Source organism: Grus americana, chromosome 18 (genome assembly GCF_028858705.1).
Source record: "Grus americana isolate bGruAme1 chromosome 18, bGruAme1.mat, whole genome shotgun sequence".
In the NCBI taxonomy this organism is placed as follows: domain Eukaryota; kingdom Metazoa; phylum Chordata; class Aves; order Gruiformes; family Gruidae; genus Grus; species Grus americana.
Window position 1 is genome coordinate 6,972,372 of NC_072869.1, and position 277,769 is coordinate 7,250,140.

The 277,769-nt window shown below is 54.1% G+C and overlaps 8 protein-coding genes and 2 long non-coding RNA genes across 47 annotated transcripts in view; 4 read left to right on the forward strand and 6 right to left on the reverse strand.

Annotated features, from left to right (window-relative positions):
• Positions 1–4,506: 4,506 nt before the first annotated feature.
• CACNA1G (calcium voltage-gated channel subunit alpha1 G) lies at positions 4,507–156,003 on the reverse strand. Of its 15 annotated transcripts, none has more exons than XM_054846274.1 (38): positions 155,323–156,003; positions 107,056–107,167; positions 106,411–106,544; positions 96,411–96,508; positions 94,143–94,302; positions 92,338–92,629; positions 91,719–91,811; positions 89,271–90,081; positions 89,139–89,183; positions 87,369–87,733; positions 72,926–73,077; positions 72,204–72,389; positions 70,918–71,032; positions 70,032–70,187; positions 65,774–65,842; positions 62,855–62,948; positions 62,075–62,259; positions 61,485–61,922; positions 55,873–55,973; positions 54,626–54,749; positions 51,535–51,603; positions 50,496–50,680; positions 44,598–44,724; positions 41,157–41,282; positions 40,452–40,541; positions 39,944–40,136; positions 37,415–37,465; positions 31,469–31,620; positions 28,931–29,040; positions 27,753–27,886; positions 26,490–26,560; positions 26,134–26,212; positions 25,935–26,056; positions 24,688–24,999; positions 22,185–22,325; positions 15,641–15,830; positions 12,875–13,044; positions 4,507–9,149 (listed from the first exon to the last, which is right to left on the reverse strand). In XM_054846274.1, exons 1-38 carry the CDS (start codon positions 155,562–155,564, stop codon positions 8,295–8,297), a joined length of 7,149 nt encoding a protein of 2,382 aa, XP_054702249.1. In that variant the 5' UTR covers positions 155,565–156,003; the 3' UTR covers positions 4,507–8,294. The 15 variants fall into 15 exon arrangements, with proteins under 15 accessions (XP_054702249.1, XP_054702235.1, XP_054702237.1 ...); XM_054846260.1 differs by lacking the exon at positions 22,185–22,325 and adding an exon at positions 64,843–64,869 and having other exon boundaries at positions 24,655–24,999; XM_054846262.1 differs by lacking the exon at positions 22,185–22,325 and adding an exon at positions 64,843–64,869 and having other exon boundaries at positions 39,923–40,136.
• A 19,164-nt stretch (positions 156,004–175,167) lies between these two features.
• SPATA20 (spermatogenesis associated 20) lies at positions 175,168–187,062 on the reverse strand. The gene is made up of 16 exons (XM_054846355.1): positions 186,952–187,062; positions 185,595–185,732; positions 185,267–185,331; positions 184,730–184,884; positions 184,359–184,502; positions 183,882–184,083; positions 183,653–183,783; positions 183,468–183,572; positions 182,888–182,962; positions 182,463–182,675; positions 182,118–182,310; positions 181,165–181,333; positions 180,527–180,735; positions 180,213–180,412; positions 180,009–180,089; positions 175,168–175,949 (listed from the first exon to the last, which is right to left on the reverse strand). Exons 1-16 carry the CDS (start codon positions 186,981–186,983, stop codon positions 175,779–175,781), a joined length of 2,283 nt encoding a protein of 760 aa, XP_054702330.1. The 5' UTR covers positions 186,984–187,062; the 3' UTR covers positions 175,168–175,778.
• Positions 187,063–187,165: 103 nt separating this feature from the next.
• Positions 187,166–196,779, reverse strand: EPN3 (epsin 3). Of its 5 annotated transcripts, none has more exons than XM_054846358.1 (11): positions 196,592–196,779; positions 194,471–194,534; positions 193,269–193,924; positions 192,739–192,857; positions 191,020–191,103; positions 190,625–190,732; positions 190,431–190,515; positions 189,887–190,195; positions 188,896–189,006; positions 188,328–188,549; positions 187,166–188,202 (listed from the first exon to the last, which is right to left on the reverse strand). In XM_054846358.1, the coding sequence occupies exons 3-11, from the start codon at positions 193,837–193,839 to the stop codon at positions 187,883–187,885; spliced, it is 1,929 nt and encodes a 642-aa protein (XP_054702333.1). In that variant the 5' UTR covers positions 193,840–193,924; positions 194,471–194,534; positions 196,592–196,779; the 3' UTR covers positions 187,166–187,882. The 5 variants fall into 5 exon arrangements, with proteins under 5 accessions (XP_054702333.1, XP_054702334.1, XP_054702335.1 ...); XM_054846359.1 differs by lacking the exon at positions 196,592–196,779 and adding an exon at positions 195,139–195,563; XM_054846360.1 differs by lacking the exon at positions 196,592–196,779 and adding an exon at positions 195,124–195,563.
• Positions 196,780–199,773: 2,994 nt separating this feature from the next.
• MYCBPAP (MYCBP associated protein) lies at positions 199,774–211,495 on the reverse strand. Of its 4 annotated transcripts, XM_054846353.1 has the most exons (20): positions 211,413–211,464; positions 211,155–211,208; positions 210,524–210,648; positions 209,782–209,941; positions 209,581–209,684; positions 208,909–209,083; positions 208,476–208,591; positions 207,587–207,737; positions 207,230–207,345; positions 206,424–206,524; positions 205,644–205,755; positions 205,108–205,297; positions 204,404–204,591; positions 203,681–203,827; positions 203,219–203,503; positions 202,276–202,397; positions 201,408–201,523; positions 200,782–200,915; positions 200,422–200,607; positions 199,774–199,921 (listed from the first exon to the last, which is right to left on the reverse strand). In XM_054846353.1, exons 2-20 carry the CDS (start codon positions 211,198–211,200, stop codon positions 199,817–199,819), a joined length of 2,679 nt encoding a protein of 892 aa, XP_054702328.1. In that variant the 5' UTR covers positions 211,201–211,208; positions 211,413–211,464; the 3' UTR covers positions 199,774–199,816. The 4 variants fall into 4 exon arrangements, with proteins under 4 accessions (XP_054702328.1, XP_054702329.1, XP_054702326.1 ...); XM_054846354.1 differs by lacking the exon at positions 211,155–211,208 and having other exon boundaries at positions 204,467–204,591; positions 211,413–211,495; XM_054846351.1 differs by lacking the exon at positions 211,155–211,208 and having other exon boundaries at positions 211,413–211,495.
• Positions 211,496–211,748: 253 nt separating this feature from the next.
• Positions 211,749–214,482, reverse strand: RSAD1 (radical S-adenosyl methionine domain containing 1). 2 transcript variants are annotated; one of them, XM_054846813.1, is made up of 9 exons: positions 214,177–214,482; positions 213,525–213,658; positions 213,237–213,441; positions 212,796–213,161; positions 212,643–212,706; positions 212,406–212,571; positions 212,270–212,324; positions 212,086–212,189; positions 211,749–212,012 (listed from the first exon to the last, which is right to left on the reverse strand). In XM_054846813.1, the coding sequence occupies exons 1-9, from the start codon at positions 214,333–214,335 to the stop codon at positions 211,784–211,786; spliced, it is 1,482 nt and encodes a 493-aa protein (XP_054702788.1). In that variant the 5' UTR covers positions 214,336–214,482; the 3' UTR covers positions 211,749–211,783. The 2 variants fall into 2 exon arrangements, with proteins under 2 accessions (XP_054702788.1, XP_054702789.1); XM_054846814.1 differs by having other exon boundaries at positions 211,750–212,012; positions 212,406–212,553.
• On the forward strand, positions 214,427–216,247 carry LOC129214715 (uncharacterized). Its single transcript, XR_008579785.1, has 2 exons — positions 214,427–214,996; positions 215,774–216,247. It is a non-coding gene; the product is annotated as an uncharacterized LOC129214715 (long non-coding RNA).
• A 2,047-nt stretch (positions 216,248–218,294) lies between these two features.
• RNF157 (ring finger protein 157) lies at positions 218,295–243,664 on the forward strand. 10 transcript variants are annotated; one of them, XM_054846811.1, is made up of 20 exons: positions 218,296–218,523; positions 224,040–224,158; positions 229,370–229,458; positions 230,010–230,156; positions 230,692–230,809; positions 230,924–230,990; positions 231,146–231,189; positions 231,580–231,627; positions 231,914–231,985; positions 232,581–232,740; positions 232,958–233,070; positions 233,380–233,618; positions 233,710–233,818; positions 234,020–234,131; positions 234,564–234,751; positions 234,903–234,968; positions 235,269–235,317; positions 236,871–236,981; positions 240,707–240,747; positions 241,221–243,664. In XM_054846811.1, exons 1-19 carry the CDS (start codon positions 218,436–218,438, stop codon positions 240,745–240,747), a joined length of 1,980 nt encoding a protein of 659 aa, XP_054702786.1. In that variant the 5' UTR covers positions 218,296–218,435; the 3' UTR covers positions 241,221–243,664. The 10 variants fall into 10 exon arrangements, with proteins under 10 accessions (XP_054702785.1, XP_054702786.1, XP_054702782.1 ...); XM_054846807.1 differs by having other exon boundaries at positions 218,317–218,523; positions 234,534–234,751; XM_054846801.1 differs by lacking the exon at positions 240,707–240,747 and having other exon boundaries at positions 218,317–218,523; positions 234,534–234,751.
• Positions 243,665–245,434: 1,770 nt separating this feature from the next.
• On the forward strand, positions 245,435–253,150 carry FOXJ1 (forkhead box J1). Its single transcript, XM_054847093.1, has 3 exons — positions 245,435–245,669; positions 246,811–247,381; positions 250,141–253,150. The coding sequence occupies exons 2-3, from the start codon at positions 246,854–246,856 to the stop codon at positions 250,945–250,947; spliced, it is 1,335 nt and encodes a 444-aa protein (XP_054703068.1). The 5' UTR covers positions 245,435–245,669; positions 246,811–246,853; the 3' UTR covers positions 250,948–253,150.
• A 3,724-nt stretch (positions 253,151–256,874) lies between these two features.
• Positions 256,875–258,372, reverse strand: LOC129214843 (uncharacterized). The gene is made up of 2 exons (XR_008579827.1): positions 258,245–258,372; positions 256,875–257,353 (listed from the first exon to the last, which is right to left on the reverse strand). It is a non-coding gene; the product is annotated as an uncharacterized LOC129214843 (long non-coding RNA).
• A 3,727-nt stretch (positions 258,373–262,099) lies between these two features.
• Positions 262,100–277,769, forward strand: part of EXOC7 (exocyst complex component 7) — a 23,337-nt gene continuing 7,667 nt past the window's right edge. For 2 of the 7 annotated variants that reach the window (XM_054846373.1, XM_054846374.1), the window contains exons 1-10: positions 262,106–262,309; positions 263,116–263,181; positions 264,481–264,665; positions 265,338–265,443; positions 265,976–266,198; positions 267,466–267,633; positions 273,709–273,801; positions 276,182–276,327; positions 276,674–276,826; positions 277,519–277,617. In XM_054846373.1, the coding sequence (XP_054702348.1) occupies positions 262,250–262,309; positions 263,116–263,181; positions 264,481–264,665; positions 265,338–265,443; positions 265,976–266,198; positions 267,466–267,633; positions 273,709–273,801; positions 276,182–276,327; positions 276,674–276,826; positions 277,519–277,617 (1,299 nt within the window). In that variant the 5' untranslated portion in view covers positions 262,106–262,249. Of the gene's footprint in view, positions 262,310–263,115; positions 263,182–264,480; positions 264,666–265,337; positions 265,444–265,975; positions 266,199–267,465; positions 267,634–273,708; positions 273,802–274,780; positions 274,850–276,181; positions 276,328–276,673; positions 276,827–277,518; positions 277,618–277,769 lie in introns of all 7 variants that reach the window. The other 5 variants (XM_054846376.1, XM_054846377.1, XM_054846370.1 and 2 more) reach the window with 4 other exon arrangements.

Below are 277,769 nucleotides of genomic sequence, written 5' to 3' on the forward strand. Positions count from 1 at the left end.
AATATCACCTTCTTTCTCTGCTTGGAACGGCAGAGGCTCAGCTTCTTTTCTGAGACCCACAGGGGTGTCACATTTTACAGATGGCAAGAAAAAGAGGCTGCCAGAGTGGCATTTACAGCTAAGCCTTATACATTTATAAGAAAGGGGATGACACCTTGTTTTAACACATATAAGATGTGGACTTGTAACAAACTCTGCTTCAGTAGCAGAGTAGCAGCAGACTTCAGTTTTCCTCTTCTCAAACGATCAATGGGGTTGCATATAGTGTGCATCTCTCTTCTTGCAGGAAGGGATTTAACTTTAATTTCTTCATTTCTGGAAAGCACAAGAAGCCCTTTGGAAGTACTGTGATGAAACAGATGAGGCAGTGGGTTAGGAGTTTTCAGCCCCAGTTTTTACTCACAGCTCTGCTTTTGGGCATGTATCAGCTACGTGGCTCTGTAGGCAAGGAGTGGAAGGCAAGATTCCTCTGGCTGGAAGAAGAGAGGCGGCAGTTCCTTGGAAAGCCAGCACAGGGAGGTTGGGAGCACACTGCATTTGACCTGAAGCTGCATTGTAAAGTCATTGTGTTTGCTGTGGGGTGAGGAGGGGTCCTCCAGTGCATCAGGACTCTATGAAATGAGAAAATGGTGTATGTGTGACACCTCCAGGATGCTGTGTGTAACACCGTCTTCCCCCGTTACATGAGTGCTCCTGTGTTTCATACTGAGAGCGATGAGCCGGAGAAGAATTTAGACACGCTAAGAACTGCCTAGATCTCCCCAAAGTGATGCTGGAGCTGCTCCAGCAGCGAGCAGCCAACCTCAGAATGCACTGAGCGTCTCTCGCCTGCCAGATAATGCCACAAACATGCTCTCAAGTGCCTAAAGAGGTTGATGAAACCTGTGGCAGGTGTAATATGCCCCAGCTTCTGGGCGGTTTAGCTGTGGAAGGAGCTTAGAGGGATGGACAAACAGCCACGGACAAGCAGCACGTGGCACTTGGGCCTTCTTGGGCAAAGACCCGAACTAGCCTACTTTAGCCCCCAGTGCAATTCCCACAGCTTATCCCCTCCCCTGCCAACCTGGCCACCCCGCACGTCCCTCCTAGTTTTAATGGGCTGGAGCTGTTCAGGATTTCACTGCAAAACAGGCACACAGAATTCACCGTGTTTGCAGGAATCTTGCTGCAAACACCGGGTCCTGCTTTGTTTGAATGAACACAGAGTTGTCACCAGCCCTTGGCAACGCTGAGCTGGTGACACCCGGCAGAGCTGTTCTGTGCTGCCTTCACAGGTGTCAGCACAGCACATGCTGTCCACTGCAGTATTTTTTCTTTGTAGAATGGCTCCAGTATTAACTTCTTCCTGATTTCCCCCAGAACAGCTGGATTCTGCTTTCTGTTTCCATAAAATAATTGTTAGTGCAGTAAGTAATTAAGTGGTTTAACCATCCTTTTCATTTCCCAGCTGGAGCTGCAGGGGTCTTTGGCTACATTATTTAGAGTATTAAATAGATATGGAAAGATAATCTATTCAGGACCTTTGAAAGCTTGCCAATTAGAGCATCCAGTGACTCAAGCAATAATAGAAAATGCCAGAGGATGTGGCAGGATTATATAGCATGCTGTAAACATATCCGAAGCATTGAATACAACATGTAAAAAACACCTTAAAGTCCAGTCACCCTCAAACATGAAAACGCCAGCGAGGCAACGGCTTTCGCTGATGATGCTGAAGACCACGCCAAACCACGCAGAAACAGCAGGCTGCAGGGGACCTCAGGTGCGGCCTGAACTAACGCGCACAACTAAACCCCTTCGTGGCATTGCCATCTAGCGACAAGCGCTCTGCCTGTGCCCGAGCAAACACCAAACCCCTGAGCACCTCGGCACAAGCCACGTAAGATGGCACGAGGCCTGCTTGATTATCCTCCTCCCACGCAGGGCCAAGCGGAGGTTAAGCACCACATTCGAGCTCACGGGTTGTAGATGCGTGGCAGTTGCTGTGTGTGAGTGCGCAGCCCATGTGGGATTGCCACGCACGGGGAGGACTGCGGGCTGGGCTGTATGTTTTACATGTGCTTAAAACAAGGCATAAGCACGTGCAGGGACACACAAGCCTCTCGGGCGCTGCCACAGCCGCTGAGATGCTAGACAGCCCTAGGACTGTCCCTGGGTGGGCTGCTGTCTCGCAGGGCCTTCCGCAAGCCTGAGCCACGCAGCCAGGGGAGACGCCAGCGGCCGTGCACAGCAGCCTGACCGCAAGCAGCTCCCGCAAGCACGAAGCAACGCGCGGCTCTGCGATGCGGCTCTACTGGCTGGTGTGGTGCTCCTGGAATGTGGGAGAAATCCTTCCTCTCCTCCTACCGTAGGAAGAAATTTTTATAAATTCAGTGGCTGAAAAACCCCGCAGAAGTTGGAAACCCTGTTTTTTTTCTTTTTTCTCCAATACTGCGCTGTTTCTGCCACACCGAGCTAGGAAGCAAAGCACTTCATGGGTGGGCACAACTGCACCGCAGGGTCCTTCTTACCCGTTTCCCCGGTAGCCGGAGGGTGCCGGTAACCGGCGGGCAGCCCTCCCCGCCCGCTCCCTACCCCAAGCCCACTAGGTGGTAGCAAACCGCTGCGCACGGGCGGGTCCCGGCACCGCCGGCCGTGGGCTGCCCACGGGCTGATGCCCCTTGCCCACCCCCCGGGCAATTCGATTCAGGCCTGTGTCCCTCCAAAACTCTGCTGGCTTCAACCCTTTAATCTGCAGGATCCTCCCAGCTGCTCCTTTACACGGTGCTGGTGGCAATAAGAGGAGCCAGGTGCATTTCTTTAAATTGCTTTTTCCTATTTTTTTTTGGGGGGGGGGGGGAATATTCTAGTACAGGTCACATCTAAGACTTGTTGGTGTGTCTCAGTTTGCATCTCTGGAACACGTGAAATTCTGTATTTCAAGCACAAACATGCCTTTCCTATTTCAGAGCTACTTTGCAGGGTTTTGCAGAGCTCTGGCCAAGAGATGTGCTGTGCTCACAGCTCTTCTGATGGGACACTGCTCTCCAGAAAGCAGGACAGTTGGCCAAATTCACCTAACTGTCTCAACTAAGCCAGAAACAAATTAAATTTGAAGTGCTACCCCCCAGATGCAGCTACCATTACATAAAAAACAATCTAGTTTCACATGGCATCCAAATGACTTACCAAACAGAGTAACTAAGTGCCGTGCCCAAGCTCTGGCAAGTTGAGAGCAAGCAGCCAGCCTGGGTGGGAGCCTTCTAAAAACCACAAGCAAAACTCAGCAAAAGAGCTTCATACAGGAACACTCACAAAACAGAGCAGAAAAACAATCCCCCTGCTAAATCCCTCAGAACCCCAGCATTAGAAATAGAGGGATTTGCCATCCCCTGTAAGGAATTACTACAGGGCTAAACTCACCTGTGTGCAGAGCTGCGAAGTGCCTGAACCTGGGAACTGCTCTGCTTTCTTGGCTCAGCCTGGCTTTCCTTAATGCCACGTGGATCCTCCAGCCTCGGAGGGCTGGGAAAGCACTTCAGTGGTCCCAGCATGGTGGGGTTGGCCCCACAGCCTGGACAACACAGATGCATTACAGAGCTCACCTCTGGAGTCCTGCTCTGCGTGGATTTGCATGGGATTTTGCACAGATCCACATTTTCTCTGTGTTTAAGGACTAGCTTCCTTCCTGCTGTTTTGTACTCAGAGATAAATACGAGTGAGCCTTTATCAAAACACTCTCTAGACAACATAACCACTCTGGATGTCAGGTGAGGGTCCCTCCTGCTGCACAACGAACATCAAGTCATTCAAGCCGAAGTAGAGACAGGGCTGCAGAGTGCCTACGTGCCTGCTCCCCAGGGGAGAGGAGGCTTCACATTAGGTGCTAAATAACTCATTCGCTAAAGACCTCTGAAGAGTCTAGGTTCAAATATTTCTGGTGGTACCTAAGCAGCATCTGGGGTCTGAGCCCCGGGGCGGTACCATCGCCGCCAACGCCTCCTTTACCAGGAGCTAAATGACTGCAGAAGTGATGGTGAAGGGGCTGCTGTACTTCAGGCTACAAATCCTGAAGTTGTGAATGCATGAAAAACCCCGGCATCTTCCTCTTCACAGCAACACGTTTTCTTGGACAGATTCAGTCTGCCCCTTCTCCTGCCTCCTTTCTCCCCTTTGGCTGCAGCTCTCTCCGTTGCAGTCCCAGCAGCCTTCACATGGTTAAGGACTTGCCAGCGTAGTGCAATTGCAGAAGCACAACTGTTGGTCTCCTTGGTAAAACAGCACACCCTGGGCCAGAGTCGCTCGCTTGCGATGTCAAACCGAATTGCTTCACGAAGGGCCGACGTGTCGCAATCTTTCTTTCAACTTCCCGTCCGCTGCTGCTGTACAATACCTACTCCCAACTGTTTGCAATTAAAACATGACCAAAGATTTGACCGCTCTGAATGATACAGATTATCATCAGCAACAACAAAAAAGGGAAGTGCACAGTTGTTTTCTTTTCAAAAGCTTTTAATAGGACACATTTGTTTTTGTCATTTGTAAAGATTTACACTCATTTTTTGTCTTTTTTTCTTTTTTTAAAAAGGAACATTTTAACCCAATTTTCCCCATGAATACCACCTTTTGTTGCCCTGACCAAAAGACCTCGTTTTGGCCTATATACCTGATACAGTATAACAATATATTAACTATTAAATACAAAGTTCTATAATATATACTAGGTTGTTACGGACATTGCAATGGTACTGTGCCTACTCTAGTCACCTTGTGTAATAGTGTACATGGGTTATTATAGCCAAAGGGGCAGAAAAGGGGAGACTGGGGCATAGCCTAATTTACAGTGGTAATGCATTTGTTTTCTTTTTTTTTTTTTTTCTTTTTTTTTTCACCTTGAACACACCTTGTGCTGAGTGCAATCCACAGAAGTCAAAAACAGTGTTTTCTTTGCCCTCCTCCAAAATATCTACAGTATAAATGGCCTGTAACCGAGCTATGAAAAGTCAGTTCTGTGTGCAAGGGGCTGCAAGAATGGAATTTACATTTTTCCAGACACGTCTGCAATCTCTTTTTCCCCGTGTGTCAGACTGGCAATAATAGAATATCCTCCTCCCACCTGTATACAGTAAATCCACAGTAGTAAAGTGCTGGTGTGCTTGAATGAACTGGATAGCCATGCGACTGTTTTACCATTGATAGGGGCTGCGTTTTGGGGGTAGAGGTTTTATACGGGTACAGTTCTCGAACAGTAATAGCACTGCAATATCGTAGAACTTGAGCTTAGCTGCTTACTTCTAAACGCGACCTGGATGCAGGCTCTGAAACTAGGCTATACATGGTGTAATACAGTAGGTCTAGCTCCAGGTTTATGAAAAGAAACTCGGTAGATAAGAGCTGCTTCTGTTCCCAAGATGCTACGCAGACTTTTAACAATTTCTCTATAGATTTCTACAAAAATATAAAAAATTCTATCAACATAACCATTCTACAGAATTCCTGTGGATTTTGTACATTTTGTTTAAAAAAAGTCAAATTCTATAAAACCCCCCCAAATGGTATTTAAAATTATCTTAAGATTATTGCACACACTGCAGTACATTTGTAATTGTTTGTCAAAAGGGCATCTAGAAAAAACTTATCTGGTTTAGAAAACAAACTATTTTACATGGATTTCTTTTCCTGAATGCATCATCATAGAGTATTTTTTTATCAGCTAGTCTTTACCGAATATTCACATATGATGTAAACTTTTTGTTACTTCCACAAACCATGTCAGTGGGCAAAAACCCCAAGTAGTGAAATCAGAAGAGCCTTTAGGCTTTCTGTTACATTTGGAGTTGAGCGTTGGATTAACATCACATCACCATTTTGTGCCATGATTTCAAGCTAAAATGTTGGGGGTTTTTTTTCCTCTTTTTTTTTTGGTAAGGAAGGAGCTGCATGAGTAGTATCATTCCAGCTACACAAACGCACTCCTAATCATTAAGGAACCCGGGTGGGCAATTTGAGTGGCCTAGCTCTTTTCCCAAATTATTTAGTACATGTGAAAGGCAAAGCTAAGGCTCATTACGAGTGTAAAACCAAGAAGGGATTAAGAATATTTCTCAGGCTTAATACATTGTAATTTTATTATTTCCTTAAATATGATCTGGGGGAAGAACTGATGAAAGGTTCGTTTGAAATCATTGCTTTAAACGGGCTTAACTCCGGATTTGGACTGGCATATCAAAGACAGCGGTCTCCATACGGGCCCGTGTTGAAGAGGGGAAAAATGTCCCAGCCAAGAATTAATCTAACTGCAGTAAATAGTACAGAATGTTAATCCTCCTACTTCAAATACACTGATTGCCTGACTTCCTGCTGAAAGCCCTTACATTTCTCCAGGACATGTAAATCAACAGGGATCGTTTCTGGAGTAAACGTCCTCAAAAGTGAAAATAAAGGAGCTTAAGACCTCACATGGGCTGTTCGGTATAAACAGCATCATCTTGTATGTATACTTGAAGCTAACGCAGATACACGTAGTCGTAACAGTCTAATCTCTGAATGGATAAAAGGCTGTACATCAACACGTTGTAGTGATTTGAAAAGATCAGTAGTTCTCAAAAAGTTACAAACTCCCGACTGACAGAATTAGCACAAATCCTCCTCTTGCTCGCGCTGGTTTAAAGACACGATCCAGCAAAGCCTTATCAATGTACGCAGTTTAAAACCTGTGACTATTCACACGCTTCAAAACCGTGCCCGCAGAGTCTCATTTAGCCTGCATCTCAATGGGATTTCACGGAAGCTGAGGGAAGGTAATGTCTGGTTTCCAACAGTCCTGTGAAGAGCAGGAGGTGTCGAACCAGACCAACCTCTCCTGATTTTTCAGGCTGTGCCGTCCAGTTTTACAGACTGCTTTTTGCAGAGGGCGTTAGCACAGAAGTAAACAGTTAATTTCTGAGATGACTGACATTAAGGACATGTTACAAAGTAAGGACATGAATTCCGTTTTTATCTACTTTTTATCATGATGTTGCTGCTTAAGGCTTTTGATAGATTGGAAATAAAATTACAGTCAGGGTCATGTGAATTAACTCTAGCAGTGACAGCAAAAAACCTGACTTTCTAACCGGAAAATCAACAGACTTTTCAGTATCTACCGACTTTCTTACATATATTCTGTAAAAGAACTTGCAGTAGGCCTCGATTCTGTCAAACACATAAGCATATGATTTTAATTTTCAAGAATTACTTCAATACGACCCACCTCAAAGCAGTTTAAGCAAGAGCTTAACTTTAAACGTGTGCTTAAGCCCACTGCTGTGTCACGTCTGCACTGAATTCACCCACCGCAAATCTGAAGCGTGGCCTTGCTCATCTTTTCGCACAGTGCAGAAAGGAGCGGCTCCGCTGCAAACAGCGGTTTTACAGAGGTATAAACCTCAGCAAAAGAAACAGTCTGTCTCGGAGAACACTGGAAAAACATCTCAGAAGTGCCCACAGGCTTTTCTTGCCTCAGTTTCCTAGGCACATATGAAAATTAGCCATTGACATGATTTTGTGAGTCACCAGTGGGTGATCTGCAATACCCTTTGGTAATTCAGTATTGTGTGCAGTTACACGGCTCTGCGGTCACCATCCCCAGACATCTATCAGCACGTGGTACCTTCCTGGGTTTGTGCACCTGCTTTCACAACGGATGTCGATTTTATGCAAGGTTGGAATATTATTTTGTTAAAAAACTGCCACTGCATTTCTATACTACCCAAACAATCTTTTTCCCAGAATATCATTGAAGTCCAAGGGGAAAAATAAATTACATTAAATAATCCTTATTTACTGCTGACTGTGGGATACGTTTCCTCTGTAATGCACTAATTGGCTACATTTTGTGCTTTGCAAAACAAAATGAAACCCAAACAAAACAAAACAAAAAAGAGAAGGGATTAAATATATATTTTTAGGTTAAAATATTCATAAAAACCAACTTCATCTCAGAAATATTCTGAGATACATAAAATAGAAGAAAATTAAACGAGTCTTTAGTCACAAAATGTACTACATCCCGCAATACTAGATTCAATTAATTTAATAAAATATAATATACATATAGATTCTGCACATTGTATTGCTTTTACCTAAGCAGAACATATGCTTAAGTAAGCGTGATATAGGTTAACCACTCTTTTAACCAGCTGGTTCTTTAATCTTTCTTTGGAAATTTTTTACCCAGTGCCATTTTGGAATACAGAGTTTTTTAATTTTTTTTTTTCTTTTTTTTTTCTATTACATGAAAGGAAGAAAACATTTGGCACCAACAGAAAAGTAACTCAGGGGTCCATTTCCGTTTGATCAAAGGAAAAGCTAGGAAGTGTCAACAAGTCTTTCTTTGGGGTAGGAGATGTTGACATACTGTCTGGAAGCAACGAATCCCCTATATCCATCGAATCCTTGGACTCACAAGATGGAGCACGCCGTCTCAAGCAAATGTCTCCACTGGCAGGTGAGATGCTGTGAGGTCCTCTAGGTAGCAAACTCTGTCCATCAGGTGGATCTATAGATATACATGGAGGGCTCAGTTTTTTCTTCTGCCGTGTTCCTTGCAAGCCTTCCATTTCACTTACCACCTGACTTATGAAGCCAGAAGAGCTAGATGTGGAATGGTGCTGAGGGCTGTTTTCCATCGAACAAATTTCTATCGAATGTCTCCTTTGATCATCTAACCAAGAGGGCGGTTTTTTTAGAAGACCCTGGGTGTCTACACTGTGGTATTTCTTCAGGTCCTTCAGTGTAACATTGCCGGTATTGCCTATGTTCCTCTTAGGAGAGAGAGGCTGAACCTCTGAACAGGCACTCGAGGCTGTACAAGTTTCTGAAGTGAAAGGCTCCGAGGAGCTGTTTATTTCAGATACTTCTTGGTCCATTGAATCTCCAGGTGTCTCCTGATACGAGTCTGCACAAGCACACGATGCTGGTGCCTGCTTTGAAATATTATACTGATCGTGGGAATGCTGCTGTGTATGAACGCTCGCCCGGCTCCATGCAGCCAAGTCCTGCGCTTCTGAGGGCGTCAGAGCCATTGGTGACTCCTCCTTGGGCACAGCGGGGACATTTGGGTCAGAGAGTTCACTCACCTCGGTGTGGAGATTCTCCTTGCTATCCAAAGAGTCGTTCCTTATAGCCATCTGTATCGGAGCGCAAAGGGATCAGGGAGGAGGGGAGTTGCCAGATGAGAGAGACAGACCAAACAAAGGTTAGTACAAGCAAGGCACAACATTTACAGGGCGCTCAACTCTGCTGAGGTACCTCAGCACAGACCTACTGTCTCCTATAACTCGACCTGCGCCGTGGGTTCAATTCCCATGCTTCAGTGATCTGTGGGTTTGTCCCTGTGTAAGTGACAGCAGAATTTGGCCCATCATTCTTCATAAATGGTTGACCTTTAGCTTTCTCCTCTAAGGATGGAGGGCTGCAAAACCAGAATGCCTCCACCCAAACTTAGACATATTCATGTTATGCAAAGGATGAGGGTCTACAGCAAACCCCTTTATAATTTTAGCAGTCCAGGCACGAGTGGAAGAGGGAAGATGTGCAAGTGAGCCTGTGTATTCCCTTCTCTAGCTCAGGTGATGCTGAGGGCATGAAGCAGGATCCCCAGAGCCAGGGATGCCAGAGCCACCACGCTCTGCACCAGCAGCCTGACCCTGGCTTTGGTGCCCAGGCTGGAACCACGACTCTGCACCATCTTATGGCAGGGGAGCTGGAAAAGCTGGAGTCCAAGGCTGGACTAATAATAATAATAATAATAATAATAATAATAAGTAATTAGTTCAACTTATTCTGACGCTTGAGTTCAGGCTTCCTAAGGCACATTTTGCCTTGGCTGTCTGGAGCCATATGCAGCATGAGTGCCTGCTGGCAGAGAGAACCATGTTTTGAAGGCTTTGTCTTTTCACTGCACTGCATCCCTTGTCAAAAGGGTTTATAAATCAGCCACATTAACTGGCCCTTAAAGGCAGAGTCCCAGTTTGAGAAGACTCTTAAATGATCTTGAAGATTAAAAACTTCACAGAGAAATGTGGAGGAAATGTGTACAGCTGGTCTCAGTCCTTTAGAGAAGTGTAAGGAGATGAAATTCCTCACGCTAAGGAATGCTTTTGTGACAAATCGCCCCAAAATGATCTTAGAATTTATATAAAAATTGTCCCACAAGGATCGTTTCAGCCAAATGATCTCTATTCAGGCAAAGCTCTCATCAGCTGCAGTATGCACATGTGTGCACGCAGAAACACAAGAGTCTATTGCTACATCTGCACATTGGGCTCCCTTTGTCGTCTGCGAGAGTTGAGAGAATATTTAATACGGCAAATGATTTTGTCCAATGCTGGTGAATCCTTTCTAGTTAAAATTTTACAGCATAATACTGGCAACTAACCACAGTCCAGAGTGGACCTAATTCTGGTCTCCTCGATGCCAATAGTTTTAGTGAGTGTTTGGGAGAAGAGATCATGTTCATATCCTAAGAAGAGACACAGAGACCACAAAAATGTAGACTACAGAAGCAAAAAGTAATTATTGTCATTAATTTTGCTTGTACACCAACCTGTGTTGCACACAACGACAGTATTAGTCACCACCAGCTCTTTCTTTCCCTATGATACAGGCATCTTTGGTAGTTGGTAGTAGTAACTGTTTGTACAAACGTTTTACTGGTTTGTTTCAAAATAAAAGGACCCTCTGCCATCCCACTGGGGCGTACACCTGTAGTAGCCACAGCTTGGTGTGGGCTACACCTTGGATACACAGTCCTGGAGCCAGAAAATCAATACAGTTTTAATTTCAGGTAGAATTCCCCTGGAGAAAAGCTTTTGCGCAATGCACTGCCAAGGAGCCTATTCCTCAGCAGGGAATGTTCTCTCAAAGCATCCGATCCACCCATCTTCATCTGCGAGTGCATCGCTAATTGTCAAACTTTCTGGAGTCTAAACTGCACGTTACTGTAGGGACTGTGTCCGCTCTCCAGCACTCTGGAGGGAAAAGGAGGTTAAACACACAGGTTTTAATGATGGAGGAAAGTGCACGGACCAGGTATGTGGTGGACAAGATTTATCTATGCACAAATTTTGGATAGGAGAGGGGACAAGGGGGAAGGGAAAGGAAAGAAAGAAAAGAAAGAAAAGAAAACAAATCAGAATTACATGCAATATATGCAACAATAAGGAAAAATGGGTAGTGCAAACCAAAACGCTTTGCTAGTTTGGGCTATTGTGATGTGCTAGTAACAAATTAGTGGTGGCAATAACAGGAGCCAAGCAGAGAGTACTTGAGCAAGCAGAAGTGCGGGGAGGTGTAAAGGGAATTTTGCTTCTTGAAGTCTCACAGTGTCTGGCTATCTAGATTGCAATTAACAGCACCAGCAATGCCACCCCGTTGCCAGGACCAACCTCGCTGCTTCCATTAGCCACGTTGGGAGCTGCTTGCCCCTCGGGAGCATGTCCAAGGCAACACCTCGCCAACCTTCGGAGGGATCTGCCCGGCCCGTGGGCCCTATCTGCTCACTGTCCCAAAGCTTTTCTCTTTCTGAAATGTCCCTCCAAGAGCATGCTCATGTCACTGCATGAGCAGAGAGGGGAGGGAAGGGGATAAATTAACTTAAATATATGAAAAGGTTTAGAAAAAGAAGCCTTTAAAGATATGAACAAAATTAGGCTGAGGAAGATGGCTAACATGGTAATTTATTCTAGATGGATCAGTTCAAAAGGATGGGTCTGTTATTCATTAGAAAGCAAGAGAGAGTGGTTATGAACTGGAATCATGACATCAATTAGTTTCCCCATTAGCAGTGATTGGGGTAGCTGGCCAGCCCTGTGCAAACGAATACATGCTAGGAATTTCTTATGTCAATTTAGTATTACAGACTAATGTAATTGTTAACCTTGGTACTTCACATTCATTTTTACAGCTTAATGAATCAACTGTCTAATTTGTCAATGTTGATTAAAAGATTAAAGAAATGGGAATATTTTTATGCAGGGAAGAAATTGCTTTTGAAAAAATAGAACTGATCTATTTTGTGTATATAAAATCAGGCATGAAACTACTGAAGAAAGCAGAGTTTGGGAATCAGACATGCCTCTGGTCCTAGTCCAGCTGCACAATGAAATATGCTTAAAAATGTGAGAGTGAAGCACAAGTTTAAGGATTTTACTAAAAAAGATAAATTTAAACTTATGCTTCCAATCAACCAGACTGGAATCTTTGATTAGATCTCTCAGATCTTTGGTTGAATCAGGACTTAAATCAATGCCAGGCAAAAATCAGAGATAAAAACGGTTGCAAAATAAAATGCATTCTGTTTTGCATATACTCAAACTTTTCAAAAGCACATAGGAGATTCAAAAGGATTTTAATTTTCAATTCTCACTGTAAAAACAGTATGCTTTCCGTGATGGTTTTGCATATGCGATATCCAGCTTCCTTTAAACAGTTTTCCCCTTTCGAGAAACCAGAGGAGCCAGAGGAAGGGTGGCCTGGGATGGAGTCTGCAGTCCCTGTGTCCTTTCAAGCACTGAGAAAATCACAGCAGTTAAGAATTAGTTCCTTAACCCCAACGAGCCCCTGGGGAGCATTTGGCTGCGTTTATGAAGAGGACTGAAAAAAAATAAAGTGCTAACAATGTGGAGAACATTTAGGCATGCTGCCAGAGGAGATGATACTCATCACGCACATTCTTTGGAGACTCCTGGATGGCTTTCAGATGAAAATCCAGCAACCTTTTTGTTTTTTCTGTAGGAGAATTACAGTTCTCCAGAGGTTTCTCTGCGAATCCCTCCTTGAATTTAAAGCACGGTTAACCTGGAAACACGACAGTACAAAACCTCAGCAGGTTCACGATTGTAAGTCTGCTTACCTGTCTGCGGAGCAGCCTTTCAGCAGAAGGAGAGTGCACCTGCTGCAAAACCGGGGATTTGCTCTCCCTCACCAAATGGTCACGAGCTCTTATGTGGTGAAAATGGTCTTTTGGAATTTGCAGGAGAGAGCTGGTGTCCGCCGGCTGCGATTGCACCGATGCCTTTGAACCTGGCAAGAGGGAGAAGAGACAGAAACGTGACGTGTTCATCTGGGGATTGTGTCCCATCTCAATGACCTTTCAGAGAAAACTGCTCCGTTGCACCTTGGAACAGACAGGCACGACAAAACCACTGAATTCAGCAACTGGCTCTCCATGGTTAGGAAAAAAACTCCCACCTAGTAATAAATTATTCCAAAATTGTCTATTATTTCATTTTTCTTGGCATTTTCCCCTGATACAACTGGGACTAGCTCCTGTTAAGAACAGGAGATTATGAAGTAGAAGTTCATCTGGACTGGCAATTTCTACATCCCTGCTTTAAAGCCAATAACTTTGCAGGCAACCACACATCTTCGCACCGCAAGGATCTGACTTTTAAAGACTCTAGAAAACGATGTCTCCACACCTGAGCGTATGCGGAGACCGACTGCTGGGATCTCAAAACCAGCGTGTACACTGGAAATGAAGCAAAAAGGAACGGCACCTGGCAGCTTTCAAGGCCAGTTTTACAAAGCATCCCCGGAGAAGGAAATACATACTCTCCAGCTTCTTTCTGACCCTTTGTGGTTGCTGGCTACTTCTTCTAAAAGGTTTGAAACTCTGCATGCTCCCCCCCCCCCCCCACCCCCAGGCTCAACATTTTTCAAAACAATTCATTTAACCTGGACCGCATCCCAGAGAATCTCATTTGTCCTGGAATCTTTCCCAGAACAACAGCCCCATTACGAAGGAGTATTCAAACAAATACCTCCTGCAAGTGCCAGTGTTTCTGACAACAAAACCTTTCTCGGCTTGAAATATTATGGCTTAGTTGTGGTGATTTATTAGAGGCGCCTGGCACCTTTTGCTCTCTTCGCAGCACTTTATAATATTACAAACTGTAAACAGGTAGGGGTGACTTCCCCCACCCTGAAAAGCGGTGACATTGTAGGTGGAACAGGACAACGATGCATACGCCAAGATTTGGGCACCTTACCCACCTCCGAGCACTTTGGCTGGCTTAAGACGATTGGAATTTCACCAGCAGGAGAAAAATACAAAAGGTTTAATTGCTTAATGTGGTTATGAATAAGACATCAGCTTTACCTTTCCAAAATACTTCTCCTATGTCTCAGCGGAACAGTTTTTCCTGTGGATTTACAAGGGTGCAATGCCCGCCCCCCCGCCAAGCCAGGGCTGTTCAGTTCTCCCAGCTGGGAACCGGGAATTGCAATCTTGAAGAAAGAACAACTCAGAAATTACCCGCTTTTTGTTCAAGTTGACGTAGTTTTTGTTCAAGACAGGACAAACAAATCTGAATTAAGGGTAAAAAAAAAATGAAGCACTGGAAACTCCCTCTGTAGCAAACAAGGCCCTTTTGGATGGTCAGGGATTATAACTCCAAGGAATTTCTTGGGTGTTGCAGAGCGCCATAAATTCTGGCTCTCCTGGAGGTAATGGGAGTTTTACTATTGACTTCAGTGGGATTTGGCCAGGATTTTAGCTGCACCTTTTGCGTTATGTACAAACAGGTTCTTCAAAGACAGCTCTTGACCTTGAAAATTCCATATTATGGCAGTGATTTCTCACAACTCCAGATTCATCTTCCTCCGTTGTGTCCGCATTTTTCTTCTGCTGTTCAACAGTCCCTATTCATCCAAATTCTTATTACTATGCAAATTTCAACATCTTATTTCTAATCTGTTCAAATCTCCTACCATTCTGAACAGCACTGAAATTATGTTCTGCTTAGAGGCTTTCAAATGACAATGCTTGTAAAAACTTCTCCGTCTTATCTGTGACAAATGTCTAAAATGATGGCACGTACAGAAGAATTAGAGACAGCCACGTTCACTTACCAGCAGAAGGTAACCCCTAGCAGACGGAGCAAATGAAATCACATTGATAAGCACCGGGAGGCAGCTGCAAGTACAGGTACAGAGGTGCAGGTAGAGAGAGAGCCCTTGGTATCTGCAACATGCTGTATCTAAGAATATCTCTGAATTTAGCTCTAAGGCGTATATCCCAACCACGCACACTGGGAAGGACAATTCTGCACTCTCTCATTTTTCCATTCATCTCACACTGAGATCTCTCTCAATTCAGCACATTTATGTTCATTTTACAGGCATTTAGAGACACCATTTTCCCTTCTTTCACAGATGTTCCCCTATAGAGCTTCCAAAACCTGCTAGAATAGGTACTGCTGCAAAAAAACAGACAGAAGGAAATATTTTTCTGCTGGGATTTTTGCTCCGGGGCCATAGCTAGCTCAGGTGAGACGGATGGAGCCCAGGCTGTATGGACTGTAACCCTTGGGGAACCAGGTGGAGGGACAATCAGCGTTGAGCTAGGCCAACTACTCACTCTCACGTTGCCAAAAAGCTCAGAGGAAAGGAGTTCTCTTTAACAGCCTGGACTTTGCAAGTTGTGGAGGGTCTTTGCAAGTTGTGGAGGGTCTTTGCAAGTTGTGGAGGGACTTTACAAAGCCATTCCACAAGTCTGGACATCAACGCCTCACTGGAAAACCACAGCAATTTGCTGCCTCCTACTGATTAGCTTGGAAAATCCAAAATATTGCTATATTGGAAAATCCTGCTCTTGTCCCAGCTGACAGACGTGTACCTGACTGCAACTTGTGATGTGCCGGGTTCCTCTCGCCCAGGGAGGCAGGGCAGGGGCTGGAGTACGGCGGCTGGAACATGTAGCTGTCATTTGGCAAAGAGTGGGTGCGTCCCACCGAAGGCTTTCTCACGCTCAGCAAGTCCTTGCTGGGAGACAGGGTCAGTGTGTCGTCTTTGGAGCGGAGATCAGCCTACGGGGCAAAAAACCCAGTGAGGAAAGAAGACATCACGGGGTGGGAAGAGGAGAAGTGCCCAGAAACGCTAGCGACAGCCATTGCAATCAGTATGGCACGATGGGCATGCACATCGTCAGTATGTACAAGTTGCACGAATGGATCTACCAGGAAGCTATCCCCCTCATTTTGTATTGTCAATAAATTGTCACACGGCATGAACCACAGAAACAGAGGAAGCCACACTGTAGTAATAAACCATGACTATTTCAGGGATATGCAAAGAAGGCATCATGCCTCAAGGCCAGCAAAGGTCACATGCTTTGCATAACTTTGATCCTCTACAGTAACAGTAAAGCTCTCTCTATGTGCCCTCATCAGCAAGTCAGGCTTTTGCAAAGGTGAGTAGTTTCCTCTTCTAACAATAAAAAAAAAAACCAAACAAAAAAAAACCCAACCAAAAACTAGTTTACAGAAAATATTCTATATTCTGGCTCCCAGCACAATTTTATTGGTTTTTCTTCTCACATAATGAATAACTAAACCCATTTTATTGAAAGGGATATCTAAACCTACTGCTTCAGGGTTAAAGCCATTCTCTAATTAGAAGGGATCTAATGCAAGAGGGTGTTATTGTATATATGTTGACTGTGGAGTTTTTACGGCCAAAGAGTCTCTTGGAATGGGCAGCACCAGAGGCAATATAGAATGAGGTGGATTCAGGTCTGATTTCATAAGGAAATATCTCCATCCCAGAAATGTTCCTGGGTGTTATTATGTTAAAAATGGAAGCAAAGTCAACTTCCCTGGATATTTCTAATGAAAGAATTATTTCATCTTTAAAAGGTCTCCATTGAATAAGATGTCACAGAAATAAGACGTGACACTGTAGTTCGATACAGTATATTGCTGATCATTTTTGGAAAACTTTAAATCTTATTTTCTGACAAATCTTCCCTTCACTCAGTGCATTACAAGTTTTCTGAAATCAACACTGAGATTTTTTTTTCCCAATTTTATCCTTCAGTCACAAAAACAAAATTTCACTATGGCATTTCGTTTGCACAAGAAACATGATGAGATTAAAAGGAATTTACAAAAAGGAAAAAAAAGGAGGAAAAAAAGGAGGAAAAAAGAAGAAAAAAAAAAAAGGAAGACCACTGTTGTAAATTTAATGAAGGAGATGGATCTGCACTGTCCTGCAGCATTCGTTTCAGTCCTCAAGAACCTCCCGATTTGGATGTAGCCTGGATATAGCCTAGATGAGAGAGACAGCAGGCTGCGGATATAGCTCAGGGAAAGACAGCGAAACCTGTGCTGCTAAAGCTGCGCCTGGGGTTTTGGGAACCTCTCTGGTCCTCCCTGCCTTCCCCTTCCGAGCAGTAGGTTTATGCTATTTAGCTTAAGGCATACAAGATGGCCTGAAACCTGAGATTTCAAATTCAAAACCATTTGGATCCGAAGACGAGAATTTGGATTTGAGATCCTATCCAAACCCAACCTTTACTGAATCTTTAGGTTCATTGACAGGCTCCAATACCACAGCGGATTTGTTTCCACTTTCATCTCAGGGGAAATCTCATGAGGGAACTTCATGAAAACCATTTAAAATGGCTGGAGAATGATCGTCTGAGTCCAGCGCGCAAACAGAGCAGCGGGAGCACATGACTTTTTTGGTTCACTGGTAGTTTTGAAAAACACGTTGTTTTGGCTTGACTGAAAATCAAAACTGAGTTTTCCGTGAACCAAAAAAAAAAAAAAAAAATCCCAACCCAAATCTATTTTGAGTCAAACAAAACATTCTGCGATATTTTTCAACTAAAACTGTCTAAATGAAGTATAAAAATATTGCATTTAGAAAACACTTCAGTGAAAGCTCGCAGTTTTTCAGGAGTTTGGGAAACTGTTTTGACCAAAACACTTTGTTGCTATTGACACAAATTCACAAAATGCTTTGTTCAACCTGGGTTTGCTTTTTTTTTTTTTTTTCCTGAGGAAAAACATCTCTCTTGGCTATACCCCTGAGACTTTGCTATGCTGTCAAAGAGGTTTGTCTAATCTAATTCAAACCCAAAAGGGCGCTCTCTTCAGTCCAGCTCTCCAGACTAACTAATTTTGAAACAAAACGTCCCATACAAAACGTTAAACGTAGTTTACAAAATCTTTTGCACGCGATGCCATGAAGCATGATGGGAAATATTGTCACGGTTTAAGAGGTGTTTCCCAAATAAGTGCTAATTAGGATGACAATCGACTAGAATGGCAGAAAATTTATCAACAACACAAACATCCAAACGCAGGTACATGAACAACAACAAAGAAAATAAGAATGATCCAAAAAATGTTGGAAAAGGAGTTATGTCTGTTGTACAGCAGAAAAAAAGCACTTGACCGCTACACAGCTAAAAATGTCTAATGTTTCAAAGAGGAGATGGTTAAGGCAGGGTTCAAAATACTGGCTATTTCATTCAAAAAGACACAAAATAGTCCAAACTTTTTTTTTTTTTTTTTTTTAATTTCAGCGGGATGACTGCTAGTAAGAATTCACAAAACAAGCAGCATCTCAGAGAGATCCCCATCTGATATTTGTAAAATAAACAGTCTGGCACCAATCATGCAAAAAGCCTTGTGGTGCCTGTGTTCATAAAGCCAAAAATCCATTACAAACCAAAGGGTTGTAGATGACCCCTCAGCAGAGGACACATGAGTCATTACCTCACGGGCGTCTCTTCCACGCAGCAGCACTGATTTGTTTCAGATGGGGAAGAAATTTCAACCTTGACGCTTTCCAAAGCTGCTTTTTTTTTTCCCTCTTTATTTTACTTGTAGAAAACACATTGTTTTTACACAAGACGCCAAAGGAAAAATAGAAATAAATACTTGTTCCTCGCAAGGAGCCAAGTTTGTGGACGAGAACGGTAACGACCCAGGACCTAATGGCATTAAGGACATCGTCCTGTTCAGGGGAAAGGTTGGTGCTCTTTGGAAATGGGCTTGAAGTGAAAATGCCATTAGGCAGGCGCAGAGCGGTGGAAGCAGTATTTCGAACCCTGTAAACATCAGACTATACAGCGACCAGTGTATGTACATTGCTTTCCAGAGCATTAAGTAAGTGTGTGTTAGTATCATCAGGAAAAGAGTCATCCGTCAGAGCTAAGGACCAGGACTTTTCAGAGAGAATATCTGACGTCAGAGACAGAGCCTCCATCTCAGCTAGAGGGATCTAAAGGGAGAGATGATTAAGCATAAGAAACCAGGACACAAATCTTTTGGAGAAAAAAAAAAAAGTATCATAATCTAAATACTTCTAGACACTAAAGCAATATCCCTGCAGTGGGAGAAGCTACATCATGCACATTGTTATCGGGGACAGAACATTAAAGAAATGAAATATAACAAAGAAATGAAAAAAAAGAGCGGGACATTCATACTTAAATGCTTACCAATGATCTGGGAGGGAGTTTAAAACCATACACTAATGCTAGCATTGTATTTTGCTGTTCTCCTGTCTAGATGAAGAAGCAAAAGTAACATTACTTTCATATTAGAGATATTTATCCTCTTGGCTACGATCAAATATAAGAGGCTTCAGAATCTTCCAATTTCTCTGCAGCTGTTCCTACCCAATAACCACGCCATTCGCGCGGCCTCTAAGCTAATCTGGTCGAGTCTGCAGAGATTGCCCAACACCAAAATCATTTTGCAGGTACGGAGCGTGCCTTTCCCTGCGCTCCGGGGAGGGTACGGGGACCTCTCCCTCCCCAAGAGGCAGGTGGGACTCTAATTAACTTCCTAATGGCTAAACGGGGACAGGGAGAAACTTAAGCCTTGATTTCGGTCAGCGAATGCCTTCCTGGTGCCTTTGGTGGGTTTTGCCCTGCTAAAGAGCCTCCCATGCCTGGGGAAGCCCCAATAACTGTCCTAGCAGAAGACCCCCTGCGTCTCCCAGCCACGGCCCCGACAGCCGCCGCTGGCTCCCAGCAAACCCGAGCTGGGAACGGGTGCTGCACCGATGCGCCTTGCACGAGCACATCCCTGCTGAAGGCATTCAAATAACTGATAAAAATCTTTTATCAAAATATTGGTGAAGCTCGCTCTCTAGACACAAAGCTCTTTTTATGAGTAACGTGAGACGTCACTCCGGGTTTTGGAGAGAAAGGGGGAAGGAGGGGAGTGCGGCATCTCCCCCAAAGCAGCATCCCTGCTGCCAGCCAAGGAGGGATGTTTGCCCTGAAGCGCAGGCTCAGCCCTGCCCAAATTCCCACCCCGGGAACGTGTCTGAGGCCGGTGCCCACGGCGCTGGGGAGAGCTCTTCATCGGGTGACCTGCAGACCTGGCTCACGCTTGCAGGAGCCTCCTGGTCTGGACAAGTCCCAGGTGCTTCCTTTTCATTTCTCATTCTGCATTTTTTTTTCTTCCTATCCTCTATGCTTGAAAAGTCTTTCAACAGCAATATATCTTCCAAGAGAAACCTCAGAGGCCCAGATCTGTTGCATAAGCTGTCAAAGAGCTGGATTTTCTCACTCTTAGAAATGGCATCAGTGGGGTGAAATAAACCCAGCGATGAATGAACCTCGAGAGGCTCAAAACTTCAGCTGAGATAAGGAAGAGGGTCGGGCTCCTCTCATCTAACCACGGGCTTGATATCTCCTCTAACACAGTCATCTGCTGGCAACGGATGAGAGACGTGCTTTGGAGGAGCTCCTGATTTCATACGAGGCTCCCCAAAAAAGCATCGCTGCAAGGGCTGCCAGCAGAAGGACTGTGATCCCTGACGGGGACCCACCGACGGGAGCCCACGCGTGCAGCGAGAGGCTGTGCTAGAGCGTGGTGGACACCAGCAGCTCCTGCCTGATGGAGCTGCTATTAATCAGGTCGCTTTCAGCAAGTCCCAGCGCTGCTCTAAATTCCTGACTTGCCTGAGAACATGACAAATGGTGTGAACAGAAAAGCCAAAATGTAAACAAAACATCACACACCCCCCTTCAGCCTCCCCTCTCCCAAAATTGAGTTTGAAGCCGTCAAAACATTTTGTTGGAAACGTTCAACTGATTTATACGGGTTTTAATTAGAGGGGGGAAAATAAAATAGCGTAAATTTTAAAAGAGAAAGCCATTGCAAACCGGAATGCTATATTTTTTCATTATAAAAATGTCAAAACAAAGCCTTTTTTTTTTTTTTTTTGCTGCAGCAGCACTTTCTGGTGAAAAATGTTGTGACAAAAAATTTCCAACCCGCTCTTGCTGAGTTTCATACTGACCCCTCTGCCTTCCCCGCCAAAGCTACCGTCTCTATTCCTCCCGCAATTCTTAGAGGCAACCACTTCCTATAGCTTAATAGACCTCAATCTGGAAAGCGGTACGCAGCAATCAGAGGGAGACGTGTCATCCCGCTATATAAAGATCGGCAGTAGGATTTCATTTTACCTAAGCTTGTTCCTTTCCTCTAATGAACCACCGAGTTGGATAATTTAGAGTGTCGGTGAGCTCATAAATAAGCACACTGATTTAACAAGAAAACTTCTGCTATTTTTAGCCAGAAAGGGGAGGGGAAAAAAATAGATCAAGAAATATGGAATTTGCTCTATTCCAACTGCAGGAAAAAATAGGTATGCTTGAATTATTATTATGGCCACTGCTGTGATTTAGGGAAAACATTTGCTCTAAAGAATAACACACTTGAGAAAGTAGGTATTTTAATTCTAAGAAGTAAATGAACTAATTTTAAACAAGTATTACAGCCCTTGTTCGAGAAAGCACTGGCGTACAGATTACTTAAGTACATCATTAAGGGCTGCCTCGCCTTCCAAATTCAGTTTAGATCAGAGATGAGGATCTCGTTTACAATGACCCACTTGCAAGAAGCCTCTTTAGGAAAATAATTTGAAACTGGATTTTCATGCAGCGTAAGTAGGCACAAAACGTAGAGACCGTTTTCTGATCCCCACCAGCTCAGGCTCTGCTCTGGGAACACCTCACACCGTACTCCAGGCTCTGCAGACGTGTCCTGACATTGCTACGGAGCCCTGGCTAGGGGCAAGAACCCAAACACAAGAACCCAAACACAAGAACCCCACTGAAGGATGGAGCCAGGATTTTGCACATTTTCCCTACCACGCCCGTGAACAGTAAATCCCAATGAAAAACTTCTTACTGTGCTGAAGAGGGAAACTCAGAGCCTGCACTTTTCCTCTTGCATTGATATACAACATCATAAACCGAGATATTATCTCAACTCCCACTGAAAAAGCCAAAATGACTTATGCCTCAAAATCCCTGTGACTACATTACATAAAGAACTTTAACTCTCTATTAAAGGTCTCAGTCAAATCAAGTTTGGATGGAGACTTCGCAGGAAATTAGGAATATTAACCTGGTTCTCAGAGTTGTAATATTCGGGAGCTGGGAGGGCATAATGATGGCACACAGAGCCTGACAGGTTGTCCATCAGCTTCAGCTCTCCTTCCAGAGATTCCTGGATCAGCAGTGATATGGTATCAAACAAGTGCCTTTCCTAGGAGGGGTGGTGTGTAGCATGCAGAAAGATAGAGCGAGCCAAAAACAGAGAGGGGAAAAAAGCGAGGGACAGAGACAGAAAGAAAAAAAAGATGGTGTGTAAAACCCAACAAACAAAAGGGGGAGAAAACCAGAATAAAAAGGTGGGGGGGAAAGACGGAAACGTTCAGGGAGAAGAGCAGTAACAGAAACAACAGGACAGGAGAGGTGAGGCAGGAGAGGAGAGAGAACAGTGCAGTAATATCACGGTGAGCAGTGACAGCTTTCTCAGACATTCCTAGAGACGGGGCCGATGCCGGCTGCCCCAGGACTGCGGCTGCTCCCGCTCAGGGCCCTCCTCGGGGACAATTCTCACTCTCAGCATCACGGCCGGTTACTTTTGGGATCTGAGTGGTCTAATGGGGCCAGTACAGCAGCATCTTGATACTTGGTGCTGTGAACTTCTACAGGACACCACTGCTCTAAGGTTTCTATACCTGCTGTCCACAATTCTGAGCAGGAAGACCTAATATTTGACACCTAAATCCATATCCAGGGGACACATAAATTAAAATAACCTGACTTGAACAGAAGCTGAGCATCCTGTCCATGAAAGCTGCAGATGCCCAGGATGGACACACGTCAGGTCATTAATTCATGTGCCAGACATGGGTTGAGGTGCGTCAGTTGTCCTGGCCAACTCCAAACCAGCTGGCCACAGCACAGACAACGGGAGGTTCTACAGAGCAGGGTCTGGCTTTCGCTGGCAGCATGGGAGCGATTTCAGGATTGCACCTTTCGCGTAGGGAATGCCTACTACGTACAATGAAATGAGGACCGTCATTACAGTCAAACAGCACACAGTGCAAAAATCCTGGGGCAAAGGCAAGCAAAAGAGCATGCTGACCACATGTCCTGGCAGGGTCGTGTCCTGGGAATTGTATTCCTCTGCTATCGTGCTCGAGCATCAGATTTTTCCTGGATTTTGGCTGGGAGAATGAACAGTCGGAATAAAATCTCCCGGAGGTTTTTGAGGCCTCTGTTTGAGTGAAAGAGCAAGAAACACGCTCTGGAGATTATAATTAGAATAAGCCCTTTCCCAAGCCACCTTCAGAGAGGACAGGTTTGAGAGATTGAAGAGCTGAGGGACTCCTTCTCACTGATCCGTCTTGCAATTTCTTTTTTTTTCCAGCGTGAGGACGGATGCAGGACAACAGCGCTGAGCACAGTTTGCCAGTACTCTGCTTAACATGTACAACAACAGTTGGGACATGTTGTTTCTTCCTAGAGGACATAATGAGTCTGGATTTCCCCATATTGCCCTGAACTCCTTTTTCCTGTGCCAAAGAGCAGCTTTGGACTCCATCTCAGACATCAGTGACTCCTAATGGCACCAGAAATTTCCAGTAGCTTAGGAACCGAAACAAAGCTTAAGCAGGGATTACTCTTTTTCACCCTTGGACTAAAGATCATAAATGAGTTTTTCATGCATTAGAATACTCATTAGTCCACCCCAGGCAGAGGCCAAGATATGCTGTTGTGAAATCATGATGTAATCGAAGCTAATGAGGTCTGTGTAGAGTTTAACCCAATTTGCAATCAGCTAAGACTAAAAAAAGGCTGGACCGTATTTCTTGTATAATTCCAGTTCAGTTCGCTCCCAAAGGACCTGTCTGGGTCTTGACCTCACCTCTCTCGCTCCTCAAACTGAGCCTTCATCCAGAAACTGTGCTTTAGAGAGACTTGTTGCAGCTCGTAGCAGCTACCACACTACAGCCCCGCTCCGGCGCTGCTCCTGCTGGTGGGAGTTTTGCCACCAGCACTGGTGAGCTCAGGTTTGAGTCCCCTCTGGATCATTCCATTGCTAAAATAATCTTTTCTTACAAGCTTGATTGTGGGGATGGATTTTAAATTGAGGTTACATAAAACAAATTTAATACTTAAGCAAAGATTAGCGAAGTTTTATTCCTCTTTTATGCTGCAGTTCATGGTCTGCATTAGAAAAGCAAACACATTATTCTCAGGATTTTGCTATCACAAAGGACTTAGCCCAAACTCTGGATTAGAGCAAATTTGGGGCTAGCTCTGAACAGGGTGGCTCGGGCACATCTCCAGAACAAATTGCAAAGCTCTCTACCTCCGAACAGATGCGTCAGGGTGGTCTGGAGACCTGCCTAGGGTCTCTTCCCTGGAGCATCGGTCCCCACGCCACGCAACAGTCAGCAGACAGCGAGGAATACAAGCCCTGGACGTACGGTACACCCGCTCCTTCATTACCGACTCGTGCATGTCTTCCCCTAGCAAATATGCAGGTCAAGCCCCCTTCACCCTCCAACTGAGATTCTCACCATAGGGTAAACTAACGAGAGCTGAGAATCCACCTTGATTTGCATGGGATTGGTACATCCTCGGGGGCTCTCGGGTCTCTCTCCACCGACACTGCCTGTCCACGCAAAGATGTCCGAGGGGCTGTGTTGGCTGGGGGTGATTGTCTTCATTTCCATCTCCAGTTCTGCTTCGAGCTCTGCCTCTTCCTTAGCCTCCTTGTTGCTCTCCTCCAAGTGCTTCATGAGCACGGCGATCACCACGTTCACCAGAACAAACTGGGCCGTGAGCACGAAGGAGACGAAGTAGATGGGTGAAATGACAGTGTTGTAGCAGGTGGACTCCTGGTCACAGTCTCGCAGCGTGTCCTGGAAACGGGGGGGAAATGATGGAGGGATGTCAAGAGGTTCCAGCATGGACCTCGGTCTGCTGTCTGGTCATCTGGCTGCAGTGGGTTCCCCTTTCATTAAGAAAACTGAGAAGATTGGGCAATTTTCATGTCTAGAATGGCAAAATACTTGCCAGTAAAATCTTACATTTTCTGCGTTAGTCACCACAAGCAGGCTCAGAGGAAATCGTCCTGGGGGTGTGTGACAACGGACATCGCCACCCTGCTGCTCCTAAAGGCAAGGCTGTTGTACCAGGTTAGAGACCAAATACACAAGTGTGGCAGATGGATCCAGGGCAGAGCAGGGTGCAGCTACAACCCATCAGCTATCCCACAGCAGCTGGGCTTGCAGACACTCTTTCCTCAAGTTCACACCCTGTCATTAAGAGTTTGGCCTCCTAACACTCACCATGGGCTACAAACGGACAGAGAAGTGATTCTTTCGGACTAGACAGCACCCTCTGTATTCACAGACCAGATTTCTTTGCAACAGCATGCCTTTATGGCTATCCCCTAAGAGAGACTCTAAGAAATCTGGGTCTTCCCAGAAAAAAACCCACCAAAGTATTACCAACAAGGCTTTTAAGGAGAAAAAATAAACCCGATGCATGTTACTGAGCTGAACTTGTGCTGCTTGAGAGGTGAGTCCCTTTATTTTTTTCCCTTCTTTTTAAGTTGCTCTCTCAGGGAAAAAAGGGAATACATGGAGTATGCCAGGAGCTGGCAACCGTAGACATCATATTGCTGGGAGGAGGGAACAGAAACATTAGAGACTTTGCCCAGTGCACAAACAAAGAGACCAGATCGCTGCGGTACGTGAGCGTCCTGGCTGGGCATTGCTACCAGCCTGGAGCAGAGCAGAGAGCTTCTAATTAAGCAATTATAGGCAATACTCATTTTACATGGGTCTCTTACCTTCATTATCCCGTTCCAGTTGTCTCCCGTGGATACTCGGAAAAGAGTCAGGAAGGCCATCCCAAAGTTTCTGAAGGTGGCGTGCCGTCCCAGCCCCTCGCAGGGGTGCGTGTCGTCACATTCTGCGGGACCAAGCACAGCCGTGAGATCCCTGCTGGTGCACCGCTCCCACCCCTTCCACCGGCACGGGAAGACTCACCGAGGTCTCCAAAGAGCTCCACCCCAAGAGCTGCAAATATGAAAAACAACAACATGAAGAGAAGACCCAGATTCCCCACCTGGAAAGAGAAAAAGAAATGGGGGAAAAAAAACACAAAAAAAGAACATTCATTGATTTTTTTGTTCCAGACCTGTTTCTTGTTGTATTCTTTAATCCAAAACTTAAATTGCTTCGGGGGAAAAATGACCTCAATGTGAGGACTGTATCTCAGACTGTGCTTCGGAAGGGAAATGTGATTCTCTAATGACAGTAAAGATAAAATGATTAGCATTCCTCTGCAATAGGAAATTAGCTCTGGGCCAGAGGAGATCTGGTTTGATATGGCAGTGGGTTACCTGTGGCAGCGCTTGCATCACGGTGTCCAACAGGGCTCTCATCCCTACAGCCATCTTCAGCAACTTCAACACTGCAGAAAACACGTTCATAATATGGTAACGGCAGCGTTAGCATGGAGCCACAAACTCAAGTCCCTCTCCCAGGAGCCACAGATTATAGAAAGAGAAATGTGAAATCATGTCAAGTGTTCTCCACTACCCGCTATGGTCCCTGGCCTTTTTACATCGCTCCTGGTTGCTTGGATACTATTAAATTCCTGTGAATAGCAGCATCACCTATCCTGAGACTTGGAGAAAGCGTCATTGTCCTGCCTGGCTGTTCCTTTCCCCACTTTATCTGTGTCGGACCCATCTCCTCCTTCCTCTGGTTATCGTGAGCAATTACTTTCCCAGCCCTGGGGCTACTCTCCCACTTCCATAGGCTACCCACTATCACACATGATTCACCGAAGAGCTGATTTACACATCTCTTCCAGAAGGTTGCATTTCCAATTGGAAACCACGTGTATTTTTAATTCTGAAAGGGATCCAATGCATGGGGAAAACACTTTTTTTTCCCCTTTGAGACACAGCAGCATTTCACTTCTCCTCCAATTCCTTCTTTGCTTAGATGAGAGCTGCAATCACAGCAATTATGCCTCCGAGCACAACGTTGCCCTTCAGGAGAGCCTAGGAGTACTTTGTTAAGGGCCTGAGCACTCACATTTTACATCTTCATCATTTGGCCCTGAGACCTCCCTGTTCTGAAAAATCAGGCCCTGAAGAAGCTGGCTTCCCAACTCGGGTACGTGTCGTTACAAGTCTGAGGGGACAGATGGATGCAGAGTGACGAGGCATGCTTTGTCACCAAGTGGTGAGATGTAAAGTCCCACGGGAAATTAAATTTATTAGATGCTTGTCTTTTAAAACCACTGTACTCGAGCTTGTGTTCTCTAATCCCCGTTAGAGACGGCTTTGATTTGACTGGCATCTTTTTTCCAGGTACATCTCTGTGAGTTGCAGCCACAACTCTCTCCCCTTTATTTCTAAGCTCTCGGCCTTCAACTCCTCTGAAGATAGAAACACACGGTCAGTTGGCTCAGCTTTTTGTCTCCTCGCAAGTATTTTCCCCCATTGTTCTTTTATTTGTTTACAGCCTGTTGATGCCAGAACTAAGTACATCATGATGGGGATGTGCCCCAGAACTGTTTCCCAATGATTAACTCTCCCCCGGAGGGGACCCTGCACCTCGACCACAAGCCAATCCTGCTTTATTCGTCTCACCTCGAGCAATCCTGAGAACCCTCATGATTCGGATAATAGTGGGGTTAATTGGTAGCGAAGCGTTCACCTCGATCTCTTCCAAAGTGATGCCCATGATAGACAGCAGCACGATTGCCAGATCTAATTGGTTCCATCTGGAGACAACACGAAATGAAGTTTAACGTCTACTAAGAAGCTGGCAAGGGGAGGTAGCTTGTTTCACACAAATTCCAGTCATTTCAATGGTTCTAGCACTCAAATGAATCCGCAGCATTTTTCTGAGGGTATTATACAAAAGCAGTTATGTTATGAAATCATTATAACTAATGCATCTCGTTAGAAAATCAGCCAATTCCGGAGATATTCTCAACTGAGGGGAAACAGAAACAAAAGCTGGGCAGTTTTCTACCCAGAGGCTGCAGACCTCAGGGGAGACACTGCGGTATCGCTTCGGCCACTTCTAGACACAACACTTGTGAACCTCAGCATGAGACCTGCCCTAGAAAGAACCAGACCCCGTGTCCAGTCCTTGCTGGGCAAAGGAAAGACCCCAAGGGTTTGTGCCAGGTCAGAGGCGTAATCCCAGCACGGACACCCAAAACATGGGGAGATGACGTGTGGAACCATCCCCTGGCTGCTGAAGGGCTCCTGTTAGGTCCTGCGCAGTGCCAGCGCTCTCGGCATTAACATTGAAGGAGGCAAACGTGGGAGGAGAAAGATTCACCAAGGACGTAAAATCTGTATTTGTGAGATAAAAGAGTGAAAATCTAGAAAAAGCAGCAATGTCATCTGCTGTTCAGCATCTGCATAAAAAGAGGTCCCTTTTCTCTTTCATTTCCACTCAGGACCAGATTCTCTCTCTTGGCATAGATTTTGTCACTTCACCAGGTCCTCTTGATTACTTGGACACGCAGCTGGTGTGAGAAGAGAACCAGCCGCTCGGTGTGAGACTCGCTCCTATTTTGTCCACCCCCAGGGGCCAAAGTGGTGCAATCACACTCCTTGGCCAGCACGATCCTTTCTCCAACTCACATCCCAAGCGTCCACCTACCCAGGTTTCAGTCAGTCACACCACAAAGCATTCACACGTGTCAGACTGACATCACCGGGAAGAACATCAGGGTCCAGGACACTGAATTTGGGCAACTGTCTCCAGAAACCTGCTGCTGCCCCCGTGGCCAAGATGGAGCTTTTGTTACCTGTCTTGGAAGAAGCGACGGAACCCAAAGGCGATAAGCTTGAAAACAGACTCCAGGACAAAGATAACGGTGAAGATGTAATTGCAAATCTTCAGGGCTTCATCAAGAACCTGGGATGTGGACACAGGACCGGGGTTAGACGCTGGCTCTGCTGAGGGGCTTTGCTGCCCGCAAACCTGCGCTGCTCTTCCTTCACCAGTTAACCCATTTCCAAATTACAGGCAACAGGCTCCAACCGTGGGCTCTCTCCGATGACAAACATCCCCGGGAAAAGCCCCAGTACTTCAGGGAGTGCACAGACTGCGCTTCTGCCTGGCCCCAACCCAGCCGATACAATTCCCAGGAGGGGCTGACACAAACCCGAGGCACAGCTCGGCCCCGCAGCAGTAACGCAGCCCCGGCTGGGATTGCTCGGGTGAGCGGTAAGAGCTGCTGCGTTTGCAGGTGTCAGCACCGCAAAACCCCTCGTGCTTTTGGCACAAAGCTGAATTTGATCCCGCTTGCTCATTTGTGCAGTGCTGCAAGAGCTGTGGGCTTGCCAGGACCGTGCAAGCGCTGGCCAAATGGCTGCTTTGTGACAGCTCGTCATTCGCTCCTCACCTTGAGCTTCTGGCAAGGAGCAGGAGAGAGGGATGGCATGCCAGCAGGAGCCAAGTGCCTCGGTTTTTCCTCTGCCCACCCTTCCCTCTCCAGGTGTCACAGCCTGGCCATTAACTACAGGTGTCTCCTGGCTGGGACAACTCCTGCACAGTCAGGCATTAAGCCACGTCAGAGGTGATTTCACCCCAAAAGTCCTGCTCGTGAAGGAGTGCTGTGGTAGCAGCATCTGCACGGCCTCTTAGGTAACGTGCATCAAACGGGATGGTAATGACTGTGTCCAGGGCACTGTCAGGGATCATGGGAGGCGGCAAGAGAGCACTCTCAGACCAAAACCAAGATTTGCTAATCCTTGAGTGGGAGAAATCATAGGAGAAGGGATTTAAGCCACGCTCTCTGCCTTCATGCTACAGTCTAGCTCCAAGCATCCATGGATGAAAACCCCCTCGAGCCCAGCCGCCAAAGGAAACCATGGCTCTGAACGAGCCGCCCTGTCATACTGCAGAGGAATGTGGGCTCTGCCAGCAAACGAGCATATTTATTTGGCAAAAGCAGATTTTGCCCAGCGGCTCTTTGCTCAAACCACCTCCAGGCACGCGGCAGCCCCTGCCCTCTACGGGCAGCCGCAGCATCTGCGGCTGGGATCTCGTCCCTGGGCATCCCAGGGTATCCCATCACCAACCCCTTTCAGCACCAACACGCCAAGCAATCGTTAGACTAGATATGAAGCTCTCTGGCACATTTAGCCTTTTAAATATCTGCAGGAGCCCAGCCATCAGTTACTCAGACCAGAGTGATTCTGGGGCCCTGATTCAGCAAGGCTCTCAAGCACGTGCACGGCTCTAAGCGTGCTGTCATCTCAGCACAGCTCAAGCCTAGAGTTATTACCCAGATGCTGCATACCAGAGGCTTAGAGACAAAATGTTATTTTCCTAAAGAAAATTAAAAACAAAAGCCTGCCCAACATTTTTATAATACAAGAGAAAATGTAGCTGCAAAGCAACTGCGGTAAGACGCACACCCTAGAGCAATTCCAATACTGGCTCCTTAGCCAACAACCTTTTTCATCACCAAATGACTGAATCACGCAATGAGCCTTCCAGGGTATTTAAAGGTGACCCGAACAGAAAAAATAAATTGGGCTTGTGCCCTTTCACTTTTTGGCTTCTTTATGATAGCCTGGAGGATATTTTTCCCCTCGCTTGCGTCTTAGTTGTTTGGTTTGTTTTTTTTTTACATTAAGTATTCAAGTCCTGTCTAGTCTTAAAGAATATTTCCTCCTATTGTGTGTTATATTTATTCATTCTGAAAGTGGCTAATAAAAATAAGTACAAGTTATATGGCAAAGACAGCTATTTCCATTTCATTCTTATGCACAAGAGACTTGACATCCCAGGACGGGCTGTTTTTATTTTGTGAATATGACAAAGACCCGGGAACTTAGCGCACTAATATATTAAAATGTATTTTAAGGACCAGCACAGAATCCAGTGCCTGTGAAAACTGGGCCCTATGGGACATTGAGGATTTAGGAGAAACTTTGCAAAAAGAAACATTTCACAAATTCTACTATTCTTTTTCCTTTCCCCCCCCCCCTTTTTTTTTTTTGGTGGAAATCCTAAGTCAAATGGAAGATTGCAATGACGATCTCACCTAGCAAACCAAACAAACATGCTCCCATCCTCATTTTCAAAGCAGTTTGCTTGCACTTGATGAGACGGAAGAGGTGCAATGGGATCCAGGTACCAAAAGCCATGGTTTGAGCTGGAAGCCTCATGAAGGATAGGTACACGCTCCATGGGGCTAAGGGACAGGTCGGGCAAGATGAATGGGGGCTTGAGGTCTAACAGCAAACCTGGCCTCAACTCCGCTCATCAGCACATCCCATCGCCGCTGAGCGTGTGCCTCCCCCCCAGCTCTTCCCCCTCTCTGTCCCAGTACCTTCGGCTGCTGGTAGTGCTCCATGGCCATTGTGATCACGTTGAGGCCGATCACTCCGGTGATGAACAAATCCAGGTAGTGGCTGGTGCACATCTGGTGGATCAGGAGGCGGAAGCGGGAGTAATCCGAATAGTAGGGCTTACACTGTGCTTCTGCAGCGGGGAGGAGGAGGAGAGCGGAGAGGCACGTCAAGTCATTTCTCTGCATCTTTCTGAAGTCAATGCACCCTCACTTTCCAACTCCAAAGAGGATAAATTCTAGACTGATTACAGCAACATGCTGTCCTTTTTTTTTTTCTTCCCCCCTTTTTTCTTGCTGGCGTGTTACCATTTTTAATACACAGCAGGGCTCCCGTCATCTCACATCCATTAAACATCTTCAGTGGGACATGCGCTATACTCAGCCTTATGGCACCAGGGATGAGGTGAGCTGCAACTATTGTGCTGCTAAAGAATGTTTTCCCTGTAGGGAAATTTAAATTAAATTTAAATTAAAGCAACAATTTTTGTTCCTACTGACATTAAAAGATCTTAAAAGTCCCCAAAGTATCCAAAAGCCCAATTAATGGTCAGATGTTGGGGACAGATTTTACTAATAACTGCTTAAAAATACAGGCTGTTGAGTTAGCGGTGGTCTTTGAAAGAGAAGTAATTCAGTCATATTATGTTCTTTGCAATAAACTGTAGAGAGAACAAAATTCAAAACTTTGGCTGTCAGAGCCCTGAAAAATGGTCCATAAAAATACCAAGGCAAACTGATCAGTCAGCCTTAGCGATTAGAAAATAATGATCCTCCGTTTAGACAAGATTATCAAAGTACAGATTTCACTGTTCAACTCATTCCCGTGTTCGGCTGCCTCGGGGATGACACATGCTCTTTAGACCCCGAATGTTCCTGGAGATAAACTCATTTACTCACCTAATCTCTAATGAGGAAATGCCAAGGCTGAGTATATAATTCAGTACAATTTTCAAGGAGGCATTATAATGCAGATTGAAGTGGAAAGGACTGTCTTGAATATGTCAGAGTATAATATTACTCTCATAATTAGATGATCAACTGGTTATGAAAATTATTGAGCTCTAAGAATTACATGGCTTGATATTTAGTGCTGCTGAGCAAACGTACAGTTTGATACATTACTCCAAGCAAAAAGTTGGGCAGAACGAAGCCACGAAGCACAGGTTTGGGTTGCCCTCAGGGAAAACTAATTTTAGAAGATTAAATTTTGCCTGGAAATAGAATTCGCTTTGTCAATAGCCAATGACATTGCAATCAAACCCATAGATTTAATGGCTTCATAACAGGATCCTGAAAAATCAGAGAAGTTTTGGGGTTTTTCCATAGAGACAGACCTTTCCCTTACAGCCCAGGGACCAGAGAGACAAATCACTCGGCAGTTTTATTCTGTAGGGGTTTGGAACATCCAAAATTCTGCTTCGGTGTCATCAAATGAAAGGCAGTATTAATATTCACTTTCTGATCTGCAGTGCGCTTTAGGTGATCTGTACCTGAGTGCTAAAGCACGATATCGATGAAAAGGTCCATAAAATGAATTTTCATTTTGAGTGCTTACAAAAAAGCAGACTGGTAGCTGCTGACTCACGCATAAGACTTTGTCAGATATCTCAGAATCTGCATAAATCTCCATAAAGTCAAGATATCTCGATCACATTATGCTAAATTATGAGTAGCAAATTAACTAAAATGTTTGAATACAATTAGGTTAGGAATAGGACCTATTTTTATGAACCAACTTATCACCTCAGAAAGAAACACCATCGTAATTGGATCACTTACTTCTTCTACATTTACGTATAATTCACATTCAGAAAGAAAAACGTCAATGTTTCTGCCTTTTCTTGCGGTGGATTTACTTACGAATAATTACACTGGCATTCAAATTTTTCTTAGCTTTGATTGACAGGCAATTCCAAATCCTACAGAATAGCACCGACGCCGTTAGAACAGAGAAAGGATTTAGAGAGAGGTTGTAAAATGTCTCCTGTGCAGGGCTCCTGCACCTGGATTAGCCAGTGCACGGCCTTATAAGCAGGGTTGCTAATTGTTCGTCTATCTGCGAAGGCTTCTCCCCCTTCGCATCCCCCCTCTCCCAAACGCCAAAGCTCCTTTCCACCTTTCCCAGCACATGCCCCCACATTTTCCACAGCCAAACGCCTCTGGCTGCTGCTCTCGCAGCCTTAGAAAATTACCGTTAGCAAACGCTTCGTCCTTCCCCGTTAACGTTGTTAAGAGGGGATTTGTCAACCCTGTTTATGAATCGTGCCACCGCTCGCTTCACCGGTCGCCACGTGCCGGCCGTGCAGGTTAGTGCAATGCAGATACTACCGCGAGATGAACCGCACACAAGCTAGCATGCTGTCCGAGGACTGCAGATAAATACTGTGTCTAGGCGGGCAGGGAACTTTCTGAACAGATAAACCACTTTCTCGCTATTATATAAATACCATTTATTTAACCCAACCTCCGCAGTTCCGCAGAGAAGTTGGGTGTTGCTCCTGTGTAATTATCCAGGTGCAAAGTCCGTGCCCCCTATCACACAGTATCGTTTCTGAGTATTGCAATAAAGATCTAAACAATACCAACATCTTGGGAAATACAGACATCTGTTAAACTCCAGGTGGTGAACTTCACAACTAACACAACACCACATTACTGTACTGTTACAATACACTGTGTCAAGAACAACAAGAGCTCTGGGTTAGTCTTGGTTATTACTGGAAAGGTTAATTTGGCTTCCCGGCACACATGGTGTTAAAGAAAAGGGGAGGAGAGCAAATGAACAAAAGAATTGGCAGAATGAGAATGTGAGAAGATGGGGAAATACAGCAAAAGCCCACTACGCGGCATCGGGCTGGTAACCAGGGTGTAAATCAAGCTGCTTCACCGTGGCCAGAGGCCACTTTGAGGGAGAAGTGGCTCAAATCGAGGTATCGCTACAATGGAGAAAATCAGCTCGGACAGTGGATCCTGAGCGATCTCCTCCTGACCCGGGTAGGAAGGAGATTTTGCAGCTGGTTTGGGAGAGTCCCACCCGCCTGCTCATCCTGGGCGATGGTGGTCTACGGGGACCGTGCCGGCAAGGGGAACGGGTGTCGGGCACTTGGCTTTAGCTTATCATTTTTATGGGCTCTCAACTCCAGTTGTTTTCCAAACAGACATTCTGTACTCCATCCTGCAGGGTTACAATTGATCCCTTTGACAAGGGCTGGGAGGCAGAGCACGGCAGCCCCAGCAGCATCCTGGGGTACCCAAACTCATCGCCCTCCTCTCCTGCCCACTTGGAAAGGCAATCACCATTGCTGTTGCAGGATAAACATTTCCCATTCCTCATCCCACTCTAACGTCTCTCAGGCCAGGTGCACTTCAGCAATCACAGCCCGGGCCTGGGGCATTAAACCCCTGACGGCTCTAGGACGTGACCTGCGAAAGGGCACAGTGGCCAGCAAGGCAGCGCTGGAGGCAACCTTGGGTTTTGCTGGGCAATGCCACTGCCAGCTCCCAGCGGGTCCCGGGGCTCGGCCGGTCTCTGCCGGCACCGCAGGAGATGGAGCCAGGGCCACTCTCTTCCCATTAACTGCATTTTCTTGGGGAGAATCACGCTGGGCATGCAGCTCCGAAATATCTCCGAAGAGCGGCTGCCTCCGAATATAGCCCTGTCAAGAGAGAAATTGCCACTTTCCCCGAGGTGGCTTTCGAGCCGGAGGTGCGTGGGCACGGGAAATTGGAATTCACGAGAGTGGGACAATTCCATTACTGTCTCCTCTAGCTTCTTCCTTCTCCTATAATAAGGGAATTAACTACTTTGCAGGTCTGAGTATATTTGGAGGACAGCAGCAAACCAGTGAGCAATGAGCCCGTGACGCAGCTGGATTTACAAACTGTATCAAGAATATTATTAGGTTAAAAAGTAGTTTGCACTGAAGGAACTTTTTTATTTAAACACAGTGTTTTACTTGGCTTTTATTGTACTGAATGGATTTGTTTAAAAAAAAAAAGCAAAATGGAAAATGATAAATTATTTCCACTGATTCCGGTTGTGATAGAATGTAGACTCAAAAAAAAAAAAAAATTAAATTATAATATTTCACTAAGCACCAGGCAGCAGCACACACACACAATATTCCATCTTATCTTCACAAAGAGAAAGAAGCCCTCTGTAAGTGCAGAGATGCGTGGAAGCTTTGGGGTCACAACTCCAGATTTCTCGTTGAACCACAGGAGGTTCATCTACAGCGCCCGGGACCGATTCCCTCACATCCCCCACAGTCAGGTTCAGAAACAAAAATCTTTCTATTCCCTCATGCCGGTGCCTGAAGAGCAGCGTGGCACTTTCACTGCCACTGGATCCAAAGGAAAGACAACAAAAGGAAACACAAAGCACAGAGCTGACAATCGCACACTTTTTAAAGGCAAACTCTAAGAGACTTTTTCTGAGCCTGCACAGGACAACGGAGGGGTTTGGAATGAGTTCAATGCCTTAAAAATGAAATAAAATAAAATAAACCAGCCTTGATGTAGCTCTGTAGGACCAGAAAAGGAATCACAACCAAATAAAAAGAAGAAAAAATAAACAGAGCCCCAAACCCAGTGGCAACACCCCCCTCGGGCTGCCCCTGTTTCACAGGAGAGGACAGGAGGCCCACCAAGAAAAGCAAGAATGAAGGCAAAGAAATAAAAATACCAGGTATGGCAATGGAAGGAGATTTGGGATTTATTAAAGCATGCTGTGATAACTTCCAACAAGGCCTTAGAAATATAAGGTAGGAACCTCGGTCTCCCCGAGTTATCCTCCGCAGCGAAAGGCGATAGCCCTCACCTTGCCATTTTTATTTAATCAAAACTCCCTGCAATATGAGAGACGGATGGAGCCCTGCTCCCATCTCGAGCAGTGAGAGCTTGTTCACAGGTGAGAGTTTTAATGGCACAATTTTCCTAGCATATTATTTTTGTCAAAAATTACAGCTATATTTGTTTCTATGTTGGCACCTCTTTAATTATTCAGGCTAATATTCTTAAGTTATGAATTAAACAAAATGCTTGCCGGCTCAAAGCTTCTTCTAAAAATAAAAAGAGCAAGGGACAGATTTGCAGCCCTGAGCATCGTCCTGGCGAGGGGGGACGGGAAAGGGAGACGTGAGCGAGCCCTGGTCGGGGTGCCCAGGTCAAACCCCCAGCAGGTTCAGCCCAGCTGGTCCATCCCCTCCAGGACCTGGAAAGGCTTTGAGGTGGCATCTTTATTTCTTTTCTTTTACAAGATGCCTCACGGATTGAGCAATTCTCAGTCAATACGAAGAACGTAACAGTTTGGCAGCACAAGGGATAAACCCCACGTCCACGCTGAGGGTTGGCGTGGGGTTGATCTTTCCGTTAACGCGCTGAGGCTCTGCACTACACTGAATTTTACCCTGCTGAAAAAATACTGTGCCTCCCTGAAACACAGCATTCATGGAGCAATGAGCAAGGGCTGGAGAAATAATGAAATAACCTCCCTAAGTGAGACTGCCTGCCTTCCAGAGACACTCCTGCAAATTATTCGGAGACTCCTAAGTTGGTGGTTGGAAAGCTAGAGTAAACAATAAAGGACCCATTTCACAGTCCAGTCATTATTCTCTAAGAAAAACCAAAAAAAAAAAAAAAAAAAAAAAAGCCATGAAAAGTCTGATAGTGTCTTAATGAAAATCAGAAAAAAACCAACTGAAAAACACAACATGATAAAGGGGTAAATCAAGGGTTTGCAAGTGTCAGTCCTGAGCCAGGTCGGCAGACCTGCGGTTCAGAATGATATGCGTGTGCCATGAAGTAAGCAAACGAGCTTTGCACCACACACACGGTTTAGTGGGATGCCTCACAGCAGCGGTGGCCAGCCGTTAGTGACACAGCACTGCCATTCAAGTGGGACGAGACGTGCCGACTTCCCAGTACCTTGCACTGCACTGGCTGAGCTCTCCATTAATACATCATCCAGCATTAGATCTAAAAGAACGAAACGGCGTTAATCACCCGGCAGGACACACGACAAGACTTCCCTTCCCCTTCAGAGGTCCCTACAGCTCTCATGCTCTCCGTTGCATCTACCAGGAATGTCTCCTTGTGGGATCCTCTCCTTGTGCCTCGTGGAGGGTGGGGTCAGGTACACAGGCTCGTCGTGAAAAAGGAAGGACTCTTGTGCTTCTCCCACGTACACAGGTGGAAGCCCAAGAGATCCCTGAGAACCTCCTTGCTTGACAACGGTGAAGGAGAAGACACTTCTGAAGGATGGACTTTGTACATATCCTGCTGGGCCAGCGCACCCTACACCACTCCTGCATCTGCCTACATCTCACCGAGCTGGGATCTCGCATGCTCATCTGATGTTCAGCTGTCCAATGGGGTAAATGCATTTGAAGAATCTATGATCACAAATGACTGTGCAACCAGTTAGATGTCTATGTCCATCTACGTCTGACATCCATAGGCTGGTTTGGGCATGAGGGGACACTCAGGAAACCCGGCTGAAAGCAACCCCCGTGCACTCGCTGGCATGATCAAAGCCCTAGTCATGGTATCATCTGCAAGTTCCCATCATGCAGAATGAAGCTAAGCACTGACATCTGTTGCCTCCGAGGGCAAAGCTTGACACGGTCAATTAAAACCAACGTTTCACTGAACGCGAATTGGGAAAACTGTTCTGAAGCGATTTGGAGGGCTTCATACTTTGCTCTTGAAAGGTTTTTATGGCAATTGAATACTCAGCAATATTTGATCCTCAGTAAAATAGCTGTTTATTGCCTCTTTAATTAGGCATTTCATAGGACTGAATGAATAACTACATCTCCAAGGATGGTTTGTGATTCCTTCCCGCTGGGAAATTGCCCAGACTTACGTCTTTTCTTCATCTAGTTCCTCTAGCATTATAAGTAAGGTCATTAATAATAACTAAACATCTATTTTTCTTCTACAGAAATGTCTGCTTTCCATAACTGCAACTTTAAATGGGGATCTTTCCATCCAGCCTTTAAAAACGTTTTCTAACTCCTCAGCCTGAAACTGCGTTTGGGAAATTGGACTGACCGAAAGGGCAATTCCTTGATGTGAAAAACAAAAAAATTCTTTTTCCACCTGTATCCCACTTAACTGAGAACAGTCTAACATGTCCTCCACTGCTCCTGAGGGAAGCCTCCATCTTTCCACTGACCATCGAGGAAGCCAGGCTCTCGGCATAAACCAAAGTTTGATGTCCAGAGGCTGGTGTGATACATCCTAGTGGTTACAAAACCTGTGAAGCTCATGGGACTTAAAGACACGACCAAAGGAAAGTGCGGGGTGCGTGCTGAACTGAGAGAGGCTGAGACACCGTTGTGGTACGGGATTGCACGATTAAGCCTGTCACAGCTATTAAACACCTCTTAGAGTATTAAAAAAAAAACAAAACAGACTTAATATTACCAGCTTTCGGAACAAGCGCCTGATCAGACAGCCTCTTAAACAGTACTGAAGTCTGTCAAAGATAGAGAAGAGATGAGAAAGGGGACACGGAGAGAGCAGCAGGCGGACTGGCCAGGGAGGGAAAGAGTGAGGCCATGGACACAAAGGGCAACGGAGAAACTTCAGTCAGAAGAGAGAGCATGCAAGAAGAGTACCTCCGACCCGTGGCCTCTGGCTGACTTACTTCTTACTTATTCAACCAAATTAAAAGAAAAAAAAAGGACTAAAGGACAAATGTCAGGTTGGAGACTTTTGACAGAATGGAGCTCTAGTCTCTTCACCTGTAAAGCCTTCTCTAGGCAGGGCTGCGAGCTTGCACATCCAGCTTGGAGTTTGGATCAATTTGCATCAGTGCTATTTTGTCTAGTTAGTTACTCTTGACTGCTTTTTTTTTTTCTAATCTGTATTTCTCAAGCAAATGCATTGATATGTTTCTCTAAGGAGTTTTTAAGCATTACTAGAATGAGATGGCTCCATTATTTTATTACACTCTTGAATAGCAGTGGTGCTACTGCGCCAATAAATAAACCTGCTTGATAAATGGGACAGGTAACATCACTGTGGCATTACAAGGCTGTAATAAACCAAATAGTGAATCCAGTTATCAGCACCAGTGCTCATGACTCAGAAGATTTATGGTGCCATTCGGCACTGCTGATCTTTGCAGTTGTCACTATTTGTGTAACACTGAGCTCTGCTATCCAAGAAGCTCCAGGTCTGATTGTTATTATATTTTAATTTAAATAACCTCCAATGGAAAGGTCATTGCAAATCATGCAGCCATTAAAAAGGCTTCCATGGCTCCTTGCTCAGCCTAAAACGACACTATTTCCTTCATGCAAATTTTATAGCTGGACATGCTTTTGGGAGAAGAATGATCACCAGACGCGAGGCAGGGAGGGGAGGGAGGAGGGGATCGTGTGGAAGGTCAAGCAGGACTCAGAAAGATGTGGAAAGACTACCGACCAGCCATCTGTTTCTCCTTACTCCTTCTCTTTTTCTCCAGCCGGCGAAGCCTCTTCTCCTCCCGCCTCTTGGCTTCTTCCTCTTCCTGGTGCTGCCGACACTTGTGGAAATTCTCCACCACCACCCCCACGAACATGTTGAGGACAAAGAAGGCCACAATCAGCAGGAAGGAGATGAAGTAGAGGAGCATCCACGGGTTGTAGTTCATGACTGGCTGCAAAGCGGAGGAAGACGAATGTCAACTGAACCTCAAAAAAAAAGGGAGCAAATTGATGCAGGTGCCGCATCCACAAACCCATGGGGGCCCCCTTTGAGGCAGCTCTGCGTGCTCTGCTCTTCCTGAAAGAAGATTCCTTCTTCAGCATGACCCGGCAATGTGTGCTCACAGCCCAGAAAGCCAACCGCATCGTAGGCTGCATCAAACCCATAACCCCATTTGACGGTGGAAGCCAACTGCACGTTGCAAAACAAGAGCCGAAATGTGTGCCCTTTGACAAGTCACTTCTTACAGCTTTGCTAGAGCACGTACCTGCTGGTCCACTCCCACGGCATCTAAGCCATCGTACATGATATCCACCCACCCGTCCTTGGAGGCCAGAACAAAAAGAGACATCAGGGCCTAGAAATACATGGAAAAAAAGTTAGACGTAGTGGCACTAACACTTTTTTACCTGTAACATTTTCCTCCTCTTTGCCCTTTCCTGTCTGGGGATTATCATTACCTGTCTGATAATGGGACACTTTGGTGCCCAAGGTTTCTCCTGGCAGCAAAAACCTATCAATGTCAGCGCCTGGTTCAGCAATAAGCGCTAAGTCAGAAACCACAAAGCCAAAGACAAAAGCAGCTTCATTTCCACCCTCCAGGTCTCTACTGCTCCCAACTAATTAGTCCTTACCACGCTGCTAAAATAAGACTGCGTTGCCGAGATGGTTGAAAGTGTCCAGCTCTATTAGACAAGCCCTTCTGCAAGATGTATTTGGTTTGTTATGTAGCAGTGAAGCAATTAAGTACTCCACGAAGCCACATGTGCTTGTTCTGTTCTGAAAAGAAGTGTATGCCTGCTTGGAAACACTACCTTTGGGATTTACTGAGAGAGAGAATGCTGTGTATGTGAACTGAATATTTACTGCGGCTGGTAGTGCCCTGTAAGAAAATCCCCTGGGATAATAATGCACAGGTTTTTAAGTCAAGGAAGTAAAGGAGCAAAGAAGCAGATTACCATTCTATTAATACCTGGCCGAGATTATCAAAATTATACTTGTGCCGGACCCATTTGTAGCTTGCTTCTGTACAATCCGATTTATTTGTGATGTTTCTGGTGTCCTCCCCCTGGCAGACAAAAAACTTGCCTTTGAAAAGCTGCAAAACATGCAAAGAAGAGAGGAAAGGTAAGGGTTCGGTCCGCAGGATTTCTCTGCCGATGATGGGCATTTCTCCCGGGGTATCCTGCGCAGCCCACGCCGACCAGGGAAGTTACGGGAAACGGCCTCATTCGTGCTGGTTATTAAGTGCGAGCAGCCTGTATAATCTGCACCTAACGAGCAAATGGATGATTTCACATCGTTTAGGACACCCACCTCGTGCATTAGGTTGTCTGGTTCAGTGATCTGAGACCGGCCTAAAGGCCTTTGCTTCTGGGCCGCCAGCTCAAGCGCAGCCCTGGCTAATAGCCCAGACCAGCTAATGGCCTCTTGCCACACCTGGAACGACTCCGGCGACTCCAGCCCAGTTAATGATGCTGGTTTCAAGAGCCGCCGACAAATTAAACGTACCGGGGGCCCTCTGTCAGGAGAGAAAAGGTGGCACTGAAGAGGCACAGCCATGGACTAAGCTCTGCTCTTACAGGTCACCAGGGGACACGTCAGAGAGGAGCTGGGCCGCTGCCGGTGACTTTGGGCTCTCGCTGAATCCGGACTGCTGTCAGTCCAGCTCCGCTCTCCGATCCCGAATGCTGGTCTCCAGCCATCATTAGGCTCTGCAGCCCGTGCAGGGGTCTCTGAAATTATTCCTTGTGCCAAGCTTGAGGAGTCAAGCCCGACTGGTGCTGGGCACCTGATCCCGAGCTTATTTCCTTTGGTGTAAGCCAGGAGAAACGCGACTCCTGGGGAGTCAGCTCCTGATTTACACCTGCACGAGGAACATGAGCCTCCACGCGCTTAATTCTAGACCTGGTGCTTCCCGTGCAGAGAACAGAGAGTGGCAGGGGATGATTACTGCTTCAGACAGGGTGATTGATGCTCACAGGATGGATGGTATCAGAGCCCGGGAGACATCCAACAAATCTGGTTTTATTTGCTGACAGAAGCTATTGACATTACTGGTTTTGGGGAAAATGGCAACCTGCTCTCCGGGCTCCTTAAAACACCACCTGGGTATACAGAGGAAAGACGCTGATGATTTTTGATCTGTTATTCTACACAAATATCAGTAGAAATAATAGCGAACAAGATAAACCCACGCATTACTCCATGGGTTTCCTTCAGAAATCAACAGCAGAAGTATGTTCTCGAGGCATGCAAAATTAATCACCACTCAACGCACTCATAAAACTTCTGGATGTAAGAAGAGAAGTATTCCCTGATCTTTCCATGGAGAAACACTATCCATGGGTAAGGCAGACTGGGGAGATATAGCCTTCACAGCGAAAAGTTTTAATTAAGCAGGAAGGTAAACAACTGTTTTTAATTTACCGTCTACAAATATAACTTCTCCAGGAGCTGGACTGTGATGGCACTCAGATGGGAGCAGTAACACAGCTACTCACGGGGCTTGGAAATACAAAGCCCAATTTGCAAAAATGCTGATCCCTGTCAGTGCTTCAGATTTTAGTGCTTCCGAAAGTGGAAAGACCCAGTGATTCCTACTGTATTTGTTTTATCAATCTATTTCTTGTGTCTTATTAATGACTATTCATCTGTGGACAAGCTCTACAATAAAAACTGTCTCGCTAAGAAAAAATACTGTTAGAAACCTGGATGTCTGGATTTTAATAGCATTAAAAACCTCTAGTTTGATCCCCAGTTTATAGTTACATGGGAAAACCAACCGTAAATTTGAAAGATCATCTTTTTATAGAAAATAGCTATGGCCCTCATCTTACACCTAATTAGACATAAATATTAACTGAGAATTTTGTATCCTGAATACAGGATCAGTCTTGCTCGTATCTACCACTTAAGCACATCAATAGTCATGACAACTTAACGTAAGACTGCAAGTCACTAGGGAAAGCAATCACAATTAGCAGGGAGGAAATTCAAAGAGCATACTGCAAGTTTTGTTGTTTGGCATAAATTTTCCCATGTCTGAGTTTTATATTGTTTTATGGGATATGCTTAGTTTTATGAATCTGTTTAGTATAATGGATGGATGTTGTTGTAGTGTAATGCTAAGCCGATCTAGCTGCTGAGATGGTTATGGACGGCATGATTTTCTTCTCTGTTTATTTTCAATGCTGTATTTATTATTTAAACAGTATATTAGTATAAAATATTACATAAGACACCTTTCCAAAACAAAGCCCAACAGAGCTGCTTTCCAAAGCTGGCTGTGACAGATCAGATAAACTTCAGAAAGAAATAAGTGTTATGTCAGAATATTTATATGAAACAATCTCTTCTTCTCAGGTAATGAGAAACCAATTGCATTGGAAACTCTGCCACTTTTCCCCCGGGTTCCTGCACTCCCGGGACCGAGAATATTGCCAGCAGAGCTGGCAGGAAGCAGACTCAGAAATCTCTATTTCTGCAAGCTTTCGGTTATACAAACTGTCAGAATCTGAATGAATCTCCAGGTCAAGGTCTCTCTGGAGTTTACAAACCAACAATTTCAGCTTTGAGAGCTTCTATTTCCCCATTGGTTTCTACCTAGAAGAAAGGTGGAGGGGAGATGTCCCCACGTTATCTCCCAGATGGAACAGGAATGGGATTCAATAGGTTCCCTGAGCACAGTTTTTCTGGTGATGCACGTCATGCCTCAGACCTGACCTTTCTGTGGTGTGGCCAGGGAAAGAAAGTGGAGAAATATCTTCATTCATGTCCTGCTGCAGGCAGAGCAGAAGTCTTTGTGGTGAGGAAAGGGTGAAGAAAGGCCATTCTGTGCTTTTGAGGGGATCATCGTGTTGGCTTTTGTACCACTGCATGCAATAGGGAAGCTTCAAGAAAGTTCAACGTGTCAAGTGACACATAGCCAAGGTTTGCGAGTCAGGAATAAACGCGTCTCAAGAGCACTAGAAAGGCTGCGCTGTGCTGCTGGGGTGGGGACCGAGAGCTGTGTAAGCCCTTGGGTCTGAGTCACTCCAGGCTGTTAACTTTGGCAAAGTTATGGATTTAAAACCAACACACATTTCTAGAGCTGGGCAGAGGACCTCGGTGGAACCAGAGAGAGGCAAAAACAACCCCACTGACTGGCTCTAACCATTGCTCCTTCAGCTATGGCTAGGGACGTGTGTTGCTGGGCCACTGTTGCTAAGTTGTAATTGTTAATGAGGTTTTAATGGCTGACCAGTAATGGGAAATCTGCTTCATCCTCACTAGGAACAAGGGGCGCTCCCCAAGAAGGCCAACCAGCCCAGAAAGGCTTATAGTGTGTCCATCGGTATGGATACCCAGACGTGGGGCCATCTGGGGCTCATTACGCTTTCAGGTTAGGTGCTGAGGCTTACAGGGGACTCACCTGAACTCCCAGGATCCCAAAGATTATGAAAAAGGCACAGCAGATGACCACGATGTTCCCAATGGGCTTCAGGGATGACATGAGAGTCTCCACCACCAGCTTCAGTCCTTGGGCTCGACTAATGACCCTGTGGGGGCAAGTAAACACAAAAGCTATGTTAGTCCTGTTCTTGCCCAGTTCTGCCTCCTATTAAGATAGAAGATGTGGAGAAAACAGCATTAGGGAATTTTTTAGAATGGCAAATAAGTCAGCAGGACCACAGGCATCTAATGTTATTTCTGTATCTCCTCTCCATCTGATACTGCATAGAATTTCCTAACAGAGGATTAGATCATAGTGGAAGGTTGAGGAAGAATAACGTGGACATCATGACTGAAGGTAAAAAAAATAAATTAAAAAAAAAAAAAGAGAAACTGTACTATACTCTCAAGGACAATACCGCAATGAAAGGACAAGGCTCGGGTGATTTAGAGAAGCCATCTCACCGTGCTGGGCAAGATGAACGAGGTATTCAGGCTCACAGACATGAAGGTGGAGAGCTAGGGGACCGAGAAAGGCATCTGAAGAAGTTGCACGCTTCTCTCCTCTTGATGCCAACCGGAATTAAGCATTTCACTAGCTCTGTAAATCAATTTGTACTGACGCCATAGAAGCTGCTTTCCCAAGGCAGAAGTAGCCGTCTGCCGTGTAAGTGGGAGGGAGGGAAGTGCCTGTGTGCTTCTGGGTACCCGCTGGTGACTCCTTTGAACACTTGGCACTCAAAAGTGCCACAAACTTCCCCACCTTCTTGTTTCTGCCGGGTTCTCTCTTTTGCCATGGGAGTCCTCCCCCGTTTCACCCCAAGTCTGGCTGCACCACCTGAAGCACAGGTTTTGTCCCCTGGAGAGAATCCAAGTTCTCCTCCTCTCTCCCCTCTCCCAGGCTATGGTGCTCCCAAGCAGAGGTCCCCATGGACACATCCACGTGCCCGACGTGCATGGCCTTAGCTGAGACGCCAGCTAAGCCTGCACCAACCCTCTCCTGCCCCAGAGCCCACGGGTTTAGCAAACTGCAGAGCTCAGTGCACAGGTACCAGGTCTTTCAAAACCTGTTGGCTTCAAACAGTATCCTGAAAAGCTAAAAATTATTTCCCTTTTTTCTGGTTAAATATTTACTTGAAATGTCAAGGGTAACTCATCAATTCTCATTTTTAAAAAGAAACGGTGGTATTTTTACCCACTCCTTTACCAGTGAAACACAAAAGGCAGATGCTGCTACTCCTCACGCTGGGTGTCTCTTCCAGGTAGCTGCTGTGGCTCCCTGTTTCCAATACCTCGGCTTTCCTGATGCTCAGATCCGGGTTATTTTAGGGAATGGCTCGGGGAGCAGAAGGTTGCTTAAGGCTGAGATGCCCCAGGGGATGGTGTGGACCCCATGCAGCCGTGCAGACCGGTCGGTGTGGGCTGCCAAAACCACCCACGTCAATTAGCGCAGGCTGAGGTCCTCGCTGGGGCAGCTACGCTGCTGCTGCTGCTGCCACGTTGTACCTGCACCGACGCTGAGAGTTGAGCAGAGACCGGCTAGCAGAGGAGGCTGGTCGGCAGGTTAGCGTGCCCAACTCAGTGATCTGGTTAATGCTGCCTCATGGCAGTGTCCACAGGGCAAGGGCTCTTCCCATTCCATCTGAGTGCACCAGGCAAGCATTGGGCCGGGCAGTCTGAGGCTGAATTGCTCTTCTGGATCCTCAGACGGCCTAAAGAGCTCATCATCCCTCATCTATTTCACCCTCACACAGTCCTGAGTGAAATACTACAACTGCCAAACTACAGATGGAAAACTGAGGCACAGGGGGACCGCAAGCCATGTTCTCAGAAGTACACAGGCACCTCATTTCCAATGATTTCAATGGAAATTGGGTACTTTGGTGCCTTTAGGGATCCTGACTTAGGTATTCTGCCCACTGTCACACAGGATGGAACTGAAGTCAGGTCTTCTAAATAGAAGGCCTGTGGTCTAACTGCTGGAGCATCCTTAAATTTGGGGGAACAAGGAAGAAATTTAGTCTCCAGAGTCCAAAGTTGATAATGTTCTCCAACACTTATTAAGAAAGCCTATTCTAGAAATAATAAAGTGATTTCCCTTGTGAAATACTATTTCGTATCCAGCAGAGAGAGAAAATATGAGGTTACTTGTCTGACTTCGTGAAGTCTCGTGTGCTGAGAAAAAAAGGGGCTAAGAAACTGCAGCATTTGGCTGCTTTCAGAGTTTTGATCAACCAGGGAATTCCTCAAATGAGAATGCATGAGGGTAAAAGCTGCCACCAGTTTAGCTCCACGCCAATGCTGTTTCCAGCCCTACAGGGAGAGAAGACTTTGAAAAGATTTTGAAAAATAATAGTTCTTACTAATGAAAACCTTCAGACCTCGGAGCTACCTCAAACTAAGGACCTGATTCAACATCGAGGCAAGTCTGTGCAAAGACTCCTGCTGCTCTCCTGAGAGTCTGATAACTCCCTAAGAAGTGCCAATGAAATCCTCAGCATTTCCAGATTATTAGTGTCAACTCCAATATGTCAACATACAGCATCCCCACGCCTCATCGATATTGCCCAAGGTCCTGCTGATATCAGGTTTGTAAACTCGTATTATCTGTCCCACCACTCCTGCAATTTATTGCTGAAGGATCCAGCTGATTTGGAGCCCTCCAGGCGTGCCAGAGCTGTAGACTCACCGAGGTTGCACTCAGGACAATTCCAGCCTGCATTGGGCATATGACAAATGGGGAAACTGAAATTAGAAATGTGAATCCCTTGAGTTCCTCCTGGTTCTGCTGGTCTCAGCATTCCCAATGCTGTTAAACTCCTGGCGTGAGACACTCCAAACCCACTGCCAGCCTCACCCCAGCTGGATCACATTTACTAACGTTAAGCCTGCTACTCTGATCAGAGCTCTCAGAAGAAGTAGCAGCACTTAGATGAAGTAGCAGATCAACATTAATGAAGACCTTCCTCCACAGATTTAAAAAAAAAATTAGCAAAGGTGATAATATGATAGATAGAAGAGACTATGAAATGACTATTTCATACTGCAATGGTATGAAAAGTGAATAATTTATCCATCTGCTTTGGAAGTCAAAGCCCAGGCTCTGTAGAGAGCACTGAAGTCCATCCACATTAATTCTGAATACATTTCCAATTTTGATTTCTCTTGTATCTTAAGCTACAACACTTGATCCCAACAACAGCAGGTTGAACACATTAGGAAGGAATGTTATTGTATAAGCAATCCCTCTACTGGCTGAAACATCAGAGGGTCATGGAAACATCTTTAAATGTCACTCCTTTGTGAATATATTTTTGGAATTCTGGTCATAAAGCTGGGCTCAAATCCTCATGGATTCAATTTGGAGGCTGATAATCAATCATGCAATCAAAAGCCCGTGATGATTGGCACACAGGCCAGTTTTTTTAATGCCTGTGCAAAAGGCATAAGCACGTGTGGTTTTGTGTGCTGCATAAAGCAACGGGGTTGTTTTCATAAGAGAACATAAGAGACAGAATGAGGGAGGTCTTTTGCAAGAAGAACCCCTTCAGACCGTCAAGCCAACCCAGACACAACGAGGGCTGTCCCTGCCCTCGAGCTGAGTGTGACACACAGAGCTGTGGCTTGGCTTCTCACAGAGTGTGTGTCCTCCCCACAGCCCTGTCCCCGAGCACCCACGGAAAGGGAGGACAGAAGGAGCCGGGCCAGCTTCTCCATGATGGGGACAGAGCATTCGCTTTGGTCTCTGCCCTACACCTTCCTGGGAAGGAAAACACATTGGCTTGGTCCCCACAGGGGACTTCACCGGGACACAGGGACTGGGGCCGCGGTGTGCAAAGACCTCGGGTCGCCTGTCCCAGCTGTCATCCCGTGTTGATCCAGCTGAACATCCTGGGCAGATCCCTGAGCCATGCGGTGCAGCCCGCAGCAAAGGCAGAGCGGGCAGCTGCGGGCAGAGGCGTGCTCAGGGCAGCCCAGATGTGCATCGCAGAGGCAGATGGGTTTCCACATGCGGAAATTTACTTATGACTTACTGAAATGACTTACTGAAAAGCCCCCAGTTTGATGGCTGCTTTTTCATTTCCTACAAATCTAATTACAGGGGAATAGAACTGATTGTGAACATATTTAGGGAATGGGCTCGTTGCTGTCTTTTTACATTTCCTTTGTAGTAGAAAGCAGCATGTTGGCTGAAAACATTCACATGCTCTCTTGAGAAAACATATCAAATGCCAACAGGAATGGAATAGCAATGAAAGAGCCTAATCCTGCACATGCTCCAGATGGCAGGTCTTCCTCCAGCCTGCCGTTACTCAGTGGATTGTTCGCCATAGCTGCAGACTACTCGTGCACACAGGTGACTGCAGAGAAACGCTCTAGTAAATGAAGACCCAGGTCCTGGCCAGGCAGACCTATAGATCTACAAAGAAGCATACCAGGCTTTTACTGGGTCAGACAGGTGACTCTAGCAGGGCTCAGCACAAACCGAGCCCCTTCCTCTAGATCCAATTCAACCACACTACCTCAAAAAAGAAACTTGCGTTCCACAGTTCAGAGATGGGAAATCAATCCTTATTTTACCCAGAGCTATCCAGTTTATTTTGTAGGTTTTCTTAACACGGGTCGAAAATCAGCCAAAAGAGAAGAGCAGAGCAGATCTATCAAACCAGCAATCTGGCAGAAACTGCCCCCAAAAACTACAGTTGACATGAAGACACTGGGGGGACACATGAAGAGAAAATGTCCGAGCTGGAGTCACGTAGGAAGACAGTCTAGTCATATGGTCAGGGAGCTGAACCACACCAATGGCACGATCTAGCCAGATAAAAATGATTAAAAGCAGCTCACGTCCTAAAACGCACCAGGCACAACATACACATAGCCCAATTTAACGGAATGGCTTTCACAGCTGTTGAGAATATTTGAAAGATATACGTATAGGCACGGCCATTGTTATTTAGACTTATTATTCACACAGGGGTAGTAAAACAACATCTTCTGTCAGAAGCAGGGTCCTATTTTTCTGTCCTGAAAGAGAAAATCCTGACTCAAAGCGAACCTTTTATGAAGGAAGCAGCAGTAAGATATGACAGGCACACAAAGATGCTTTGAGCAGGAAGGTTTATTAGCTGCTGCATAACGAGAGCAGCAACAATGGTATTAAAGAGGGACTGCATTTAGCATGGAGAGAAACCTTCATGCCTTGGGGTACAGGACAAAACGGATGCCTGTTTGGAAGAGACTGGTCCTTGGGCAGGTTCCTGTCAGAGGGGTGCCTGTCCCTGGAGCAGGGGATACTGTCTGCTGTCAGAGATGGGGGACCCAGTTAGCAGGACAATTGCTTTCATCTTGTCTGGGCAATTTTCAAAATAAATGTCTCTCTCAAATTAACGGGGAAATGAGGGGGGTAAAGCTTCTTTGCATTCTAGGTTAAGCAACAGTTTAGTCTCTGCTTCCTTAAAAATGATCTGCCACCTGCTACTAATTTCCTTCTTTGTAACGAAAGCCATTGACTGCCTGAAGGAAAGGGGGAGAAGAAGCTGTTAAGCTGCACTTTACACAGAGCAAATGAGAACACAAATAGCAGGGGATGCGTGTTTTAATGAGCAAAAGAGGCATTGATCAGTTTACTACTGCACTTGGGGCTGGTCCCAAAACACAGCGAGTGCCCGGAGCTCCTTGCAGCTCTGCAGGACCTGCGGACATGCATTGTCTGCGGAGCAGCAGGAGGCTGGGCACAACGCTGGCGACAGACGCCGTGCCCTTGTCTCGCCTGCGCCTTCCCTTGCACAAATGCCGCTGCTTGCACGAGAGGCTCAGCTCCCCCTTCGGCACACACACTCTACAGTCTTTTAGGTGTTCCTCACCATCTGCTTACCTTAAAGGCCGCAGCGTCCTCAGCAGTCTCAAAACCCGTAGCATCCCCAGGATTTTCGTGCCACTGTCTGACACCATCGAGACCAGGATGTCGATGACAGAGATGAGAACCAGCACTCCATCCAGCACGTTCCAGCTGCTTTTCAAGTAGGCTTTCTCCCCAAAACACAAGCCTAGTGCTACCACCTGCCCGGACACCAAGATGCAACAAATTATGACTATCACATCCAATATGTTTTTTCCAGTTAACAACCTGCTGAGAAGGCATTATTTACAGACACAAGTCTGCGTCCACTTGTTTCCCAGTACAGAAGCCTAATTAGACAAATTAGCAAGTGTTATATTGCAAGAATTGTAAAAATACCTCTGCAGAAACATCTCAGACTGTCCCTTACAGCTGATATCTTTTTAATGCAGGTAAACCTATGCAGGTTTAGCTCTGGCATAAAAAGTTTGATCGTATTTTATTCCTACAGACTGCTGGAGGAAAGGTTCAGAGTGGCTGACCCAAAGCAATCATTTACAAGCTTTGCAAATAAAGAAAATAGAGAAACTTTCCAAAGAAAGAGCAATTGTTCTGCCAGATGATTATGAATCACACGAGAGAGATTTACCGCAATGGGTTTCTGAGCCTCCTGCCTCAAATCCAGCAAAGTGCGTCAACGTGCTTAAGTCTCTCCCTCCTCAGGAAAGCACATAGCTGCTTAGGTTGTTGAGAACAATTGGTTGTTGAAGACAATGGGACTTACATGCATGGTTGAAGTTAAGCGTGTGCTCAAGAGCTTTGCTGAATAGGGAAGGACTGCCGAATTGAAGCATCCCATTGCTCGTAGAATGGTGTAAATCAAGAGCAACTTCAGTGAAATTGTTCTGATGTAAAACGTGCTCAGAATAAGGCATGTGGTGGGTATTTGAATATGATTCAGATGAGGAAAACATACACCTCACTCGTAGCTGGTAGACCTAGGGGTTTTGTGAGTTCACCGTAATAAAATATCACTAATATAATACAGGCACACTTATCCTCCAGCTTCATTTACCTTAACTGTCATCTCAGTCAGGAAGATAACTGTAAAGATGTAGTTGGAGAGTGTTAGGAAAATCCGTTCCTATAAAAAAGAAAATGAGAGACGTTTTATAGCCTGCTCTCTGCAGCCGTACATCTCCCTGTGCGTATTTGAGTGGTTGCTAACTGTTCTCCAGCTTCTGTGCTGAAACGGGTCTTGAACTGTTTGCTCTCAAAGAGGGGAGAATCCAAATATTTAGACAATAACACAATAACACTGCGCAGAGACCGGGTCTGCGTCAGCACCATGGACAGGGGCGGCAACAGCACCTGCCCCCAAATCCCCCCATCTGCCCCCAAATCCCACCTGCCCCAAATCCCCCCATCTGCCCCCAAATTCCACCTGCCCCAAATCCCCCCACCTGCCCTCAAATTCCACCTGCCCCCAAATCCCCCCACCTGCCCCCAAATCCCCCCACCTGCCCCCCCAAAACCCCCCCAGAAGAAACAGGGAGACCTCCCCTCCTTGGAGCACGCTTGACAAATCTCCACCTGCCCCTCACCTGCGGACGTCACCGCACAGTGCAAATATCACTGAGCTCCCAATTCTCCTAGAAATTAAGTCAATATTGGAGTGGCTGTGCTGCAAGGCAAGCAGGACCCACAGGACACTGAAGCGCAGCTGGCATGAGTTGTCACAGCTCCACCGAAGCCAGTAAAGCTCTGGGGGTTTACGCTAGCTCAGACCTGCCCCCCAAAACGTTGATTCGCTTGCCCAAAGCCACAGGCTAGACCTGGGCATGAAGCCCAATAGTCTCATCTCCCAGTCCCCCGGCACTATCCACCAGACCATGCAGTCCTCGCTGCCACTGCTCTGCAATCGCAGCTAGTGATTACAGATGGGACCATGGACCGGTTCCCTATCTGTAGTTAGCAGAAACCTTTCTTTTTAATGATGATCATTAAATAAATTACACTTTTCCCTAATCCCCGAACAATCTCTGATTGCCTGTACAGAGAAATGGACAGCAGAAGGCGGAGGCTGGAGGAAAGATGATGTGTATGCATGTATGCATGTGCGCATACAATTGAACCAGCCCCAGTTCAGCTAATAACAATTTTGGATTTATTTCTGCCTCTCCCTACAGAGCAGTCCTGTAAGAGATGCAGATCTCTTGCTCAAAATGAGATGCAATTTAAACAAGACAAAACACCTTGGCAACTCGCTCGCTCGCCAGATCATGATTTACTGAAGTGACTCAGGAACCACAGAGTAGCTTCTTTCCATACTGGGTCCATAATTAATTAGGTCCTAGACCTGCACTGTGATTGCCTGAGCAGTGATAGGAAACATCTCCGGCCGTTAGCCGACCGCCACACAAAAGACTGCTGTGGAGGGGTAGGCAGTATGCAGGAGAAAGAGAGTAGGGCCCTGCTTGTGGAGCTGGAGATAAAACAGCAATAGCATGGAGGAGAGACTGAGGATATTACATTCCTCTCTGGCAAGCGCGTGGCTATTTTGAAGGATAATCTCCCCAGCCCATGTCGCGCACACTGCAATGGGGAGCGTGTGTTGGCTAGCTACAGCATCCCCTGTTCCGATAAGCCAGCTGAAACTGGGACAGGGAAAGAGAACTCGCTTGAAGCAGCTACAAAATCCACAGCTCGGGGAAGCAAAGTACAATTATTTTAAACAACTCAAGCTAAACTAACTCTCTCGGTTTCCAGATGAGAGCTCCATCAGCACAGGCAGGGCTCGCGCACTTCTCCTGGCTGCCCTGCTCCCTGCCCCACCGCTTGGCATCCCCCTTCTCCTCTCTGCTGCTCCCAGACCGTGGTTCGGCTCAGCTCCGGCCCTGGATGACCCATTTTGGTTCCCTTGGTTATAACTTGATGCTAATGAACCTCACGCTGGTCTCTGTCTCTTTTCCTCTCTTCCAATGCCTGAGGACACCACAGCTCATCCTTCTCCTCTCATACGTGAAGTGCTGGGGTTTCGCGCTATAGCTCTTTGCTGTGGACTCCTCTGACTCATGCGTGTCACCCCCTTCATTTCTGTGTAACTACAGATCCTGTCGGAGCCAGCCCTGGAGAACGGTGACTCTCAGAGGACACAGCAAGGGGCTCCAAAGAAGCATTTGGGATTTCAAGGGACATTCTCAGGGTGCCCCATTTGGGGAACAGCAGGGTGATTTCCTCCTGCGACACGGCCGGCAGGGAGTCCTGCTCTCTTCTTGCAGCTGCGAGTTGGTGCACCACAACTGCGTGATGGCCAAGAGAAAAAAAATGAATTTAGGGGAGGGACCGCTGGGCAAACTATTTCAGTAAAGAGGACTACTAGGGAAAGCTTAAAATAGGCGCAGAGCATCCAAGACTCCAGTTTTAAGGTCTTACATTGAAGATCCACAAAAATGAACAGCCTGACACGCCTACGGCAACAAAACGGGATTCTATACGATTGCGATATGAGCAGTCTTTTGCAGTACATCAGCAAGAGCCCAGTGTATATCTCAGCCACAATCTATGCTAAAATAAGAGAGCAATAGGATGGTTCTGCCCCTCTGACTGATGGATGTCGGTGCTGTGAGGGTCTGGTTTGAGAAATCATTACGTGGTCTATTAAAACAAAATGGTTCGGGGAAATGGCATTAGCACTACTGTGCATCTATCAATTCAGTTTGTCTTGTGTCACAACAAAGCTGATACACAAAGGGGAGAGAAGAGTATGAAAAGAACAGTTTCCCCCATTCCCTTCACACCACACATACGTGCCCGTGGAGAACAGATGGAAGAAGCGAACATTGTGTTGAGAGAAGAAAAGTGTTTGAAGGTTTATCAGGGAAGGAAACCGAGACAGATGTCGTGCTTATGTCATGTGTTAAAACCTTGACTGTACTTGCAGAAATGGGATATTGGATATATTACAGGCCATGAGCTCTGCTCTTGTACTTTGAAAGGACGCTAGGAGAGTTGCTGTACCTAATTCAAAGGATACACAGGGGGTGTTCGCAGCTGCCCATTTGAAAAAGAGAAAGAAAGTGAGACCAAGCGCAGAGCGGTGGGGTCTGAGCCACAGGTTTTGGCCCCACGGGGAGCACAGGAAAAGGTTAACCTCAGAAACTCACAGCACTGTGAGGCTCGATTTTGGGTCGTTCCATGGCAATGGTAATGCAGTTCAGGAAAATGATCACCAAGACGATATGATCAAACATCTTGTGTGTGATGATTTTATTGCACATCAGACGGAATCTGTCAGGAAATAAGAAAAAAAAAAAAGTATGCACAGACTAGCTATTAATGCTCGACCGGTTGGGGAGAAACGCAGCAGCTCGACGCATGGCAGGGGAACCAATCGCTCCATTTGCAAAGCAGATGAGCTACAATCTCCCAATCCCCTCCCTGGCAGAGCCGCACGGCGCAGGCAGATCAGGGTATGAATAGAAAAGGACCTGAGCTACAGAATTGGGCTACAGAATTTCAAGCCCTGGTAATGTTCGTAGGGGACTTTGGGACACTTGAAATGGAGGAACTGCTTCCACAACTCAGACGTGCGGCCAGGTTTGGATCTGCCCCCCTACCTGGTCCATAGTGCTCAGGTTTAGCTTAAATAAAGGAAGAAATACTCCCAGCAAGCCTGTGAGGGTTGAGCGCACATGGAACAAAGGGACAGAAGCTATTTATTGTGACAGATGGCTGTACACTGACCCAGGATTTATAATACCGTATTACATTTCCCAAAGTCTGTTTCTGAAAATCTCTCTAATCTTTGTATGAATGAACTCGAACGCTGCCCAGGGCCCAGGAGCTCGAACACGGGAAACCCTCCCCAAGCGTGGGTTAACGTCCGCAGGAGCACAGAGCCCCGATGGCCCCGGCGCGGCTGGCTTTGGGAAGGGCAGAGCTGGGGGCTTGCAGGCGAGGAGAGCGTGTTTTCTGGGATTGTTGGGAGAGGGAGGAAGGGAAGGGGCAGGACAGAGAAGTCCGGGCTGAGGGGCAGGTTTAGGAGGTCAAGGAGTGTCCTTTGCTGTGTGCACTGGGGGCAAATTCAGATTTATTTGCTTAACACAGCACCCGTCCCCCTTGCTTCAAACTCCCCATGCTCCGTTGAATGAAAAACCTGCAGAGCGCTGGGATCACTGATGAAGCAAATGATGAACTTGATAAAGCTGTAGCCATGCTCTGAGCCAGGGGTCTCTACTGGACGCTCCTACGCCAGGGCCATGCCCGCCCCGGAGCAGCTCTCTGCAGCTGGCAAACATTTGCTGTGTGACCCCGAACTAGCGCTGGAGCAGGGGGAGGGCTGGGAGTTTTGTGGACTAACACAGAGACACCCATCTGGGACAGCTGAGCCTCGGTAGCGCAGCTGCCTTACCTTGAGTGAGGGGCGAAGATGTAGATGGACCAGGAGTCCCTCTCTTTGCAGCAGGTGGGGAGCCGTGCCCGTACCCACGCCTTCAGACGGTCCCTTTTGCTCTAGGAGAAAACGTACAGCAGAAACGCACCGGGAGGAAAACAGAGAGAGAACTGTTAAAACAATAAACCTCCCCCAAAACTTCCGAGCAAAGGACTCGGGGTAATTTTTCACTGAACGCATATCTCCAAGTGCTCAGTAAAGCTGAAATGAAATGATCTCCCCCAAAAAAGGCACACAGTTAGCCAAGAGGACAAACTTGGTAAATAAAACCCTTGCCCACAGGACCGGTAACCTGCTCCCATCAGCCTCAGTCCCTCCAGATACCCGTCAGATGCTTGTCGGAATCTTCGAAGGTTTTCTGGGTACTTTTGTTGGGGTTTTGTTGTTTGGAGGTTTTTTAAGAATATATAACGGTTATGTCAGAGGTTATAAAAAGAGCAGAGGGAGGGATTCCTGCTGCTTGCCAGGCCAAGGCCTATGTCCATGCACCACTGGAAAGCTGAAGAAATCATTTGAGGACCTGAAGTTTGTTCCAGGAACGCAATGGCGAGCATCTGCCTCTCATCCAGCACGAACAGATTAGATGGGAGATTATAAAGCCAGAAGGAAACGCCGTGGCCAGCCTGACCTTCTGCATGAACACGGGCCATCCGACTCCCGCAAATTAATTCCTCCTTGACACCACAGCGCATCCTCAGCCGCACATACTCCTGTTTTAGACCGTCTGCAAGGTCATTTAAGGCCAGGAGGGCAGACTGTAAAAGCCTTGGCCAACAGGTCACCTAAAGACATGAAAAACTGGATGCCGAGAGGAAGCCTCATCCCGGCTGCAACAGCCTCTGGATTAGGTCTTGTTGCCTTCTCATCCATAGGTCTCCGAGGGGACATCAGGATCTTTAATCCAATTGGCACTGCAGAGCATCTTCAGCGCAGACGACCAGCAGAAGCCAGACGAACATCTCGCCCACCGCACCGAGGCTTTCCCAGCTCATCCAGATCAAAGCACCAGAAGATAAATCCACAGACCGGCGTGTGCAACGTCACTGCAGCGCTTTGCATTTACAGATAAATACAAACGAATCCTTGCTCTTTCATTACCCTTATTTCTCTGCTACCACCTGGGCTTGGGACGGGCAGATGCAGGGGAACGCGGCCGCACGGGCTCTTTGAAGCTTTCTTCTGCGGACGTTCAGAGCCGTGAGCATGCCGAGGGGTGCAAAGCACAGCGCAGGAATCGCCGCTCACGCCCCAGGAGCGCCCGGACCCGGGGCTGAGGCACTTTTATTTATTTCACCCTAGAAACAGGGAGGGGGGGGATTCGTTTGGAGCCAAACTGTTAGCAATTGGAGGTACTCTGGACTGTAAAAATGGGATTTGTTAGGGTAATTGAGTGGAATGGAGGAAGTGCTTTCTGTTCCTATAGGCACTCAGCCAGGGGTCTCATTAGCGATGGGTAATAGCTAGTGTAGTGTCCGTTCTGATGAAAGCACTTGGTGACAACCTGAACCCTTCAGAAAATAAAAACCACCTTGTGAAAATAACAATAAAAGTTTGAATAACAACAACAAAAAAAAGCTAGATCTTTCTACCCCTCTCCTTCAGCTGTCCGTCCTTCCCTCCCCTTCTACGCAAACACAGACCACGTCACGGCACACCAGTAGGTTTTGGCCGCGTCTTGGCTGTTTTCACATCCCTTTTGCAACCCCAGGCAAGGAGTCAGAACTGCTCCCTTCTCTCTAAACTGTATTTAATAGAGCATGCATCCTTGGGGTTGTGTTATCCCTTCGAGCAGCCTAGTTAGTTTAATTATCCATAGATTTAACAAAGGTAAATAAATGGAGAAAAATCGGGTGCTCAAGGTTGCGGTGAGAACGGCAATTGCTACCCCAGCCTCTGGACATGGAGTAATAGCTGCGACTCGGTCCAGTTCATTTTGCGAGCTGGAAGGTTTCCAGAAGTATCTATCATTCAAAGCAGTTCTGGTATTTATCATGGGGATTTGTAGTGAATGGTAATGCGTCAGCAGCACAGAATGCTTCTTTATATTCCTTTTGTCCAATTTTAATGCCAAAGATATTTTGGGGTTTGGCTAATTGTTGCAGCTTGCAGTTCATGGGCTAAATCAGATAACAAAGGCAAAAAGCGATCTGCCATCATGTCTCTCCATTCAGCGTGTTAGAGTAAGGGCGAGCACCAGGGCTCGGCCACGGCCGGCTCAGCCAGGGATGCAGCGCGGCTGCTCTGTACCGGGCCAAGTACATCCACAGAAATCTCAAGTCAAAGGAATTACTCCAGATTTCCACCAGTGCAGCAGCGCAGCTCAGTTAATTTGAGCCAAATGTAAGATATTTGTGAAATAAAACCTGAGCAGTTCCAGCCTAAGTCCCATCAAACGCTTTCTCCGCGAGGTCCAGACACGCATCAACTGCTTACAATCAGGCTGATTGCTGCTTAAGCCCGCATTATGTTCAAAGCGATCTATCAATTAGGTGGTTAAAATCATATCTATTTGTTCATAAAACACACCTGGACAGGATGAATAAAGATGCGGGGGGAGAAGAAAAACTACAGTTGCCAGCAAGTTAGACAAAATCTCCCTGGGTAAGACCACCCAAACTCCCCCCGGCAGCACGCGGGCAGGGGCCAGGACACGGTGGGCTGCTGCCTGCTAACAGGCAGCGGTGCTGCCTTCACCCGGCACCGTGTTAACAGGGCCCTCTGATCCCACAGCAAGGAGAGCCGCTGATAAATAGCTGCTTTTTTTTTTTTTTTTTCCCCCCTTAGGACTTTCAGATATTCGTGTACTTCTGAGGACAGGATGAAAGGCAGTTGGCATTAAAAGACGACCGATGCGCTCCTCAGAGTAAGGGAGAGGCTTAGATTTATAAAAGATTTATTATAAGGATGGGGGGGGGAACAGCTGAAAAATGCTCTATGAGTGGCAATGGACCTCCAGGCAAGCTGGAAGCTGCACAGAGGTGCTCGGGACCTGGTTATTTAATTTAAATATGCAGCCGGGGCAGGCTGAGAGGGTTTGGACTGCACACCACAGGAGAAAAAGTGCATTAGGCAAAGGGGAAAGGAGCTGCAATTGCCATGTGCAATGAGGTTTTGGGGAGGAGGGGACACATTTGGTTGCAAATTCAGTATTTCCCTCGCTTTCTGCTCCGAGCACTCAGCAATTTGGGTAGGAAGGCACCCAAAAGCACCCAAAATCCAGCAGATGTGAATAACAAAGCCCTCGCAGCAGATCCCTGATCTCGGTTGCAGCCACGTGAACCCAACCAGGCAGCAGATCGATCTCTCTCCGTGAAGTTTCTCCTTGTCTGCATTCAGGCAATGAAAAACAGATTTCAGTCCCCTGATTTTTCTACTTCTGGGGAGAAGAGCTATCAGGGGCCTGATTCTGGCTCCTCGGAGGGATGTAAATTCAGAATAAACTCATTGAAGGCAGTGGAGCGGCACTAATATAATGGGAGCCTGGGAGATCCAAACGAAGCCTTTGCACTTCCTTTTATTTCTGCGCAGAGGCAATCAAAACCAGCCAGCAAGGAGAGATGTGAAGCTTTGTTGCAGAAGGGCATATTTAGGATTACTTTGATCTGAATAACAGTTGAGTTCTTTTCTTCTTTTGCTGGTGGGGGAGTTTTGAATTTTATTTTTTCCATTTAAAAAATAATTACTTTTTTTCTGACTTTGTCAAGGCTAATTTAGGGGCAAAGCATCCCCCCAAACGTCAGGAGGGAACCACAAAGGGAAGCTCCGCAACCTGGGGGCTCATTCCACTAATCTAAGTAATATTTTCCAATCCGTCTGGTTTAGCGATTTGCAGCAAAGACGTATTGCGGAGCATGGGGAAAGGCACCAGCCAGCTGCGGACGTCCCAGCTGTGGCTATACCACGGGCTGGTGCACAATTTATTTACCCTATTTTGCCTATTCTTTCCCTAAGCATTTGCTTCTGACCCCTCCATGGGAGAAGAACTGAGGGACCTTTGGTCCAACCCTACGTGACCAGACCTCAGCACACAGAAAAACATTTCATTTACGCTAAAAGCGGCTGCCGTAAAAAAGATTAAACCCACGCATCTTATTCAACATCTTATCGTCAGCGCTGGCTGGGGCCGTGGGGCTGGGTGGGACGGGAAAGGAGGGACATGTCCCACCGCACGATGCCCAGCGCCGGGGGCTGCTGGCTTCTGATCTTGCGGGGGGGAAAGGAAGGGACCTGTGGGATGTTTGGACCAGGTGAGCTGGAAAAAGCCACAGATGTCGGAGCATGAAAAAAATCCCTCGCTAGCAATAAAGAGCGTGGTCTCTTAATCACTTTTAATAGTGCTTTTTCAAAAAATAATTACTGCTCCTTTTCTTAAAAATTCAATTTATTTTATGGAGGTTAAAAACCAGGTTAAGACAATCAGTAAAAATCCCAGGTTGAGGATCCATGCTGGCGATGTAATGGGATAATGGCTTTTTTTAAAGGCGGATCACAGCTGAGTGACTCCATTCTGCCAGCACTAACTCTCTTTCTCCTCCTGTTCCTTCTCTGGAGTCACCGCTGCCTTTCGCATCTCTTCACGTGCTCCAAATTCCATTTTCATTCAACAAACTCAGTGAAATACAGTAAAATCATGTCCACAAGCTGCAGCTTTCCTGTCCTCAGTACCGCCCCGGTTACCATCACGTGGCTCTACCCAAAACCCATCAGCTTCAGCAACAGAAACCGTTACCCCCTGGGGACGGCACGTCAGACCGTCACATTTTTAAGCCTGAGAACAAGGTAAAGTGAAACAAAGAGGTAATCTGGGAAGAGCAGAAAACACCCCAAAACCCCTCAAACTGTCCCGGGAACATCCCAGCAGGACAGTCCCCGCGGGCGTCCTGCCACCAGCTCAAGCCCCTCTCTGCCAGCCATGCAAAAACCCTTGGAAAAGCAGCCAAATTCCTTTTATTCCTTTAAGATACAAATATCCACGTGGAAAAAGAGCCAGGGACCATCATGCCTTCCCTGCGCTTGCAGCCCTTTTAGCTAACGTTTCCTAAATGGCACTTTTCAGGCTCGTGAAAGAGATGCTTATTGGACTAATGCCTCTTCATATCGAAATTAATGCAAAGCCTCTGAAATTACCATCGACTAACGCTGCCATGGGAATGGGGGGCCAAACCCTGCCCTTTCCTTGCCTATTGATGTCAACAGAAATTGTCTGCTGCTGTGCGTGGCGGCAGAAAGCTGAATAATGGTTGGAGAGTGGGGAAGTTACTTGGGGTTTTTTTTCAAAAAAAAGAAAAAAATAAAACCAGAAAAGCATATATTTCTAAAAGTCTTTGCTCTGCACCTTTTAGTGGAATCTGGGGAGTTTTGCCCTGATGTCTCCATCGTGAACCATCCGATACTGCACTGAAATAATTCATATGATGCCAACCCCATTTCTGGTGGCATCCACAGCCCAGAGACCTTCTGGTGAGACCCAGCCCCTGCAGCAAGCCATCGCTTGTGCACTCCTGAGAGAGGGATGTGCATCACTTTGACAAGGAAAAAAAATGCAGAACAAGTGTTTAACATTTCCTTACCATGTTGCCTTCATCGTCGCAGTCATCGCAGTCCTGTCGGGGATCATCCAAGTGGAGCTGGTGCAGCAGCAGACCCGGAGAGGTCTTCCCGTTGCAGTCCTGGTGCTCGGAGCGGCTGCTGTGCATGCTGCTGGTCCGGTACAGGGAAGGCACCTGCAGCGTATCCTGGAGGTCAAAGGAGCCTTTTGTTTCCAGCGACTCCATGCGATGAGGCAAAGAGCCGTTGAAGCTGCCGGCCCGGCTGGAGTGCTCCTCATCGGAGCTTTCCCCTTCCTCCGAGCTCTCCTTCCCCTCTCCGGAGAGGAGGGATCTGCGCTCGCCGCTCTGACCCCGACGCTTGAGGCTGGGGGCCCGGCCGATGCTGTTCCAGCTGGAGCGGCGGCTGTTCCAGCTGCTGCCGGCGCTCCAGGGGCTGTGCGGGGAGCTGCGGGTGCTGGGCTGCGGGAAGGAGACAAGGAGAGCATCAGCCCCGTGCCACCTGCCCCGCACCGGGCTGCCGCTGTGCCGGCCGGGGCGGATGGATGGACAGAGAGTCCTGTAAGCCCAGCAGACACCCGCTGAGCATCCGCAGGAGGAGGTGACGCGAGTACCGGGGACTTGAGCTCGTAGGTGGCGGGGTCCACGGAGACGCCGCTGGCCCGGCGGGACTCGTAGCCCTGCGCTGCATCTCCGAACATGGCGCTCTTGGGCATGGGCATCGGCGTGGCAGCGGTGTGTATGATGAGCGGCGGGGTCAGGCTCTTCTTCAGCTCCGGGTGGTCGCTCAAGGCCATCACTGGAAGACACAAGTGGGTTTCAGGTGTCACACCTCGAGGGACACATCTACGACCTGCTCCCAGGCAGGCAAAGCAGCTGCGCAGGGAGGGCTCTCCTCAAAGCATCAGGAGGATGGGGGCCAAAAAGCCCTTCTGGAGCGCTGAGAGCCTGTCCAGGGAGCGGGGGGATGTAAATCAGGAATGGGATCAGGTGCCGATGGGATCAGGTGCCAATGGGAGAGGAGAGCAGATGCAGAATGTCATCTGCTGCCCCTCAACCCTCCAACCAACCCCCACCAGCTCCAGCCCTGGGAACCTCCTGCCCATGCTGGGCTCCCTCCGTCCTCCTTCCCCGCAGCTCCTCCACCTGTGCCCCTGCAGAGAGATCCCGAAAGCCCAGCTGGGGCTTGGTAGGGAGATTACAACCCAAATGCCATCATGTCTCTGCATCCCACGATCCAACCCGACACCACAAGCCTGCTGGCCTCGGTCAAGCGTGCCACGGCTTGGACTACGCCGTTGTCTCTAGCAGGGCTCTTCCCTTTGGGACGCATTGTTTTCACAGCAAAATGAGGTTTCTGCTGAAAAGCCCGTTCTCCCAGGGTTGTTACTCACAGGCTGGATTCGACAAGTTTTTCTTAAGTCCTCCCTCCTCTTCCAGGCTACGGGGGAAGAGATCCCCCTCGGAATCAGACTTGGAAGCATCACCCTGGAGCAAAACATAGGGCTTCAGCAAAGAGGGCAAAGGGCTGCAGCGCACGGACGCCCCTCTGAAAAAATGGGTTCCCATGTCCAACACCACACCTACGGATCCACTGAATTTCGTACCACGATGCAACATCACCTTTCACAAAATGATGCATGCACATATTTATACCACAGACTAATTAACCTCCTACCAGGAAGACAGACTGCCTCTGGCTCCAAATACAGTCCCAGAAAGGGACCAGAAAAAAAACCCAACCCAAAACATTGCTTAATTTTTGTTGCTGGAATTGCATACTGGGCAGATATTAGGGAAGGACACATCTGATGAGCAATTTTGGGACAAAAATTGACCCTACTGATCTCTCTTGATTTATACACTATGGTTTAAAACTCCCTGTGTGAGGCGTTTTCTAGCGATGCTTCGATGAAGCAATCCAGGATTCAGAAGGGGCACAATGGACCCTGACTTTCCAAAGCAGCTAACGGGCACGTGTCGATGGATGCCCCACCAGTGCAGAGAGGATCCGGGTCGTGGAACCTGATAACAACCACCCTGGGCGGCTGTTCTCCTCCCAGCTGCAACACCCAACAGAAGCTGAAGTTTTGGGGATTTACGCTGTATCATTTTGAGGATTTAAATTCCACTGCATCATTTCAAACGCCAGGGGTTCAGTGAGAGGTGCCTGCTTTGACACGGGCCCATCCTCAGGAGGAGACCGAAGAGGTTTACCATTGCTTGCGGCGTGGTGCCCGGGCTCTCGCTCGGTCCTGCGGCACGGACCCGATTAGGGACGCCCCTGCGCACCCCACTGATTCTGTCCATTGGCACTGCAGAAAGGCACTTAGGGTGTGGTATAGCCAGGATACACCTGACAGGCCATGGTGCTCGCCAGAACGATGCCCATCCAAAAGAGGAGGACTCACGGCTGAAACCACTGCTCTGGCAAAGGGCACCAAGCCCCGTCGCGATGTATGTTGGGAGGGAGGAGAGGTGGGAAGGGAGGGAGGATGCCGGGGTGAAAGAAGCCAAGCAGACCCTCACTTCAGCTGGGAGAGACAGGGAGCCCCAGAAAACCCCACCAAGGCTCAGCTGCACCCCCAGGAGCCTGGGCCAGCGCTGCGGAGGTTTGGTGCTCGGGTACCTGTTGGTTGGAAAAACCCAGAGGGGCCCCAGCACGGGACGGGAGGAAGAGATGGCATCCGACACAGGGGCCAGGGCCTGTGCCTCTTTGTTGAGCAAAACTCCAGAGGGGCCAGCCCTAAACTCCCCCACGGGGTCACTAAACAGTTAAGGGGATTTTTTCTCCAGGCAGACTGGCTGCTCTCAGACACATGTTTTTAAGGCAAATGAGCGTGTGATGCGAAGCGTTGGCTCAAAACTTCCCCTCCTGAGGATCCAGGACTTCTGTGCTATTCAGGGAAGCTCATCCTGTAGGACGCAGACTGGGAAGGTCAGGAATGCACCTTGCAAGGGGGAGCAGTAAAGTCAGGCTGGCCTGAACTTCGCTGGAGTCAAAACCATGTCTCCGTACGAACAGGGGCTCCAGCTGGCTCCAGATACGCTCCCCGCAGAGGCTCCCGGCTCAGCCCGTCAGTGGGCCTGCCAGGAATTACTCATTCTCCCTAATGGGTTATTAAAAAGGAATAAATAACGGGAAGAATTTTATGTGATTTGTATTCCTGGAGTGCTCTTTAACAGCCCAAAGGAAAATTTTAGGGTGCACGATGAGATGTGTGCCGAGATGGAAAAGCAGAGCTACGTGGGGACTTCCCACCCCCCTCCCCAGCACCAAACCCCACGTCTGGAGGGCAGAAAGCATCCCCCCTGAAACACCACGTGCCAGACTCAGTACGGTGCAGGCAAGCATCTCGCAGCCAGGGCTGCTGCCCGTTACCTGTTCTTGCACTCCCAGTTTGCCTTTCTGGATAGAAAAGGGGTTATGAGAGAAGAGGGAGTTAAAATCCTTTGGGAAACGAGGGTATGTCAAGACGGACCGGACGGTACAACGGCTAAACCAGCCGGTACCGAAGGGGACTGACACACAGGGGTACGATGGGAAAGGGCTTTTGTGCTGAAGGAAAAGCCAGACTTCTCGGAAAGGACAGAAAGGGAAGGGAGCAGTAAAGAGAAAGATGAGGTTGGCAAAAGAGTAAGGTTTGGGGTGTGCTGCACTCCAGAGATCCACGGCTTCCTCAGACCTGGACGGGACCGTTTCACATCCTGACCCGCGCTGTAACGTGGCATCTCGCTGGCAATCTCGGCATCCCAGCCAGCCTTTCTGGGACACGCCACAGCGCAGCCGCCGCCATCCTACCCTGTCCTGCCGAGCACGGGGCTCCCCCCACACGTGTCCACAAACAGGCTTGATTCCAGGTCCCTTCGCTGCCAGGCACCCTCCTCCGCCCGCGTGATGGAGGGAGTGCTCGGCGGGCACGCTCAGCGATCGGCATCACCGTCCGCATCCCTAGGGAGGTCCCCGGGATGTGACCATGCTGTGGAGGGGCTGTGACAGCCCCACGGGGAGCCTTCCCTGGGGCAGGTGTCCAGAAAGGGGTCAGCAAGAGCTGGAGCCCCATCAGCCGCCCCAAAGCACCCACCTTAATTTACCTGGCTCCCCTGGAGAAGGAAGGGACTTAAAATCAAGACTGACTCAACAATGAGGACAACAAAAAAAAAGGAAAGAAAAACCAAAGAACAACCCCAAAACACCCAAAACAAACCCCAGAAGAACAACAGCTACTACAATGAGCACAGCACCACGGTGTGTGACCAGGCACCACGAGAGAGACAACCACGGCGGGCGGTGGGATGTGCTGTGTACGTACCCCCGACGAGTCGACAGGCAGCTGAATACAGCTTAACTGCCCACTCGCGTCTTCTCGCTTGGAGATCTCCTGAAGGAGAAACGGGGGGAGGGAAGGGGGAGGAAGGGGAAGGGGGTGTTCAATTTTCACAGTTTCAACAGCAGGACTGAATGGGGAAATCAAAAAACACACGAGAAAAGGCAGGGAAGGAGAGGGGAAGGGGTGGAAGATCTCAGATGGAACGAAGCCCTTCGAAGGGACCAGCCTTACCTTTAAATTAAGCGTTTCGAACAGAGCTTGCTTCAGCTCCTAAGTGATAATTGTGCTAATGAAACACCAGCTAATTATTGAAAACATGATTATATTTTTTTTTTGCAGCTGCATAATAGGATCTTTATTTATTATGCCTTCATTAAGCAGCAATGGAGGCTTTTAATGAATGTTTGATTAACACAATATCAGTCGTCTTACAGCCAGGTGAAATACCTAATTTAAGAAAAGCCACCAGAACCTGCCGTGAGTTCAGATCCCTCCTCACCCCCGTTAGTGCAGACACCCGTTTAAATGCCCAAACGCAACAGGGGTCTGTGGGTGAGGGGGGGCACAGCCCCATCCTGGGGGGCTTTGCCATACGAGTGGCCCCAGTATCACTTCCCAGCACCAGTCAGTCGTTCCTACCCACTTGGAAAGCACACGTTATTTTTGACCCCGCCGTGTTTCCCCTTCCTCAGGGGCGACTCTCCCAATGCTCCTTGGCACATTTTGGCAACGCAGCCGTGCCCGGTCCCGTCCCGTGGGGCTGCGGGAGGTGACACGCTGCGGCAGGAGGGCACAGGTTGTCCCACCGCCTTAATTTCTTGCCTAGAGGGCAAGGGACCTTGCCTCTGGTTGCTACATGGGATGCAAAACTCATCCCGCTCTAGGCTGGGATGAAGACTTTCAGACACACAGATCAGCTTTGGGATCCAGATGGGCCAACAGTGTCTTGCTAGGCATGTAATGGACACTTAATTTAAAGTCTTTGGTTGTAACAGAGAGAGACACAGAAAAGCCATTGAAAGAAAACACAGAAACACTTTTTCTTCACAAGGAAAATCCCACTGAAACCAATAGGAATGCAAGAAAAACACCATCCAAAATCCCTACTGAAGGAGAAGGGACCGTTCCATCTGGTTGAAGCCCAGAAGTCGTCAAAGTTTGTATTTCTCCAAGGATGCTAACATCCCAAGAGCAGGTAATGTCCTCCTGCAGAGGAAAGGGTGGGGGAAAGGAGGACCTGGGGTGCCAGGGAGGGAGGGGGGCACGAAGGAGGAGAAGGAACGAACCCACAGGCAAGGATGGCCGGGGACAAGGGGACATGAAACCGGGAGGATTACCAATGGAAGAATACATTCCGGAGATAATATTCTTAGGAAGTCCCTTAGGAGAGGAGCTTTATGCCTGACAAAGAGAGTGATTGCTTGCTTCAGAAGTCATCCCCAGGGCAGGGACCTGAGAGGTCAGGCAGCAGTTCCAAGTTAGCAGCTCCATCAAACGCAGTTCCCTGCTCACCTTCCCCACACCAACACCAGGCTCGAGTTAAATCAGAGACCACGCGGTCAAAAATAACCACATCGCATAAAGTCCTGCGTGCGCCTCTTGTAAGAGAAAAGCAGGTTACCAAATAAAAGGAAAGGAGGGAAGGGAAAGAAAAAAAAAAAAGAAACTCAACCCTGCAAAATATATTACTCCATATTTAAAGTTTGGAACAGGTCCTTTTTGTTTCTCAACTGCTTATATACATCTGCTGCCTAGCAACTGGGGCTGCAAAGCCATGCACTAAAATTAACGAGGTGCTTGCAGATTGAGGAAAGGCACTCAAGGACCACGGAGATAAAGGCAGCAGCCCCAGGATTGTGTTTCAGCCCAGAAATCTGAAGGAGAATGGAAAAAAAAAAAAAAAAAAACCAAAACCCAATAACTCAGAAGAAGGGTCAAGCGCAATCACAGGAGGGAGACGCTGGCGTTTGTTTACAGTGAGAGATGATCTCTCAATTCTGCTTAGGAGAGGATCCTTTGTGTGCTGGCTAGCAAAAACCAGAACGAGATCTGTTTGCAAAGCTCCATGCCAGCAAAGCTGAATAAACATGAACCAGCAAGGCCAGGGCCGGCTCCCAACCTCCAGCAGACATTTGCTCCCTGTCTGCTGCGGGAACCTTGGGTTGAGCGAAGGGATCTCTTGATCCCACTGCAATTTACTGGAGGAGCGTGGAGACCTCAGAATAACAAGGATGTGGAAGGAAGATTATTATTAAAATGCCATCATCAAAGCCTGAGATGTAAAATAGCACTGTAATCAGAGTCACAAATTATAAAAATCTGGTGCAAGTTGATCGAAATTGCCGTGGTTGGGCAGAATTGGCCAGAGAGGGTTTGATCTTTGGAGGCTGTGCTGGATCCTGGTCCCTGCACTCACCTCTCGATACCGGCATGAGCATCCCTGGTTTCAGGCTGTCTCAGTGCTTTCCTGAATCAGAAGTTACTCCCTGATTTACGCTGCACTTAAAGCATATTTGCAGTTCATGCGGAAATCATCCCGGAGCTGGCTTGGACCAGCCCGACGCTGCCCCGACAGCGGAGAGCAGCGGGGACAGGAGATGGGGCAGCCCTGCTGCAAAAATCAGCCGAAAGCAAGTTTGGGGGGTGCTGCAGGCGGTTCCCCTGACTCCAGGGAAGATGTATCCTCAAGGACACGGGTATCGGAATAAAATTGCAGTGCGTTAAGCCAGGGCATGAATTTACAGGCAGTTACGCCATGGCAGCAGCTGGCCGCAAAGCGAGCGCGGGATAAATTGCTGCCCAGGGAAACAGGCTGGGTGCGCAGGAGCGGGAGCACGCCGGCGGGCAAGCACGGGGATGCTCTAGCAAGAATAACCAGGCTGAGCCAAGGACCAGAGGCGTCAGCCTCCCTCGAGGACCAGGGGTTGGAAAAGGGACTGCTGAATTTAAAGGCTGCGTCCTTTTCTCTAAGAAGTGGGTACAGCAGGCGATCTCCCACTTTGGCGACCTTCAGAGAATCAATTTGGTAGAGCGAACAGACAAAGGTTCAATTTCGAAGCCGTCATCACAAACAGACAAGGAGCTTTTTACCTCTTCTCGCTCAGGCAAGGGAACATTGTGCTATTCGGGAGAACCTGGCAGTGACCTTCCCTTCGGCTGAATGGTGGGTGGGGGGGATTTACAGACAGAAACAGCTACAACAATAACAATTAAAAAGAAAAGCACCAACATGGAGAGAGATGACACAAAAAATAAAAAAATTTCTTCTTGCTATCTTCTGGTATGACTCCATTAATTTAACTCTAAACTGTGCTCCAAAAATAATAATAATAAAAACAGTTCTGTGCATAGCTGTTCATAGGGTGGTAGGATATTATGATACACAAGCAAATCATAAATAATATTCGGTCACCCCAGGACACTTACAAATATCAGAGAAAGCAGGTACAGGCACAACCCATACAAGCAGATCCCAGTGAGCAGTTTTAGGTTATATTTACCTCTCCAGCCCCCTGGGCAGGCTGTAAAGGTCCCCTCCCCTTACTGAGGTTCTTGGACAGTCAGACAATTTTTGCAGAGAGTGGGTGGGCATCGCAGGTCCCCCACTCTGGGGACTAGGTGACACACTCACTTGCTCCGAGCTGGACACTTGGGAAGGCAGCAGGAGTGGAAAAAAGGTTCAGTTCAAACCTAAGTGTCCCCCCTGCCCTCCCACGAAAGCCTCCAGCAATCCGGGATGTCTCATGGAGGCTCCCAGCCCGAGGAAGCAGCCAGCAGAGACCAGAAATTGTGTACTTTAAAATGTGCAGAGCACTGCAGAGCTGGAAACGAGAAGAGCTCCGTGAACGCATACCATCAAAAAAGATAATCATGTCACTAATCTCTTACCAGCCTGCATAAGTTTTCAGGAGGGGCTTTTAGTCTGGCTGACAAACACGGTGACAACTGTTTCAAAGACACTGTCATAGCAGCGATCCCAACCGCAGTGCCTGACTCACCGCTGAATTCCCACTCCTGCATTAATGCTAACAATGCTTTTCGTTTAAGCCCTTTGTTTAGAGGGCTTGCTGTATTAAATTGCACCGTGGCTAAGGAAAAAAAAGACGACCTAATATTTTCCCCCACTTTTTTCATGTACCACTCCTGTAAACGCTTTGCTGTCCATCTCAGAAATCAAATTCCAGGATCTTGAGGCCCTGAAGCTTTAGAGAAAGCAAAGACACAAGCGTGAGGACATTACCTCCGTCTGGAAACCCTCCACCAGGATGGCCACCAGCAGGTTAAAGAGAACGTAATTCCCAAACGTCATGAGAGCGATGAAGTAGAGAGCAGCCCAGGAGGAGGTCGACGCCATGCCGTTGTAAAGGACCTTGTTCCAGTCTTCCTGGGTCAAAATCTGCAGAGGAAGGGTACCAGGAAAATGCAGATACTGGAGGATTATGTGCTGGTTTCCCCGAGCCCGGCTGGCTATCTGTGCTCTGGACGGGCCAGACAAGCACCCCACTTTGGGCTGCAAACACAGGAGGACAAATCTGGCCCAAGCCATCTTCTGAGGCAGAGAGGAGACAGGACCAAAGCCACCGTGACTCCCACGCTACCGGTAAGGACCACGCGCCCAAACTGCCCCGACTCCTACCCGTGCCGGGGGAGACGTTCAGCCATAAGGGAACGTAAGTGAACCCATCACGTGGGTCAGACATTTCCTTTGGTCAGCCAGAACGGCTAAAAGTCCTTCACAGATCCCACAGTTACAGAGCTCAGAGCTGCTAGAACAAAAAACTGCACATACCCATTATGGGCTTAAACCTGATTCTGTTCTTTGTCAAAATATCACTGCAAATGGCCCTGATCTCCTCCTCTCCACCTCCACCCTCTACGCTTACTTTCACCCACCCAGCCCATACTCTGCAAATGCAGGAGCGCCCTGCCTCAGCAGCCCCTCATTAGCATTCTGATTTATTCTGGAAAACGGCCCAAAAACCTCCCGTGTTCCTGCACTTGTGGTTTTGGGTCCTCTCCCTTCCATGGCAAGGAGCTTCACTAAGCTCTAACAGATGCTTTGGAAAACAACCCCAGCCCTTGCAGCCCCAAAACGCACAAGAATTGTGGCGTTTTCCATTTTGTACCTGGAAAACAGTGACGATGGCCCAGAGCAAGGAGTCGAAGTTCTTCCTGTCAGGCAGCGTGTCGCCGTCTCGCTCTGAAGCAAACTTACAGCCGAAGAGGTGCATCCCCAGGATGCTGCACGGGAGGGAAAGCAGGGGCTCAACAGGAGACGACATCAGTCTCCTATTAAAAACTAATAATCACACAGCAGGGATGACTGTGTGTTCTAATTTCACCTGGGCAATTCTTTTTAATTTTTTTTTTTTAAATAAAAAAGATGAATCATTCATTCACTGAAAAACACGCCTCATGATCACACAAACCAGTTGTGAATTTGGGTCAGATCTGTCAAAGAGTTTCAACCAAAAAGTATGCCTGCTCCTTCTTTTTCTTCTGCTTTGTTTTTTTGTTGTTGTTTTTTTTTTTAAGTCAAAACATTGTCTTCCAACATTTTCTAAACAAAATGTTTTGACTTTCTGGTTTGCAATGACACATTTTCAGCAAAATGTGCTTAAATTGAATTAGGAAGACAAAAAGGGTTTCTGTGAAATGCCAGAATGAGACATATCAGAGGACCCAAAACAGCTTTTTCAATTTTGACAAGAAAACAGAATAGCTTTCATTTTAGATTGATACTAAAAGAATAATTTAGTTTTTTCCCCTGCTCTCAGCCAGTAACCTGAATAATCAAATTATTTACAGCTCTACTGAGCACCACAGCTGCAAATGGTGGTTTTGGAGCAAAACGTCTCTCTGGGAGAAGGGACATTATTCCATGGAAGAGACTGGCTTTCTTCAGCCTTCCCAGTGCCCAGATTGCTGGAACACCAGAGCTGGCTGTTACAAGGAGACAGAATCTTCTCAAAATCTAGACAAAAATCCAAAAATTCGGGGCTACACCAAGCCTATTTCTAACATTTCTGCTTATCAGAAGAAGAGGCCATGCAAGAGCACAAGCACGACCGTGGCTGACTTTATTTTAGGAACAACACCCTCTCCTTGGCAATATTTTTAGCACCAGACTTTCTGCTAGTCGAGACCACCGTCTTGGGGTGATGTCAAGGAATCATCCAGTTGAAAGATCTTCCTTGTAAATCATCTTGCAAAGACAGATGCCTCGTTTGGCCAGAGTGAAGGGAATTTAGTCAAGGCAGCAAGCCGTTGCCGGCACTGGGCAGCGATGCTGTTCCTGGGACTGCTCAGCTCAGCCATGTCCTGGTATGGACTCTTACATCTCCTCACCTCGCCATGGGAGCCCACCTAAAAACCCAGAGCAACCTCAGGACGGGGAATCAGAAGCTCTCACCTAAAGATGAAGATGAAGAGCATCAGCAACATGCAGAATGTGGCCACGTTGTCCATGGTCTTCATGAGGACTACAAGCTGGCGCTGGAGGGCTGGCATGAAGCGGACCAGCTTCAAAACTCGCATGAGCCGAAAGGTCCGCAGGACCGAGAGCCCCCCGCCTTGCTGGCCCACTATCTCCCACACGCTGAGGGAGAATAAAAAGTCATTGCAGGATAAGAAGACAAAGCCTAACGCAAAGGCACGGAGGAGAGGAAGCAAAGGGAGGGTGAAATTCAGAGAGAAGAGGGATGGGAAGCAGGCAGAGATGCGCTGCTAATGACCCCAGTGAGCTGGATGCCATCCAGGCTTGCAAAGAGCAGAGTCCCACTAGAGTGTCAAAAACACACCTGCAAATCAGTGGCTGCAGCTGCAGGGGCAATTACAGCCTTCGCACATGCCAAAAAAATAAGACAGCTACTTAATTGGGCACTGGTCGTACCATTTGGATCCTGGGCTTTCCCAGGACATTGGGACTGATAGCTTTCTGCTTGGGCCTCTCTCTAAATCGACCATAAAATAACCCCAAGATATGTATTAGCAATTGTGTCTAAGTGCATTAATTTACAGCAGAGAAGTATAAAGTGTCATAGGAAGGTATTTATGCCCACTCTCCATTACTTTCTGTTTAATTAAACAGCCAAATGAGGGGAAGCACGCATAAAGGAAGCTCTAGGTTTGTACCTAATCACCACGATGATCCCATCAAAGATGTTGTATGGATTCTTAATGTAGCCAAAAGGACCGTAAACGAGGACTTTCAACAGCATCTCCAGGGCAAAGAGGCTTGTGAAGACTATGTTGCTGATCTCCAGGGCGTTGGTAAGCTCCTCCGGCTGGGGAAAGAGGAGGAGGAAATGGACACGGTAAGCAGCACAGCTCCATATCCAAAATTACACCTGGAAATGCAACAAGCCCCAGTGCCGCAAGTGTAGGAATATCGATGCTGATGGTATAGCGAGAAAACGGCAATAACTCACTCAAAGCCCAGGAGAGAGAAGAAAAATACTATCAGAGTATTTAAGGTTTATACACCCGTCGTAAATTGAGCAGGTAAATGCAGACATGCACTTCACGTTAATCGCAGCGTTAGTATGACCACAGGAGGTTTCAGTGGCGTGTAACGAGCCTTAACGCTTTCACATCCTCCAAACCAAGTCTCTTTATGCAGAAGAGAAAGTCAGGCCGTTTTCTCACATAAATATGTTTTATAGGGCCTGTCTTTTTATTTAGTATCTCATCAAAACACTTAATCTAAAATTTTCAAATGCACAGATTTGAGGTGCTATAACTGGAATGGCTCAAAAAACCTCATTATCAGGAAACCCCGAATACTGCTGCCGCTGAAGGGCCTGATCCTGGCAATTCAGCCTAGCAATCTAAAAAGAGAGGTACAAAAAAAACTCTCACAAATAGACTTACAGGAACCTTAGACCTAAATTAATACCTTTCATGTTTTTCAAGCATATTTTACAGAGGGTTCCCAACAATGCCTGCAGACACCAGCGCTGTGCTTTCCCCGGCGGGTGGGCGTGCATTATTGGAAAACATATGACAGAAGACAAAAACCGGTGGCGTAGTCTGTTTGGGATCAGTCAGTGGCAAAGACAGGAGCAGAATCTGCAGTACCAGATCCCTTCTCCCCATTTAACCCCAACACACAGCCGTGACTGCATGTTTCTGCTTAAAGGCTTTACCAAAATGAGGAGCCAACGTCCTGCTGGCAGATGGCTGGGGGTCGTGTCAGCAACACCGAGGTGCCCCGTGGGGCAGCGGGCTGGCATAGATCACTAAACACCATACACACGCTGGGTGCTGGATTCCTCTTCGGGGTAGTTTGGCTCTTAACTCACTTGGATACTTTGCTAAATCCCCACGTATAACCGCCGCGGCTTTAGATGCCCGAACACCACGGTGGGTTACGGCCAGATGCGCAGGGTCATGGCAGCTATGCCATGAGCAGAAGCCAACGTGCAATGCGTGCTGTTGACTGCTCCCACCACTCACATGAAACGCCGTCATGCCTGGCCAAAAACTTCCTACAACAGACCAGGACCTGCACATCATGGCACGTGCTGTGGCACAACTGGAGGGTTTGACGTGAGGTGACCCAACCCAACACCATGGGAGCCAGGAGAGGGGATGGGTCAGGGGCAGGGTCAACACTTGATCAACTGTGTTTCAGAGCCACAAGAAACTACAGTGACCAAAGGCTCCACAAATATACGCTGGCAAATAAACAGATAAATCCATGTGGGCATTCAACTCTTTCTTTCTCAGGGTTGAAGTCTCCAGGCACAGCTGGCCAAGCCCCTTCTGCTCAAACTGCTCCAACCCAGTGCAATGGTAGATGGAGACTCAAATTGGTCTGATGTTACCTCAGCATGGTAGTGTAATCCCAGGGAACTTGCACTGATGCTGGTAGGAGCTTGTGATGACAAAGCAATGGTCCCAAGATAGCAAAGGGGAAACAGCAGCATTGAAAACGAAAAGTAATAAAAAAGGAAAGAGAGGAGATGTTGCACGCTTCCTATATCTCAAACATCTTCGCTGAGGAACGGATCCCTTGGCTAGAGTTTGCCAAACACACACCAGACATACAGCCCAAATCACCTCCTCGCTGATCTAGAGCTAAAACACAAATGCTCCGGCTCCCGATATTAAACACGGCCCTGATTTAAAAGCATATACCTATGGGAACACTCAAGCACAGAGTAATAAATAGGCCGAGAACTTATATGTCAAGCTGCACCTCAGGACAATTTCAAACAGCTGAAAGTCTACATTAGTCACCAAAAAAATGCCAATTCATTCACGAGTGCCCCAGCGCCGAGGCAGGCTGTGCTGTTATCATTACCACAGCGATACCGCTGGAAAGGAAACGTGTTGCTGGAAGCTTTCCTTCCCATCCATCAGCGCAGCTAACCCGGGCCCTGAAGGCTGATTTCCACCCTCTGTTCCCCCTCCGCGACCACGCTGCCAAACCTAACCAACCCCGCAGGCACAGCCTGGTTAAGTCCCTCGATGCATCTCGGGCAGCCGCAGCACCCCTTCCCCGCGGGGGCTTGCACGGAGAACCCAACCGGCCCCGGCAGGGATGTCGTCTTAACAGTGTGGATTAATGAAACTTTGCACCTCGTCTCCCCAGCACCCACTGGAAGGGCTGTGACCTCCCCCAGCCCGTGAAACGTCCCTCCCAGCCTGCCCAGCTCACGAGAGCCCCAAATACCCCTGGCACCGGTACGGGAGGGCTATGGCTCAGCCCGTGCAGCGCAGTGATGCTCAGCACCCGCAGCAGCGCTGGATCCATCCCTGCTCTCACCTTGCTTCACCCCAAAAAAGCCTCCTGGCCCCCCACTCCTCCTCCTTTTCCACTTCCCTCACAAGAAACGATTTTTTGACGTTTGAGACATCGGGTGCCCGTAATAAAAATGAAGAGTGGGATCTCCTGAACCAGAGGTGAGAATTAATATCCAAAAATCTAAGATTAATGGCCAATATGGGTTGGAAGGGAAAGGGAAAGCTTCCCTCTCACCTAGCCAGGGGAAGAGGAGGGCATCCAGGGCAGGGCAAGGCGAGCATCTGCTGGAAGCACCCTGCAACCAGACCTGGCTGAAATCAAGGAGTTATTTTGCTTCGGGAAACAACACATCCCTCAACAGTTGAGACTGGGCAATGCTAATTACTCAGAGGATTTTTGCAGCCGGCTGTGGAGCGCTCTCCCCCTCGCTCCCGCTTGGGGGTCCCTGGGGCAGCTGACGAGCCCCCCGCAACAGCTCCGCACCCCTTTCAAGGGACACCTCGCCGCAGCCAGGCCGTGGGGCACCCGCCCGGACCCCTGCCACCAGCACCGCCGGGAATTAGTTAAAAAACCAGAGGTGGGCCAATACCACGATCCTGCCCAAGGGGATCCCAGCCTGGCAGCGGGGATTCAGACACTTCTGAGAACATCAGCTACGGGATTTCCATGCAGCCATAGATGCGTATAGATAATAAGGCTGTTTATAAGATGCTTCTGCTCTAGAGAAATCACAAACACATCTGAGACATCTTTCCTTAGCCATCATTACAATACAGCAGGAAAGTGGCTTTTCTCTCTGTGGGAACTGAAATTGTGATCCCATCCCAAAAAGGAATGCAGAGTTTCAGAACTGGTGAACTGAAACACTTTGTGCCCAAAATGTTGAAATCGCTCCATTTCAGTCCCTATTCCCTTATCCATTTGCTCTGTACTGTAAATCAACTGAAATTAAAAAACATAAATAAAAGTCAGCTTGAAGAAGAACATGGAACTTTTTGTTCCCCAAATGTTCAAATAGACATTTCAAATATCTCAGACAATGTATTTCAGTTTTGGGTTTTTTTCAAGCCAGTTCACTGAAACCACCCTCCTCCCATGAACAGCTTCAATTTTGATAAATTGCCATTTTCTGACAATAACTGTCTAACCAAAACAATATCGACCAGCTCTAGACATAATGTACCTGGGAGACTCACCGACTCACAACCAGCTCCACAGGTCCTCACCAGGGGCGGAGGAAAAGAGCTGCTAAAATCAAGCAGCTTTCCCCTCCGAGGGCCACGACTCGGCAGCCGGGGGAGGTAGCATCCTTCCTTTAGCTTAACGATATATTTGGAAAACAAACCCCCCAGGAACCCCCTGAAAAGGGCATTTTGTGGGGAAACAGAGCCCAAGGTGCAGACCCTGGGGTTTCTTTGCAGCACAAAGCCTCCTGCCCTGATTATAGCACATCTGCCACAGCCTCAGCTTCTTCATTAAGAGAAGAGTCTGCTAATTCTCTCATCAGTAGCAGCAGTGACTAATTAAAAGGAAAGCATCCTATGATTAAACGAGCAGCACCCAGAAAGAGCAAGATACAAGCACGATTCAGCTGTGGCATGAAACACCAGCTCTTCCAATAAATCTTTGCTAAATAGTGAATTTTGCTTCCGGGACACCTTGCTTTGCTGGACACACAGACGCGGTGTCCTGGATAAATCATTCCCTGTTAGCTCTCTGTTTGTGTGCTGTCGATTTGTTGATGTACCAAACAGCACATTGACAAGCTCTGGCAGCACATAAAATAGGAGCAGACAGCGCAGCACCTCTCATAAACACCACACGGCAAACGAAGGCGGCGGGGAAGAGGCGAGACACGGGCGCCCGCCCGGACGTAACCCTGCCTGGCAGGGTGCAAACCATGGCGGCAAGGAGGGGATGCTCCCCGTGCCCTGCCCAGAGGTTTCAGGCAGGGCTGCCTGGCACCAAGCAGGGCACTGCCCTGGGGGGCAGGAGCAGGCGAGGGAAGGTGTCTCCAGGTATTACGTGTTGCCTCGAGGGGTATCTCAGAGCTGGACCAGCGCCTTGCCCTTTTTCAGCATTCAGAAATGGGCTGTAACGCATTTCTTTGGGGTTTTTTTTCTTTTTTAAAACTGAGTAGAAGCTCACGAGTGAGGTTTCTGATGGCAGAAGGGACATGCTGCATTTCCAGGTGGGTACAACATGGTGGCACACGCTGCTCCTTCCTGCGTGCGGGGCTCCACGGTGCCTGCTGAGCAAGTGAGGCTGCAGGCAACCAGGGGGAAAAGCTCCTGAAGGTGAGGACAAGGGCTGGGGCCATGAAAAGCAGAAGCCACAGGGGCTGTGTCCCCAATTCCTCAAAGACAAGCCCCTGGCAGACAGCGCAGAGAGCTTATAAGGCTTCTACTCCTGCCTTCCTCCAGCCGTGACCCACAGAAGGGAAATGACTGTGCCACGGCACAGGCTCTTCATCATCATCAGACCTGCACCCAGCACCATGGATCTGTCCATCCCCGTTCCCCCCCGTGCTCAGGCAGCGAGCTCCAGGCTGTGGCCAAGCCTGGTCTTGCCCAGCCCCTGGGGATGTCAGCACAAAAAAGCAGAAGCACCCCAGGGTCTTTCCTCTCTATCTTGCTAACAATAAAATAAAATAAAATAGAAAAAACACTGTGTCTTGCCAGAGCAGTGGGAGGGATGGGGTGACTGGCCAGGAGGCAGATCCCCTCTGATCCCAAGGGCTCTGCTTCTGTGAGGAGATCTAGAAGACGAAGAAAACTTCAAACCCATTCAAACGGCTGCAGAATAAAACCCTTCTGAAATCATTACCATGGCAACTAAGGAAAAATAACACAGAAAGAAAATACCGACCTCAGCTATTTCACAGGAAACACCAACAACATTTTACTGACTCATCACTTGCAGATTTTTAATATATACACATAAGAAAAAAATCAAATGGGTCACACAAAGACACAATTTTCAACCTGACACAGCTCCATCAGATCCTCCCCACCCTCTGTCGGGGTGCAGGCAGACATCAGGTCTGCCTCTAAACAGGAGCCAGACCATCAGTCCTGGGGCAAAACATAAGAAATTCTGATGAACAGAAGCAGCTATTAATTAACGAAATGAGGTGCCCTTCTTTTGCCCTCTCCCACGCCTGGTTCCCCATCATCTGTAGCTCATGGCCATGTCCTCAGTCAACCAACAAGCCTTCTCCATGCCCTACCCCCATCACTTTATTCCCCCTGCCCTGGTGCACCCGCCGAGCCAGAGCCATCCAAAACCCGCCTTTGGTTCCCTTCGGTAAATGCAGCTCCTCTTAGCTCCAGAGCCCTTGCTACTTTATAAATAGAAACTCAATCCACGCATATTTTCAGTGATGACTTTCATTGTCTTTGGGGCTCCTTAAAAGGCATCGGGATTAAGTTATCGTCCTCTGTCCGGCAGCGCAAACCTGAGCTGTGCTTAATCGGAGCCGGATAGACTGATAGGCTTTCTCTATTCATCCTTTGCCAAATTGGTTAAAGAAAGTCCTCCCTCTGGAAAACGGTTCAGAAAGTAGCAGGATTGCAGTGGGTTTTCCTCTGCTCCTCCTGGGGCAGGAGACACGGAAAGGGCAGCACGCTCGCTGCGCAGTGGGCTGGAGGAGGACTGCTGGGAAGTTCAGGATTTGTAGGCATTTATTAAAAGAAAATTACTTTGACACACAAGCGAATGGTTTCATCCCATCACCGCACGGGAAAGGAGGATTTTGTTACGGGCTGAATGGAGGCTGAATATTTCAGGCCACGGCAAGTAATGCTGTAAGAAAGGGAGGAAAACAGCTTTCATTGTGGAGAAAACGGAGCTGTCTGCACAGGAGGGACTCCCTCCATCACCGCTAATCTCCTCACCTTCCACTCATTCCTCCCCGTTCCAATTAACAAATCTCCCTTCCCATCCCACGCCTGCAGAGGGAAGGCGCTGAGCCCCATGGACATGGCATCTTCTGGTGCAAGACCTTCCTCTCCACCACATCCTTCTTGAGCAACCATGGCCAACAAACAAATTTCCCAGCCCTGACTGCCCATACGGGTTCGCGTCCCCATGCATCTCGCCTCCGGTCCACCTCAACCCAGGGTGCAAACGAGAAGACGAGCCCTGAGCACAATGGACAACCTCATCATCCAACCCCGAAGGGACCTGCCATGAACCCTGCCCAGGACCATAAACAGGACCTGCAGACCTCTCCTCCTCCAAGCCCTGGGGCTGGGCTCTCTTTACCGTTCTCAGGAGGCACAGCAGATACTCTTGTCTGAAGTCTTATCTCTCTCGGCTTGAGATTTCTGGATGAATATTATCCCAGAAAATGCAAGAAAAACATGAACTGGCTCATCCCTCTACCCAGGTTTCGAAGGAGCTTAAGCTGAACAAAAGCTGCATTTCCACTTGGTCACACCTTGTAAGTACTTGAGATTTAAAGCCCTCTATTTCTAGTTAATCTAAACCAAATTTGAAACTTATCTCCCCATTAGTACTTGAGAAGGTACAAGGGGGAGGGAGGAAACTGAAAAAAAGAGAAAGGAAAAGGCTCTCTCCGTACGGCTCCTGCACAGTTCTGCTGAACCCAGGTTTCTGATGCTGGTAACACTATCTCTATTGCTGACAGACATCACAGGGGGAAAAGTCGGTCGTTTGCTAACATCAGCAAAAAACCCATTATAACAAAGAGCTGAAATCCAGCAGAGATGAGGGAAAAAGTGCTCGGCTCCTGTCCCCGCTCCCGCTGGGGGCTGAGCGGGGTGGGAAGGGGCTCTGCGAGGACTCAGGTGGCAGCAGGGCAGTCATGGGCACCAACAGCATTGGGACCAACCTCTACCAGGAGGATCGGGATAAAAAATGGACTGATCCCTGGGAAATCACCAACAATCATCAATCAGGAGCGCTTACAGACAAAAGCGTTTGCTAGTGCAAGCTGAGGATGCTCCAGAAGCTCTAGCTGAGTTTGCTGGCTCCCACCCAAGGGGAACAACCACAATAATCAAAGAAGGAGCAGAGAGAAATGCCCAGCTATCTGCAGAGAGCAGCGATTTTTCATCAGCGCGGGGATGAAGTGAGTTTCGAAAGCACACATCATTTTCCCATTTCACTGAGCCGGAGTCTCTTCTCAATGCTGCCTGAGCAGAGATAACACGAGGGTACGGATGGCAGCTGAAACAACAGCTGTAATGATAGGATCTAAGGCAGCCCGAGTATTTCCAGCCTCTGAACTAAATTAACAGGAAAGAATTGACGCTTGCAGCTCCCCATCCAGGGACCTGAAGAAAACTTTAGTAGATGTCAAGGAATCCACACAGGCTCATCCCTAAAGCATGCGGAGAACTGAATTATCTGATAAAAACCCCATACACTTTCCAGTTGCATGAAATCTCATTTAATTTTCTAATCATTCACTCTCCAGATCCAGGATAAAGTCTGCTTTATAAGCACAGCCCGTTTTTTTTTTAATGACTATGAGGGCCGTGGCACCCCTGTATTTTGCATGGCACTCTGGAAGAGCTTCATGAGCGAGTCAATTAAAACATGCAAGTTGCTACAAGACCTCATAAACCCTTCAAATTACTGAGAAGCGGAAGAACCCCCGAGGTCCATAAAAAGAATTACCCCCAATAACAAACAGAGAGCTGGTTTTGAAGTCAGTGATCCCAGTGATTAACAGCTCTGATGACTTCCATTAGCGTTGACTTGACTCCTCCAGTCTCCAACAACAAACCGTTAATAAGAGTAATTTCTGCTTAAGCAGGAGCTAATTGAATACAGCACGTGCGAATCTATAGGGCACCTCATTTTCCTACCATGGGAGTGCCCCATGCAGCTGCAGAGCTGAGAAATTAAGTTGACGCTAGCTACAAGCCCTGCGTTGGGCAAAGCCAGCAGACGCCGAGGGAGGGAAAGCCTCGCTGCGCTGCCAAAGCTTTGATCGCTTGGCTAAGAGTAGCTGGCACAGGGCTGGAGAGATGTGTAATGGAGTTAAATAGAGACATGGGATACGCACCAAAGTGGAAGCGGAGATGTCTCCAGGAAGAGAAGACCGTGCATGAAAGCGGGACCTTGCAAGCTCCTGAAAAGAGCCTGGGGCAGACGGAGGTTGCGCGGGGAAAGGCTATCTCGTTGATTTAAGGAACGCGCACACATGCGTAAGTGCCCTCCTGAATCAAAGCCTAATGAATCGGATTCATATGGGGAAGCATCTAATTAGAAATTTCACCACAGAAAAAAGGCCACAGTTGGAGTAAAGCAGCCGGGGTGCAGGATTAAGGGGGTACAGGACCGGTTTGCATCGGTGTGTGACGCAGAGAGCCCTTGGTGCAGCACCTGCTGCTGCCTGGATGTGGGACATCTCTTTGAGTCCCTGCACTCACAGGAAACAATTCAAAAGAGATACCAAAAATATTTCACAAAAAAAGGATTCTCTTCCTTCCTGACACAAATCCATGCACATGAAAGAAGGCAAAATTTAGATGTCCTGGATCGACCTGACGTGGAGGTTGGAGGAGACACGGTGCTGCCCATGACCACCCTATGTATGCAGCCAGAGAAGGACGAGCTGGGCAGCAGGCACCCTGCGAGCTGCAGCTCATCCCCAGATCCTCCACAGCCTCCTCGGGAGGCAAATGAGCACTTGGCAAGATCTTCTTTTGGCACAGAGGGATGTCAAAGGAGCAGCCTGACAAATCTGCAGCTGCCCTCCACCACTGCTGCGGCCAGCAGCAAAACGTTCAAACTTGGCTTGAAACGGGTGGAGAGTAGGATGCTCTTGACCACCAATTCCTGGGAGCAAAGTGCTTCTAATCCCCAAGACACCCTTATTTCTTGAAGCAGCGCTCACAAATGGATCCAGACCTGCTGCCCTCCAGCCTGCCCAGGACTTTGCGCACTAGAACAGACTCAAGCACCCCAAGACCTGGGGCACCAGCCTGCCAAATCCCCGCTGCTCAGCTCCGTTACACCACTTCCCCATGGAGCAATCAAATTTTCCTCCCACATGGAGAAATCAATCAGTGGGTGTCACGACAGCTAATAATTTTCAGTTACCTTCTTCCCTGCACACTGAATTCAGGCAGAAGCAGAAGTACATAAATATCATTTGGGTGACTTTTATTAATGCTTGAACCTGGAGCCTAATGGCTCCTCCACGCCGGCAGGTTTTCTAACCCTTCACCTGCCCTCTCGATCATCCTGGATACCTGAAAATTTCACGTCCTCTGACGCTGATTAAGACGACTCCCGTGTTCTCCAGCCTTGACTGTTTACATAAATAGACATTTTAATGCATTTTGCCAGCAAGCTTTCCTTTGACGCTTTGGCACAGATGGTTGATATTTCCATGCCACAGCAGCTATTAGATCGTAATGTTACTAGTGACAACTTTACATCATCCGTACTGTGTACGCTCCGGGCCCCTGCAGTGGGATGCACTAGGAATTCAGCTTGAGATATTACCATGGGCTTAGGCTGCTCCTGCCTTCTGCAGATGGAGTTTGCACACCTTGGGTTGGGGCACTGTTGCTTTATAGATTCCTACAACACCTTGCTGTAGCTGGGGGTACTCCACCAGTTTTCCTCCTGCTAGGGGGATGTCAAGCATCGCCTCTTCCCACTTCCTTGGGTGCTCTTCTCCTTGGGTGCTGTCCCTGAGAGTCATTCACCCTTGTCATCGCTCCAATTGGCTTTTAAAAGTTAACAAACGGTTCTCTACAGGTCTGAACCAATTTCCTCTTCCTTCCTTCAGAGACACCAGTGTTTTGCATCAATCTAGATCCAAGTCCCCACAAGCTCCAGCCATGGATTTTAACTGAGCGCAGCTCTGGGGAGGCCAATGCAGGACTCGCCAGTCTCTTTCTTGTTATGTTAACAATGGCAAAACACCGCAGAGACGGCGGCTGAAATTCAAGCGCTATTTAAACAAATGAATATGTAGGGTATAGTTCATACAATGCGAGTTCAGACAAGGAAAATCGGAACAGCCAGGCAGCTCAATGCGAACCAGATTTTAAAAACAAAAACAAAACCCCAAAGCCCTTCCTCAAGGAAGCCCTTGCTGAATTCTTTCCCCTGCTGAGGAGTCCAACATCACGCCTTGTACTAAAGCCTTTGCATTTCACTCCAAGGAAGGATTTAGAGGGGGGAAAAAAAAAAAAAAAAAGAAAAAGCAGCACATTATGGAACACAGTCTGGCTTACAGCCAGGGCTGGGGGGAAAGCAGCACAGAAACCCTCTGGTTTAGCAGCACATTTCACTCCTGCTCTATGGCAGAACAAGCTTTCGCAAAGCCCTAGCCCTCTGAACCCGCAGCGCTGCAGAGTCTCAGCTTCCCTAAGGCGAATCAGTCAATTGGTTCAACAGCGTATTTAAAATCCCCCAGAGTCTACCTTTAAATCACCTTTATATTCCTCTACCCAAAGCTAATAGTTTCTACCTGCATTTTGCTTCATCTCCGTAGAAAAACAAGCTATTTAGCAGTCACATTAATAATCCACGGCAATCTGGTTGTCATTTCCCTGATGGAAAATTTCACACTGCTGCCCAGCAGCCGTGACATGGTGAGTGCTATGTGCACCTCCAACCACTCCGCTTTCCTCTCGCTAAACCCAGCGGTCGTGAGGAAGGCCAGAGTCCAAGCAGGATGGGTGGGAAGGATGGGCAGAAAATGCAGAATTAAGCTCGGTCAGGTGTACGTAAGGCTCAGACACCTGCAGGAACCAGGGGGAAGCAACCTGATGCTGAGTGAGAAAGTCAGCAAGCTCATGTCAGAAGGAGCTTAGAGAAAATCCAACTCCTGAGCCCTCAGCCATATGATGGTAAAATTATTTGGTGACAATGACTTTACTGTGGAAGGTGGTCTGTGGAGAGGAGCTTTGGGATGGAAGGACTTAAGGTAGGAGGTGAGCTCCTGGGGACATGAACTACTTTGCTATGTGCATCCAGCACCCCTGGCCATGGGTGCTCAGTCTGGGCAGGTTGACTGATGGTTGAATGCAAATAAACAGCAAGAGGTGGGGGTCAGTGTTTTCAACACACTCCCAATTTCCACTCATTTTGATGTGTCTTCAAACCACCACTTTCATCCTAAATACCCCAACCTGCCCTTCTCCGGTTGATGAGTCTGTTAAGCGAGTGACTGAAAGACTGTTTCAGTCTTCTAGGCATTGCCCAAGAGGAAAAGCAGGTCTCTCCAGCATGCCTGTCCCAAGGTGAGACATGAAGCCTCCAGAGGAGCACACTTCCCTCCCTGGCTATAATGAGGACCTCAGCTGACCATGTTTTGAAGTCCAGGATGCTCTGGTGGTCCCAGAGCTGCTGAATCCCACCCAATACTGCTGGGGACAGATGGGGGGGTAGAAGCCTTCCTCCTCCCAGAGTAACCACCAGCCCATCCTTCCTCTCACACAGTAGCTGCTAGCGTGTCCTCTCCCCTCTGGCAAGGTGCTGGTAAACAACACAAGGCTTTTGACATGGCACCATAAAACAGGTCCTGAAAGTATTTATCCTAATATAGCCCGGTGTGCCCAGGGTGGCCTCATGTGAAAAGCCCAAGAGGTAAATATTCATTAAATAAGCAGACAGCTTAATATAGAATGTCACAGAGTCAAGTACACTTCGAGCCCCCTCACGGCTTTGCAAACAATCAGCCAATGAAGATAAATTTGGCGTGGTTGATCACTTGCGCTTTTAGGAAAGAGTCTTCTAAAAGAAAAAAAATCACACGTTTCAGTGTTTATAATCTCTGCAGAAAGGCCTGGTCCAGCACTTCTCCCTTCTAATTCCTGCTCTCATAACTGTCAGATTATGAAACAGCAGACTATAAGCCTCCCGAGTTTACCGAAAAACACCTCTCTGCTCTCTGCCGCCACTTTGAGCAGATGAACTAATAAAAACAAGCTCCGCTATTCACTCCAAATGCCTGGGAGAAAGGAATCTGGAACAGTAGTAGCTTCATAATACCGCCAAAGAAAGCAACCACCCACAGCGTCTGGAGTCCCCCCACGCTTATCAGCTCCCTTCACCTTGTTACCCAAATATCACCACAAAAATCTGCCTCTTCCCATCCAGCTGCCTGCTGGGACGCACCGCTGGCCGGCGCAGAGGCCAGCACCAAGCCAAAGTGTTAAGGAGCCGTGCTGCCTTTAGGGTGTTTGATGATGGGAGCTTGCTCAGCCACCCACCCCTGGTGGGACGGTCCCCCTGGTACAGGCACAGGAGCCTACACCAGCATCTCCCAAAGATGCTCCTGCTAAAGGGCAACAAGCTTTGACAGTCCATCCCTTGGACAGTGGCAGCAAAGACATGGTGGATCTGCTTTCACCTCTCAGCCAGAGGAGGAATAAAACTGTTTATACACTTCCTGAGCCACCTCCCCCCCAGGTTCTTAGGAGATGATCTTCCCAATATTATTAAATAAAGGTGGAATCACTCAAGCTTCCCCGCAGAGCTTCCACCAAGGGCAGCACACGAAGGTGAAACCTGCAGGACTTCAGAGCGCGTCGCTGCTTAATGTGTACTGAAAACAACGGTTAGCCAGCCAGACTGTATTAGGACGTCAGGGAGAAGGTGCTGGCTGGAAGGGACACATTTAGCACAGCCACGTCTCGTTGGCGTTCGGTCATCGAGGCATTAATACCACGGGAGGACACGGGAATTTGGAGCCGGTCTGCAGCCACCACCGCTGCTACCGGGAGCTGTGGGAGAAACGCCTCTGCGTGCAACAGCGAGCGACTCTGCAAATACAAAACGTGCCAGGAAGGGAGAAAAGTAAACAGCCCTGACTCGAGATGCACGGGAGCTCCCAGCAAAGGCTGGCACGGGGACAGGGGTGGCCGTGTCTGCCTGGGAGGGGAGAGGTCTGGCAGCCCAGGAGAAGCACCATGCTGGGCTGGCCAGTGGGAGCCCTCAAGCATCGGAGGGATGTAAACAAGGTTTTGCAGCATCTCAGCATCCCCGCTAATAAACTCGTCCCCCCAAATCCAAACGAAGCGCACACCTGCAGCACCGAGCCGTCCCATGGCTGCGGCAGGACCAAGGGCACCCTGCCAGGCGTGCTGCCGGCAGCAGCCACAAAACCCACGTGAGACCAGACCGTGTAAAAGGCTCTCTAAAAGCAGAGCTCTTGTCATCCTTATGGAGATGTTTCAAGAGGAACGTGGCAACTCCTTTTCTTAATGACTATATATAGGGAAAAGCTCTGCTAGGTGACAAGCGTGCGAGAGGCTGGAGCAGCGGCAGCCTCCTGCCTGCAAGGACTCAGATAATCTAGCGGAGGAATAGCCAGCGATGAGTCTATTTTGGACTCGGCATGCTGTTGCTGGAGCATTCACTGGGGAGGCAAAGACATTTGTTACCTCCTCTCCAGGGACCGCAAATTCAATAGACTTCCCTGCCTGCACCTGCACCGACCCCGGAGCTCGCAGCCGCCGGCAGCGCCGCTTGGACTGCCGGGCTGGCACAAACCCAGCGGCAAATGGCTGCTCCCTCTCCTTGGCCCCCGCGCCGCAGAAACCAGCAACGCACGGTGCTGCCCATGTGACGGCGGTCTTGGCACGGTGCTGAGCATCCCTGGCAGGGCTGGGATGCGGGAGCTCACGCAGCCCGGTACCAGCCAGGGTGATGGCTGCCTGCAAGCTGGAAGCAGGCTCAGAGGAGAAAAATCAGCCCCGCTCTGTCCTGGGGCCCTTCCTACAGCACCCCAATGCCTCTCACCCCAAACCGTCCCACCGGCGGCCGGAGTCGGACCCGTAACACCTCCCGCACCCCCGCTGCGCCGAGAGCCGCCGGGACAGCGCTCACCTGCTCGTGGTACTCGATCCCCATGCTGAGCGTGTTGATGAGAATGGCCACCATGATCCCACGGCCAAAATATTTGCTGTCCACGATCTTCCGGAAGGTCTCGCACACCACGTACCAGAAGGCCAGCACCCGGCTCACTCTCCTGGCCCGGGCTCTGCCCCGCTGCGGGTCCCGCTGGTCACTGTAGTGGGCGTCCTGCGTGAATTCGTAGACCCCCTCGCTGTCTGAGTCGGCCGTCTCGTTGTCCGACAGCTCGGCCTCGCTCGCCAGTGCCTTGAGGCAGTAAGGGCAGCTCTCGGGGTTGCAGGAGCCGCCGTCCAGCTTGCTGCAGGGGCTGGAGATCTTGCAGGAGCTTTGGCAGGGACCTGAAACGCCAGAGGGGCAGGGCGGCCTGTCAGCCGGGACAGGGGGGCTGTGGGCAGCCACGGGAGCAACCCCCCCGTCCCCGTCAGCACCAAGCCGTTGCCCTTGACGTGACAGGCAGTTCCTAAGGGCAGAAGGGCTCCTGCTGGGACAAAGAGCCCTAGGCAAAACCCGGGCTCCCCAAGCGCCTTCTCCCCAGTTACAAAGTCCTCTTTGCTGCCCCAGGCAGACACTGCCGCCAGCCCGGGACCCCTAGCCCACCTCGTTATACCTCTGGCCATTACGGCTAGGACAAAGCAATCAGCTCCCCCCGCCCTGCCAGGCTCCGGGCTGTAATTAGTGGGAGCGCCGCTGCCAGCAGCCTCCTTTCCTGCTCCCGCTGTTTGCTGCTGATCCTCCAAAACCACCAGCTTCCCCCTCCACGCGCTGCCCCCAACACAAGCTCCCAGCTGCCAGGTGGCTCCCGGGTGCCAATACCAGCGGGATATTCCCCCAAATCCCCACCAGCTGGCTGCCAGGGGAGAGGCTATCTGCAAAGCACGCTCCTGACTCACACACAGCAGCATGCAGCAACGCTAATAAAAACCCGGCATTAAACCATCTCAGAGCCCAGCTTTGTGTATTTAGTCTCTGAGCAGCTCCGGGCTGGGGGCAGGACTTGGTCTCTTCTCCGCACAGCTCCTGGCTGGAAAGGTCAGTGCTGCTGTGGTGGGGTGGACACGGCATCGATTGCCTGGGAAAGCTTGGCCAGAAATGCTTCTCGGAGACTGAGAGGGTTTGGACTAGACTGGCCCAAGCTCCCAAACCTCAAGATGTGGAGGGAGAAAGAGCATCTTGCGGTGAAGGTATGAAACCCCCAATCCAGGAAAGCTGCATTCGGTGTCTGGCTCTGCTACAGGCTTCCTGAGCAAATCACAGATTTTTAACACTCGGCGTCTGTGATTGCCAATGAACACTCTGCGAAGCAGCCAGCCGATCCCCCCCGAGCCTCGGGTCCTGCAGGGAGTGGAGCTACAGGGAGGGTGTGCTGGGGCTTGGGTCATTTAAATCTGGAAGGTGTCCATCCCCAGGCTCGGCAGCGGGCAACACAGCCACCACCAGTCCCCGTGTTTCAGCGAGGAAGGGACGTGGCCATTTGGAAGCGGCCAGGCTGGGCTTCAGCTCTCCTTGGGGTTGCCGAGCCCAGTTCTAGCTGATTTGGGGAGTGCAGGGATTTGGGCAGTGTTCCCTGTAATTGCAGAATAAATTGGTTTGGGGGGGAAATGAGGATGGGAAAGAAAATGGCTTCATTGAAAACATTCATTTCCCTTGGATTCTTGCAAGTATGAAGTCTGGGAGGTTGAAACTTCTCTCCTGTTTTGGCTATAAGATGCATTAGGTAGGTCAGAAGATTCATGCTGGCCTCACCTGGAAAGCCATCGCCTTTCTCCGTAACATGGACTGAAAAGAACCCTGCAAAGATTCAGAAAAAGAAAGAAATTAGGTCATAGCTTGTATTTCTGCAAGGCAACCCCAGACTGACGGCCAGCCCAGGCTCACCCGTGCTCTGGGTCTCCAGCAGCTTGTGCATGGTGCTGTATGGCCCGGGCGGGATGTTGAGGCTTGTCAAGGTGCTGCTCCCGGCACCGACCGCCGCCTCCCCCAGGTTCTTCTCTTTCAGCATCTCGTGGGAGGTACTGGGGTGCACCGTGGGGTACACCTTGCTGCCCACGATGTTCTTGGGGACACCCTCCGGGCTCGGTAAGCCGAGGCCCGGCTGCGGGAGGGATGACCGGCAGCGCACCGGCTCAAAGTGGCAGTCGGCGTGGTAGATGCTGTGGACGGACTCGGTGTTGCTGGGAGTGGCGCTGGGGGCCCCGTGGGGGTTCGATGCCAAGGGAGGGAGCATCAGTCGGTTGGTCCCATTGTGCAGTGAGCTGGTCTCCACATCGCTGATCTCCGGGCTGGCACGGGGTGCCCGCAGGTTCCCATTGCCCAGGTGATAGTGGTGGTGGTGGTGGTGATGGTGGTGGATGAGGTGGTGCACGGAGGACCTCTTCCTGCTCCTGCGCTTCCCGGCATGCCGGTCAGCTCCCGCCTTGCTCGTGGGGCTGGTGAGGAAGCCCATCCTCACGCCCGCCACCCGGTACACCTCCACGAGCTGCTTGCTGCCTTTACGGGCAATGTAAACCAGGTACTTGAGGAGTTCATCATAGCAGCTGCCCGGCTCTGAAAAGCTGGCAAGGGTGCTGGCGTTGGACAGGTAGCGAACGCGTTGCTCCTTCATCAGCTGGCTCTCACGCTGCTTCGTCTCGGAGAACTGCGTCGCTATCACCACCAGGCAGAGGTTGATCATGAAGAAGGAGCCCACCTAAGGGGACAGGAGCCATCAGCCACCTCAGGGTGGCCATGCCCACCCCATCGCCCTTCCTCACCCCACGCCCCAGCACAAGGATCAGGGGGCAAACCCCAGCCAGCCCCATCTCCCGCGTCACCCGGCAGGGACCACCGGCCGGGACCGCCATAGGGCTGACTCACCCCCCAAACCCCCACCCCAGAGACTCCCACGCCAGCGCTCCACGGAGGACATCAGAGATCAAAGACGAGAGAAGATTATTTTGACAAAAAGCTTTTGCTCTTTTAAGATGGTGTTTTTCTCTCTCTGCAGACAGCGGTTGTAATTATCACAATTAGTGGCATTACGATGAATGCTCTGAGCCTTCCTGATAGGAGCGTTTTTTCTGGCAGTGTGTGGGCAGCTTGCGAGCAGATCCCTTTCCCCTGCTAACGGGATTTGCGGGTGACTGTTACGCAAGGGCATCAGCAGTCTGTACCCACAGCTTGGAGATTTTATTTCCAGCCAGGGTTTCATGAGGTTCTGCCTTCTGCAGAGCCCAGCTCGGCTCACAGAGAATTACTGACGTGCTAACGGGCTATCACACACTGCTAACGTTACTCGCACGGCATCTGGAAAAGTACTGCTTGCCCTTCCTCTCCGTTGTTTCAGGGATGCTGACAGCAAGGGATTGGTTCTTTTTTTTGGTGAACCAGAAAAAGCATCATGGACTAAACGACCTCCTACCTTCTCATCAGGGTTTGAGTCCTGGTTTGATGAGGAGCAGAAATCCCCACAATGGCCTAATGGACGACGTGCAGCTATTTTGCTGGACTTAGTCCAATTAGAGAGGAAGAAAAGGACTCATCTCACTTATCTCAGATACATCTGAGTGAGGCACCTAATGATCCTTTAGAGTCAAGAGAGAAATAGGCACATCAAATCTGCAATGCATCTAATTTATTTTGGATGTCTACCTTTGGAGGAGATGAATCACTCCCTTAAAGCACCTATTTTTCTCCCTTGACGATAAAAGGAGTCTAGACAACGAGCTCAGCCAGTCACGGTAGACAATTCTGCTTGCAAAGATGAAACCCATCATGGAGCCCACCCCTCAGAAACCTTTTGTTGGTTCCTTTGTGGGTGGTCTCGGATGATGCTGTGAAGCGTGGGTGAGCTGTGGGCAGTAATCTCTTCCCTCCTCTCTTAATGTGCTCTCTGAAGTTTGGGACTGTTTTCCTGAAATGTCCCCTCTGCACCAAGGACCCAGCCAGCTGGGTTCTTCAATATGGGGGAATTTCTGGGCAGCCTCCCCTTCCGGAGCTCAAAACCTGATCGGGGAAAATTGCCTACTTTTAAACTTAAATTCAAGGTGGCAACTAAGGGAGAGGACCTTGGAGCACAAGGAGAGAAGTAGTAGAAGCAGCAGCAACGGAAGTGTATCTACCATAGCTTAAGCATATCTTTCCTTCCTTCCTTCACGTTAGCAGCAAAATGCAGCTGCAACGCAATGCCATATTGAAGCTGCATGTCTTCCAGCAGGCTGGTTTCTGCCCCTCCTACGTGGCACCAGAGTTTTATTCACTGTATTGTCTGCCCTGTTCCTCTGGGTCACTCCACTCTGCCCTCTCCAAATGCCAGGAGGTCCCCCATGCTCCCCTAAGGCCACTCACAATGATCAGGAGGATGAAGTAGATGAAGTTGTAGAAGGAGTGTGCATCCATGACAAAGTACATGATGTCCACCCAGCCTTCCAGGGTGATGACCTGGTGGAGACAGGAAAGGAAAATGAACCCATCAAGGTTCAACACCAAGTGCACAAGCAACGTTTCTCCTGGCTGGGTCATTTCTGACATCCCACAGCTGGTCTTGGTGCAGTACAAGACACTGAGGAGCCAAATCCTGCTCCGACCAATGCCAATAACCACATTTCCAGCTGCCCAGGCTGAATCCAGCCCTTCTTTTCCAGCTGAACTTAAAGCCCACTACTGCATTTTGCAGAGGGAAGAGCAGTCTCTAGGCTCTGCTCCACATCAGGATGTTCTTCCTGCACACACACACACACACACAGGATTTGGAGATGGGTTTTGTCCATGCATGTGTGATGGAGGCATCTTCACAGGAGGCACTAGACTGTATCCCTGACATTTTGAGCACCCATGCGCTACTATAGAAGTGCCTGCTGGTGCAAAATAGCCCCCAGGAGTGTGACTCTGCAGCCCCTGGGAACATGCTGTTGGGGGGCATGACTGGCTGTTCCCCACCTCGTGACAATTTGCACACAGGGCTCACCTGAAATATCGCGATCCAGGCGTAGCCGATGTTATCGAAGTTGATGGCTCCCTTGAAGGGGTTGTGCTCCCCAGCAGAGCAGTTGGTGTAATACTGGTTCCAATTGACACAAGACGTGTTGGTGGTGTCATTGTAGGAATAATAATCCAGGGTGCACTCAAGACCCTCTTCCCTCCGTGTTGGGATGCTCCGGCAGTAGCGCATCCCGTTCTCCCGGGGCTGGGAGCAGATGAAAGGGTTCTCGTCTTCATTCTCCGTCTGGTAGTATCGCTCCAAATCCACCATGTAGGGGCTGAAAGAGTCCAGACAGGGCTGGGGTTTGCACATCGATTGCAGGCAATCTGATGAGGTAACAACTGTAACAGCAAAGCCTGACACCTTTTATTCTGGATCTTAAAGTGTTGTTTGTTTGTTTGTTTTTAAAGGGATCCCCTTGAACTTTCTGCAGCCCCACTGGGTGAGATGATGTCCCTAACTGGGTTTCGGCAATCTGAGGCAGTGCACTTGGCCGCTCAGCAACCCCTCTGACGATGTCACTAAGAGTCACTCCATCTGGAAGTGCTCTGGCTTTGACTTCAGGGCACTAAGAGCAGGATTCAGCCCAACAGGGCTTCTCTGAAATGTCTTTGCTGCAGGTGGAAATCAGTCAAAGCTCCTGTATCTCCTGTGCTCCTGGAGATGCTGCGAATGGCTTGGGGAGACTCTATGTACAAGGACCTCCCAAGCTTCCTAAAAACCAGAGACAGGACCTTCATCTGCATTTCCCAGTGCCTGTTCAGCCCATAGATAAACTCTAAATTCTCTCTGAGGGTGGCCTTACCTCAGCAAACCAGGCAAAAACACTCTGCAGGGAGATGAAACAACCCATGGCCAGCCAGAAACTGGCTTCTTGCTCTGCACACAGCTATCTCCTTAATGCTGCCAGGACTCCCACTAAAGCTTGCAAAGATATTTTTAAGCCTAGTTCAGCCCCGTTAATTCCTGCAGAATTGCCTTTAATACCCTTCAAAGCTTATCTAAACCCCTGGAATTCTGGCTCAATTAAACAGCACCCAAACCTGCGGGTCTATTGGATTTACTCAGTGGTGAAGCAGTCCCTCTGCTCTCCTGCCACGTACTTAACAGGGACGTACCCTGGTAATGACTCTCCCAACTGCCCTTTGAGGGCATAACCTACAAGAGGGGTGACAGTTGATTAGGAGATGCGTGGGAGAGGATAAAAGGTGCATCGTGCCAGCTCCAGACCTGAGAGCCAGCCTAGCCACAGCAACGTCATCACGATCCTGCTGTGTGCAAGCGAGAGGCTCTGGGCTTGCAGGACTCCTCCATCTAGGTGTGGATCTAGCCAGATCAATTCCGAGTAGATATGAAACGTATGGTAGCTCCATCAGCCTCCCCTGGGGTTTAGGTGGGACTATGAATGTCATACCAATAAACACCACCAGCTTTTCAATGGGATTCAGACCTCAATGTCTTGACAAAAGCAGAGAAGGTCACACATTAATGATATGCTGGATTTAGAAAGCCTGAACTCTTATTCTCAGGTTTTTTTGGAGACTCTTATCAATCAGAGAGGTTCCCAAGTGCCGACCAAGGGTTAAGGACAGCCCTGCAGGACTTGAATGGCGAATTGTTACAGCTCGCTCTGTTCCAGCTGTGCACGCCTGGGCAGGAGTTGTGATGGCATTTAGGGGCAGGGAGCATTTACAGAAGTCCAGGGCTTTTTAATAGAGGATATCCTTGTCTCCTGGAGGGATAGACTCGCCCGAGCTGGAGAGACACTTCTGCTGCCCGCGCAGACTCACATGCTGAAGTTCTCGGGGAGGAAGCAGCGGTTCCTGAGCAAACCTGCCCACAGCTGGACTCCCACGATGCCGAAGATGAAGAAGACAAAGAAACAGAGGAGAAGGACGTTCCCCAGCATGGGCAGCGTGTCCAAAAGAAGCGTCACCAGGATGCGCATACCTGAGGCAAAGAGGAAAAGTCCACGCTGAATTTTTTTATTCCAGCTATGTCCTCCTGACGTTTTTCTTTCCATCCATACTTTTCCTTCCACTGACAGCCGCTGCCTTCCCAACCACTGTCCTTGTCACCCACACATGGCTTGCAAACTCCCGCAGCTCCCCAACCCCCTCTGGTTTCCCCCCAAAACCCCTGGGATCCCCCCTTCATCCGTGCCCTGCTCCTGGGCACACGACGTACCTTCCCCGCTCCTCTCCCTTCACTCCCCATCTCAAGACCTCTTCTCCTAAAGTTTTCTGGCAATTATATGTCTCCTTGCTTCCCTGAGACCAAACTCTGATGTTCTTCCCTGCTCAGTCGTATTTCTTTCCCTGCTCAGTATATATTAAAATTCCCTTTGCTCCCTAATTCTTCGCATCTACCCTAAATCCCCTCTCTTCCTTAAAATACAGGACTCTCTCTGGCAGTTAATTCTCGCAAGTTCAGGAACAGCCAGTTCTGTAACAAAGACAAATTGATGGTGACTTCAACTTGACATTTACACACAAAAAAAATTGATTTCATCTGACGTCTCTGTAATATTCTGCTCATCTCTCACTCTCTTTCTTTTCCCATCTTCTGCATTCTCTCACTCGCTTATATTGATTTTCATTTAAAGAAAGCTTTACTGTTGCACCCTTTACTTTGATACTTCAAGACGACTTTTTTCTCTCTTCCTGATGCTGTCACCTCCTCTATCAGGGTTTTGCTTCTACTCCTCTACTGGGGAACAACCACCTTGCGTCAACTCCTAATTAACTGAAATGACTTTCTGTGGTTACTGCATTTATCATCATACAAAATTCTCTTTTTTTTTTTCCCACCTTACATTTCTATCCCATTGTAACTACGTTGCAGAGAAGCCAAGATAAATTACCCGGGATTTCAAAATACATTAAGTGAATTACATCCCCAGTTAGACAGTGGTGGATAAATTCATCAGTTCAGCAGTGGGGATAAAAAAAAAAATAAAACATTGCAAACAGGAGTCTTAAACTACCGTAATGATTGAAACAGCAGCAGCAGCAGCAAAGCCAGATTAAGTTCAAGAGTCAGGACCAGAAAAATAAATAGAGCCCAGGCACCTCCAGCATCCGCAGACAGAACTGATGCTGATTAGCTCTCGTCAAGGCATTGGGCCAGTTCAGATAGGGGAGTTAGGACTTGGATTTGTCTAAAACAATGCTGGATCCAATACCCGGGACTGTAGGACCGGGAAAATGACGTTTCTGATGCAGTTGTACTTACGCTTATCACACCCGATCCGTATGGCATCCAAGGGGAACGGAGCTCAGCACCTCTCGCAGCGCTCTGGGCTTTGCCCAGCACGGTGCAGCAGGAACGGCTCCGTGGGCAGTTTGGTTGGGTTTGCGATGGCACAGGGCTGGGTTGCCATCACCTGCTGTGATGCAGGAGCAGGCAATGCTACCCTGTTGCTGTTCAAGGAGGGGGTTGAGGTCCTCATGCATGACCCGATAAACCAGTACTGAACAGCCACCTCCCATCCCACCCAGGCTTGTTTTGGAGGTGTTGGGGTTTTTGGCTGTCCAGACCAGCTCTGGGGAGCACAGCAAGAGATGCTCCAAGAGAAGGTTCCTCAGGACCTCCCAGGGAGCTCTCTCCAGGTGCAAGAGCATTTCCTTGCCTCAGTTTCTCCAGGAAAGGATAGGGTAGTGCAGGGAGGGTGGGAGCAGCGTGACTCAGACCCCTCTGCCCGTATTGCCTGGCAAAGGCTGTTGGCTCAGTCAATCCCTACCACCTGCATCCCTTCACCTTACCAGCCTCCTAAGACCTCTTCAGAGGAGAAAGAAAGACGTCTGAAGACAGTCCTGGGTTTCTTATTGACTGGTGGCTCATCTCTGATGCCACAGATGTCAGAATGAATATTATTTAAAGTAGGAGAGTGACAGACACTGGAAACCAGAAAGTGGTGGTAGGACCTTGCACTACCAGGGCTTGGGTGAATGTTTGAGCTGCGATGTAAGATGGGAAGCATCTGCATTTGCTCTTCCATCTTTGGGGCACAGATATAAAGAACTTGCATCAGCTGGGAGGAAAAGGACCAGACTTACTGGGGACCCTGTTAATGGCCCTGAGCGGCCGCAGGACACGGACAGTGCGGACCGCTGAGAAGCTGACGTTCTGCAGGTCCAGGGAGTACTCCAGCATCCTGCGAAAGACACGAATGCAGAGCAGCGTCAAGAATCTTCTGGAGAAATGTTAGATTATCAAACATTATAAATCAAACATTATATGCCAACTGCTCAGAGGGACTTGTTACTGCATCTCTCCCATCAAGAAAGTTTGCCAGAGGAATTAATTAAGGGTTGTTTGCGTATCAGAATAAAGTCAATGAGCGAGAACGTGATACACCAGCTCACGCAGCCACAGATCCTCTCTCTCTCTCTCATCTGCTTTGATTACTGTTTTTGCACAGGTCCAACGCAGAAGCTTCTCAAAATCCCTGCACACTCCAGGAGGGCAATTTCCAGACACAGCCCTGTTTTTAACAACAATTGTACAGATAACCCTGATGAATCTGGGTTCGCTGTGCTGAGCACCACCACAACCCTGAAAAGCAGAGGTGCATCCCTTGGTGCAGAGCCTTTCCGCAGGCACAGGAGGTGTGCAGCCAGGACACCGAGCTGTGCTAGCTCTGCCCTGCAGAGGTCATTGCCAGGTGGGACTCGGGTGGACAGGCAAGTGCACACATCAAAACTGATGACACTCGTAGACACCAAATGGGGCAAACATGGACCAAGGAACCTCCTAGTGCTCCTACACTGATAGGGTTATTTCACAGCTCAGGACACCGAGGTGCAACCTTGACATGACTTAATCTGAGGATGCACTTGAACTGCTGCAAGTTCTTGGGGTCCACCAGCACCGTCTTGCTCTGCTCATGGCACCTTTGCTCAAGCACAGCGGGGCCATCAGTCACATCACCACCAGGACTTTGCTCTCCAGCCATGGGAAAACACAAGGTCTCTGCCCAAAAGCATTCTCGAAGAGGCAGAGCCAGGCAAAGGCAAGGAAGAGGCTCCCCACACAGCCGGGCTCCCGCAGCCACAGGCAATGACAGGATATTAATCTCTTCGAAAATTATCAAGTTCCATCTTAAAGCTAGTTGAGTGGTTGGAAGCCTAACTTCCAGCCTGAATTTATTCAGGACAAGCTTCCATCCATTTGTTCGTATGCCAGTACTGTCTTTAAGTAGCTTCTATAGCTCTTTGTCCCTGGTGTTTACCCACCCGATGTATTTACAGAGGACAAATCACATCTCCTCTCAGCCTTGATTTTGCAAAGCCAAACAAACCAAGCTCTTCCAGCCGCATCTTGCGGACAGGCTCTCTGCTTTCCAGTCACAACCTTTCTCCACACCTGCCCTGGCCTGAATTAATCTTACCTGAGTAGACATCAAGCTTTTGGAGGAGGCTTTGCCGGCACCTTGCACAAAGGCATCAGCGCTGCCCCCTCCCTCCCTGCTGGAAATCCCGCAGGATCCATCAGTGCCGTGTTAGCTTTGCCACGGCTGCAGCACGTTGGAGGTTTCTGCTCTTGCTGTCATCAGCCAAACCCACTCTCCTCCCTCCCAGCCATCGGCAGGTGAGGAGCGCCCACGGTGGAGAAGACTGTCTCCTCCTAGTCCCCAAATACACAACTCCACACTCGATACAGTGGCACTTTATCCCGTTTCTCGTGGTAGGATGTAACAGGATGATGATGATCAAACCATGTCTAAAATCAAAATAACCTCAATGTATTCCTCTGTATTTAGCTGACACCCACAGCTGCGGGACAGTCCCAGAATACGAACGTTGGACAGACACGTGTGGATGCTACGAGTTTGTTCTCATCCCCTGACCGGAGAGGAAGGCAGCGTGTCCATGAAAACCCACCTGGCCCCAGCGACAAAACCAGCCCCTTCCCCAGCGCACGGGACTCACTGCATTGGGTGGGACTTGGCTGCAGTAAGGAGAGGGGCAACACTTTCCCTGGACTTTAATGGTTCTCAAGTTTCACTTGCTGTTTGAAAATAAGATTTTTGTATGGTTTGCAGGATTCGGGTAAAAAGCCCATGTCAAACATACAGCCTTTCTTTCATCCATTATTAAAACAGAGGCTACCAGCAAAATTCAGAGCAGCATACGGTTATTTGCACCAAGACAAATCACTTTCTGATTAATGACAGCTCTAGACTCCCTTCCAGAGATGCGCGTGCTTGTAATCTGCAAAGGGCACATTGTAAAATGCATTTAGATTTAACATATTAAAGAACAATTATAACGCCAAATTTAAAAACCCGGCCAAACAACAACCCACTAGCTTAAGCAAACACTTGAACACCACGACCAAGAGCAGGTAGGTGGTCTCCTACCTCTGCTGCCAGCGCCAGCCTTACAGCACCGCAAGCTCAGCCCCGGCCCCAGACTACAGGATCCACACATCGCTGATAACTAACAGCTCGAGAGCCTTGAGACAACCCAGTATCGGGGGGGGGGGGGGGAAGTGGGTAAAAATCAGTCACTAAAGAGCAAGTCCAATGAGAATCCCACCACTTCCCAGCTCAAAGGTCACTTGCCAAGGCGAGGGGATGAATGGGAGGAATCAATCCACATCCCTGGCAAGGGGAGATACCCAGGGAGAGCAAATGTCAGGATGTCACCAACTGGCGAGGTGACAGGTGCATTTACCGGCATATATAACATTTACGCATTGAAAATCTGCAGTGTAAAAAGCCCCTGATGAAGCTTCAACTCAAATGTCATTTCTGTTCAAACGGGAAAGCGCGATGCCTGTCAGCGCCTCTGCCATGGACCCGGGTGCCCAGCCAAGTTAAAGGCTCAGAAGAATACTCAGCATTAAGTAGGATGGATCCGCAGCAAATGCTGAGACTCGTCAGAGTGATCAGCAACCCCCGATCATTGGAGTTAGAAGCAAAGCGGAAACGTTTAGGATTTCTAAGAATAAAAGTGGAGCATCTGCAAAGCCAGACGTACAACGGGCTGGTGGTGGGATGCAGAGAGAGAGCTGATGCAAACCTTTGGCAAACACTCCTCAGAGAAGGAAAACTCCTGGGACTCGGCAAACAGACAGACACAAGGGATGCTCAGGACGGACAAGGCATCAGAAATTCATTCCTGTTCTGTCTGGAGAGAGCGAGACTCAGAGCACGCTGAGGTTTCTTTCATATAAAACCCAAAGCCTTGGGAAGGATCTTGAAAACAGAGTGTCAGGCAGCACCCCTGCCTGCACCGAAGGGCTCACAGAAGTGACGCTCAGGAGCATCACAGGAGGGGTTGAAGGGGCTCTTCTCACCCAGCGAGCCTCTAAGAGCACAGAAATGCTGGCAAAGCCCTTTCCACACCTGCCCGTCATTGCCTCTTTGACCCACCCTGCGCACTCCCATCCCTGGGATCACTCCTGCTCAGGAAGCAGAAGATGGGGTGAAAACCCATCAGAGCCGTGGAGTTTGTGCTGAGGGTGCTTTCCAAGGAAAACTTGGGTTCTCTCGTTTCACAGCTGGGTGCTGGGGGTGCTGCCCGGCCAGGGGACGTGACCAAGGCCACATAAGTGACCTGTAGCAGAGCAGCAATGCCTGCAGGCAGGCAGCGGCCCCAGGAGCTGCCCACCCCTCTGCCCGCAGAGGCACAGAGCCGCCGCTTGCTGCAGGCAAGAGATAGGCTCAGATTTATTCAGCGTCAAAAGGTTTCCAAAACCGGGCAGATAGGCACCCTTTATCTCCAAAGCGCAGCAATCGGTGGATGATATTAAGCCATTGGTGTTGGAAAAGACAAGGGGAAATCAGTTAGTTAGGCAGCGTTGTATCTTCAGAAAGCTGGAATGAAATTTCCTCCCGGCCTTCGGCGTCTTTGCCGTGCTCCGCTTTTGCTCAGGAGCTGCTTTTTAAGCTTCGCGAGCCTCACCGCATTCGTGGGTGTTGCTTAATTTTAAAAATACTCACTTTAATCAAGCTGAACGAATAAAAAGAGAAACAGCGGAGGGAGCGTGAGCCCTGCAGCCTGCTGGATCCAGCCACACAGAGGCACCACGTGTCCCAGCCAGGACATTTGACTCATGAGGCTTTTGAAGCAGCAGCAAGTTCAGCTGAAGAACTGAAAAAAAAACCTAAGGAATTCTCTTTTAAAAAGTCCTAAAACTTCAAAAACACAAGGTTTTTCAGAGGTGGGTTTGAGTCAGCTTGGCTGCAAGGGAGGCTGCTGAGGGGTTTCTTTCACCAAGGAGGTTTCTGTGAGTCACGGACGTGGCCTGCTCAGGATGCTCTGCTTTGAAGGCTGCGGTACGGCGGCACGGAGCAGAGAGCATCTGCAGCCGGGGACTTCACCAGCCCCGGGTCTCCACTGCTCTTCATCCTCCCAAAAGTCACTTACAGCATCAAACTGCAAAGCTCAACCCCAGGTTTTGAACCCCTGGAGATCTGCGGTCGTGAGTATCAGCTTGATGCGGTTCTGCCACCTCTGCCTGGAGCAAAGAGCACCTAACTGGGGGTGAGCCAGGACGCAGCGGGGCCCCGGGAGGTGGCTCCTGGCTTCCAGGACCCTCACATCCATCCAAGAAAGCAGCGGAGAGGGGCAGGCTCCTGGGAGAGGGTTTGGTGCAGCTTCCACTGCAGCTCAAAGGGGCTGCGGCTGTGGTTGCACATTGGGTAATTGCGTGTGCAAATCCGCCCCTTACACGGGCAATTACCCCGTAGCTCTAACGGTGCCCAGGCAGCACAGAGGGCACCGTGCAGCCACGTCTCCAAGGTGCTGTTCCTCGGTGCGAGAGGGATCAACAGGGGCGCACAGAGGGGATGAAAAAGCAACATTCGTTCCTGCCTTTCAATTATTTTAATATTTAGTTTTTTAAGGGATGAAGGGACAAATACACGGGGAAAGAACAGCCTTTGCCCGGAGTGGCAGCGGGAGGCTGCAGCAGGGACTCCCATGGGCGGCCCCACGCCAGCGCTTTCTTCCCCACCACGTCTGAACTGGGGAGTTGAAACAGCCCCTTGATGAGCCTCGTAGAGGTGAAGTGCCCCTCAGGAGAGCCCTGCCCGCTTGTGAAGCGACCCGGTGCTGCGAGGTGAAGGCCACGGGCTGGACGCTTCACCCAACGCACCCAGCAGGATCCTTGCTCCGGCAGCCGCAGCATCCCTGCTCCCCACAGACACTGGTCTGGCAGCATCGCCCTTATCCCAATTTCTGAGCTAAAGAGCTTTTCAGAAACCACACGGTGCTTTTGGTTTAGATGGAGCAGGGATGGTGTGGGGCACTGCGGCATCCCTTTCTCTCCTGGTACCTCTGAATACAGCCAGGCTTCCTGCAGCGTATTTCATCCCTGAAACTCAGCACTCAAAACCGGGAGGGAGCAAGCCATCCTTAAGGGTTGTTTACGAAGGTTTCAGCAGAGCTAACTCTTTAAAACAGCCTTCAACACAGGGAGAAAAAATGATAGCAAACATTAGAAGAAGTGTTCAGGAAGCAAAGGGAAAAAAGAAACGGTGTCTCTGTTTCTGAAGAAAGCAGCCTGCCAACCACCTCCAGCCCCGGATCTTCTCAAATTGTAAGCAAAATATTCCAGAAGTGGTTAACTTTCCTGCAAAGTCTTTTAAGAGGCCTGTTACCGTTACAATGAACAAAGCACAAACAAGACTCTGCAAACTTGGCCAAACAACTGACTGAGCCCGGAGTAACAACAGACCCGCACAACTCAAACACGGGATGATGCACAGCCCTGCTCAGAGGGGAGCAGAGACGCAGGCGTGGACCCAGGGCCCTGCTCAACCCCGTGTCCAGAGAAGGCAGAGAGGAACCCTGTGAGCTCTTACAGCACCAAATTATCCCGATTTAAAGCTTCTCTCCCTGGAAAACAATTAACCATTGTGAAGTCTTTGTTGGTTTGCTTGTTGGGTTTTTTTGTTGAGGATGGTTTAAAGCTAAAAGAGGGTTGATTTAGATGAGATGTTAGAAAGAAATCCTTCCCTGTGAGGGTGCTGAGGCCCTGGCACAGGGTGCCCATAGAAGCTGTGGCTGGCCCTGGCTCCCTGGCAGTGGTCAAGGCCAGGTTGGATGGGGCTTTGGGCAACCTGGGCTAGTGGAGGGTGTCCCTGCCCATGGCAGGGGGGTGGAACTAGATGATTTTTGAGGTCCCTTCCAACCCAAACCGTTCTGTGATTCTATGATTCTGTGATAAAGCACAACTCAATCCACAGGGATGCAGAGGTTCAGGGATGTCCTTATCTGACCAACGTCAAAGCAAGCTGATCTCTTGCAAGCTGGTGGGACTGCAGCAAAGTGGCTGGGGCTGGCTCCAGCTGAGGAGCAGGTAGATCTCAACCTGTGGCTATCCTCTTCCCACAGACCGATGGGAAAGGAGGTCCCTGCGCCCTGCCCGGAGGAGGGGGAGGAAGAGCACGTGCTGGGTCCCGAAGTGACCAGGGAGACGGCAAGTAAGGGGACATCTCCATCCCCCAGCTACAGTTCACTAGCCCAAGCCTCAGCCAGCACTAAACTGTTAATGTTTCTGCATATTTTTGGATGTAAACAAGTGCTCATCCTTGATACTTCAGCGTCTTACACGGGGAGAGGTTGAAATCGTATTGAATAATCTTTAGAGGGCGAAAGCTGGCTTGCAACGCTTGTTAACCTTCAAGCGTTCTCTTAAAACCTAACTCCCCAAATCCTCCTCTTTAAAATAACACAACTTAATTATGTCATTCATCACTTTTTTCCCCTTCCCTTTTCCCCACGCAACTCCATAACCTACAACCAAAGCCATGTTTCACTAAGCTGAGTTTTGATAATACAGCGCTATTCTCATCTCCAGCAAGTTTTACTGTAATTACAGAGATGTGTTGCAGACATTACACACTCTACAATTAGCGCTAATTGCATTACATTGTCACAAAGAAGTCATTTACTCTCCATGAGCTCATGAGATTGGTCTGGACAGTTTAACCGAGCTGAGAAGTACTTAATGGCATGCCACAAGAGCGGCCGGCAGCGCGGTGAGAGCGAGCACGGCACCCGAGCGGCTCTCCCAGCCCTCTGCAAGTGGTAGATTTGGGGTAAACAACACGCACAAAAACATTTCTCTGAGATCTCAGCATCCGTCAGGTCCAGAAACTTCTCCTGGAGGATTAAATACTACAAGTTTTGGAGGGTTGGTTTTTTGTTTTGGTTTTTTTTTTTTTGGAAGCCTCTCCTAGCCTGGTGGTGGTGGGGAAGGGTTTCCATGGGAGGTGTGCCCATGGGACCGTACAGCCCCGGCGTGCAGCACGTCCCGCATGGCCCTGCACGACATGCCTTCCCCACCCTGCAGACACAGCTGGCTGGTTCTCCTCTGCCCCCGTCATCACCTTCTGCAGCCCATGGGCAGGGAAGCGGCAGGGAAAGCAGGAGCCTGGGACCTGCGGGGTACCAGGGAGCCCACGCTGTCCCGCTGCTGCCCCCCTCCCATGTACTGCGTGAAAATGGGGAGGGAAACATGGGAAGGCAGGAGCATGGAAACGTCCGTTTGTGAGTCTCTTACCTGTCATTTCCCTGGGAACCTGGCTGAAGCCCTTGTGTGAGACCCACACAAAAATGTGACGTGTTTTATCAAGTCTCTAGCAAACGCAGCGGGGATTTGAGCATCGCCTCAGCGCACACTCCCCTCCACGGCCACAGCTGGGCTCTGGCCCCTTTCCTCACGCCACACACCCGCTCAGATGCAAGGTGCCTTCATGTCGAGCGTGGCTCGTCCCTTGCTGCCCTGCTCTGCTGTTAGCACCGTGGTCTGGATGCTCGTTGGTGTAATTTGCCCCATGTGGGAACCGCAGAGCTGCAGGAGGAATTTCCCTCTGGCTGGCTGGGATTTGATCCTGCAGTGCTTTTTCCTCTTATCCTCACGGTGCTTTTTACCTACATCTGGAGTCTGGTAATGGGCTTGGGTCCTTATTTTTCCCTCTGCTACAGCAGTGGCCCATTCCTGCAGCCCCTTTGGCTTGCCCTGGCGCTCGACGCTGCCGGGGATGGCTGAGACACCCTCCAGGACCGCAGCGATGCTCCGAGCAGGACGCAGCACTCCAGGATGGATGGGGAGGGCTGGAGGAGAGTGCAAGGGCTTGAAAAGGAGCAGAGAAAGCGGGCGCTGGGGGAGGAGAGGCTCCGCTTTGTATTTAAATCCAGTTCGATCCTTCGTCAGCCGAATTGGTTTTGACGGGGCCCAGATGGGAACAGTTCATGCACATAAAGGAAAGACCCATCATTCAGCGAGAGCCAAAGCCGACCTGGCAGGAGTCACGGGAGCGGTCAAGCCGTGAGGCTGCAAAACCTCTGCAACAAATAAATGCCTCCGTGCATCGGGGATGCGGGAAGGCGGCTGCGGCAGCGGGGAGGTCGGTGCCACCAACCACGCTCTGCCCGGGAAGGAGGCGGCTCTCACCCACCCAAACACCCACCCAGGTGCGGCAGGAGACTGGATGCTTGCTTAAGCAAAGTGCGCCTATATTTGGGCTTAGGAATTAGGACGGTCTCTGCTGATGTCCCTCTAGACCGAGGTCCCATCACAGTGGGGTCTCCACAGAGGCACATCAAGGATAACTCTAGCTCCAAAGACTCCACAAGCTCAACGGGCAAGGCCAGGACCGGGCTGGGAGGGGAACGCAGCAGCACCCCGGGGCGGCAGAGCAGGAAGCAGCCCAGCACCCACCACCATGCCTCCCCGAGCCTCCCCAGGCAGGACGTCTGGCCTTGCTTGGGTCTGGTTCTTCCTCACAATTCTAGTATAAGAAAAAATAAAGAAGAAATAAAGAATTCACAGGGTGCCCTTAGGAGGCTCCAGCCCTTGGCTGTGCTGCTGATGTTTGCAACCCTACCAGAGCCGATCGGACCTGGGGTCCCACCTTGTCCAACATCGCATCGCTGCAGCCCCTAACATTGCTCAGACGCGTCAGGAGGAAACTTTGAGCCCTCTCCTAACCCCAGGAGCCAGAGGCTGGTGCAGCTGGAAAGCACGAGCTTGTGGCCTCCTGCAGAAGCTGGGTTTACAGGGATGGTTACAGCTCTTGACCCTTCTGCCCTCCATCTCAGCCTCCAGTCTGGGTCTTGAGCTGCTCTACATCTTTGGCCTCTGCGGCAATGAGCTTCCAAGGCCAAGGATGTGCTGGGAGACCTGGCACCTCCTCACTGGTTTTACTGGGCCACTGTTTCGGTTGTCCCAGCTGCCTGGCAGAGATGTGTGCCACGACCCTACGGGGCCGGTGATGGACCACAAGCAAAGCCCCTTCTTGGGGCACACCAAAGCCACGCCAGGGAAGCTGCCCAGGTGGGAGAGTCCCTTGTTCCCTTCCAGGAAAATCAGTAAATTTGATCTCTAGCTCTATCAAAAGAGAAAAAACCCCACTGTTTTCCCAAAGGTCTTTGGGCTCTTGGAGCAGGGAGGGGAGGCGAGGGCCGGCGAGCAATTCATGTGTCAAAGAAACTCAGCTCGCTGGCCGGGGGCCAGGGACTTTTCATGTGGATTTCCAGCCTCTGCCAGGAGACTCTCGGGTGCTGGAAGAGCCTTTAATTCAAACCAGGTGCCTCTGAAAGGAAACACTCAAAAAGGCAAACTTGGTCGCTTTCCCTCACACACACACAAAAAAAAAAAAGTATAACAATGAGGGCAATCACACATTTCACTCAACTATCCTCCCTGGCACGCTGCTCCGTGCTCACAACCACCCGCTCCACCACCACCTCCCCGATGGAAACTGCAACCACCGGCGGGCCCGGAGGGAGAAGATCCGCACCCAGCGCTGGCCAAAATCACCGCAAGCAGCTTTTGTCACCCTGCTCCACTCTCTCCGTGAGATGAACATCAGCTCTCCTGCGAGCTATGGAGAGGACTGGAGTGACCACTGCGGTCCTGGCAGCGATCCCCGCTGCAGAGCTAGGTTGGACAATGCCAAGGGCACTGAGGTCCAGCAAGACCCCAGTATTCACCACTGCAAACCAGCCACTTCCCCAAAGCCGACACTCGCTAAGTCAAGCCATGAATGAGAACAGAGAGGCGTAGGGAGAGGGGGACCCGCCGTGCCAGGCTTACCCCGCGATGACGATGAAGAAGTCCAGGCGGTTCCATGTGTCTCCCAAGTAGCATTTCTTCCCAAAAATCCCCAGCGCGATCATCTTGACAATCATTTCCACGGCGAAGAAGGCAAAGATGAAATCGTCGAAGCTCTGCAAAAGAAAGGCACGGAGGAGGGATGCTCCTGCGTTGCTGCATGCTCGCACCGGAGAAGGGAATTAGAGACCTGAGGCCAGCGAGGTCTCCTCCTGCACCACCGAGGGCTAAAATCCCCGGGCAGAGGCAGTGCTGGGAGCAGCCTCGTGTCTTCCCCCAGCCAACAGCACCCACAGCGCAGGGATAAAGGGACGAGTACGTTTTGGGCTCTGCTTTCGCTATAAACTCACTGGTTAACCCTCGCCAAACACTCCAAGCAAGGCTTGGCTACGCTGGGGCTGGCACAGCCTGGCAGGGGCTTTGCCTGGTGACACCGTGTGTTCACATCCAAGCACCAAAATCAGCATTTTTTTATGTGCTGGGGGGACAGCCAGCGCAGGACCCAGCTATCCCGGGGCACGAGGCCACCTCCACCACGGCTAGAGCCAGCTCTGCCACAGCTCGGTCCTTCCCACTCCCCATCAACCCAGGGCCGCCGTTAAGCTAAAAGCAGCGGCCGGGCCGTACCTGGAGGATCCTGCAGCGCGGCGAGTCGCAGGCGATGTCCTCGCAGGGGTGGAACATGCCCAGCGTCACGCAGTTGAGCAGGATCACCAGCATGCTCACCCTCTCAAACCACCTGCGTGGCACCCCGTCAAGGAAGCAACGGATCCAAACGAGCATCCACGAGCGGCCACCACTGAATCAGAAAGGTTATTCTGGTCTTTAAGGCAAGGCGCGCACCAGCTTCTCTAGGTTAGACTTTATCTGGTTTTGCATGGCAACTCTGCCTGCTGTTTAGATACCTGCATGGCAAACCGATGGCGTGTTGTCCCCGCGCTGACATCAGTGACTACAGCTAATCTGAAAACCGCTATAAAACAAAAGTCGCATGGCAAGAGTGCTGAGTGCTGATGTGATGGATTAAGAAATTAAATTAAAAGAACTATATCAACTTTTAGGGAAAAAAAAAAAAGAAAAACCCACACTGTTAATTTCCTCTCCTGGAACTTTATGGAAAAGCACTTTAACAACATTACAATTTTCTATTAACCGTGTCACGGCTTATCCCAGGGGCGTTTCCCTGAAATCACTGCTTGAACTTTTCATTCCCAGTCCAAATTAAGACTGTCAAAACCATTAGCCAACTGCCTAAAAGCCTTTAAGACTGTGAGGGCCAGCAGAGCCCGTCCCCTACCCTGACTCCTGCCTCTTGGAGCAGTGTTAAAGAGCTGAGCTGTCGGGACAGACTTTGGATGCCGTTACTTTTGGGGCAGAATAAAGCGTGCTGCTGCAGCAAATCCTCATAGGGATGGTTCAAACCTGGTACCCGATTTCTGCATCCTTCTAGGGGGCATTTCTAGCCAGCTCCCAACTGCCCGGGGCACAGAGATGTGAAATCCAGGAGCCAAAGCAACGCTGTGCCAGGGTTATCTTCCAGCCTAGCGCGGAAAACACCCCATCGACTGTCACAACCCGCGAGCAGTCGGGGCCACGCTCCTGCATGGGCGCAGGCAGCAGCTTCCAGGCTCTAGGAAAAATAAGCACGGCTCTTGCCAGACAAGAGCTTTCGCTGCAACGCGGTAGCGGGTGGTGTTTGGGAGCCCGTGCTGTAGCGTTATCTGGCTGGGGAAGAAAAGGTGAGGATGAATCAGCAGGTGCCTCCCTGCCGGGCACGCGGGGCTGGAGCTGGCAGCTCCTACCACCCATCCTGGGCAAATTCCTGGGAAATCACACGGGGCTGAGTCACGGCTCGGTCGCCGGCAGTCTGGATCTTTTAATCGGAAGAAATGTTTACAAGATATCGGGATAGACATTCCAACTGTCAGGTTGGGGCTATGGGCTGGAATATTTAGTCCAAATATAGCCCTGCGGGGGCACGCGTGGAGGGCAGCTGCTGCGGGGGATCCGCAGGCGTTCCCCAGCTCAGGGCGCTGGAAAGCATCCCTCTGCAGAGCCAGCCACATCCACGGCTCTGCCAGCAAGGACCTGCAAAGCCCTCGAGAACACAAAGAATTAAAAAAAACCCTGTAAGATCCCAAACAGGCGTCTGCAAGGGCTGTGCGAGACGTTCAGCAGGGAAGCGAGGAGGCTCGGGGGTAGCCTGCTTGGTTGGGTCAAAACCTCCAGAGTGACGGATGCTTCCCCAGGCAGGCAAAGCTTCACGCGAGTTCTTTTGTGGCGGTGGAGAAGACCCTGCGCTGGGCCTGGCTCTCCTCCATGGGCTCCAGCGCAGCTGGGTACGGGACCTGGGTGATGCTTTCGCCATGGCGGGCAGCTGCTTGGTGCTGGCTGGGGAACCTCAAGCTCCTGAGCGAGCAGAGATGGGCACATGACCACAATGTGCCTCTGCCTGCAGTCGCTCTGATCTCACCTCCTCCCTCTCCGAGACCTGGAGCAGCCCTAACGCCCGCCCAGGGCAGCTCAGCAGATCCAAGCTCACCGTGGCCCCACGTCCAGTGCCAAGGGCTGAGCGGTGGCTGAAACAAGAGGAATCGCACGGGGTGGCACCGAGGGCACCCTCCCTGCCCTCCTCCAGCACGCCACAGATGGCAAAGCCATGGGTGCCCCTCGACGCTCGTTAGCGTGCCGGCACTGGCACCAGCGACTAATTGCAAGCGGAGGGTAGCCAGGAGCGCGCAGCCCCCCGAGACGCCACAACCTGCTGTATGTGGGGCACGAGGTGCAGCCGGGAGGGAGATGTGGGGACCGGTGCCAGAGCTGCACCCGCCAAAGGGTCCCCCGCGGTGCGGGCAGCAGCCCCCACCTGCCTGCAACACCTTGCTGCCCAGAGCCCCAGCACCCTGAATCTTGATGCAGATGCTGGCACAGGCACGGCCCCCCCACGCTGCCCTGCCCAGCGAGGCGACGGCAAATGTCCCCTCATCCCCCCCAGCTCTGTCTGTGCCCCCAGCCCAGCGCTGGTCCCTGCCCTCCCACCCCACGTTCCCCAAACCCCAACTCCCCCCTTGCAGGAACAAACATCCCGCAGCAGAAAAACAGCCTGGGGAAGGAGGGGTACCCAGGGAGCGGGAGGGGATTTTATTTGCCGATGGCAGGGTTTTTTTTTTCCCCAGCTTTAACCGCAGACCCACTTATCAGCATATCGCTCCCTCAAGCAAATACATTTCAGTCCAATATAACACTTCACCCTGATTAAATATTCCCGGGACAGGGACCCCAGGGGTGCCGAGGGCGGTATGTTAATGTGCAGCTGACAGATCAGAAGGTTGAGGGGGGACGTATTTTATTTTTTTGCTTTTTTTTTTTTCCAGCTGAATGAAACTTCAAGCTCTTTCTTCTGCTAATGGGATTTTCAGAGGCACACAAAGTGCTGATGGCTACGGCTTTGTACCGACCCTCCTTTGAGCCGAGAGGCTGACAAAGGGAAACTCTTCAATTAGCAAAAGCAGAAAGCGCTTTATTGAATGCCGCTCGCTGCTGCTGCGCGGGCAGCGAAGGGGCAAAGGGGCTTTGGGAAGCACCAGAGACCACGCTGGTCCTCAGCCAGGCGAGGAGGAGGAGGAGGCGGCGGCGGCACACGCGAGGGGCAGCGGTGGCACTGCAGGAGAGGAATATTTGCCAGGAGTTGGGGGTCCTACCTTCTCCTCGCACCGAGCAGGCGGGGAGCGTAGGGCTGATGTTTAAAAGCAATAAATAATGGGGTTCACACACACAGAGCAGGTAATCACCCCATCTGCTCCATCCCACAGGTGTCAGAGCCAGAGTCCCTGCTTTTCAGGGTCACCTGCTCACCCCAGCTTATTCTTAAAAATCCACATTTTCACCATCAACTTAGTCAAGACAGACAGCTGAAATGCTCACAGATTCTTTTCAATTAAACAAAAATACTTCTGCCACACAGAAATATCCAGTAACACTTTTGTTGTAACCTGACTCTTCAAATTCCTAAGATAAAAAGCACCAAAACAAAAAGGAAAATATCCAGAAGCCAGTCACTCATTACGAACAGGAGCCTTTGCCCAGAGCAAGAGCCCTCGGTCCCCTTCCCACCGCGAGCGATCCCCGTGCTACCTGCCCGCGCTCGGCAGAGCCTGACCTTTCGTAATTAAGAGGCAAGAGCCCCAGATTCAATTAGCCAGCACTACCCAGCTTAATGTAATCAAAAGAGAAAGATATTGCATTATGCTTGCTATGATTTGGTTGCAGAAGTTTGGATCAAATTCGCCAGCAAGTGAATTAAATGGGAAGCTGTTGCCCAAGGGCAACGGCAACCAAGCGGGCGGCAGGCACGATGCTCGGTCCATCGGCAGCCCAGGCTCTCTCCGCCAAGCCGGAGCGCACACACCGCTCCTGGTGCGTCCTCTGGCTTGGAGACAGGGAGAGCGGGCACCACCGTGCCACAGCATCGCCCGTCCCCAGAGGCGGTGGTCCCTACGCCCGGGGGGCTGGGCATCTCCACCAACGGCTGAGCCAGGGACGGAGGGCAGCGTTTGGCGATGCTTTACAGGGACACACACTCTCCCATGGGATTCATATTTATTTCTTCCCTTGGTACTCTGCTACTCCCAGGTGGCTTCTGCCATTCCCCCTCTCCTCCTTCCCTGCACCCCTCCCTCTCCTCTCCGGCTCCTTCCTTAGCTCTCCCTAAGCACCGCCGGTGCTCCAGAACAGCAGCGGCTCCGAGGCCATCACCGGGAGATGGGGTGGGACCCCCCGAAAGCACAGCCAGCGTGATGGGGAGCGGGGCTCTGCGGGCAAGGTGGGGACCAAGGGGGCTGCAAGCTTGTACCCTGCAATAAAACCCAACGCCAGAAATGCATCGAACTGCCTGGATCTGCCCAGGTGACACCTCGGCTCGGCTCTGCTGCGTGCTTCTGGAGCAAGGAGAGGGCGTTGGGACCCACGGCCACGATCGGGTGCCCCCATCACCACCCGCATTCATTTCTCTCGTGCCAGGCAAAGCCTCCGCTCTCCAGGACAGCGGCTGGTCTTTGACAAATGTGCCAAAAGCGCTGGCGAGGCCTGGAAATTTTTGTGCAAATGTGATGTGAAAATTGGGTTGAAATAACAGCCTTCCCCTGCAGCGTCACCGAGTCCCACCAGCTTAGGAGTGACACTGGGATAAGCTGCAGACGTTAATGAGAGCGGAGTTTTAGGCTTCATTCATATCAATTCCAGAAATAGCCCCTTTGACAGGAGCATAATGGGACTTCCAGGGTCTGGCCTTTGGGGGGGGCGGGAGGAGGCAGGGACTAAAATCCTAAAACATTAATTCAGGCCGTTTGCAAGGGAAGTTAAAAGTCCTCAGAATTAATCTGCCTCACGGATGGAAATAATAACCCCTTCCCAGCTGCACCTCCAACTGCACCAGGCCAACAGGAAAAAGGTCTTAATGTCATGCCCAGTTGAAAGGTTATACAATTCCCATCACAAGTCTGGACATTTAATTGAATTTTTTTTTCCCCATCGTACTCCTTCGAAAGCAAAACTGGTACCCATCTTTTCCTTTCAGCATTGGCAGGAAGCATTTGCATCCCCTTGGACGCTGCATGCCAGAGGTGCTCTCAGAGCATCTTTACCCGGCGATTCCTGCTTCCCGGCTTTTCCAGGCGTGGGACCTCCCCTCCCTCTGGGGAACAGAAGAATGGGATGAAGCAGGGAAGATGCGGCAGGTTTACAGCCCTTCCCGCAGCATCGTGCTGACAGCAAAACTGCTTTCTCCTGGTGGGGTGGAGAGCCCGCTGCGGGCACGGCAGCCCTGGGCACGCTCGCTGTGTGCGTGCGACGGAGCGCGCGCCTCCTGCCCCACGGTCCACAGGGATTCGTGCCAGGCGAGTCCGTTCCTGGAAAGCAAAGCCAGAGGCGTTCCGCTGGTGGGGCTGCAGCAAAGGGGTTTAAAAATTCAAACATTACTCAGAGAGCATTTACACGACGTGCCCGGCACCTGCCACGTCCCGGGTCACCGCATCTGGCAGCCTGAGCGCACACTGCCGGGAGCCAACACGACCCCACCGAGCCCGGCGTACCCTCGACATCCTCATCCACGGGCTCTGAGCCGGGAAAAAGCCAGGCAGGGAGCATCCCTGCCTCGGCACCGCTCTGCAGCTCTTCAAAACCGCTTCCCTCACAGCACAGACAGACCCAGGAGGTTATTTTAATTCACGCGGCTTCACAATTAAACCTGGGAAACCAAAACAGGGCGACTATTCATGCCAGCGTTTTGGGGAATTTCATCTCTAATTTACTTTCCCTCGCAGATATCCAAGGGGATGCACCGGCGGCTGCTTCCCTCTGCCGTGAAACAGCCGCACTCCGCTCCCGTCTCGCCCGTACTGCGGGGCCACAGCCAGGTGACGGTCCCCAAAGGCCCCATAACGCACAATGGCCACCGTAAAGCCCAAAAGTAGAGGGAAAAGGGGATTTGGGGGAGTAATCATCTTAATCGTCTTTTCATTTTTCTCCCAAAGATTTAAAAAAACGCACCGTCGGCTGCAGGCAGGAGATGCTCTCCTCTGCCTCGGAAACACAGCTGCCTCTCAAGGGGGATGTAGGATTTGCTCAGCAGCGCGGAGGAACCCTGCTCAGCCACCCAGGTGATGAAGCAAAGAATGATGCTGTATTTAGAGGGGATGAAGCTCGATAAAAAAAAGATGTTTTGTCAAAAAAAAAAAAAAATTCCTGACGAGGTTCTTGTTTGCTTTACTGTTTTGCAATTGTTTCCCCACAACCTTTTAGATTTGTACTTTAAGGGGTTTTTTCCAGTAACCAAATGGGTTTAAAATCTTATTGCTTAAAGAGATATAAAAAAAAAAAAAAAAGATTAAAAAAAAATCCTGCAAGCTGAGTGTCTTGCATAATCTCCAAACTTCAGGAGCTGGAGCTTTTAAGAAAAGCCCTACATATCGCTTCCAATTAACTCCTGAACGGGGAGCTGGGGGGGCTCGGCTGCTGGCAGCCCGGCCTTGGGACCAGCACCTGGGAGGACGGGTGCTTAAAATCAAATAAAATGAAATGTCAAGCCAGAGCGCTTCAGCTCACCAGCTATTTCACCAGCTGATGCCAAACGCTGGGACCCCGACCCTTGCTATCCCGCACCACCCACAGAGCAGAGCAGAGCAGCAGCCACGAAGCCTCGCTCGCCCAGACCGAGCTCAGCAGAAACCCCAGCTCCCCCCACTCCTGTCCCTGGTTTAGCACCTTCTAGTGACATTTGGGCGGCTCGGGGACGGGGTCTCCTCCCACACGCCCCACCAAGGTTGGGCTGCGGAGGTGGGAGCGTGCCCTGGCCGCACACATGCCCGTCCCCGTCCTCCTCCCAGCTCAGCCTCCGCACCAGCCATCGCCTCCCGTGACAGAGCCCTGGGGACGCGCTCCCTCCCAGCAGCTCACACGTGCCATTAACGAAGATGATGTTGTGAGCAGTGAAATCCTTCCTAATGGACTCCTCCTCTGCAGGTGGGACCCGGGGTTACCAGTTAAAATACACCAAATGTGCCAAAGCTGTTGCTGGTGCTCCATAATATATTTAAGACCTTTTCTCCCACCACGCCTTATGAAGTGCAGAGTGGATAAAAACTTAATCCCCAAATATATATATTTTTAAACTCGCTTGCTGTAAACTGTTCCTTAATAGTGCCTGCCCTTAAAGCTCGGCGGAGCAGAAGAGCGGCGGGGGTGGCCGCTCACCGGGACGTATCCACAGCACCCAGCGGTGCCACCCCCTCGTGAGGCACAGCCCCAGCCATGGGCCGGGTGGGAGGAAAACCCACAGAAACCCAGGTAAACGCTGCAACACGGGCAGATGCGCCTTCTCCTCATGCTCATGCAGAAAAGCACCTCGTGCAGAGTTGCCAGAGCCTCCTCCGTCTTACTAAAAGACTTGGGATATTTGGGATACTGATACTATGAAGTTTCTGCCGTCCGTGATTCGGCTTGCTGCATTACTCAAGACAAAAACTGTTATGCAAGGCTTCCTAAACAAGTTGCAGTGAAATCTTTGTAACATCCTACACCGACACATAGTTGGGATATGTCACATATTTGTCTTATTTTGTTCCTTCTTTGTCCTTTTTTTAGTCTCCTTCTACTTTTTCCCCCTTGGAAGTACGCTGGTTCCCATGGAAACAGTGATGTTATGGGTATGGACAGAGCTTCAGTGACGTCCACAAGTTCAGTATAAAAGCGGATTTATGTAACAGTTGGTGAAATGAAGGAATTGAAGAGATGGCTCTGCACGGCCACACGTGTGGCATCAGTGCTGCCGTGCCAGGGATGCTGCACTGGTCGGGTGGGATCAAACTGAAGCGGGAAAAAACAAGAAGACGAGGCAGAGAGGAGATGCCAGACACACGGGAAGGTGGAGCAGGATAAAACTTGCCCTAAACATACACATATCTATATAAAAAATATTTTAATATGTGTATTTATTTTTTTCTATTTATGTATTCACATATACTCATAGAGAGCATCTCTCACCCGTCGCTGCTGGAGCAGAGGGCAGATGGGGGACCCGGGCACAGAAAGCCTCCTCCCTGTGCTCGCCCGGGAGCTGCAGGGGGGCAGCCGGGTCCTCGCTGCTGCCCCGGCCCCAGAAGCCGGATGGGACGGAGCATCCTGCCCCGGTGCTGGCAGAAGGCCAGCCGGCTCCACGGCCAAGGAAGGAGACAGATCCCCTCCAAGCCGTCCCTCCCCGAATGGGCAAGGGGAGCATCTCTGGGAGACTCCTGCAGGCTTCCAAGCCTGCAAAACGGGCGCATTTCCTCTTTTTCACGAGCCTGTGATTTAAATCCCTTCCTAGGGCAGTGCACAGATGGAGGGGATGTCTCTCCTCCTCCTCCTCCTCCTCCTCCTCCATCGGTCCCCAAGGAAGAAACCTGAACAGCTTCCAAAATGAGACATTGCCATGCCCAGAGACATGCCACCTCAACCCCCCCTCTCCCTGCAGAGGCTTCGCTGGCAGGTACCGCACCGTGCGGAGCCAAAACCCCCCAAAAATCAATGTATTCATAAAGCCAGGGAAGCGACAGGCTGATTACAGCCCTGCTCCATCCCAGGGACGTGCTGGTAAGAACAAGCCTGTGCTAATTGTCCTGGCAGCTCCTCCACTTCCCTTACAATCCCCGACACGCTCTGGGAAGCCTCCACAGGCTCCCTGCTCCCGCCGGGTTAACCCCCCTTGGCCAAGAAAACCCTGAGCCCAGCCCCACGGAGGCAAAATATTCCCTGTGAAGCCAAAATATTCCCGGTGAGCATCACCCCCCCACCCAGCGCAGGTGATACAGGCTCTCCGCCTCCCTCCGCACCCCTCTCCCCTGGGGACCACTCTCCCCCCCAGCCTCATCCCGCTGGGGGATGCGGCCCCCCGAGCCCCGGCAGCACGGGCACAAACCCAATCCCAGCCCATTAAATATACACGCGGGGAGTGCATGAAAGATTCATCCGGGGCAGGGGATGTCAGCGGCTGCAGGCGGGAGCGCAGGAGACGGGACAGCTCTGCAGGGTCAGCAGCAGCCGCTGATTAATTCAGCGCTTCCCTAATCACCCGAACAAGCGGGCGGCAGGATGGGCACCGAGACGCGGCAACCAAGCAAGGACCACAAAACCCGGCGAACCTGGGGAGAGGCGGCAATTACAGCCCGTCCTCCCGCTCGCCACAGCGATCCCGGCTGCAGCTGGAGCTCAGGCGGAGGAGAGGGAATTCCCTCTGCTGACTGAGGGCCAGGGGAAACCTCGGAGGGAAGAGCCGTTAGCGAGGAGCTGGGATGCGAGCAAGCTAAACAAAGCAGCTCCGGCTCCATCCGAGACACGCGAGCGGTTTCTACCCCCACCCCTCCCACCGCCCGTTCCCGTCCATCTGCAGACACCCGGGCGAGGGACGCTCACGGACAGGATTTGAGAGACGGGGAAATCGGGGCGCAGGGCAGGAGGGATGCACCGGAGCGAACCTTCCCGCGGCGGCGGAGCATCCCACCCCGCAGCACGGCACAGCCCGCGCCTGGCATCTCTGCGGCTGCCAGACCCACAAAGTCATTGCCAAGATCTCCAGAAAGGCGAGCAAGCACGGGGGGGTGTTTCAAAACACCTTTCCATCTGCCCTCTTCCACCAAGCAGGGAAACGTGTCCACCACACCGAGGCAAACACCTTCCAAGGCCATCAGGAAACGTCAAACTCTGGGGTTTGCCCATTCGCACTCTACAAATGGGCAGCTTGGGGCTCAGCAGAGGAAAAGAGGAGAGATGGGGCAGACACAGCAATTCCTGGCTGCGCCAGCTCCAGGATGAGCCGAAAGCACCCTGCTCCCAGCCACATCCGCTGCAGCTGGGCCCTTCTCCTTCCCAGCCCCGTAGTTTAATCGCAGAAGGGTACGAGCTCAAAGCCCCGAGGAAACCTGGCCAAGCCTCGCAAAAAGCTCAGAGGACAAATCCAAGGACAAACCCAGCATCATTTTAACCCTATGGACCGAGACAGGGCAGAAGGGCTGGAGGGACCCGTATCGCTGCTTCGGAAGGATGCAAACAGCTTAACACCAGTTAAAGCAGAGGTGGGGGCCGCAGAGCCCCCCCACACACACACACCTTCTCCCTTCCCATCCACTGGCACCAGTGTCCTGCCCTGACCCGGGGACACCGGCCAGGGGCGTTCCAGGAGCTTCTTGGGGCAACGCCTGAGCGGCTGTGATAGAAAGGATAACCTAGGTGATAGCCTTTTCGGGGCAAACCCTTCTCCGGGCGCCAGCAGGAGCTGTGCCCGACCACCGGAGAGCCGAGCCCTTTCCACTTCACAGTTTGCATTAGCTAATGCTGGGTATAACTTTCCATGCAAGGCTTTGCTGAAGAAATACAGCTTTGGGGCGACTCAAAGTACCCACAAATTTTTGTTTATGTTTTCTGACCTGGCTTCAAGTTGAGGGGGGAAAAAAAAATATTAAAAAATTATGTTTACAAAGTCTGAATATGATGACAATTTTCCAACTGGCCTGCTTCGATGTTTTACTTAGAAACGGAGCCAACATTTCCTTTCTAAAAAAACATCAGCGTAAAATACAATATTTTGTTGCAGGTTAAGTACTTAATTAGACAGGAACCATCTTACACGCTTCAGATTTTAAAGTCTATGATTAAAAAAAAAAAAAAAAGACTGTTTTTCAGTGTAAGCAATGCAGAAGCTTTCCCAACGGGGCTGAACGTTAAGAAGGTTGTTATGCAGGTGGGGAAATGGAGGTCAAGGCCACTCCGGCCCCAAACCCGCTGCCTCTTCCCCTGCATGGAAGGGGTTGCTCCTGCCCATGCACGGGGCGGGGAGCAGCCGGTCCAAGACCGCAGTGGGCGATGCTCGAGGACGGCATCTCCGGGAGACGCTCGAGCCACGAGCTGTGCCCGCGCTGGTGCGCCTGACTCAGTTCTTGAGGTGTCTACAAGTAACGTTCGTCTGCGTGAACTGAAACATCTTGACGCCACGTCAACATACCGCAGTGACTAAATGTGACTAAAAGCCGTCACGGGCGCGGGATTTATGCGGAACGACTGGGTGCAGCAAGCTGCTCTCCCCAGGGCAGAGCCATCACGGGGAGAGGGAGCTGGAGCAGGCTGGGGGGCTCGGGCAAGGCTTGCTCCCCAGCGCCTGCCCATGCGCGTGGTCTAATTGCTCCCTGCATGCAAATCCATGGCCGGGAACTCATTAATTAGCAACTTGCTGGCAGAGGAGGAGGAGGCAGGAAGATAGGGTCCGGATGGTGCTCAGCACGCCCTCCTGCAGAGCGGAGCTCTGCCATGGCACTTGTATGGATGCAGTAGGAGATGCCACCCCAAAACGCGTCCCAGCATCGCACATCTGCACAGCTGCAGCCCAGCCCAAAATGGGCTGAGACCAGCTCAAAAGCAGGACCCAGCCCAAACTCTGGGCTCAGCTCAGGTGTGCCGCCCTACATGTGCCACATCCCACTGCCTGCTATTGCCCAAAAAACCAAAGGCAGACGTGGAGGGAAGATGTACAACCCTGAGAAACAGGCAGGGGCTCCACAGAGGGGTTTGCGTGACTGAAGTTAGATGAAATACCTCAAGTCCTAGGAAAGACCACAAAAAAAAGGCTTCTTTGCAAAGTTTAAGGCGCATCCTATGGAACCTGCTTGCAGGGACAGCACAGCCCCCCGGCTTCCCTTCCCCAGGCAAGTACAAGGGGAGGCAGCGGCGAGGACAGCGGTGCCGCTGCAGGAGATGTTGGGAAACCTGCACCCCACACTGCCAGCCGCTCGCCCGGAGCAGGACCTGCGGCCAGCCAGGTCTGTGCCCGTGCCCCCCATCCCTGCAACACCCTCCTGCCCCCGGGCACCCCAGCTGCTGATGGAGTAACCCAGGTTTGTGCTATGCACGATCCCGGCATCCCCAGGAGAAACGAGCCAGTTGGGCCTCCCCTCCAGGCAAGGGAAGCCAAGGAGGAAGGGGAGGGCATGGCTGGCAGCAAGGGCAGCTGCCCACCTTCCCGACAGGCAGGACGCAGGCAGCACTCCTGAGCTTCCTGGGGGTTTGGGGCATGGCACCGGTTTGGTGCCTTCAGCTTCACTGACAGCGCGCTGACGTCTCCTCGCAGAGCTGGGACGGGAGAGCAGACGGGGGTGCACAGGGCTGGCTGCCTGGCGGTGGCAGGAAGGGGACGGCACGGGACAGGACACCGCTGCACGGGGCGGCCGCTGCCCGGGGATGCTCGCCCTGCTCCAGCATTTGCAGATCCGCCCCAGGTGCGGCTCACCCAGCGAGGGGGCTTTTCTTCCCAAGGATCAGGCAGGCACATTCATCGGGTGCAGCGGTACGGGAGCACGCAGGGGAGCGCCCATGGGGCCGAGGGGTGCAGAGGCACCCAAGGATGGGTGCCAAGGACCCGCAGGGGGAACCACCCCACAGTGCCACCGGTGGGGACCCAGCCAGTGCCCTCCACCCGACACGATTCAAGTAGGAGTCTATTAAACACAAACCGCCCCATTTAATTAGCGTCAGGCTTCAACAGCAGCTGACAAAAGGCAGGAAGCTCGGAGAGCAGAATGCACATCATCCGTGATGCCTCGCGGAGACTCCGGCGCGGCAGCAATGGCCCGACTGACCCACACGGCTCCTCCTGCACTGGCAGTGCCAACGGCACGATGCCACCAGGGCCAAACCTGAACGAAGGGAGAGCGGGGACCGGAGCTGCCACCGTCTTCTAACGCCTGTCACCAGCGCCACGGCCTGGCATTTAAGATGGATTTATCCCATTCGTTCATTCCCACAGAATAAGCCCCGGAGGGCACTGGGCCCCCACTGCCCCGGGAGCTGCTCGGTGTGGGCAAGAAACCCGACAGAGAAACCCCAGCAGCCACAGGGGCTCCATTTCCCTGTCCTTCCAAATCTCATCTTTCACGAGGTGGTTGGGAACAAGGTCGGTTCAAGCCCATTTGGGTGGAAATTGTCACTCTGGGGGCCTGTGTCCCACTGCGAGCCCTGCCAAGGGACCAAGCACTTTCAGTGCAGATGACCTGACCGTCACCATCAGCGACCACCGAGCTGGGACAGAGGTGGGAAACACTCTGGCACGCAGCCCCTGGTAAGCAGCTCTCCAAAATCTTTATTAGACCAAATCTGGTCCCAGCAGTAAGTTCAACCCTGCTCCCGTGGCCAGATCCGGCCCCGTGCACCACCGTGTCCTGGCACATCTCCAGGCTGCTCTGGAAAAGCCCCAGCCAGGGCATTTGGCCACTTCAGGAGCCTGAAGATTTCCAACGCTTCTGATTTCTCCAAAAACTTCATGAAAAATGCACCAAAAACCCCAGGTTCCCAGTCTCCCACACATCACCCAAGCCTCGCTCACTTTGGCTTGGGAAAAGCAACACGGACAACCTTTGGCAACCCAAAATACCCTCAGAGTCGTTCGGTCCCAGCGCATTCAATCGCCTCCTCGCTGGAAACCCCCAGGGACATGGGGAAAACCCCCAAACCCTCGCAGCAAAGCCGCCGGCAGCACGAGCGATGGCAGGCTGGGGAGAAGCCCAGCAGGAGCCCTGCGGCAGCACGGACCCCAGCACCACGTGCTGCAGAGCTCTCGGTGCGGTCGCACCAACCCACAGCCAGTTTAAAAGTCACAGAGTCTCCCGACATTCGGCCACCCCCCGTTCCAGCACACAATTATGGGTTCAAGGTGCAAAACGCACCCGCAAGGCATACCAGGCAGGAGAGAGGACACGGTACAAAGCCAGCCCGTTGGTTTGGCACACCAGAAACACGATGGCCATTCCTGAGGCCTCTGGACTCAAATCTCTAATTTTTTATTTTTTTTTAATTATTCTTTTTTTGCCCCCCTCTCTGGATGTGACTCATCCTTAGGCGGCATCTCCAGCCAGCGTGCTGCTCCTGATGAGCTGCTATTGATTTACTCCATGTGCGGACAAGCTTATTGGGGAATAAGGGCGCCTTGTTCCTGTTCCAGGATCCGCGTGTCTCCGCACATGGAGTTAATTAAGAAAGAGCTGTGTGTGTAGGCAAGCCCTCATCAAGCCCCAGCACCTAACGAAGGCACGCAGCCCACCACAGCCCAGCCCCGGCACCTTCCACGTCCCCCGCCCCAGGGCCCGGGTGATGCTCGGTGGGTGCCAACGGAGCAGTGGGGTTGGGGTGCCGGCCCCGGGGAAGCACCCTGCACCCCTGCACCGCTCCCCCACCCCGGATGCAAAATGGGCCCCCCAAAGCCTTTCAAAGGGCAGCTCCTCCCAGCCAGCACCGCGCTCCGGCAGGAGGCTGTAATGGGAGCAAAGCGTGCTTTAAAAATTAATGTGGAACAAAAGAATTTCCACAAAATAAAAATTGCAGTTTCTTTTCCATTAATAACATATTACAAGCCTTGCTAAAGAGGCTGCAGGCTCCAGCTCTTGCCCTTCGCTGTCCTGTCTCCCTCTCCATCACAGCCTCATCGTCCCCTCCTGCTCCCCCTGCACTTTTCGCTTCTGTTATCTGCGGCGAAAGCTCAAACTTCCCCATCTCAGCCCATCACTGGGAACTCTCTCTGATCCCGTGTGATTTCATCATCTGCCCTCTAATGCAAAATGGATGTTCTAATTCCAACTAATAAAGTGAAAAGCAAGAAAGTAGCCGAAAATAAAGCCATCAGGCACGGGACTGATCTGTGTTTGTCTTCTTCCTAATTCCATTATTGCTTTGAAACGAGCTCTAGATATTACTGCTCCCTCATTAACAGCTGCTCCGGTTTCCCTCCGAACCCTGGAGACTGGACCCTAATGAATCCTGCAGCCAGAAGAAGGTGGTTTTAACCACAACAGCAGCAACGCAGACAGAAACTCGGATCAGAGCATCTCGCAGTGCTAATATTTATCTTTTCTCCAAGCCTGAAAGGAGACAAGATATTTCGGCTGAGGACAGGAGGTGCAGAAGCGCGTACATGCACAGAGCGGAGCGGGACACGGATGCTTTCAGGCACTCACAATCCATTTACACCTCATAAAATTCTCATTGCTTTTGCCTGGAACAAGTGCAGTGACCGCACCAACCCTTATTAAAAATGCCAGAATATTCTGCGGCAGCCGGCTGGAGCGCCGCTGCCCCGGCACAGCACGGGCAACGCGGGTCTGGCACACTACGGGACCGCTTGATGCTCGGGAGGCAAGCGCTTGCTTACAACCGGGGGTGTCAGATGCCTCGTTTTATGGTGTAGGAGATTTTGGGGTGATTTTTGTCTCCTCTGCAGCACTGCAAGGTGCGGCCAAATCGAGTCCCTTGGCGCTCTGTCCTTCCCTGTGTCCCCGTACAGGGCGGCACTCTCCGATGTCCCTGCTCTTCTTACTGAGTGCGGAGCTAAAGACGACCAGCCCCGGTGCCTCTCGGTGACTATTTTCCAGCAGAAGGGCCCAGGGAAACCTCCCCAGTACCGAGCCCCTTTCCTTCAGCCCAGTGAGAAACACCGCCCGGGTGCTGCCCGTGCCACGGAGCCTGGGGCATCGCTGCAGGCAGGGGCTGCAAGGTTTCCCTGCCTGCAGCTCTGCCAGCCGAGGGGACGGGGAAGAGCTCAGTACTTCGTTTCCCCATGTGCATCCCGTGCTGAGGGGCTGGGGGCTCCCGTCGCCTCCCCGGCCGTTCCCAGCCCCGTGCCTGCTCCGACACTCCTGCCTTTGGCTGAGAACAGTCGCTCCGACCGCGCTTAAATGCTCCGGGGACGGCAAGCGCTGCCAGCAAATACATTAGCGAGAGCAAAGCAGCTGGGGGGAAGGAGATCGGCTTTGTGCATCTTGCCAGGCTGCTTTTCTCCTGCTTCCCTCTCGGCAACCGTAAATAAGGAGGACTGAGCCGGATTAGAGGTTACTGTCCCGATCAAGGGTACTTCTGCGCATCCTAATTCATTTTCCCCCGATCTGGCCTTTCCCCTCCCATCTGTGCTGCAGCCACGATTCCTGCCGCCCTGAGTGCCCGCGGGCCGGGAGGTGCGTTTCAGACACCCCAGGGACGTGACATCTCCAAATGACAAGAGATTAAAGGCAGGTGGGTTTCCCAGGAGAGCAGCCACCTGCGAGGGGGACGTTCCCCACCGAGCCCCGGGAAGGCCAGGCAGCCCGCGGTCCTGCGGCATGAAGGATCACGTCACGGACGGACCAAAACCCGGGAGGTGATTTTGTAGAAGGACGAACCAGGCACAGAACCAAAATAATGCGAGCTCTGGCATCCAGAGAAGATGATGCGGGTGCCGTGGCTGGGACCAGCCCTTGGTCCCAGGAAACATTTACCGCAATTACGCTCATCCAATTTCACAGACAGGCCCCGATCACAGAGGAGGGGTTGGTGTCATATCCACATAATTAAAATTATAATTTGTTCTTGCCCAGAGCAGAAGCGCACAAGCGACCTCTGGTCCATACTAGGAGGCAAAACACAAAGACGCTTTGCCCCTTCCGCGCGCTGCCACCCTGCCGCAGCTCTGCCGGCACCTCCCCGGGGGTCCCCGCTGCCCCCGCGCTGCAAGCTGCACGGCTCAGGGAAGCAGCTTCCCAGCCTGGGCAGGCATTTCGGAAATGGCTCCCACCTCCTGGTGTGACCCACCAGCCCGTGCCTGTGTGCAGCTTGTTCAGCTTTAGGATCCCAGCTAAGCCCACCTAATTCAAAGCTCGGCTTCTGCGAGCGTTTCACTGCTTATTCCTGGGGAGATTGACCCCGGAGACCCGGCAGACTGCTCAGCTGAGCAAGCGAGATACTGTTTTTCTTTCAAGGGATTTTGCTTTCTATTTGGGCAGCAGGAGCAGAGTGGGGCAGCAGCAGGACAGGGAGCAGAGAGCAGCAGCTCCAGCCTCACCACCCGCTGCGGAGGAAGACGGTCCACGCGCTGCCAAAAGCATCCCGACGCCGATTCCCCATCCGAGGAGCCGTATGCAGCTCGGCTGCGCAGGCTAACACGGGTGCTTCGCCTGCCTCTGTTTCCTCTTTCCCTTCACCACTGTTTATTGCTAAATAAATCTCAGAGCTCGGGGTGTGATAACGGGCTGAAAAGCCTGGATCTGCTTTTGCCTTCCAGACCCGGAGGGATCCAGCCCCCATCCCTCAGCGCTACCAAGGGCATGGAACTCACCTGGCTAAAACACAGCTGCCCCAAACAAAAACTCTTTATTTTTCTCTTAAGTTCAGAGAAATTCAGATAAACTCCATCTCATTAACTCCATCATCTGCTCCTAGATCTTATCAAGGCTCGTGGTGGTGGCGCCAAATTAAGGGAAGGCGGCTCTCTCTCCAGACCCAGGCCACCTTTGCAGACCTACGGAGCCAGACTTATTCCAGGTTTTACCCTGGAGACTTGACCACCAGTCTATTAAAATCAGGCCATTTATTTAGGTGCTTAGATCTGGACTTCAAATGGCTAAAATTAGCCGGGAAAGTTGCACTTTTCTGGTTTTCTCATCCCATGCCTCAGTTTCTAAAACCAGGGAAGAGAAGAACAATTATTTCTCTCCAACCCTTTCGAAAGCACTTGGAGATCTTCAGATGACAGCACGATTTGGTACAGACTTATTCATTATTCTTCCCCTCCATGGAGCAGTGTTAAATCTTTCTCCATATAAAGTCATTTTCTAAATTAGGTAAAGACGGTGAGTTTTGCACTGAGCACATGTGGATATTTTTATAAAATGTTTAAAACTTCTTGTCTGACTTTTCCTTCCCTTGAAGGACAACGTACCGAATTAAACCCTTCTGTGACCCCGTTTCATTTCACCCTCGAGGACTTCTCGGTAAGACTTTGCCAAAAAGTAACGTTAGCGAGTTTGCTTCATCGCGGATAGTAAACGGCAAAGTTTGGGTACACGCGCTGCTTGGGCTTCGTGGGAAGAGGGGGGCTGGGGATGCTCTGGGACAGCCCCCAAGGGGCTGTCGGTTTTCCTACCCGGAACCAGACAGGCGAGTCCACAGAAATCCCACAGGAACTGCTGTCACAGACGGAGCCTCCAGCTCCAGTTTCCATCCCTCCCTCGTTTCGCTCGATTCAAAACGCCACCAAAACCGCCGCTGGCTCCGTTCCCCAAAACGCGTACCGCGGCGGGGGTGTCCCAGGCTGCTCCCCGGGCGGGCGGGAGGATGCTGGCCTTCCCCGCTGGCACCCAGGCGGGCAGGACCGGGTGCCCCCTCACCTCCCGCGGGCGCAGGGCTGGGGACAGGCCCCCTCCCGCAGAGGATGGTTAACCTCGAAGAGCCCTCCTAAGGAGGGGATTTCTTCCTGGGAGAAGGGGGTTATATCGCCGGTAGCTAAGCAGAGGTGGGATAGATCAGCCCTTTCCCTTCAGCCCTCCGCTACGACAGGTATCCCCTGCGGGGAGCCGGGGCGCCCAGCTCCGAGGAGTGGGTGCAGGGGGATGCCCAGCCCCTCCGCACGCACTCAGCACTGCTCTGCACCAGGGAAACGAGACACGATCAGGTCCAAGCAAAGGGGCCAAAAGCCAGGAGGACAGAAATGAAAAGGGGGAGGTGGCCCAGGACCTGCTGGGTGCCAGCGTCAAGCAGGGAAGCATTTCTGCAAGGTGCTTGCCATCACCCACCGGCTTCGTCGGGAGCTGCAGAGCCGCAGCCCGAAGCACGGATGAATCCTGAGCCCAGACAGCAAACACGGGAAAGGTCACCCCTGCTCAGGCCCAGCAAGCTCGAGCAAAGCCGCCGCTGTGTCAACAGGGAAAAGGTTTGAGCTGAACCAAAATAAGACATCGATGCTGAGAAATGTGCCTGCGTGGGGATTTGTTTGGTGTCTCAGCTGTAGCGGGCTGGAAGAGGAGGTCACGGGGGATGCTGTGTCACCAAACAGCTTTGGGCTTTTGGATGGCGAACCAGCCCCTCTGGCTCTCCCTGCAAAGCTGCTGTACCAGGAACGCGCTCGGCAGAACCCAGCCCGGCTCCCGAGAGCTGGGCATGGGGGAGCATCCCCCTCCCGTCCTACAACCCCTTTCCCAGGAAGCGAGGGGGGCTGGACCCACTGCAGGAGCCCCCCAGGAGGCTTTGAAGGGGCTCCAGGTACCGGGAGCGGTACGGCCATCGGCTCCAGATGTGCCCGCTGACAGCGGAGATGCCGGGAGCTGGGGGTGGGAACCCCTCCGACCCCTGGCAGGGGAACAAACACCGCAGTGACAATAAAAGCAACCGCGTGGGACGCGCAGGAGATGCGCTCCTCCCTCCCCGCAGCCGCTGGGACCCCAGAGCAGAGCCTGCCTCTGCCTCCTTCCACTGCCCCTGCAGCACCCACTGGGCACCACACAGTTTTCGGGGCTTCCCGCGGTGCCCCCACTCCCTCTGGGAACAGGGACAATCCCTGCAGCCACGAAACTGGACCCAGCGCACCGGAAGGGACCCGCAGAGCGCCAAGGGACACGGGACCGCAGGGACGGAGGCTGGCCAGCGCTAGCCCTGGCATCCGAATGCCAAAGCAGAAGTTTCTTATCCTCCGAAACAACTTCCTGCGCTTAAATTTCTGTTATTTTTAACCTCGCTGCTGCTTTATAAATATCTGTCGGGTCCGGCACTCGCCTCCCAAGCCAACCACTGCGGGTTCGTGCTCCAGCTGGGGCAAACTTTATGGCTTTGCTTTTCCGAGAGCTGATCCGAAACCTTGGAGGGGAGCCAGAGAAAGGCCTGACCCGCGGGGAGAGGCCGAGGGAACTGGAGCTGCCCCGTGGGGCTGCAGGGTCAGGAGATGCCGGGACCGTCCCTAGGCGGAGAGGAAGGGGTCACTGGGAATCAGCCACACGTGGGTGGGAGAGCGGGTCCAGGGGGGGATGTTTCCCAGGAAAGCATCCTGAAAACATCCCGGTGCGCTCATGTGCACATCCTGGTCTTCCTCACCCAAATTTACCACCATTTTGGGTACCAGGCTGCTGGCACCCAGCCAGCTGCCCAGCTCCCCGTGGACGGAGCCAGCACGCAGCAGCGCGGGTGCAGACAGGGCTCCGTGCCACCGTCACAGCCCCGAGCAGAGCTCCTCGGGGTCAGCATGGCAGGACGGGAAACCCGGGGGCCGGGCACCAGGCCGACGAGCAGAGATGATGGGGTAAGCGTGAGAGATGCTCAGGCCTGGGGACAGTCACACCCACGCCGGGGGACACGCTAAGGGGGCAGCGTCTTGCCCAGCACCTACAGCACACGTGCAGCAGCCCCCGCCAGCACGCAGGGAGGGACGGGCAAGGGCTGCTCAGCCCTTTGCCACGGCCTCTGCCCCCCTCCAGCACCCGCAGCTGGGGGCGAGCGGAGCCCCCCGGGGCCAGGGCAGGCTGGGCAGGCTGCAGCGGGGCGCTGGCTCCCACTGCCATTTTCCTATCCCCTATCTGTGCAGCAAAGGTTGCTGCAGCATCCTGGGCAATTGTTCGTGCAATCTGCAAGAAAGAGATTAGAACCTCTTCGCTCAGCGGATGTGAGTGGCAGAGGAATAAAAAAAAAAAATTAAAAAAAAAAAATAAAAAACACGAGAAGAGCTTTTATTCCAGCTGCTGCAAGGCATGAAGCCAGCCTGGCTCTGCGGGGCTCCCAGCATGGTCCCCACAGCGCCGTGACCACATCTCTCACGGTCCGGGGGGACCGCACGGGAAAAGTAGACTTTTTCTTAGCAGCTGAGAAACTTTTCCTAGTGGAAGGTTCCCCAAAGTACCGAGAATTTCATCCCCAAGCTGTTTACTTTCCACATTTCTGCAGATTTCACTTGTGGTTCAGAGGAATGTGGGCACAATTAGAGCCGCTGCCACTCACCCGCTGGAGCCCAGCGCGGCAGCACCGGGACCCGCTGCTCGAGGAAACCACCTGCCCTAAAACCCGGGCTCTGCCCTGCGCCCCTTCCTGGCACAGGGGTGATGGCCAAGGCCAAGAGCTGCCTGGGAAAGCCTTCGGGCAGACAGGCTCCCACCGCCACAGCCAGGAGAGACACGTCTCCCAGAGCCATTCCGCAGAGGGAACAAGCTCCGCTCCCTCCAGAGCCTTCCTTGCAGTGGGAAGATTTGGCTCAGAAAAGGTACCGTTGAACAACCACCCCCCCGCAACCCATCCAGCCCTTCCTCCACCGGCACGGACCCCCACAGCCCTGACCCTGCCGGATTAATCAGCTATAAAGGGCAAGTGGGAACAGACTGGAAGAAAGGAGAGGCCAAATCCTGACAGTTCATTAGCCAGTACTGGGATGAGGCTGCGTGCAAGGGGAGAGTCCCTCACCCCAGGGCTCAGCTGCTTTGCTCCCGGCTTGTGGGGGGTTTTCCCCTCCTCCAGCAGCTTTTCCTTCCACGCTCCCCAGCCCGGAACATCTTTGGAGAGGACAAGACAGCTCGTGCTTCCCGCGGGACAGCGGAGGCTGCTCTTCTCTACGGAAACCCGCGCTTTCGGCATGTATTTTTAAGGACGGATCCCAGCCTGACGCTTGGGACGTGGCGTCCTCTTGGGTTCTTGCTTCTGCTGGATCCCCAGCCAGTCTGCACCCCCTGTCACCTCCAGATCCTCAGTGAGGACTCTGCCCTGCAACGCAGCCCAAAATACCTTAGGGGACGTGTCCAGACCGCCTGCACTGCCGAGACTTTGTACTGGAGCAGGACCAAGTGGAACGGGGCCCCAGCCGGCCTCGGTCTTGCTCTAGGAAGGGTCATGAGCAAATCAATCCCCCAAGCACTGGAAACCATGGACCCAAACCCAAGTCCTGGAAAAGGCATCCAGCGTGGGGAGTCTGGGGCAGTTCACACCCCAACACAGCGGAGTCAGACCAGCCGGTGGGTTTACGGAGCGCTTGCTCCAGAGAAGAGCGGCTCTGGCCATACCGGCATCGCCTGCCCCATCCCACAGCACCGGGAATGGGAGAGCAGCACCCGCTACCAAAACCAGCCAGGGAGAGCCCAACAGCCCAGCGTGCACCACCAGGCTCCCTCCATCCCCTCCGCCTGCTCTCCCCCCGCTTCCCACGGGATCCTCTCGGTTGCGGGAATGGCAGCAGTGGGAAAAAAATCAGGGATCGGCTGAGATAAACAAATTCTGAATTAAAAAAAAAACCCTGCAGCTGCTTGTGGCAAAGCCCTGGTTCTCAGAGCTGCATCTCACCCCGTCGGGGGTCAGCAACCCCCAGAGCGAGCTACGTGTCCAAATCAAAGGCAGGCACAATCAGAGCGATCCAAATAACACACGCAAACGGGCTATTTGCAAATAAACAGAGCGAGCCAGAGCTCACCAGCGGAAACGACAGGGGAAGGAATGCTCTCCGGTTTAGGAAGGTTGGGATCTGCTGGTGGGCAGTCCGAGGAAGGAATGCAGTGACGTCCGCCCAGCTAATAAATTAGTGAGATGAATTATTCAGGATGAATTATTCGCCCAGCTCTCCATCCCCATGAGGAGCTGATCGTGCAGCCGGTGCAGCAGGGACCCCGGCGGGAGCCAGAAACCCCGGCGAGGCATTTGCTGCCGATGCTTCCAGGAAGGGCTCGGCTCAGTGCAGCAGCGATGGGTTTGGGCAGTTTTCGTCCTGGCGACAGAGTGAGTGGAGGAACAGCAGAGGCTGGGGACGCTGTGCCGGGAGGCGTGCTGAGTGCTGGGGGCCACACAAGTGTTCTCGTGATGGGTGACAGCCAGGGGCACGGCTCGTGTGGGTCACCGGCGGTGCAGCATCGCAGCGGGGACTGGCCAGGGTGGGCAGCGCGCCCCGACTCCATGCTGCCACCTCGGCGCGTTCCCCCAAGGCCATACCTGCTGTCCCACTGCCTGGCTCTGCTCCCCCAAAAGCGGGGCCATCCCTCTCAGTGACACACAGGCGCTGCGTGCCCTCCGAGGTACCCTGCAGACCCTAAACCCCAGCCCTGCTTGCCCATTTTGGGGGGGGAGAGGGGGAGCCGGGGTCTCACGTACCCCATCACCCTCCAGGCTGTTCTCTCCCACCCACCCCAACACCTCCCTGGGGGACCCCCAGGATTTCTGCCTGTCCAGCCTCGCCTGCCCCATGCCAACCAGCCGGCGGTGCCCTCATGGGAATGCCACCATCCCCCCAACATCACGCCTCAGCCTAATGACTTCTTAATTAGCAGAGCCGCAAGGTGTGAGATGATGGGCTGGCGCGATGCAACCGGGACATGATGACGCACAGCTCAAACACAGTTAAATGCAAACAGGGGTTGCTGCACCCTGCCCAGAGCACCCACTCATCCCCCAGCTCGTCCCTTTTTGGGGTCCCTCAAACCAGAGCCACCCCACGCAGCAGCAAACAACAAAGCCCGAGACTCCGCAGCCACACGAGCGGGATCGCTGTGCTCCGTGGGCGATGAAATCCCCCCCCCCGCCGAAACACCACAGTCCCACGCCTGAATTGCACGAGGGGAAACCTCGAGCGCGCGTTGAGCGATGCAGAGAGCACGCGGGGAGAACGTGGGGAGCGCGCCCGCTGCCAGCACGCCTTCCCACGCCCCCACTCCCAGCCCCGCGCCACCCCAGCCCCGTCGGGTTTCTTTCCCTGTTTAAGTAGCTGTCGCTCCCAGGGAGCGGTTTCCTGGGCAGTGATGTGACCGTGCTCCCCCGAGAGGCATGGCCGTCGCTGGGATTCATTCTCAGGGTTATAAAACCCCGCCGCCACCGCCCCCGGGCTGGGCTTTCCCTCCACGGGGCCACGCTGGGAACCCAGCGGTGGGGGGCGAAGGGCAGGAGCTGCCCCCACCAGCGCCCAGCATCCCCACCAGCCTTTCCCCCCAGCGGTGATGGAGAGGAAGAGGAGGGAGACGGTGATGACCTGTGCCCCCACCACAGCAGCAAAGGGAAAGGCAACCGTTGCAGAGGTGCCCCAGCTCTGTGGGTGCTGGCAGGAGGAGGAAGAGGAGGCTCCCAAGGCCATGGCAGGAGGCAGAGCGGGGACAGTGTAAGGACAAGCTGCAAAGTCCCCATCGAGGGTGCAAAGCCCACGCAACACCGATGCCCCGCCGTTACTAAAACCCGGAGAGGTGCCCTAGGCAGGTCACCCACACAGACTGTGAGCCCCCCCGTCATTATTAGAAGCCAGCGAGACACTGAACTCCAGAACCAAAGCCGTGGCTCTGTGCTCAGGGACGCGCTGGGGTAGCCGGCCAAGGGGATGCACCGGGACCGAGCCAGGACCTGCTCCCCCCTGCATCTTCAAACAACTCAACAACCACAAAGAACCACCAGCCCAAGCCCCCCCCTGGCAAACCCCAAGTGGGGACCAGGGGAAGGTGACCGCAGAGGAGCCCGTCCCGCTGCCGCTGGGTCCGGCCGGGGAGATGCTCGGTGGATGAGCGGGGGGCAGGGGGGACGCTGCCGCGTGGTGCTGTGAACAACGGCCGCGTTTAGGAGGGAGCAGGGAGGCTGTTAGGTTTCCAAATCCCCATCCGCCCGGGGAAACAGCAGGTGCTGAGGAACAGCGGCTGCTAAGATACAATACTTATGTACGAATATATGCATTTTAAGAAGTAAAATATAAAAATGATCTGCGTGAGCAAGCGGCAGGTTATGAATGGTGGGAGAGAACCATAGAATTGTTTAGGTTGGAAAAGACCTTTAAGATCATCAAGTCCAACTGTTAACCCAGCACCGCCAAGTCCAGCCACTAACCCATGTCCCCAAGCACCACATCTACACAGCTTTTAAATACCTCCAGGGATGGGGACTCAGCCACTTCCCTGGGCAGCCTGTTCCTGTGCTTGACAACCCTTTTGGTGAAGAAATATTTCACTCCCCTGGTGCAACTTGAGGCCTTTTCCTCTCGTCCTGTCACTTGTCACTTGGGAGAAGAGACCGACCCCCACCTGGCTGCACCCTCCTTTCAGGGAGTTGTAGAGAGCGATCAGGTCTCCCCTCAGCCTCCTCAACACCCCCAGTTCCCTCAGCCGCCCCTCATCAGACCTGTGCTCCAGACCCTTCACCAGCTCCGTTGCCCTTCTCTGGACACGCTCCAGCACCTCGTTGTCCTTGTAGTGAGGGGCCCAAAACTGAGCACAGCACTCGAGGTGCGGCCTCACCAGTGCTGAGTACAGGGGGTGGTCACTGCCCTGGTCCTGCTGGCCACACCACTGCTGATACAAACACTGCTGGCTCATATTCAGCCACTGTCGACCAACGCCCCCCAGGTCCTCTTCTGCCGGGCAGCTTTTCCAACCACTCTTCCCCAAGCCTGTAGTGCTGCCTGGGGCTGGTGTGACCCAAGCGCAGGACCCAGCACTGAGCCTTGTTGAACCTCATACAGCTGCCTCGGCCCATCGATCCAGCCAGTCCAGGTCCCTCTGCAGAGCCTTCCTGCCCTCCAGCAGATCAACACTCCTGCCCAACTCGGTGTTGTCTGCGAACTTACTGAGGGTGCCCTCAATCCCCTCATCCAGGTCATTGATAAGATATTAAAGAGACCTGGCCCCAGCACTGAGCCCTGGGGAACACGCCACTGGTGACCGGATGCCAGCTGGGTTCAACTCCATTCACCACAACTCTTTGGGCCCGGCCATCCAGCCGGTTTTTAAGCCAGCGAAGAGTACGTTCACCCAAGCCATGAGCAACCGGTTTCTCCAGGAGAATGATGTAAGAAATTGTGTCAAAGGCTTTACTGGAGTCCAGGTAGATAACATCCACAGCCTTTCCCTCATCCCCTAAGTGGGCCACCTTGTCCCAGAAGGAGATCAGGTCAGTTAAGCAGGACCTGCCTTTCATGAACCAAAGCTGACTGGGTCTGATCACCTGGTTGTCCTGAATGTGCCACGTGATGGCACTCAAGATGATCTGCTCCATAACCTTCCCCAGCACCAAGGTCAGACTGACAGGCCTGTAGCTCCCTAGATCCTCCTTCCAGCCCTTCTTGTAGACGGGCATCACATTTGCTAACCTCCAGTCAACCAGGACCTCCCCAGTTAGCCAGACTGCTGATAAGTGATGGAAAGTGGCTTGGTGAGCACTTCCACCAGCTCCCTCAGCACCCTTGGGTGGATCCCATCCAGCCCCACAGACCTGTGTGTGTCTAAGTGGTGTAGTAGGTCGCCAAGCTTTTCTCCTTGGATTGTGGGAGCTTCTCTCTGCTCCCCGTCCCTGTCTTCCAGCTCTGGGCGCTGGGTACCCCAAGAACAACTGGTCTTACTATTAATAAAGCCTGCGGCAATGCAGGCATTCAGTACCTCAGCCTCTTCCTCAGCCTTTGAAGCCAGAGAGCTGCTAGTTCCCAACATCCATTTCACATTGTCAGCGGGGGACGATGCTCTCCCCTGCAATTCCCACGTTACTGATGGGGAAACTGAGGCAGGACAAACCTCTGGGGTTTCCTGAGCCTCCACTGACCCCAAACCCCCTGGGAGCTGCCAGTGCAAAGATGGATCCCTTGAGATACCCACCCCAAATACTGCTCACACGCAGGGAGGCATTCCGGTGGGACTGCCCAAGGGATGCGAGACAGACAGAGGGACAAGCCAGCAGAGCCAGCTCCCCCCCACATCTGCTTTCATGGGGCTCCCCCAGCTGAGCTATGGGAACCTTGGGGGCCACAGCAGCAGGATGGGGGACACAGAGCCACCCAATGCCCACCCCACAGGAGCAGGATCACAGGGCTGGCTCAGCCCCAGAGAGATCACCCCAGGGGTGTCCCCCCACTCCCCACCACCACCCCAGGCAGCAGCGAGCACCCCGTGGGGCTCAGCACTACCCCTCCGTGCCCCCCAGGACCATCAGCCTCCCGGTCTGGGGTTTCCATTGCACATCTTCCCCTTCCCGGGTGGGAAAGGGGCTCGGGGGGCACATCCTCCCCCAGGGCCGGCATCCGGGAGCAGCTTCCAGCACCGGCTGCTCCCCCAAGGAGGAAGAGGAGAGCTGGGGCCAGGAAAGAAGGGTGTGCGTGGAGGGAACAGCATGAGAAAGCCAACCCACTGCCAAGTGTGCCAAGTTGTGCAATGCTCGAAATGTCACCACGGGTTCCTCTTTTGTTCCCCCAGTCCCAAGCGGAGAAGTGGGGCCGGACCCCCCTGCCCCCCCACCCTCTCTCCTCAGTTAATTTCTAGCAAAGCCAAAGCCTCTCAGGTTTCCCGGCAGCATCCCCAGCTCAGCCGGCCGGTGCACGTTAGCGAGCGAGAGCTTGGGCAAAGGGAACGTGCCCGGCCGTCGGGGTCACTGCAGCAAGGAGCCATCCCCTCTGGCCGCTGCTGAGCACCGACACGCTGCGATCCCTCCCTGCTCTCCCTTCCTGGCTCCCTCCTCTCTCCAAGATCAATATTTTGGCTTTTTTCTCCTTCCAGGCAGCAGTGCTCAGCGACTCGGCATATTTTCAGCAGGCGAGCGGCAGCTCGGGCACGCGCAGCCGGTGACGCCGGGGTAGCGACAGCCTCGTCCCGCACCCTCCCACGGCAGCGGCGATGCTCGTGATGCCCTGGGGCATCCCTCAACTGAACCAGCACATGCACAGGGCCCCGTCCTCGTCCTCAACCCCACTATTGACCCAGCATTAAAAAAAACCACCCAAAATTGGGGCAGGCGAGGTGGCACACAGCAGCCCTCCGCGGAAGGCAAACCCAGGGGGAATGGCGCCAGCTTAATTAGAGGGGAGAGAGGCAAGTGGCTGCGGAGAGGAGAGGAGAGGAGAGAGGAGCCTTGTTAGAGGTTACACAACAATTTCTTAATCAACCAAGGCTGCTCCACAGAGCGCGGCCGACACAGCCGCTTGGAGTTTGGCCAGTGCCCGCTCTTGGCCGCGGCTGCCCGGGCTCAGGCTGCAGGCAGGGCAGGGTGGGTGCAGGCAGCAGTTGCCAGCGCCTGCCCGATGGCAAGCGGGGATGTAACGTGAAGTGAAAGCGTTTACTCTCCACAAACACGCATGCGTTGGGTCCCTGCAGCCTGCCCAGCGCCGGCCGCCCCAACCCATGCCACCGGTGTCCTTCCATCCCCAGAGGATGCCGAGCCGAAAACCTCTTCGACAGCAAGGAGACGCCGGGGAAGCGGGGCGCACAGCATCCTGCTCGGCCGCGGCACCGCGCGAGCGATTCCCCTGGCAGGGAACCAGGCTCAGTAATTTTAGAAAACGCCAGTTTGCTAAACCACCCGCCGCACCTCCAGCACCAGCCTGCGAGCTCCGCTTTCTCCCCAGCTTTTATTTGGGCAGGCGTGGGCCAGCCGGGAGGAGCCAGGAGCGCCCAGCGCTGCCAGCTCGCCCAGCCAGCTGCTCCCCCGGCTGTCCCGGCAGCTGGAGTCGTGGGAACACACAAGAAATCGCTAGAAAAGCATGAAAACATAAATCACGCTCCCCATCCGAGGCTCAGGACGGGGCCGGAGGCGAGGGGAAGCCGTCGCTTGTGCCGTTCCTAAACACGCCGGGTTGGTGCTGGGTTTGCCGAGCACCTCTGGCAGCTCGAAGGGAAATGACAGCCAAGGACAGGGGCTGAAACGCTGAGACCACGGGCACCTCAGAGCCACGCTGTACTCCCGGGAGCCAGCTGGAGCAGATTTAAACTGGCGCTCGAGCCTTGACATCCCTCCAGCACCAGCAGCCTGCCCGTACCCGGAGCAGTATGGGGGGACGCATCCTGCGCCCGTCCCGCTACCCAACGGCCTCGCAACCTGCAGCATCCTCACCATCGTGCTGTGGTTGTGGGGCACTGCTGGTGGCAAGGGAGGAGGAGGAGGAGGAGGAAGCTCCCACCAATGCTCCTGACCAGCATATGTGTTTTTCTATTTTTTTTTTTTTAATAAACAAAATAAAATCCACATATTTAACGGTGATGAGGTATTTCAAGCCACGCTCGTTAGCACCTGCTGCAAGCACCTCCGAAAGCAGCGCTCATTCATCCCGTCTGCCCACGCGCCCTCAGCAGCGGGGGGGGGGGGGGTGTCCCGGGATCTGTGTCACCCCGCAGGGAGCTGGCACAGGGACACTGACACCAGCCTCCTGTCCCCTGCTGCTGCGGCCGGGCAAGGTGAAATGCGATAGGAAGGACACCTACTCCCCGTCCCGCCAGGCAGCGCAACTCCTTGCAGAGACCCGACGCACTCATCTCTGCCACCGCCCGAGCGGGGCAGGATCAGGCCCCGCAGGAGCTGCCAACGGCGTTTTCCCCTTCCCACTCCTCCAGCCCAGCTGCAGCACGGGGCCGTGGGAGGTGGGAACGCAGCAGCGAAAGGTATCGAACACGGCACCAAACCCAGCCATAAATAGTCTCCCGAGCACAGCCAGGTTTTACAGCCTTTCCCCCACCTTCCTCCGGCAAACCTGGGAGCGTCCTGGATTCCTAACCTGGAAACGGAACGAGACGGTGGAAATAGCAGCGACTTTCTCCCCTTTTCCAAAAGGATGGGGATGAAAAGCAGCAGCGTCAGGGCAATCTGCAGCCTCACCCAGTTCTGCGGGCAGAACCAGCCACGGTGCAGGGATGGTGTGACCCACGGGTGCACAAACCACAGCCCCTCCACCCCCTTCCCACCCCAGGAAAATTTCATCTCATGATTAAGACACAGGATTGCCAAAGAGAGCCTGCCTCGCGCCGCTTTTCCTGTACGCCTGGAGGCAAATCATCTCATCTGCCATATGCATCAGTTCAGCGTATAAAATTCGTGGAATAATAACAACGAGGATTTTTTTTTTTTTCCCTCCTCCCTGCCATGCTCTCTCGTGTCTGTTGGGAGTGCAGACTCCTCGGGATGGCATCGGCTGCCTGCACACCGCGGTGCCCAGCGTGGCTGCACCCATGGGTGCCACATCACACAAGCACGTGCTGCTGCTCGGGCAGGCTGTCCTTGGAAGATAGTCCGGGCACAAATAACGTAACCAGCCCTCCCTCCCTTCCCCCAGGGTATTTAACACTAACGCGATAATCTCCTCTCCCCACGCGCAGACACATTTTCTTGGAAGAGCAATAAAGGAGAATACAAATGTGAGTCTGGGAACGCTGGACACGTTTGCTAAGCCACCATCCCGGCAAGGCTTGGGTGGCCAAAGGGCGAGGGGAGGGATGCCCGCAGGTCCAGGGCATCCCGATGGCAACCCGGGGGAAAGCGCAGCCGCTCGGCACCTCGGCCGCATCCCACCTCGGCACGGCCTGCACGTCCCGGCCGGGAAACCCACCCCAGTTTAATCCACTTCGGCCTGAAAAATTGGGCAGTGGAAACGCAGTGGGTAGGGACCACGGTTTGGGGGAATAAGTGGATTTTCACAGGTTCCTGCAAGGCTGGAAGCAGAAGGAGCTGCCCACCAGTGTCCTCGCCAACCGACCCCTGGCTTCAGCCCACAGCATCCTTCAGGGCTGCAAACAAACACCGAAATCTCTGCCAGCACCGAAATCTCTGCCGCGGCAGCGGTTCACTCTAGGCAGGCTCTCAGGAAAAGCAGCCTGGGTGCTGCACGCACACGAATCCTCGGTGGGGATGTATTAGTTCAGTCACGCAGACCTATTGATTCAGGAGCATTAATTGGTCTTCACTGTTCAAATACCGACCTCAATTAGAGCCACTTTTCCTTTTTTTCCTCTTTTTCTCTTCCCCCCCCCCTTTGCTGGATCCTTCCCCTTGGCTTTGCTAGTTTAAATACCAGAATACCTACACTGGCCTTGGGGAGACTCGGCGTTAACTGTACATTTGTATCTAATTTATAGTCAGGCTCTTTGCAGCCTTAATGAGCATGCCTCTATAGAAAAGGGGGGGAAAAAAAAAAAAGACACCTACTGCAGGGGATATTTGCTGCCAGGCTCGGAGACGCTCAGTCATTAAGGGAGATTTGGGGACGGCACTGCCAGCTCTGAGCTCCCAGTTTGAACAAATCCCAGATTCGGATGATGCTCAGCTACAGCGACGACACAGCCTTTCCCCAGGAGTTATCCCATCCACGCCACGCGCACCCCAAAGCAGGAGCGCGGCTCTGCCTCACCGCAGCCCGCCCGGCTGCCAGCCCCCCGCTAGCCGGGAACGCAACGGCCCTTGAAGTTGCTCTAATTCTCATTATTTCCTTCCACTGATTTCCTACCCGTGGCATCCCAAGCCAAAGCCCAGGAGAGAAAACGGCCGGGATTTCAGATTTAATTAAACCTCGCTGAGCTGGCTGCAGCCCTCCTTCGAGGCCGGCGCTGATGTCGTTATCGCTGAGCCTCCCGCACGCGGCGGGTCCAGCCCGTATCAACGCCGGGGAGCCGGAGGGGGAGGCAACTGCCCAACGCTGGCACATGGGTCCCTGCTGAAGTGCATGGCTTGGGGCTAATTCCCATCCCAGAAGCACAAGACACTTGTCAGGGTAAGAACAATGGCTGGAGATTTTACCCCAATTCCCTATTTATTTTATTTTTTTACCAGCTCGCTGCTGGTTGAATGGAGCCCTGGGATCTTCAGCCCGGTGCCAAAACCACGTTGGAAACCGAAAGCTGACTTCAGTAGGTCAGACAGGGAGAGGCAGGCTGTACTCCCTGACTCTGCCCAGGGTCTAAAATAAACCCAAAGAAAGCTCTTCCCGGGTCTCCGATGCTAAAGGAGGGGAGCAGGGTGCTGCAGGCACCCACGGGGAACCCTAGCTCCGGCACGGGCTCCGTGCAGGACAAACAAGCTCCCCGGCAGAGGCGGGAGCACCCAATGAAGCCACCCAAAACAGCCAGGTAACTCTGCCTGGGGACGGACAGCGGGGAGGGGGCTGTGACAAGGACCTCCCCAGGCTGGGGTTTCTCTTCCCTTGGGGTACAGCAAGTTGTCTACAGAAGGTTTCCAGGGTGCAAAGGCGGTGGGAAGCAGACACACACGAAATCAGGTGTTTTGCACTCTGGTAACCGGCCGGCACAGCCTCCGTTTCCACATGAAACCATTTCCAGACCTGCTTTAAAAATTGAGCTGGAAATCAGTCTCAAGAGCCACCAGCAGCCCCACCGGCCACGGCAGCTCAGGCCAGCGGGGTTATACTGGTGCGTTACCTGGACGCCAAATCGCTCCTTCTTTTTGCCATTTATTGTGGCTACCCAATTATTTTTTTTCCCCCTGAACTCTAACCCATCAAGCGTCCAACACAAGCAGCACAGGAGAGGCAGCAAAGCGCTCTGGACCGATTGCACTGGAAGGCGCCTTTCACAGGCACGGGGCGAGACGTGCAGCAAGATTTTGGGGCAAGGGGAGGGATTTCCCATCAGGATGGAGCTGGGAAGGAGGGCGGGCAGGCACCGGAGCCTTGAGAGCCCCAGCTCCTCAACATGCCAAGGAAAACGGGCATGTCACAACAACTGCAGAGGTGGCTTTTTGCTGCCAGCCCAGCCAGCAGAGCTTTGCCCTGAGATTTTCCACAGTTTTAACGTCCATCCATCGCTGCACTGATTTCATGCCTGACCAGGACGGACCCATGACCCCAGACAGGACCCACCTTTCCCACAGCACCAGCCCTGCTCTGGGCCAGGGTTTATCTTCCCACAACAGATAAACCATGGGTAAAACTCTGAAAAGCCTCAATCGTTTTGAAGTCCCGCTTGACAAGCACTTGAGCAAAGTCAGAGCTTAAGCCCTCCAGAAAGCCAGCAGGACTTGGACACTGCTGAATGTGTTACCTAACCACGACTCCCAGCCCCCCCACAGACCGAGCGCCAGCCAGGAGGAGAAAAATAAATAAAAGAGAAAAGGTTGGCCTGAAAGTTCACCAAAAAAAAAAAAAATTAACCAGCTCAGTTCACAGCCATTAAAAAAAACCCCAAACCTGTAAACCTTCCTAAAGCGATAACATTTATTTGCAGGAGTGTTTACAGAAACCGGAGATACTCCTAAGTGTCCGAGCGATGTGTTTTTAATGGTAGGTCTGCAACGACAGGGAAAGAAGGGCTGAAATGCATTTGCAAGAAATGCTTCAACAGCTCCAAATAAATGAATTCCTAAAATTTTCAGCCTGTTAGTGGATAAATTCGGGAAACGGCTGCCTTCGCGGAAGCGATTCAGTGCAAACGCTGCACCCAGCACGTGCGTGCGACTCGGCATCCACAGCATTGTACAAGAGCCGGGGCTGCTCCGAGCCCCCGTGGTCCCGCCATGGCATAACCCCGGCAGACCCCTCGCACTGGACAGCTACGAATCCTAATTAACCCGTAACAGCTAGGGCTAGTTAACGAGGCGCTGAGCAAGCTATGGCGGGGGCCACATGGGGAGCCGGTGTATGTCCTGCTGCCTCCCCCTTGCTGGATGCTGCCCACCAAGGAGCGACGTTCCCAGCCTCTACACCCCATTTTGGCGGCTTGGAAAACCCCAGCTTGGGACACGGAGGGTGGGGTCACCCCAGGCGCAGCAAGGAAAACCAGCCTGCGAGCGCCTGCAAGCATCCTACTGCGAAACGTTTTGCCTGCGGGGAGGTAGTTTCCAGCCCTTAGTACCTCTTATTTTTCTCCCCCTTCAGCAACCAAAAGCCCATCAGACAATTAATTCATTTTTCCCCCCCAAAAAATGCTGCCTTTGTGGGGGAAAAAAACCCCAAAAAAACCAAAACACCACCACACCCCAGGGAGCTTGCCCCTTCCTCATCTTCACCAGCCTGGGAACATCCCAGTGGGCTGCACCCCGGGGTCACCTTACAAGCCAGATTCCCACAAAGCCCCCGGGGCTCCGCAGCCCCCGAGCCCCCCACGGTTTCTCCCCAGGCTCCCCCCTCCCCGCAGAAACGGGTTCACCTCGGGATAAACCCCCCCACACTCCCCAGAGCAGAGATTTAACGCAGCGATGCTAAAAAACTACCCGGCCCGTTTCCATGGGTACGTGAGGCACATGTTGCTATGTGATGTTCGGCCCGTTACCATGGAGACGGCAGGGATGTCACCACGCAGGGCTTATTAGTTGCCATGGCTATTAAAAGGCGCTTGTCCTCTGGGGACCTGGAAGGACCAGGGCCACCAGCTTCCCCCGCGCCTCTCTCTGGGATGGCACCAGCTCCCTGGGAGCCCGGTGGGAATCTGTCCATGCAGGTCCCCAGGACCAGGCAGGGCCTCGAGGCCACGGTGATGGGCACCTCCGAGCTAAGATAAAGAGGGGGCTCAGCCCCACATTTTCCCCATGGAGAACGGGATCAACCCCCAAGCCATCATGTGCCCTGGCCTTGCCCATACCTGAGCAGAGCATCCCAGCGACGTGGATTTATCGGTTCAGAGACTCTAACCCCTGAAGGCGAGCACACCAAAGGGCCCGGTCGCCATCTGCCCACCGAACCCCGTCGCACCTCCCATTAGCACAGCAGGGAGGAGGAATCTTTGCTCCGCTTTGGAGATGACTCTATGACCAAAACCACACGGTACCAGGCAGAAACACAACAAGACTCAGCCCTTACAGACAAGGAAGAACCACAAAATGAACATAAGAGCAGTGTCCATCCCAAGGTCCCGCAGATAGCCCTAACCTGGACTTCTAGATGGGGAACCAAAGCTAAAAATAAATAAATAAAAATCAGATCCTGAAGCTGGGGTTTATCTGGGATTAGATACCTCGCTTCGCTGCGGGCAACAGCTTTTAATTTTCTCCCTGCGCGTGGTTTGCGCGGCCGCAGCCGTCCCGGCAACGTGAGCGCGTCTGACCCCGAACAAGGTGCCGAGCAGAGCAGGCTCCCGCAGGACCACCCGGGACCACCGAGCTGCCCAGTCACTCGCTACGGACCAGCGCAGCCACTGCCCAGAGGTTAATTTGACATCTCCGTGGCCACGTTTTCAGTCCTTCCCTCCTCCTCCTCCTCCTCCTGCCTTCCTCAGCCTGCTGCAGACAGCCACACAGCGCGGTACAGCCCCTGCCTATTTCCCAAGCCCGTTTCTCCGGGTGCAGAGAGCTCCTTGCTCCCTCCTCCTGCCCCTGCAGCCACTCGGGCTACCAGCACCAGCCCCCAGCCCCTGGGACCCCAGTACAGGATCTGGCCCCAAGCCTCACCCCACTCCCTCTAGCTCCCAAGCGCCGCTTCACAGCCCTGAACCCACTGCTCCGTCTTTGCTCTAATCGCATTCCAGGAAGGGAAACAGAGAGAAAAGGAAGTCCTGGATTTTTATTTCTTTTTTATTTTTCCCCGCTTTAGACAGGCCCAAGCCCCCGCTGCAGAGCCCCTGCACTGCCCAGCCAGGACCGCATCTGAACCCATCTCTATCTGATCGCAAACCACTTCCCCAACAAGCTCAAAGTGGGTTTTTATACGGCCGTATAAACCCCCATGGAAAATACTTACATGCTTTATTAAATAAAGGTATTATTTTCTCATCATTTTGTTAGATTTTCTAGGAAGGATATAATTTTTCATTTAACTCCATTGGACGAAAAAACCCCACAACTGAAACCCTATAGAAAGGTATATTACCCTGTAGTGGAAAATTAGATTCCTCCTACACAATACTATAGGATGATTTAAACATAACATATAGGAATCTAACACATTATTAAATTGTATAGTATCTTTCTAGAAAGACCTACAGTATAGGATTCTAAAAATTACTCCCCACACCTATTATGCTTCAATCTAGCCCAGCTGGTTTCCTTTCTATTACATGCTGCAAGACTTTTCCTGAAAGGTTAGGGTTTTAATTGCGTCTTGAAATGCTGCCGCAATCACGCTCCGAGAACGGCTCCAAACTCCTCCGGACACGGCAAACTCAAGCGGGGAACCCCTGGCCTTGGGGTAGGATGGATGCAGGGATGGATGCGACCCCACTCTCTCCCACAGTCAAAAAATACCTTTGCTGGCAGAGGGGAGAGCTCGTCCCAGCCCCTTGGCTTCATAGGCACAAAGCAATTCTCTACTTGAATTAAACCAGTGGCAGCCCTCTCCCAGAGCTCACTGCCCTAAATGTTAGGGGGGTTCAAATAGTTATCTGTACCCCAGCATCACGCACCCGTCCTCTTCCCCCTCTGCGAGAAAAACAAAGGGTTAGGAATAAAAGTTGCCTTTAGCTGTTGCCATAGAGACTCTCCGGCTCGGCACAGAAACCCCAAATCTTGTCAAAAAATGGAAGAATTTAAGATTTTAATCAGCGAGAACGCAAAGGAGGCCAGGAGCATCAATGCACATCCTTGCCCTAGCACTCTCTGCCTTCAGATGTGTTCCCCCTCATTTAACAGCATCCCAAGAGCTGGCCGGGAGCGGGGACGGAAAGAGAAAGGAGCGAAAGCAATGAAAATCCCATCCGCTTTCGAGTATTTTCTCTCCCCACCGAAGCAGCTGCTCGCTGGCCAGGCTGATTTCTGGACCAATAAGCCAACGGCCAAGCTGTTTGTGTTCCCGTTTCCTTCATCCGCTGCCAGAAAAAAGAAAATAAAATACAACAATACAAGCTAGGCAAAATATTTCCCGGAACCGCTGCTATTTCTCTCATAAACTTCACCTCGCAGCCAGCACGGCCGGCAGCAGAGGAGGAAAAACAAAAAGAAAATCCCAACTTCTAGCACCACGAGATGTTTCTGTGACCGTGTCAAAATTGCTCTTTTCTGCCGCATCCTCCGCGTTCACTCCTGACCCCGCTTCCACCACAACCACAAATCAAACACCGTGGGACAAACTCACTGCTCCGGCATTTTTGCTGCCTGGCAGAGGTCCGGCTCTGGCCGTGGCCCCCGGCTAAGACAAACACTGCCGGGAGCACGCTTCGGTGGCTGCCTTTCCCCCGGCCGCCCGGGCGGCACACCGCAGCGTGCCGAGGTGGCTGGAGGATCCTATTTTACAGCCGTTTTAAGATTTGCGGCGAGTTTGGGAGGCGATGGCATCCGTCGGCGGCTCGGGGATGGGGCAGTGGTTTCACCAGGCAGCGGGACGCTGGGGATAACCAAAACCACGGGGTTGGGGAAAAGCCTCCAGTGCCAAGGGGTGTTGTGTTTCATGCCTGAGGACACGAAGTTTGAGGAATACCAAAACAAGGAACTTCAAAAAGGAGCGGTGCTGGCCCCGGGGCGTATTGTTGTATGAGCTCAGGCTTTTTGGAGCGATGGAAAAAATCATGCGCCAACCCCAGAGGGACAGCGGGAGGACTCTGTGTGTGGGGACCAAGCCGAGACACGTGCCACCAGCATTCACCCGCGGGACCCAGAGGGGAGCTGGGGGGACGTGGACACACGTGGCAGCACCCTGCAAGAGGGGGTGCTCCCACACACACCCCAGCACCCCGAGCTGCTCCACAGCCCCGAAGCTGGGGGTTCGGGCAGGTGCCCCCGCCAGCCCCCTGGCATGCTGCTGCAGGGGAGAGCTTGCTGCTGGCTTGCAGCCCGGGCACGCTGAGGTGTCTCTCCAAAACCTTCCACCACCGCTGAGTCCCCATCTGCTCAGCTTCTCAGCCAGCCCCTCGCCTTTACCTGCTGCTGCACACCCAGATGCCCACCAGGATGAAGGTTTATTTCCTTTCCACTAACCCCATCCCTCCCAGCGCTGGGGGACGCATCCACACCACCACCAGCTTCTCCAGAAACCAAGAACCAGCGTGAGGACCCAGCTGGCAAGGAAGGCGCCGGAGGGAGAGGGGACTTACAGGCTACAAGAGCCACTGCAGCACCAGCTCATCTTTGGAAACGAGATGACTTTGGCTTGAAGGTCACTGGGAGAGGAGCTTTGTGACTCCTTTCCATACCTTTGCTCTTCTCCCATTGCGAAAGCAGGTCTGGGCCCGTGCTGCCATGCCCTGGGCTCTGCTTAGCCCGTGGTGAGTACGTGTGTAAACACACACACACACAGCGTGCAACCCTACAACTGCCCTGGAGTCCCCCGGCCACTCTCGGGGCCACTGCCAGGCTCAGGGGCACCCTTTGCACCCAAGTAAAGCAGCCAGGCACCCATGGGTGCAGCCAAGCACCTGCACAGCCTTGAGATACAGGGTTGAGGCAGAGGGTACCATCTCCTGTCCCCAGATAAAGGCTATGGACCGCTCCAAAGGGGATTCACCAAAAGCAGGGAAAGGCTCCCAAGCACCCCACGCTGCCCGGCCCCCCAGCCCTCCCCATCCCCCTCGAGCAGCTCCCTCGCCTGCTTTCTCTCTTGCTGTGCCTGTGTGTGTGGGTGTATTTGGAAACGAGATCTTTCCAGCTGAACTGCAAAATGAAATGCAGAGATCACAACTCCTCGAATAGCTTCATCGCGCGCACACACACACACGAACCTCCATCCTGCCCCCAATGCAAAACCCAGGCAATAGTAAAAAAAAAAAAAAAAAAAAAGGAAAAAAGGTGGAAAAAATCAAGGTATTTGGCAGAAGAAAGGAGGGGATGTGGGGGAGGTGAGGAGGAGGCACAGCAAAGCACTTTTGGTGCATCCTTTTGTCCCCCAGTTCACCACCAGATTTGACCACCACTTGCCCAACCCTCTGTGCTCCCGGAGCCGAGACAGCCCAGTTTCACGGGGCTACAAGAAAAGAGAGAAAAACCCAGCAAAAAGCCAAGCCCAAAACCCAGCTGCAAGATGTGAACATCCACTGCTGGAGGAGCCAGAGCCCATTCACACAGATGAAGGAAGAAGCATCTCCACCCTCGCTGTGGGTACCCTGCGCTGGCCTTGGGCTCCTCCGCTGTCTTCCAGCCTCATAGGAGACAGGATTCTCCCATGCTGCTGCCACGAGAGGTTTTTGAGGAAGGGGCTTCGATATGCCCATGGGGAGGGGGGGGAATTGCTCCTCTGGGAGCTGCACATCAGTGGCCGGGGCTGGAGGGGAGAGGCAGAGCCCAGGGAAGGGGCTGCAGGAGGGGACGGGAGGTGCTCCATCCCAAGGGATGGGCTGGAAGCATCCTACCACACAGCAATGCCTAACCCAGGCGAGGGGACGCACCAGCGCCTGGAGCAATGGGTCAGGGGCAGCGGAGGAGCAGGGGCGGGGGCTCGGAGCTCTGCTCGCCTGGCCCGGGGACTTCTCTGCTAACGCGGCTGTGCCAGAGAATGGGGTCAACACGCACTGCCGTAAGGGGACCGAGTTATCCCCCATGCAAAACAGAGCCCAAGGGGTGGGAAGGAAACGTCCGCCTTAGCTAGAGGAAGGACACACTGGGGGTGTCCCAGCACCAGCCTCTTGAGGGGACCACGACAGGGCAGCCTGGCCCACACCATCACCAAACCACGAGCTTCCCAAGCTGCTGACCCCACGTGCACCCCCATACGTGTGGGTACAACAGCCCCGGGGTGCCGAGAAGCCCACCCACCCGGGCATGGGGCACGCCGAGCCGCGAAATGCCCAGTGCCAGCCCCACGGCCGGCATCGCTGGGGTGCCACGGCTCACCCGGGGTCGGCATCGCATCCAGTGCGTCATCCAGAGCATCCGCATGGGAAGATCTTGTTCCTCTACCTGGGCTCACGGATACCCCACCCCCTTGGCTAGGGCTATCAAGGGGTGCACTGAGACCCCCCCAGCTTATCTCACCAAAGCATCCTCAACCCCCAAACAGCTACCTCAGGGGGACAAAATCCTGGGCACAGGGAAAAAGGGAGCGGATAAGAGTACAAGGCTCCAGCTGTGATCCATCCCAACTGCGGAGCCGAGGAGCTTTGCCCGTGCCTCTCCCCTGAGTCAAATCGGGCTCCGCGCCCTCCAGCACTGAGCCGACCGGAGGATTACAAACAATAAAGCAATTTATGCGAGGCAGAGGCCTTCAAGATTTATGCTGTATGCTCACAGTAAAGTGCAAACACATTCCCCTCCGCACGTGGCTGGGTCCTTTGTCAGAGGAATTTGGATTTTTGACCCCAGAAGTCAGGATGAGTCTCTGAAGGAGCATCAGAGACAGACCTGCACTGTGACCCCGAGCAGATTATGGTCTCAGGGGTATATCCCGAGACATATTTATGGTCCTCCAAAGCAAGATAAGTCAATAACCACATACAGTAGCAGTTACAAGTCAGATATTAATTTAATTCCTCTCCTCCCTGTCTGCCCAAATAAGCATTAATTCAATGGAGCATCAGGGCCCCGTTATTTATCATTCTTACCGGGGTTTCTGTTTTCTCCTGTTAAGGTAGAATTGCTACAGCCAGGCTATCTAGACACAACGGTTCCCAAATTAAAGATACTCTGCATCCGACACAGGCACGGGGGGACCGCCAGCCCAGACCCAGATTTCATGCTATTAGCAGCTAACGCCGACACGGAGGAGGCTGGTTAAAGCGCAGCCCACCGAATGCACTTGAAAGCCTCGTTCAACCCGCAGCAGAAGGAACATTTTATTCCTGCAGACCCCAGGGCTGCGCGGGAGCCCAGACGCTTCCTCCCTCCCGCAGGATTTGGCCAACCCGGCCCCGGGGGGCTGTGCCCACCCCCCCTCAAGGCAGCGCTCCCGCCACCCTCCCAGAGCCGGATTCCTCCCAAGTCTAGTCTCAACCCAGAGCTAAAAATGAACGTTATTCATGATTAACATCTATATTTGCATAGCGTGGCTGGCAGCTTAACACCAAATAAATGTTTTGGCAGAGGGAGTTGCAGGCATGGGGGCGAGCCCTGCCCTCCAGAAAGGAGCTTCAGCCTCTCCATGGGTTAACGAGCACTTTCTAATTGAATTAACAAATCATTAACAAGTCCTGTTCGCCATCTGGGCAGGGGAGGGCTCTGCCTCGGGCTGCTCTGGCCACCAGCATCTCAGAGGCAGGAGGAGCGAGTGCTAAACCCGACCTGATTAAGTTAGGAATCGCAGGAAATCCTGAAGGCACAACCCCCCCCGGGGCGTGGGGCTGCCACGGGTGCGTGAATCCCCGTGAATCCCTCGCCCAGCTCCACCCCCGGCCGCAGGTTTGCCTTCAGCCCCGGGGACAGGGAGCATCTCGAGGCCGGTTCGGTGGATGCACTCGGGAAAACCTCTTGGAAGAGACCCAAATTAGAGATAAATATAAGGATGCTTTGCATCAGGAACCCTGTAAGTGTGGGGCTAGCGTATGGATTACGGTAAATAAATCCCCTTTTCTTTATAAGCTTGTCTGTGCCAAGCTCCCAGCTCTCGCCCATCACCCGCTTTAGCATTTTGTTCTCATTTTCAGCCCCCTCCTGACCTCACCCCCGGGTTTCGCGTCCTGGCAGAGGAAGAGAGAAAGCAGGGAGGACACGAGGGGAAAAAAAAAACCCCACCAAACCAAACCCCACCAAACAACAGCCAGTCCCTTTTGCCTAGGAAACACATTAAAAATCCCAACCAAAACCACGTTTCAGGCACCGGAGCCAAACCAATAGACAATTTCCATCCACTTGTGACTAACCGGTGAACTTCTCGGGGTTGAGTCACGGGCACGTCCCAGTCCCACACACGTGTGCGCGGCCCCGGCTTGGGGCTCACGTCGGGACCTGCCCAGCCGTGCCGCACCTCGGGCACGCGATGCTGCTCCTGGCACCCCGACAGCCCGCTTCCCGTAAGGCAGGAACCAGCGCCATGGCAGTCATCACGGAGATCGAGCCTGAAAGTTTCTCTCAGCAAATATTCAGGCTGAAATATGTGCTTTTTCCATCTGCTCGAAGCTTCTTTGCTGGGGCTTTGGTAGGAAGCAGATGTGAGAGCATCCCAAAGCACGATTGGTCGTTACTCACTCCGTTATATAAAACCATGAGAATTTCCTTTTTTTTTTTTTCCCCTCTCTTTGCACCAGGCCAGATTCCTGGGTGAGAGGCCAAGGCTGGCGAAAGTCAAAGCCAAACAAACCCAGGTTGGGGGAAACCTCCGTGTGCATCACCAACCAAAGGGAATATTTCACATCTAGGTCGCTCAGCAGAGAGCCAAGGCGCCGGGGAAAGGAAAGCCACGATCTGGCCTCGTAACAAACCCAGAGACACTTAGGCCTCCTAATTAACTAGGAAATTCAACCCCCTCCAAACCACAGCAAAGCTTCAAAGCCCTCCCAACCTGACTCCGGATGCTTCTTCCCCAGTTCCCCCCGGACCTTCCTCCCCATCCGCAGCGGCCAGCAAAGCCGCCGGGGGCAAAGGCTCCCCGGGGCTCCTCTTCCAAGGGAAAATTATTTCATGATCCAAATGAAAAAGCCATCAGGGAGGTTCGCTCTGGCCAAAGCAAAACAGTAGAAAAAGGAAAGGAGAGCTGAGAGAGACCCGGGCAGGGAACTTGGGGCAATCAAACACTTGGTCTTTTCTGCACGGAAAAAAAAAGTGAAACAGAGTTTAAAGTAAAAATGGGAAAGAAGCAGTTTTCAGTATAACGCCAAAACATCTGCAGGGGGTCTGGGGGGGAGAAGAAAGCAGAAAATTTTCTATGCATCATAAAATCCTGGGCATTTCCAGACCGGCTCCAACACTCAGTGCTACTGAACGGGGAAGAGAGCACAAAAGCCGATCAAGTCGGGAGCAGCAAGTCTGCACGGATCGGCCGGGAGACACGTCAGCCCCGTGGATGAGAGGCGGCTGGGGTGGTCCGGCCCCATTCCGAATTACCACCCGCCTGTCCGAGGTCTGAGCCCCCCCGGTCCTGGGCAAAAAGGCTGCGATCCCCCACCCCGCCACCCTGCCTCGGCTCCTGGCCCCAAATGAAAAGCAGGTCTCCAGAGACAGCCCCCGCCGCCCCGCGTGGGAGCCCTTGTTCCGGATTTCCTACAAGGAGCCAAAGCAGAGCTGTCCCCGAGCAGAGCAGGGTCCCCGGGCAGGACGGGGCCACCCCTCCCGGCCGGGGCTCCCCGCGCCAGGATGACATAACCATGAACTGCATGAGGCCGAGCCTTTTGTCTGCGCGCCGGGAGAGAGGGAGGGAAAGCAAGAAAGGAAGAAAGAAAGAGAACTTCTGGAAGTCATTACGATTCCTCTGCTCCAGTCTCCTTTTTGGCAGACAGCTTCCCTCTCCCCTTCCCTCCCTCCCCCCCCAGGCTGCTTCAAAATGCCAGCCTATGATTTTTAAATGAGAAAAAGCTGCGCTGTACTCCAGCGCTTGGATAAACTCCTACACAAACTTCCAGATGTGACACAACAGCCTGGAAGAGGGAATTCGCAGAAGAATCTCCTTAAAAACCACACACACACACACACACACGCAGGGAGCAAAGGAAGTGCCCGGCTGCCGGCACGGCCGGGCGATGGATGGCTCCAGAGACGGCTGGTGAGATGCGGTGCGTTACCTAGATTAGGATCGAGCAGCTCCCAGCTCTGCTGGGGAGGCAGCGATGAGAGGGATGCTCGCCACCGCACCTACCTCCAGGAGGTAAATACCGCCGAGCTCCTGCCGAGCTCAATCCCGAAGGGTTTGTGAACAGCAGGGAAGAGGTTTTGCAGTTATTTGTCCCCCAGGAGGAGAGGAATAACCACCCCACCTTCATGCTGCCCTTGGTAAAAGGCGACGGGTCCTGGTTCTCTCCAGGATCCTCCAAGGTGTGAGCCCAGGGATGCACCAGCACCTGCCCTGGGAGCAGCAGGATGCTCCGTCCCAGCCGGGGGGCTGAGGGGCTGCAGGAGCTCCCCCCCAAAGCCTGGCATCAGCCGGGAAAGTCGTGTTTCTCATTTCCCCCCAGGAACCACGGAAGGAGCACGGAGCTCAGCCATGGTGGCAGCGTTTCCATCTGCCCGGGGAGGGGCAGGAGGTGCCGGCTGGTGAACTGGGTCACAGGAGAGAAACAAGTTCAGATGCCCTGGGACGGATCAGACGCGGGTGAAGCAAACGGATTCTGACTCCTTTGTGGGGTTTTTAAATCAAAACAAGATCCATTTCAGGTCCAACCTCTCAAATCAAAGCTTTCTGCTTTGTTAAAATCCAAAGTGAGGTTGGAACAAGCGTAACAAAGTTTAAAGGACACTAGGTACGCTCTCCCCTCAACGCGCACCCTTTTGATAATCCAAAAATCATGGGTTTAACTGTGTGCTACAACTGAGCCCTTCAAACAGCACCGTATGCAGCACCCAGCTCTCCCCACAAGCTGGCCCAGCCCGGGGGGGGGGGGGGGGTGTGAGGACCCCAAGCACCCGCCGAGGTGACGGGGGTTCTGCTCACCCACTGCCCGAACTGCGGGCATCCCCACAGGGAGTGCTTCGGGAGGCACCCCCAGGGCCGGGGAGCCCAAACCGCAGCACAGCCCAGCGGGTTCAATTCTCGTCCCCACCACGCCGGAGATTCCTTGCTCCGGTGCAGCCGGACACGCGGACGTGCCCCTCCAGGGCAGCCGGATCCGGCCAGGCTGATGCGGAGCAGTGCCGGCACGCAGACCCACAGGGCTTGGGGCAAGCGCAGCGGGCGAGGGCTGACCGGCCCCCTCGGCAGGGCCAGCGCTGCCTTCCACGATGCGCCGAGCTCCGGCACAGCGACTCCAGCCGTCCCGTGAGCCAGCCCAGCACAGAGCTCAGCTATGCCTTGGCACGAGGCCCCAAGGGCTCCGGGCCCGCTCCTGGAGGCTGTCGGCCATCTGAAGCTCTGCCGACTTCCAGCAAGAACTGGGGGCACTCGGCAGCTCCCCGGGACGGAGCCTTTGATCATCCACCTCTCGCTAATGGGAAGCGAGCGGAGCCGTGCGAGGCGGCTGCTGGAAGAGCCCTCTTGGTTTTATTGCAGACCAAAGGCAGAAGGCAGGGCTGCTTGCCATGACCGGAGCAAGATACATTTCTTTCCTAAAGTCATTTTTGAAACCCAAATCCTGGGGACCGTGCAGCAGAGCAGCCAAGCGAGATGGGAGCGCTCCTCCCAGCGCCGCTCAAACCTCCTCTCCCCAGCGAGGGCATTCACGGAGCTGCCCTTCAACCTCCGAATCAGTAGAAAAAGGTGGGATCTCAGTCAATTTGGGGGCATCTCCCCAGAACGGCACCTTTCTTCAGCTTTCTGCAGCCCCCTCGCTGCCGGCGTGCTGCTCTCCAGGCAGCAGCGCTCTGCAGGCAGACACGGCGCGGGGGAAGAGGCAGATTTCAGTACTACAATAGAGATCACAGGCCCTTCCAGTTACACTGTTATTTTCCTATTCAGAGCTCTTAACACCAAGCAGTAGCATCCTCCCCACTTTCTCCATCCGCGCTCTTCAATCACTCCACAACTCTCAAGAAATAGCCTCATTTCTTGTCTCTGATCAGAGGAGCAGCCTGGCACAGACCTCGCTACAGCCTTTCATCCTCCCAGCCTTCACGGTGCTTTTATTTTACAAGTGAAAGTCAAGTAACCAGCCTGCCTCCTCCTTCCTCCCCCCCCCAGACGCCTGCTTCTCCTCTCGCTGCCTCGCCAGCACACACCGGGACAGCCTGCCTGTCCCCGCAGCCCTTCCCAGCCCCGAGCCCGTGGGTCCAGCGCTGTGACCATTAAACACGTCCCACCCATGTCCCTGCTCCTTCCCTTTTGACCCAGGCGGTCCTCTCCCGGGGCAGAGCCTTTCATCCCAGAGCCACTGGGAACAGCCGGGTGGGAAACCGGGGTGGTGTGTCCCCCCCCTCCCCGGGTCCTCTCAGCACCCAGAGAGGTTTTTGCTCAAAGACCACAATGGAGTGGAGGGGGAAGGACAGCTTGGCAGGGCTGATAACAGTTTTAGGGTTAAAACCTCAAGATTTTAAGCTCCAGAGTATTTCTGGATCAGGACAAACTTCATGACCTCTTTCTAGCCCTAAGGGAGAGGAGGAGCAGGAGAGCAGCACAGGTCCCCCCCATCTCTGCTCCAGATGGCAAGGGAGAAACCTCCTTGGCCCAGGCAGATGATGCTCTGAACAGAAACACGGTAGAAAAGCCTGACAAACCACCTGGACAGGACTTGGCATCCTTGCTGGGCACTCGGCACATCAACCGTCACCCTCCCCCTAACCCCACATCCCCGCCTCGGCTACCACAGTCCCTGCCTAGAGAGGGCTGGAGAGCAGCACCCCAGGGGCACAAGCTGCCCTTCCCGGGGCGGGCGAGGGAGCTGTGGGTGCAAGAGCAGCTCCAGCACCTCCTCCTGATACCCCATCAACAGCAAAGTTTATCAGCCAGATTAGAGCACCGCAATCCCGCCTTGGCAAGCCGTACATCTCCACGGGCACGGCTCAAACGAGCCATCCAATTTCTCCACGGGCAGGAGCCTCACCTGCAGAAAGGTAAAAACCGCCCGAGAGCAGCAGAAGCCGTCAAAAGCCCCAAATGCCCCAGGGCCAGAGCAGGATTCACCAGCCACGTGAGCCCAAGCACCGTCACTCCTCTCCAGGGCAGCTGGTGGCAACAAAGACTTTCCAGCAATGTGATTATACGGTTTTAGCAACAGGGCACGATTCCTAGAAGATTACAGCCTGAGAAGGGGCACTTTACTGGCCCACCACACTAAAGGAAAAAAATAAAACTAATAAATATAAACAAGCAATGGGCTCAGCTCTGGCACCGAGAGAGCCGAAGGGATGAGCAAGATGCCGCTCTGCTGAACAGCCCAGCGAGTGATGAGACGCAGTGTGGGTGCCAAATTGGCCACTGCTTTCCCTTCATCTGTAAGCTTAACCACTTTTTTTGTGTTGTTTTTAAATAAAGTCCCCCAATTCTAGGTCAGTGACCCTGAAAACAAACAGCCGCATGCAGACACACGACTCGGAGACCTGCAGCAACAATCCCCGTGGCTCTGGGGCTCCCGGCAAGTGCCTTTTGCTGTCGGTAAGGAGTGAAAAATTAGCGACTAGGAAAATCCCAGCTTGCAGGGCTGCACCTAATGCTCGTTCCCCTGCTCCCAGCGGTGCCTGCAGGTGCCCACAATACAACTCATTTTCCAAGGACAAAAGTTAATCTGCTTGTATTTGCAGCCACAGAGAAGATGCTTTTCGAGCCATTATTGGGGTGGGGGATTTTACTGAAAACAACTAAAGACATGCAGGTGCTAACACCTGCTTCAAAACAATTAGGAAGGAGAAAAAAAAAAAGATACTTGAAAACATTTAAATCAGCAATCATAAATAATATTAGTCACAGTAGGCAATAAGAACACACTGACTTGCAGCCTGTCATTAATATTTCTTCCCAAAACAGAAGGCTTCACAAAGTTGCAAGATTTCCTAAGATGCTTAAATAAATGCAGCTTTGAACTGCTTAGCTGGTGTGAAAGAGATTTGGGGGGAAACTGCTGGGACTATTCATGACTGGGAAGAGAAATCTTGTTTTTCCCCTCCTGGGGGACATTTTAGAAAAGAAGGCAGCCTGGTTATCAGATAAATTATTGCTGAAGCTCAAGTAAAACAATATTCACAACTCTGGCAGACCCTCACCGCTCTTCCCAGGCACATCGACCTCAGCCGAGATGTGATTCCCAACAGTTCCCGCACACCAGGAGCGGAGGAGGACTCGCACAGGATATTCTGGCCCTCTGTACCATGTAACATGTCCTCCCCGCTACCGCACAGCCTCTCCCACTCCAGATGTGGGTTTGCTGCCCATACGTACTCGCCCGCCTTTTGCGCAGGCAGAGCTGCACGGACCCGGTAACTTCCCATTCAGCCGGGCAGCGGCCGCCTCTCGTGCACCAGCCCCTGCTGGAAGCCACATCGCTTTGCTTTATTTCATTTCAGGTTTTTGTTTCTGCAAATAATAAATGGAACCAGAGTTCAGGGATGGTAAAACACTTGCGATGCTACAAACCATGTACTGGTTGCAACTCAAGTCCAAGGGAGGCTTTAAAGGCACCAAGACCGTGGCAAAAAGCAATTTTTCTATTGTCTTTTCTATTTCTTTCCCCTCCCTCCTTCTTTTGAAAGCTTAAACTTGACGAAAGCAGCTCGGACACAGAGCCCGTGCAGGAGCAGACGGGGAGTTTGGAAGGAAACCAGTCACCTTTGTGGGGTCACAGCTCACCCCAGGACCTGGTGAGCAGCAATCCTTGACCGATGCACACCTTGGGGACCATGATCCCCGCCTTGCCCAGACCCCTCCGAGCAAGGAGCATCCCCCAGGGCACTGCAGAGAGCGGGCCCTTCGGTCGGCCTCGCACACCGTGAATTATTTAGGGGTCCTGGAGCCGGGCAGCAAACGAACCCCTCCAGCACTACCACCTCCCCCCAACTGCACCCTCCTTAAAACCCTCGAGGAAGGGACCGGGGAGCCTAAAATGGGCGAGAAACGGGGTCAGGGAGGAAGCGCGGTTCTGCAAGAGGAGGGGACTGGGGTTACAGTCCCTCGGTATGCCGGGGGAGCGGGAACACGGGAGGCCGGCCGATTCCCGGGGGAGGAAGGGCCACCCGGGGCTCCCGCCCCGATTACCGGTGGAGCGGCGCGGCGGAGCCCGCGGGAGACGGGGCATCGTGGCGGGGCGGCCGGGGGAGGGGAGCCCCGCACCCGCCTCCACCCCGCACCCCGGCGGGGAGCGCCGAGCCCCCTGCAACAGCCCGGAAAAACTTCCCGACCGAGCATCGGGCAGGGGGCGAGCATTGCCCGGGTGCCCCCCCACCCCCGGAGGGTGATGAGTCCTCCCAAACCCCGGCTCCTTCCCCATCACCCGGCGGGCTCCAGCCGGGAGGTGCCCCCCGCCCTGCCCGCCGCTCCGGGGATGGGGGGGGGTGGGGGCCGCGGGGCTTACCTCGCCGCCGAGCACCTGCAAAGGATACGGGTTACAGACCAGCCGGAGGCACCAGCTCCGCGGCCGGCTCTCCTGGCTCAGGTAGAAGAAAACGACGGGGGCCAGCGCCGGGTAGGGCAGCGCCTCCGCCTCCGAGTCGCCGCTGCCCGCCTCCCTGTCCCCCGGCCCCGGGCGGCCCCCGGCCCCGGACAGGTCATTAAGGCGGATGAAAGTCTTGGCTCTGCCCGACTCCGGCTCCTCCTCGGCCGCTCGCGGTCCATCCTCGTCCATCCTCCGGCCGGCGGCCCCGGGGGGAGCCGGGGCGACGCGGGGCGAGCCGGTGGGGCGCCTAGAGGGGCGCGGCCATGGCGGGGCCGGGGGGCTGGGGGCTGCGGCAGGGCGGCTTCAGCGCCGGGGTGGCATGGCCGGGCGAGCCGCTGCCTCGCCCCCCACCGGGGCCGGGCCGCCCCCCTCGCCCTGCCCTGCCGTCTGCGGGCTCCGTAGCTCCTCCTCGCCGTGCCTCCGGGGGCCCGAGCCGGGCGAGCCGCGGGCAGGGAGGCCGGCGGGGCGGCCCCCGGTGCTGGCCCCCACCCGCGGGGCGGGCCGCCTTAGCGGCTCTGCCTGCCCCCTCCGCGCCCCAACATCTGCCCGGGGCGGGGGGGGGGGGTGGGGGTGCTGCCCGGCGCCCCGGGGACGGGCGGCGGAGGATGCTCCCGCGGGCGGCCGCGCCGAGCCGAGCGCTCCGCACAGCTGGATCCCTCACTCCAACTTCAAGTCCCGGCTCCTCCTTCCCCCGCCGCCAATGGGGGCTCGTTCCCGGCCCCTCCGCGCCTCCCCATTGGCTGCCGCGGGTGTCCGTCCGGGCACGGTCCCCAGGCGCGGCGGCGGGGCTGGACGGGGCGCACCCGCCCGGCGCTGCCCGGCTGGGGGTCGGGCCCGGTCACCCCCCTGCCCTGGGGGACCTGCAGCGCCGAGCGCTGGAGGGAAGGAGGGAGGGGGAAAGCCCTGCACTGCGTTAGGCAGAGGCAGCCCCCGGTGGGACACACTGCAGCACCAGGAGAGGGGGAAGCCGGTGAGAGGCAAGGGGGGGGGGGGGGGGGGAGATGGGGCAGGGGGAGATGGGGCAGGGGGAGACGGGGCAGGGGGAGACGGGGCAGGGGGAGACGGGGCAGGGGGAGACGGGGCAGGGGGAGACCGCCCCGGCCCCTTTGCGGGAGGGCAGGAGCCCCAGGCGAGGGAGGCCGCCGGGGCCAACAGGAGCCGGTACCGGGGCGTACGCCAACTGCAGCCCCGGTAGCGCCCTCCCGAGCGCCGCGACTCCGCTCCTCGCTGCTGCTCCAGCGGCCCCGGCGAGCCTTGCCCGTGCTCCTCGCCCTGCTGCAGGGCCCCGGGGGGTTCCCCCGCGCCGTGTCCCCCACCGCTTGCGAGCGGAGACGGTGCTGCAGGGCTGGGCACATGGGGGTCACCGCCATGTGGGCACATGTGGCACATGTGGGTCCCCGCGAGGGGCCACCCCGTCCGGAGCAGGTCGCCCCGGGGCGAGCGCGATCGCGGCCAGGAGCTCCCAGGGGAGCCGGGCCCCGAGCAGGGGAGGGCCCGCCACCCCCCACCCCCGGGAGCAGCGGGTGCCCCCGGTCCCCCCGGCTCGGAGGACGCGGCCGGAGCTCCCTCTGCCGGTGCGACTCCCGGAGCCGGCCCCGACGGCGCAGACCGTGCCGCAAGCATCCCCCGGGAGGGAACACGGGGACGGCGTGGGGCACGCCACGCTGGGCGCTCCCGGCCACGGCGCAAGCCAGAGACCTTCTTTCGGCAGGGCCAAAGGATTTTCTGCAGGCACCGCTCATTTTGAGCGCAGACATCCCCACAGGCTGAGCCAAGGTCCTGTTCTTAATGTTTAAGATTTCTGGCCACTTTAGAAATAGCTTTCTCACCCCCACGTCATACCTATATATAAGCATCCCCTTCTCCAGAGCACGGGCTAGCCCAAAACCACCTGCAAGAGCAATAGGGAGATGCTTTTGTCTGACCCAAAATGCCCTCTCTGGGCTGAATCCTGCTGGCCTGGGAGCACACGATCTTGGATTCACAGCCTGTGCTGTCCAGCCCGAGACAAATCACATGGCTGTTGGCACAACTTCAAGGCCAGCCAGGCTCTGCTGCAGAACCACGAGAGACAGTGTCCGGACAGTGGAGGAGATGCAAAGCCCACAGCCCCATCACCAGGAGACCCTCCTGCAAGCCTAGGGGGACACGAGTGTGGCAGCACACAGCGCGTGTGACACCAGGCGAGCGGAGAGCCTGTGATGTGGTTGCCAAGGACAGGGACTCCCATTTCTCTCCCACATTTCTGAGCGATTCCCCCCTCCGGATGCGGTGTCTGCACCCATGAAGAGGGCAAAGCTCAGCTGGTCTTTGGCCTCTCTCTGCTCCCACCAAAGCCAGCAGACATACTGACACGCCAGGAGCTCCCTCACTTCCCCAGCAAAGGCTTCTGTGGTGGGGGAAGACACCAGCCTTTACGCTCCCAGCACAGCCCAGCCCAGCAGCCCGACAGCTCGGCTGTTGTATAAATGCAATTCATGGAGAGGTCTGCAAACACATTTGCATGTGCAAGGTACAGTCTTAGATCAAGCAATTTCCTCACTACATATGTGCAGCCTGGCCACAGCTGCTTTTGATCCTATTCTCTTTGTATCCTGATAATGTACAGAGAGCCTTTGTGTATCGGTCTGTTTATTTAAATGGATTTGGAGCAAACATTTTTTTAAAAGCTGAAGCTTTGAGCCTCTAAGTGGGTTACCAGATTATATGCTGTCTCCATTTTAATTACATTTGGCTCGTTTTGTTTATTGCATACATTTTTGAGAATTATGCTCATCGTGAGAATTGAAAACATTTTGCCTTAGAAGATACCTGCCCTATAAAGGGATCCAACATCACACAGGAGAGAGGATGCAAACCTTCCCATCTCAAAGAGCACTCTCCCTCCAACTACGACAGGAAAAGAAGAACAACTCGACAGAGCCATATATCCTCTAAGTTCAAAGTGAAGCATCCGAACATCAGAAGGCTCAAGCCAGCACCAGACTAGCAGGATTTTGGCATCAGCAAACACAGATAAGAGGATGCTCTTGCATGATCTTGGTTGTGGATCTTAGAGGGATGAGAGCATGGAGCCTGTCACAGCCCGGCCGGGGTGTTTGTCATCCTCTGTTTCAGCCAGCAGCAGAGCAGAGGGAGCACCCAGAGCTTCACTGTCTCAATGTGGGTGGGCAGAGGAGTTAAACTGGGAGCCCCCTCTGCGCTGCCCCAGCCCAGGCAGCTCCCCAGGGAGCCCTTCCCAGCCTAAACCAGGAATTTGTCTTCCTCAAACGCATCGTGGGGGGGAGAATCAGCTTTGAGATGGTCAAGGAGAGGGAGTGTGACTCCATCCCAGAGCCTTGGTGAGAGGGATGGAAAGCAGCAGAAAGCAACCCCGGAGACCAGAGCTGCACGTTTAGGGATTGGGGATGCAAATGAGAAGAAATTTCAATACAGCATAAGAAACTAATGAGGTCACGTTCACCTCACACGCACAGTCCTGGCCTCCTAATTATACCAAAGATAGCACAGGAGAGAGGGATGGGGGTGAGCCAGGGACAGCTCGGGTGGCAGCAGGAATTTTAGGGCTGTGGCATTTTTGGAGGAGATGGGGGGGAAAGGGGCTCATACGCTGCAACATCAGTAAAACTCCGGCAGCTGATGCAGTGCACCCCAAATTACTCAGCAGACCCCCAACAGGAACAAGAGCCATGCCACCCAAGGAGGAGCAGGAGGAAGAAGCAGCAGCCCTGCTTTCATCCCAGCACAGCCCTCTTGCTCTGCTCTCCCCCCGCAGCAGAGCTCCCCCCCCTGCCATTTTGGGGGTCTTTTGGGGGAGCACAGCTCCTTGCATTCTCTTTCTTAGCGGTACTTCTAGGAAAAGCATCACGAGCAATGTTTCACGTCAGCGGGGGAGCTTTAGCCGAGCTGATGCTCACCAAAGACGGCTCCGGCGTGGTAATGGGATTTGAAGCCGGCTGTACAGGAGCTGTGCTGAGCTGTAATGGGAAAAGCCTACATCTGTAACCATTTTAGCAGGAGGCGGATTGAAGACAGCCTCAACAGAGAGGCTCCAATCCGATGAGAACCGGTCGCTATTTGTTTTGCTGTTGACATACAGCTGCAGTAGCTGTGGGTGATTTTAATAAGACGGGATAATATTTCTATCAGTTCTGGGAGCTATGGATTGAACCCATATAGACATCTGGCTCGGGGCCGAGCGATAAATCGCAACAAGATCCAAAGCTCTTCTCATGCCTTGGAACCAGAGAGAAAACACACATTTCGTTTCGGATGTCACAGTTTGGGGGCAGAGCAGGCCTCCCACGACCAATTTACAGACTCGAGTGTTGATGAAGAGCACTTCGACAGCAGCGAGCATGCTCTATCCCGGCTCCCCCGCCCCACCAGTGCCAGCGAGTGCTGTGGGACCCCCCCCTTGCTGTGCACAGGGGTCCCTGGTTGGCCCCATCAGTGAATTAACCTCCTGAGAAACGCCCTTCACCATATTTCAGCTGACACAGCTACGGCGGAGACACCAGAGACCACCCTGCCCACCCCTCCTGCCTCCTCCCACCAAACCTGGCCCCATGCAGCCCCTGCTCCCCCCAGCCTTGGCACAGCCCCACGGGTGTGCTCCTGTCCCTCAGTGCCCACAGCTCAAAGAGCCCCAGACTAATGATTTGAGCACATTTGCTTCCTAGGACAGCAGCTAACAGCCTGGGAGGAGCAGGAGAGCAGCCCCACATTCAACACAGCACACGATGGCACCTTAACCCTGCATAACCTGGTCCAAACAGCTGCTTTTCCCCAAAAAAAGCTTATTTTACTAATTCCCTTTTTCATCACCCAGGCAGTTTCTTGCCCTCCTCAGTTATCCCATCGGTGCCATGCCCGTGACCTTCACCCTGAGCATCCCAGGGCTTCCCAGTCCAGTGCTGCGTCCCCAAACCCCCGGGCTGGGTACTGGCACGGGAGCCACCATGAAGGGTTTGGGAGAAGCAATCGCTTAATGAAACCAACTGCTAGAGGGTACGAGCAGGGCTTCATCTTTTATTTTTTTCCCCTCTTTAATGAATGTTTTTATTGTCTCTCTCAATCTTTATTAAGTGAAGAACCAGACAAGTAGTTGGAGGGAAAATATACTACAGCATGAAGCACAACCACTGTGCAGAGGGGACGTACACGACCGGCGCAATCCGTTTGCTGTGCAGAAAGGAATTAATAATTTAGGCTGGGGAATGCTTATTTTTGGCTGATGACCAGCACTTTCCTGCATGATCAATGTTTGCACCTTGACTTTTGGGTACACAATCAATCCATGCCTGAATACAGCCCGAGTTTTGGGAACTGCTATGTCTGCAAGGGCTGAGCCGCTCGGGGCCGTAGCATCAGTGCGGCTGAACCTCCTGACTCGGTGAGAGCTGGGCCCAGCGCGGGTTTCAGCTCTGGGGCTCAGAATATAATTTATAGTAAAAATATAATTTGTTATAAAAAAATCTGTCTGCCCCCCCATCTTTAAAAAAAATTGCATTTTCCTTAACAACTGCTATTTCCTCCAGAAAACATCAAGAGGAGATGGAATTGTCCTTTCGAGACTATCCCGGATGGGCAGGCTGGGTGTTTTAGTGGCCGGATCCTGGCTCTGACCCTCAAAAAAGGGTCATCACAGGTCCGCCAGCCCCACAAAGACAGCTCCCCCAGATGGGATGCAAGGACCCAGCACCACACTGGATGTTGGCCCTAAGCAATCCCCTCTTGCATTCACTGCGGCTCTGGCCGGAGCCTGCCCTTGTCCCCACGCCTGGCCAAGTGGCCACGAGGCTTCACACCGAAGGCTGCAGCGTTTCAGCAACCGGCTCAGACGGTCTCTACGTCTCTCTGGAGCGTTGGTACCAAATGAAACACGGCTTTCAAGGGACGGGGCTGGGGGAAAGAAACCCCAACTGAAATCCAGCCTTCTGCTCCTGCCGCTTGGCCCATCCGACGCACGCGGGAGGTTTTGCCTCGCTCTCCCCTTGGGTGCTGACACCCAGCCCCGCTCCTAGCTCACTCTCAACGCTGCCCTGGAGCCCCAGCTCTGCTGGGTGAGGTTACGGGTGAGCGAGCCGTGCCCCAATGCCCAGCCTCACCCCGCTGAGCACACATTTCGGAGCAGGTCTCCCCTGCCATGGGAGCCCTTCTCCCGGGCGGGCGCCAGCCTACAGCTCCAGGAGCCAGAGCACATCCCAAGCCTCCAACCATCCCTCAATCCCCCCAAATCTGCAGTTCTTGCCTTTTCCTCCCAGGCTCTCTGCCTCCCTTTCCAACACCCTCCTCTCCCCACCCCCCCTCAGGTTGCTTTCGGCTTTCATCTGGTTCCCATGCAGTGCGAACGCAGGACGCGAGCGGCACGCCAGCACCGCTGCTTATCAGCGGCTCCCACTCTAATTGAATCTTCAAATCTTGTCTGACAGGAAGAGACAAGAGGGAAATGAGACGCTTGTCGCCGAGCCCCGGATCCCCCAGCGCTGCCGAGCACCGGGATGTTGGCGTGCATCACGTGGTGCTCCCCAACGTGCCCGCCTTGGTCCCCAGCACCGCTACGAGCGCTTCCAGCATCCCAGCGAGGCCAGGAAGGCAGCACCACAGCTCAGGGTGGCCCCAGGAAGGAGAGGTACAAGGTATCAAAAAGCCAACTGTGCTGAGAGATCAGGCAAGGGGAAGGGCAGAGCCACGCAAACGCCTGGCTTGCACCAGACACAGGATGGGCTGCAGAGCTCAGCCCTGGCAGGGATCAGGACACCAAACCCTTGCTCCCAGCACAACAGGTTTGGAAGGAAACCTTCTGAGCACCGGCAGCACACCCACGAGTCACCCCACAGCCCTCCTGAGCAACTCCAGACTCAAGAAAAGCAACACCCAGCGATCCACCCAGGACCTCGCAGCAGCCAGAGGCACACAAGGACACCTCCATCGTCTCCACCTCCCCTGGCACAAGATGCACAACACCAACAAGAGGTCTCACCACGACAATTTTGCCTGGGCTCTTACCTGAGTCCTGCAGAGTCCCAGCCAGAAGAAACCTTCAGCCCAGAGCTGCTGCAGCACCCTGAAACACCCCCTGCCCCGGGGGCTGGCAGGGAGGGAAGGCAGGAGCTGGAGCAGCGATTGGCACCTGCTGAGCAAGTGCTAATTGAGGAAGGGTGGGTGTGGGAGGAGGAGAGGGCACGGAGAGGACAGCAGCTCCTGGTGCTCAAGCAAGAGCCAGGTCTTGGCCCATATGAAAAGGATTAACCAAAATTTGCCCTAGTAAAGGTTTTTCCAGCCAGCCCTCCCAGCACCCAGTGGCCGGGCTGTGACGGCCCCAGCTGAGCCCCACGTAGTGGAGGTCAAACTCATTAATCCTCCTTGGAAAGGCTGTGCTGCCGTGGGGAGGGGAGGTCACCGTCCTACCCCAAAGGGGCCAACACTGTCCCCTGACTCCCAGGCAGCAGCTCTGGGGGGGCACTGCACCCTCCGCACCCCTTCCCCTGCCCCAAAACAGCGGCTTCCCCCACCAGCTAGGGAGCAAGTTTTAAAATAAATTAATATTAAATGAGCACACAGCTCTACTAGCAAGGACCAACAGACATGGTGTGAATGTTTCCTGCTCTCCGAGGAGCGGTGGATAGCAGTGAGGGCGGGGGGATGGAGAAACACATCCCTCAGGGACCCCAGGAGGAGAGGGGGCAGGGCGGGAGGGAGAGCGGGGCTGACCCGGGGTCTGCGGAGGGAGGGCAGACGCTGCCAAGCCAGGGGGATGCTGGGTCACGAGCAAGAGCTTGTGCCCTCCGTCCCACGGAGCGCAGCGGGACTCGGGCGGGAGCTCAGCAGCAAGTGCTGTCCTGAGCTGGGATCTGTGGGCTGGGATGGCTGGGATGGCTGAGATGGCTGGGATGGCTGCCCTTCCTCCGAACTGGGGGCTCTGTGCCTGCAGGCAAGCTTGCCCACAAGCTGGGGGCACCCCTGAGTGCCGCTGAGCCTTCTGCACCCCAAACTTTGCTTCTTTGCTGCTTAAGCCCCTCTTGATCATTATTCATATTCCAGCTCACCCCCAATAACCCTTGATGTGGAAGAGATTTTTTTTCTACCCCTTTCCTTTTTTTTTATTTTTAAGGCCTCTGCTGGGAAATCTTTGTAATTAATGGCCCTTTAAAGTAAAATATAATTAAAAATAAGGTGGAGCATGCCGAAGCCTGCTGGCAGCTTGCGATGCGAATGGCTGATGGGGAGCGGGGCAGCCGGGTGGCTGCGGATGCTGCAGACCTGCCGTGGCGGTGCCCAGGCTGGGGTGTGCGGGTACCCGCTGCGAGATGCTGGGGCAGGCTCATCCCTGCCTCCTTTAGCCCTAAAGCAACTTCTAAATCACTGAGAGCACCCAGCGTCTCCATCACACCCGTGGGGACACGGGGGCACGCTTCGTCCTCGCCTTCCCGTGGGAGATGGGGCGCAGGTGGCTCTGCCGGGAGGAGATGCTGAACGTGCAGCGCTGGGGCGGGGGGGGGACCCGATCTCATCCGGCTGCGTGTGGGGCTGCGATGGGTCGGTCCGCACGTGCGGGAGCCTTCTTGGATAGAAAAGTCTGATTTTCACACTTTTAGACAGCCAGGGTGGGAGAACCGGCTTGCTGAGCCTCCGCCGAAGCATGCGCTCCCCAGTCACCCTCTTGCAGGAGCCAGAGCTACGCAGAAGCGTGCAAATGAGGACTGGCTCATTTAAATTTAATGCTGATGAGGAGATCTTCCTCCTCTTTCCAGCAGAGAGCAGATGTTCTCGTTTCACGTCGGCAAGACGTCTCTAAATCAGTTCCCCAGCAGCGAGGTGGACAGTGATGTCATTGTTTATAGGTTATTAGTTATTATTTCATAGACAAACCTGACATTTTTCCCTTTTAAAGATACATTGGGATGGATTCTGGGTTTGCACCGCTGAAAATATCCTGGCAGTCCTGTCGTTATCCTCCTTCCAAGATTCAGGCTGCTTTCCTCGTAGCACATAATTAAAACAGCACTTTGAATTTTCAGCAGCTTGCAACATCTTCATGATACACGGGAACCCAGGCAACAGCTTGCTGTCGAGCCCAGCCCTGCCAAGAGACAGCACCCGGCGAGCGTGCGAGCAAGGCGTGCGTGCGTGGATGTGCAAGATGCGAGCAAGGGACGTGGCACGGGAGGTGGCAGAACAGCCCGGCAAACCCGGTGAGCCCTGGGCACGAGCCACGTGCCGGCCACTCCGTGTGGTCCCCTCCTCTGTGCCGGGTCCGGCTGCTCTTCGCCGTGCCGGTGGGGAGGTGCCGGTGGTTCCCGGGGTGCTTTTAGCCAGTTCAACATTGTTTAGCTGAGTCACGCAGCCCATCCGTGGCCTTCCTCCAGCATTAATCATAATTACCTTAACGAATCCGCAGGCAAAACAATCTCTGCCCCACGGCGGAGCTGGAGGGGGGAGCGCGGTGGTGCGAAGCCCCATGGAGCCAGCGGAGCTGGGTGCCGGCCCCACGCCGCCGCTCTTGCTCTGCACGCTGGTGCCAGCCCAGCGTATGTCCCTGTCCTCCCTTTTCTCGGGGTACCAAGTGGGTTTGGCGATTGCAAGGCACCTTTCCAGCGCTCAGAGCTCCAGCCTTTCCCGCAGAGCTCTCCGACGAGCAGCCCGAGGTCCCAGGCCACACGGGGACAGGGGGTGAGGGACCGGCAGCCCCCCGGCAAAGCACAGGGCACTCACAGGCTCAAAACCTGTCCCCTGCCTCCGCTTCGCTGCTGCTCCTGCCATGCCAGAGCCAACGTGCCCGGGAAGCCTCGTCCTGCCTTCAAACATCCGTAACGGTACAAAAGGCAGTTTGGGGGTTGTTTCGGTGGGGTGCCTGGACCCAGCTGTGGCCCAAACGGCTTCATCACCCCGGGATGGACCTGGGGAAGCCCCAACACACCAGACCTGGCCACAGCACTCGGTGACCCCCAGCACGGCAAGTCCTGAGACCTGCCCCGAGAGCCGTTCCCCTGTGGCGCCCGGGTTCTGCTAGCTCGGGGCAGACCCAGCTTGTCCTCACAGGCAGCAGCCACCACCCAAAAATCACCTGGGGCTTCCTCCCACCACGGCCCCGGCCCTTTTCACTATCTGAACACCTCACTGTGACAGCCCTGCCCCAGCCCCAGCACAGACCGGCGATGCTTTAGTTCGTGTCCCACCCCAGGTGCACCCCCACTCGAGCGGCAGCAAGACGGGGACACGATCCCGGATTTCAGCCCAAACCGGGCTCCGGTCAGCCTTTGCCCTGCAAGACCCAAACCTCAGACACCACACGCCCCCACAAGCTGCCCCTGCCCCAGTTCTCACCCATACTGGTGTGACTGGGGCAGCTCCCACCGACAGCGCTGCCGGAGCGGGCACACGGCGCTTGCACGCACGGAAGAGCTGGCAGTGAAAGGGAACGTGTTAGTGCTCCCCTAACCAACGGAGGGGAGTTAATGACATCAAACTGGTTTGGTGGTGGTGGTTTTGATTTTTTTTTTTTTTTTAAGATCTGGCTTCTATCTGTCATTACCATTATATTGCATAACTGGGGAGAAATCTGAATGAAGTTAACACCCACGGAGCGTGGTGTAGAATATTCATGTACTGGGAACCAGAACGAGGCAAATGTGAATCTTTATTACCAGTGGAGGTTGTTAAATATTTATATTTTCTGTTTGAGACACGCTGTGACACATGAAACTCAATTAGAATATAACTAAAACCCATGCTAAATTATAGGTAAATGGCAACAAATGAAGGGGAGCAGCCTGAGCTCCCCCATGTGCAGCGTTGGGGACAAAGGTGACAACTTTGGGAGAAGAGGGCAGCCCCACCAAAGGCACCGCGGTTCCGCAGCAGCCGGCCAGCGAGCACCGGTAGTGCTGCATTTCCTCTGCAGGGCTGATTTTTGCCCTGAGACGTCCCGAAGGAGACCGTTGGGGAAGCAGGATGGATCCCGGCTCCCTGCAAACCACCCTACGCCTTTGTGCAAAGCAGCCCCGGACATCCCGGCCTCCCCGCCAGTCCCGATGCATCACGAGGACCCTCGAGCCCCCCACTCCTGGGCTGTGTTTGTTTTTAACACAAATGTGTCTAGTAATAAAAAACACAGTGAAAAGGAAAGACAGATGTTACAGAGAAATATAGATCCGGGACCAAACGCTGCGCTGGTGCCATGCTGTGGAAACGGCTGGCAATTTCTGTCCCTTGGCTCGCTGGAGACGAGCTAAGGACATGGTTGGGGCTGGAAAATTAGGGGCTGAAAGGACTGTGGGGTTAATTCTGTACTTGTTTGCTCTGGGAGACGCTCATCATCGCCAGCGAGGCCGGGGAGCCGGGGATACCACGCAGACGTGGGCTTTAAGTGGCTGCTGCCGGGCCCGAGACCGAGCAGCGCCTCTGTGCAATATCCGCAGGGAAATTGCTGTGGGCGGACAGACAGACGGCCAGGCAGGCAGGCAGCCGTGCTCCCAGCCCAGACAGGTGTTTTCTCCCTGACCCTGCATGGTGCTGAGGCCCCCAGGCTGCTGGGATTCCCCTCGGTGGCCTTGCAAGAGCATCCCGCAGGAGCATCCCTCGGCGTTGCCATGGAGATGTGGCTCAGGAGGAGCCTGGGTGCTGTACCCCTCCCGGGGGGGGGCTGCGGGACCCCGACCCCGCTGCAGCCCTTCCCCTTGGCTGCCCTGGGAGATAAAAGTGATTTTAGGACTTCATTAATGCTCAAGGAACTCAGCCAGAGACGAGCGCAGGATCTGTCCCGGAGATCAAAGCCGCGTCCCTTCGTTAGTGGCGCTAACCAGGACTGTCGTCAGTGTGTGATGAGGGAGACCAGAGCAAAAGGACGGACAGACAGCGAGGGAGGTGGCATGGGGAGAGAACAGCAGCTCCCCGGCGGGGTGTTTGCCTGCCCTTCTCAGCTCTGCAAGCCTCCAAGGATCCCGAGTCCCCGCTGCCCTCCCGCCCTGCGGCGGGGCTCTGCCAAAGCAGCGCCCGGGTGGGGACACCGACCCCCTGCCCCGCGCCGGCCGTGGCTAACCCAGCCGTGCCACAGCCACGCGCAGAGCCTTCCCTCCCTGCGGCACATTTCCAGCCTGATGTCCTCCTAATTTTGTCTCCTGCCTCCTTTTGCTCTGCCTGCCCCCAGAGCGGGGTTACTCCTCGCCCCGTCCCCCCACCAGCGCTGGCCGGCCGGGGTGCTGCCTGCGGAAAGAGCCTCATTTTGCCAACAGATGAAAAGCGTGCCATTTAGTGAAGAAAACAGCAATACAGAAGGAAAAAAACCCCAGGAATTTAAATTAAATTTAAATTATGACTTTGCTGAGGCTCGTGAGCAGAATCCCTTCCTCCTCCCAGACCTGCAGGGATGCCCGACCTGTGGGGATCACATTTTCCATGGGGAGAGGTGGGAAACTTTTCCCCAGCCCGTCCCACACCCACAAACCTGCCGACAGGAGGTCCCCGACCCGATGAACCCTCCTGTGGGCTGAGCCCCTCGTCCTGGGGGTACGTGGGGGTGCCCAGGGATGCCCGGCAGCCACATCCCCCAGCCCCCATGGGTGCAGGCTCTGACCCCCTCGCCTTGGCCTCAGCAATCGAGGTTTTAATTCCTCGTGACCAGGACAGCCACTCGCAGAGCGTGCTTAGAGGGGGGCTGAGCTCTCAGCCATGCCGCCAACACCCCCATTGCAGCAGGCTTAATAATAATAATAATAATAATAATGATGATGATGATGATGTCGTCGTCGTCAGCATTTCCCAGCATGGTGTCAGGTACCGGAGGCTGATAACACAACCCTAGCAATCTGCTCTGGGCAAAACAGAGACCTTCCCCTGCCCCAAGGGTCCCCAAACACTGTGGGCCAACTGGCTCTTGCCCCCAGCGCAGGCCGAGCTGCCGGGACACGTCCGGGCCCCGCGGGCTGGCAGGGCGATCTTCTGTCGATGCTTGGGCTGAGGCTTTGCGCTACGACCAGGACCCCCTCTGGCACTTCTGCCTTTGTATGCTCTTTCTAAATTAGATTTTCTCTTTTCTCTCATCCCTGCCAACCCCCTAGGAGCTGGGAAATAGCTTTGTCCCCTTCTTCTCCTCCTTTAATTTCCAGCCGTTCACCAGAACACCGATTCCCTTTCCTGCCCGCTTTTTCAGGCGATAAACACTTCCGTGCCGGCCACGCGTTGCACGTCCCAGAGGCAGCCGGCATCCCCAGCACGTGGCGGGGGGAGCAGCTCCCGCACTCCTCGGGCAGCTGATGGAGACATCGCTCACAGCCACAGAAACCTGAGGTTTAAAGCACAAGATAGTGAGGAAGCGGTGCTGAGAGGGGTAGAAAGCCCGGTGCTGCCAGCGTCCTGAGCAGGCGCCCGAGGGGGATGAGAGGGTCACATGTGGGAGCAGGGTCTGGTCCAAAGGCAGGACCCCAGAGCTGCTCACGCACCCCCGGAGGGATGGGGACCCCCCCCTGCTCCATCACACCCCAGCCGCACGGCCACACAACCACAGAGCCGGGGATGACATCGATGCCACCGTACCCGGCACCCTGGCTCTATCCAGGTCCCCGTGACTAATTTGGGATGCGGTGGACATTTTTAATATGCTGCTATAAATATTCATGGGCTGTCAGCTATGAAAAAGGACCCTGCCTCCCGCCGCGCTGCCCTGCCAGAAGGCAGCACGACAGACCGAGCCCTTGCTGGTGGCCACGGGGGCTCAGAAACCCTGGGGCCACTGGGACATTCCCAGTTCACACTGGTGAGCATCCCTGGTTGGTGCACGCCTTGCAGACGGCCCAAGCCAGCTTGCGCCCAAATTCTGGTTGAACCTCAAACCAGTTTCCTCGCGGCCGTGACGTCCCCGGCAAGCGCGGGGGCGAGCGCAGCGGCACGGGCGGGGGCCGGCTGTCAAACCCGCGCCTTGAATCCCGCAGAGCTGAAGCTCGCGCCTGTCACAGCAGCCTCCAGTCTGCTGAGCTGCAAAAACCCGATGAAAGCCTTGTGCTGAGTTGCAGTTCTGCTTTGCTGGCGTGCATCGCCCGAGGGATCGCCTGCCACCAGCTCCCACGTCTCCACCTCTCCCTCCCGGCTCCGCGTCGCTCAGGCATCGCCACTACCCCGGCCCCGAAAGCATCGCCCCATAGAGCTACAGAGCTCATCTTCTGCGTTTCTGAACGCTTACCAACTCCTCCTTTATGTGCTTCACCCCAACATATTGATCCAATTTAGCCTCTGTAACTCAAACTAAATTAGCTGCCTTTAATCTGTGGATAATTGCAGTGAGCCCGGCTCTGCCTGTCCCAGATTCACGGGTGTTGGGGACAGGGAGGAGAGCGCTGGGTCGGGCAGGGATGTTCAGGCTCCTCGTCTGTGGGTAAAGCCCCCGAACAATCCAGCGGGCATCAGCCCCGAGGCACCGGGGGAAGTTGCCCCAGGACAGCCATGCTGCGGCCAGAAAAACCCAGCTCCTGTGGCTGGGGCCCCATCCTGCTTTTCCAGTGGGAGATTTGGTCCCAAAGCCTGGGCACCACTGCCCAGCTCCTGCTTTCCCCAAGCCCCCGGGGTCCCTGATGTGGGTTTCAGCCTTAGCCGATAGCACGAAGCATCGCTACCTGCTCCTGCCAGGCTGCAGCACACGCGGGGTTAACCCCAAATCCACCCAGCCCTGGGGAGAGGAGCAGCCTCAGCCCCGCTGGAGCTGTGTATAAAACCTCAGGTGAAAAGCGGAGCCTGCTCCCCTTTGATTAGCAGCCGAGGCTCCCCGGGAGCCCTCAGCATCTCTCGCCTTTAATTCAGCAGCTCACAAAGTGCCGCAGGCACCGGAGATGCCACCGGCACCTCACCTGGACTGACAGCCCGGCACAGCACCTGGGGGACATCCCCACGCTGGTGACGAGGCCATTTGGGACCTAATGGGATCCTGGTCCCTCTGTGCACCCCCAAACCCCCCCTTCCACCCAGACACCCACAAACCTGCACCCTCCTCCCTGGACACCCTCCTCCGCCCTTCTGCAGAGCCTCCTAAATACTCATTTAATTTCAATTTAATGCAATAGTTACTGCGGTCAGTAAATACCAAAACCATATTAAAGGAGGATTAATAGCCGTGTAATGGCCAAGTGTCTATTGCATAACCCTTAATAAGTGCGGATGGCCTCCCGCTGCCCTCCCGCCGTGCCGCGGGCGCTGCGGGGCCTCCAGCCATCCCCTCCCACCCTTCCGTGCCTTCCCCGCGGTGGCCGAGGTTGACAGTCCCATGAGAAATGGATGCGATAGCTGCAGCGCTGCCAGGCAGGAGGGGAAGATCTCCAAGCGATAAAGCTGGTTAAAAGCATCGGTCCGCAGCCGCAACGCCCGTTTGGAGCAGCTGAGCGTCGCGTGGGGATGATCATCCCCAAAATGCCTTGGCGCACGCTCATGGCCATGGCAGCCAGTCTGGGGATGGCTGCAAATTCCGCTGCATGGCCCCTGGAGCGTGTCTGCCCCTCTCTGCCCGGTAAAAAAAAAAAAAAATAGGTGTTCAACAGCTGGGCTGTATCCTGTTTGTGTTTTCTGCCTCTGGAGGGGAGGCAGGCAGCATTCCCATCCCACCTCCCCATCGCACCAACCGCTCACTGCGCCCAGCAGCATCCCAGCACCAATCCACTCGTGAGGACAGAGCCATTAGCTTGTCTCTGAGGTCCCCCCCCACTTCCCGCTTTGGGGGGCACTGCCCTGAAACGCAGCATTTGGGGTCCCCAACTTGGCCTGGCAAAAGAGAGCCGGAGCACGCAGTGTCTCTGGGAGAGGCTGAGCAGGGCACACGCTCCAGGGCCACGCGGGAGTGGCAGATGGTTTGGACAGGAACGGCCAGGACGCGCTTTCAAAGGAGGGGAAACTGAGGCAGCGGCCGAACCAAATGGGTTCCCCTGCAGAGCCCCCGTGCCACGGTCTGGTGCTGCCCCCCTCCCTGGGTCTCTGGCACTGATCCACATGGAAAGTTGGTTTAAAAAGAAAAAAAAGCACATTTTGAGCAAGCGTTGGCCAGCTTCAGCTGCAAATTCACTTGTCAGGAATATTGGAATTACTGGAGCTGGATGGCGTGAACATCTGCACAAAGCAAACGCTGGGGCGGGGAGCGGGGAGTGGAGCCGGCTGCCTGCGGATGCTCCGGCAGGATGCAGCCACCCCCTGGGAGGGGGACAGCCAGGACCCAAAACATGCCCCCACCCGCCTCCTGGTGCAAGGGGACCCAGTGAGCTGCCCAAAACACCCCCGGGAGGAGGCTGCAGCTCGGGGGACTCACCAGCCGGCTGCAAATTCCCGTTGGGCAAATATTGGAGGAACCGGGCTCGACGGTGCAGGATGGGCGCGGAGGGGCTCCTCACACCAGCGGGACTCCAGCCCCACATCTCTGCCCTCCCTGCCTGTCCCCTAGGGCTGCCTGTGCTGGGGTGCCGCAGGCTCCTCCAATGTTTTGGGGTGCAATGGGGCTTTTCCATCACTTTCAGAGCCATTGTGACCAGCACCTGGCCCTTCCCAACCTCCTCCCTCATGGGCACCACTACAGCCCCCAGCTCCCCAAACCTGCCCATTTATGCCCAAAAAAACCCTCAGGCAGGAGCTAATCAGCCACTCAGGCATGAGCAGATTGGGTGCTCAGGTGTTGACTAATTGGGTGCTCAGGTGTTGGTTAATTGGCCACCCAAGCATGGAGCAAGGGGGCACCCAGGCGTGACCTAACTGGGTGCTCACCCATGAATTAGTTGCGTGCTGGGGTGTGAATTGGGCACCCACGCCCGGGCACCCACGAGGGAAGCAACTGGGTGCAGAAACCTCCTCATTTTGCCCAACGTACCTTCTCAGAGGGGCTGGAAACAGGGATGCCCAAATTGCACCCGCATGGGCACACGCAGCCCTCCACGTGTGTCTTGGGGGGGCGACAGACACCGGGGCCGGGCTCGGGGACGCCCCTCTCCATCCTCCCTCTCTGCAGATGCAACATCGCAAATAACAAACAGCTTTCAAAGCCCCGTCTTCCATTGATGTCACATCAATGCCAACGGAGATAAAAGCTGAGGGACCCAGACTCAGCGCCGGCTTTGCCGGGGAATATTAATTAGAGGGAAAGTCTCATTAGAGCAGCGAGGGTGGCCGCCGGCGCTGTGTGCCCTGGACCCCCCAAAGATCTGGGGGGCTGAGCCTTGGTGGGCTGAGCGATGGGGTGCACCGCCGTTACCCCAATGGAAGAGTTCAAAATTAAAATGTTGAAAAGGTTTTTGTATTATTATTATTATTATTATTATTATTATTATTATTATTATTATTATTAAAAAAAAAGGAAGGGGAAAACCTGCTTCTCCCCATCCACAGCTGCTGGGGCAAAACCCCAGAACCCCGGGCAGGGTGAGAAACCCCCTGTGCACCCTCCGGAGCAGCCCGATGAGAAACACAAGTGACCATGGGGAAAAAGCAGCACACGGGTTATTTGACACATTTTGGGATGTTTTTTGCCAACTCTGCAGCTGGAGAGGAGCGTGGGGGAGCGTGGGATGCTGCCTCCTGACACCCTGAGCCTCCCCGCTGCCGGGGAAGCGGGGGTCCGGCGCTGCTCTGGGGTGAGTCCCTGGCAGCCCCCCCCCGTCCCCTGCCAAAGGAAACACGGGGAGCGGTCAGGAAAATGGATATTGTGAAGTGGCATGGGACCCTTCAGCACCGAGACCCCGCTCCATCACTCCCCCGAGAGCCAGCTGGGCAGCACCCTGCCAGCCCTGTCTCCCCTTGATCGCCCCAGAAAACACCACTTGCAGCAAATCAACAGCATTTGCAGTGAAATCACTGGGCTAATGACAGGACAGTAATGAGGAAGGAAGCGTCGCCAGGAGGGTTTAACCACCATGGCCATGCCAGCTCCCATAGCCAGGCACTCCTTCAGCACCGCCTGCCAACGAGGAGCAGCACCCATGGGTGCCCCAGACCCAGCCCGGCCAGGGGACTCTGAGGGGACCAGCAGGGTGGGTGCTGCACCCGAACTCAGGCAGCAACGCCCCTCGCCGAGGCCGTAACGCCGAAGGGCTGAAGCAGCCAGGCGGCTCCAGGGATGAGGCAGAGAGTGTGACCCACGGGGCTGCGCAGGATGGGGCCACCAGCCCCTCCTCCCGGGAGGACCGAGGTGCCACAACATCAGTTATTTATTACAGAGAACTTTTCTTCCTTTTCAGTTTTTTATTTTGAGAGGTGAGCCCAATTCATCCTGACAGAGGTTCACAGCACATTCTTGCCCGGCGGCCGCTTACAGAGACGCGTCGACAAGCAAGACGTTGCGGGAGAAAGGCACCCTGTGCCTGTGCCACCGGGGGTTGCTGAGCACCGAAATGAGCTCGGAGCGTTGCCCCCAGCACCGTGCCAACTTGGGAACGGCTGCCACACGTGGACCTGGCCGGCCCCGGGGCCCAAGACGTCTGGGCTTCCCTGTGGGGTGCTCAGCGCCAGCCCCGCTCCCCGAGGATGCTCTCCTGGCACGGATACAGCACCGACCCGCTCCAAGCACTCGTGAAGACGGGTGTCAAATCAATCCCCGCAGCAGAGATGCCAAGTTAAAAAAAAAAAAAAAAAAGACCAAAAAAACAGAGGAAAGCAGCCAGCCATCTGCCAAACCAGCAATTTTCAGCTGGATTTCCAGAAACACTTCAGCTTTTAAAACCAAGAGAGGAGAGAATATAAACCCGCTCCTCTTCCACAAGCATAGAAAGCATTCACGAGATGAGGTGCAAAATTCCTTTTTGACTTCAAAGGCATTTCTCCTGGCCGGTTACCCCCAAATCCTGGCACAACCCACTGGAGAGCCGGCGGGCAGCACGGCTTGGTGCCGCTTTGCTGCCAGATGACGGTATCCCACCGGCCGGGGCGTGGGCTGCCGTGCCGAGGGAGCCCCAGGGTGTCCGAGGGATGCTGAAAATGTGGTACTCGCCCGTTTGGAAACGGGGAGGAGGGACGGGACAGGCAGGAGGAAAGGGAGAATAAAGTTTATGCTGCAGCAAAGGGAGCTTGTGTGGTTGGCAACAGCATCTCGCTTCTGCCGGGGTGGGTTATCTCCCTCTGCTCGGCGTGCAGAGATGCTGAGACCCAGCAGCGCCGTCCCCGTGGCTGGTGTGAGCAGGATGCAGCCGAGCCCCCAGTGAGGATGGGCGAGACCCTTGGTCCAGCCTAGGCTTTGCCGGGAAAGTTCAGAGCAAACATCTCCCCCCGCCAAATGCTGGCCAGAAAGGTGTTTTTAGGGGTTATTTCTTGTGCTGTTATTGAAACTTTCTGCAAGCAAAGGCAGAGGCCAGGCTGGGGCAGCCGCAGCCCCCAACACCCTGGCCGGCAGCCCCCACCCAGAGCACCCAGCCTGAAAAGGCAGCCCCAGCCCTCCCACCTCACCAGCCCTCCATCCCTGCCTCCCGGCTGTCCTCCCTGGCACGGAGCTGCCGCCAGCCGCTCTCCCGCCAGCCCCGCTGCCTGCAGCCTCGGGGGTCCCAGCCCCTCGGCTCCTGCCCAGCAGGGAGGGCTGGCGGCCCCCGCCGAGGCGCAGCTGGGCCCTTTCCCTGCTCACCATCCCCGCTGGGGATCCCCAGCCGGAGCGGTGCCAGGCGGGGGATGCTCAGGATCCCGGGGCAGCCGTGGGGCACGCCAGCCCCCCCGCTCCCGGGGTCCCCAGCCCCAGCTCCCTCCAGCCCCGGGGGAAGCTCCCCACCTCGCCGCGGGTCCCAGGGGAAGCGGTGCAGCCTCACAAGCCCCACGCCTTTTACAAAGAAAGCGAGACTTTGAAAAGTCCTTTCTTGAGCTGTTTGGAAATGCTTCGGCTGGGTCTTGTGGCACGTTTTCATCAGTTGTGGTAATCAGCAGGTTTTTTTGCATGCACTATATATTAACTTAATGTATGTAACAATCTACCCTGTAATGGAAAAATACCGTGGCTGTCGTAACCAGTAACGCTTTCAAAAGCACTTGACTCCCAAGTCATCCAGGTGCTTTTGACAATGTTACCCCGGGTTGCTATAGGAACCCTAATAGTTTTCCCATCTGACTTCTCCATTAACGCTAGGATTTATATTTCATTTGTTTTCCTTCTCCTCGGCAAGAAGAGGCGAGGAGCGAGTGCGTGTGCAGGGGGAGGAGATGCTGCTCGGCGGGTCTCTCCTGGCCATGCCGAAACCAGCACCGGGGACCAGAGCCGGTTCTGCGGAGATGCTGCCAGAGCAGCGGCGCAGGCAGAGCCTGATGCGCTGCGGGCAGGGAAGGGCACAGCCCCGTTGCGCCGCCAGGAACTCTCTGGGAGGCAGTTGCTGCCCAGGGTGGCTTTATTACGGGTCCCAGGCTTGTTCCCAGGCTGGCGTGACAGTCTGCCTGCCCCTCGCCTTTCTGCGGGCAGAGGGGCCGAGAGGCTCACGGGCAGAGCATCCCACGCAGCTCCTGGGGCGAGGTGACGGGCAGGGAGCAGACGAAGTTGCTGCAGACATAGGCAGTGGCTTTCCCATCCTTCCTCTCCAGGGACGCAAGGAAAGGCAACTGGCGGTAGAGGAACCCAGAGCTGTCTCCATCTGCTAGCATCAGCACCTGCCGGAGAAGGAGCCGTGAGGGCACAGCCAGCGCCAGCCAGCTGGTCCGTCCCTCCCCGCAGACATACCAGCATCCCCCCACGCGCCCGCCCGAAGACAGGAGGGGACAGGCAGCCCAGGGGACCCACGCCAGCCCTCTGCCAGGGTCCCACGGCGGCCACCTCCCCATCGCACCTGCATCGGAGGGAGCTCGTGGTCCACAGCATCCCCAGCAGCTTTGCCTCCCATTTCCCCCCCAGACACGCGGCAGCCAGGGATGAAGCCCGAGGACCAGCACACACGGGCCCGAGGGGGGCTGCCCGAGCCAGCCAGCTCCCTGGGGACACCCAGCCAGCCCTAATCCTGACACCAGCTGCAGCACTGTCCTGTCCCAGCCTGCAGCCCAGCTCCTCCTGCCCTCCAAATGCTTCCCAGAAAACTCAGACACGGGCGAGCAGCGGGTCAGGGGCTCTCCGGGCTGACACAGCAGCACCAGCCAGGGGCGATGATGGGGCTGCCATGATAATTAGCTTTTTCTGAAAGGGAAAATGTTTGTCAAAGCCTCAGGGCTTGTGGGCTAATCAGGGGACAGGCCAGGAGCTGGCAGGAAGCCTGGTGCCAACAGGGATGCAAAGGGTGAGCAAAGCACAGACCGTTCCCAGGCCCGTGGCAGCAGCATCCCGCTGCCGGAGCACATGGCCGTCCCTTGCCTGCGCCCAGCCCCAGCCCTGCACATGCGCCCGCTGCAGCGCCTGCTGAGCACTGACACGCTCGCCACGTGTTTGCACTACTCATGCCGCCACGGGATGCTAGCACCAAACGCTGACTCCTGGCTCCCACCGCCCCCGCCAGCTGCCGAGCGATAGCACGCACAGCTCCCACCACAGCACCGCTCGCCTGGCGTGCGGCATCCTCTGCCACCGGCCCCAGGGCCAGGAGCAAACCCAGCCCTGACACCCAGCAGGGACCCCCGTGCAGCCTCCCCTGTGCCTGGCAGGGGCTGCCCTCACCCCTCGTCCCCAGGGGGTCACCAGGTCCCCAAACCCTTACCCTGGAAAATGGCAGGAGGGTGCAGTCCCGTCCTGTCCCCCATCACCCCACATCTCCTGCTCAGCCCCTGCCTTGACCCAGCTCCGGCTCAGCGCGTCTCCCTGCCTGCCTCCTGCTCCCCCCACCCTCCTTGCCTTTGTCTGGAATTAATTCCAGGAGTGATTAATTACCAATTCATGTCCAATCTGAAATTCATTATTCATTTTTCTCACAAGCTCCCTAAGGTCCTCTTGCGGGGCCAGGATGAAGGCAAGCGGCAGGCTAGCGCTCTGCAGCTGAGGAGATAATGGGATCCTTCATAATTACCCTAAAGACCATTAACAGGGCAGGGATCTATACCAGGAGCCAGGATCCAGCCCTGGAGCAGGGATCCAACCCCCTCCGCTCCCAGCACTGGGACCCACAGGGGAGCAGCCGCTGGCATCGCCCCCGGAGCACTCGCATCCCTGCAGCAGCTGCCTGTGGCAAAGGGCTCCTCCGGGCACAGGGTCCATTTAAATCTGAGACCTCAATGCCGTTTTATCATTGGCATCTCGTTACAGCAAGGATTTCAATGTGAGATTTGTAAGGAATTAACTACTGGAACGACCTAATTAATTGTGTTCCTGCAGACGAGCCTAGCCCCCAGCGCCCTGCCGGCACCAAGGGAGCGGGGGTGGCAGGGGACACGGCGGTGACGTTTGTCTAACTCCTTGGCAAAGCCAATTCCCAAAGCTGCCGCGTCCCTGGAGCGGGTGATCCGGGGCTGCTCTGCCTTGGGCAGCTTCTCGGGGTGGGGAAGGAGAGCTGGGGAGCAGCTGGAGGGGACCGAAGGCGGGTGGGAAGAGGAGCACCCACATCCCCCTGCGATGCGGCACAGGAGGGATGGCTGTCGGGAGGTGGCGGACTGCTCCCGAATTCAGTGTGACCCCCGGAGCAGTGGGATTCTCCTCCCCTCTCTCCATCACCTCTGCAAGGCGAGGAGCCATCGCCACTGCCAGAGATGGGGCTGCCCGCAGGGAAGGAGCGTGGCACCGGGGAAGCCCCGGCAGGATGGCTCAGGGGAAGCACAGCTCTGCACGCTGCCCAGCTCCGGCTCCGTGAGGCGCCCGGGACTGTGAAGCTCGAGGAGGAGCTCAGCTCCCACCGCTCCTGCACACCCACGCGCGGGGAAGCAGACACGCACGCCCGTGGGGCTGCACTCCTCTGGGGAGAGAGCTTTACCAGCAGAGCTCCTCCTGCCACGTTCCTTCTTCCAGGAAACAAAGTCAGGCTGCCAAACGGGCCGGTTTCTGATCCATCCCACCACGAGGCGCACACAAGTGCAGGTACACCCAGCCCCCTGCCCTGCCTGCCGCCAGCCTCCAGCTGCAGCCCCCCGGTCACCCCTGCACGCACAGCCCCCCTGCGCACAGCCCGGGTGGGCGCTGCTGTCCTCAGGCAGCTCCCAAGCACCCCATGGAAATACCCACCCAGAGCACCCAGCCCTCCTCTTCCTCCATGCTCCAAGGAAGGTGACAACCCCGGGGGAGATGGACCTACCCAGAGGAGCAACCATCCCACCAGCCAGGCTTCTTAACAGCTTAGCAGGAGGGAACGGAGCTGCGTGGGAGGGCAGGGGATGGCTGCGCTATTTGCTCTGCTCAAGACCCCAGAGCTGCCGGCTGAGTCCACCCCGGAGCCCGCGTGGCCTCGGGGGACCGATGGCTGAACCAGCTGCAGGGAAAGGGAGCGGGTTATTAGCAGCGGTGCTGGGCTCCCTGCTGCCACCGTGGCGCTTCCCGTCCCTGCAAACTGGGTCACCCGCTGTAATCCTTCGCAGGGAGAGAGGAAGAGTGCGGGAGCAGAGGCCTCGCACGCAGCATGGGGACCGGCACAGCCGAGGGCTCTGCTGGACAGGAGATGGCAGAGGAAGGACCAGGAGCTGTGTCCCCAACCCATGCTCCAGGGCAGTTGTGACTGTCCTCCAACACCAGTGTTAAACACCGCTGAGCACGTAGGCAGGGGGTCAGGGACGAAATCCTCCGTGGGCTGAGCTAACGCAAGGACAGAGCAGGGAAGCCCATGCTGATGGCTCAGCCCTCCCCAGCTCACCCCAGTTTGGGTTACAGAGGTAAAATGGTGCTTTGGCCCCGGTGCCAGCTCCCCACGTGCTGCAGCTCAACGTGCCAGTCCCTGGCACCAGGACCCCAACAGGCGGGGATGAATCCAGTCTAGAGCCTGAAACGCTGAGTCCCCTCTCCCGCAGCCCAGCCCTGCTTCCCTCGGCTCCACAGCTTTGCCAAGGCGTGAGCCGTCCGTCCCCAGGGCAGGGACGCTGCCCACCGAACGTGACAGGCACCAGCTGCCATGCTGCCCTTCCCTGCCAGCTCCGCGGGCAGCAAACAGCTCCGTCCCCGAGGCAGCACGGCCCCTCCGTGGGATGCACCGAGTGACGCATCTCCGAGCAGGGACACAGACGAGCCGAGCGACGGGGTAACCCCAGCGCACAGTGACAGCACAGCTGGGGTCACAGCTTTTAGGAAAAGCCAGCCCCTCCCGGCCAGGGGCACCCACACCACAGCCGGAGTGATGTACCACCTCGCCACTCCCCGAGGATGCGAGGGTGGCTCCAGGCAGAAGGTGACCCAGACGTTGTCTGGATCCACACCAGGTATGACACATCCGCACCGGAATGAAAGGTTTTCCCTCGGGAGATCAGCGCTGGGGACGCCGGGCTGAGGCTGAGAGCAGTGTAAACAGCCGGCAGCGACAGCAGCCGCCACTGCAGCCGCTCCCTGGGCTGAGCTGCCAGCGCTCTGCGCCGGGGAGAGGGGTACAGGGGCTCAGCCGTGGCCCCGCCGGCTGCGCTGACAAACAAGGACAGGACGGGATGCTACCCAGAAGGGAGGCAGGACAGAGGAGGAAGAGGATGGATGCTACAGCCGCACTGGGAGAAGGGATGAAGGCACCAGCAATGCAGGCAGCAGCGTGGAGCGTGACGGCAGCTGGCAGGGAGCGGCTGCGCAGGGGGCAGGGGAGGGCTGGCAGGCAGGGCTGGCACCTCTACCTTGTTTGGGCTGAAGACGGAGTGGACGCAGCGCAGCATCTCCTTCGTGTCTTCTCCCTGGGGGTCCCCGCAGATAACGACCTGTCCAGGCAGAGCGCGGGTGGTGGGAGGGAGGAAGCAGAGAGCTGTGACTGCACCCACACCACCGCCAGGCCCCCTCCCTGCGGCAGGTCCTGTAGGGGACATGTGAGCCCCAGCCCGTACCTGTTTGAGGGTGTGATGGAAGACAGCGGTGGCCCGGGCCATCTCTGGCAGGGTTATGGGGATCTTCTGCAGCCTCTCTGAGAAGGCGGCCAAGATCTGCCCAGCTTTTTCCACCCATTCCATGTGGCCGGAGTAAGAAGCCGCTCGGAGCAGGTTTGTGACAGTGATGGAGTTGGCGGTGGGCTCTGCTCCGTGTTGGTCTGTGGGAGAGAACAGCTCTTCCATCAGCTCCATGCCTTGCCACCCCATGGCTTGGTCCTCCAGCTGCCCCACACCATGACCCATGCAGCCCACGGCCAGGTCCCCGAACTCACCACCCTTCAGGCGCAGGAGCAGAGAGGGATCACCAGCCTCGCTGGAGAAATACGCAAAGCCTTTGGGGTCCCAGAAGAGCTTGTCTTGCATGTGCTGGAGCTGCAGGGCCCACTCCAGCCAGCCCTGCTCCAGTGAGGCTTCGTACAGGTCAAAGAGAGCCTGGATGACGAAGACGTAATCCTCCAGGAAGCCCTGGATGGGCACGGCGCTGCGGTGGCAGACAGGGAAAGAGCATGAGGGTCAGATGGGGAATGTTCTCCAACCCAGCAAAGCCCTACCTACTGGTCTCTGCTACTCTCAGGAGATGCCACCTCAGAGCTCAATCCAAGATAAGCAGCGGCTGTGCCAAGTCACCAGGGTCAGCCCTGGGTTTCTGTGCAGCAGGGGAGGGCAGGGGAAGGCTCCTGCCAGCTTGGGAGATGAGGAACAGGAAAGGATTTGACCTTAATTCCTCCTCACTGGGTGGGGGGCACTAATCCATCCCAAAGTGCACCGGAGACAGTTCTGCGCAAGGCAAACAGCCTCCCTCCAAGTTCAGTCCCGCCTGGAGGAGGGGAGGACGTGGACCACCAGGGGCCTGGACAGCTCCCGCTGGGTGGCCAGTAGGTCTGGAGACCCTCTCTGTACCACTGCTCACCTCTGCTCCACTGTGCTGTCTTTGCCCCGGTAGCAGCTCCGCAGCAACCTCCCACTGGCGGGGTGGAAAAGGTGCCTCCGTAGGAAGGCAGCTGCCTGCGCAGCCCGGCTCACGTACTCGTGCTGGGCCAGGGCCGCCCCAGCCTGGGCAAAGCCCGAGATCATCAGCCCTGCGTAGGCACAGACACGGGGACAGGCTCAGGGGGGGCACAAGGAACCGGCGGGGGTGTCACTGTCTTTCCTTTAAAGGATGCTCAGCGTGAAGCTCATCCTCCCTGATGCTCGAGGCAGGTCAGGGCTCAGTCATCAGCTCTTCCGCTCAATTCAAACTACTAAGGAAGTCACTTACTGTCACCAAAGAGAAGGGCAGAGCTCTGCAAGGCCAGCAGGAGCTAAGCCTTCGCTTGCAGGCAGAAACAGGGTTTAAGAGACTCCTCCTGTTTGCAGGACACGGTGTAACGCCAGCTCAAGCCCCAGCTACCCAGGCATTTACTGCTGGGAGCAGTGCCTGGGGTGCTGCAGTTATTACCTGCTGCAGGATGCCCGGACAGACGGACGCAGAGCTGTGATCCCCCCACTAACGCAGCGGTGGAGGTGGGCTCTGCGCCCCGTCTGGGTCCCGAATCCCCAACTCGGTCCCCTTCCCCAGAGCCCAGCTGGGGGAGCCAGGCTGAGCCACGGGAAGAGTTTTGCTGCTCTCTGCTGGCAACAGGGGAGGAAAATAAAGCCAGAGCAACATCCCAACCCTCGGCAGCCCCACGGCTTGCAGGTGGGGGGCTGCTTCCCCCAGGTGCTCCCACAGCCCCGGACCCCAGCCCACCCACCGCCTCCGTGGGGGGCTGTCCAGTCCCAGCAGGACTCGTTGCTACAAGCCCCCAAAAACGTGCTGGCCCCGGGCAGCCGTGGAGGGGTCTGGCCAAGGCACGCACCCCCCGGAGCTGAGCCGCCTCTCACCATTCCATGCCGCCAGCATCTTGGTGTCCAAGTGTGGCCGCGGCCGCTGCGCCCGGGCTGTAGACAGCCTCCGCCGGCCCTCCCGCAGCAGGGCACCGAGCCGCCCCGGCTCCAGCCCAAACCGGGCTGCCGTCAGCTCCGGGGAGCACTGGACAATAAGGACGTTCTTGCCCTTCAGTTCCTGATGGGGGTCCTGAAAGGAGAGCCCCGTTCTACAAATGCTACCGGGCTGAGGAGGGCTTGGACCCCGCGTGCTTTGGGACTGCTCTGCCATCCCCCCATGCCCAGGGGCGCGGGTTGCCCAGCGATGGCCCCGGTACCAGGCAGGTCTTTGCTCTCCCTCACCTTCATGGGGCTCACGTTGCCGGTCTCCTTCACTCCGTAGTGGTGCATGAAGACATCTCCCAGGGTTGTCCCCTCTGTGGCCCCCTCGACAGGGTCAGGAAGGAGAGCCCGGATTTCCTCAGCTGCCCACACACAGAAAGCTCCTTCTCGCTTCTCTTGGGATGCAGCGGTCGGGTAGGAATCAGCATCTTCTGCGCTGTAGAAACCCCCGGCCTGGGAAAAAAGCAACAGAGAGACCCTCCAGCTACTGGGACAGCCCCTTCAGCCTGCTCCCCATCATGGCTCGGCAGGCGGTCCAGCCAGCGAGCCACAGCAGTGCCCCGGCCTGAGCTCGGCTAGGAAGGGAGGGAGGGAAAAGCAGCCCCGAGCCACAGCCCAGGGCAGGGTAAGCGGCTCCCTTTGGCCCAGCTCAGGGAACAACCTACCTGGTCACTCAGGTCCCGCAAGACGTAGAGCAGAATGTCTTGGGTGACATCAGCAAAGAATTCATCACCAGAGATCTGCGGGAGGCATGGGATGGGCATCAATGTTACAAGGGGCAGGGGGCAAGAGACACAGCACGATATAATAAGAGATTCAGATTTAAAAAGCTGGCAAAGGAGGGGAAACACGTTTGAAAGTCCAGGGATTTTAAACGTGGGATGGATTCAGAGTAAGATCTCTGACAGAAACCCGCGGGCACTGGAGAGCAACCCCAGAGTTACGCCAACGTCAGAGGCAGCAGCATGTGTTTGCTGACTTGCAAAGACCAGCCAGAAGGCTGTTCCCTCCCCCGCTACACTCAAAACCTTGGGGCTACACTGTCATGGATTCGTGCAGCGTTTCTGGATGAAGACTAGTCAATGAAGGGGGGTATGGGACCGCCCCATGCCCATGGGATGGGCACCATCTTGGGGAACAGGCTTTGAAGCTGTTCCCTGAACCAAGCCAGCCCTCCCCGGCCAGCACTCAGCGTGCCAAGTGAGTGCCCCCCCGCCCCCCCGCAGAGGGATGCCACGGCCGTACCTGAAACGCTCTGCTATACGTAGCTGCCAGCTGCCCCTGGTCATACAGCATCTTCTCAAAGTGAGGGACGTGCCAGTGCTGGTCAGTGGAGTAGCGGTGAAACCCCTGCAAAGCCCAAGCGGACACGTCTCCACCTCATGCCTCCTGGACATGCCAGGGGTTTACCCCCAAGGGTTCCCTCCTACCTGGCCGATGTGGTCATGGATGCCCCCATGGGCCATCATCTTGAGGGTATGCAGAGCCATCTGCAGCGCCCGGGCACCTTCTGGAGTTGTTCGGTGCAGGGCCCAGTACGTGAAGAGGAAATTCAAATTCACTGAAACACAAGGAGAAAGCGGGAGGCTGTGGGGTGGGCTCTGCCCCCAGGGTGCTGCCTGCCCCACGGCAGGGCTCAGCAGCAGAGCCCAGACTAACCTGGGGTGGGGAACTTGGGGGATTTGGAAAAGCCGCCATAGTCCTCGTCATAGGAGTTGGAGAGCTGCTGGAAACAGGTGGCCATCACCTCTTTGGATGGTGGGGGTGACTCCTGGCCCCGCACACAGATCTCAGATATGTGCTGCAATGTTTCCAGGATCTTCTGGCTGTTCTCCAACAGGGCATCTTTGTTCTCCTTCCACTAAGATGCAGAGTGAGAGCATCAGTTCTGCCATTTTTTTGTCACTCTCTTTCTGCTTCCTGCATTGCACCTGTCCAAACTGCACCTTCAGTTCTTGGTCCCCCTCCCCAGATCAGTTCAAATCCATCTCTAACCCAGCCAAAGCTCTGACACGTTCTCTGGGCTACTGTTTCTCATGACTCTATCTCTTAACTCACTCACCCATCAAGCCCAGACCAATCTCCCTGCGGCCCCTTTGGTTGAGCACTGCCTGCTACGCCATTCCTGCTCCGTACCTGCTCTGCGATTCGGAGCAGCACAGTCCGAAAGCCAACACGATGAACTCCATCTTCAGGAGGGAAATATGTCCCCCCTACAAAGGGTTTGAGGTCTGGAGTCAGCCACACGCTCATCGGCCAGCCACCTCCACCGCTGGTTGCCTGAAAGACAAATCATGGGAGCACCAAGGTCACGCAAGAGGCACCTTCTGCTCTGTACCCCTCCGGCACATCCAAGTGCCTCTCCTGAGGACAGACCCTTGTGATCACGCATGGCCCCCTTCAGACCACCCCACATACTGATTGTTCTTGCCTGAGGAACGTGACCATGAACCTCATCTTGAGAGAGCCAGTCAAAGCCTCCCGAGCCCTACCTGTGCCCCCCTTACCTGCACGAAGGTCATGTACACTTTATCCACATCCGGCCGCTCCTCACGATCCACTTTGATGCACACAAAGTTCTTGTTCATAATCTCCCCGATCTCCTTGTTCTTGAAGGACTCCTCCTCCATCACATGGCACCAGTGGCAGGTGGAGTAGCCAACTGAAAACAAGCTCAGGCGAGTGAGGAAAAGCCCTTTGCAGGGAGCAGGACATGTGTTATGGGGAGATGGCTCAGAGGTGGGGAACAGCTGGAGAAGAGATGGAGGAGAAAGACCTCCTGCAAGCATGGAGGCTTGCAGAGCCTCCTGGGCTCTCCAGCTCTTGCTCCTAAAATCTGGCCAAGGGCTCTGGTCCTTGATGCAGCCCATCTTCAGAGGGAGCTATTAAAACACGTGGCCCTCTCTTGCTAGCAGAGGATTGGTGCTCAGTGTCCATCCTTACCTACGTGGCTACTCAAACACCAGCTTGGGACACAGCCCAGCTGATCTGGTCATCTACTGAACAACATGTGGGAACATGAAATATGTCTTGTTTCTGGTTACCTGACAGGAATATCAGCTTGTTTTCTCTCTTTGCTTTATCAAAGGCTTCCTGACCCCAAGGGTACCTGTGGAGGGAAGACAAGAGAGGAGCTTCAGGGGTCACCGCTGCGGGACGTGGGCTCCTCTAAAGCTGCCTGAGAAGCTGCTGCCTGGTGGAGAGCGGTCAGGACAGCCGGGGACACGGGTGGCTCAGGAGCGTGGACCCCGAGCCCGCGGGGAGCTGCGCAGGAGGCCAGGCTGCTTCGCCTGCTGTTGCTTCCATGGCAGTGCGGAGCCCCATGGGTGCACGGAGAGGAGGAGGAGGGAGAAAGGCATCAGTCGCTCTTACCAATCCACAGGGTTGTGAGCATGCTGCAAGAGGTACGGGGACTTCTCGTTGATCAGGCGGTTGGTGTGACGAGGGACGCTGGGGGGGGTGGTTGTCCCCCCCGTGGCCATGGTCACGCTCCCCGATAGAAACAAGCACCTGTGACACCAAACAGGCTCATCGTTTCCTTGCTCGCCACAGCAAAGCACAGCCCCTGGAGAGTGCCGCGACGCCCCGGACCAGCACCACCTTCACCTCAGCTCCTGCGGGTGCCCAGCGCGGCCCCGGGACGGGGTGCTGCTCCCTGCTATTTGCTCCCTGTGCCAGCGAAACTGCTCTCGGCCCCACCGGAGCTCAGTCCACCTCCATTCCCCCCCCCTCCCAGGACCCTACAAAGTCCTCCCCATTTGCTGGAGGCTCAGGTGAAGTTGTTCTCCTCTGGCTCAGCACAGGCATGGCCCAGGGACTGCCGTCCCCAGGGTTCCCCCTGCCCACCACCTGCATCCTTTGGGGGCTCAGTCACCCGACAGCCACGGGGAAAGGAGCAGCATCTGCGAGACGTGACCTGTGTGTCCTCACAGAGGAAAATCCGCTCCCGTGGGTGCACGGGTAGGTGTGGGGGGCAGGGTGCGGGCAGGGTGGCACAGGTTCTTCATGGCGAGGGGAGCGAGGGACCAGAGAGATCCTCCTGCTGCCGGGCGGGATGCAGGGCTGGGGCACAATGATGCAGGAGGGGGTGCAGGGATGCAGGGCTGGGGCGCAGGGATGGAAGAGAGGGTGCAGGGATGCAGGAGGGGGTGCAGGGATGCAGGGCTGGGGCACAGGGATGGAAGAGAGGGTGCAGGGATGCAGGAAGGGGTGCAGGGATGCAGGGCTGGGGCGCAGGGATGGAAGAGGGGGTGCAGGGATGCAGGAGGGGGTGCGAGGGGGGTGCAGGAAGGGTGTGCAGGGAGTATGTAAAGTCATGCAGGGGATACAGGGATGCAGGGAGGATTTAGGGGAATGCAGGAGGGGTGCAGGGAGGACGCAGGGAGATGCAGAGGGAGGCAGGGAAGATTTCGGGGAATGCAGAAGGGGTGTGAGAATGCAAAGAGGATTTAGGAAGGATGCAGGGGGGGCGCAGGGGGGATTTAGGCGGGACGCAGGAGGGGTACAGGGCGTTGCAAGGACGCACAGAGAATTTAGGGGATGCAGGAGGTGCAGGGGGGACGCAGCGCATACGGGAGGTGCGCAGGGAGGATTCCGAGCGGCGCAGGGGGAAGCAGCGGTGACGCAGAAGAGCTGCCAGGTAGCGCAGCGATCGCTGCCCGCCGCTGCCGATCCCCCCCCCCCCTCCGCAGCCGCCCCCCGCCCGTCCCGTCCCGTCCCGTCCCGGTACCTGCGGGCCCGGCGCAGGGGCGCTGCCAACATGGCGGCGGGGCGGGGCGGGGCGGGGCGGGGCGGGGCGGAGCTGCCGCCGCTGCCCGTCACCGGCCCGAGGCCTGGCCCGACCTCGGCCCGCCCCCCTCCTCCCCCCCGCCCCAGGCCCGGCCTCCTCGCTGGGCCCTGCCCGGCCCCACCGCCCGCCTCCGCAGCCGCACACCGGGTCCGTCAGAGCGTTTTATTGTCTCACAGGCAGCCCGGAGCCGCCGCTCTCCAGCAGCACCGAAGCACCGGCGCCCCCCTCCCCCCCCCGCCCCGGCGCGGGGCCCAGCAGCGGGCGAGGAGGCGGCTGTTCCCCGCGGGGGCCCTGCCCGCAGCTCCTTCTGCAGGGGCCGAGGCGGGAGCAGCGAGCGGGCAGGGGGCGAGGGGCGGGCGAGGCGGGGACGGGGGGGAAGTAACAGCCAGGGGAGCGCGAACCAGCCGGGGACCCCCGCGCCTGCCCAGGAGGGGAGCGCGGGGGGGGGGGGGGAACCCCAAACCACCATCCCCCCCTCGACCCCAACGCTGCCCCAGCTCCCCGCAGGCACGGGGGCAAAGCCCCCTACCCCGGGGGACCCATCTAGCAGCGAGACCCCGTGCACCAGCCCAGCCCACTGCACCGGAGCCCCCAAACCGCAGCCCTTGGGACGGGCCCCGCCGTGGCCCCCACACCGCCCTCGGCAGCGGCTCTGCCCTTCGCAGGGGAAGGGGGGTCCCCTCTTGCTTGTCAAGCACGGGGGCTCATGCTGGCTGCCCCCCAGCCGGTGGGCATGGGGAGGGGGCTGGTGTGGGGGGCACCCTCCCTTGCAGCTAGCGAACTGCCAACCCCCCCAAGGTCTTGGCGGGAGGAAAGGCCGGGGGGTCTGTAACAGCCGGGGAAGGGGAGAGAGTCTGCACGTCCAGTGGATTCAGAGGAAGGGGTTGAGCCCCCCCGGAGCGGACGGCGGGGCCGGGGGGCCGCTCAGCGGCAGTAAAGGCTGCGGCAAGTTGCTGGGGAGTTCGGGGAAGGCGCCGGCCTGGGGGAAGGCACTGGCGGAGGCAGGGAGGGCGGCAGCGGCAGCGGGGACACTGCTGAGGGGCAGCGGCAGGGACGCGCTGTAGGTCATGGAGTTGGCGGGGAGGCCCACGGGCAGCCCGGGCACCGGTGAGCTGGTCCGCATCTGGTTGAGCGTCGGCTTGGGCTGCTCGGCGAGGCTGAAGGGGTTGGTTGGGGATGGCGTGCTCAGACCTAGCGAGGAGAGGATGGGACACGTCAGGGCAGCCATGCCATCCCCAGCCCTCCTCCTCCTCCCCCAAACACCCCTCTGCCCAGCCCAGCGGAGCCCCCGGCCGGCAGCCGGTACCGGCACCTACCCGACAGAAAGGGGTTGCGCGTCTTGGAAGCTGGCGCAGGCGCAACCAGGGAGTCCAGGTTGACCAGGGAGGAGGCGGCGGGGCCGAGGAAGGCCTCGGGGGTTTTACAGTCCTTCCGCTCCTTGCCGGATTCGGGCAGGGAGTCGGCCAGGTTGGCGAGGTCGAAGCTCTTCGCCCCGTCCTGCCTGGTGCCGGGGAACAGGTCACCAAAGGGGTCCAGCTCTGGGGCGAGGGAGGGAGACAAGTCGCGTGAGCCAGCTGGGAGACACCGAGGGTGATGGCGTGCCCCCATCACTGTGCAGGCCGGCTAACAGCACATCTCGCCCTGGGTCACAGCTCAATGCGGTGGGGCTAAGGCTGCGGCACGGCGTGCCCGAGCTCCCCCTGAGCCACCACGGGCTGCTGGGCAGCCCCAGCCCACGGCACGCACGGGTGCAGGTGGGAACAAGCTTTGGCCACACCAGCGAGCAGCCGCACGCAGCTGGAGCTGCCTCCCTGCAAACGGGCAGGGACAGGTCACCGTCCCCACCTGCCCGAATCGGCCCCCGCCTGCTCCCCCGGCTCTTACCGACGGGGCTGTTGGACTTGGCGGAGGAGGGCGGCTGCGAGGGCTCCTGCTCTGGCGGCTCGGCTGGCTCGGGCGGCTTTGCAAACAGGTCAAAAGCGTCCCCCCCTGGAGCTGGGGGAAGAGGTGAGACTCGAGGAGGGGACCAAGCGGGGAGGTGAGGGGCAGGAGATGTACGGGCAGGGGAGAGGCAGGGGCGGCTGCCTGCAAGGAGACAGAGAGGAGGGTGTGCGGCAAGGGGATGCGGGGCTGGGGGTCGGGAATGGGCACTGGCCCAGGGGCTGAGATGAGCCAGACTGTCGGGGGGTGACGCCAACCCAGGCAGCCCCCACGCTACCCGCAGCCATCCCCCCGCAGCAGGCAGGTCCTTTCCCAGCCCTGGTGGGGACAGGCGGAGGGGACAGGTCTGTGGGAATGCTCTAACAGCCATTGCTGGCCCCCAGGCCGGATTCTGCTCTCCTCCCCAGGGACCAAAGCTGAAGGCAGCGCACGCAGGACCTCCGTGGGGCCGGAGGAAGCACCAAGGAGGAACTGAGAGTGGCAATGAGCTCTGAAACACAGGCTGCTCCTCCAACTGCTTCTCTGTCTGCAACGCGGCACCTGCGAGCAGCAACCGTCCCGTCCCAGCAGAGCACGTAGGGCTGGTTTGGGGGGAGCACTCAACAGGTATCATGGGGGGGACACACCATCGCCCCACTGCTGGAGCAGTGTGGCAGCTGCTATCCACTCCCATGGGAGGGCTCTGTTAACTGTGCCATGTTAATTAAAGCAGCCTATTATGCAGAGATAAAGCCTAAAAGTTCCTTGAAGTCTTCAGGATGCCGAGGGGTGAGCAGAGGTCCCGCTGTAGGGCAGGAGAGCGGGGAGGGGTGTTTGCAGAGCTGGCTGTGGGAGCAAGCGGGGGGCACCCGGGATGCCCACTCACAGGAGGGCAGCGATGGCCAGCGCTGCCCGCAGTCCCCAGCAAAGCCAAAACGCCGATCAAGCCTCTTACCAGGGTTAGGAGGTTGGTCTGCCACAGCAGCCCACGGGTCAGCAGCCGGCGTAGAACCAGAGACCTGGGCGGGGGGGGATGCCGTCACCCAGGGGTCCGCAGGAGGGAAGCCAGAAGACAAGGGTGCCTTGCCCCAAGGGTCCGAGGCTGCAGTGGTGCCGGGGGGGAAATCCCAGGGCCCGGAGGAGGTTTGCTGGGACAAGGCGCTCGCCTGGGAGAGGGGCTCCCCGCCGGTGGCTGGGACAGGCACCCAGGGGTCAGGCGCACCCGCCCAGGCAGAGGCTGCCGGCTCCACTTTGGGTTTCATATCTGAAAGAAGAAGGGGAGCTGTGGAAGAGGGGAACAGGCGTGGAGGGATGCTGAGCAGTGGGGATGTGCCCAGGGGACCACAGCTTCGAGTAGCACTGCCTGGGCATGCAACGGATGAAGCGAGAAGAAGCAAGAGGTCCTTACAGTTGAGCTCCTGGGAACTGGGGAGGGACAGAGGCATGGGAGAGGTTTCTGCCACTGTCCCAAGCTTTGGCAGCCTGTGAGTTGCCCTCACCTGGCATATCCCACGGGTCGGCAGATGTGTGGCTGGAGGGGGCTGGTGCCGGCCCGAATATATCTGCCAGCTCCAGGATAGAGGACTGCAAACAGAAAGGGAACAAAGAGGTGAGGGAAGCCCAGGGCAGACCTGCGGGATTGCCCCGGAGCCCAAGGCTGGCTGTGTGGGCATCCAGACCCCCAGTGCTGTACCTGGCTTTTCTTCATCTTATCTTCTTCCTCCTCTTCCTCCTTGCTCTGGGCAGTCTCCTCCATGGATCTCTGCAGCAGGGAGTTCTCCCCTTGCCAAGCCCTCACCTCCTGTGGGGACAAGGGATGGGGCCCATGAGCTCAGCAGCCCTGCAGCCAGCACCTTCTCCAGGGGACAGACCCAGCACAGGAGCTGCCACCGCATGCCCGAAAAGTCCCAGCATCCGAGCAGATGGCTCCTCTGGGGCCGAGCCCACTGGGAGAGTGCTCAGCAGACAGCCCAGAGCAACGAAAGCAAAGCAAGTGCTGGAGCGAGGCGGCATTTCGGGCTCCAGCGCCCCAGAGAGAAGCCCAAGTGCAAGGAGAGAGGAGCGCCCGGGGCTGCGGGGCACAGGTACCTTCTCGTGCTCCTCTTTGCTCAGTGCAAGCGCTAGCTGCAATTGCCTTTCTTCATCTGTACTGGAAATTGGAGGAAGTGGCTTCTGCCAACAGAGGAAATTGGGTGACATTTCAGCTTGCCCTCGGCTCGCGGGGCTGCTCAGAGGTCCCCGTCCTCGCCACCACCTCTCCTGCCTGCACAGCACTTCTGCGCCCATCCAGCCGGCTTTGCCTGCACACCCCCAGCCCGGTGCCCCCTACACTCTCGAACCAGCTCCCGCTCTCCCCTGCAGCCACTGTCCCAGCTCCTTCCCCTACCCCATCACCGGCCGCTGCATCTAGGCTGGGATGACCCTAAGTGAGCCAGCCAGCAGCTCCCCCAGGAGGTTTTCAGGGAGTCTGATGCAGTCGGTGGAGGGGAGGAGATCGATTAGGTGTCCCCTTGCCTGAGCATTTGTGACACTGACTGGCCTTGGTTCGGGAATCCCACCTGGCCCAGCTCTGCTGGGGGAGAAGCGCCCAGACCTGAGGCAGATTTTGGGGAGAAGCTGTCCCCGTACTGCCACGACAGCCCTGCTCGCCACCCTGTGACGCTCATCCGGCAGCATGGGACCAGCCGGGGCTGGGAATGGGGACCCCAGTGGGGGTGGGGGTGTGTACATGCCTGTACTAGCGTGTGTGACTGTGCACATGTGTGCACAGCCCAGATGGACTCCAACAGGCAACGCTTTCAAGAGTGTGTTCCTGCAGCACTCATTGCAGCAGCGTGTGGAAACTATAAATACTCCAATTCCAGGACAAAAATAGGGATATACGCTCTGCTCCATCTCCAAAGAGCCGCCACCAGGCAGGGGAGATGGGTAGCACCGAGCGCTATCTCTGAAGCACATCCCCTGCCCCGGCAGGGCCGAGTTCACGGTGCTCGGTGCCAGCGCCGGGGGGATGCCCTCCAGCCCGCGCACGCAGCCCTTCGGTCACCACGTCCCTCTGACTTTGTGTGCCCGGCTGTACCCACATGCTCCGCACAGGCCGTGCCAGCCAGAGGCAATCTCAGCCGGTGCGCAAATAAGCCACCCTCGGTGGAAAAGGGGCTGTGGCCAACAGATAGGAGAGGGGACAGCCCTGGGGGAGGTTTCGCGGTTGGGGACAGCAGCTAGCTGGCTGCCTGCGTCCCTGCTCGGCTCCTCCTGGCCCTGTTTTCCAGCGCTGCTTCTAGCCCAGTTTGAAAGGACCAGCTGGTGGGAGGGAGCACCCAGCCCCACCGAGCCCCCAGCACGGGGATGCTGCTGGCCCCCCACCCACCAGGCAAACCACAGTGCCGGGCGAGGTGTCGCCTCCCAAAACCTCTGCGAGAAGGCAAGAGAAATGAGGGAGCTTAGTCCAGAAGCCCTCGGCAGAAAAGGGCAGCCAGGTTCAGGGGGGTCGTGGTGAATCCAGAAGACACACTTCCCCCCCCCCCAAGTTCACCCTGGAGTCTGGGAGGCTGGATGTGTCTCAGGCTGGTGCTGTACGAGGATGGGGAGCAGGGACAGGCCGTGCCTCTATCTGCCTGCTGGCGACTTTGGATGCCGGGCACAGCGTGAGCAGCCTGGTGCGGTTGCAGGTGCATGCACCAGCCTCGGGCAAGCCCCCAAAATTCTCTCTCCTCCCAGGGAGATGACCCACCATGTCCACAGACAAGGCACGGTGCAGGGAGATGCCGGGCCGCGCACGCCCCGGGGCAGGCAGAGCCACCCTACCTTCTCCGCCTCCTCCCGACTCATGGCCAGCGCAAGCTGCAGCTGCAGCTCCTCCTCGCCCGTCGTCTGGGGCCTCGCTTGCTCCAGGTCAGAGGCGAACCGTGGGGATGAGGATGATGCTGGGAGATGAAAAAGGAAAAGTGAACGGAGCAACATTAGGATGGGGGTATTTTGGGGAGTACATCAGCAGCCTCCCCTCGGCCCCCATCCCAATGCCCGCAGCTCCGCAGCGTGGCTTCCCCAAGGGACGTAGCCCCAGACTAGAGCTCCCCACCACAAAGCAGCCGTGGGGCAGGCTCGGGGCACCACCAGCTGCCACCGTTGTTGGGGTTCACCACTGGCCCAGCCAAACCTCTGCCCATGGCACAGGATAGAATCGGGCTTCACTGCCATCCCCCCAAAAGGTGGAGGGGAGCGACAGGCACCAGGCAGGCGCAAGCTGAGTGCAATGCCCGCCTCCACCCCACGGTGAGCCCAAGCGAGCAGTGAGCCCCACGAGCGAGCCCCCAGACCCCGCCGGCAGCACTCACAGTTAAAGGAGGAGGGTGAGCCCCGCGCCCGGCCGTAGTCTTCACCGTAGGGTGATGTGCGGCGGCCGTAGGCGACCTGGTGGCTGCCGCTGCCCATGCCCTCGAGGGCCATGCGCTCCTTGGTCTGCAGCGCGTGCGCCCGCTCCTGCTTCAGCCGCTCTTCATCCTTCAGCAGCGCCATCACCTGCTTCACCTTCTCCCGGATGTTGATGCCCTGGTCCTTGCCATCACGGTCCACGTACTGGAAGTCCTTCAGTGTCTGGATGGTGTAGAGGTTCTCCCGGCACTGGTGGGTCACCTTCTCAGAGCCGGTTTTGATGAGGTAGTCCAGGAGGGTGAGGGCTTTATAGACGTGACGCCAGTTCTTGCCGCTGTCATTCAGCCGCCGCCAGATCATGCCCATGACCTCGGCGAAGGCCACCGTGTTGAAGGTGAGGTCGGCGATCTCCGACATCAGGGAGCTGGGGGGTCCCCAGGGATCATTGGAGGTGGCCTCCCGCACCTTGATCTCTGCCTCCGAGTAGTTGTGCACGATGTTTTTCACCTGCCGGCGCAGCGCCGAGGTCGTCATGGCTGTGGGGTGCCGGAGACCCGCCGGCGGCAGGCAGGAATGGTGGAGAAGGGATGAGCGCTCACGGTCACAGCCTCACCGGTGCCTGCAGCAGGGAACAGAGACAGAGACCTCAGCATCGCCGCAGCCACCGAGACCCAACCCCAGAGCCCCCGGCTGGCACCTGGGACACTTCTCAAGGTGGAAGCGCCCATCATCGGGGCATCAGGTGCACCCTGCCGGGCTGCCACCGCTCGCTAACCCAAAGACACGTGGGATGTTCAAGGGGAAAAAAAAATCTCATAGCAAGCTGATACCCAGCACTGCAGAGCCGCCAAGAGATTTGGCTCCAGATTCAGCAACATTTGGAGGAGATTTTACCCTGCACTTCTGCTTCTAAAAGTAACCACCTGAAAATGGTAGCTCCCTCCTCCAGATCCCGGCTGCCTCAGCCTCACCGTCCTGGCAAAGCTTGTTTCAGGCCCCCCAGCCCTCACACCAGCCAAGGGCTCCCCTGTACCCCCAGATGCGCTATCTGTGGCTGCACACAGCCCCGCTCGCCCCGGCCACTGCCCCAAGGCTCTCAGTGCCATCGAGGACGCGTCGTGCAAAACCAAAACCCTGCCGTGACTCAGAGCCTGCCACCACTTACCAGCGCTGGCAGCCGCTCGGGTGGGTTTTCCCAGCAAACTCGATAATTTTGCTTCTGCAAGAGGCTGTGGGTACAGAAGCGCATGCTGATGCAGGGTTGTGAATTCAGGATGCTATCCTGCAGCACCAGGTCAGCGAGCAGGATGGATAACACAACCCCCCCTCTTCGAAAACCCCCGAGCTGCCTGAGCCTTCTCTGTGCCCAGACCAGGGGCGGCAGGGGCTGGCACGGACCGGAGCTGCCCTGGTACCTCCCCAGCAGGCAGCGCCCATCCTTGGGACACACTGCACCCGACGGGGATGCAAAATCATGCGGGTCAGTCTGGACCCATCTTTACGTGAGCCCATCATCACTCTGTCCCCTACTCCAAGCTAGCCCTAATCCTCACCTTCTCCCTGCATGGAGGGAAGACACCATCTACCCTCGTTTTATCAGCGGGCTAAGCAAAGCCGGGGGGCAGAGGCTGCCTGAAGCTGCCTTGCCCCCGGCAGGGCTGCACCACAGGGCTGGGGAGACGGGCTGCTCCCAGAGCTCCCACTGCCGCTGCAACGAAACTCACAGGCAATGTTAGATAAGGCCTGCGGGCAGAGAGATATCTCCCCCGGCACAGCTGCCTGCGGATAGCGATTACCGGTATCCATCCCACCACCCACCTTGGGTGCCAGTACCTTCTGGTCCGCAGCCCCACGCCACGTCCAGCCCTCTCCCGGCTCGGGACACTACTCCCTCCTGCTGGAGCTGGGCCGGAGCCGTGCCGACGTGCCCACGAGCCACGCACGGCACCTGCCACACTCCCGTGCAACCCGTGCGACCGGTCCGGCACCTCTTGCTCCTATGGGCCAGCAGCCGGGAGCCCCATGGCTCTGCCGGCGACGTCCCCCGTGAGTCAGAGAGGAGCCTGGCACCGCCACGCTTGCGGGCAGCCAAAGTTTCTCCTGAGACGCTTCCCTGTATCAACTCCCTTTCGCAATGCAGCCCGTCACCGTGGCCTTTGGATCCCGGCAGGAGAGCCCGTGGTGTGGACGGCTGCACTGTTGCCCGCCTGGTGTGGAAACGCCTTCGGGACAAGGGCAGCCACGCAGCAAAGTCCTCCGGGACTTGGCTCCACGCTCTGCTATCTCCAGGCAGGAGATAAAGTCGCGTTTTCCAAAGGTGCCACCGGCCCGGCAAACACCGGTACTCCTCCTCCGGGGCAGGACAGTCCCTCCTGCCTCCAACAGGTCTCCTGGCAGGACAAACCCCAGGTCCAGCATGATGGGCTCCAGCACCGCTTGTCCCAGCCGGAGACCTGATCCCAGCTGGACTTTGCCCACCACGAGATGGCCTGGGAAGTCTGCGTGGGAAGAGATGGGAAGCAGGGGCTGGGGCAGGGGTGAGAGGAGCGTGGCCCCGGCTGGAGCGCTGCCAGCGGTGCTAAAAGCAGTGGGGTTTATTGAACACAATATTCCACCACCCCCCCCCCGCTCCCCGGAATATAAAGGGAGTGAAACAGAAGCTGTGCGGGAGATAAGGCGGCAGCACCCGGCAGCTCATATGGAATTACTGCAGTGACCTTGAGCAAGAGGCTGCCAGGTGGGAGAAGGACAGACGGGTGCGGGGACAGGTCCCCATCGCCCCGCGGCCCGGCGCAGTGGACTGCGGAGGCGAAGCGGGGGGGTGGGGGGGGCGAGGAGGAATAACATGGAGGGGAGCAGGAGGGGATGGGGGGAAGGAGGAGAGGGCAGAGGGGCCAGACGAGAGGAGGAGGAGGGAGGCAGGCCGGGGGGGGGATTAAAGCCTCGCTCCATCCCTAATCAGGTGCGGGGCTGGGAGAAGCAGCGCCCGACATGGAGGGAGCGGCAGGGAAACGCTCCCGGCAGAGCCCTCGGCCGCGCCGCCGGCTCTCGCCGCCCGCCCGGGGGCCGCACTGCACCTTCCGCGGGGCCCCGGCGCTCCGAGCCCGGCCCGGGAGGCACCGCGCCACCGAGCTGCCTGCCGGGGCCCGGCATCCCCCGGCCCGCGGTGCTCCGGCGTCCAGAACCTTCCTCCTCCTCCTTCTCCTCCTCCACCCCCCCTTTCCTCTTCCTCCTCCTCCTCCTCCCCCCGCAGCCCGGCTGCCGAGGGGCGCGCAGCCCCGCTTACCTGCGCGGAGCGGAGCGCGGCCCCGCCGTGCCGGTGGGAGCGGGCTGGAGGCGGCCGCAGCCCGCCCGCTGCCTGCTGCGCGCCGCCGAGTTGCCGGGCTGGCTGGGCAGGTCCTGGCGGCAGGTCCCGGCTTAACCCCTTCGGGGCCGCCCGAGCCCCGGCCCGGCTCCCGCCCGGGCACCGGCAGAGGCGCTCAGCTCCCCCCTCCCCCCCCCCACCGGCCCCCCCGGTGCGGTGCAGCGCGGTGCGGTACCGGCCGCGGGGGATGCGGCGCCGAGCCCCTGCCCATGCGGGAGGCGGGGATGCTGCAAATGCTCAGTCACTGCCCCTCGCTGGCAGGCAGCCAGTCGCTGCTTGCTGCTGCTGCATGCTTTGCTTTATTTATTTTTTTTTTCCTCCCCCCATTATTTTTAAACAGAAATCAGCATCCTCGGGCTCGGAAGCAGCTCAGAGGGATGCCGACCCTCCCCACCCCACCCCCAGTAATGCAGCTCCCTCTCTGGCACCCAAGGCCACAGTTGCAATTTGGGCATGTTAATTTTTTTTTTTATTTTTTTTTTTTCCCCGGGATCTAAATTTGGAGCAGATTCTTCCCCTGCTCTGAACAGCTCCCAGAGCCTGGCTGGGGGAGAGAGGGAGGCATCAGATGACATGACAAAATAAGTCATGTCTCTCGATCCTTTCAATGCCACCCCCTCTCTCCCGGCCTCTGCCTTCCATTTTAATCACTGACAGGCCTTCAAGTATTATGGATATATATAATCTTTTTAATATCACTGACATTTTCCATAATGGAAAGCATCTCCTGTGCACCGAGACATTCTGGAGCAGGAACGTGCCTGCCTGCCGATGGTCTCGCCGTGCAAAGCGTGGAGCTGAGATTCATCTTGCCCCAGGCCCCAGCACTGAAGGTCCTGCCTTGGGTGGCAGGGAGAAGGCAGGGGGGAGGCCACGTGCCTCCCAGGGCTTTGCAGATCTCATCAGCCTGGCTTTCCCAAGAAGCTCTGGCCATGGAAGCCGAATGTGCATCTAGTCCCACTCTTGGCTGCAGCCTCCAGCATCCAAACCATCCTCCAGGTCAACCTGGAGAACACCCCAGCTCGGGTGGTGGGAGGCATTCTTTGTGGCTGCCTGAGAGCCAGGCCTTCCTCTTCCTCTGCTCCCAGTGCCTAAGCTGGCTGCTCACCCAGACCCCTCTGCATTGAGAAGGTGCTGTCATGTCACCTTCTGCTTGCAGCATTTTCCTGGAATCCCCCTTCCCGGCCTCTCCAATAGTTACGGTGTCTTCAGGCCCTGACTCACACGATGGGTTTGGTATGCCACTCCCAAGGCCGGGAAGGTCGCTCACCTCTGTTATTTAGCAAACACAACACAAATTATTAACACTAATACAAATAATGCTCACATTTGGGAGAGGAGAAAGAATACTCTCCTTGCCTAGCTGCTAGGACTTGGCATTACAGGGACAGGAGCATCCACGCGTCCTTCAGAACCCTGAAGGTCTCTGCTCTAATGGCAGAACCCCCATCTCACACCAGGCCTGTCAGTGAGGGTACGTGTTTCCAGAGGTGTTCTGTGGAAGCCAGCTCTAACTCCACTGCAGTTCCAGTCATGTAACTTCCACAAATCAATGCAAAAGAAAAAAAAAAAAAAAAAAAGCAGCTGGCTCAGAACACGCTGCAGCAGCCAGACAGCAGAGTATTGCACTCTTTGGTCCAGCACATCCCTTCCTGGGCGCTGCTTGTCCCTCGTCCCTTGAGGACACTCTTGTCCAAGGCTGTAAGAGGCATTGCCAATATTCATGACAAAAAATTAGACTATGCACAGCATTCAGGTTTGTTCTCCTTTGCAGAAGTTCTTATGCCACCCACCTGCCCTGGGCCACCAGGCTCCTCCCGTGGAAGGGAAGGAAAGACCAGTGTGGGACATTCTTCCATGGTACTCAACTAACGTGGAACTCCATCTACCTGTTTTCGTATTAACCGGTTTTCCTGTGACTAGAGGTAATACATGGAGCTACAGGCTGGAGGCATGGATCATGTGAATGGGCATTGCCATGTTTTAAGGTAAAGATACCAAATAAAAGTATTCCTGCCTCTGAGACAATCACGTTGCCTCTATAATGTGCAGACTCCCTCTTGTTTAGAAACAGATGGCTCAAGCTGTTTGAGTTGGGCATATTCGCAAGCTGATAATCATCTCCAGGGAGGCAGGAGCTATTGTCAGAGCCTGCGAGACACACCCCAACTTCAGGCCTTTTTCCTTCTAATTCTCAAAATGTTGCTGAAATTCTCACTACGGGAATGCTGAGCAGAGACATTCCCTTTGTGGGTTCGTGCCTGCTAAGCCAGAAGAGGCTCCTGGCGTCCACAGAAGCCAAAGTACTTCCCCGCACCCTGCTAAGAGAAAGCGCCTCAAAACATGAGGGGTCTCACCAAGCCAGCAAAAAAAATAAGCTGCACTTTGCCATGGTACTGCCGGGAGCCAGAGACAGCACATGAGTTGAAGTGAGAAAGCAAAAGAACACAATGCTGCAGAAGGAACAGTTATTTTACACTAGGTGCAGCTCCAGGACGCGTGTCAGCACGGCTGCCAATGTAAAAGAGCACGTGCCTGAGGCACACGCCTGGTGCCACTGCGCAGTGATGTACAGAAGTTGTAACAGCAACGCTCAGCGTGGATCTGCTGCTTGAGAACTCCAAAGGTATCACAAACCTCAGTTAATAATCTACACTGATGTCATTTCTCTACAGGGCCAAAGCCTTTCTGGGGAATGCCATCCAGCTGCTTAACAGGAAGGTGGCACTTCACTGACATATGCCAGGTCAATAATGGGACGGATTTTTCTCAGTAACTGTCCCGGTACTTGGGCTCATGAGTACAAGGGACACTCTGCTCACTCACCTGCCAGCCAAGCAAGATTGAGAAACAAGGAATAAGACATATCTCATGTTGGCTGGCGCTTTTCAATTCGTCTTCCGTAGCAGAAGTGCCAGTATTTTCTAGTCTTAACGATTTCTGAGGCTGTGATATTTCTTGCCTTGTCTCTTCTTGGCAAGTGATCATCTGTAGAAGTAACAGATGATCTAGCACTAGTCTCGCATAACAGCATGTCAGAAGAGAGGCAGCCCAGTATTTGTAACCACTGCATCACTTCAGAAAGAAGAATCTCCACTTGATCCGTGTAAATATGGTTTTATTTATTTTTTAAAAGCAATTCTATTTCTAGTTACAAAGGGCTTCACCCTCCCACTTCAGAGCACCTTTTTTCTTTAGTTCCTCAAATAAAGAAACCATTTTGCTCACCATTGAATCCAGCAGCCCGTAAACCTGCAGCAGAAATTAACAGAAGATAGTTGCAGTGAAAACATATGAAGTAATGCTGATGACAAGACTGACAGACAGAGAGGTGGTTTCTCATGCAGGAGCACATTAACGTATGGGCATGCACACAACCACATAAAAGCGGCTGCCTGCTAACAGAGCTTAGCTCTAGTAATAATTTCTCTGGCTATGAAGTGTGTTTAACATTATCTGAGATACAATTAATTCTGCTGATCCCTCAAGAGTCCACAAGCATGCTAAAGACATCCCAGATAGAAATCCTGCATGTGGCTATGCGACGGCTAGATTTATGTTAACAGATTCCAGGCTGGAATAAAGGACATCCTACTTTGTATTTCACGCTTACCTTGCTACAGAATTACAGATGGATGTTTGTCAGTCTTCCGAGTTTAACAAAACACTTACGTCTCCACCTAAGCTTCAATGTAAGCTTACAAGTAAATAACAAAATAAAAAACAAAGACATAAGCTTTGGTCAGACTCACTTCAATATAAAGTTTTTCCTGGTATGTCCCAAACAGAACAGGGTCCACCTGCTCCTGAGGAGGTTCTACTCCATCTGTAGCTATAGATTCCATGGGCTGTGCGCCCTCTTTCACCTCCTGCGATGAAGTGGAAGATTTCAGCTTTTTCTCATCTCTTACTTTTAACTTTCTGCTGCTTGGATGTTCCTATTCAGGGACAGACACACACAAAAAGTGTCATAGGTCAGAACACCTTTCAGATTGTTACAAGATGCACCTCTTTCACTGGGTTGGAAATCAGCTCAAACTCAGGATACACAACCTCAGAATGGATCACACTGTCCCCAGCACTTTGGTTCCAACAAGCATCCCAACACATACCTCTTTCTCTTTCCCTGCCGTCTTTGTTGTTCTTTTTTTGCCTTCTTTATCCTTACCACCAAATGACCTTCTCTCTTCCTTCTTAATGGTCATTCTGTCTTCCTTTCCTCCTTTTATAGGTTGCTTTACTTCCACTACAAAAGAAAGAATTTAAATTACCCAAAAGCAACATTTTCACATCCAGAAAGACAAGCCCACTACGCTTATGCAAGGGAAGTATATTACTTTTGCAATGTATTTCCTTCTTTTCATTAATCTGAGCTGTACTGCACTGAAAAACAATGCCGTGAAGAGTACTTTGTTTAAATAAGAACAGGTCTCAGACGTGTATCAGAACAAGCCTGTAAGACAGCTAATAGTGAGATAAGGTTTTCTGGGTTAGTCTGTGTGAAAACCATGGCTACATCTAGCTAAATTAAAAGGCTTATTTGCGCAGTGTTTTTTTAACTATGCCAAACCACAGATCACAATTAGTATCACGCAACCTGCCATTTTTTCTGATGTATTTTCTTATAAAAGCTTTGAGGGGGAACTGCTGAAATTTCCATTTCAGTTAAAATTCAGCACATTTTCTGGATTTCCAACAGTCCACAGAAACTGGCTGCTGTGCTAAAACTGCCGTTTACCTGCTTCCTCTGGAACAACGTCTACATAGGTGTCCTTCTCAGGCAAGCCAAGCAGGGATCTCAGCTTCAGAGAGCGACTCACCAGACCATCAATTGTTTCACGCCACAGCTGGAGACTGAGAAAAGTATCTGAATCAGAAGGGAGAGAGTACAGCAATCGCCATCTCGTTGAACCTTGTGCCCAGGAGTGAAGGCACCTTAGAGCCGAGAGCTGCTCTGTCCAACTAAACCAATAAAATAGCACCCACCATCTAAAAATCAGTGCAGAGGGAAGCTAAATTACTTTCCTCATGTTAGAATCCTCTGAGGTCTCAATGGTTTGCAAATCAATGGACTCATATAGAGCCATAAATATTACTGTGAAACTACGTCTCCTGCTCTTCAACATAAAACATGTTGGTAAATCAGCATTGACCTGCTCTCTGTGTTTACCAAAAAGAATCTGCCTCCTTCTAATTTAGAAGCAACTAGAAGCTGTTGATATGTTTACAGTCTGAAAGCTTGAGCAAAGAACAGAGAGACTGTATGAGGGAGGATACAGTTATCTGAGTAAAAGGGTACAGAAAATTACCCAAAGGTTTCATAAATACAGACTAGAATAATCTTGTCAGAAATAATCTTGTATACTCCCCAAAATTCCATGAATTTGATATTCTAAACTTATCTTCAGGAAAAAAAAAGAAAAAAAAAAAAGCATTTGGGTCCTAGACAGCTGCTACAATTAACCTATAAAAAACCAGAGCGTAAAGACGACTTCTAGACCTCATATAATGATCTGCACTCTGAATCACAACGCTTGCAACAGAGCTTGCTAAGGCTGTTGATCACAGGATGCATTTCCAAGCTTTATCTTGCAAAGGTAACGCACCAGGTTTGATATAAAAGGTCTGACTGAGCTGGCCTCTGTTCAACACACAGCTCCAGTGCTGCCTCATTGAGCCGGGCCAGTGCTGCTTCTCGCTGCTCCTCCTCGGGGATTGACTTTATAGCCTGATGTGAGACAAAACACAGGGTTTATGGAGCATGCCTCAGTCTTCGTTCTCAGTCATCTGGACCCTGAGCTCAACGGAGCACATCACGGCTCTCTTCCCACTCTGAAAGCAGTTGCACTGGGCACTTACACACCCACGTGTGGCCTCCTATATGGCTGGGATTTGGCCAAGGTGCACACGCAACCCAAGATCTGGGGAGCAATCCCAGACCCCCCCAGTAAGCTCCTTTGCAACTTCACAGGTATGCTGTAGAATGGGGATTCTAGCAAGCTAGAAGACTTCGAAGTAGAGATTAGCTGTAAAAGCAGCAGAGAGGTTTCCAAGGGTTTCCGCAGAAAAACTGTGCTGGCAGAATCCAAACCACCCTCGCTTTAATCTAGGGAGGTCTGTACTTTATCCACAGCCTGTGATGAGTGCCCCCTTAGTGCTCTGATGAATAGGAAGGTCTCTCCAAGGAGAAGAGCCCTTGGGGAAGCCACAGGAGGCTGTAGGATTAGCTTGTCCCCCGCATTCAGTCCTGGGATGACAGAAAGCTAACGGGGGAAGAGCTTAAAATATCTATGACATTGTGTGGTTCTCTTTTCTTCTTCACACAACAGCCCTCAAAGCCTCTCTTGGGAATCTCTACAAGAGCACTGAGGGTGTGGTCGGCAGAGCTGAAGTGCTTTTCTGCGACACACATCACAAATCATCTCTAACTTGCAGCACATTGGAAGTAGACCTTTGGGTGGGCTGACATTGGGGTCGGCCAGGCTATTTGTAGGGAAAATGAAGATGCCATCAGCTTGTCATAGCACTAGGCAGAACAGGGGTGACCACCTGCTTAAAGTCCTCAAAGGAGAGGTTCCATCCTGACGGGCCTGGTTCTTCATCCTCCACATTCATCATTTGACTTGGAGCCTCCTCGAGTGTGTTCTTCCAAGCTGGCACCTCTGTGGTGCTGGTCTGAGCGGAGAGAGCCTCTGAGGTACTCTCCAGGCACTGCACGTCCTCCACAGTGCTCTTCTGGCCCGAGGGCACCTTCTCCTCAAAGGCTGAAGGAACAGTCATGTGCTGTCTCCATAGTTCATGCAGCTGCTTTACCACACGATGCTGATAATGCAACTGTGATAAAAGGGAAAAGGCAAATAGTGAAATGAGCTATGCCTTTCTTCTGCAAACCTAATTGTTAAAGCCACTATGGCAGACTACGCCACCTCCAGAAAACCCAGAGATGCACCAGCCCCACGGGTCTTCCCTCCCTGCTTTCAGTTGTGCAGCCCATCAAATAGCAAACTTCACCTTGGGATTCTTCTGCTGAAATAACTCTTCCTCAGTGGCATAGGCACCCACAGGAGACGGAGTGTGCTCTGGGGTGCGAATTCGGACAAGAAGTTCTTTCAGACTCCCTTCTACTATCGTAGCACCTTCTTGAGCAGCCAGGTCACTCTGAGGTACCACAAGAAGAATAACATGTGTGAGTCCCTGTTCCATGCACTGACACACAAACAAATTCACACCCACGCTAGTAACCACATGTATACGTTATATATAGGGTTACAAGGACAAGAATAACTGCAAACCCTGCTAAGCAGAGCAATACTTACAACAGCTTTTCAAATAAACCCTACAAATCCTTCCCCAAACTGTACTTTTCAAAGTGTAGTGTAATTTTCAATTTATACCTTCACTGATACCATAGCGTACAACACATAATCCCATCCCCACTAAGTAACTAATGAAATTCATTACCAACAGAAAATTCATTCTTTAAAGGACCAGTGCGAACAGTTAAGGAGACACAATCATGTCTTTATTAACAACATTACAATAGACTGCAGAGATCTTCCATTTTATTTAGCAAACCTGCTCAAGTATGCAGAGATGTTCTGTAAATAAATAATCATCTCCCTCTCAGCCCTAATTGCAGAGCAATAAAAATACCATGTCATTCACTCCCACCCTTATCCTCTATTTGCATATTAAGTTCAAAGCTCGCAGTTACCCAGTTACATGCTTGGTTACCTCCAGTTTCTCTCGGACGTCAGCCAATTTATCCTCGTACACAGAAATTCCCCAAAGGGTCACCTGCAGCAGAGCTCCTCCTAATAATAGAGGATGTGTCCTAAATTCCCAGGACTCGCTGAAAATGCCTGCTCCCTCTGACTTGAAAAGAAAGGAAAACTTCCTAGTTTCCCCAGGCAAAATTACACCTGAAATGAAAGATAAAAATGCATCAGTCTGCAAGAAACCACCTGGTTAACTTGACCCTTTTCCAACCCCATACCAAGTGTCCTTATCTCCGCATGAGACTCCCCATAGCTTATCTGGTTGTCACACTTCATCCAGCTATTTTTCTCCTTCCAGATTTATTCTCAGTCACCATATTACTGAACTGGTGTTATTTCCATTGCACGCTCCTTTTACAGCAAGCTCAGTACTCTCTTTGGCAGATTACGCCCAGTTTTCCATCAGAAAATGATTCAATTCAACATTCCATCCATTTACATTCAGTGTAGGAGCAACCTCCTGTCCTTTAAGTTCCACAAAAGGGATCTGCCTCGCACACCTCTTTTGGTGTGAGTCAGCTCTGATGCCCAGAGTGGCTTCCTAAGGAGAATCACCCAGCAGGCTTGCTCTGCTATTAGTCAGACTCCACATCTCCTAACTCCTGAACACATCCTCTCTGGTCTACATACAAAGATCTCAGAGATCAGCAGCTCTCATACCTGGTCTGGTATCAAAGTAAAAACACTGCATCCTCTTCCCCTTGGTTTCTCTGGAGGGGATCTGCTGGGGGAGCCTCATCCAGTCATACCAGATGGCAGCTGTGCCATCATTGCTCACCCTCAGGGAGCTTTCAGCTTTCTCACCAGCCAAAGTCTCAAAGGTGAGCCGGGCAGCAATGCCAATTTCATCCTACAAGGAAGAGGAAAAAGACAAAGATAACAATTTCTGCTCTGTCTGGCAGGATTTATCTTGCCTGAAGTCATATCGCAAATAAGAGGCTGAGCCTTGGTAGGAGAACTTGTAAGGCAGGTCCAATGAAGTGGCCATAATACAGAGACCGCCTGGGAACCAAAGCTTCACACCACAGAGCAACCCCTTCTGTTTCTAGATCTCTCTGGAGCAAACATAGGGATACTCTATTATGCTCAGAATAAATCACCCATTCTTTGGCCTGGGAGTGACACTCATTGTACAGCTGTGACTTGAGAACTCAAGCAGGCTTAGCTAGACTAAACAACAAAAAGTGCACAATTACCCTGCAAGAAGTGGTGCAGTTGATCCAACGAGCAGGCTGGCCACAGAAATCTAAAGATGGACCCAGTACTGCTTCTGGAACCACATCGGGGTAGTCCCTTAAGGAGTCACTGCTAAAGAAAAAAAAAGCCAGCATGTTCGTGGAGTGAAATTCACTTTCAGAGAGGGGAGAACCAGGGGTGATTTACAAGACCCTATAAGAAATAATCCCAACTAATGCTTTTCCACACAGTCACCTCTTTAAGGACAGAGCCCTGCAGATGTGGTAAACTCCAGCTAGCTACTTGTCACCATCAAGGACAGGACAGCCAGAATATTAAAGAATGATACCTGCCAATGGGTATATGACCGAATAAGGAGAAGAGGCCCTCGGGTTGTGCCCGTTACAGAGGGGCGGGACGGGGAAAAAAGGCAGATTAAGGATGGAAGTGGAAGGCTGGAAAAAGACAAGCAGATGGAGGTAATTTAGAGCAGAATCCCCACCCTGCCTAATGTAACCTCTGGAGCCACACAGAGGGAAGACTGGAGGAAAGACCTCAGAAAAAAAAAAAACAAAAAACAACCCAAAGCTTACTCTGATTCTTGCTCCTTCGGCACAAGGCCCCGAGGCACAAAGGAACTGCTTGATTCCTAAATCTGGTGATTATAATATTAGAATATGCATTTTCTTGTTCCCCGGTGGAGAGTCCTCTCCGTTCTGGATAAGAACTGCTGAGGATACCTTTACAGACTGGTGGTGCAGACCCAAAATTCTTTATTTCTGCCACAAAGTAAAACTTACAGGGTCTCAGACTCTTCAGAAGCGGTGGAATGTAGAAAAGGCTCTGTTGAGACAGATGTGAAAGGCTGTCCTTTACCGATCACCTCCAGTCCATCCAGATCCTGGACACACAAAAAAATAGCCAACTCACAATTCCTCTTTTTAATATAGAAAGGAGTTTAAAATACCAGACAAACCAAGTCAAGTAAAGTGCAGTTGAGATATCTTGCTCCTAGGATGGTTTTTAGATGCATCCAATGAATGTTCAAGAGACACAGGAAGAAACCAATTCTGGGTCTCCCAAGAATCCTACATGACTGCATTCCCCAATACAAACGATGCATGGACGGGAAAAGTCTCCTTTCACACACTTTTCTCATCCCCAGAGCCAAGTTTCAAGAAAAAAAAAAGGTGAGGATTGTTCAGTTTTTAGGACAGGGGGCTACCTGCCTTCAGGACAGTATTTCAGATGCGTGTCTTCCACATGGGTAAAGGTGTCTTCCCTCTGCCCTGAGGCACTAAATCAAAGCCCTACACCAGTACTTGGCAGGGTTTTTATTGCCTAGGTCTTAGCAGCTGCATGCTGCTGGTTCGGGGTCCTATTCTGAGGCTCCTAGTCCACTCCATCCAACCCTTAGTGAGGCTAGAGAACTCTTTCATGGGTGTGAACCTTTGGAAATGTGGGAACTCCCAAGAAAAGTACTGTGGGACTAAGTTTTAGATTCCTAATGCTTTTTCAGATCCAGTTCTTGGCAATTTTATGTTACTCTACAGCATCTGACAAGAGACGAGAGATGAAAAGAATGTCCTTGCTCCTCTATTCTTACCGGCTTATAAAAATCTAGCTCCTCTAGGATAGACTTCAGCTGCTGCCGTCGATGTTTCAGGAAAAGACTCTTATCCCAGGTTAGATGGAAAGGGATCCTCTTTGGAGACTTCAGACCTGTGGAAATACCCATACAGGAGCTCACTGTCTACATACCCACACACCTATTAATTTCACTCTGGTCTCATGGTGTTTTAAAGAGGAGGTCCAACAGATGACCAGGAAGTAGCTTGTGCTGCACCTATCAGAAGGGACAACTACAATGCGAGTCTCCATACTCGCAGGAGTCACCGTTTCATTCTCCCTCCACACTTGTAACCCGTTTATGTGGGATCACCTCTCTGTGACACTCCCTTACCCGTTTCCCTCCGGACAGTGTGGGGTTTCCCCACATGAGTGACTGGCTCTGGGTAGCCACGTTCTCTCTGAGTCAGCGTCATCGTCAGGCCAGTGAGTTCATCTCCAATACGCTCAGGCTGGCTCCAGAACTCGCTTCCTCTTCGGTAACCCTAGAGCAGAAAACAAGGCTCTCACTGACACTTTCAGCCAATATGGCTGCCTGCTATTTTCACAGGGACTAGAAGCTAAAAAATAAAAAAAAAAAATAAAAGGGGTCTAACTCTGCTTATATGAACATTTTAAAAGTCTATAAATTATCATGTTCTACAGAGCAAGCCAAAATTTCTATCAGGCTGCTGTCAAAGACAAAAGAACTTTCTTCTATCAAGTGCTACATGAAGGCTGAATGGTATTAAAATAATGCCTCAAACAAATGCAAATTCTTTGATAGTGCTATAAATGTAAAAAAATAATTTTAATATAGGATACTCCCATAATCCTCCTGACTTACCCATACCCCTTTCTCCATGGCAATCACTAAAATTCAAGCCTGAAGCTATCAGATCTTTCTGTCCCTGGAAAAGCAATAGCAGCACACTCCCATGCCACTTCCCAGCGCATGACAGTCTTTGGTGAAAATCAAGAAATGGCACTTTCCCATGTACAGCAGTTCATTAGCAACGAGCCAAAGCACACCACCACTTTCCTCTGACTGGTACGGATAGCACAGTTCATGTTTTTATTTTTAAAGTCACTGAAAGCTCTGCTTGCACAGTAGACTGAAAGACTTAGAGTGGCTTTGATAAATATCTAATGACAGATCTTCACAGATGTTACTCATAGCACCAGCATCTTAACTCTTTCACAAGAGGAGAGCAATCAGGATGCAGAGGAAGTGGGCCTCTCACCTTTCCAGGAAACAGGGCAGGGAGACTCCGGTCAATGAGGTCACGTTCTTCCTGGATTTGCCTGTAATCCTCAGAGACGGTCATCAGCAATTCATTCTCTGGCCTCTGAAGAATTTCTATAAAGGAGGAACCTCAAATCATTAGTGTTGCGCTTTTGGGCATACCCTTTACCTATCATTCACATGTAACCCCCTTACATTGTCCCCCACCAAAACCACTGTCCCTCTCCCAGCCAGAGCCTCCAGCTCACCTCCCCACAGCACCCACGGCCACTGGCACTAGCAGCACGGGGAGCTCTGAGAACACTGAAGTAGACTGCGGCAGCAAGAGGATTAACCTCAGCGAGCTACGACTATTCCAGTTTGTTGTGGTGCCATCAAACTGCCCCATCTGCACACAGAATTTTAAAGAACAAGGCCTCAGCTTTTCTCACCTCCTAAATATCTCTCCTGCTTTTTCCTGATTGCCATATTACGGTGCCAGTTCTGAAGAGCTTTGTGCTCTGCTAGGGGACTCTGAGGAACCTTTTTCTTCTTCTCTTCTCCATATTCCTCTTTTAAAGCTGCTGCAGTAACATCTTGATGAGAAACCTCAATAAAATCTGCTATCTGAAGAGAAAGGAAATGTTAAATTAACCGTTTATGGACACACGGCCACCACAATGAGAATGGAGGAGAAAAGAATTCTTCAGATTGTCAGTACTTTTACCTGACCATTCTGAAGGTAACAAAACCAGGGTACTAGGAACACACTGAGAAACAATGGAAGGATTTATCTGAGTAATTAGACTCGAGCAATGGCATTGCTGCAACACCAGCTCTTCCCTTGTGAGCCTGACGCCATCAGCAGAAGCATGTATGGAAGAGGAAGCCTCTGTAATTCGTCCCTCCGTGACCTCCTCCTGCACACAGGACTTGAAAACCTGCTGGTGCAGTTTCTCTGAAGGCAAGCCCTCCTCCAGAGGATGACAAGGCTGGGAAAACCACACCTCAGGCCTGACCTGCTCCTGATAGGTGCTGGAAAGCATCGAAAGGTACTGTAGGCACTGCACTCCACCTCCAGAAAAGCGACACACAGCAGCATTTTTGTAACTTTACAAACCAACCTGATTGTTTCCCCTGGCCAAGGCTTCCATCTTGAACTCCTGGAGACTTCCCAAAATATGATGGGGGAGAATCTTTTCACAGCCATCACCAAACAGTTCTGGTCCTACAACACACACACAAAAAACCCCCAATCCCAGAGTCACTAAAGCTAGGCTTCGCAAAACCAAAATCCAAAGGTAAGATGTGAAGTTTAACCCTACCAGAAAAAGTCAGCGGTTCCCTGGGTGCCTTTGGGAAAGCAGGATATGCTACGAGGAGATGTGCCGTCTTCTTTGTCTCTTTGGGTTGATATTTTCGAACGAGGTATTTCCTCCTAACTGGAATTCTCCCAGCATCATGGGGAAGGCGTGGAGCATGGAGCTTCAGAAAATAAACAGTTGCACTGCAGTTAGGTATGTACTGACTCACCTTCATTCTGTCTGAGCCTTCTAGGATACAGAGAGAAGTCACATCAGTACAGGTTGTTCCTGCCCTAAGAGGCACGTTACACGACCGTGGAGATACCAGCTTAGTTACTGCATTACTCTGCTTCATAATTGGGGCAGGGAAAAGAGTTTTAAATCACTTTCCCAATAGTTTTCTGTTGTGTCACTTGGTGGCAAATGCTGCCACTCACACAGTTTGACCCGAGCTTTGGAAGGGAAGTGGTAATATTACTAAACAACTTCTACGTCTTATTAGGCTAGAATTTGGAAATGTAATTTTGAATGGGCACATGTCTTATCTTTCCATTAGAAAAGATTGCATAAGGACCAATAATCCTTTACTTTTAGCAACTGAGCCTGACAATCTGACAAGTCATAAAAAGCAGGACAGAAAAAAAATGGAATGAGAACTGAACTCCAAGAGTGGGTTTTAGTTTAAGTAAATGGGCAGGACCCTCTGTTAAACACACAAAATAAAAGGAAAGCGTCAGCTCTTTCCATCAGTAAAAATACATACTTTCTCCAGGTCCTCCACCTTAATTGCAAGTGCCTGGATGTCATCTCCTTGCAGGACACACGAAACAGGCTCAGGCTCTTCTGCAATTGTTGAGGAGGATAGTTCATGTGTCTTTTCTTTCTTGTCTGAAAAAAAGATGAAGAGACCTTCTCTTCAGTCTCCCAAGGAAACCCCATCTTCCTCTTTCAGCCTGGTTATTCATTTCCAGCTGAATTATGTTTGGGTTTTCACAAAACAAATTCAGCATCTCTTATAACTAGAAAACGTCAAACTCTGAGAAGCTACAAGGACCAAAGTGGGTCACTAGGATTCAACTGACTTACGCTTTATTCTAGATGAGAGACAACGGATGATATAAACACAGCCTGTGCTTCCTGCAGGTAGAACAACAAATTCCTGGGAAGTTTCCTACTCCAGGAGCAAGCACAAGCGCACAGCCTCCCTACACGCCTGCCCCACACTCACCAAACACAGCTCCGATAGCAAGCCATTAGATTTTCAGGAGCTCCTAAAGAGCAAAATAGCTCTTAAAGAGCAAAACCCCTGGTGAGGCAGGCGCAGGGCAGCGCTCCCCGGCACAGGCCGCAGCTGAGGCACCCCACAGGGGTTTGGTTCTCCCCGTAGCCTTAACCTGCAAGTCTCTCCAGCTGGGACTGGCTCCTCGACACGCGTGGCATTACGTGGCCTTTCCAGGTCAAAAAAGAAAAAGAACAATAATAAAAGTGGGGTGACTGCGTGAGGAAAGGGCTGATCGCGGCGGCTTCAGTGAACTGCTCGGAAGCGGCGGGGAAGCCCAGGCCGGGCGAGGACGGCTCCGGCCGCGCCGAGGACACGACCCAGGCCCGGGGCCAGGCCGCCAGCCGCCGCTACCCCGGCCGTTGGGCCGTACCGTGCCAGGCCCCCAGCAGCACCGCCGCGTCCCGCCGCCCCGCTCCGCGCCCGGGCGCCATGGCAACACCGCCCACACACCACCGAGAAATCACCCACGCCGCCTAGAGGGGCGCCTCCCGCCGCGACTCTATGGTACCGCTGCCGGGGGGCAGGACCGCGCTCCCCTCCCCGCCCCGCCCCGCGATGGGAGAATCGTGCGCATGCGCAGTGCGGCAGAGGCCTAGCGGGGCCTGCAGCGCCGAGCACCGGGGCCTGCGGGGCCTGCAGCGCCTGGGCAGGAGCCGCCCGCTGATCCCCGGCACCCGCGGCCGGGTGCCGCTGTCTCCCACACTCCAGTCAGCCCCTCAGCCAGTGCACGGTTTTTGGTTTTTATTCCCCACTGCCACCACTCACAACCCCCGTGAGCCCCGCAGCCTCGCCACCGGCCCTGTCCTCCATCGGGCTCCTTCTCGGGGCCCCGCTGCCGCAGCCGGGCGCAGGTCCCTGGGCAGAGTGCGCCGGGACGGCTGGCAGGGCCCAGCGGTGCTGCAGCTGGCAGAGCAGGTCAGGCAGCAGGGAGTCCAGCAGGGCCAGGCCCTCCCCCGTGCACCGCAGGCCGCTGGGGAAGAAAGGGCGGCTGAGGCCCGGTACCACACGGGAGCCCCCGCCGCCACGGCACCCCCGGGGCTCACCTGCCGTCCAGGACCAGCCAGCCCTGCTGCTGTAGATCCTTCGCCTCCCCCGGTGCCCCGAACACGGCCTCCAGGCTGAGGTGAGGGGAGAAGTGCCCCCAGCGCTGCGTGCCCAGAGAGGGTCGTTAGCGATGGGTCACAAGTGGCAGGTGGATGCAGGGTTCCCCCACGTGTGGCTCCTCACCTCCTGGGTGACCCCCTCGTCCGTGCGCAGTCCCAGGGCGAGGACCTCCTCCAGCCTGCGGGCACACGGAGAGCTGCGGGGTGGCTGTGGGATGGCATGGCTGGGGAGGGGGTGTGAGGGGGACCCCTGTACTCACTGCTCCAGCGGGTTCAGCACCGTCCGTCTCCTGGTGCCGTGCCCCCGGCTCTGCACCTCCCGCATCCAGGCATCAGGCTCCAGCGTCTGGACACGGGCTTCTCGGCTGCGGCCGCCCTCACCCCACGGCACAAACCGCCCGTGTGCCCCTGCAACGGCGGGGGGAACTACAATGGAGTTCAGGGGGCACACACGGCCACGCACGCCTCCCCGCCAGCCTCCCGTCACCCCGGCTTACCCGGCCCCACGCCAATGTACTGCTCAGCCCGCCAGTATGAGAGGTTGTGGGTGCTGAGGGCGCCCTGGGGGAGAGCGTTGCATGGGGTGAGAGGGGTGCTGAGCCTGCTGGGGGGGGCATGGCATGGGGGGCACAGTATGGGGGGCACCCCACCTTCCTTGCAAAATTGGAGACCTCATAGTGCCGGAAGCCAGCGGCCACCAGCGTGGCACGGGCAGCCTGGTACATGTCGGCCAGGAGGTCCTGGGGGGGCGTGGGCAGGGCCCCCCCCCAGACCTGTGCTGCCAGCACCGTGCCCCGCTCCAGTGTCAGCTGGTACAGGGAGACGTGGTCATCGCAGAGCCCCAGTGCCGCCTCCAGCCCCCGGGCCCAGGCGCCCAGGCTCTGCCCCGGCAGCCCGAAGAGGAGGTCGATGGAGGTTCGGCCGGGGAAGAGCCCCCGCGCCGCCTCCACGGCCCCTCGCGCCTCTGCTGCCGTGTGCTCCCGGCCAAGCAGCCGCAGCTCAGCGTCGTCCAGTGACTGCGGAGGGAACAAGGTGGCAGCCGGGGGCACGGGGGGGCTGCAGGGGACGGGACGGGGGAGAGCCCCTCTCACCTGGACACCGATGGAGAGGCGGTTCACGCCAGCGGCCCTGAAGCCGGCGAGACGCGGTATGCCAGCAGAGCTGGGGTTGGCCTCCAGCGTGACCTCGGCACCATTGGGGAGATGGACAGCCCCCGCGACAGCCTCCAGCACGGCGGCGATGGTGCGGGGGCTGGCCAGGCTGGGGGTGCCCCCGCCGAAGAAGACGGAGGTGATGCTGTAGGGCAGAGGCGAGGGAGGCTGTGGGTAGCTGCCAAAGGGCCCCGTGCCCCCCCCCCAGAGCCCTCCCCGTGCACCCACCTCTGCACCTGGCTGAGGCGGAGCAGGGTGCGTGTCTCCCGCACCAGGCAGGCGCGCACGGCCGCCTCGTCCACCGCCGGCACCACGTACTTGTTGAAGTTGCAGTAGGAGCAGCGCTTGCGGCAGTAGGGCCACTGCGGGTACGGGACACTGTGGGGGACAGCCCCCACCCCCCTGGCACCCCACTTTGGGGAGGGGGACAGCCCCAGCCCCATGCACAGGTCCCATTGCTCCCCACCTGCCCCAGGGGCATAAGGTGCACCCCCCTTCACATGCACAGCTTGGGGACCCCCTCAGCCCCCCTGCCACGTGCATGGCAGGGGACCCACCCCCCCCAATGTGCCCCATGACACGTGCAAGCCCCAGGGTCCTGCACGCACCCACATGTGCAAGCCCCATGGTCCCGCATTCACCCCCCCAAAATGTGCAAGCCCCAGGGTCCCATGTGTGCCCACACGTGTTGCAAGCCCCTGGGTCCCACGTGGACCTTCTCATGTCCCACATGCATCCCCACGTGTGCAGGCCCCAGGATCCCTCCCCCGACGTGTGCAAGCCCCGGGGTTCCCCTGCACACCCCCCACACGTGTGCAAGCCCCGGGGTTCCCATGCACACCCCCCACACACGTGTGCAAGCCCGGGCTCCCCCGCTCACGTGCACGTAGAGCGCGGCTGTGGCGGGGGCGGCCGGTTCCGGGACCAGCCCCGGGGCCGGTTCCGAGGCAGGACCCGATCCCGAACCCCGTCCCGGGCCGCCCCCGCCGGGCCGCGCCGCAGCGATCGCCGCCACCGGCCGCCACCCCCGCGCCGCCATCGGGCTCCGCGGGCTGCGGCACCGCCCCGAGGCGGGCACCGAGCCTCGGCACACCGACCGACCGACCGACCGACCGACCGGCGTCCCGCGGTGCCGGGGCGGTGGGGAGGGGCTGAGCCCTTTGCTTCCAGCCGGGCGGTGCGGGGGCTGCCGGGGCCGGTGTCCTCCCCCGCTGCCGGCCCGCGCACACGGTCCCGACCAGGGTCGGGCACCCCCGAGACCTGCCCCGTCCGGCCCTCCGGGGGTGGAGGAGGGTTTTCCCGTTCGGGGGCTGGTCAGCGTTTGCTAGAAGGGAGCCGTGGCCTTTCTCCACAGAGTTGTGCAAACCCAGTGCTGACGGTCCCAGACATTATTTTTGCTTAATTTGCACTATTAATAGCCACGGAGAAGTGAAAAACGCCAATGACAAAGCCCGTGGCCGCAGATTCCTGTTTCCCAGCCAGAAGCGGGTAGTTTGGAGTAACCCATCCCTGACGTAGCCCTCCCTCCCTGGGACGAGCCCCAAGTTGCCGGGAGTTTCCGAGCTGGCAGCGAGCGCTATAAGAGCGGGACCCAGGTATGGGTAAGGGCAGAAGCCCTGGAGCCTGCCTGCACTCCTGCCTGCACTCCTGCCTGCACTGAGGCCATGCTGCCAGCCACGAGGATCCGTCTTTCCCTTCCTGTGAGTACTTGCAGCAGGGGCTGCACCGTCCCCGGGGAGCTGGGATAGCCCCGGGACATCCCAGGAGGTGTCCTGGCTGGGGAGGGCTGGATGTGCCCCGGGGAAGGGGATGGCAGGGAAAGGTCCCTGGGCACCCAGGCTCTGCTGGGGCTCAGACCCACGGATGGTGCAGCACCACTCCCAGGACACGAGCAGAGCTCTGGGGAGCAGGGATGGGGTCACTGTACCCCACGTGCTGGCCGTGACCGGTGCTCGCCGTGTTCCTCAGCAGCGTGTCTACCCCTGCAAGCCCAGGCTGACTTCACCTTCATTTCTTGCCAGCAAAAACGTAATGACGGTGAGTACATGGGGCGCTTCTGGGCCCATGCAAAGGGTGGAGTTATCGGACAGGAACTAGAGGAGAACCTCCTCTCACTGCAGGCCTGTCCTGTGCCTGGGGTAATGCCGTGGGAAGCAGAGGAAGGTAAAAAGTCCTTCCTTAGACATCAGACATAGAGGGCCAGTGTGTCCCCAAGGTCACTGGCTGCAGTTGCTGAAATGCAGGTAATGGTTTCTTCTATGGGAAGGAAGGTTTACAAGGGTCCTAAAACCAGGGCAGGGAGGAGACCTGAGTTTTGCTTGCACACATCCCACTTCCTCTGGCGTGGGCAGAGGCGAAGCTGGTGAAACACTCTGACCCCAGCCCCATGAGCTGTTTGGGAACAGCGGAGGAACTTGCTGGAGCCACACTGTAGGGAAAGGGTCTGACACAAACCATCCTGTACGCTTTTCTTTCAGAAAGCAGACATGAAACGTGGGCTTGTTGTCCACTTGGTCTGCTTCCATGGGTAGAGCCCACAGTCCAGCTGGGAGATCCAGGATCGAGACCTCGCTGACGCTTCACCTCTCTCCCCATTGCACCGTTTCCCCCAACCCACCGGAGGAAGCCCCAGCATGCAGGTGGAGGCCCAGCCGCTAGCCTTGCTTGGAAGGAAACAGGAGAGAGATGGCCAGGAGGTTGGTGAGAGTCAGCAGCAACGTTATCCGCTTCCCAGCTGGGGTGCGACACTTCTGCCAGGAAGGAAGAGGAACTGTGCTCCTCCACTTCTCAGCGTAGTGTTTCATGGTTGGGAGGTACCAAATAACTCCCGTAAAACACTGTCCCGGGTATGCTCTGCTTCACACTGCCGATGGGACAGGAACTTTGGTATTTCTGTAAAATCCTTACTGTCTGTCTTGTCTAAAATAACAAAATAAACAATGCCAAGTCTACCTTGGGGAAGTCTCTTTGGGGGTCAGGAGGCCCAGGGGAGGTGCGGACACAGGGCGAGCTTTTCCAGCCAGCTTTAGGGAGCCCCTTCCCATGCAATGTCTCACTCCCTAAAGCCCCTGCCCCTCACTTCGAGTCCATCAGCTGTGTTATATGAGCTAGGAGTCTGAGCAACACCCAAGCAGAGAAGGCATTCGCCTACCTTGGGAAGCCAGGCCAGGCTGTTAGGACTTAGAAATATCAGTAAAATACCTACCGGCATCTGTTCCAGTGCTCTGAAATGGCTGCAGCCACATTGCTCAGAGAGACACAAGATTTTAAAACCTGTCGAGAGGGACGTAGGACTCTATGTTGAGGCCTTGCGCGGCTAGGCGAGCCCGCAGCCCCAATGCGAGTGGGGCTGTGCGAGGGCCGGTGTGGCAGGTTTGAGGCCAGGCATCCCTTTTGGGGCTGGCGCCTTTGGCCTGGGAGCAGGGGCTCGACGTTTACAGTTTGGAGCGTGGACGTCAATTTTTGCCGGGAGTGACGTGAGACTCTATGTTGAGGCTCCCTGCCTGCACAGAGGCTCCTCCCAGCAAATGCATCTGCTCCTGGTGTGGAGCAGAGCTGGGCGGGCTGGATGGAGAAGATGGAGGTGTGCGCTGGGGGGGCTTTTACCCTGACCCCCCCCAGCGCTGGGCAGCCCTAGCTTGCTGCTGGGGGGGCTCAGCCCGTGTACTGACGGCTGCTCCGTCTCCTTCTCCCTGCGCCAGGCGACCTGTTGGGAAAAGCGGGGGGCTTGGACTTCTCCCAGGGGACAGCCCGGCGGCTCGGGGGGGGCACGGGGACAGAGGGTCGTGCTCTGAGCCAGCCCCGGGGGGCCCAGGCTGTCCCTGTCCCTGGGCTGGAGGTGTCAGGGCTGGGGTTGCTGCTGGGTGTCACCCAGCTGGTGGGGCTGGGGTGGAGGGTGACACAGGTGGGGACAGTGGGGTGGGTGGGGTGGGGTGGGCAGGGGTCACTGGGACGTGTGACAAGTGTGGGGGGGGGCAGGTGATGGCAAGGGGCACCAGTGAGCGGTACTGGAGCAGCTGGGTGACACCGGGGGTGGCAGGCGGGTGGCACTGGTGGCACGCATGTGCCACCGGGGGGGGGTGGGGGGGGTGGGGCGGCGGCAGGTAAGTGGCACCTGAGGGGGGCCCTGCTGTGCGGGTGGGGGACACTGGGGCAGTGATCCGGGGGACAGGGGCACCGCTTTGTCCCCTTGTCTCCCAGCCCCGCGGCATCCCCGTGCTGAGCCGTGCTGAGCCGAGCCGTGCCGTGAGGAGTCGCGCCTTGCCGAGCCGAGCGGAGCCGAGCCGTGCCGTGCCGTGCCGTGCCGGCCTGGCCGTGCCGAGCCGAGCCGAGCCGAGCCGAGCCGAGCCGAGCCGTGCCGTGCCGGCCGAGCCGAGCCGTGCCGAGCCGAGCCGAGCCGAGCCGAGCCGAGCCGTGCCGTGCCGTGCCGAGCCGAGCCGTGCCGTGCCGAGCCGTGCCGAGCCGAGCCGTGCCGAGCCGAGCCGTGCCGTGCCGAGCCGTGCCGAGCCGTGCCGTGCCGTGCCGTGCCGAGCCGTGCCGAGCCGAGCCGTGCCGTGCCGAGCCGTGCCGTGCCGAGCCGAGCCGAGCCGTGCCGAGCCGAGCCGTGCCGTGCCGTGCCGAGCCGAGCCGTGCCGTGCCGAGCCGTGCCGAGCCGTGCCGTGCCGAGCCGTGCCGAGCCGTGCCGAGCCGTGCCGTGCCGAGCCGTGCCGTGCCGTGCCGAGCCGAGCCGTGCCGTGCCGTGCCGAGCCGTGCCGAGCCGTGCCGAGCCGAGCCGTGCCGTGCCGTGCCGAGCCGTGCCGTGCCGTGCCGAGCCGAGCCGTGCCGTGCCGTGCCGTGCCGTGCCGGCCTGGCCGAGCCGAGCCGAGCCGAGCCGAGCCGAGCCGTGCCGGCCTTGCCGAGCCGAGCCGAGCCGAGCCGAGCCGCGGCAGGGCGGGACGGGGCGGGGCGGGGCGGGGCGGGGGAGGCCCGGCCCGGCCCCGCATTGGCGCAGCCCCGGCGCTAGCGCGGAGGCGGTGCCGGGCGCGGCGCAGAGCGGAGGATGCTGCGGGCGGGGGCCGCCGCCGTCAGCCCCGGTGCCGGTGCCGGTCCCGGGCGGGAGGGCACCCCGCCGCATCCCGCCCGCTGAGCCCCGGCCCGGCCATGGGGGCTCTGACCAGCCGGCAAAACGCGGGGGTGGAGGAAGTGGATATCCCCGCTAATTCCGTCTACAGATACCCCCCGAAATCCGGTGAGCCCCCGGGGGTTCCCGCGTCCCGGTGCCCGCGCGGGGTGTGGGGGGGAGCGAGCGAGCAGGGCGGAGACCGGGCACGACCTTGCTCCGGTCGGGGATGCCCCTGCGCCCCCCGAAGCAAACCCTGACCGCACACAGCGGGGCGGGGGGGGGGCACCCTGAAAAATAGAGCTCTGGTGCCGGGCACCCCGGCTCCGTGCGGTGCGGCAGGGATGGGGTCACCCCTGGGTCTGCCTGCAGGCTCCCCCCTCTCCGGCTGCCCCTGTGCCAGCCAAACCTGGCTCCCAAACTTGGCTGAGTTGATGCGACTTTAATGATATTATCATCATTATTATTATTATTGTTATTATTATTATTACCCACGGTCTGTGGCGCCAGGCAGGGAAGGCTGGAGCTCTTTTTATAGCCTGTCGCTCTGGTGCTGGCTGCTCTGGAAAAGCCTGGGTTTAAATTCCCGGGAGGATGAGGGAGGCTGGGGTGGGAGGGATTGGAGGGGATCCCTCCTTCCCAGGGCCCTGCCCCAGAGCAGCACCCCAGCTTCTGCCATGGGGAGACTTCTCCTTCCCTGGCTCTTCTCCCTGCCTCGAGGTTCGGCAGTGATGTCTCTCCCGCTCCCGAATCCGGCCCTGTCTCAAACCTTGTGCATGACCTTGGAAAATCCGTCCCTCCCATCCGTGCCTCGGTTTTCCTTGCAAAGGGCCAGGCTGAGGGGGTGTCTGGGGGGACAATGCGGGGGTCATGGTGGGGAGAGGCAGTGGAGTTCAGTCCTTGGGTGGGTAGTGCTTCAGAGCCGCAAAAATACCGGTATCAGCTGATGATGCCCAGGAGCACCGTGTGCGTGTGGGGATTGCCACAGGATCCTTGCGGCACTGAATATTATTAATAGGTAACTATTTTGGTAGTTAATAGGATAAGGTAAACACTTGGATCGTTAGCGCTGTGACAAATTACTTGTTAATTACAAATAAAGACCTCCTTAGGAAGAATTACAGCCAACACAAACCATACTCGTATCCTGAAAAGCTGTGCATGGCTTTTTTTTTATTATTATTAAATTTTAATCTAAAATCAGTTGCATGGCTGGCATATCTGGGGGGGGGGGTTAACCAGGGCGCTGCGGGGTGGAGATGGCCAATCCTCGGCAGCCCGTCCTCCTGCAGGGCTCCCCCAGCTCCCCCTTTTCCGCAGTTTCAAGGCCTTTGTCACCTTGATGCCAGCTACACCCCATCCGTGGGTTTGCTCTCTGGAGGGGCCGCGGTGCCGTGCATTAGGGGGTTTTGTCTGGGGATTGCTTCTTATTTAGGGGCTCTTGAAATATCTGGGCGCGAGGGGGTGAAGGGTGCTCTGGGGGCATCAGTGCACCCAGCTGAGCCCTTCCAAACTCATCTCAGCTGGCAGGGGACACCAGGGGACACCAGGTTGATGCTTAACTCCGGCTTTCAGGGAGAACTCGGGGCTTTCAGGTGCGCTCAGCTGGGCTGGTCCCACCGATGGGGCCTGGGCAGGGTTGGGGGACGGTCCCGATGCTGCCTGGGGTCTTCGGGGAGAGGGGCAGGAGGTGCCTGGGTGACATGGCCATCTGCACTGGGATGAGTGCAGGCTGGTGACCGTGGGAGATTATGGCTGGTTTGCTTTTAATCCGAGAGGGGATTTGCCTTCAGCGCTGTCGGCAGCCGAGAGGGAGGCAGAGGAGGACGTGCCAGGCAGCGGAGCCGATTCCTCCGCAGTGGCAGCACTTTTCCCGCCCGTAAACCGCCACCGGCTTTGGAAACACGGCCCTGGGAGAGGTCTCACAGGACCCCAGGCATTTCCCTCTCTCTGCAGACGTGGTTTTGGCTGTTTGGCTGCAGGCTCACTCAGGATGGCCGGTGCAGCCCGTGGGAATAAGGCAGCTGCGTCTTGTCCCGACCAAGCATCTCCCCTTCCTGTCCTGGGGGTCCCATCCCCGCCAGGCAGGGTAGAAATGGGATTAGTTGAGCCAATATTTTGAAGTACAGGCTGGGATTTATTTCAGTGGCTCTAATCTCGTGCTGGCAAAGGCGTGGGGAGGGAGAGCAAGCGGGGGCTGTTTACGGAGCCCGCTGCCTGGCTAGTGGGATGGCTGTTGGGGCAAGTCCCCGGCTTTCAGCCCCTGTCCCTGCCCTGAGCTGCCCAAGGCACGTGGGAGGGGGAAACGTGAGCGGGGCCCTGGCTGGGAACAGGAGCGAAGGGGTTAACCAGGCAGTGACACCCCCAGTCCCGGGGGCACAACCCCACGGTGCCGGCACTGCCATGGCACAGGGAGCAGCTCGGGGGGGCTCCCGGGGCTGTGGCCGGCGAGGGCTGATGCAGCAGTAGCGCTGTGTCCTGGTTTTGGCTTCTCCTCCGGCTGCCGCTGGCTCTGGCTGCCAGCTTTAGAGCGCTGAATTAAATAAGCCACAGCGTGCCAGCTCACCGAGCGGCGATGGGACGCCCCAGGACAGAAGCACCCAAAGGCTTTTAACCAGCTGGGAGTTTGCCCGTTGCAGCACCCCATGCTGGCACCCACTGTCACCGGGTGTCCTTGCACCCTGTGCCAGCACCGTGCCACGGCCACCAGGATGACCGCAGGCTGTGCAAAACCTGGTGCTTCCCTCCCCAGGAGCATGCGACTGGGCTGAAAAGGAGCTTTTCTATTTTAGTCGCTTTGGAGAGCCAGGCTGTGACCCTGCTGAAACATCCAGGCTCTGACGTTCCAGAGCCAGAGGTTGTGTTACCAGAGCTGAGCCAGACCCCGGCAGGGCAGTGATGGTTTGGGGGATGATGCAGGATGTGTGCCACCATGAGCCAGAGCCATGGGCACGGCCACAGCACACTCCAGGGTCTGCGCCCACGGGGTCCTCGCCCGTCTAGGGGCATCTGGGCAAGGTGGCATCTCTGGCGCTCGTGGGGAGAAGGGGCTGACAGCATCATCGGCACCGGCCGGTGCCAGGTAGGTCCCACGTGCTGGTGCTGGTGGGCATGCAGGACACGCTTTGTGTGCCAGGAACATCAGGCAATTTTGGTTTATTCCTCCTTTCCAGCAGCCGCTCGGTTCAGCCCTTCCCGCACGCTCGCCAGGCGTCTGAAGTTCAAGATCTCATTAGAGCCTGGCTTTCCCTCGGCTATGTGACTGTCCTTCACGGGCTTTCCTTCCCCGGAGGCAGGCATTGGTTAAGGATTTATAATTAGCTGATAATAAGGTGGCTGTGGCTGGAAAGATGCCTCTCTCCTTTGCCACCCGGCCGTGCCCGCGGTGTCACCGGCACCCAGGGGGGCTGGCGCGCTCCTGCCGGTGCCTTGGGCTTTCCCGTGCCGCTGCTTCCCTGGCGGAGCCTGGCACGACTCGAGGCTCTTGTTTAACGGAAAGGTTTTTGGAGGACCGTCCCTGAGAGGGAGCGCACGGCCAGTGCAGCCCGCTGCAAAGGGGGAGCTGAAGCCCCTGGGCCATGCACAGGGTGTGCTGGGAGCCTGCAGCACCCAAGGGTGCTCCCAAGCCCCGGCAGAGAGGCTGAGTGATGGCAGTGTGGTCCTCGCCTGCTCTGCCCATCCTATGGGAGCCCCCAGCACCCACCAAACCACAGCTGGGGCCATCGCAGAGAGCTCATGCTCCATTTTCCAGCTTTTCCCCAGTGCTGGGGAAGCTTTTCTGCAGGTTTAAATATAATATTTTTCCATTCCCTGCTTTCACCCCAAGTTGGTGCCAGGCAAAGCTCCAAACGGCCCCATTCTCCCCAGGCCGTGCCACTGCAGGCAGCTCTGAAGACACTTTGCTCTTTCTTTTTTTTTTTTTTTTTTTTTTTCCCCGTGGCTGTGTCCTTCCCCAGGGAGCTGCCTATAAATTATGTACGTGGAAAATGGGACCAGAAAGCAGCAGACATCAATAATTGATGGTTGACGTTTCCTAACGGGCGCGCTGCATCCAGGCATCCCTGTGCCACGGGGCCTTCGGGTGAAGCTGTACGGCCCCGCTCATCCCTCCTGCCCCGGCGTTGGATCCCCTCTCCTCCTCCCCTTGGACTTTGGGCTTGGTTTGGGTTTTTAAATGCAGTATTAAGGCCTGATCCAGCCCCGGGCAGTCACTGCATCTGCTGAAAACCAACTGCAACCTCTGACTTGAGTCCCCAGAAGCAGAGCTACAGCTCAGGCTTGAGCTCCTTTGATCTGTGGAGCCCAAGGGTTTAGTTTTGGGGGGTCCCCAGGGGCTGTGGACGGCTCTGTGCTGTTGGGTTTGGGGTTCTTGCAAGCCAGACCCCATCCTTGTGACCGGCGGGACACAGGATGCTGTGTCCATCCTCTGTCCATTGTCTCTCCTCACTCCTGGTGCTTCTGCTCACCCCTCACCACCCCTGTTTGCCTCCCCCTTTCCCATCTTTTTTCCACTTCTAAAGAAAAGTCCTGACCCTCCTGCCCCGGCCGGATCCTGTGCCACAGCGTGCTTTCCCCAGGCAGCCGCAGCCCAGACCTCACGGACAAGGATAGGATCTACAGCCCGCCCCCCCAGATCCTCCCTCCTGCAAGCGAGCTGTTCCTAGGGAAGGCCACAGGCTGAGAACGGACAGAACTCAGTTCAGTTGTGCTCTGCCCACCTTCCCGGCAGCAGCCGCCGCAAACCCAAGCAGGTGCCTGGCTGCGGACACGCTGCCTTGAACGGCACACGAGGTCTGCAACGCCGGGCTTTGGGCAGGAGGAACCCAGCCCGTTCCGAGGGCTGCGTGTCCGGCCCGTGCTGCCCCTTCCCAGCAGTGTCCATGGCGGGGGTGGGTAGGAGCCAGCCCGGCTCCCCCGGGGCTCCCAGGGCTTTAGGTGCTGTGGCAGGACAGGCCGTGAGCGCTGCCTCTCCTGCCTCCGCGGGAAACGAGCTGGTGTTTATGCAAAGGATTAGCGCTGCTCTGCCGCTCCGGGACCGTCTGCCCTTCCTGCTGTCAGACCAGGATTCGGCTGCCCCTGCCAGCACGGGGATGGTTGAAGGTCAGGGCGACCTTGGGTGGCTCAGGCTGGGCTGGGGCTCGCAGGGATTTTCCCGGGCAGGGACAGGGGTGGCGAGAGGTGGGGGAGCAGGCGCTGTGCTCGGGGAGGGACGCAGCCCAAGCCCTGGGGTGTGAATCTGCTCCCCATAAATCCCACCGGATGGAGCAGACCCCAAGCCGGGTGCTGCCGTGGGGCTGGACCCCTGCGCCGGCCTCTCCCCATCCCGGCTCTCTCTGCCCGGGCTTCGGCCATCGTGGCGGCCGGGCAGGGACAGGATCGCCGGCAGCGGGGGGGTGCAGGCAGGGAGAGAGGAGGGCAAGGCAGGCAGGAGGCAGGCAGGAGCGGTTCTCTGCCAGCTCCCCCTTCGCCTCTGCCTGCTTGGAGGCTGGTAGCGTGCAAGCTCAACCCGAAAGGCTCCCAGCAAGGTGACCTTGGGGACAAAGCCACTTCTGAGCCATCGATTCGGTGGCTTCGTGCTGCTCCGTCGCCTGGTCGAAGCCCCGTCCTTCCCCTCCGCTCAGGCGGTCTCTGTGTTTTCCTTCCAGGGAGCTACTTTGCCAACCACTTCATCATGGGTGGCGAGAAGTTCGACTCCACGCACCCCGAGGGTTACCTCTTCGGCGAGAACAGCGACCTCAACTTCCTGGGGAACCGGCCGGTGGTGGTGGGCACCGGGGGGAGTGGGGCTGGGGGGGCAGCGGGGGGAGTGGGGCTGGGGGGGCACACGAGTGCGCCCCTTCCCAAAATGGCGGTGACTGTGTCTCTCACGGGGGTGCATGGTATGAGGCTGCTGGCTGTCACCCCCCCCGAGGGCAGAGCCAGCCAAACCTGGGGTGGCCTGAGTGGATTCTCTGATGTCTGATATAAGGGTCGGTTACTTGCAGCATCCCGTCCTCCCTCGGGGACTAACCCAGATCTCCTCTCAGCCTGTCTGCCCGCGTCCGCGCGCTCCACGGCAACGTAACGTTCTTGCCGTATCTCTCACCTCGCCGCCAAACTGGAGTTGCGATGGGTGAACGGGTTTGCAAGTGGTTGGGAACAGACCGGGCGATCGTGTGACCTCTGCGTCTGGGTGCCGCTCTCTGCAGTACCCGCGTTGCAGGGCATCGGACCTGAACGTATTTCCTGACCTGCGAGGGCTGCCTGCAGGCACAAACCCTCCAGCTTAAAAACATCAGCTGGTGAAGAAGATTTTGAGGGGCAATGGGCTGATTTAGCCCAACTTCTTTCTCGCTCCCCCTTCCGAGAGCTGTTTTTCCTCTTGCCTTTCCCAACCCAGCCGCGACCCATCTCCCGGTGGCGACGGCACGGGGTGGGAGATACACTGAGAGCAGTGCTGGTGCGGCGCAGAGCAGAGTAGCTTAGACACAGGTAGGCAAAAGTATTCCCCAAGCTCTAGCAAAAAAAGGTGGGGAGAAGGGGGGTGGTGGGGGCTGCGGGCAGCACCCATGGGTGTTGCAGTGCCGGGTGTTGCCGGCTCTGGCTGGTGCTGGGGCATGGGGAAACCCGGCTGCAGGGGAGGTCCCCGGACCCCGCGGTCCCAGAGCTGGTTCTGCTGCTCGCTGCCTTTTGAAAGGGAGGAAATGAGAGCGGGGCCGTCCCCACGGCGGGGTTTCGGCCGTGGGGGTAACATCCCCCGCTCCTCCGGGTGCATCTCAGCGCGAGGGCTCGCCAGCATCAGCTGGAGCAGCACAGGGTCAAGTATTGAAAAAAAAATTCAAGGTGAGGAATTAAAAGGCACCAAAGCTTTTCTACTGAGTGGAGAGAAATTTGCCTGGTGCTAACGGCCCAGCTCAGAGCTGCCTGCTCTGTGTCGGGCTGGCAAGGCTGCTGCCATCCCGGTTTGCGTTTTCTCCTTGAAATCGGCTCCGGCAGCATTTTGGCAGCATCATACGATCCTTCAGCAGGGAAGCGCCCGGCCCTGCGGCTGTGCCAGAGTGGGGATCCTGGTAGAGCCAAGGGCAGGAGCACCCCCCAAAACCTGGGAGCATTGGGTGGGGCAAAGCCAGCGCCTTTCTCTCCTTCCTCTGCGCTTCCCCAGAAAATGAAAAGTCAGCATTCGGGCTTGCTCTCCAGCGGCGAGTGCTGAGAAATCCTCTTGATTACCATAACAGCCTCTAAACTGCCCAGCGAGCAGTTCCCGTGTCAGACATCCCAACGGCAGAAGCAGCAGGGAAGGTGAAGTAACAGCTTGGAAACAGCAGAAAGAATTAATATAGCATTGCAAACTAAATTGCATAGCTCCGGCTTAATTACCGACGGCCCTGGGCTGCAGAGCTGTGACCGAGGTCCCGTCTCCCCGGAGAGCGGGGTGTGTTTTGGGGCTGAGCCTTTGGGTCAAGCCAGTTTGGGGGGCTCGGGGGGGGGGGGGGTGGGGGGTGTCGGGGAGGACCGCTGGTGTTTCTGGCCCAAGCCTGTGTCCAGGTAGCACGTGGGCGTTTCTGATGCCGCCTCTGAGACCTGTCCCAATGCTTCTTGACTGCGACGCTTTCGCGTTCTGGCCTGCTGTGACATCCCTGGCTGGGCTGGAAACGTGGGAGGTGGCCAGTGCTTTTTGGTGGGGGATTTATTTTGGGTTCCTCGGGTGGCGAGGGCCAGGAGGTCTTGGAAAAATTGTGTCCCAAGTCCTCTCTGAACGTGCAGAGCACCCAGAGGCTGTGCAGACTCTCCCCTCCACAGATACGTGATAATCTGGATTTTCCAGCTCAGGACGGGTGGCTGGGAAGGGCGTTGCGGGTTTAAGTAGCTGCCACCCTGCTGGGACACCTCTGCATGGCTGAGGAGCTGTTTGTGGCACCTGGAGAGCAAGGGGCGTTCGGGGAAGCCGGGGACTGTCAAAATGTGCCGCTGGGTTTCTCTGCCCACGCAAACCTGCCTGGGTCTCCTTGTAGAAAAACCCAAAGAAAGATTATTGAGGGTTGTTTGGGGTTTTTTTTTCCCCTACTGTAACAGAAACCGGTCTGGACGAAATGTCACTCTAGATGCATGGATGGTGTTTTTAAATGGGTAACAGTTGTAGTGAGTTTTTTTTTTCTGTTGTTTTCAGCTTAATTTAAATTGAGGAGACGTAAAAAGTCCTTTAAACAGCCCCTTTCTGAAGTGCAAATCTGGCTTGCAAAATTTCATTTAAAAAAAACCCCCCACCCCCCCCAAAAATACCAGAGCCCACATGTGGGTGGGAAAGAACCCAACGGCAACAGCGAAGTGCTTTCTGCAGCAAGAAATTTGCCTGTGACGCTTCCCCATCCTGCCCAGCCCAACGGCCCCCGCGGGGCTGCACCCCGGGACCCGGCTGCCCCCTTCCTCCTCCGTCGCCCACCCCTGGGTGCTGCGGCGGGAGGGGGTTTGCACCCATGGGTGCTCTCCCTGCTGAGGTGAGCTCTGCTGCTTACCACAGGCTGGTTTGGGTATGGCTCGGCTGGGCAAGGTGCAAATGAGCAAGATTGGATTGCTTCATTAATTTGAATAACAGAAGAGGTATCGCGACATGGCATGGCATGTCGCGACATGGCATGGCATGTCGCGACATGGCCCAGCTCCAGCCCGGAGGCCTTTTCTCACTTGCTCCCTTCCAGCTGCACCAGACAATTCTGCAGGTGCCCGGTTAGCGCTGGTGACTCGTTAAAAAGCTCATTACCAGCAGATTAATGACTCAGCCGCCCTTTTCCCCTCCCGGAGGGGAGGGAGGGGGTGACAGTTCCAAGGTGCTGTGCATCCATCTTCAAAGCGCCCGATGCCATCGGCCGTACGGGGTCGGGGTCGGGCCCAGGCTTTAACCTGCCTTTGGGTGCCACCGGTGGGACAGGAGTGGTGGGGTGGTAGGACACAGGAGGTGATGCCCAGGTGGTGGAGGAGGGATGAGGCAGGCCTCTGCCTGTGCTGCCTGCTCCTGCCTGCTGCCTGTCCCATCCCATCCCATGCCTCTGAGCCCAGCACGGGTCCCTCAGCCCCATCCATCCTGCTCTGCAGGGCTCTGGGGACGGGGAAGGTGGTGATGGCTCTGGGGACAGGGAAGGTGAGGATGGCTTTGGGGACGGGGAAGGTGAGGATGGCTCTGGGGACGGGGAAGGTGAGGATGGCTTTGGGGACGGGGAAGGTGAGGATGGCTCTGGGGACGGGGAAGGTGAGGATGGCTTTGGGGATGGGGAAGGTGGCAATGGCTCTGGGGACGGGGAAGGTGAGGATGGCTTTGGGGACGGGGAAGGTGAGGATGGCTTTCCCACGCGAGGGCGCCAGGGACATGGGAAATGGGCAGCTGGCTCCCCGTGGGGCATCCCCAAGTGCCATCGGTCTTGTCCCTTCAGTATCGGGGGTGCAGCAGGCCCCTCGCTGTCCCAGAGCCCCCCGTCTGGGGTGGGGGGGGCAGGGAGGGAGCTCCAGCCTCTCCCAGCAGCTCTGTGCTGCATCAGCAGCCTAAAAATACATCAGAGCCACCCGCCTGCCCTGTGGCCCATGTCCCCCGTGTCCCCCCCACCTTCTGGCCAACAGGAGAAGGACCAGCCCCTCTCTGCATGTCCCCCCCCAGTGAAACTGTCCCCTGCAAGGGCTTTCAGGCTTGCTCTTTGTGGAGGATGTCCCCATCATCACGCTGCCTGGTACCCTGTGGTGGGTTGAGCCTGGCTGAAGGCCAGGTGCCCACCAGAGCCGCTCTCTCACTCCCCTCATTCACCAAACAGGGGAGAAAAGGCATAACGAAATGCTTGCAGGTCGAGATAAGGGCAGGGAGAGATCACTCACTAATTATCGTCATGAGCAAAACAGACCGAACTTAGAGAGGGAATTCATCTAATTTATTACTAGGCAAAACAGAGTAGAGGAATGAGAAAATAAAATCAACTCTTAAAACACTTCCCCCCACCCCTCCCATCTTCCCGGGCTCAACTTCACTCCCGGCTTCAACCTTCCCCCCCTCAGCGGCACAGGGGGACGGGGAATGGGGGTTACGGTCAGTTCATCTCACAGTGTTTCTGCCGCTTCTTCATCCTCAGGGGGAGGACTCCTCTCATCGTTCCCCTGCTCCAGCATGGAGTCCCTCTCACGGGGTGCAGACCTTCAGGAGCAAACTGCTCCAGCGTGGGGTCCCCCACGGGGTCACAAGTCCTGCCAGCAAACCTGCCCTGGTGTGGGCTCCCCTCTCCACGGGTCCACCGGTCCGGCCTGGAACTTGCTCCAGCGTGGGCTTCCCACGGGCCGCAGCCTCCTTCAGGTGCCTCCACCTGCTCCGGCGTGGGGTCCTCCACGGGCTGCAGGTGGAATCTCTACACCCCCTCATCCTTCCTCCACGGGCTGCAGGTGGAATCTCTACACCCCCTCATCCTTCCTCCATGGGCTGCAGGGGGACAGCCTGCTTCACCATGGCCTTCACCACGGGCTGCAGGGGGATCTCTGCTCCGGCGCCTGGAGCTCCTCCTCCCCCTCCATCTGCACTGACCTTGGTGTCTGCAGAGTTTCTTACATCTTCTCACTCCTCTCTCCGGCTGCAAAAGCTCTCTCTCTCTAAGTGTTTTTCTACTTCTTAAATATGTTATCACAGAGGCGCTGATTGGCTTGGCCTTGGCCAGCGGCGGGCCTGTCTTAGAGCCGGCTGGCATTGGCTCTATCAGACACAGGGGGAGCTTCTAGCAGCTTCTCACAGAAGCCACCCCTGTAGCCCCCCCGCCACCAAAACCCTGCCACGCAAACCCAACACATACCCCAGTACCGGTGTGAGCTCCGGGTGCTCAGCACCCATCTGGACGCACAGCCCACCCCAGGTCCCTGCGTTGTATGGAGTGTTGGGTTGGGGGAGGTCGCTGGGGGGTCCGGGGGACAAGGCCCACGGCCGCTGTCAGCCCCCCACATGCGTCTGCCTTCACTGGTGTCTCTCTCATCCTAGTTCCCTTACGCTGCTCCACCTCCTCAGGAACCCGTGAAGACCCTCAGGAGCTTAATCAACATCCGCAAGGACACCCTGCGCCTGGTCAAGTGAGTCCCGCGGGGGGGGACGATGGGGCCGGGTCCCCCACGACCGTGAGCCACGGGGAGGGAAGGGTCCGGCTGGATGCTCCCAGGGGATGCTGAGCACGGGGATGCTCTCATCTGGGCACAGCTGGATGGAGGGGGACCAGCCACCGCTGGCTGAATGTGCCCCTTCCCCTCCCGCACGGGTGAGCTCCCCGCCTGCGGGCACCGGCTGCGCCATGGGATTAAAGGAGCTTAGTGCTGCCTTTGAAGTGCTTTGCTTTTTCTTCCTCCCCCACCTTCCAAAGGCTTTGGTGGAAGGAGGCCGGGGATTGCAGCCGGGCCGGGAGGTTCGGGATTAGGGCTGAAATCTGCCCGTGGTGCTTCTCAGGCCGCAGGCGTGACCTTGGGCATGCCGGGCCCTCCTGGCGTGCCTCAGTTTTCCCTGATGGAGGGGAGCAGCCCCTTTTGGGGCCATCGGTGCTGAGGGCAGCCTCGCGCAAGGGGATCGGTCCCAGGGCACCCCGAGCCATCCCCGAGGGGTGCCCATCTCCCAGACACTCTGTGCTTCCCAGGTGCTCGGAGGAGGTGAAGACCCCGGGGGAAGAAGTCAGCAAAGCCAAGGTGCACTACAACGTGGAGTTCACCTTCGACACGGACGCCCGGGTGGCCATAACCATCTACTACCAGGCGAGCGAGGAGTTTCACAACGGGGTGGCAAGGTGAGGAGCCCCAGCTCGGCGTGTGTGCCCCCCCGTGGCTGTGTCCCTCTGGCCGGGGTGTGGGGTTCTGCCGATGGACACGGAGCCTCTCCTCCCTGGAGAATCTCCCCTCCTCGGGGCATGAGGCAGCTGCCGGTGGTGGCGAGGCTGGAGGGGGTTTTCTCGCCTCCCCTGGGTGCCACTGCCAGGTCCCTGCCAGCCCCCGCCACCTCCTTCCCTGTCCCATCCTGCTCCCTGTCAAAGCTGAGACCAGGAGAAATCATTGTCCCTCCCGGCCCCCCGCCAGGCTGGCTGCGGAGTCATCCCTGTCCCCTCCTGTCCCATGTTGGCTGCCCGGGGGTTATTTTATCCCGTGGGTTATTTTAGACCTTTTTAGGACTTCTTACCTCAGCCCCACGAAGCATCCAGGAGGGGAGGGGAGGTGAGGAGTGACCCCCTCTCTCCATCTTCCCGGCATCCCCGTGAGCGGGGGGGATGAGGGGGAGCGTGGGGACACCCGTGGTGCCGCTGACTCTGTTCTCTCCTCGTGGCGCAGCTACATCCCCAGGGACAACAGCCTGCAGTCGGAGACCGTGCACTACAAGCGCGGGGTGTGCCAGCAGTTCTGCGTGCCCTCCCACACCGTCGACCCCTCTGAGTGGAGCGAGGAAGAGGTGGGTCCCACCGGCCCGTGGCATCAACCGCGGGGTCAGGTACGGTTGTGGATGTGTGATGAAGCCTCCATTGCTGCTCCATCTCACCAAGCTTCTCCTCCTGTCTCTCTCCAGCTGGGCTTCGACCTGGACCGGGAGGTGTACCCCATGGTGGTGCACGCGGTGGTGGATGAAGGAGAGGGTGAGGAGGGGGTTCCTTCCTGGGTTGGGCTTGCCCAGTTGCTGGCATTGTAATGCCAACCCTTGCACCAACCGGGCAGAGCCTCCTGCTTTGCCTCGCGGCCACCGTGGCTCTGCCCGTCCCCTGAGCCCTGCCCGTCCCTTTGTGTCTTGCAGAGCACACTGGGCACTGCCACGTGCTGCTGGCCACCTTTGAGAAGGTAAGTGCCAAGCTGGGGGCTTCCTCCCCCTCCTACCCCCTCGCCCACTGGGTGCGAGAGCCTGGAGAAACCCCACGGGGCTCGGGACGGTGCTGCTGGGCTGGTTTGGGGCTGCTCCTGAAATTCTGGGACTATCCTCTAATTTTAAGCACCCATTTTTGAGGCATTTGGTCTCAACTCCATCTTCCTCGCTCCAACAAGTCTCCAGCCTTGCAATGCGTGTGACATCCCACACCTGCCTGGTACCAGGGCGTCAGGGGAAAAAAAGCAGAATTGCTGCAAAATGGGCCGGTTGGGAGTGACGACAGCTGTGGGGCGGGAGGGTGCTCGAGCACGGCTGTCCCTGGGGTCTCAGCACTGGTGCCCACCCGTCTGCTCTCCTCCCTCCAGCACAGCGACGGCACCTTCTGCGTGAAGCCCCTCAAGCAGAAGCAAGTGGTGAGTGTCTGGGTGTCCCCACTACCGCCCTGCACACCCCTGGGGAGGAAGGTGGTGAGGGGCTTTCGGGGAGCAGCGAAGCCCTGTGTGGGCAGCAGCCTGCCCCTGCCTTGCTCCTGCCTCCCGGGGAGCTTGGGGACCACCGGCAATTTCAAGGGCATCCATGCAAAGAGAAGCCGCAGATGTTGGGGCCGGGAGAGCTGGCCCAAGGAGGGGGACAGGAGCTGTGGCGGCTTGCGGAGGGGCTGTCTCTGCTCCTTACCCCTTCCCCCCGGTGGGGTTGCAGGTGGATGGTGTGAGCTACCTCCTGCAGGAGATCTACGGCATCGAGAACAAGTACAACACGCAGGACTCCAAGGTACGCGACTCCATCCCACAGCCTCCCCCCCAGCCTGCATCCCGTGGGTCTTCCCTTGTCTCCCCTCCCCTTCCCGTAGCAGAGGTCCAGCAGCTAAAACACACACACGGAGCAAGAGTTTGCAGCACAACATGGAGCTGCCTGGGGGGGTAGAGGTGTTTTGTGGTGGCATCGAAGCTGCCGGAGGCAGAAAGCTGAGGGATTGAGCCTTTTCCTTCCATCCTTTGTGGTCCCGTGGGAGCCTGGTGGCTGGGTCTTGCTGCCTTGGGAGGGCACCGTGGGGCTTGAAGCGTGGGACATGCCTCCCCCTCTGCTATATACAGATATATATGTGTGTGCGTGTGTGTGTAGAAGTTGGGGTGTGGGATGCATCCTTCTGTGGGGTGCCTGATGCTCCAGCCCCATCTCCCAGCCTCCAGGAGGGGAGGGATGAGGTCCCAGGGTTGCGTTTCAAGAGCAGGCAGCCCGGGGACACAGGCAGGACCCTGCAGCAAGCTCTTGGGGCACCCAGCCAGTATTTTGGGGCACCCACCTTCGTGCCGCATGGGCCGGGGACCCCGAGGCCGAGCGGTTCCCATCTCTCCCGTTGGGGCAGGTGGCTGAGGACGAGGTGAGCGATAACAGCGCCGAGTGCGTCGTCTGCCTCTCGGACGTCCGTGACACCCTCATCCTGCCCTGCCGACACCTCTGCCTCTGCAACACCTGCGCCGACACCCTGCGCTACCAGGCCAACAACTGCCCCATCTGCAGGCTGCGTAAGGGCCGGGGGGGCTGGTGTCTCTGGGGGGGTGGTTGGCATCTCGGGGGGGATGACTGGAATCTCCCATCCTCAGGTTTTGGGGTCCCTCCAGCCCCGCGTGCAGTGATGCTGTGCGTGGATGCCCCTCCTGGGAAACCAGGTGGTGTTTTTTGGGGGGGGTGACTCCTTTCAGCACCCAGGTTTCACCCCACTCTCTGTCCTCGCTGCCGCAGCTTTCCGAGCCTTGCTGCAAATCCGAGCAATGAGGAAAAAGCTGGGTCCCCTCTCGCCCACCAGCTTCAACCCCATCATCGCCTCGCAGACCTCCGACTCCGAGGAGCACTCGGTCAGTGCCCGGCCGAGCCCAGCCCACCCGGGGGGCTGCGGGACCCTGACCCTCTCCACCCTGCTGGGGCCGGGCTGGGGAGGTTCGGGGACGCACGTGGTTCCTGGGGCCAGGATCTTGCAAAAAAAAGGGCTTTCAGTTGGGTGGAAAGACCGCAGATTTGGGGCTTTCATTTGTGCAGGGAGTTTGTCCGTTCTCTGGGTTTTGGCTTCTCCCCGGGGTGTCCTGATCCTGCTGGAGGCAAGGGTGGGCGAGGGCAGTGAAATAGCCCGGGGGGGACCCTCACCCCGTCTCCCCCCTTCTCCCCAGTCCTCGGAGAACATCCCCCCGGGCTACGAGGTGGTGTCGCTGCTGGAGGCCCTCAACGGGCCGCTGACGCCCTCACCGGCCGCCCGGCCGCTGCGTGCGCTGGGGGACCCCCCGGGCACGGGGACCCTGCCCTCCTATGGCAGCGACGGACCCCTGCCCCCCCTGCGGGCCCTCTCGCCCCTCGAGCGCCTCCCCGACTGCGGCCCCCCGGGGCTGAAGCTGAAGAAGAGCCTCTCCAAGTGAGTACCGGGGTGGGCACGGAGGTCCGGGGGGGCTGAGGGGGGCTGGGGGCCGTGGGCAGGGGTGAAGCTCTCTGTCCCCTCTGGGCAGGTCCGTCTCGCAGAACTCCTCCATCCTGCCCGAAGAGGAGGATGAGAAGTCGTGCACCGAGTCGGAGCTGAGGGTCCCCAGGAGGAGATCCCCTGCCCGGCGTGAGGAGGTGAGCACCCTCCAAAATGTGCTGGGGAGGAGCTGAGGCACTGGGGGGGGCGGCAGGTTTGGGGAAGGCTTGGGACCAGAGGGTCTGGCTGGGGTTTGCCCCTCCTGGCTCTTCTTCCATCCATAAGGATGTCTGGGGGAGATGAATCCGTCCCTGCCGAATATTCCCCATCATGTCCTCTCCACGGGCTCTCCTTTCCAGGAATGTGGCGCGACGCCGGAGAGCGAAAACCTCACCCTGTCATCGTCGGGAGCAATCGACCAGTCCTCGTGCACTGGGACCCCCCTCTCCTCCACCATCTCTTCCCCAGAAGGTACAGCACGACAGGGCTCGCAGGTGTTGGCAAGGCAGGAGAGCGGCAGCGCAGTTCCGGGTCCATCCTGCTGTGGGGGGATGCGGAGTGGGTCTGCGTGGCCCCTTCCTACTTATCCATGGACATTGCACGAAGCCCCAGGGTATCACCTCTGCTTCGTCACCCATAGACCTGAAGATGGGGGGCGTGGGGGTACCAATTGCCCCTGCTTCATCACCCCGTAGACCCAGAGATGGGGGGCTGCCAGCCCTGGGGGGACCCGCTGTTGGCAGCTTTCCACCCATCACGCCTCCGTGGCATGCAGCGGGTCCTTGCTCCGCGCCCCACTCTTCCTTCTGACCCCCTTTTTCAATTAGCTGGTCCTGTGCCGTGACTCGCACCGGTGGGCTGGGGGGGGTCCAGCGGCCCCGCTCAGCCCCTTCTCTCCCCCAGAGCCCGTCAGCAGCAGCCTGGCTCAGTCCGTCATGTCCATGGCCTCCTCCCAGAGCCAGCACTCCCAGCTCAGCACCGACACCGTGTCCTCCATGTCTGGCTCCTATGTCGCTCCTGGCACGGAGGAGGAGGAGGGGGACATGCTCCCCTCACCCGCAGCCGCCAGCGCCACAGCCTCCGATGGAGAGGTAGGGGCTGGGGGGTTGTTGATGGCACCCATCACCCCCAGGTTCAGGAGCTTCCCCGTAGGATGTAACATCTCCTCCAAAACTACTGGCACCAGACTTTTTTTTTTTTTTTCTTTTTTTTCCTTCCATCTTTCCCACCTTCTTCCCGCAGTCAACACCTGTGGAGTCCCCGGATATAAACTTTGTCAGCATCTCGGCTGAGGAGCGCGATGCCGAGGTAACCGTAACCGCCCCGCGCGGGGCTGGGAGCCGTGGTGCCGCCCGGCAAGGCTTGAGGGGGGGGGCGACCTCGGTGGTGCCTGGCTCCAGGTGCCTGCGGAGGGGCTGGGATGGGGAAGGGGCTGTCCTGGGGATGGGTGGGGTGGTGGGGCTGTCTCCCATCCCGGCTCATATTCCTGGTCCACGGACACCCCCCGGGGCCAGGGATGTTCCCCCGAAGGGACCCAGGGACAACCCCCAGCACGGTGCTGGACGCCGTGGGGCTGCTCACACTCACTGCCTCTCGCCTGTGCCGCAGGGCAACGACGTGCTGGAGGACGAGGACGCCTCTCCCACGCAGGAAGACGGTAAAAGGCCCCGGGTCGTTGTTGTCCCCCTGCTTTTGGTTCGGTGTCACCGGCGGGCAGCGGAGCGAGTGGCAGACGCTGTGCCGCCTCCAGCTCCCCTGCCTGCTGGCTGCCGTCGGGAGAAGCCCCGCGTGCCCCCGTGGGCACCAGGGCTGGGAAAGCATACGTCACAGCGGGGCCACCCACGGGTGGGTTGAACACCAGTGGGTTTGGGGAAACCAGCTGGCCACGGGGACCCCAGCGAGCGCAGTGCGGGGCACAGAGCGGGCGACGGCTGGCGCGCAGGATCCGATGGCGTTTCCAATGGGCCACGTGGGAAAGAGGTTTCTCCGTGTCTTTCCCCTCGCCAAGGTCTTTCCTCACACCTCTGCCAGTCCCCCCCTTAGGGACCCCTGTCCGGGTCGGTTCCCATAGGAAGGGGCTGCAAAGCTGTTCCCTTTGGAATGCTTCCCTCATTTTTTGGGGCCTGTCCTCATTGTGCTTTCGCAAGCCAACACACGTGCATTGAGGGCTCCTCTCGTCTCCTCTCACGCACTCAAATAGCCAAGGAAAGACGTGGTCACCCCCGTGCCATTGGCCACCAGCCGCCTTGGGTTTCTTTTGGGCGATAGGGAGGCCCCCGGTGTGCCCCCTCCCATGTTTGCATGTCTCTGGTTAGTGAAAATATACCAAAACTGTTCCCCCATCCGACCTGGACGCTCAGCTGAGCTGGAAAGCAGGAACACCCATCCCTGGAAACTGGTCTCTGCCCTGCGGGGAGGCTCTTGCTGATGGGGAGACTCAAGTGTGACAACTGGGGAGCAACCAGGGGCTGTGGTGGACATCCACGGGCATCCCACCAACTCCAGGAGCAGGATGGCCTTTCTCCTTAGGACACGGTCCTGCGCCCGTTCTCAGCGGGGCTACTGGCTTATCTGGGAACATCCCTCCTGAGGTTTAGTCGCCTGCATCTGATGGATGCAGGTAACAACCTGGGGGCCGATCTCTCGTACAGGTGATGCTGAGAAGCAGAGTTACCTCCCTCAGCCCCGAAAGCCTCCATCCCCCCCGCAAAGCTTGGCTACGGCTTCTTTTGCCTCACGCATCCGGTTGCTGGCCTCTTCCCGGCATCCCCGCGGTTCTCGCGCACGCGCTGATGGTGCCGGAGAGGCTCTGGCGGGAGGTAACGGCTGCTGCCGTGGCCCGGCTCTACTGACCGGGGGCTGCTCGGCTGTGCCGGGGGGAAGGTTGGGTTGAACCCCGGGCAGGCAGTGGGGGGAGCAGGTCGCGGTTCATGCGTGCCAGTGCCCATCGCCGCTGTTTCGCTGCCCTCCGACGCGGCCGATGCAAGGAAAGGAGCAGCTCGGACCATGCCCATGTGCGTTATTGTCCGCTCTTCACCCGCTCCTAGCTAGATGCATAATTTTTTATCTAATTTTTTTTTTTTTTTTTTTTTGGAAAGAGGGTGGGGAGGGGAGAGGAAAAGACCCAGAAACCCCGCATCCCTCCTCTATCAAGGCAGCGGCAAGCCCCAGCGCCGAGCCGCGGCGTTAACTGCCTTAACTCCCTTCCAGGCCCGAGGACAGGCGCTTTCCTCGGTCTGAGGTGTGACAATAACAATGACTTGGGCATCGCACACGTGAAAGCGCTGGACAATAAACTGTGCTCTGAGGCCTGCTTACCTGGTGAGTGGCCGTCTGCTGAACATGAACTTGGTGGGGGGGGGACGCACGACGGTTCCACTCTTCCCTGCATCACCCTTTGCATCCATCCCTCCTCTCCCACCACCACCATCCCCACCAGGTTGTCCTCGCTGCACCCCACCGCCCGTCCCGAGCACCAGGCACGTCAGCACCCAGCAGCCATAGGTCGGGGTGACCTGTCCCCACCGGGACGTCCCCGGGGGGCTGCAGACTTGCTTTGCTGGAATGCTTTGTCCCTTGGCCAGGGGGCTGCTGGCACCCCCGGGGGCACCAGTGGAGGCAGGCGTGTGGCACGACTGTAGCCTGGTCCTGGTGCGCACAGCAGTATTTTGGGTTGGGATGTGAATCCCAGCCAGTCCAGCCTTACCGCTGCCTGCCTCCCCCTCCTCTTTCTCCAAGGCTGGGGAGATGGGGCATTTCAGGTCAGGTTGTCCTTCTGCAGAGCCCCAACATTCATCCCTCTTTCCCATTTCTTCACGCTTTCCTTCCTTCCTTCCTTCCTTCCTTCCTTCCTTCCTTCCTTCCTTCCTTCCTTCCTTCCTTCCACTTCTGTTTCCTCCCGCCCTCTCTCCATCCCTTTTTTTCCTCTTCTTCCTCCCTCCCAGGCCTCTCTGTCCACGTGAAAGTTCATGTTCGCTCTGTGCCAACACGGTTTTCTCAACCCACGCTTGTGTCCCGTCCCTGCCCAGAGTTGCCGGAAGGTGACAAATGTATTGGTGACCCCCCCGGTCCATGTGCGGGCCAAGGCGGCAGTGGGCTGAGGACCCTGCCCAGCACTGCAGGCTCCTCTTCGTCAGCCTGTGTTGGGGGAGAAACGGGGCAAAAAGCCAAGATGAAGCCCTCTGAGGGTCTGAGTCTCCATCAATACATTTGTGGACAAGCTAAAAGCAACTCTGCCCCTGCCTTGCCCCTTCGGTGAAATTTGTGGCAGGTCCCAGACCTGCAGTGGGTGCTGGAGAGCCAAGAGGGTGGGTGAAACCCACCCCAGGGAGGGGAAATCCTTTCCTTCCCCCCGCTTCTCCTCTGGGAAAGCTTCCTCTCCCGCTGCCTCGCCTGTTCCTGGTGGTTTCTGTGCTGGAGAAACATGGCTGAGGCTCTTGGGGAGGAACAGGCGCCTGCCACAAATGCCCCGTGTCCCCTCCAGCACCCTCGGGCAGCAGCTGGCTGAGCCCCGCCGGCCCGAGGGGACTGGTGTGTGGGGGTGTCCCAGGAGCGCCCCTGCCTTTACTGGGGGTCCCGGCAAAGCATTCCCCAGCCGTGGCACCAGCCAAAGCCATCCCTGATCGCGTCCCCCTTGGTTGTGCCAGGGGAGGATGAGGAAGGGGGAGCTTTGCAGCCCAGACGGCCCCGGCACAGGGTCAAATTCTTGCTCTGCTGCGAGGGCTGCGATGGCCTCGTTCCCCGCCTGGGCTGGGGTGCAGAATCTGGCCCCTGGGCCGAGCCCGGCCAAGGATGCGCTCTCCATCCTTTGGCCACCACGTCTGTCCGTGCGTCCGGCGGCTGCGCTGCTTGGAGCCCTCGGCAGGGAGCCACGCTACCACCTGCATGAGAAGGGCGATCCGGCCTCGGCGTTTGCTGGGAAAACCGGGGCGGGGGGGCTGCCGCTCGCACCGGGGGTGGGTGCAGAGGAGGTGCGGGGTGGGGGCTTCGGGGCTGCCCGTGGTCCCCTGGGGATGGCAGAGGGGCTGGAGGGAATAACTCCAGGGGTGCAGAGCTCTGCCCTAAGGGGTTGGAAGAGGATTGCTCTGGGGTGTCCCGTCGTGCTGGGAAGAGCTCGGGGGGCCGGGGCGGGGAAGGGGAGCAGCTGCCGCGGGGCTGTAACGGCCGGTTGGTCATTTCCTGGTTGCAGTCGGTGTTTTGCAATATTGGTTTTGTTCGCTAGACTCAGGGCAGCTCCTTCCTTCCCCAGCCCCGTCTACTCCCCGTCAGCAGCCACCCGCTACTGGGACTCAGCCAGTTTGCGACAGAGATGATTTGAGGGACGATTTAATGCTGGTGGTGCTGGATTGCAATCGCAGGGCTGGTTTGCATGCACTAAAAAAGTCCTTTTTGGCAGAGGTTTCTTGCAGGTTTGGATGTAACTGCATCCATGGGGCTCGCAAGAACAGGGTGGACTTTTACTTTGGGGACAGGTGCTGTTTTCTTGAAAGAAAATCACCTTGACTGGAGATTATGATGATGCTTATTATTAATTCTTCCTCCCCCACTTTCTCTCGTGGGGAGGTTTTGCCGTGATCAGACCGATGGGTTGGGTTTTGCCCTCTCTGTAATGGATGAAGGCGTGGGATGTGGCTCCTCAAAGCAGAAAGGTTTGTTCATCCCCAGCACTGTTGTGAAATCTCTGCAGATTTCAATCTGGTGGGAAAGGGCTTTGGGAGGAGTCGAAAGGCCACATCCCGGGGATTTTAGGACACAAGGCTTAAATAAAACCCACAAATCGGTGTCCTCGAGTGGATCCCGCAGAGCCCCGGGGTGTGCAGTGGGTTGCGGGGCTGTCCCCAGGGCTCAGAGCATCCTCTGGCTGCGGCCACAGGCTCTGCCAGGGACAGGGTGGTGTTGGAAAGAGAAACTGGGGGACGGCGCCTGCCGAAAAGGCTGGCAGCAAGGTAGGGAGGGTTGGGGAGCTGCTGCGTCGGAGGCGGCAGAAGACCTGAAATCCCCTGAGGGCTTTTGCTGGTTTAAACCCATGGATGATCCGAGCCATAAGCGATATCGCAGCGGGCCAGGCGAGCCGGTTGGGTTTCGCTGGGATGCTCTTTGGGAGCCGGTCTGCGCGGTGCAGGGCTGGCAGCTGCTAATGGCGGGCGGGGGGCTCCCTCTGGCAGCCCAAGGGGAGAAGGGGCGGGTGGGCACGGGGCCGGGTCCCCACTGCGGGGCCAGACCACGTCCTGCTGCCCCCAGCCCCACTCCTCGGCAAGGGTGCACTGAGCTGAGCTGGGTCTCTGCACCCTGCAGTGACTTCTGCAATATCAAGCTCTTAATGGGATTTCGGGGTGCGCGCGTACAGGTGTGTGCGTATGTCCGGTCCTGTTTAATTCTCCATTCCCTCCGGGATCCGCAGACTTAACGTGCCTCGCTCTCCAGCCTGAGCTCGCCATGAAAAGCCAGTCGAAAGGGCAGCTGCCACCTCTCATAAATCGGCAGGCAGCGGGATTTTGTTGCTCCCCCTCTGAGGAAGCCTCGGCGCTTGCCCTTGGCCTTGGGGTGCCCTTGCATGGCCCCCCCGGCCTCAGAGCTGTCCCCACACCTGGGCACGGGGCTTAACCTCGCTGGTGGGAGCAGCCACCCTGCTTTAGGGGTGCATCCCCTTCCTAAGGGCACCACGTAGCCTCTGATCGTTTGGGTGGTGGGACGCAAGCCGTGGGCAGGCAGGTCCCAAGCTCTGCCCCAGCTGGAGGGTGCTGCCTGAACCCAGAGCCTGCAGCTGGAGAGGAGAGGTGCAGGGACCTGGCTCCCCCCGAACCCCACCACAAGCATGCCCACCCCTCGGTTCTCCTCGGCACGAAACCCTGGGGGGGGGCACTGCGCATGACAGCCCCCTCACACCGTGCCCGGCAGCGGCTCCCAGTCCTTGTCCCAGACCGGTTCGCAGGCGGCGAGCCCCCCGGCCCCCCGTGGTCACCTCATTTGCTCGCTCGTGTGCATGCCCCCGTGCCACCTCTGCTCCCGCCTTCACCATGTGCCTTCTGGTCTCTCCTGCCACGCAGCTGCCGTGCCGGACTCCTGCCCCATTAACATTGAGGAATAGGTATGAGACCCCCAGAGCCTGCGCCTGCCTCGCGCCCCGTCACCCGGGGGGGTGGCGCTGGGTTCACGCCCCTCGCCCCGCCATTGCTGGCGGTCCCCTCGCTGTCCCGGCCAGGGTGACATCCCTTAGTGCCTAACCTGCAGCCCCTCCAGGGCATCCGCATGTGTCCTCTCGTCGGGCATGGGGGGGGCAGAGGCAGCCCCCTTCCATTTGGGTTATTAGAACCTGGCCACGGTGCGCAGTGCTTCCCATTTGCCCCTCAGCATTCCCGAGAAATTGGGGGTTTAAGGGGCTCCCCCAGCCTGGAGAGGTAAGTGCAGGCGCTCGCCAGCCCTTGCTGCAGCCAAAACCCGAAGGGGAGCTGGGGCGGTGGGTGTTATTTGGGGAGACTGAATCGCATCCCCCCTGGAAAGGTGAGCTGACCGTGCCAGCGGGCTTTGGTAGCCCCTAACTCCCCCGTTTTCTCCCCCCAGGCCCGGAGGCAGCCAACAACAACGTGCGGCTCCCGCGGCAGGCACCCTGGCCCCGCCGCCCCCCCGGCACCCGAGACCTGGAGCAGGCAGCGGCTGCCCTGCCCGTGTGAGGGCTCAGCCTCAGCGGGGGCACGTGCCCCCCGGCCCACCCGGAGGGACCCTGGCGTCTGGGCACCGCGGGCATCGCCACCTCCATCCCTCGGCTGTAGCGGGACCGATTTTTGAAAGAAAAGACGGTAACCTCGACTTGTCCTCCCCGGCCCCCCTGTGCAGAGGGGGGTCAAGAGCCACATCACCTTGCAGCCCCCATCAGCACCTTCCCGTCCTCTGGCCCTGATGGGGACAGGCTGGGGTCCCCTCCTGCCCCCGATCATCTCACACGCCCCAGGCTCCTCTCCTCCAGCGTGCAGAGCAGTGCCCAGGGGGATGGGACGGGGTCACCCCACAAAGGGGGTCCTGGGATGGGGCCAGAGGGGGACAATGGGATGAGGGTGCCCAGGGATGGGGGTTAAGGATGAGTGTTGGCATTGGCATCCTCAGTGCATGAGCCAGTGACCTTCATGGGGGGCTGGCCCCCCCCCAAGTTTGCTGGCCCGTGCCCCTGCTGTGCCGTGGGATGTCCCCATTAATGCACTGGCGGTGATGGTGACCCCCCAGCTCCCCCCCACTCCGCTCTCCTCCTGGGCAGCGCAGGGGCTCTTGGGCCGGGCCCGCGAGGTTGCTTTTCCCCAGGGGATGGAGCGGGGTGGCAGGGGTGGGCAGGGGACCTGGTCCCCCCCCAGTCACCCGCCCCCGGGGCATCGCTAATTTAACCTCACTGTCTTCCACCCCGCTGTGAGCTCGGGGCTCGGGGCTGTGCCCTCTCTCTGGAACAAGTGCCAAAAGCGTCACCCCCCGTCCCACCCGTCCTGCCCTGTCCATCGCACTTTGTAGCAGGGGTGGATGAGGGTGCGGGGGCTGCCCCCCACCCCTCCATCCCCACTCCTCTGTCCCCATCCCTCTGGCCAGCGCTGGGCTGACAGCATAAGTGGGTTTTGCTCCAGGGGACAGGCACACAGGGACACTGATGGGGTAGGGATGCAGCCACGCACCTTGGGGACCCGATGGGGCCATTGGCAGAGGCCAGACTCCACCCCTGAGAGCATCAGGGACAGTCAGAAGCCTCTCTGAGGAGCATCAGACCCAGCAACTGGATCTAGCGAGCTCTGGAGCTGTTTGGGCCAGCTGGGGAGGGGGAAGGCTGAGCCCCCCTTTGCCCTACCTGGTTTTGTCACGCCGATGTGATAGCAAAGGCCGCCTCCTCCTCGCAGGAGGAAACTGCGTTTCAGAGCTGTGTTAGGACAGAGATGTTCATGCAGTGAAAGCAATGTCCCGCAGCAGCTGCGGGGTGCATGCAGGGAGCAGGTCCCCACCGCCCGTCCCTGTGGCTGGCACCCTGCGGTATATCCCGTAGGCTCAAGAGTTCCCAAATTTCTCCCTGGGAACCTGGGGCTGGGTGTTTGATGGTAGGTGACATCTCCAAACTGCCATCCCATGGGATGGGAGCTGCTAACAGCAGGGAAGGCTGGAGGGGCTGGGGCTGCCTTGCACCCCGTCTAGGAACGTGCTGCATCCCCCCGTGGGGACGTGCTGCCCAGTGCCATGGTGGGGCAACCCGCGGGCTTGAATGTCCCGGCCCTGAGGAGCCAGCAGCACCGTGCCGGGCACAGGGAGAGCTTTGGGGGTTCACAGTCACGCTGAGCTGAGAAAAGCAGGGGGGCTGCGGGAGGCCGGCTGTTCCCTAACCCTCCAGCATGGGCAGGGGAGGGAAAAGCAGGCTGATGCTCCAGGGGTGGCTCATCTACCAAAGCCCAACCTTCCTCCCGGTTTCAAAGTGAACAACGAGAGCTTTCCAGGTCTGGCCAGGCACCACAGCATGGGGCTGCGACGGTGCTTGTGGCAGAACAGGCAGGTCCTTGCTCAGGAGGGTCCTGGGAGGTGACCAGGAGGGTTTTCTGGCTGCTCTGAGCTGTGTGTCCTCAAGGCCAGGTGACCCCACGGGGTGGCTGCAGACCGGGGTGGCTGCATGCAGGCGCCTGCCACTCGCTCGGAGGGGCTGCGGCTGCCGGCAAGCACGAGGCAATAGAGAGGAGCCGGGAAGAACTGCGGCTGAGCAGCATGCTGCTGCCATGGTGCGAGCAAAGAAATGAGCATCCTCTGCCATGGCACAGGACAGACAGGATTTTGGCGTGGGTGACACCAGCGCCATCCTCGGCCACCCAGAAGGGACGAGGGGCGGGCAGGAGCCTCCGGTGCCAGCAGCGTGGGGTGAAAGGCAACAGCCCCTTGTCTCACGGGGCAGCCCCTTGTTCCAGCGATCCACCCATCAGGGAGTTAAGGAAGGAAACCAGATTGCTGCTTACGACTTTGCTTTGAGCATGTTTTGGATTTTAAGAGTATGTTTAATAAAGGGTATCTTATGTCAACAAAGCGTCCAGAGTCGTTTCGTGGTTACAAGGCGTGGGGAGATGGGGGCTTGGGGGACTCGGTAGGTAGAAACCCTTTTTGGCTGGGAGCATCCACTCACCCATCACCCAGGCACCTCCCCAAAACCAGCCCAGCTGTTTCAAATCCCCTAAAACACTACCCAGCCATCCTGAATCCTGCCTCCTCTGAGCCCTGCTGGGATGGAGAAGGTGTAAGTGCAAACAAAAGCTCTGCAGGAAGAGCCTGGCCTGGGGTAGTGGCATCTCCCTGGTATGGCCAGGCAGATGGCAGAGGCTTAGCGGCCCCTGGCACTGCTGGGATGTGTGAGGACACCCTGAGGGGACCTTTCATGGAGGGGAAGGGGGAGAAGAGGAGTGCTGAGGAGCTGGGGCCTTGGGCAGGAGAAATCCCTCCAGGGCTGGGGAAGAAAACTTGCGCTGGGAGCTGATGCCTTGAAGGTGAGGAGGGCTGCAAGGGGGTCTTGTAATTTGATTTTAATGGAGGGGGCTGATGTGTGGTGGGGAACAGCACCTTGCAACTGTGGATGGCCAGATCCTGCAAAGGGGGACGATGGGGATGGGAGAATTGAGACCTGAAGTGCTTTGCCCCAGGCTGCTCAGGAAAGCCCAGGGCTGTGCTGGAGACCAGCTCTTGAGCTCTTGCTGCCTTCAGGTGTGTTTTTGCAGGGGCAGGTCCTGTTAGAAGGGCAGAAAACTGAGGTTTGGGGTTGTTTTCTGGGTATTGGTCCACCAAAAAGTGAAATAGAAATTTCTGTTCCCCTGGGAGCTGCCTCCTCCCTCCTCCATGCCCGGTCCCAGCACCCGTCACCTCCCAGCCCACGGCAAAGGGGCACCTACCCGTGCGCTGGGGAGAAGGTCTGAGCCCCCCAGCTTGTCTCACTCAAATCCCTGGGGATCCTGGCAGAAAAATCCTTTGTTGTACAGACCACTTCAGGCAGCATTGACCCTCGAGAGCGGGTCTGGCTGCTCACCTGCCCCTTGCTCTCCAATGTCCTTCCCCTGTGGGGCAGGCACAGGAGGAGTGCCAGGTGCTTAAACCTTCTCAAGACACCCCAAAGCCCCCCACTCCCCCAAAGGGCAGGCCTTGTGCTGTGGGGTGAAAGCAAACAGGCTTCCCTTGGGTATCACAGCTGCTCTCAGCCCCCTTGGTTGGGGAGGGGAGTCCCTCGCTGGTCTCTGTTAAAGCCCTTGGGCTGGCAGTGGGGGAGATCAGGGCTTTCTTATAGGGGCATGGGGCTGTAATCCTTTTAATTAAAGGCAGACCCCACTCTTTAATTTGGGGGTCTACCAGCCCCCCTTCCCCCTGCAGCTTTGCCCCAATTGCCATAGGCCCCTCAGGGGTCAGTAGGAGGAAAGGGCTGGGGTTGCCCCTGTGCCAACCCCGGAGTGGGGGGCCCAGGATGCAGATTTGGGGTTTGCTGGTGCTGCTGGGGCTGTATTTGGCGCTGAGTGTGGGGTACGGTGGGGTCCCGCGTCCTCCCCGCAGCATCCCTGGGTACCACAACCCTGCCCATCCAACACCTTCAGCTGCTCCCCCATCCCGGGGTCCGTCCCCAAAAGGCCAAGTCTCAGCCAGAAGTGGCAGGTACCCTCCACCTCCCCATGGCAACGCGAGGACCAATGGCAGGGCCGGAAGCTGTTTACGGGGCGGAGCGTCGCCGTGGCAACGCGTGAAGCCTTTCGGAGCAGCTACTTAATGGCAGCCCCCGGGCGGCCGGCAAATCACGGCGACTCGGCGGGCAGGGCCTGGCACGGCGCGGGGTCATCCCTCACCCGGAGGGGGGAAAGCTGAACCCCCCCTGCCCTCCGCCACCCCCAGAGCCGGGGCTTTTGGGCTTTTTTTTTTTTTTTGGCTTTTTTTTTCTTCCTTCTTTTTTTTTTTCCCCCCCCCCTCCTGTTTTTTTTCCAGAAGCTTCTTGCTCTCTCGTGAACTTTGGAAGTTTGGGGACGTCGCCGGGACGGGGTAAGGGACGGCGGCGGTGGCCGAAAGCAGCGGGGAGCGGTGGGCTGGGTGGGACGGGCCCGCGGGGTAGCACTGCTGAGGGCTCGGCTGGGGCAAAGCCGGCTGTCAGGAGCACAGAGGCGTCTTTAGTCTCATTTTTATTTTTATTCTTTTTATCCCTCCTGCCCCCTTCCTCCGACCACCGCAGCGAGCTTTTCTGGGCCCCCTCCTCCCTCCCCCCCCCCCCGCCCCTTACCGCGGGCGCAGCAGTTTGGAGGGGCTGGGTGGTGCCTCTGGGGACCAGCCATCCAAAAAACCTGTAGCTGCCTTGAGCCTTATTTTTATTTTTGAGGCGAAAAGCCCGCTTTATGGGAGCGGGGCAGGTGGTTCCACTCCCCCGCCCGTGCCTCCCGCCCTCCCGTGACTGTTGGGCAGGGCATCATTCAAACGGTGGAACCCCCGGCCCCAGCCGCCGCCGCGCAGCCGGTGCAGGAGCTCCTGGTCCCGGCCGGCCTCGGAGGGCTCTCTCCTCACCCACAGATACGGGATTTCGGGTTTACAGCCCAACAGCGAAGCCAGACGCCTCATCAACAGTTAGGGAATAACTGCCGGCTCTCTCGGAGTGAGGGTGTGCTTGGGGTGGGTCCGCGCTCCCCCCCCCCGGGTTGTTTTCGGGGTACCGGTTGAAGGGAGGAGCAGGAGTAGCATCAAACCGAGGGAAGCTGGTAGCGGCGGGGGGGGGGACGACTTTAAGATTAATTTTGTCGATGTGTTGGCTCCTGAGATTTTTTTTTTTTTTTTTTGTCCTGCTAGCGGCGGGTGGGAGAAACATCCTCACTTTGTGGGATGGCAGGGCTGGATTTTGGTCGTTTGAGGGGGTTTTTGTTGGGTTTTTTTTATTTCTTTCTTTGGCCAAAGGCTTGCTGGGCAGCACCGGCTCCCCAGGGATTGGGTGACAGCAGGGCACGGGGGTTTGAGGGAATTTCCCCGAGGTTTGGGGCTGCTAAAGCACCCCGGGGGAGGCATTGCAGCTCCACTGTGCAGCACCCCGGGGATGGGTCTCACCCAGCAGCACCGCAAGCACCCAGCCCCAGTCCTGCCCGGGTGCCAGAGAGCGGCTGTGCCTTGGGGATCCTCAACCCTCTCCCTGTTGTTGTTGCAGGATCTGCCCTGTCCCCTCCCTCCCCTTCACGTGCACCCCGTGAATGCAAGAGCCGATAAGCCAAGGCATGGCTGAGGGGTGGCTGAAGTACCTGCGGGCAGGAAAGGCCAAGGGGCAGAAGGGCAGCATGGAGGACTTGGACGACCTGGACGACAGCCTGACCAGCCTCATGTGGCTGCAGGATTTCTCAATCACCAGTGCCAGCATGGGGAAGTCCTCCTGCTGCCCCAGCGACCCGGACCCCCATGACTGTCACAGGATCCCCAGCTTTGCCGCCCCATGCTCACCTCTGGCCGCCGACCCGGCGTGCATGGGTGTGCCCCACGCTCCCTGCAAGCCCATCTCCTCCTCCACCTTGAAGACGGCGCACCACGCCATGGCCATGCACCCTCAGCTTGCGGAGGACATCGACTATAAGACCAACCCGCATGTCAAGCCGCCCTACTCCTACGCCGCTCTCATCTGCATGGCGATGGAAGCCAGCGATAAGCCCAAAATCACCCTCTCTGCCATCTACAAGTGGATTACCGACAACTTCTGCTACTTCCGACATGCCGATCCCACCTGGCAGGTAGGACATTTGGAGACATATTGCCTTGTCCCCTCTCCCCGCAGGGCTGGGGAGGGCTTTCCACAGCCTCCATCACACAAAGCAAGGTCCCGTGGGGATGCTGGATCCCACCAGGAGGAGAGCGGCACTGGCAGCTGGTGGGAAACAGCAATAATGGGAAAGAGCTTGGGTGTGCACAGAAATGCCATGGCCTTGAGGGTGGTGGAGGGAAGGAGCCACTATGAGGGAGAGCACAGGGCCATTTTGGGAAGCAGGGAGGTACCCATTGGGCTGCTGGTCCCCGTGGCTCCTCTTGGCTCTGGGGCGAAGGCATCTCTGTCCCTGGCTCCACCTTTCTGGAGGTCTCTTGGGGTTCTGAGTCCCTTGGGGCTGAGCACACATGAAATCGCCACCTCTGAGTGCTGAGGATCAGGCGTAGGAGAGGGATGGAGAGGTCCCCCAGGGAGATGCTCCTTTTTGGACAAATGCCTTGTTGGGGACGTTCAGAGCAGAAATGTTGCTGCTTTCCAAGCCAGGCAGGCAGGTCTCCCGTCCCTTGGACAGGTGAGGGAGGCTCTGTCGCTGTGACGAGCTGGTGAGGCCTCAGAGAGAAGCCCAAGAGAGGTCAATTAGGGCTGCTCTCCCCAGCTAGCACAAGCACATCCCCAGGGGGTAAGGGATAGCCCTCGGGCTCACCAGCTTTGGGGACAGCCTGAAGCACAGGGGCTTTTCCCAGCCACCTTGGCTCGCTGCCCTCCTCCGTCACACGAGGGGACCTCCGGCACGTGAGGCTTTCTAGGCTGTGGCAGGGCAGGAGGGACCCGGGTGGCTTGTCTCTCCGCTCGGGTTATTCCCAGCCCAAATCTGCAGTATGCCAGCGATCCCGACGGCGGTGCTCACCCAGGCAGGGCTGGGCAAAACTGCTGCAAACTCCTGGCATTGCCCACCTTCTCCCCAGGCAGGTGGGTCTCCAGCGGCTCTTGATGCCCATCACGGGGAAGGGAACTCCCTGGTCCCTCTCCAGGGCCACCTGGGTCCCCCAGCCTCCCCTGTGCTGGGGGGACCTACAGGAGCGATTTGGGAGGAGGAGCTGCGTGCCAGCGTGTTGACTTTCTCCTGCAAACTCACGGCTGGATAATCACCATGTTTTTAATTAAATGTGTTGATTAAAAAAAAAAAAAAAAAAAGAAGGTTTTCAATCCCCCTCTGCATAGATGCAGGGGGTTCATGGGATTGTTGCAGGCAGGAATGATAAATATGTTAACTGGCCGGGTAATAACAGAGGGCAGCCCAGGCTGAATGAAGTTTGGGATGGGGAGGGGAGATGGGGAGCAGAGAATTCAGCTTGCAAGTCTCTGACCCTCGTAAAATTTCGTTAAACTGTAAATTTGGAGTTAGCACAGCCTGGATTGTTTGCAGGGATATTTGTGTTCCTGCTGCTTCTTTCTTTTTCTTCTTTGTTTTTCTTTTTTTCTTTCTTTATTTTTCATTTTTTCTTTTCTTTTTTATTTTTCCTTTTTTCTTTCATTTTTCTTTTTCTTTTTTCTCCTTTCTTTTTTCTATTTTTCTTTTTCTTTTTTTTTTCTTTTTGAGACTGTCTTCTCATCCCCTATCCCAATTCCCGTATGTGAAGACAGCCTGGAAAGGTCATGCCACCCATACTCCGGGGGGGAGATGGATATATTCCTGTGGGAGCTGAGTGCTTTGGAGAGGAGCCAACACACCCAAGGAGCTTCAGCCCAGAGGAGGGTTTTGTTGTGTGTGTGTATGTGTGTGTGTGTTTTTCAACAGCTCTAAGCATTCAAGCCTTGTTTTTCCTATTCGGCACTACGGATTATGGATGAATAAGCATAAAGATATCCAGGCAACATTAAAAAAAAAAAAACCCTCTACCATATCCAATCTCTTAATACAGTCTTGGCTTTGTGGAGTCCAACGCTGGGTTATTTACCCAATAACTGAGTTTCCTTTCTGATTATTCACATCACTCCAGGCACATTCAGGGCTTCAGAACAGCTCGACGGGAGCAAAAACTTCTCTTTTTCTTTTTTTTTCCCCCTTTTTTTTTTTCCTCCCCTCAGCTCATGTGAGCAGTGGCTGATGAAGATGCAGTGATTTCACACCGAGCTTCCCCGGGCCAGGAGGCACCTCTGGGGACACACAGGGCTGTGGTGGAACAGCCCACGTGTCTCTCTGGTTTTGCCCGCCCGGTTTGTGGCAGCCTGGCTGCAGGGAGGCATGGTGTCTATTTTTTTTTTTTTTTTTTTGCCAAATATTTTCCCCTCAACACTAGCAATGAGCACAGATGAACTGGAGGCTGCAAGGAGGGCCCTGATGATCCATCCCCCGCGGTGCTGCCATGTGTTGCCACTTGTAATGAGGTTGTGGCCACATCGGTGTAAAGACCCTCCTCTTCCTCCTTAGCCACCAAGGAGGTCCCAACCTCCTCCAGTTTAGCTCCGCACCCAGAACAAGTCTGGCTGGTTTCTCCTAGTGCTCTGCATGACCCAAGGCCCCATGGTCCCAATTTACAGTGGAGGAGAGTTGCCCCAAACCTTCCCGTTTTCCAGCAAGAAAACTCGGACAGGGGAGTTTCTGCTGGGCATGTAGCCTGGGATGTCTTGATGTTGCCATTTCTACTTTCTTTTTCCCAAAGGTCCTTGCTGAAAATGTGCTTTTCTACCAGCTTCCCCATGCAGGTAGGTGCTGCAGCAGCAGACAAGCATTCAACCTTGGTTTTTTTTTTTGTTTTTTTTTTTTTTTTTCTCTCTTGGGTTTAGAACTCCATCCGGCACAACCTCTCCTTGAACAAGTGCTTCATCAAGGTGCCCCGGGAGAAGGGTGAGCCAGGGAAAGGTGGCTTTTGGAAGCTTGACCCCCAATATGCCGACCGGCTCAAGAACGGTGCCTTCAAAAAGCGGAAGACACCCCCAGTGCAGATCCACCCGGCCTTCACCAAAAAACTCCAGGAAGATGCACGGTGCGTCGTCAGCCCAGCCGCTTTGCCTTGCACCGCTAATAACATCCTCAACGTCAACATGGAGTCACAGCAGCTGCTGAAAGAGTTTGAAGAAGTCACCGGCAACCAGAACTGGAATCCGGCGGATGGCAAAGCAGGGTACAAACGCAAGCAGTCCTTGCCCAAGCGAACGGCCAAGGCGGCTCGGCTTTCCAACTCTGCCTTGCTGACTCAGGAAGAGCAGACCGAGCTGGGATCACTGAAAGGTGACTTTGACTGGGAAGCCATCTTCGACACCAACCTGAATGGAGACTTCTCCACTTTTGGGGATCTGGAGCTCACGCCTCCAATCAGCCCCGTAACACGCGATCTGGACTTGACGGTACATGGGCACCACGTGGACTATCCCCAGGGGCAGGAGCAGGAGCAGGTCCTCACCGAATCCAACCAGAACAACCTGGACTTTGATGAAACCTTCATGGCCACTTCTTTCCTGCAGCATCCCTGGGACGAAGGGACAAACGATTACCTCTCCGATTCTGTCAATGTGGAGCAGTTGTTTGAACTCAACGATGCCTCTTTGCCAGCGGATGTGAGCGACTGGAGCAGTCTGGCATCCCTTTTATAAGAGGCCAGGCACCATTCAAAGCCCACAGACTTTAGTAGAATACTCCCCCCATGCTGCTGGGACTTACAAGGGACAAGATTTTCTAGAGACAGAGACATCCACAGTGACTTTTACCAGCTTCATCATAAGATTATTTACAGGAACACCAGGGGGAGAAAAAAAACCACCACCACAGGAACTTCTGATGTGTCCTTTAAAGATTTAACAAGAAGTCTCTAGTCCATGAGTTTCCTCAAGAGAAGAAATATAACACTACTTATTTTTTTACTTTTAAAGGAAGAAATGTGAATTATCATAATTTTTTTCCATGGGAATGGACATGGCATATGTTCCTTCAGGGCTAAAGGAGAGCACCTGCAAAATCCCATCCAAGACATGAGATTCCTGATGGCTTAGGACTTGATAGACTAAGTGCAATTTCCTCACCCTTTTGTCTCTCTGTTTCTCTCTCTCTTTCCTTTTTCTGTCTAGCATAGCTGGTAGGTATAGTGTGATAATTAGCTAGCAAGCAAATAGAGGTCCCTTCTGGATTCTCTGAGTTCAACCTCCCTCCTGACTTGTGCCTAGGGAAGAAGAAAAGGTTTATAAATTCGGCAAGTCTGCCTTTTTAGATGTTTTTATATAATCTATTATATATTATATATTCAAAGAAACCTATATTTTTAGCACTAGAATTTCTTAATTGTGGGGGGGATAGGGGAAATGCAGTTTGGGAGTTGTTTTATATTTTCACTGTTTAAAGGCTTGTGTTCATTGTTCTGTAAACCAAGACCACGCGAGGGAGGATTCCTGCAGCAGCAGCAACAGGTTTTGGTAAGGATCCAGAAATTGGCCCGGCAGGAGAGGAGCAGTGGGGACCAGGGCGCTCCTGGAACGGGCTTTTGTATTTTTTGTACCCAAAATCCTCGCTGCAGTTGCCGAAGGGTCTAGACCACCATAAACCCTCTCTGTCTTTCATTAGCTGACATAGCCCCTCTCCATTTGTTTCGGTTCAAGACTGTTGCTCTCTGCTTCTTTTGCTCATCCATCAGGCTCCAAACAGCTGCCAGGGCAACGCAGGACCCCAGTTAAGGATGCGCTTTTTGGGGGAGCTGTAAGGAAAACACCATGGCATGGCCATCAGCTAGCAGTGATGGTGTCACTCTGCATCGAATGCTCCCAGGTGGGACCCAGGAGGAAAGAAATCCACATTCAGGCTCCATCCAGCAGCTCAGGCCAAAGACTCTGCATGCAACGGGCTCTGGGGCCGGCAGCGGAGATAAAGTCCCATCCAGCCGGGAGCAGCTCTTCAGCCGGGAGATCCACCTGGATTGACACAAATGGAAGCTTTGGCCCTTTGGCTCGGCGTGCAGCGAGAGCGTGGCAGCGTCTCTGCAAAGTAGCTCAGAAACATTTCGGGAGCGGAACCAAACTGCTGCAACTTGACTTGAAGATCTTGAACTGGATTCTTCGCCTCTCCTTCGCTGTAGGTTATTAGAGGTAGAGTAGCTGTTAGGTAGGAGTAAGTAGAAGCTGTAGTTTTAATGGTGTGTCTTAGACTTGCCGAAAAATGGAAGATTGTAAAGAGTTTCTTTTTTGGTTACAAAAGCACTTAGGACCTTTAATGTGAGCAATATAATTTAGCAAGAGTATAGTTGTAGTATAAGAATCAATAAGCAAGCCTTAAAAAAAAAAAAAAAATTAAAAAATTACCCTTGGAGTAATTTTCACCCAAATTTGGGGAGAGGGTTGGAGCCGTGGAGGTGCGAGCACAAGTCCTGTATCCCCCGGTAAAGCATGGGGCAGGCTGAGAACCAACATCTTCAGCTCATGCAAGCAGCAGAGATGGGGCTGCTTTGCCCAGGTGCTAGCATCTGAAGTCCCCTGGGATGCCACCGCACGGCTGGGGATGGTGTCCCAGGGCCGATGTCTCTGGAGGGGCTTTGGGGTTCTGTGTAGATGTTTCTATCTGTATTTGCAATGCTTCTTGTTATTTGTTGTTTTTGTTATATTTTCCTGTTTTGGAGCCTCTATACCGATGCTGAAGAACTGCAGAGGTACGTGTGCAATTTAACCTTTTTCATGGAAAGTTATTTACAAATTAAAAAAAAAAAAACGAATAAGAAAAAGCCCTTTTGCCTCCTTATTTCCCTGCAGCACTGCCTGGCTCTGTCTGACCCTCTGCCCTGGAGGTAGGGGACATCTCACCAGCCCAGTCCTGGTTGTACACCCAGCCCTGGAATATGGGTGCTATCACCCCTCTCTGCGGCGGCACAGCAATTCCCCGTGGGTAAACTGAGGCACAATCCACCACCCGTGTGGCAATGGTTACACACCGCCTCTGTGGCAGGAGGGTGGCCATACCCGGTGTCCCTAGTCCTGGGAGCTGCTCCCAACCCCTGGAGCATCCTTCCCTGCCTCTGCAGGGAGCTCTTGGGGGTGACATGGGGTGACAGTGCCTGGGACTGTCACTCTGCTTGTGCCAAGTCCCCACCCGGCCCTGTAGATGCCCTGAGAAACACAAGTGGCTTCGGAGCCCTCCTGGGTACAGGGCAGTGAGAGGAGCTGCACAGAAGCCGCAGGAATAGCCGAGCTCTCGTGAGGCCAATTACCTCGAGGAGCAGTTGGGTTCTGCCAAGGCAGGGAAGAAAAGCAGCGTACGCTCAGCTGCCAGCCCGGACGGCGCAGGCAGGGCAGGGGACGTCGGGTCTGGGGGCAGCAGGTTCCAGGAGCCCCAAGGAAAGTGCAGCCTGGCTCAGGGATGCGGGGCTGGGTGTGAGGCTGGCTGGGGCCAGGCTGTGGGTAGCTGTGGGGCAGTGCTGCCACTTGGGATGGTGGGAAGGAGACGCCGGAGAAGGGTGGTCTGCCCTCCGCTTGGTGGCTGCCCAGCCCCCCCCATCACATCTGAGCATCCCCAGGAACAGAGATTCCCCTCCAGATCTTGCCTGGGGCTTATCCAGCTTGATGCTTTGGATGGACCCACTCCAGGATGGCCCATCCCTCTTGCACTGGGGACACAGCCCTTCCCATCTCCCCAGCAGGTGAGGAGCACCCTATCACCTCCCCAGTGATCTACTGGATCCTATTGGTACCAGGCACTGCAGCAGTCAGCCCCAGGGCTGCCCCTTTGCTCTGCAGTGGTCATCACAGCTGCTCCCAATCCAATCAATCTCAACCCAAAATAAAGGGCTGGTCTTGTGCCAGGAGGGCAGGATGTGGCTTTTGGGATGAGGTAGGGGTTATCCTTGTGGGGGATAATTTTGATGTGTCTGGGGGGGCGCTTTTGGAGGCAGATCTGGGCTCTCCTTTAGCATGGGGATCATGAACCCCAAAAGGTAATGGGGAATCCCTGTCCTGGCTTCTCTCTGCTTCCCTCCATAGTGGTGACACTGGCAGGGCTGCAAAAAGTTGGCAGCCCCCTTTTCCCTCGGTTCACTTCTTCATTTGGTTTTGCCAGGCACCACCATGTGGTTTCTGTTTCTAAACCCCCTGGAAAAAGAGGAGCCCCCAGCACCACCTACCCTGCCAGAGGACTGAAAAAAACCCGACCTTGCCAGGAAAAAATGTTCCAGCCTGCCGGAGCCAGCCGAGGGTTTTAAAGTGAGAAAGGGTGAATATAAAGGAGGCACCAGGCGAGGCCTGAAACAACCTTGTTTTGTTCAGCTTCTGAAGGCAATGAAAACAACTTGGACGTGATTTTTTTTTTTTCTTTCAATGAGATATTTTCAAGCAGCAGCCAGGAGGTGCAGAAGTGGGGGTGCTATGGGGTGGGAGCATGGCTTCCCTTGGGTGTGGAGGCAGGCAGGATGTGGCAGAGGCAGGCAGGACACCGGGCTGCTGCCCACACAAAGCCCATGTGTGCTTGGGGCCAAGCACGGTGCCAGGAGGGAGGTCGGGACCCGGCAGCGCCTGGCCTGCCCGGGCTTGCCGGCGGCAGCGGGGTTACAGTCCATGGCTGGGGCTGGTCCAGCCCTGCAGGCTGCCCCGGCTCGCCCGGCACAGGGGCAGTGATGGGTTGGGGACCCCTGGACTGGCGGTGTCCCCTCTGCTCTACACGTGGGCAAAGCATTGTGCAATGAAAACCCAGACTGCTATAGCCCAGAGACAGCTGCCTTTTGGGGCATCCTACCGCCAGCACCCACCAAAGCAGGTCTGGGAAGCACCCAGCTCCAAAAGCTCCCTGCAAACTCAGCCTTCATGGCCCCAGCCAGGTCCTTCCCCAGGCGGTTATTAAGCACATGGCAATTATTCCTTTATTATTTATTTCTGCTATTCCCCCAGCCATCCCCTCATCCATCATCCCTCCCTGATGGGCAAACATTGACACCTCAAACCAATCTCCCGTTCACAGAGGGGGAAAAAAATATACACATAAGCCCTTCTTTTCTCTCCTTTTCTTGCCGTGTCTTTCTTTGCCCTCCATTGAGTGCGGGGCTGGCACGGAGCCATTCTGGCAACAGCCGGCTTTCACTTGCTAATCATCCTAAATATTGAAAATCAACGCCTAGAATAAACAGCTCAAAGATTGGGGCCATCTCTGCTCTGTTTGGAAATGCTAATCTCGCTGCCTTTTGTTTTCCTTGTGTGGATTTGGTGCTGTGCGTTTGGAGGAGGTCACAGCTCATGGGTTCTCTCTCCACCCCCAGATTTTTATTTTTTTTTTTTTTTTCTTCTCCCCCCTCATCGTGAAAACTTCAGCCCATTTTAACATCCCAGGCTGGGATGGCCGGGGCTCTGAGGGGGGAGAAGGGATGGAGGAGGGTAGGGAATGGACTCGCCTTGCATAGCAATGAATGAACCTCCAAAGTTTGGGAAAAAAGAGGTTCCCAAACGTGGATCCAGGAGTTCACATGGGTGTGAAAACTCATGGGAACTGTGGTTGGGCAGGAAGCTCCATCCCTGATACAGCAGGTCCTGGGGGGGACGGCGATGGGGATGGCATTGGTGCAGTCTGGCCCCCAGCCCTGCGATGAGAGGCAGAGCTTGGGGACAGCTCAGGGACTCCCTGCCCTGTGATACTGAATTTTGGAGGAGTTCATATCCGAAGAGATGGAGGTACCATGGCAAACCTCAGACAGGTTGTGACGGGCCCCAGGGCTGCACCTCGATGTCTATGCCTGGAGGGATCAGGCTGGATGCAAACACCTTTCTGTGGGGTCGCAGGGGCTCTGGGAAAGGTGGTTTTGAGAACAGAGAGGGGGCAAAGCCCCTTTTCTGCTTTTCCAGCAGTGACCTTGCACTGCTAGCAGAGCATTCGCATAGCTTGGATGGCTTACAGCATCCTGATGGGGAAACTGAGGCAGGGCAAGGCGGTGGTCTGACATGGACCAGAACCTGATTATCTGGAGAGCACTTTTGGAGCACGCCTGCACCCTCGTGTTTTCGGTCACGTTTTTGGGCTGTGCACAGGGGGTGCACCCTCTGGCAACAGGGACCCCATCCAGCAAAGCTCCCCTCCGGTGCCTGCCTCCCTCCGTGCCCCAGGCAGCCCAGGGACGGGTCAGTGGGCCGCTGCCAGCAGCCGTTCCCGGTGGCGTGGCCAGCACAATGCGCCGGCAGGCCAGGGCTTGCCCTGCGGCGGGGGGAGTGCCGGCAGCCGCTTGCCGGAACCACAATGCAACGGCCCCTGCGTAAATGCCGTCACGAGGAGACACTCGGCATGCTGCCTCTTCCTCCTCCTCCTCCTCCTCCCCGCCATCCCCCTGATGCATGCACAGGTGGGGGGCTGCAGCCCCGCAGGGTCCCTGTTCCTTCAGCCCAGCCCATGCCACGGAAAGTGGCCCCCTGTGGGCAGGGGGGGACACATCCAGCCCCCTGCAGTGGAGGGGCTGAGCTGCCGGAGCAGTGCCAGCGTTGCCTCCTTCTTTGGGAAACCGCGTCATGCCGAGGTCGAAACTTGGCCAGTTTGCAAACAAGCACCGGGGCCACGGGGATTTCTTTACAAAGGCTGTTTTTTTCAGGTGATTTATTTCCAGGTTTAGAGCATTAGGGCCATCCCACCTCCTGAGATTCTTTTTTTTTCCACTGCCGTCAGGATGGTGAGAAACTTGCTTTAGAAATCCAAAGCAAACACCCTCCTTTGGTGTCTGACTCCAGAGGATGGGCCTTAGACCCTCCAAAAAAGGTGCAAGCAGGGGCAGGCTGTGGTCTCTGTGCCCTGTGGAGCCGGATCACCCAAGCTGTAGGCAGAGCTAGGCAGCAGAGGCAGCATGAGGGCGAGCAGGTGTATTTGGGGAACGGCCCAACTCAGGACAACGTAGGAATAACCCCCAGGGGTTACAGATGGGACCAGGCAGGCTGGGCGGCGTGGGGACGTTGTGCACAGATCCCCCTGGGATGCTCCCGTCCTGCGTGTGGGGGTCGCTGGGCTGGAGGCCGGCGCAGGCAGCAGGAGGGCTCGGAGGCATTACGAGCGGTGGGTGTTGACCTAGAAATCGCAAAGAATTTGGCCTGGCATGGCGCTGGCGGGCAGCGTGCCAGCCTGGCAGCCGAGGGGAGCGCGGCTCTGCTCTGAAACGGCGTTCTTTTTCCCTGTGCCCAGCTGGGAGAGGCGGCTGCCGTCTGCCCTGGGAGCTCAGTGAGCGTTCTGGGCTCACTGGTGTCGAGGGGTGGGATAGCCATTGCTCCTAGCAGAGGCATTGCTGGTTGAGCATGAGCCGGGGATTTGTTTTCGCTCCTCTGGGAAGCATGTGCTCCCACCAAGCATGGGGACGGTGCCGATTCCCGGCCAGGGAATGGGGAGAGAAGATCTGCTGGTGCTGGGGGAGTAATGCTCCATCCCAGCAGCTTTTGGTTACAAGACACGTTAACAGGCAGGAACGTGCAAGCATCCAAAGGTCAGAGCTGTGCAGGGGCAAGGCAGCTGCGTTGGCTCCAGCCCCCGGGAGCGCAGCAGATGAAGGCAGAACCCCCGTACCCTGCTGGGCAGAGAGGAATGGCGGAGGAGGGACTTGTCTGCAGAGCTCATTGGACCTGCACCCCTCAGTGGACCCCATGGTCTCGCTGAGCAGCTCCTCGTCAGCCCTGGGGTCACCAAGCACATTCCTGCTGGGGGGATGGAGCCAGCTGCAGCCATGCACAGCCTCCCTGTCCCCGTTACATGAGGTGACGCACGCCCAACACCAACCCGCATGGCAAACACCCCCCTTCCTTCCCCAGCAACGTGGCGCAGAGAGAAAATGAGCATCGTCCCCAGCCCGGCCCCCAGCTCACGAAATACGGTGCCCTGTAGTTCCTCTGTCCCTGTGACTGATGCTCTCGGTGCACGCATACACATCCCACCCCAGCCCAAACCCAGAGAGAAACCTGTTCTCCTGACCGAAGGAGGAGAGGAAGGGCTCAATGTGTGCCGGGTGGCACCTTGTTGGTCGCCGGTATGTGCCAGCTCCTCAGTGGCCCAAAAGGCTTGGCTGGAGGAGGGGGATCTCTGTGCTGTTCCCCCTACTCCAGCGGAGTGCTAAGTAAACAGTGACAAGGGGAACCTCGTTAATCCTGGTCATTCATTTACAAAAAGCCATTTAGAGCTGGCTATGCAGGCAGTTATCAGAGCACAGGGGAGGTTTTCCCAGCAGGACCTTAATTCCCTCCGCAAATAAAGCCAGAGGGACAACACAGCTTGTGTCTGCAATGGATGGGGGCTTGGGGAGATTTTTGGGGCCAGCCTTCGAGGGACTGATCCCCACGAACCCCCTTCCTACAAGGAGCTGAGGGTCGTTGTGGGATTCCCTGTGAAGTGATTGCTCGGGTGCTGTTTCAGTGCAAATTGCTGCCATGCCACGTCTCTCCCTGCAGCAGCCAGGCTGGCATTTGTCCTTCCCACTGGCGCACGAGAAGGACTGGGAAGCTGCAGGAGCCCAAACACCAACCCTTGGCCCACATGGACATGGTTTTTCAGAAGCACTGCACATCCCTACGGCACATCGCGATGCTACGGACCCGGGTCAAGATCAAAGCAAAGCCAGTGGGGCTTAGAGACGTTACCAGGGAGGCAAAGTCCTTTGGTGGATTTGGATGCCGTCTCACACCTTCAAGTTCATGGGCAAGGTAACAGGCAGGGCGCGTGCCTGGGTGCATCCCGTGCCCTGTCTGTGCATGCTGACTCCCTCTTTCTCCCTTTTTCCCTTTTAACCCCACCTGGAAGGGAAAGTTGGGGACTTAGCCAGCTCAGAGCCCCTGGTTTTTCTGGCTGAAGATTAATCTGGCTAAAGATTAATCGCCTTTTCTATCTGACTGACCCAAGGGGAGACAGAATAGGCTGTGTCTGGGGAGGAGGTGAGGGCAGTGCCACCGGCGATGGTGTTCCCACACGTTCTCGCAGCCCGGGGCATCGGCGGGTCACAGCACGGAGGCACACAGCCCGGGACAGCCCTTCAGCCCATAATGAAAGTTTTGTAATTTTATGTTAATCCCGGCTCCTCTCCCACATCAAATGCAAAGCCTTTTTGGAGGCTCCTGGCTGTATTAATCTTGTTTTTGCCCTCATCGCCGCACGCTGTGTGCCTCGCAGGCGGCTCCCGTGGCTCGGGGGAGTGCTGCTGCCCCGCCATGTCCCCACTGTCCCCTCCATGCAGGAGTGGGATTAACCCTGCCCATGGGAGGCAAGGACAGGCATAATTCATTTTTTTGCAATAAAATGACTATTTTTTAAGCAGGAACTGTTCCTGGGGTGAGCAGTACCGAGCCACAATGTAAGGGACAGAAAGTCCCTGCTTTGAGATCTATTATTAATTGAATTTATCTGAATCTTGTCAAGATTAGACCTTTTGTGCAATGACCTTCACCACCATAAAGGCAGCCAATAGAAATGTGGATTTGGGGCATATCTGGGTTTTTCCAGTGACTCGGAGCAAAGCCCCTCTCTGCCTCAGTTTCCCCACCTGTAAATCAGGTCAATTCTATTTTCTGAAGCATTTTGGGTGACCAACGCCCCGAACACCTCGTCCTCAGAGAGAAGCAACTGTCACGTCCCTGCGGGTGGGAGCCACTTCCTCGTGCCTGTGGTGGCAAAAACTCCCGTTGCTGAACAACGGGGCCATGACGTTGTTCGAACCCCACGGCCTCCAACAACCCCAAAGGTGTTGGGCTCCAATTTGATCCTGTGTCTTGGGTTTCGGAGCACTGGAACCAGCTTTGCACGGCAAATGCTGCAAAAGGCACTCGTTAGCTCTCTCATTAGTGCACCAAAGCCCCAACTGAACATTGCACTGAGGATGGAATCCTTATCCAGCCGTATTAGCTGCATTTTCTGCCTTCTGTGCCCGTGCTGATAGTGAGCGCAGCCACCTGGATGAAAATCCCTTCTCCGTCTCATGGAGGGGGAAGCAAAGGGCGACTCAGCATTCCTCCACGGACGCTGCTGAGTCACCACGTTCGCCTTTTATGCGCCACGGCGGCGGCTTTGGCGCAGAGAGCAATTCCTCCCGGGCTTGCTGGGACCCTGCAGCTGGCGGTTTGCAGGGTGGGAAGAGCGGCATGACCGCGGCGCTCTGGCGGGAAGGTGGCGGGAGCGGGATTATCTCAGAGCTGCCATTCTGCCGGCTGTACGCCACCGCTGGAGAAACAGCCAGCAATGAGCTGGGGGGTATTCAAGATCCCAGGTGTGCTTTGCGCCCTTTTGCACTGTATTTTAACACATGTTCAAACCGCAGCGTTTCTACCCTTTCTTTTTCATTTTACCACGAATAATCCCTACCGCTTTGACTCTTTGCATCTGACTTGAAAGCCAGGGTTTTTTTTTTTTTCTGCTGCCTCCCCTTGGATGTGGCATTGGACTTGACATTTGCACAGACTCCGGCAATTTTTGCACAATTTATTGGCTTTCTGTACATTTATTCACTCTTTACCACATCACCTGGCAGCTGGGACACAGGCTGGGTGCCTCTATCCCAGCTCCCCCTCTTTGTTCTGAGGGCTCAGTCACCCCATGAGGGGGTGAGGGAGCCTTTTTGCTGGCTTTTCAGGAGATATAAAGCACTATTCGGGGGAGCACACACTATTGTTCCCCAGGTTCAGCAAGGGGAGATTTCCTTTTGGCTCTGGCCATCCTTTGAATGAGGGGGTGTTAGCAGAAAAAGCATGGATTACTATAAAAAAAGAGATGGTTCTGCTGTACAGGAAAAAAAAAACCCGCAAACCTTCCCAATTGCAACAGCCCAGTGGGGAAAAGCACAAGGGCTGCTGACCCCAGACAGGGATCTTCTCTCTTACACCCAGAGGACAAGATCCCCTCTAGCAGGTGTTCCCATAAAACATGGGTGGGCAGTCATTGCTGGGCACTGTCACACACAGAAAACACTGCCCTGGCTGCGCATCGCCCCTCGCAGCAGCCAGAGCCCGGGCACAGCTGTTTGCAGCATGATAAGGTGGGTTATGAAACACGCCGAAGTTGTTGAACAAAAGAGGAGCTTTGGGCTGTTTCAGCTCCTTTCCAGAGCCCAGGGTGGTTTGACAAGGGGAAGATGGATGGGAACGTGCCGGTCTCTTCACGCAGCAGGAGCCTTGCCTCAGAGCAGCATGAGACGGTGGGAGGCTGGGACTGTCTGTGCTGATAAAACCAGCTCCCTGCTCCAGGCCGGACATGGTTTATGAGGATGCAGAGCCCCGTAACTGCCCCGGTGGGTAACAAACCCAGCCATCCCCACCTATGCTGCAAAGGGAGAAGACAGCAGCTTCCCTGTGGTGGTTGCCTTTCTTTCTGGAAAATGGATGCAAGACAGGGGTAGTGACCTGCACTCCTGCAAATGCCTACGTTTCCATAATTCCTATAATTTCATTTCCCTGGGCCCAAACCCCTGTAATCTTCCTCCACAGCTTGTTTCTTCCCCTAGGCGTGCAGAAGAGTGGGCCTGGGCCTGGCTCCCCAACAGCTCACCAGGGGGACAGCTGGGTGGCTTCCCCCCCACAGGACCCCGTGTTCTGTAGGGACGTCGCTGAAACTGGGGCTGGAGGGGTTGGGCTCGGCCAGGCCGCAGCAGGGATGACGGGCTTGGGGAGCCAGGCCTGCCCTGACAGAACGGGTGCGCACCCGCCACACCGCTTCCAACATGGCGGCGCAGCCCACCCGCCACTCCCAAACTGGCTGCCACGAAGGGTACTGCGCATGCGCCTGGTCGCCTCCGGGACAACTACGCATGCGCCATACGGCTGATGTCTTTCCGGCCCTTATTTGAGGGGTGGCCACTCTCTAGATGGCGGTTGGCTTTGCTGCGCATGTTCAGTGTGTTTTGCCGCTCCCAAGATGGCGCCGCGGCAGTGACGGGGGGTGGAAGAGGGTGTCTGCAGTGGGACTGAACGGCGGAGTGCGGCCCCAGCGTCCCGCAGCAGGATGATCCCCACCGAGGAGGTGTCGGTCCGTAGGAGGGAGATCGAGGACAAGCTCAAGCAGGTGGGGCTAGGCTAGAGATCTGCTGCGGGATCTGCCCGGGGCCCGGGCCCGGGCTCGCAGCCCCAGCGCGTTGCCTAGGAGACAGGGCTGGGAGCTGGCCTGGAGGTCCCCACCGGGCCTGGGAGCGTCCCGGGACCCCCTAAGGGCCTGGTCCCCCTGCTCCGGGCCTGGCAGCATCCCCAGGTCTGCTTCAGGGCCTAGGGCCTTGGTGTTCAGGGTCCAGGGGTATCTCTGCCCCCCACTTCGGGCCTGGGGCCATCCTCTTATGGCCTGGTAGCTTCTGGGGGCTCTCCCTTCAGGTCCTCGGATCCAGCCTGTGAGGCCAGCCCTTGCAGGCTGCTATTTGTCCCCTATTTTGGGGCTTTGGTTGCTTGAAAACAGCCCTTGGTGGTTGCTTTGTGTTGGCTGCTTGAGTTCACAGTGTGTGGGATTTGGCTGGTGCCTGTGCAACACCTGTGTTGTGCTGTGGCAGGGAAATGTGTGGTCAGAGTCAGCGTGCCTCTGTGGTAAAGGTGTTAATTTTATATTGCGCTGTGACTTTAGCGTACTAAGGCTTGTGGGCTCAGGGTATTGGAGGGAAACAAGTAATCCATAGAAACCTCACTCCTTATGTTATTTGTCTCTTGCCTTGGGTCAGTTGCCCTGATTTTTATTAAGAGGTGGCATATTAAAGTGTGGCCTCGGCATCAGACTAAACATGGTTTGCTGCAGTGTTTACCAGGACTTGTAAAAAGCTACATGTAATGTTTAGTCACTTAAATGTGTAGTGTTTGGAGTTGAAGACTATTTTTTTATCCTACTGACAGGAAGAAGAAACTCTGTCCTTTATCAAAGAGAGTCTTGAAAAGAGTGACCAGCTTACAAAGAACATGGTAAGGAGGTCCTTGAAGTTCAGTCCTAATGTTGGGCCTGGGTTTACTTTTTCCTAGGAGAATCTGTTTTCGAGGCTGTCATTATGCCCATCTGAGGACTGCAGAGTAATAAACCACTTGCTCTGCATCTGTGTTGTACATTTCAGTGGCTGGGCAAAGTGGAAAACTGGTGAATGTTTCAAGCCTAAGCTGTTTTCCTGGGGAGACGAGGGCTCAGAGCTGGTGGCCTGGTCTCTTTACAGTCTGCCCTCTCTCTCTCTGGGGAAGAGGTATTAATAGACCCCAGACTAGTTTGTGCAACAGCATCGTGTTGTTGCTTCATAAAGTCAGGTCTCGTTTGGAGTTTGAGAGTGTTCTGTTTAAGAGGTAGACAGTAATTATTGTGCTCTAATTGCTTGTAAACCCTCAGCTAGTATAATGTGTCCAGTTTTGGGCTCAGTGCTTTAAGAAAGTCATAGGACACCACCAGAGAAGTGTGGAAAACATAACATAGGAGTGAATTTTGAAACAGCTACATTTTGGTCTAGAAAAGATGACATTAAGGCACCCTTCAGGAGCTCACTAAGGTTTTCCACCTTTCAGAAGCATTATTGCAGTCCCTTTTAAAAACCACGGTGGAAAAGAAGCTTCACTCTATACTGGTCCTGTACCTTCATGTTGTGCATCTCATGTTTGGGTCTTAGTGGGATGGAGCAAAGTGGCTGCTGGTTTATGTGTTTGTTGCTCTTTTACCTAGGGCACCTCCAGGCATTTTCTGTGGGTTTGTTTCCTACTGTCAAATAAAATTTTGCTCCTCCTTAGTACTGTCTTGGAACACAGGAAGTTCCATCTGCATATGAGGAGGAACTTCTTCACTTTGGGGGTGACTGAGCACTGGAACAGGCTGGCCCAGAGAGGTTATGGAGTCTCCTTTTCTGGAGATATTCAAAACCCACCTGGATGCAATCCTATGCAACATGCTCTAAGTGATCCTGCTGTAGCAGGGGTGTTGGACTAGATGATCTCTGGAGGTCCCTTCCAACCCCTACCAGTCTGTGAATTATTTTCATGCTTTACAGACATTTAATTCAAGACTGGCCCATCTCTGTATGACAGGTGATTGTTTTGTAATTTTTAATAGAAATTGGGACGTAGAGGGATTAAATAGTGTGCCTAAGGATCCATGGCAAATTAGTAGCAGAGCCCAAAAATAGAAGCTGGGACCCGAATTCCCTGATTGCCCTGCTCTAACTACTATCCTACTGTATGGATCCATCTGGGAGGATGTCCTCAGCTCTCTCTTTCTCTCTTGGTGTGTAGGTTTCTATCCTCTCCTCCTTTGAAAGTCGCTTGATGAAGCTGGAGAACTCGATCATCCCTGTCCATAAACAGACAGAGAACCTGCAGCGCTTGCAGGAGAATGTGGAGAAGACCCTGTCCTGCTTGGATCATGTCATCAGTTACTACCATGTGGCTAAGGACACAGAGAAGATCATAAAGGAAGGGTGAGTTGAGCAGCTAGAGCTTGCTGGAGAGCTTTCTCCTATGGGTCTTTTTGGACAGAGGTAGGAGCTGACTCCACACACTCATGGTAATGTTCCTTGTACCCTTCCCACGCTCTTTCCCACCACCAGTCCACCAGAAAGCTTCCTGACTTGACCTTTAGCAATCCCCAGAGGGCAAATTCTGCTCAGACTCTGCACTCATGTCTTTTCTAGGTTTTGCACACATGCTGCCATATGAAGCTCATGAGCATTGGTGGCTTCTCTTCTTTCCTCTGCCTTTTTCCCAAACATTCTTCCTGCCCTGTCAATGTTGTCACTGCATCCGGGATGAGTCAGAACTGTTCTGGAGCCTGCTTTCAGTCTGAAGGAGGGTGCTGTGATGGCCCTTCTCTGGGGTGGGATGTGCAGCTTCCTCTACCTTTTCACCAGGGCCTGACTGGGAGGGGAAGGCAAGACTGAGAGTTGCATGCTGCTCAATCACCGGTGCTTCTGCACTTGCTGCGTGGATTGGATGTTCTGCTGTGGTGTTGAGTGGAGGCAAAAGGGAATCCCATGATCCCCTAGTTGAAGAAAAGGGAATTGAAATTTTCCTTGTTATTTTTATCCTGAGTTTGGTCTAGTGCTTTCTTTGCTTCTTGGGGCACTGCTTTTTATTTCTGGTTTTATTTTCAGCCCCACTGGGAGGCTAGAGGAATACTTGAATTGCATGGACAAAATCCAGAAGGCGGTGGAATACTTCCAGGACAACAATCCAGACAGCCCAGAGCTGAACCGTGTGGTAGGTCGTGGGTCTGGAACCTGGCACGGGTGAGAGAGGGACAGACATAGCCCTGCCACTTGCCCTCTTGCTGTGAGAGGCTGACGGGCTTGCTGTGTGGGGAAGAAGGTGTTTGGGCACAGCTGAAGAAATGATTGTTCTGTTTTCTGTTTAAGTCTGCATTCAGCAGCATTGCTGCTTGCGGTGCTTTGCTCTCTTTGTGCATTGCCTCGGTAGGACTTCTGAAAGCATCTCTTGCACATGTGGTGGAGTTGATTGAACCTCCTCCTGAGTAGCTCTTGTAAGTCCTTCAACTGCTTGAGCAGAATGGGAGATCTGTTTAAATCCCACTTGAAAACTGAGCAACTACCAAGCATTTTTTTATTTAATTCACTTTAAAAGTCTCTTAGTTACAGGCATTGTTGGACTTTGAAGCACATGGTACTTGACAGTGGTTAGAAACACTGCAGAAAGATTGTTCTTATGCAGAACTACTCATGAGTCACTGATTACAGAAGCCCTGTGCTGCTTCTGTCCTGCTGTTTTGTGCCAGAAATCCCTCTTCGAGAGGGGCAAGGAGTCCCTGGAATCAGAGTTCCGCAGCTTGATGACACGACACACCAAGCCAGTCCCACCCGTCCTCATCCTGGACCTGATCAGCGGGGAAGATGAAATGGAGACGCAGGAGGAGATGCCTCTGGAGCACCTCCCGGAGAGTGTCCTGCACGATATCATCCGCATTTCTGGCTGGCTGGTGGAAAATGGCAGGAATCAAGGTTGGCAGTGCTGCATGTTGTTCCCTTGTAGTTTTATATCAGGCGAGTGCCCTCCAGCTGCTTACCACACATGGTTGAGAGCAAAAGTAGAGTGTCGAGGGTTGTGTGTAGCATTGCACGGCTTGGTTTGTAGATCGCACACCTTCAGCCATGAAGCCTCTGCTCAGGTACTGCTGTGGCTGATAAACCATGCAGTGCTAGCAAAACTGGTGACTGCCTTAGTGACACCTTTTAGATGAGTAGTTCAGTCTCCTTTCAATCACCTTCTTAAGATGCTGCTTTTCTTTTTTTACAGCGTTTGTAGCGAGAGTGAAGTGTGGTTTGTCAGTTGAACAGAATGATGTGCTGGTGGATATGATGAGAGCAAAAGCTGTGTAAATAAAGCACAAATTATCTTAATGGATAGTCTGTCCTATAGCAGAAATCCATTTAACTTGCATCTGTAGTGCCTTCTGATGGAGCTGCAACTGTCTAGTGCTGCAACTGTCTAGTGCTCAGGTATTATAAATATGCAAGACACTGATCACTTATTCCCATTTGGGAGCTATTTATGAACAGAAGTTTTTCCATTAAATGTGACCAAGGGCAGGGGGAAAGCAGCACAGAAGACTTTCTTCAGTCAGTACATGTCTCTTCTTTCCTGTTCTGTAGCATCAAAATTGGATTGAATACATGACTTTGTGGACTTGTTACAGGAAACCTGTGCTTTCACATACCTACAGCTACTAGAATCACTCCCACCTCAATGATTTACTTCTGAGTGGGGATTACTGTGCTTACCAAGTATGATGAACAACTTTAAAAGCTTCTTAAGAATTTTTCCCATGATCAAAGGCAACTCAAGCATGTATAGCATATTTTGTTAGTCAGTTTGTATTCTGCTTTCAAATGATGAATACCTCATTTAGTTCCTGAGTGCCCTGGATCCTGAGAACTGTATAAAGTCTCTCATGCTAGCAGCTGAGCAGTTGGGAGACATTTGTGCAAGACACTGTCAATGCATCAGTTCCACAACTGATGTGCTCTTGGTAGTGGTGCACAGTCTTAATGTCGTGTGTGGTGGGAGGGCTGGAATGAATACTGCAGGGGGAGGAAGAAGGAGAAGTTTTTGAAAAAATAGGAGAGGCCCTGGGAGGGAAAAACACTTGGCGCCCTACATAAATGCTGTTAAATCCCCTTAGGGGCACAGGGTGTTCCAGGAAAGGTTTGGTTTACTGTATAGCGTTCCGTGTTTTCTTATAATCTTGTTTCTACCTTGTCTCCATAGATTTCATGACCGTTTACTTCCAAATCCGATCTGTCCAGCTTGACCGCTCCATCAAGGGGCTGAAAGACCATTTCCGTAAGAACAGCTCTTCCACAGGGGTGCCGTATTCCCCTGCCATTCAGAACAAAAGGAAGGACACCCCCACCAAAAAGCCAATCAAGAGACCGGGTGAGTCCCTGAAGCAGGGATCACCATACTGTGTATCCTCTTGCCTGGGTATTGAACATGTATGTGCAGGCCTTCTCACTGCTGAGGTAGCCTCTGTGTCCAAAATGTGCTTTTAGGACAGGAGCAAGGGGGGGGATTTCAGAGATAAGCAGCTTTTCTCTGCCCTGGATTCAGCATTGAGATTACAGACTTTTTCTGCCTTTTTCTGTTTGTCAAGTCATCAGGTCTGTTGTCTGGGTGATGTAAAGGGAGGAGAGGGGTCCTGTATACAGGGAGAGAAAAGACCGTTGCCTTAACAAAGGTGATGAGTGAAAAGAGACCTGAGAGGGCTATAAAAGAATATGATCTGAGAACCACTGTTCTCAGCCTTGGAATATGGAATATAGCCTGTGCCACATCAAAACAGAAAACTCATCTGATAAAACACATCACTTTGATCATTAGTTATGAATAAATTATTATTGTGCTCGGAAACCAAGAACTTGTCAGGAGTTGAGATGGGGACTAGATAGGTGCCTACAGAATGAGATCCAGAGTTGTCTGAATTTTGGAAGGGCTGTTAAAGCTTTTGCATCAGCCTATCTCTGGAAGAGCTACGAACGTTCCACCTCTCCTCATAATGGAGTTGTGCTGCATTTTCTGTAGCTGGTGAGGCCAGTCGCTCAGGTGTAGCGGAGCGCAGAGCTGGAGTTCCTGTCTCTGAAATGTGCCATCTAGTGGGAGCACAGCCAGAAGGAGGGCCAGCAAAAGCTAGCATCTACCTCCCACAGCAGCACAGTGATGTCCCTCTCTGTGTCACAGCACTTTGTTGTCTCCTCTGTAAGAATAATGAAAGTCAAAAAAGTTCATTTTTCTGTGGGTTTTCCTGGCAAATACTGTCCTAGCCTAGTATTTTTTTTTTCTTGTGTTGTCCAAATACTCTTACTGGGTTCAGGAAAATAGTAAGAAATGTGGGTAGGGACTGGGAATGGATGGGATGGGCAAAGGGAGGAAACGAAATACCCATTTTAATTGTGTTGTGTTTATTTTTATAATCCCGATGTGAATGCAGTCCTCATCCCAGGTAATGTGCGTCTATGTGTGCGTGTGCCGGCCCTGGTGCTCGCTCTCTTCACTTCTGTGTGTGGAGAGGCTTTGCTGGGCCTCTTCTTGCTAAAGCAGAGGGTGTGCCTGGGATATTTGGAGAGGGAGGGCTGCCTGGGGAAGGCTGTGACATCCAGAGATCACCCCTCTGGTCTCTTCAAATCAATCTGTGCCATTGCTGCTGTGCCCTGGAGCTGTTCCTGAGAGCTGATACTCGAGTTGCAGTTGGTGAATGCAGTCAGTCTGTGCATTTCCGTGGATTTTCCCCTGTCAGCAAAGAACCACCTGACAAGGAAATGTCTCGCCTCGCACCTGACTTTTCCTCTGGAGTTCAGCAGATAGTTATTTGCAGAAAAATTTGCCCCCAGTGTTGGGAGACCTGTAGAGGACAATATCCTCCTGCAGAGGAGAACTAGCTATGCTGCAGATGGCAGAAAAATACTGTTTAAAATTGCTCTTAAGCATGATGGCTGTCATTTGTGTTCAGCTCCTGAACAGTGGCTCCTGCCCAACAGCATGATTATAATGGGTAAAAAGTATTTTTGTACGGTTCAGTAGCTCTCTGCTGCAAAGATGCCAGATGGGGATCTGTAGTTGAACCATGAGGAACTCAGGTTGTGGATGCTTCAGATTTGGCCCATGGTGCTCAGTTACCACCTAATACTGAAAAGATCCCTGGGTTTTGATTGCTATGAAGTCAGCGTGGTCAGCAGATGTTTCTGAGCAGCCTGGCAAGTGGTAACACCTACCCTGTGCTCTAGGTAAATAGTCAGAGATGGAGGAGATTTTTTTTCCATAGGAAGATTTAAAAAAATCACTAGGACTTTTTTAATGAGTCTCAAATCTTGGATGCTCATTTAGAGAGTACAGAAAGGAGCCTGGACATTTAAGAGCACAAGCATTTGATCCCTACAAACATGGCTCCTACAAATTCGATGCATTTGGGCATCCAAAATTACTTGCCATGATGAATGTTTTGGCTGTAGATTTGCCGAGTTTTTGCCTCTTTTTGCCCAGTTTAATTGGCGTTTATGAGATGGGCCAGGTAGAAGACACAGAGCACAGTCTGAATGCAGCTACAGAGCTGACAGTGTATGAGGGAAAGCGCATTTCAAATGATCAATTGGGCTATTGTTAATCTCAAGGAAAAATAGTGGCTAATTTGTCTCCACTCTTCTGTGAACAAGGATAGAGAACCAGACTGGAGCTCTTGAAGGACAGGGATGGTTAAACCTCATGCACTAGCCGTCTTTTATGGCTAATAAATTGTACTAAAGTGAAATTAAGTAGGGGAAAAATAGTATTTTAGTGGAGATTCACTGTTTTTTCTGCAGTTCTATCGCCTTTCAAGGACAGCTCATGAGGTGGAGGTCTAACACCGTCTCCACGCTGGCACAGTGACCCTCTTCATAGCAATGTTCATCTGATGGTGTTTGATTCCCCTGATTTTAACCTTTGTTCAATTATGGACAAAGAATTTTTTTTCCTGTACTATTGCTTCAGTAAGTAAAGTCAAGTCCCACCAAACTGTGTTTCAGACAAGGGGTCGTCTTATTGTTCCAACAAACTAGTTGATTTCCTTAGTCCTTAAGGAAGAATATCCCAGTGCACACCCCAAGCACACTTTAACCTATTGCGAGGGATAAATAACAAACTAAATCTGATGTGCTATAACCTGTTTACCCACAAAGCAAAGCACAAGAGAGCCTACAGCTAAAGTGAAGGTGAGGTATTAGGGACAGGGTGGAAAAAAAAAGCAGACACCCCCACCTTTTCCCAATACTACATTGGATTTTGGAGAACACACTGCATATTCATGTATTGTTTCAGATGGTCTTCATCTCTGTTACTGTTTTATTTTTTGGTGTACCCTGTACCGTCTTCTGTTGTTACAGCATGCAGTTGAAAATCTGACTGGTGGAGACGCTTCTAAATAGAGTGTCTTTCCTTAACTGAAACTTGCCAAGTCAAGTTGAACTGATGAAGCAATCTGTGGGCTTTTTTTTTTTTTTAGTAGTTTGCTGTTTGAAATGTGAGCAGTCTGTCTCAGAGGGCAAATGTATTCAGATTCCCAAATCATCCTGCTGCAAAGAAATGCACATAAAATATAAAGGTGATTGCTTCTTTGTGATGCCTGTAGACCCAGTGCTCTTTTGTTGGCTTGAGAGCAGCAGGTGGCTCAGAAGCTCTGCATTGCCAGGGAAGGATAGGGCCAGAAAATGCTGGTAGGAGCACCCAGACTGGCTGCCTACAAGCAAAAGCCAGAGAGCTTTAGTCAGGTTTGTAGACTCCTGCTGGTGCTTAAGAAAAGAGGATGTGTTGCCCTTCTGCTTGGTTAGGAAACTGCCTAATGGAAGAGAGAAACAGGAGAACAATATAGAATTGGAAAACTGTACTTCATGTATAGCCAAAACTCACTTTATTTAACAATTGGGCCACAGGAGCAGAAGTTTCAGATGTTTTTTGACCTTTGGGCTTTTTTTGGTCTCCCTTCAAGCTATAGGGGATCCCTTTTCCAGTTTACTTAATGGTGCAGTTTACCTAGCAGTGAGGTGCTACCTGAAGGCAGGCTGTGGAGTCTTTGTGTGGCAGAATAAAGAGTCTGTTCCCGCTTCCCATATTGATCACTGCCTAGCCTGAATGCGATGTTTTCATTAGTAGCTGAAACACCATCCCGTTTGGTTTGCGAGCTGCCTAATAGGGGAAAACAATCATGGAACAAAAGCATTTGGCTTCCACTAGAATCCATTAAAGCCTAATTACAATGCTAAGTAAGAGGGATACAGCAGCACTGAAGTGATGCCCATGAACACTGAACACTGTGTGTGTCAGTGTAAACACAGGTAATTGTGCTTATGCAAATAAAATGCAGCAGAATCGTTTCAGCTCTCATCTGAGAAGAAACCGTCAGGGATGGGCTGTGGAGACATGCACTGAATACCTGTGAAGTGAGATCCTATTGACAATAGCAGCAGTTGTACTGTCTGCTTGGCTTTCACACCAATTTACCCCCTTTTTTTTATTTCTCTCTCCCCCCCCCCCCCCCCCCCCCCCCGATGCTTGAAAGTGGGAAAGATGAAAGAACTGGTAGAACAGTGCCTGGGTTGAGCTGCTCTGCACCAGCTAGGCCATGGTAACAGCAGTAGGAAAGAGCTCAGTGCTTATCTCCTGAGCTTGCTACAGCCCTGTCTGCTCAGAGGAACTTGATGTTGTGCCCAAGTTCTCGAGGTTTCTGAAAGTAGCTAAGAATAAAGTGGAAGTGTCGGGTGTGAAGAGCATTGGGAAGCTTGGAAGAAATGTCATAGCCCTCTCATTTGATCATATGGCAGAAGCTAGGAGCAAATGTAACAGCACAGCAAGGATGTCAGGCTTCCCACCTTCCTGGTGTGGGTCTAGAGGGAAGAAGTTTCCTGCTGGAAGAATGTGGTTTATGGATATACTTTTTTTTTTTTTCTTCCCTCTGCTGAGTGGTTGAGAACACTCTGAACTGGTAGAAGAAAAGTATTGCCAGTGAAACATTACACTTTAGGAACCATGTTCTGTTACTTAGTAAGCGTACCAGGTTAAGGCAGCTTGGCAATTCAGTGGGAACTTCTCTCTCCTTGTTCTCCCCCATTAGAGATGCACTGTCTGGGGGACCTGATGTTTCCTTCCCCCTGCCATGTATCCCTTTGTGGGATGAAGCTGTCCTGCACCCCAGGATGCTGTTCTGCAGCAGTCTGTACTTGGGCTTCCCCTCAGGATAGCAGTCCTCAGCATTTGGGCAGCCAACACTCATTTCCAGGCTGCACTATGGCTCACAGTTACTGCTGGAAGTAGGGGGTTTCTGCATGTTTGAAGGATTTATTACTTTAAAGCGGAAGAACAATTCTTAATTTTGGCAGCAGCATTTTTATTTCTTAGATCCTTCTTCACTTACTCAGCCCAGTTCTTTTTCATCTGGGTCTCCTATAGAAACTCCTTCTACCTTCCCAAAACTTTCTGTTCCCTGTTGTGCAGGCAACAGCAGAGCTCTGCTGTGAGAGGGTGTCCGTGTGCTTGTGATAATTGTAGCTTGTTGCATGACAACTAACCTTTTAATGTGGAAGCAGTGCTTAGTCTTCAGTTGTCACACTAATGCTTTGTTTTGTGCTTTCTAGCTGTATATCCAGCATTGGCTTTTGTTCAGTTCTGTCTGGTTTTTGTGTGTGTTAAGTATAAATCTTTTAACCCACTGTTATTTTTTTTTCCATGGTTTTAATTGATTTGCAGTTCCTTAGAAGAGGAGTGTTTGGGGGATTAGGGTGACTTAATGTGAGTTAGACATGGGTGGGCAGCATCCATTATTCTGTGATTCCTGTGATGGGAATTGCTGCTGCAATTGCTCTCTCAAGCCCAGAGGTTGTCACCCTTTTATCGCTTCCTGTAATGCCAGGGATCATTCCTTGTCTTGGCTGTGGGGCTCCTCATGGGTCTATATTGAGCATGCTCAGAAAATGCCCCTCAGAAGGGCACCTCTTTCTGCAACTCTAACTGACCGGCTGCGATTGTGGCTCTGGGGAGCAGGCAACGTGTTGCTAGACAGGAATTGTTTGTACTGCAAAGCCCCACTTCCACAGCTGAGGGAAAGCAACAAACCTTTGGATGCAGAGTACCCACTTAAATAAACTCATTACAGAGAAGGGTGCTTTGTTGCTTCCCTTCTCTGATCGTGTTTTCTCGCCCAGCCATGCCACCTCACCAAACTGATTTGAGCACTCCCCGATTCTGTAACCTTGGCTGGAATTCTCCCCCTCCCTCCCCAAGCAGGGAAACAGCCTGGAAATGCCATTGTATCTGCACACTTGGACATGAGTTTGGGGTTCACGTTCCTGTACTGAGCATGCTCATTGGTGCCCAGCATCCTCTTGCTGGGCCCAGGTGACTTGCTGGTGGAGGGCTGGTGTTCTGGGTTTGTTTTCTTTCACTCATTTTCTAGGTCTTCTTGTCTCTTCTCTCTGGCTCTGGTGACAGGCACGATCCGTAAGGCTCAGAACCTTCTGAAACAGTACTCTCAGCATGGTCTAGATGGGAAAAAGGGGGCCTCTAACCTCATTCCTATGGAAGGTAATCACAGCTCTAGCTACTTTACCCTTGAGTTTCTCTGTGTATCAGCCTTGCTTTTCCATGTGCAACTTCCATTATCCTGGTGCTTGGTGAACAGCATTGGATAAGTACAGCTATCCTTGAGGAGCCAAGGAGATGCTGGAGGGCCAAATTATTTTTCTGAATTCAGTGTCTGAATTTCAAAGTCTCCGTAAGCATGAATACCTGTGGAGAGGAATGTTACTTTAAAGTAGTTGACCCACCATAGCCACCTGGCTAATGGAAGCTCTGCTCTGATGACATCTGCTTGTGGTGTTTCTGTTCTCTTTTTCTTTTTGCCTGGACTTTGAGACATTGAGTTTCCTAGTGACCTTTCCAAACCTGATGCTGAAGTGTCAGACCACAGCTAGCTCAGTGCATCGTGCCTGTACATCTTCTCTGTGGAGACCTACCTAAATGGTTGTCTTCCGTATTCTGATGAGGTTGTAACTGATAAGGGAGGTCATTTGCTTCAAAGCATCTGTAGGACCTTTCTGCCTCCTGCTATGTATGCATCCAAAGTAGATCTCTTCAGCACCTGCATTCTCTAGTCTGCTAAATCCCAGATGGTGACTAACATCACTCATTTGGGGGGAAAAAATTCTCAGTGCTGAGCAGGAGTTGGGCTTTGAGTTTGGATTTGTAATGGTTGTGGGTACAAATTGGACTTCTGGTGCCTGCTATCCATTCAGAACTTATGACAGGAGGTTTCAGGGACTCCTGTGGCCCAGCAAATGACTTAACTCACACTTCTCATCAGGTTTCAAACGGTTGCTACTGCTACATAGCCCAACAAAGGGATTTGGTCAGATAGCATTCCTGGGACTGTGTAGGGAAAAATAAGTGTTCACCAGATCAAATAAGCCAAGCTTGAAGCGGCTTCCAGCCAGTGTGAGCATCCATGCTGTAACCACCCTGGATAAATTGCGCCTTCTGTTTGTGCCGGCTGACATCTCACTAGGTCATGAGCATGATTTACGAGTTAAACACCTTTCCGATACCCTGAGCGACAAGCATGGGCCGGCTGCTGGTAAGTACCGTGTTGTCACTTCATAACAAGCTGGCTAACATCCCTTCTTTTCAGCATGTTTCACAGTAGTTTTGTAGCCAGTGGCTGTTCATCTACATGGGCAGTCCTGGAGCATGGGCTTTCTCTGGCTAAGAAGCTCTGGCTCTTCTCAGTAGAATTCACTCCTACTAATCCCACACACCCCAAGCCCTCAAACAGGGAACCCCAACTTTGTTCAACTAAAGACTGGTGGCCACCATGCTGAGGGGCCCTTTCCTATAGGTAGCTACTGGCTTGTTCGGTGCTGAAGTGAAGCAAGCAGGGAAGGGATCACGTGCAGCATGCATCGCTCTCCACCGTAGGTGGTCTGTAAAACCACATATGTTTGTCCCTTGCTGACCATAACTTTTAAAAGATCAACCTGAGGGACCTGTCACTGTAGGGAAGAATTGGTTCTTTCTCCATCAAAAGTTGCAGATGTTGCTGGGAGGAGGGAAGCAGCAGCAGCTCGTAGCTTAGAAAAGGCCTCTCTGTGTAGTCGTGCTGTCCTGTAGCAGTTATTACAGGGGTCTGAGTAATGCAGGATGGTGTGAATCTGTCTGTGTCCTGCTGATGTGTCCAGCTAGTGGTTGGCACAAGTTGGTGTGGGCCTTTGTATCGTACTGGCAATTCTCATGCCTACCATGTAGGTTCTTTGCTGGATCTTTGTTAGAGACATTTATATGCTAGGACTTGAATATTTGCATTTGTATGCAGCATTGTGTGGCAGATAGCTCACCTAGCTGTGCTGATATTCCTGCTTCATAGGATTTAAATGTTCATCTGCCTGTTTTTTATCTTCTGCTTCTGCCTGTGGGAAGAGGTTGGCTTCCAGGACAGCCTTGATTTCCCAGAAATGTTGATGCAAAATGGCAGTTCTTCATCTGCATGACGGATGGAGATAAAGAATTCTAAAAATACAAGCAGAGATGTTGAATAATTCACCTCAGACCTTCCTGAGTTTAGTACTCTGTGTTCAAGCCCTTGATTAAATTTAGCCTGTATCCCAGAAGAGCTCCAAACTTGCCTTCTGTCATGAGGCTGGAAAGAGCTGGTGTCCCGATGCACCCGTTTCCTGAACTGCAGGTGACTTTGCCTCCTGCAGGGTATGCATATCCTCCCATGCACAAACCCAGGGGGCAGGTTTGGTGAGAAGATCACTCTTGTTCTCACGCCAGGATGGGTGCAAAGCCAGAACTGCCTTTTCCAGAAGAACTTTGTGCTCCTTGTGTAAACCAAGGCCTTGGAGTGAGAAGAGCTGCTGGAAGTTCAGTGCAAATTTTGTTCTCTCTTAAAGCCATCTTGCCCTTACAGGGAGGGATGACGTCTTCGACATCGAGATTGATGCATACATTCACTGCGTTAGTGCCTTTGTCAAACTGGCCCAGAGTGAATACCAGCTCCTGACAGAAATCGTCCCGGAGCACCACCAGAAGAAGACCTTTGATTCTCTCATCCAGGTCAGTTGAGCCTCTCTGCTTGACTTGTCTTGTAAAAGTCACACACAAAGTCTATTTTCTTTTTCCCTTCCTCTTCATTGTGAGGATGTGGATTCCATCAACCTGCTGTGGGTGCCCAAGAGCACCACCGCTTCCAGGGTTGTCCTCCAGGACCTGTGCAGGGAACCGGGACCTGTACAGGGAACCGGGGCCTGCACAGGCCCTGGGGAAGACATGCTCAGAGTCACTCTCTGGGTATCGCTAATGACCTATCAGCTAAATTGACATCCTTAATGGGTATCCTGCATTGAATCCCTTGTGCTGTGGCAAAAGTCATGCTGCTTCCTTCTGACTGGCTTTGTTCCAGGAGTCATTAGACAACTTGATCATGGAGGGGGATAACATTGTCTCAGCTGCCCGGAAAGCCATCATTCGACACGACTATTCAGCTGTGCTCACAATCTTCCCCATCCTTAAGCATCTCAAGCAGATGAAGCCAGAATTTGACCAGGTCTTGCAGGTAAGCATGATGGAATCAGAGAGGGTCCTCTGTGGCTTGGGTTGTCTGGAGAACTTTTTCAAAGGATGATCATAGTGGCTTTGAACAAAATCATACAGCTTCTGTCCTCCAGCATGGACTGGAAGTGACAGCAATGCAGCTTGCTCCTTCCTGTGATGCTGGACCAGTACCTCTCAGCAGTGGTTCTCGTCAAGTCATGAGCTGGTGATGGACTGTCTACAGTATTCCACTGTATAGGTGGCCTCTGAGGTGTTTCATCTCTGGTACTGTTGAGCTTACTTTAGACTGTGCTCACTGATGTCTGGAACATGGGCTGCTCTGAGGAAAGCCTCCTTGGACCGTGCCACAAAGTTCTTCAGGTATCAAATATGGCATCCAGGTTTGGCAAGGCTCCTTTCTATCTGCTTCCAGCTGGTGACTGTGATGCACCAAGCTCCTCTATCAGGTACTGCGTAAGAGGAAACATGAGAGGTAGCAAATCCTGGTCACTGTTAGGGTCACAACTTCTTCATCCATCCAGGAAGGGAATAATGCAGGATTTCACACATTGTTGATGATGCTGTAAATATTCCCCTGGTACATGGGGAGTTGAGAATGAGATGCTGGGGTGGGGGATAAGGGAGGGTAGGTGCTGGATGAAAGATCAGATACTGTTTGTTTTCCTTCTCTGATCTGTTACGGGACTATTCCAGGGAACTGCAGCAGGCACTAAGAACAAACTGCCAGGGCTGATCACTTCCATGGAGACCACTGGTGCGAAGGCACTTGAAGAGTTTGCAGACAATATTAAGGTAGGATTCTCCTCAGTGTTCTCTCTAGCAAGATCAGCAGGCTTGGAAGAGGGGTTTTCTGAGCAGTTTAACTTTCTGCTTTCCATGAGATCACATCGTATCTGAGTCAGTAGGCCTGTGCTTGCTGGATCGCTTTGGACAGTAAGCTGCAA

Bases quoted from the DNA above. Each gene is read 5' to 3' on its own strand.
- CACNA1G (XM_054846274.1), bottom strand. From the start codon at position 155,564: ATGGACGAGGATGGACCGCGAGCGGCCGAGGAGGAGCCGGAGTCGGGC. The intron at 96,509-106,410 runs GTAAGCCTGGCA...TGTCTTTCGCAG, and splicing joins TTCTTCATCGTCATCGCGGG to GATGCTGGAGTACTCCCTGG. The intron at 62,949-65,773 runs GTACGTACACAG...GTTTTGCTCCAG, and splicing joins TGCCTGTCGACTCGTCGGGG to GGTGATGCTTCCAAGTCTGA.
- SPATA20 (XM_054846355.1), bottom strand. From the start codon at position 186,983: ATGTTGGCAGCGCCCCTGCGCCGGGCCCGCAG. The intron at 184,885-185,266 runs GTAACCAGAAAC...GCTTGTTTTCAG, and splicing joins CAAGCTGATATTCCTGTCAG to TTGGCTACTCCACCTGCCAC. The intron at 184,503-184,729 runs GTAAGGGGGGCA...TTTGTCTTTCAG, and splicing joins TGTACATGACCTTCGTGCAG to GCAACCAGCGGTGGAGGTGG.
- EPN3 (XM_054846357.1), bottom strand. From the start codon at position 193,839: ATGACGACCTCGGCGCTGCGCCGGCAGGTGAAAAACATCGTGCACAAC. The intron at 191,104-192,738 runs GTAGGGTGGCTC...CTCTGTTGGCAG, and splicing joins GTCGGGAGGAGGCGGAGAAG to AAGCCACTTCCTCCAATTTC. The intron at 188,550-188,895 runs GTAAGAGCCGGG...CCCTCGCCCCAG, and splicing joins CAAGTCCAACAGCCCCGTCG to AGCTGGACCCCTTTGGTGAC.
- MYCBPAP (XM_054846351.1), bottom strand. From the start codon at position 211,473: ATGGCGCCCGGGCGCGGAGCGGGGCGGCGGGACGCGGCGGTGCTGCTG. The intron at 207,738-208,475 runs GTGAGAGGCCCA...TTTCTGCTCTAG, and splicing joins CTGCCCTGTTTCCTGGAAAG to GGTTACCGAAGAGGAAGCGA. The intron at 203,828-204,403 runs GTAACCAAGCAT...GTGGTACCTCAG, and splicing joins ACGTCCGAGAGAAACTGGAG to AGTGACCTGGCTGCTCAAGA.
- RSAD1 (XM_054846813.1), bottom strand. From the start codon at position 214,335: ATGGCGGCGCGGGGGTGGCGGCCGGTGGCGGCGATCGCTGCGGCGCGG. The intron at 212,707-212,795 runs GTGGGGTGCCCC...GCTCTCCCCCAG, and splicing joins TCTCCAATTTTGCAAGGAAG to GGCGCCCTCAGCACCCACAA. The intron at 212,190-212,269 runs GTGAGGAGCCAC...CTGGGCACGCAG, and splicing joins ACGAGGGGGTCACCCAGGAG to CGCTGGGGGCACTTCTCCCC.
- RNF157 (XM_054846810.1), top strand. From the start codon at position 218,436: ATGGGGGCTCTGACCAGCCGGCAAAACGCGGGGGTGGAGGAAGTGGAT. The intron at 230,157-230,691 runs GTGAGGAGCCCC...CTCGTGGCGCAG, and splicing joins TTTCACAACGGGGTGGCAAG to CTACATCCCCAGGGACAACA. The intron at 230,810-230,923 runs GTGGGTCCCACC...GTCTCTCTCCAG, and splicing joins CTGAGTGGAGCGAGGAAGAG to CTGGGCTTCGACCTGGACCG.
- FOXJ1 (XM_054847093.1), top strand. From the start codon at position 246,854: ATGCAAGAGCCGATAAGCCAAGGCATGGCTGAGGGGTGGCTGAAGTAC. The intron at 247,382-250,140 runs GTAGGACATTTG...TCTTGGGTTTAG, and splicing joins ATGCCGATCCCACCTGGCAG to AACTCCATCCGGCACAACCT.